Raw genomic sequence first — 288,358 nt, 5'->3', positions numbered from 1 at the left:
GAACTAAGCACAGATCTTCTGAGGATGTAGGTATGTTCCAATCCTTCTGTTTCTTCATCCAATCCCAGACAGACTGGATGATGGTGAGATCAGGGCTCTGGGGGGGTCATATCATCACTTCCAGAACTCCTCCTCCAAAGGGTGACCAGCCTAATATGATTTTCGTTTTTGACTCCCCTCCTTCTAAACCCCATAACTTTTTTATTTCTCCGTTCCCAGAGCCATATGAGGTTTTAATCTTTGCGGGACAAATTTTTCTTCATGATGCCGCCATTATTTATTCTATATAATGTACTGGGAAGCAGGAAAAAAAATTCAGAATGGGGTGGATTTGAAGAAAAAATGCATTTGTGCGATTTTCTTACGGGCTTCGGTTTTACGGCGTTCACTGTGCAGCCAAAATGACATGTCCCCTATATTCTGTGTTTCGTTACGATTCCCGGGGATACCAAATTTATATGGTTTTATTTACTTTTTAACCCCTTAAAAAAAATCCAAAAATGTGTTACAAAATGTTTTTTCTAAAACTCGCCATATTCTGACAGCCGTAACTTTTTTATACTTCCGTGTACGGGGATGCATAGGGCGTCTTTTTTTGCGGGGTCAGGTGTACTTTTTAGTTCTACCATTTTTGGGAAATGATATTGCTTTGATCACTTTTATTAAAATTTTTATCAGAGGCAAAACTGAAAAAACGGCAGTTTGGCACTTTTGACTATTTTTCCCGCTACGGCGTTTACCGTACAGGAAAAATATTTTTATAGATTTGTAGAGCGGGCGATTTCGGACACAGCGATACCTAGCATGTATGTGTTTCACAGTATTTAACTACTTTTATATGTGTTCTAGAGAAAGGGGGGTGATTTGAATTTGTAATACTTTTTACATTTTTTTTTAAAAAAAACATTTTTACTTTAAAAAAAAATGTTTTTGCATTTATTAAACCCCCTAGGGGTCTTGAACCCCAGGGGGTCTGATCACTAATGCAATGCATTACAATGCTAATACATTGCAATGCATTGCATTGCAAAGTACCAACACTTCTATTGCAGGCTATGTAGCATAGCCTGCTATAGAAGCAATGTAATGACAAGCCGGGGAGCCTTCAACAAGGCTCCTGGCTGTCATAGTAACGTGGCGTCGGCCCCTGAGCTTACTCCGGGTGCCAGCGATCACCAGGAAAATGGCGGCGCCCAAGCGCCGCCGGAAAAATGGTGCCTCAGTCAGCTTTGACCGAGGTGCCGAAAGAGTTAATCCCCAATCAGAGACATTAGCGTCAGTTGTCTACTGCATAAAGCAGTAGACACCTGGCGGCTATGGAGGCCGCCCGGCATGCACCGTACTAGTACGGTGGATTTTGGGAAAGGGTTAAACACACACTGGCTGCTCATTCTATGAAAAATCAATAACTGTTGCCAAAATGCCACACCTGGTAACCTAGCAGTGACTACTACATAGGAATTACTGGTACAGTATTATGGCTCCTAATATAGTGCCAGCATAGTTAAGGTGGCACTAGAAAGGGGGGAAGTTGGTTTCCTTAGTACAGGTTTGTTGCTCGTAGCCACTCCTGTTGTGCAAAATGATCTTCTGAAATGGATAGATTCTTGAGAGAAGATTATATTGGAGGAGAATTTCATCTCGGACTGCAAATGATGTCCAAACTTAAAGCTAAAGAGACCTAAAACCTATTTGGCACTGCTGAGAGATCTGTTCTTATCAATCAGATTTGTCATAAATGTCTGTCAGATATGGGTTCTACCTCTGCACTCTACACCTATGTTGAAGAGGACCTTCCATGTCCTCTATCATTGATACTGCTGCAAAGCTGACAAAGTGCTGAATCCAGGGCACTGTTGGTTTTGCTGGTATCTGCCCCAGTTGCAGAGATATTGGTGCTGATTAGGGTTGAGACGATCTTGACTTTTCAGGATCGATTTTAAAATCCGATTTCCGATCATTTTTCATTCGAACCCGATCTCGATCCCAATGCAAGTCAATGGAATTTTTTTATTAATCGGAGATCGGATTTTAAAAGCAATCCTACCCCCTGGTGTCCACTTACCTCCAGAGATGGCTGCTCCGGTGCCCGGTGCCTTCATTCTTCGCCTCGCTGCTGCTCCATGCTGCTCTTCTCTCTTCGCTGCCCCCTCCCTGCCAGGTTAGGAGAGTGTGGGCGGGTTAGGAGAGTGTGGGCGGGTACTGGGAGGGGAGACGTCACGTCTCCCCGCCCTGTACACGCCCACACTAAGCCACAAGCCCCGCCTACCTAGCACTTTAAACACTAACCTGGGAGGCGGGGCAGTGAGGCAAGAAGAAGGAGGGCACTGTAGCAGCCATCTCTAGAGGTAAGTAGCTGCTAGAGATTTAGTTTAGCCTTCCATTCGAATGAATGGAGGCAGCCGGCGCGCAGGGGGTTAAGGCTGTGTGTCGGCTGCTTCCATTCATTCCTATGGAACTGCAGCGGAGCCTTCACACTGAATATACATTGTATACTCAGTGTGAAGGCTAAGCAATGCATTGTGAGAAAAATCACCGATCTCGATCCCACATAAAAAGATCGTGTTCGGAATTCCGATGGCGATCGTGAAATTTTCTCGATCGCCGATCGGAATCTGATCTTTTCCGAACACGATCGCTCAACCCTAGTGCTGATAGTTCTGTCTACCGATATCACTGCACTGTCGGAGGGACTGGCCTCACAGTTCTGTGTAATGAATAGTCTATGGGGTCTGCAGGTTTCCTAAGGTAACCATTTTTTTATGCGGATTAGGTTTCCAAGCAGAAACCCGTGCATAGATGTGAACCAAGCCTTAATGTATTTGCAAATTAGATGTTTGGTGCACCTGGAGCCACCCATGTAAAGCGGTCCGGGCTGTTGCACCAGCTCCATCCACAACAATATTACCAGATCATTTCAGTTGGGTGGGTTCTGGGTGTAGGTTCTCCATCGACTGGATATTGATACCATATCCGGTCATCAATACAAAAAGCCACCTGGGGGAGGAAAATCCCTTTAAAGAAAACAAAGGTAACCCATGTAAATATTTAAGTAACGCAAGGAAGGATTTCCTCCTGGAAACCGATCGATTATTGTATGCTTCTTGACTGACACCCATAAAATAGATCAGGGGGAAATGTTTTGTGCTGAACACATTAGTCACACTCCGCTCGCAGATACTTCACCTATGAGACGATCAGTAAACACTCAGCAAACGTGAACATTAAATGCCATGCGATTCTTCAGTCACAGACATGTCACTAGACAAAAGATCAAAGGGACAGAATACCAATACACAAACACAACATACACACACAGGCTGACATTAGTATTGTAATAGTATGCGTCATGTCCTGGATGGATACATGTACTGCACACTATAACCAACCATGGCTTGCTGCGTTTACAAGGGTTGGCTCATAATCACACGTTATCACCTATCCTGTGCAGAGAGGGATCCCAGGGTGCAAGACTGAGACTCCAATGATTCCGAGAATGGAGATCCTGTATCTGTGTTTGAGAAGAGTGACAGTCTGTAAGGATACTGCCATTACATTTATAGTATGGGACTGATTTAGATAGTAAGGGACTGTACTTGGCTACTTCTGTCAGTCCCATAGAGTGGAAGGTCAGCCAGTGGCATAACTAAAGTCTTGTGGCCCCGGTGCAATCTTTTGTCCAGGGCCCCCTACCTCATCCCTACAGTGAATTCTTGATAGTGAGGGTTACGAGTGCTAAGGAGTATAATCCACCTTAGTGTGGTTCGGGTAATCTGTGGGTCTCCTTGGTTTATGGGCCAGATGGAAGCTGTAATCTCAATACTGATACCAGTGCTTACGGGCCCCCTAAGGCTTCTGGGCCCCAGTGCGACTTCACCCCTCTGTACCCCCTCACGTTACAGCCCTGGGGACAGCACACATGCACAACCATTGCTACAGCACTGTCAAATGGGAGACACGTGATCACTGGATAGGTGACAATTTGTAATTGAGGAACAACCTCCCTTTCCTAATACAGTACTTGCAGTGAATAGCATTCTGCCATGACCAGGGTAGAGACCTAAGGGCTCCTCATAGTTCCTGCCTCCATCATACATGGCAAAATGCACTCCAATATATAAATACTGCAATGCATAAAATAATTCAGATTCACTAGTGGAATTAATATACTATATATACCGTATATACTCGAGTATAAGCCAAATTTTTAAGCACAGTTTTTGTGCTGAAAAAGCCCCCCTCGGCTTATACTCGAGTCAAGCAAAAAAATTTATTTTTTTTTTTTGGGCGGATGGTATGGTCTATGACCAGCAGCAATAGTAATGTATAGAATCTCCCATAAAATAGTGAAAAAAAGTAGCTTTAAAAAAATATAATAATAAAAAAAAGTTCTAAATTGCTCCTTTCCCTAGAATCCACATAAAAGTAGAAAATCCCTGTGTCTGAAAGTGCCTGGTCTACTGAATATAGGAGATCTGCAGTGCTCCTCTTCCGTTGGGAAGGGGTTAATAGGAGCACTGCAGATCCCCTATATACAGCCAGGCTGAATTCCACGTGGGGGGGAAAAAACCCAGTCCTCAAGCTCAGGGAAGGGGCAGACAGACAACCAAAACACCCCCTCCCCTTCCCCAGCAACTACTGCACCCAAAAACCATTTTACTTTCTGAAATTTTCCAGTAGCTGCTGCATTTCCCCCCTCGGCTTATACTCGAGTCAATAAGTTTTCCCAGTTTTTTGTGGCAAAATTAGGGGCCTCGGCTTATACTCGAGTATATACGGTGTGTATATATATATATATATATATATATATATATACACACACACACAGATGTAAAATAACAGTCAAGCTTTTTTTTTTTCTAATTTTCTTACAAAATGTTTTAATACTAAAAAGATTTCAATAATTTGAATCTGCACATTCGTTATGACTTGTTTATCCAATACGGGCACTGAAATTGCATATTTATTTAAAGATTGAAATTTCTACTTTACACATTAATTTTTTGTGAAGTACTCTTAAGCTTAAAATAATAACAATACTCCTTCCAGTAGTTCCTAAAATGGGATCATATTCTGAGGGTGAATTATTTATTTTATCTCAGGATCTCTGCAATAGCCCGCCAATGCAGTGTAAATGTCCAAAATAGGCCTCAACTGAGTATGGTGCGCTTATACCTGTGTGCCCTGTCATATTTGCACGTAAAGGGCTCGTAACTTCTAGGCCTCGGGCAGAGCAGACTGCGCAGGTGCACAGGTCACGGGAAAATAGCCGCTTGCACAGTATTGTTAGCGGCCATTTTCCCGTGGCCTGTGCACCTGCGCAGTCTGCTCTGCTAGAAGTTACGAGCCTGCACCGGAAGACATTGAAGATGACGCTGTGGACGAAGAAGGAGGCGGCACTTGGACACGCTTCTCTGGCAGCGGTGGGGACGCCCCCATCGCTGTATGAGTGCTGGGGCCCGCCCCCATCGCTGCGGGAGAACTCATTTGCATACTGGTAAACGGTATTTCTAAGGAACGGCGCGGCGGAGACCACGTCTAAAGGTAAGAGACGAATAGCCTTTCCAAAGGCTACTCCAAAGTCTTATCCACAAAAAAAGAGGTTTTAGTGGTAGAATCCCTTTAAAAGATGATGCCAGTATATAGCAGAGATATGGTAGATAACATGTATTATTGTATTTGGATGGTATGACTATCTGACTGAATTTCACAATTTAAAATGTTTCCAAAATTCCGCTAAATTTCTCCAATAAAACCTCCAAATCACTTGGGTAAGTTAAAGCACCTCAAAGTTATTATCACATAAAGTGACATGTCAGTTTTGAAAAATGGGGCTGTGTCCTTAAAGCCGTCTTAGGCCATGACTTTATCCGATTGTGCTCATCACCGCCTCACATTTGCCAGACCTAGGATCTGAAATGCCATGCACATGACCAAGTGTGCATCCAATGCAGCAGAAAGCAGTCGGATTACACTCGATGTGACATCTGATACATTCATGTCTATGGGGGTTTACAATTCACTCCGATCTGATAGGGGTGATTATAGAGCAGGTCCTATCCTGTCCCTGAATCAGAATGTAATGGATTAGAAGCACCCAGATGCAAACTTGGTTGAGTGCATTGGGTCTTTGGTATTATGCACATGACTGAGGATACAGTCCAAGGACGTTCCGATTCTTAGGAAGCATTCACACTCGCGCTGCTGTCTGCCCGCCGTGATTCTGTCGAAATTGCAGAAAAACAGCTTGGGGATGGTTTGCCTACGGCCAGTTTAAAAACCCATTCATTTCAATGGGTTTTTAAAGCAAACTGCCGGTGTCTCTGTGCCGTGAAAGCACTTTTATTGAATGGATGTGCAGGACTTTGTGTTCGTGCAAAAAAAAAAAAAAGCGTTATGATGCCGGAGAGGCTGCATACAGACACCGGCGGTTTGCTTTAAAAACCCATTGAAATGAATGAGCATGTACTAACTATATGCAAGCTGCCCCCATGCTCTTTTTTGCAATTTCGTCGGAATCACGGCAGGCGGACTGCAGTGCAAGTGTGAACACCCCCTTAGCGGAAGACAGATGATTTAAAGGGATTCTACCATTAAAACCTCTTTTTTTGTGGATAAGACGTCGGAATAGCCTTTACAAAGGATATTCGTCTCTTACCTTTAGATGTGATCTCTGCCGTGCCATTCCTTAGAAATACAGTTTTTTACCGGTATGCAAATTAGTTCTCTCACAGCGATGGGGCGGGGCGCCAGCGCTGAAAATACGATGGGGGCGTCCTCACTGCTGCTCGAGAACACGATCCTGCGACGCCTCTATCTTCGGCTGGATCCTCCCCTTCTCTGTCGTCTTCCTCCTGCGTCACCTCCGACGCCTGCGCAGTTGGTTCTGCCAGTGTGACACTAGTAGAGTCGAGTGCGCATGCCGGCCGGCGGCCATTTTCGGGAGGCCACTCCTGCATTGAACTTCAAGAGCAAGAGCGGCCTCCAAAAATGTCTGCCAGCCGGCATATGCAGTCAGCTCTACTAGTGTCTCACTGGAAGAGCCAACTGCGCAGGTGTTGGAGGTGACGCAGGAGGAAGACGACAGAGATGGGGAGGACCCAGCCGAAGATAGAGGCATCGCAGGATCGTGTTCTCGAGCAGCAGTGGGGACGCCCCTATCGTTGTTTGAGCACTGGGGCCCGCCCCCATCGCTGCCAGCAAACTAATTTGCATACCGGTAAAAATCGGTATTTCTAAGGAACGGCGCGGTGGAGATCACATCTAAAGGTAAGAGATGAATAGCCTTTCTAAAGGCTATTCCAACGTCTTATCCACAAAAAAAGAGGTTTTAATGGTAGAATCCCTTTAAGTGCCTTCCATCTTACTTTGGCTTCTATGGGCTTTTCCGGTCAGTTTTCATATATCTGGATAGGGCTTACTTTAGAATTATCCTAATGGAACACCCTGCACATGCACCCTCGGCTGTGTGCATAAGTCTTAGACATGACAATGGGTAAGGGGACACAGCATTGTTACCCCCACGATCAAACACATGGCCCTGAACCTTCTGTAAGTGACAGCCTCAGCTCTGCTGCATCTACTACACAGGCTGGCTGGTGTCAGGCACTTGCTGCAGGTCTATGCACCTTGTACACCTATACTATGGCAGGTGACATGTCTCCTCTGCTACTACTATGTTCTGGCAATGAGGCAGGTGGGCAGAGCTCGCCTACACCTGGAAGGCATTTTGGCAGCGGCGCAGGCGGAAGTGCTGGGCAGGTACGAGCTGGTACCCGGCCAAAACTGCCGTCAATGAAGAAGGAGTGAAGCTGCGAACATCCGAGCGCACGATGCGACCGCTGATTGGCTGCCGGGGCTGGGGAGATCATCAGGAGCTGCGCTGTGAGTGGACGATTGGCAGTGGGCGGGGCCAACGCTAGAGATGGCGCCATTATCCAACGATGAGTCACCTGGATCACTGCGCCACATGAGGTGACAGAGAGCCCGCGGCTCAGGTCACCTCCCGCCCTGGATCTGCCTCCACCTCATAGTCACTGCTAAGCAATAAAAGCACCGCAGAAACTGTAGCCAAATGGCCACAACCACATGTGGCAACAGCTTGTTGACCTAGAGGGGCTCATGTAGTCACCATGTACCCCTCAGGTGTGGTGTAGTATGTAACTCTGGGGGTATGTGTGACCCAAAGAGTAAGAAGTGCATAGAAATCATTGCAAGGTGCCCTCCACCATAGCAGTACCCAAACGAAGTGTCCAAAAAATTGCACCCCCAACAGTAATGATGGCTTATAGTGTCTAAGAGTGTCAAGTGCCCCCTTAGTAATAGTGACCCCAAAAGTAACTGAGAAGCTGGCCCAACACATTATAATTCCACCCTTACATGCGCCCACTAGTAATAATGCCCACCATAGACTCCCCCTATTAGGCTCTATTCACACTAGTGATGTGTACAGGCAAGTGCTAAGAGCAGCGGCGTAATTGGGAACTTTTGACATGGGTCCTCCCCCGACCGACGCCAAAGACCTCGACCACCCCCCTCCTCCGCATTCTTGCGCACTCTATTATCCCCCATAGTGTCCCCTACACACAGTAGTATGTCTCATAGTGGCCCCTGCACACAGTATTATATTCCTTAGTGGCCCCTGCACACAGTATTATGTCTCATAGTGGCCCCTGCACACAGTATTATGTCTCATAGTGGCCCCTGCACACAGTATTATGTCTCTCAGTGGCCCCTACACACAGTATTATGCCCCATAGTGGCCCCTGCACACAGTATTGTGGCCCCTCCACACAGTATTATCCCGCATAGTGGCCCCTGCACACAGTATTATGTCCCTTAGTGGTCCCTGCACACAGTATTATGTCCCATAGTGGCCCCTCCACACAGTATTATCCCGCATAGTGGCCCCTGCACACAGTATTATGTCCCTTAGTGGCCCCTGCACACAGTATTATCCCCCATAGTGGCCCCTGCACACAGTATTATCCCCCATAGTGACCCCTGCATACAGTATTATCCCCCATAGTGGCCCCTGCACACAATATTATGTCCCATAGTGGCCCCTGCACACAGTATTATTCCCCATAGTGGCCCCTGCACACAATATTATTCCCCATAGTGGCCCCTGCACACAGTATTATCCCCCATAGTGTCCCCTGCACACAGTATTATCCCCCATAGTGGCCCCTGCACACAGTATTATACCCCATAGTGGCTCCTGCACACAGTATTATTCCCCATAGTGGCCCCTGCACACAGTATTATACCCCATAGTGGCTCCTGCACACAGTATTATTCCCCATAGTGGCCCCTGCACACAGTATTATGTCCCATAGTGGCCCCTGCACACAGTATTATGTCCCATAGTGGCCCCTGCACACAGTATTATCCCCCATAGTGGCCCCTGCACACAGTATTATGTCCCATAGTGGCCCCTGCACACAGTATTATGTCCCATAGTGGCCCCTGCACACAGTATTATCCCCCATAGTGGCCCCTGCACACAGTATTATGTCCCATAGTGGCCCCTGCACACAGTATTATGTCCCATAGTGGCCCCTGCACACAGTATTATCCCCCATAGTGGCCCCTGCACACAGTATTATGTCCCATAGTGGCTCCTGCACACAGTATTATCCCCCATAGTGGCCCCTGCACACAGTATTATATCCTTTAGTGGCCTCTGAACACAGTATTATCCCCCATAGTGGCCCCTGCACACAGTATTATGTCCCATAGTGGCCCCTGCACACAGTATTATGTCCCATAGTGGCCCCTGCACACAGTATTATCCCCCATAGTGGCCCCTGCACACAGTATTATGTCCCATAGTGGCTCCTGCACACAGTATTATCCCCCATAGTGGCCCCTGCACACAGTATTATATCCTTTAGTGGCCTCTGAACACAGTATTATGTCCCATAGTGGCCTCTGCACACAGTATTATGTCCCATAGTGGCCTCTGCACACAGTATTATATCCTTTAGTGGCCCCTGCACACAGTATTATGTCCCATAGTGGCCTCTGCACACAGTATTATATCCTTTAGTGGCCCCTGCACACAGTATTATGTCCCATAGTGGCCTCTGCACACAGTATTATATCCTTTAGTGGCCCCTGCACACAGTATTATGTCCCATAGTGGCCCCTGCACACAGTATTATATCCTTTAGTGGCCCCTGCACACAGTATTATGTCCCATAGTGGCCCCTGCACACAGTATTATCACCCATAGTGGCCCCTGCACACAGTATTATGTCCCTTAGTGGCCCCTGCGCACAGTATTATCACCCATAGTGGCCCCTGCACACAGTATTGTGTCCCTCAGTGGCCCCTGCACACAGTATTATGTCCCTCAGTGGCCCCTGCACACAGTATTGTGCCCCACTGTGGACACCCTTAAACAATTATTATACTCTGGGGTCTTTTCGTCACTTACCGATCCCGGCCCTGCCAGGATCAGTAAGTAAATAGGACAGGTTACCAGTTGGAGTAAGTCCAGCCGGTAACAGCCTGTTAAGAAAGAGAAAAACCACAGTGGTAGCAGCTGTTGCCGGGCCCCCTAATGTCCCGGGCCCTGTGGCAGCTGCCTCTGCTGCTACGGCGGTAGTTACGCCACTGTCTAAGAGTCAGGGCGGTCTTATTAGGCCTCATGCACACAACCGGTGTCCATCCAATATGGGGTTGAGCCTGCAGCGGAGTGCACTCGGATAACACTCAAGGTGCATTGCTTTATGCACTCACCTCTATGGGGACTTCCACTTCCTTCTGTTTCAATGACACGGATGATTATACAGCACAACAGAATGAATTGGAATCTCCCATAGAGGGAAGTGCATCACAGAATGAACTCAGATGTCACTCAAGATTGTTATCCGAGTGCTCTCCACTGCAAACTCAGCCCTACATCAGTTGTGTGCATGGGACCTTAATAGAGCCCTAATAATATATAGTGCCTCCCCCTAAAAAAAAAAAAAAAAGTAATAATAATAATTAATTAACTTAAAAAATTTAAGTTCCAAAAAAGCAAAAGAAAATCTTAAATGCAACCTAACTCCCAAATAATGTTGCCTTCAATGGTGCATCTAACACCTATATGATGTTACCTGCTGTCCAGTGCATAAGGATGCAATTGTGTTATTGCATTGCCTGTGCCATAAATCTTCCATCTAGGGTGGCCCCTTGATTCTACCTATGTGCACAGCACCTAACTCTTTGGTAACTGGTAAAGTGGAGTCAATACTGTAGAATAAGAGTATGTTCTCACAGAGTTCTGTAATGCTAAATTACAATTTTCTAACCTATCAGCACCATTTTAGCACCCAAATTAAGCACAGTACCTGACAGGACATTGTATGTCTGCTACAATGGTGTCCTCATGAAGTCTGAACAATCCTGCCATGCTGCAAAAAATAATTTCTATTTAATGTTTAAATTAGCATCTTGAAGTCAAAGGGATGGAGAGCTAGCCAAATAAGTCATGCTATACAAAACCCTTTTTTCTGCAATTGATGCCCGCTTGCCCCTCTGATGTCACCACAGTGATACCAATGAGCTTCCATTTGAATAAACATCTCCAGGCCTCGGCTCATCACTGCGCATGCATCGGGTGTGGTCTATGATGCAGTCATGTTCTTTACACCCACGCATCATGAACTGGCAGGAAACAGGGAGCATAGTGGAAAAGAAAATGATTCCACTGGAGTGATGATCTGAGGCCTGAAGATGTACATTAAAATGGGAGTATACCAGGTCGTTGGGGTGATGTCAAAGGAGTGAAAGGAATGTTAAAGAGGACCTTTCACCACTTTTGGGCACAGGCAGTTCTATATACTGCCAGAAAGCTGACAGTGCGCTGAATTCAGCGCACTGTCGGCTTTCCCGATCTGTGCCCGGTGTGAAGAGCTTACGGCCCGGTACCGTAGCTCTTCTATGGTCAGAAGGGTGTTTCTGACCATTAGCCAGGAACGTCCTTCTGCCTCGCGGCGCCAATCGCGCTGTGCTGTGGAGCCGGGAGGAACGCCCCCTCCCTCTCCTGATAATGCTCGTCTATGGACGAGCTGTGTGAGCAGAGGGAGGGGGCGTTCCTCCCGGCTCCACAGCACAGCGCGATAGGCGCCGCGAGGCAGAAGGACGTTCCTGGCTAATGGTCAGAAACTCCCTTCTGACTGTAAAGCGCTACGGTACCGGGACCGATAGCGCTTTACACCGGGCACGGATCGGGAAAGCCGACAGTGCGCTGAATTCAGCGCACTGTCAGCTTTCTGGCAGTATATAACACTGCCTGTGCCCAGATATGGTGAAAGGTCCTCTTTAAAGGGGTATTCCCAACTCGCTTGTTCACCCACTTGCAGGCTGTATGCTTTGTTCACTTCCTGGTCTTCTCGGTGAATTGGTGGGCGGGGTTTCACTTGCTGTCTCCCAGACAAATTCAGCTCTGCTATCTCTCTTCATAGCAGTACATGTTTCCAGTCAGTAATGAGGGATGGTTGTAAATAAATTAGCACAGTATCACTGGAAGAAGCACAATATAAAGCTGATGTAGTAGAGCTGGATTAGATAGGTGATGAGAATCCCAAATTTACGTGCTACAGATCCAAGAGTCAGCTTGCGATAAACTCAGTTTTAGGTCTGTGTTTACATACAGAGGTAACAGACTCCCTGTCCCTTATCAGCAACATTCAATTAGCAGACTGATAAGTGGAAGAGGGAGATAAACAGCCCAGAAATACAAGCTGCTCCCGAGCACTCAGCTCCCCCTCCCTCCTGAGAGCAGGGAACTAGGTCACTTGTCCTGGACTTGACCTAGAGAGATAATATCATCCCCAGGTCAGTGGTTATGGAGACGCAGTGTAAACAATGAAGTGAATAAATTAAGATAGCGGCCAAACAAAGCAGTTTTGATGAAGCAGTGTAGTTAGGAAAAGTCTTAAATCCACACAAACTAGCAGTATAGATAGGCTCTTTGAGAATGGGACAACCCCTTTTATTACTGCAAAAGGAGGCATGCAGAGCGTGACTTCTTCAGCTAGCTTTGCACCCCCTTGACGTCAAAAAGCTAATCTTAATATTGAATGAAATTGATTTTCTGGAGCAAGGCAGGATCGTTCAAACCTTATAAAGACACCATTGCAGAAGACATACAATGTCCTGTCAGGTACTGTGCTTAAACTTGGTGCTAAAATCGTGCTGACAGGTTCCCTTTAAATCTGACACATGGCTGGGCGGTAAGCAATGCCCCCTCTAATAATAATAATAATAATAATACATTTTATTTATATAGCGCCAACATATTCCGCAGCACTGTACAATTTATAGGGTTCAGATACAGACATACATAACAAAGAGCGTCATTTCACACAATGGGACTGAGGGCCCTGCTCAAAAGAGCTTACAATCTATGAGGTAGAGGGGGTGACACAAGAGGTAGCAGGGGCGGCATTGCTTATACAGTGTTCAGACAATTTTGTGCATTAGGAATTGTGATAGGCCTGTCTGAAAAGATGCGTCTTTAGTTTGCTTTTGAAACTGTAGAAGTTGGGAGTTAATCTGATTGTCCGGGGTAGAGCATTCCAGAGAAGTGGTGCAGCTCGGGAGAAGTCTTGTATACGAGCGTGGGAGGTTCTGATAATAGAGGATGTAAGTGTTAGGTCATTGAGTGAGCGGAGAATACGGGTTGGGCGGTAGACAGAGATGAGGGAGGAAATGTAGGGAGGTGCGGCATTATGGAGAGACTTGTGGATGAGGGTGATAACTTTATATTTTATTCTATAATGAATAAGCAGCCAATGTAGCGACTGGCACAGACCAGAGGCATCGCTGTAGCGTCTAGCCTGATAGATGAGCCTGGCCGCTGCATTCAGATTAGATTGTAGAGGGGAGAGTTTAGTGAGGGGAAGACCGATTAGTAAGGAGTTACTGTACAGCGCTATAGACACTGCTGTGAGGAAGGGTGTTCTTGACTGACTGTGAGAAACGCCCTCTGACAGTGAAGAGCTACAGTACCGGCACCGATAGCTCTTCACCGGGGGCACAGAAAGGGAAAGCCCATGAATTCAGCGCACTGTCGGCTTTCTCTGTATTACACCACATGTGCCCTAAGTGGTGAAACGTCCTCTTTAAGGTGCAAATTTATTTGAAATAGTTTGGCGTTTTGGTCATTTATCACCTTCATCAGATGACTTGCATACAACAGTAGTACATGAGGACGCAGTATATAGCGCTATGGTGTGGGAGGAAGTACTGCTGCACTAAGGGGTGTTCTGTTCCCCCAGTATTGCTGAACGGTACCTAAGGTGAGTACACTGGCAACAGGGTGAGATTTTGGTAGCTGCTTTAGTGGCCGGGGTGTAAGGAGCACATACTTTTGAGATGACTCTCCTATTCCCCCTGCAATCACTGGAATGGACTTTGGTCCAGCTGTCTGCCGCTGAGAGGGCAAAGGTGGGACATAGTTCTAGTGTCCCCAGATGTCTGGGGGCAAGTCTGCGGTAAATTTAGTTCTGGCTTCACAGCTCAACACCCTAAAACTCTAACAACCAACTTCTCTATTAGAGGAAAGATGGCCGCTGTTTGTGCAGCGCTCTGACTATGAAGCAGCAGAGATGCGGGGAGTTGTCCCGCCTCCTAATGCTGTCAGCGTGCTGCATGTCAGCAAAAATGTCTCAGCGTGTCGCCACTGAGATGCATGTCATAGGTTAGCTAGGAGGGCTCTTGGAAGAGGGAATTAAAATGGAAAAGAATATGGACAAGTGGAATTGATTCTAGGGGAGCACCCTATTTTTACTGGTATATAAGCCATACAAAAGTCATGCCACTTTCGTGGCACTCATAATGTTTCCTTTCCCTTTAATATAAATGATGCCCCCATACAATAAATGGGTTCCCCTCCTTTCTAATATCAGCGGCCTATCCTTAGAATAAGCCATCAATATTACAACTTTTGGGGATCTAACAGCCAAAAGCCCTGAAGATAAGCCCTGACAACCCCTTTAATAAACCCCCCCAAATGCCTTACATACTTTATTGTCCCCCCCCCCCACAGAATATTGGCCCCCATCACTGCCACCACATATTATAATGGTTCCCATCACTGGTCCCTCATACAATGGCCCCATCTCCAGTATGGGTGACCAGTGAAATAGCCACTGTATGAGGGGACCAGTGAATGGACCAATGTATGATGCATACAGTAGCACTTTCACAGGTTCCCCTTATAGCAGTATTAGCTCTTTCCTTACCTGTCTCACTCTGTCTCTCTGTTCCGAGTGCCCTGTTGAGACATTATGTGCACCTGGAGCAAGAAGGAGTGGGAGGGGCCAGAGAGCAGACAAGTAAGTACCGATACTTACCCCTTATCCCAAGCAGCTTGAAGAGTGGTAGAGCAGGAACCCTGTAACTTCCTGCTTTACCAGTAGCAGAAATCGGTAGGAGCTCCACTTCCAGGTTCAGCGATCCAATTGTATTTTTAACCGCTGAATCAGCAGAATCAGGAAGAACCAGCTGCATCCTTCACTTACCGATGCCCGCTACTGTCCATGGCCTCCTCTACTTCCCCCATCAGCCTTCACTGGGTCTTGTGCACCAAATGTGTTGCAATGCAACGACAGGGCCCCTGGAGGCTAAAAAGGAAAGTGGAAAGCTGCAGTGGGTAAATTAATAGGTGCTGTTAAAGGGGTTGTCCCATCACAAGGATCCTATCTATACTGCTTGTTAATGTGGATGTAAGACTTTTCCTAAATACACTGCTTCAGCAAAACTGCTTTGTCTGTCCACTATCTTACTTTATTCAATTCATTGTTGACACAGCCCTTGACTTATCTGCTCAAAAGTCAAGTGATGTATCTGCCTGCTCTCAGGAGGAGGGGCTAAGTGCACAGGAGCGAGCCTGTGTATCTAGCTATTCCTGTGTCTACACCACGTGACCTAGGTCCTGCTATCAGATAGAGAAGAGGAGCTGCTTTCATTTCTTCTGTTCTCCCAATGATCAGGCTAGCTAATTCAATTGTGTTCATTATGGCAGAGACAGGCAGTCTCTGTATGTAACACAGAATGGAGTTGCTCCTGCCTGTACTTCATAGTCCAATATTGTGCATATAGTGTTTAAGGACCTTTGATGACATCACAGGCCCTTCAGCCACCCTATAGGATCATGCTATGCGGTGGGCAGAGCTACACGCTAATTTGGGGGCGGAGCTAAATGGCAGGTTGCATGTGAAACTCCGCCCACCAAATGATGCAAGAAACCAGGAAGAAAGAAGATTTTACAGCAGTGAAGACTGGTGAGTATGTGACGTGGGAATACCCCTTTAACTGTTGGAATAATCCAGCCAGTAATGTCCTATTATAAATGGAGTTGGTATCTGTAGATTAACCTCAGTATAGGGAATTCAGTACTGAACCAATGCAGTCAGAGAGAATAAACAATTATATCTATTGAATCACAGGTAACATCTTACACATAGACATAGGGAGAAATTCATCAAATGCTTCTAAATTTCACTTAAGTGCTCCTTAATCTAATATAAATTGCAAAAAAATTAGCAAATAGTCTAAAATCTCTAATAAATTTGAAGCAATTTAGAAAAAAGAGCGATATTTTGAAAAATTACATCATTTATCCAGTCGGGTGCAGTGTGCATAACTCTAGAGGCGTGAAGGGATTTGAAAACCTCTGACGACTCATCCCTGTGATTTACTATTTGGCGCAAATTCTGTCTTACTGTAACTTTTTTAGGCACAGTACTGCCTGATCAAAAATCCTTCAAAAATGGTTGGTGAATGTGGCTAATAGCAAGCATGAATTGAATTAGGCGCAAATTTCATAAATTTTTCTTTTTACAGAAACCAATTTATTAAGTCCCAGCTATTTGCTTTACCTTTTCTTCTCGATCCAGCCCAAATTCTGTCACCCATACTTTATTGCATGGGAGGAGTCTGGTAGAAGAGAGTCATCAGTTTTTTGCTGTAACACTAAAATGCTAAGGAGGTAACCAATTCACTTACTACTATCAGGATTCCGTACACTCTACTCACCACGTAAGCATATATGATGCTGGATGTGACCATAAAAGGGGACTCTGCTTCCACACTCACCTATCCCCGTGGGCTACAGAGGATTAAAGCAATCTCACATCCACACATCCTATTTTGGGGTGCCTATTACCACTCAATGTCCAGATATTTCATATTAGACTGGTTAGGGTTCCTTAGCCATTTTTTGGTGCATGGATGGTTATAAAACATGAATTATGATATCTATGCATGACTTATCGCTTGGGACTTAATTAAGCCCCTACAGGCTGACTTGTGGATAGAAAATACATTAGACAGGAGACTTGTTAACATATTGAACCAAAATGGTTAAAAAAAAATAATGTCACATACCTTACACCTTGCTACAACTCCAGTTTTTATTAATATAGACTCAACCTGTCCTCCAGGGCAAGGAATGTTACTTTCACCACCTCTTGCCCTGTCCCACCACATTATTTCCATTAATTCTCTTCCCAATTGCAACTGCAATTGCAGTTGGTTTACGTAATGCCTGCCAATGGAAGAACCAAGGCAACTGGCTAGATCCACCCCTGGCTGGGGGTCTCACTCCTGGTAGGTCCATGATTAGCTGATTGAAGGGGCCCGGCTCCTTTGTGATCATCACATGACCAAAGCCCATTTACATCCGCTGAAAGTAAACACTGAAAGATCTTATTCAATGAATCTTATTTATTATTACGGTGTCTTTGCAGCTGAATCTTCCGTCTGCGTGGGACATGGGCCCTTGAGAACTCTTGATAAATAGCCAGCATCACTTATAAAGGACATGAGAGTGTTTATGTCTCTTGGCGAATTGTATTCTGTAAGTTATAACTAGAATCCCTAAAAGGAGGCCACCCAAAAAGCACCTGTACTAACGCGTTTCAATTTACGTAATTTATTAAGTACATTTCCTCATGACACAAACTCCCTATGGCTGTTTTTAGTCCTGACATGTCGGCCTTAACAATTTGCCTGATTATTATGGTATATTACAGTATATATATATCAGATACATTCTATAAAATTCATGAGTGTCTTCAGAGCAGCACAATCCTTATCCAAAGGTGAAACATATAGGGGGAATTTATTAAGACTTCTTACTCCAATCTTAATTAACCCCTTCCCGCCGATGGCATTTTTTGATTTTCGTTTTTTGTTTTTGACTCCCCTCCTTCTAAACCCCATAACTTTTTTATTTCTCCGCTCCCAGAGCCATATGAGGTCTTAATCTTTGTGGGACAAATTTTTCTTCATGAAGCCACCATTAATTATTCTATATAATGTACTGGGAAGCTGGAAAAAAATTCAGAATGGGGTGAATTTGAAGAAAAAATGCATTTCTGCGACTTTCTTACGGGCTTCGGTTTTACGGAGTTCACTGTGCAGCCAAAATGACATGTCCCCTGTATTCTGTGTTTCGTTACGATTCCAGGAATACCAAATTTTATATGGTTTTATTTACATTTTAACCCCCTAAAAAAATCCAAAACTGTGTTACAAATTTTTTTCTCTAAAAGTCGCCATATTCTGACAGCCGTAACTTTTTTATACGTCCGTGTACGGGGATGCATGGGGCGTCTTTTGTTGCGGGGTCGGGTGTACTTTTTAGTTCTACCATTTTCGGGAAATGTTATTGCTTTGATCACTTCTTATTCAAATTTTTATCAGAATCAAAACAGTGAAAAAACGGCGGTTTGGCACTTTTGACTATTTTTCCCGCTACGGCGTTTACCGAACAGAAAAAATATTTTTATAGATTTGTAGAGCGGGAGATTTCGGACACGGGGATACCTAACATGTATGTGTTTCACCGATCGGAGACATTAGCGCCGATTGTCTACTGTGTAAAGCACCTGGCATGCACCATACTAGTACAGCGGATGTCGGGAAAGGGTTAATACCCCAACAGGCACAAAACTTGCTATTAGTTGTTCACATTGAGGAATTTGGTGTGGAATTTCAGCGCTGAAAAAAAGCCTCCCATTGATTTGAATGGGCTCCTTTTTCTGCTAGCAACGGGAGGCTTTTATTTCAGCGCTGAATCTGAGGTGGATTCCACACCAAATTCAGTACCATTTTCCTCTGTGTGAACATACCCTTAGTCATTTTTATGTTTTACAATAGGTTCATCTGATAGTAGGAAATGACGTAGATTGGTGGGATTAAAATTAGGCATATTTTTGGACACTTTCCCGGCACATTGGTTTTAGTAAATGTATGCTATAGATTGGGGAAAATTTATAAAGCCCTCCACTGAAGAATTTTGGTGTAAAAATTCACAAAGAAAAGATTTGCACCATTTAGGCTGTTCACATCTACGTCAGACTTTGTCACACTGGCCGCTGGAATTCGCCAAACATAAAGTGTTGTAGGTCTGACATTATCATCTGGCGTCGACATCAGGTCCCATTACAGTCAGTGGGCATTGATGTTCACCATTTTAGTGGACTATGTATCTGTTGTTCTGGTTCTCTTTCTATTTTTGGGAAGCCACTCTTGCTCTTGTAGTTCAATGCAGGAGCCACTTCCCAAAAATGGCCGCCGGCTGGCATTCGCACTCGGCTGTGCTGGTGTTTCACTGGCAGAGCCAACTGCGCAGGCGTCAGAGGTGACGCAGGAGGAAGTCGACAGAGAAGGGGAGGATCCAGCCGAAGATAGAGGCGTCGCAGGATCGTGTTCTCGAGCTGCAGTGGGGCCCGCCCCCATCACATTTTCAGCACTGGGGCCCGCCCCCATCGCTGCAAGAGAACTAATTTGCATACCGGTAAAAAACGGTATTTCTAAGGAACGGCGCGGCGGAGATCACATCTAAAGGTAAGAGACGAATAGCCTTTCTAAAGACTACTCCAACGTCTTATCCACAAAAAAAGAGGTTTTAATGGTAGAATCCCTTTAAATGAACAATGTGGGCCACTCACAGTGAACTTCATGGGCTGATACTAAACAATTGAGAAGCTTTCCTGCTATGACTAATGTATTCTATAGTAAGACATTCCTTATCCTTTAGTCATCTGTATTCTGAAATAGTGCCGCTCACTTGCTCTTTATTGTCAGTGTAAACACTGATCTAATCTTCAGAGAAATCTAACATTGTTTAATCAAATGCTAACATGGTTTTCCTGGAATGGCAAATGAATTAATAAAAAGAAATTACTGAATGTCACTAATGTTGAAAGGTTTTGTGATGTCACATCAGTTTATTTATTTATTACGCTTACTTGTATAGCACCGTCATATGACAAAGCACTTTACAGATATTGTCAGTCATGATGCCATATAGGGCTCACAATCTTAAAGGGATTAGACCACTAAATAGCTATTTTTTCTGCTTTAGATGTCAGAATAGCCTTTAGAAAGGCTATTCGTCTCTTACCTTTAGATGTGGTCTCCGCGGCGCTGTTCCTTAGAAATCCCGGTTTTTACCGGTATGCTAATGAGTTCTCTCGCAGCAATGGGGGCGGGCCCCAGCGCTCAAACGGCGATGGGGGCGTCCCCACTGCTGCCTGAGAGCTCTCTCCAGCGACGTCTCCTTCTTCAGCTGCATCCTCCCCTTCTCTCGTTGTCTTCCTTCTACGTCAGCTCGGACGCCTGCCTAGTCGGCTCTGCCAGCGAGACACTAGTAGAGCCGACTGCGCATGCCAGTCAGTGGCCATATTTTGTTCAGTATAGACTTAGAGGAGCGTACTGCACGTGCGCGCAATTGCGGTCTCGAAAAAACGGCCGCCGGCCGGCATGCGCAGGGAGGATGCAGCTGAAGATGGAGGCGTCACTGGAGAGAGTTCTCTGGCAGCAGTGGGGACGCCCCCATCACCATTTGAGCGATGGGACCCGCCCCCATTGCTGCGAGAGAACTCATTTGCATATCGGTAAAAAACGGTATTTCTAAGGAACGGCGGCGCGGAGACCACGTATAAAGGTAAGAGACGAATAGCCTTTCCAAAGGCTATTCCGACGTCTAAAGGACAAAAAATACATATTTAGCGGTAGAATCCCTTTAAATCCCCATCACTATGTTTTTCTAGTGTGGGAGGAAATCGAAGGACCCAGAGCAAAACCACATAAAGGGTGCGTTCACACGATGTAACGTGGAGCGTGATCTGGCACGTCTACAAAATAACGTGGCGTATACGCTCGTAACTCCTATTGAAATAAATGGGATCTTTTTGAGCGCGCAAACTGCTGACACGTGTAGACGTGCCAGATCATGCTCCACGTTACATCGTGTGAACACACCCAAACACGGGAAGAACATACAATCTCCTTGTAGAGGTCATTCTTGCCTGAATTCGAACCAAGGACTCCAGTTCTGCAAGACAACAGTGCTAACCAAAGGACTATCCTTGTTCTTATAGCTACAGAGCATACATGAAATAATGTGCAATTCTGTAATTTTTTGCATTTTGTTTTTATGATGTTTATTCTCCATAAAAAGTGACACGGCAACTTTGATCCAATACGTGAATAATGTGTGTTTTAGGTCATTCTGATTATGGCAATATCATATTTATATCAGTATATAACTGCATAAAATGCCATTTTGTAAAAAACTATTTATTTTCTGATGTCATGAGCTTTTTGTGCTGATGGATTTTAGCTATATTAGGGTTCTTTTTTTTTTACGGACAAGTTGCAGTTTTTATTGGTATTTTTTTCTGTTATTTAAAACTTTCTGAACGCTTTTTATTGTTTTTGGGGGAAACAAGGTGACACATTAAAACTAGAGATGAGCGAGTAGTATTCGATCGAGTAGTTATTCAATCGAATAGTACGGTATTCGAAATACTCTTACTCGATCGAGTACCACTCGCTATTCGAATGTAAAAGTTCGATGCAGAACCAGCGTTGATTGGCCGAATGCTATACAGTCGGCCAATCAACGCTGGTTCTTCTCCTACCTTTAGAAGTCTTCTCCGTGCAGCTTCCCCGCGGCCTCTTCCGGCTCTGAATTCACTCTGCCAGGCATCGGGCCTGGGCAGAGCCAACTGCGCATGTCCGCTTGTAGTGCTTGTAGTGCGGGCATGCACAGTCGGCTCTGCCCAGGCCCGATGCCTGGCAGAGTGAATTCAGAGCCGGAAGATGTCACGGGGACGCTGCACGGAGAAGACTTCTCGGAGGATCCAGCCCGACTCTCACTCGTGGACTTGGTAAGTATAATTTGATCGAACGTTGCCTACCCCTGAAATGAGCATTTTCCCCCCATAGACTATAATAGGATTCAATATTCGATTCGAGTAGTCGAATATTGAGGGGCTACTCGAAACGAATATCCAACCTCGAACATTTTACTGTTCGCTCATCTCTAATTAAAACACATTAATTTGCACATTGCAGTATTTTTTTTTTTTTTTTTAGGCATTGACTGTGAGGGAAAAATCATGTCATTTTTGATTAATCTGAATTGATAGAAAACAATGATACTTAATGTTTATTTTTGGAATGGGAGAGGTTTGTTTTTAACTTTCTATTTATTTTTTTTTACACTTTTTTTTTTTTTTAAAAAAAAGCTCTTTACTGTCTCACAAGGGGATTTGAACCTGACTTCACTCGATCTCCTGTACTATATACTGCAATAAACCAATGTGTGGTAGGGAAAAGTCAGCCCGGAGACCAGATTGGCCTTCTGGCTGACGTGACAGCCCCTTGGAACCCTGCGATCTCACCACAGGGAATCGGAAGGTATGAAGGAATGATGCTCCCTTTCCTAGATGCCCAGATGCCAATGGTCACATATGTTACGACTCTTGCAGGTAGCCCAGGTTACAGTTGTTAAATAAAGCTGAAACCTGGAAGTGATAACTCCTATGCCTGCTAAAGAACTGTGCCGTACATTTACAGCGCTGTGCATTACCTACAGTCCTATGAAAAAGTTTGGGCACCCCTATTAATCTTAATCATTTTTAGTTCTAAATATTTTGGTGTTTGCAGCAGCCATTTCAGTTTGATATATCTAATAACTGATGGACACAGTAATATTTCAGGATTGAAATGAGGTTTATTGTACTAACAGAAAATGTGCAATATGCATTAAACCAAAATTTGACCGGTGCAAAAGTATGGGCACCTCAACAGAAAAGTGACATTAATATTTAGTACATCCTCCTTTTGCAAAGATAACAGCCTCTAGTCGCTTCCTGTAGATTTTAATCAGTTCCTGGATCCTGGATAAAGGTATTTTGGACAAACAATTCAAGTTCAGTTAAGTTAGATGGTCGCCGAGCATGGACAGCCCGCTACCAATCATCCCACAGATGTTCAATGATATTCAGGTCTGGGGACTGGGATGGCCATTCCAGAACATTGTAATTGTTCCTCTGCATGAATGCCTGAGGATTTGGAGCGGTGTTTTGGATCATTGTCTTGCTGAAATATCCATCCCCGGTGTAACTTCAACTTCGTCACTGATTCTTGAACATTATTCTCAAGAATCTGCTGATACTGAGTGGAATCCATGCGACCCTCAACTTTAACAAGATTCCCGATGCCGGCATTGGCCACACAGCCCCAAAGCATGATGGAACCTCCACCAAATTTTACAGTGGGTAGCATGTGTTTTTCTTGGAATGCTGTTTCTTTTTGGACGCCATGCATAACGCCTTTTTTTATAACCAAACAACTCAATTTTTGTTTCCAAAATGAAGCTGCCTTGTCCAAATGTGCTTTTTCATACCTCAGGCAACTCTATTTGTGGCGTACGTGCAGAAACGGCTTCTTTCTCATCACTCTCCCATACAGCTTCTATTTGTGCAAAGTGCGCTGTATAGTTGACCGATGCACAGTGACACCATCTGCAGCAAGATGATGCTGCAGCTCTTTGGAGGTGGTCTGTGGATTGTCCTTGACTGTTCTCACCATTCTTCTTCTCTGCCTTTCTGATATTTTTCTTGGCCTGCCACTTCTGGACTTAACAAGAACTGTCCCTGTGGTCTTCCATTTCCTTACTATGTTCCTCACAGTGGAAACTGACAGGTTAAATCTCTGAGACAACTTTTTGTATCCTTCCCCTGAACAACTATGTTGAACAATCTTTGTTTTCAGATCATTTGAGAGTTGTTTTGAGTAGCCCATGATGCCACTCTTCAGAGGAGATTCAAATAGGAGAACAACTTGCAATTGGCCACCTTAAATACCTTTTCTTATGATTGGATACATCTGGTTATGAAGGTCAAAGCTCACTGAGGTTACAAAACCAATTTTGTGCTTCAGTAAGTCAGTAAAAAGTAGTTAGGGGAATTCAAATCAATAAAATGATAAGGGTGCCCATACTTTCGCACCGGTCAAATTTTGGTTTAATGCATATTGCACATTTTCTGTTAGTACAATAAACCTCATTTCAATCCTGAAATATTACTGTGTCCATCAGTTATTAGATATATCAAACTGAAATGGCTGTTGCAAACACCAAAATATTTAGAACAAAAAATGATTAAGATTAATAGGGGTGCCCAAACTTTTTCATAGGACTGTATACACTCAGCATGATGTAGTGGTACAGTGCAGAGCGGGAAACGGTTAAATATATATATATATATATATATATATATATATATATATATATATATATCTCACAAGTCAGCATTCATTACCTTACATTTACTTTGTAGGGACAAACAATCATCAATAGATTCCATTATTTTATGGAAAATAAGTAATAAATGAGAGCAGGTGGCCGAGTAGTCAGTTTCAGCTGTGAAAATGTGCAGTGTATGAGAATGAACAGGGCTTGTAGATTTCAGCACGTATCTGTCATATCATTTACACAATAATGCTGCTTTTTTCTTGTTTTTGGACTTCTCAGGTGTTCAAAGGAATTTTACATGCATTACCCAACAGCAGAAATATAAAGCCGTAAAACAGGTTATTTGATAATCTGATTATGGCAATAAACTATTTAAAGGTAGCGTTTTTGTATAGTTGTAATAAGACATGGAAATATGCATATTCATTAAGTCACATTATACCTACACTATATAGACAGAGATATTGAAACACCTACACTATTGGAACCTACTCATTACACCTACACTGTTGGCGCTGGGGGAAGAACCGCAATGCGTTTACGTCGCGGTTGTTCCCGCAGAGCTTTAACTCGGCGGTTCTGGCCCGTGAGGCCTTAGCCTCAACCAAGCAGAACAGTGAGTTTTTGTCTGCGAATTTTGATGCTTTTTCTGCAGAGTTTTCGCAACACATTCATCATGCTGCGTTTATGCTGCGGTTTTCACACTTTCCATAGAAATCTATGGAGGGAAAAACTCAGTGTTTCCGCAACTATAATTAACATGCTATGTTTTTCAAAAACGCAGCTTTTCCGCAGCGTTTTTTTCCGCAATGTGGGGCTAGGATTACACAAAATTGCATTCACTATGCTGGTACTGTAAAACGCAGCAATTTTTTCTGCTGCGTTTCCGCAATGTCCAAAAACGCTGTGTTTCCGCCCAGTAGGGCCTTAGCCATAGGGAGTATTTATTGTGAGGTCAGGTTTACTTTTTAGTCATGTCATTGGAAAATGTCACTTTTCATTAACATTTTTATCAGATATAATACTGTGAAAAACGGGGGTTCAGCACTTTTCACTTTTTTTTTTTGCACTACACCGTTCATTGAATAGGAGAAATATTTTTATAAGTTAGTAGACCAGGCGGTTTCAAACACAGATACCTAATGTGTACACTTTTTTACAGTAATTTTTTACTTTTATATGTATTCTAGAGAAATGGGGGTGATTATATATATATATATATATATATATATATATATATATATATATATATATACATTGAACCCCAGGGGGCCTGATCACTAATGTGCAATACATTATAATGCTAATGCCTTGAAATGTATCGCAAAATACCAGCAAATGAATTCCAGACAATCTCATTCCTCCTCAAAATGGTGGCGCCCGTGCGCCGCTGGGAAAATAGCACCTTGGCCTTAATGCCTGACAGCCCGACCTCCGCCATACTATTACGGCGCATGTTGGGAACATGTACTTTTACTTGCATTATGCTAATGATAAAGCATTCCCATCTTTTGCACATGTTACTAGTCTCCTTCATTCCCCCATGCTGTCAGCCCATCACTGTTCATCAAACCCTCCGACCACTCACAGAAGAATGCTTGTTTAGACAATTGCTTCTTTCATCAGTGATGACATCACACTCATGGTGGGCGTGGCCCCTGAAGTCATGTGCAAAAAGAACAGCACTTGATCAGGACCAGTAAGGGAGTGATTTCAACAGATATTGTGTTGGTCACACATCTCTGAAAAAGGGTAAAAAAAAAAAAAAAATTATATGGTCTCGGTTAAAAAAATTAATTTCTCCACATTTTTTGTTTGTAAAAAGAAAATAATTGGAAAACCCCTTTAAGTTCAGTTATTTTATATGCTTTTTTTCAGTCAGTATGACTCATTCATATCTATTGAAAATGTAAAGCTTTTGGAAACTCCCAGAAAATCCATAACACTTATTTTTTTCTTTAATCATTTGTATTACATATTAATCTTCTAATCATATCAATCTTGTGAACAGTGTTTAATGATTTCCTGTTTTTATAGGCAAGCATTCTTTAAACACGTCCGGACCGCCCATAGACTTTATACGTCTGGGAAGTGGTTACCTGGTTCTGACAGGACGTACCGGTATGTCCAGTCAGAACACAGCAGCTGCTGAAGCTGGGAGCCGGCTGTAACTTCAGCCGGAGATCCCAGAGATGGCAGCGAAGGTTTATTCCCTTCCCTGCCTTCTCGATCACTGTGTATACAGCGCTCAATGATGCGGCCGCCCTCTGACCCGGTGGTCACGTGATCCGCCGGGAGCAGCGTTTTGCAAGAGCTGCTGGGTCCTACCGGACCGCGTATACAGCGTGCAGGAGGCTGTATTCCTCCTGCAACTGAGACTAAATGTACCAGCCTCCGTTGCAGGGGAAATCAGCCTCTGTAACAAATAAAAAAAGTGATCAGATGTCCCTAAAGGTCTCTTATGACCTTATGGGGACACCATCTGAAAAAAAAATATATATATATATATATATATATATATATATATATATAGTAAAAAAGTTTTTAAAAAATGGAAATAAAATAATAATAATAAAAAATAATAATAGTACGCTAATAAAACGCTGTTATTAAAGGTTATAGCCCCACCCCGACAACACCATACAAAATAAAAATTACTGTAACGGAGAGGAAAAACTATTTTATAAAGTTTTTCAGTGACATAAATTGAATAACCAGACACAATTTCCCTCCTATTTTGTTTATATTTTCCCAGATATAAAAAAAAATTAAAACACATTCGAAAATAAAAACAACATAAAAATAAAGCCCTATGTGTCCCCGAAAAAAAGACGCAAAAATTAGTTGACTGAGACATACGAGAAAAATGTTACAGCCCTCAAAACCGCATATACAAAAAAAACCGAAAATGTGTCTGGTCCTGGACCACAAATTGGCCCGGTACTGAAGTGGTTAAACCAAGTGCACATGCTCTTCCATTGAAAGTTTCACTCACTAGCACGGGCCCAGTAACCAGAGATGGACAGGAAAACGGGATGTCAATACGGACACCAAAACTCCAACACATTTCTAAGCTAACATCACTACCAGACTCTCTAGTCTATGTGATAAAGTCCAAATTGCAGATGGTTATATGCATTTTTGGATAGTCTGAATGAGTACATAGGCACTGCTTACTGCATGTGTTTTGGGGATTGTTCAACACTATAGTTCATTTTCATTTTATCTATATCGTTAGTAGCTTGGTGCGTCCACTATCAGGTGTTAGATGCTCCAATCTTGTTATCTTTTTGATGTTTAACAAGTTTGTTCAGCCTGGTTCACATCTGGTTTAGCATTCCGTTCAGGGAGTCTGTTTGGGGACCTCCGAACGATAAACCTATACTCAAAGAAAAGCGATTACCTGGGAAAACAAGCAGACCCCATAGAGTATAATGGGGTCTGTATGGTTTCTGCTCGGTTTCCACACAAAACATGCAGAGAGAAAAGTAGTTTTTGCTCCACATGATTCGAGAGGAAACCCCACGAACCCCATTTTAGTCTATGGGTCCGCGTGTTTTCCCAGGTAACCGCTTTTCTATGCGTATAGGTTTCCATTTGGAGGGTCCCCAAGCGGACTCCCCGAACGGAATCCCAAACGCAGATGTGAACCAGGGGTAAATCACATTAAAGTTGCTCAATCAAAACGTATCGGGGCGGAGTTACTAATCCTATCTAATATTACACTATCTAATCTTAGCACCCCATGCATTTTAGATGAATCTAAACTGAGAGATTTTGAAGGGTTTGGGGAGCCACCTCATGTAGTTAGATTTCAATTAGCCAGGTCTTCTGTTCATGGGAGGAAAAGCTGCTGTCACATGGCAGGGGCTTTCTTATCTGTTTAGTAGACTCTTCAGTTGAGTAGAGTTGGACAAGATATCTGTCATCCAAAAAAGCACGTGGACAACAACAATCTCATGTATAACCGATTTTAGATTAGATAGTCTTACAATGTACCTGATGTCAACTGATAGACCGGCTGGGCATCCTTGTGTGAAAGGGTTACCCAAAAAACTGCACTAGAAACAATCGATGAAAACTCTGGAGCTTTCTTGGAGATACGTACACGTCTCCAAGAAAGCCCCAGAGTTTTCATCGGTTGTTTCATACAAGGACACGCAGCCTATCAGTTGGGGTTGTCAACTGCTTCTGGTTGAAAACCGACTCAATATTGGGTTAGTTTCCCCAACCAGGAACTACCCTAATGGACTATAGGTCGTTAGAAGCAGCAGAACTGAACCTCTCTTATCTCTGCCTGCTCCTAACATTATCAAGTTCTACACTTCCGACTTCTATGGTCAAAAATTTGAAAAACAAACTTTGGTGAGTTTTTGGGTTTACTTGCACAAACATTTTGTGACTTTAAAAATTTTTTTCCTCTTCACTTTTGAAAATTGGGTGGAAAAGCTGGCGTGGCTGGCTTGTTCATCTCATTTTCACCAGATTTATCAAATGCAACTTTTTAAAAGGCCACAAAAGTTGTTGGATTCTATTATAAAGTAGAGTGGTGGTGTAAAGAGTAAAGTAACATTCAAGACAGAAATGTTAAACATCAAAGTGCCAAATTTCAAACTTTAAAGGGATTCTACCATTAAAGCAACTTTTTTTCTAATTACCACGTCGGAATAGCATTAAGAAAGGCTATTCGTCTCCTACCTTTAGATGTGGTCTCCGTCGCGCCGTTCCTTAGAAATATCGGTACTTACCGGTATGCTAATGAGGTCTCGGCAGCAATGGGGGCGTTCTTCTTCTTCATCTGCCTCCTCCCCTTGTCTGTCGTCTTCTTTCTTCATCATGTCTGACGCCTGCGCAGTCGGCGGCCATATTTCCAAGGCTGCAATTGCGCGCATGTGCAGTACGCTCCTCACGTCTTCGCCGAACAGAGTGTACTGCGCATGCTCAGTAAGGTCCGTATAGCCCTCCGACGTGCGAGTGAACTCCTCCAGGCGTCGGAGGGCTGTACGGACCTTACCAAGCATGCCCAGTACACTCTGTTGGGCGAAGATGTGAGGAGCGTACTGCGCATGCGCACAATTGCAGCCTTGGAAATATGGCCACCGGCCGGCATGCACAGTCAGCTCTAACAGGGTCTTGCTGTCACAGCCGACTGCGCAAGCGTCAGACATAACAAAGAAAGAAGACGACAGACAAGGGGAGGAGGTAGATGAAGAAGAAGGACGACCCCATTGCTGCCGAGACCTCATTAGCATACCGGTAAGTACCGATATTTCTAAGGAACAGCGCAACGGAGACCACATCTAAAGGTAGGAGACGAATAGCCTTTCTCAAGGCTATTCCGACGTGGTAATTAGAAAAAAAGTTGCTTTAATGGTAGAATCCCTTTAAGAGGAATATTTTACCTACGCCAGTCTAAATAAAGTCCCTGACTGTCTCGAGATTTGAATGAATTATTAAGAGGCTCCGTCCTTTTAATAAATCAGGTGCACTCCCAGTCGCCAGAATTGAAAATGATCCCGGTCAGAAACTGACATCAATGTGAGGTATAATAAATTTGTAACTGCAAGGCCTTCCTGTCCCAGCCTGCCTTGCTCTCCATCCTACTCCTCTAACTTTCACAAAGAGTGGCCAATGAGGAGCAAAATGAATATCTTTGGATCATGAAAAGACTGTGTGCTAAAGATGCGACACGTTAACACCATCTGAGCACCCTTTGTCCTAAATGTACTTCTGCATTAAAACACAAAAATTTGTTAAAAATTAACAAATACACAATTAAAAACAAAGAAATGAAACACAACAAGCGAGTGATTTGATGAGTTTTTCCATTTATTTACAAAAGTAGTAGAGTTTCACTACAAAGTGGTTCTCCAGGTATATTTACATCTTACAAATGTTCTATCACATTCAAGATAGCGTAGCTTGTAAACTAAATATAACAAATCACTGAGTTGACAAAGAAGCTTAAAGGGATATCCTCATGTAATAAGTGGTTTGATATTGCTACAATGTATCATTACTTTATTGGAGGGTCTACTGTTATGGAAACCCAATGATGTGAAGGGGCTACAGTTCTAGTGTAGTAAACTATGCTACTGTTTCTCCTTGCACAATAGCACACAGACTGTATCAGACTGTATCACCATTCTCGTGCAGTTCCCCTACACAGGAGCATGGAAGGGCAGTTGAATCAGCACTGTGACATCTTCATAAGATCACTGGATGTCCCATGGTTGGAACCCTACTGATCATGAAGTGGTTGCATCTTCTAGCAATAGACCACCACTTTATAAAGTGGGAGTAACCTTTTATTAAAGTGTGTGAAATATAATAGATTTTGTTTCCCGGTCACATTCTCCAACCCCTTGTTTACATACAATGCCCTTCTTGTATAGAGAAGAATCCTGCACAGGTTCTCTCCACTCAAGAGGAAAGTGGATGGGACCCATGAAGGGTTGATCTCATCTTCTCACAGGCCCCTATGTGGTACTTGCAACCTTGGCATCTAAAGAGGACGGAGCCAAGACTCAGCTCAGGTTCATACTAACTATTGGGAAGGTATACCCTTGTCTTCTTGAGCTGAAGGTGCTGCCTCTGTGTCCCTCCATATAAGTATGTGTGAGTAACTGAGTTTTACAACCCCTCAGTGCTTAAATGTAACATAAATTTAACCAACCGTTGTTAAAAAAATCTTTATTTTATAAAAAAAAAACCATACAAAATGATATATCATACATAGCACTGTAGCAACGAATCAGTTCTACTAACTTTCACCAGTCCACAAATTAGAAAGTCGATTCATCTCGTACAATCCATATGCAGTATATGATTCTGAAGACGTAGATAAGAAATCTGTACAGGACTTTCGAGTTAAAATTTTAAATATAGGAGCATTTTTATACAGCAATAAAAAATAATAAAAATAAAAAATAATTTGTAATATTGAGCAAATGTGGCTTAGCAAGTTTTGTCTTGCACCATTGAGAAGAAGAAGGAGCAGAAGGAGCTCCATTCTCCACAGTACTCCTTGGCTAATCTCCGTCTCTCAAGGATATCTTCGTCCTCTACACAGTCTTTGTTCTCTTCGGCGACATCGACTTTTGTTGGGTTGGGCTGTTCTTGGACATTGTGTCCACGATTTGGTACCGGCACAGTAGGTAGGATATAAGTTAGATGTGCCTCGGCTGGTCCTTTCTTGCATTCCTTAGACTTTAGGACAGCTTTCTGGTCCTGGCAGATGTTCTTCTGCTTTTTCAGGGCGCGAGTGATTTGCTTCCAGTAATTCTTCTGGTTTGCGGCATACTTCGGGCATGCTGTAGGGTTTCCTCCGTAGGTGCAGGATACTTTTGTTTCCCCTTTGGTACATTCAACATTTAAAGCCACAGTTTCAGTCCCAGATACTGACCAAATGCAATCTGCTTTGTCTTTACTGTGGAATTTTCCTTGAAGTGAGCCTTTTCCTCCTTTAGCACCCCTCTCTTTTTCTCCATTACGAGACGGAGCTTTTTGCTTTTCCTCTTTTTCAGCCCCTTTCTGTTTGCCTTTTCTTCCTTCTTTTTGCTTATTTCCTTCCACTAGGAGTATCTGTGATATCAGGAGGGTCGCCACAGTGAGCAGGGCAAACTTTGTCAGCTTCATGGTGCTGTTGGTAAGAAATCGAAAGATGACATCATTAGTATACCTGAATATAAAGGGATCCGGTCATCATATCCCAACATATCAGCCCTGCAGATAGATAGTTTAGGGTCACCTAAATCAAATGGTGTTTTGTCAATATGCAAATGAGAGGTAAGCAGTAACACCCTCATTGCTCCAAAGAGCTCATTTGCATAATGACAAAAAATTCTCAGCAGTGGAAATTCCAATTCACAAGAGACTAACCTATCCCACTGTATACTTTGCAACCCTCCATTGAAGGTATATGTCAGGAGATCCTATTGACAGATCTTCATGTAACCACAACATTGGATGTGAACTGAGTCTATACTATTAACTACAGTGCGACATGATTTGAGGGTATGATTCACACTTTACAAAGGATCTCATGTCTATAAGACCAAGATAAGCGGAAGTTACAACTTTGATGCTCTTTGCAGTTGACATCTATTTGAAGTGTGACTCAAGCAAGGTAAAGTTGAATCACGCAGTTACTTGACTCACTTTACAGTTTGTAGCCTTAAAGGGGTTGTCCAAGTGTAGATATTGATAGTAGATCAAAAATATCACATCAGTAGTGGTCAAATACCAAGGGGTCCAAAATGGCGCGAGAAGATTCTGCCAATTTAGCTGAACTGCAGTAGAGCAGCCACAGATGCAAAAGTGGCGGATCTTTAGCGCACCAATGATGTGACAAATTTTTTCCTTCTGTATGTGAGGCAGGGTGGGGACCAAGAGACCAAGGAGGGGATGTCTAGCCCAAAAAGTTTACTATAACTCGCACAAGAAAGCTGGTGTGAGTTATATCTGAAATCTACGCCTACATCATTGACTGGTATGGATTTCAATTCCAGATTATGGAAGTGCATCTGAATCATTAAAGGGGCTCTATCAGCAAAATCATGCTGATAGAGCCCCACATATGCGTGAATAGCCTTTAAAAAGGCTATTCAGGCACCGTAAAAGTTATATTAAACTACCCCCCCGTTTTAAAATAACCTAAAAAAGAATGTGATCTACTTACGGATCGTGCACGCTGGACGGGCATTCAGGGTGTGTCTTCATCTTCTTCCACGCCTCTTCTTCCTCCGATGTCCTCCGTTCCTGTCCTCCTCCGGCGCTCGCTCGCAGACACTGATATTAAAAAAACGGCCTGGGCGCATGCGCAGTACCATGCGGCTTCTACTACAGCTACTGCGCATGCGCCCAGGCTATCACTGTCCGTTCTCGAGCGCTGGAGGAAGACGGGACCGGAGGACATCGGAGGAAGAAGAGGCGTGGAAGAAGATGAAGACACACCCTGAATGCCCGCCCAGCGTGCACGTTCGGTAAGTAGAGCACATTCTTTTTTAGGTTATTATTTTAAAACAAGGGGGTAGTTTAATATAACATTTACGGTGCCTGAATAGCCTTTTCAAAGGCTATTCACGCATGTGTGGGGCTCTAGCAGCATGATTTTGCTGATAGAGCCCCTTTAAGGGGTTAGATCCCCCTAAGAATTCAGTCGGAGACGTCTATAGAACACCAATGTTAACAAATTCCCCTTAGTGTATGGAGTCTAGCTTCATACATTGTGCAGTTACAGTGACGCGGGTCAATGGGGTTCTTAGACTGCTACTGATCCAATATTCATGAGCCATCTCAAGGATAGGTCATCGATGGCTACACTTTGGGACCCTGTTTAAAGGAATACCATGCCACAGGAATTCAAAGACCACCAACTAGTAAATCCTTGTGTCTTACAGAGTATCAGGTTTGTTCTCAGTATTACCTTGTCCTACCATCCCTGATATCTATAAGAAGTCTACATCAATGTATGTGAGGTCAATAGCTGATTATTGTAACTTTAACTGAAAAATACTTAGACCCTAATGGGTGATTAGTTCTCTGAACATCTATGAATACAGTTTTCATTAACTAGTAATATAAATCATACATACTATTGTTATATTGTATTATGTCATCTAAGATTGTCTCTTAGATAAACTTCATATGCCATTCAATGGACTGTGAAGAACATTGCCACGCTATGAGGAAATGACTAGAGAAATCTCATTCTGCATACCTTGTGGTTTGTAGGTTTCCTCCTCGGATGTCTTCTGTTGCAGTGTTGTGTCACATGTGTTCCTAGTTGTAAATGAGAGGTATTTATAAAGTGTAGAGGACACACCTAAGCTCAGGATTACGACACAAGTCTTCCAATATTTGTTTCAAGACTCGTAGGAGACACACCTCCTGGATATAGGCCAGTGTAAGATGTGCTACCTGACAACCGTAATACTGGATTTCCTTTTGTTGTTTCATTGTTTGCTGCCAAATTACCTGCTTTACCGACGACCACAAAGTCTTTCATGTACCAGCATAAGCCCTCTTCCGGACTCTACCTGTAATGCAGGCATCCTCACTATGCAGGAGAGCTGGTTTTCCTGTTCTGTCTGCACACAATTTTCTATACGTATGCGTTTAGACTTGTTTTTATTTCCCTGTGTTACTTTATTGTTAGTTTTTATGAAAGATATTCATCTATACCCACCGAACACTCAGCAATAACGTATTTTGTGCAATTGACTAAAGTACCTTGTATTACGTTTATCCTTTTACTCTATGGTAGTTTAAAGGGATTCTACCATTAAAACCTCTTTTTTTGTGGATAAGACGTCGGAATAGCCTTTAGAAAGGCTATTTGTCTCTTACCTTTAGATGTGATCTCCGCCGTGCCGTTCCTTAGAAATACCGTTTTTTTACCGGTATGCAAATTAGTTCACTGGCAGCAAAGGGGGCGGGCCCCAGCGCTGAAAATGCGATGGGGACGTCCCCACTGTTGCTCGAGAACACGATCCGGCGACGCCTCTATCTTCGGCTGGATCCTCCCCTTCTCTGTCGTCTTCCTCCTATGTCACCTCCGGCGCCTGTGCAGTTGGCTCTGCCAGTGAGACACTAGTAGAGCCGACTGCGCATGCCGGCCAGCGGCCATTTTTGGGAGGCCTCTCTTGCTCTTGTAGTTCAATGCAAGAGCAGCCTCCCAAAAATGGCCGCTGTGATACCGTACATTGTATCCACTGTTCCTGCTGCTGTGGGATGAGCTGGGAGAGTGGACCCCCGCTGCATACGATGCTTAGTGTATGTCCACGGGCAACTCCCAGCTCATCCTACAGCAGCAGGAACAGTGGATACAACGTATCGCAGCGGTATCAGCAGCCATCATACCTGTGCACACGGAACATCACACACAGTGTTCAGCCGGCTGCAATGTTTTTCTTCATACAATCTTTGCACAGAAGGATTATTATTATTGGGTATTATTGGGGGATGTCTTACTTTCGGGGGGTGCCTTATATTAAATAATTCAACAAAACCTCTGCTATGTCTTACTTTCGGGGGATGACTTATTTTCGGGGAAACAGGGTACTAATTGTTAGACAGTGGAAAGCTTAAACTCCAGATTTATTACAGTGACTGATACGGGGTGATCAATCTGCTATATCTTTATGTTGTCTAGTTTACATTTATACCTCTTTTTAGTTGGCTTACTTTGAGCCAGAATGTTACACTATTTTGACATATTTAAGCGATACCCCTTTTTTTCTGAGAATTCACACCCACATTTCGAAAAGCCAGTCCGAACGAGATGTGTCACACTGTAGCAAACATGCGGCATATTTACACCAGTGCCTAGTCATAAGTACAATAGTAAATCTGGTGCAATGCCTTCCATCTGCATCCATTATTCAGGACAACGGATAAAATAAGAGTGGTGTGAACCTTGCCTTAGCCACCTTCTTCCATTGCTCCGGTGCTGATGCTCATGTGCCCATTTTAGGTGCATCTGATGGACAGGTGACTGGTTTGTTGCAATACATTTTTCAGCAATTTGTGTTACAGTACAGTAGGTCTACTGTGGAGTCAGACCAAGCAGGTTGACTGTTGTAAAGATGTGAAATTATTCATCGTTTTCTTTGAACTAATCATTAAAAATATGTCATGACATGGAAAATAGATTGTATGGATATAGTAACTGTAGTCTTGCTATTACATGTCTTTTCCGTGTATATTTCTTTGTTGGCGTCAGCATTGTAGTCTCCGCTTTTTCCTCATGATGAATGAAGGGGGGGACGCTGCTGTTCCTCACTCCCACTCATTCCCAGCTGTTCAAATCTTCCCTTTGCGGGGCTTTTGCTTTCTTTGCATGTAGATCTGAAAAACTTAAATCAACTTACCTTTGTATTGTATAGAGATTCACGGATGCCCACACTGTTTACAAGTAACTTGCGTCATAAAGAGACTGGAATGTGCAGGCACCAGACAACCTTGATGTTTTTTCTCTAGCTCTGGGCACCCGGATGTTTCTCTTGTAAATCTTGTCCTGACACTTGCTTTGAGAATGAACAACCTATCTGTTGGCTGTACTACTGGAATCATCTTAAAGTGATGCTGTCATTAAAACCCATCATTTTTAGGGTCACCTAAGTCAAAAGCTGAGTGCACACGGGGTACTTTGGAACGGGATCTGCGACGGAGGTTTCGGTTCTAAATAAGGGTAGCCGCGACTGGATGCCACTGCACTGCAATGAATGGGCCTAGTCGGGAGGAGGAAGTGTCTTCAGGCAGATTCGTCTGAAGAATGAGCATGTCCGTTCTTTTTCTGGGAGCCGGAACAAACGGCTCCTGGAAAAAAGAACTGATCGAAAAACTCTGTGTGCCAAACAGTGCTGTGCCCTTGTGAGTCAGTGTCTTCGTTGCTGAAATATCACTGCTTTTGTCAGATTCCATTCTAGCTGTTTGTAGCATTGCTGTTGATCGAAACAACAAGATGTTTCTTCAAGATGAAATTGATATATTAGTGGTATCATTTACCAAGAACTTTTTCTCCTTATAGAATACCTGTTGCCCTTTATACTGAATAATACTTTCAACCAGAAGATCACTATGGTAGACTAAAAATAAAACAATGCAATAAAAACGGTGAAAGTGACAAACCTACAATAAAATAAATGTGTCCTTTGATTCAGTGTGTAGTGTGTTACTGGACTAGCCGAGCATAGTCATATACTGACTATATCACAAGACTATTTCGGTTGTCTATAGTCTCAGTATACTTCACAAAAGTGGTAAGTTGGAAGCTTCATTTTACAATACTATTTTTAAAAAGTTGCAGTAAATTGCAGTCTCCATTCCTCCATACATTTTCAAGCCACTCTGATAGGTAGCTTACAACTTTCTCCTGGTTTTAGACTGTGTCCAGGATGCTAATGTATTCATTAGCTTTCAAGTACTAACATAGTTTAAAGGGATTCTATCATTAGAACATACAAGGGCTGAACGCCTCAGCCTTTGGATCTAAACCAAAAGATCCAGACTTCATAGACAGACTAAAAAACATAGACATTCAAATCCTCCTAGAGACATGGACCCGGGCAGATGACGAGTCCCTAACACCCATGGGCTACAAGGAATTCTCAGTGCCCGCCCAGAAAAATAAGACCACCAAACATGGCCACCACTCAGGAGGCATACTAATATGGTACAAGGAGGAGCTCAAAGAACACGTAAAAGCTACCAAACGTGGAACCAATCACATATGGATAAAAATAAGCAGCTCCATCCTCAGCGGCCAGCAGGACATCTATCTCTGTGCAGTATATATGCCCCCACCAGGGTCCCCCTACCACGACCCCGACACTTACGAGGTCCTACAAAGGGAAGCTGTCCATTTCCAACCCAAAGGCAGAGTACTAATATGCGGAGACCTGAATGCAAGGACAGGCACAGAGATAGACTACCTGCCCCCTGACAACAACTCACATACGCATGGTAGTGAGATCCACCACCCAGAACCCACACAGACAAGAAGAAACAGCCAAGACAGAACTGTCAACAAAAGTGGGAGACAACTGCTGAACATGTGCCGAAGCCTAGGACTGTACATAATAAACGGACGTACCACAGGCGATCCCAGAGGATGCTTCACACTAAACTCCCAAGTGGGCACAGCGTGGTGGACTATGCCATTACAGACGCAGACCTGTCAGACATTGAAGACTTCACAATCGCACCTGACTCCCATCTATCAGACCACAACCAGATCCTACTATACATGAGAACCATGAACAAAACACCCACACATGAGCCCCAACAGTCCGGCCTCTACAACCTACCAAGACATTTCAAATGGGCCAACCACCAGGCCATAGAATATACCAACGCAACCAACCGACCCGAAATCAAGACACTGCTCACAAACTTCCATACAAACACCTATCAGCCAGACCAACAGGGAGTCACCAGAGCTGTGAAGGATCTCAAGTACATCCTACAGACCACAGCAGAACTAGCAGGCCTGAAACGAACCAAACCAATAAGACAAACCAACAAACAGTCCCACAAATGGTTCGACAGCGACTGCAGAGCACTACGCCATACCCTAAGAAGAGCCTCCAACCAAAAACACAGGGACCCCAACAACAAGGAGGTGAGGGAAGCCTACAACAATCTATGCAAGCAATACAAAGGCACCCTCAGAGAGAAGAAACAGAGGTACCTCTCCCACAAAATAGAGCAACTAGAGGACTCCCTCCAGGACAGCTCATTCTGGGAGACCTGGCACCACATGGGCACAAAGCCCAAGAAAAACTCTCTCCACATCCAAAATGGCAATATCTGGCTCAACTACTTCAGAGGTCTCTACAAAAACATCCCAGAAGAAGACCTAACTCCAGAACAGCAACAGATAATCACCAAACTGAGGGACATGGAGAAAGTCATCAAAGACTTCCAGAACCCCCTGGACTCACCAATCACTATAAAAGATATACAGGAAAGAATTGCCCTGCTGAAAGGCAAAAAGGCCAGTGGCCCTGACGGCATCCTACCAGAGATGATCAAATACAGCCCTCCAGCAATACACGCGGCACTGGCAAAGCTATTCACCCTCGTGCTCAATGCTGGACACTTCCCCGAAGACTGGAACAAAGGGCTCATAACCCCCATCTACAAGAATGGGGACCAATATGACCTCAACAACTACAGAGGGATCTGCGTCAGCAGCACGATGGGGAAACTGTTCAACAGCATCATCAATAACAGAATCCTCACCTTCCTCACACAACACGGGGTCCTCAGCAAGAGCCAAGCAGGGTTCATGCCAAACCACCGCACCACAGACCATATCTACACCCGGCACAGCCTCATCAAGACGCACGTCCACAACACCAGAAGAGGCAAGATATTCGCCTGCTTCGTAGACTTTAAGAAGGCGTTCGACTCAGTATGGCACCCAGGCCTACTCCTAAAACTCCTAGAGAGTGGAATAGGAGGAAGAATGTACGACGTCATCAAGAGCTCCTACACCGGAAAGCAGTGCAGTGTGAAGGTGAATGGGAAAAGGACAGCATACTTCCAACAGGCCTGAGGGGTCAGACAAGGCTGTAGCCTGAGCCCAACGCTCTTCAACATCTACATCAATGAACTGGCTACAGCCCTGGAGGCCTCACCAACCCCAGGCCTCACCCTGAACGACCGGGAAGTGAAGTTCCTGCTGTATGCCGATGACCTCCTTCTCCTGGCCCCCACTGAGAAAGACCTCCAAGAAAGCCTGTCCGTGCTGGAAAAATTCAGCACCACATGGGCCCTACCCATCAACCAGAAGAAGACCAAAGTCATGGTATTTCAGAAGAAGGGCCACAATAAAGCCTCCACCACCCCACAATTCGCACTGAACGGCTCCACACTGGAGAAAACCAACAGCTACACCTACCTGGGGCTGGAGCTCAGCCAATCAGGAAGCTTCAAAGCAGCAATAGAAACCCTGAAAGCAAAAGCCTGCAGAACCTTCTACGCCATCGGAAGACAACTGTACCACCTCAAACCACCGGTGAGGGTCTGGCTGAAGATATTTGACGCAGTCATCTCCCCGATCCTTCTCTATGGCAGTGAGGTTTGGGGCCCAGCCACCTACCCAGACCAGTCAAAGTGGGATTCCAGCCCAACAGAGAACTTCCACCTGGAGTTCTGCAAATACCTGCTCCATGTCCATCGCAACACCACCAACATGGCCTGCAGGGCAGAGCTAGGCAGACTCCCCCTATGGCTCGCCATACAGAAGAGGGCGCTAGCTTTCCAGGCACACATCCAGGGGAGCAAGCCCGACTCCTACCACCACCAAGCATGGCTAAGCCACCTGAGCAAACCAGACATTCACCAACCAAACAACAGCCAACCACCAAACCAAAAACACCAACAGATGATAACCAAGGCCGAAATAAAGGCGACCACAGAGGCAAACAGAGAGCGGTACATTGAAGAATGGAGAAACGAAATAAATAACTCCAAGAAACTCACCGTGTACCAATCCCTACAAAGGGACTACACCATGGCCACCTACCTGGAGAGAATACGCCACCCCAAGCACAGACAGACCCTGAGCCGGTACAGACTGAGCGCCCACAACCTGGAGATAGAGACGGGGCAATACAGGCAGACGTACAAGCCACGGGAGAACAGACTGTGCCAGCACTGTGACCAGGGGGCCCTAGAAGACGAGACCCACTTCCTGCTACACTGCACCAAATACTCAGCTGTGAGGGCCGTCTACTACCAAAGACTCTCTGCCCACATCCCAGACTTCATATCTGCAGACGAGAAGAGGAAACTCTACATCCTACTGGGAGAAGAAGAGGCCACTGTGGAGATTGCTGCCCAATACGTGTCCAGCTGTCACCAAACCAGAGGAAGATGAGACTTCACGGTCTGTTATATTTATCCCAGTACACCCGCCCCACCCCCACCTCCAACCCCACCCCCCCATATAGCGGTCACCAACAAAGAGGAAGATGAGACTCCATGGACTGTTATATTTATCTCAATACACCCGCCCCACCCCACCCCCACCTCCAAACCCCCCCCCCCCATATAGCGGGCACCAACGAAGAGGAAGATGAGACTCCATGGACTGTTATAACCCAAACCACCCCCCCATACCCACCACCCACCCACCCGAACCCAACTACCCCCACCCCCCACCGCCCACTTTACTAGCTTTGGCAATGCCAAATACCTATTCGGACGTGCCAATAAAGCATTTTTGATTTGATTTGAATCCCATTATAAGCTAAACCCACGCTGGAATAGCCTTAAGAAATAACACTGCCTTAAGATACATCAGCAGTATTGCACCACTTTGGGTTCCAACACACGACAAATCTACAGATCAGCTGTAGTGTACAAACATGGAAGAAGACAGCTCTATATATGGTTTACTGACCATGCCATGCTATTGCAGCTCAGTTCCCATTCAAGTTAACGGTAGCTGAGCTTGTAGTACTGCTGTGTACAGTGTATAGCAGGGGTGGGCAATTAATTTTCCCATGGGGCCACATGAGAAATTGTAACGGATCTAGAGGGCCATGCGAGCCGCAGCAAATTTAGCTCCACTCACTTCTCTGCTGAGTCCGTCCATTCGTAATCATTTTTCCATGTGCCCCACAAAGTAAAATCCTCCTACAGTCACCCTAACGTTATACAAACCCCCCCCCCCCCCATTATAACGTTTTCCTCCAAATGTCCCACAGTATTAAGTCCCTCTCCTGGTGCCCCAGTATAAACCAGCAGAAACTAGAGGGGACATTAAACTGGGGCAGCTGGAGGGGGACATTAAACTGGAGGCAACTAGAGGCAGACATGTCCCCCTCCAGTTACCCCCCATGGTTTAATATCCTCCTCCAGCTGCCCCAGTTTAATGTCATCCTCTATCTGCCCCCTAGTTTAATGTCCCCCCTCCATGTGCATTCAGTTTAACTACCCCCTACATCTGCCACTAGTTCCCCCCTCTTGCTCACACATGCTGTCTCTTCTCTCTTTATCATCCAGCAGCCCCCATTGCCGGCAGCTTGCATAAAGCACACAGTCCTGTGTGGCTCCGCCCACTAACGAGTCATAGTCTATCCTGGTGATAGGTTGTGATGACATCATCACAGGTCCTTCAAAAACTTTCCACTAGCTATGCGGGCCGGATAGAAGCAGTCAGAGGGCCGGATGTGGCCCCCGGGCCGGACATTGCCCTGGTCTGGTGTAGAGAGTCACTGCTTCTAGCCATGTATACTTTGCTGATAAGGATATGACATTGATATTAAGTCTTGTAGTGCTTTATGTTTCTAAAGCCCTTGTATAATTCCCTCTTCTCTGTACTGAAACTGATGCAGAAGAGTGTGTGATTCTGTAGTAGTTGCTCTCCTTTCTCTCTACCCTAATACACAGCCTTTGTGATTCTCCCCCTGCAGACTTTCATGTATACCCTTCTCTGTATCTACAATACCGTTTGTGTGATCTGCCCTCCCAGAAGACTTGGATGCTTTCCCCCTCTTTACACTAGCTTATGCTCTGTACAGCCTTCTTCCCCTCCCTGCTGCCATATCTATTGCTGGTCATATTCATTAGATAAGTTGACCACAATCTTACCAATTGATCGATGGTGGAATTGTTTGTATGAACAATCCCATCATCAACAAATCCAAATGAATTGCCCAAACATGGGGGTAGTTTCTAAAAACAAATGGCAAGTCATTGGCCAAATTTGGCAGCTCATACCATAAACTTGTACTTTTATATTATTTATTAGTTAGATCAGTTTTTGGCATACAGAAGTCTGTCAGCAGTCATAAGGAATGATTAATTAAGGTAATTTCTCAAAATAAACAAAATTAGCCAATTTGCAGACTTTTACCAGATGTACGGCCAACTAAAGACTAGTGAAGGTAGGTAGGAGAGAGCCAACACATCCAGGGGCGGGCGATGCTCTGTGCCAGCTATATGTTTGTGACTTGCCTTTCCGGCAACAACATGAAGATGATTTACAAAGCTACTAAAAAAAATGAACACCCCCTAAAAGCAAAACATTTCTTTATTGACAAAAATATTCCAAAATAACCTTAAAGGAATTGTCCAGGAATTACACTTCTAGCCAAAGAGGAGGTAAGGTGGAACATAAAAAAATAAATACATATCCACCTTTCCTCAGCGCCTGGACCTCCCGGGTCTCCTATCCCAGAACTGTAATTCCTGGGCAACCCCTTTAATATAGAAACAGTTCCAACATCTTGTCTTCTTCTCCGGTTCGCCTCTTCGCAGGGTCGTCAGTCACATCATCAGCCAAAAGCGCTGATTGCACATGCATGTCGGCCATTTTCCTGTGGGCTCTTTCACGAGCACCCGTTCGGCCACAAGAAAATGGTCGACAGACATGCACAGTTGCCGCTATTGGCTGAAGATGTCACCAATGACCTGGCAAAGAGGTGGATCGGAGAAGAAGACAGAGGCGTCGCTGGAGAGTTTTCGGACAGCACAGGGGAACGTCTCCAGTGCTGTCTGAAAAGTCATTTACATATGGAAGAAAGAAGAAACTCCTCAGGAATGGCGACACAGATCAGAAAATGAAATGTAAGAGAAGAATAACCTTTCTTAAGGCTTGATAGAATCCCTTTAAAGTCTCAGAAAACCCCTTTAACAGAAGACATATTTTATCTTGAATTTCCCATCCTGAATTTTATGAATCCTAACACTCCTTAGTGCTTGGTTCATTGGTCCTTAACCACTTCAGTACTGGGCCAATTTGTGGTCCAGGACCAGACACATTTTAGGGGGTATTTTTGTATGTGCAGTTTTGAGGGCTGTAACATATTTCTTATGTCTTATTCAGCTAATTTTTGCGTCTTTTTTTGGTGACACATAGGGCTTTATTTTCATGTTGTTTTTATTTTTGCATGTGTTTCAATTTTTTTTATATTCGGGAAACTATAAACAAAATAGGAGGGAAATCGTGTCTGGTTTTCACTTTTTTTAAATTTAATAACACAAAGTGCTACTGAAAAACTTAAAATAGTTTTTCCTCTCCATTATGGTAATTTTTATTTTGTATGGTGTCGTCGGGGGTGGGGCTATAACCTTTAATAACGGCGTTTTATTGGAGTATTATTTTATTTATTTATTTTATTTAATTAAAAAAAATATATAATAACTTTTCTATTTTTTTTTTTTTCAGATTGTGTCCCCATAAGGTCATAAGAGACCTTTGGGGACATGTGATCCCTTTTTTTTTTTCGTATTAGAGACTGATTTCCCCTGTAACTGGGGCTGGTACATTTAGCCCCAGTTGCAGGAGGAATACAGCCTCCTGCACGTTGTATATATAGCTTGCAGAGCTGATCTGAGTCCTGTAGGACCTGGCAGCTCTTGCAAGGCGCCTTCTCTCTAGGAGCCCTGGCTGAAGTTACAGCCGGCTCCCAGTTTAAGCAGCTGCACGATATCGTACTGGTACGTACTGTCAGAACAAGGCAACCACCTTCCGGACGTATATGGTCTATGGGCGGTCCGGAATTGGTTAATCTAGACAACATCAGCAAAAAAGCTTGTCACTTATGCAATGGAGATACATGTAAGTTTATCCTGCTTGAAGATGAATTTCTGGCAAAGCAGTCAACAAACCTGAGCCAAAATATACAATAGCACTCAATCAGATCATGGAATCCATGTCAGTAATATACAAGTCTTGTCTCATTGAGGACGTCTGAAATGGGGGAAACATTGATTCTAGTTATCCCAGGTACACTGTCCGCCAAGATCTATTTTTGCCAATTCCAGGGTTCAGTGGTTACATATGTTTTACTGATGTCATAGTGCAAATTGTATTTCAGCTCTAAACCCCTAGTTTATTCAAATATATATATATATATATATATATATATATATATATATATATATATATATATATATATATACACTGATGTACAGCAGGGGGCAGGCTCATGCTGTAAAAGCAAATCTATGTGACTGAACCGTTGTCTAAGACTTAAAGGGGTTTAAACTTTGCCGCATATGAGGGAACTTTGTAAAAACCAAGAAAAAAAGATGATACAACAGTGATGACATCACGTTCATAGATCACATGACCACTTAGCCAATCAATGGACTAATAACGGTGGTTACATGTTTAGGAAGTGCTTGTTTCAGTCCAACAAGGTCAAGCAACCCCACATTGACCACAATGTGGTCAATTTGCTTTATCTCAGAAAGTGCCTAAACTTTGCAATCTACTTAATTATTCAATTAATCAAAAAGCTCAGAAATAACTATAAAACGTAAAGGGATTGTTCAGGAAGTTGAAATTGACTTATCTGTTCTGGGGATCAGATGACAATGGATCTGGGGATTCCAGCCACGTCTCGACCCCGGAGTCACATGATTGCATGCTGCGCTCTGACCCCTGAAGGGAGAAGCAACCCGTGGGGGCAAGAGGCTGCTTCCCATAATGTGACCCAGGGAGTAGTGACGTGGCTGGCACCAGTGGCATAACTAAAGTCTTGTGGAACCCGCTGCAATCTTTTGTCCAGGGTCCTCATCCCTACAGTGAATTCTTGATAGTGATGATTAAAGGTGCTAAGGAGTATAACACTGGGGAACACAATTTTTGTTGACTTAGATCTGACACTTGTTTCAGACTTACTTTTAGCTCTTGGTTCCAAAAATGACCCCCGTTTTTTCTCTAGCACGTCAAGTTTTTAAGATACAGGATACCCTCCATTTTTCGTGAAAATCTTACAAAATATACACTTACATGACAATGAAGCAGAAATGAATCTGAATATACTAGAGTTATTTTCTTCCTACAATTGCTATTTATTGCTCAGTTTGGTCCATTGTTTTAGAAGTAGTAAAGTTTTGACTTGGAATGGTGAAACTGCCACAGATGTAACAAAACGAATCAGGGCTGTTGAGGCGCTTACGACGAGAAGATGAAGCCGCAGACGTGATCGAATGGAAAGCAAAAAAAGTACTTATGTCTATAAAAGAATAAATTCTGTTAACTGCTTGTCTACAAACAAGAACTCACAACAAAATTCGGAAAATGATAGCTATCTAGAACAGGGGTGGGCAATTTTCCCATGGGGCCACATTAGAAATTGGAATGGTTTCAGAGGGCCGGACTAATATACTTAAGGCTTCCCGCACACGACCGTGAAAAGAGATTCGTGTGCGAGGCCTGCTCTGTTCTATTCTGTGGTAGTAGACTAGAACAGGATACAGGATGTCTGGAGCGCAGGGCACAAAGCCTGCCCATTGCTCCATCACAATCACATTCCCCATTGCAGCCCCCCTACACACACAGTGCAACATTGCAGCCCCCTACACACACAGTGCAACATTGCAGCCCCCCTACACACACAGTGCTACATTGCAGCCCCACTACACACACAGTGCTACATTGCAGCCCCCCTACACACACAGTGCAACATTGCAGCCCTCTACACACACAGTGCAACATTGCAGCCCCACTACACACACACAGTGCAACATTGCAGCCCCCCTACACACACAGTGCAACATTGCAGCCCCCCTACACACACAGTGCAACATTGCAGCCCCCTACACACACAGTGCAACATTGCATTCCCCCTACACACACAGTGCAACATTGCAGCCCCACTACACACACAGTGCAACATTGCATTCCCCCTACACACACAGTGCAACATTGCAGCCCCCTACACACACAGTGCAACATTGCATTCCCCCTACACACACAGTGCAACATTGCAGCCCCACTACACACACAGTGCTACATTGCAGCCCACCTACACACACAGTGCTACATTGCAGCCCCACTACACACACAGTGCTACATTGCAGCCCCACTACACACACTGTGCTACATTGCAGCCCCACTACACACAGTATACTGCCTATCGCACCCCCGCCCGCACAGTATAGTAACCATGGCGCTCCCCACAGCCCGACACTGAGTACTCACCTCTCAGCGTCTTCTCCCAGTCAGTCGGGAGACGGGTGCACAACCTCCCACCACCTTGTCGCATGCGTTACCAAATAGCCTAGCGTGGTCACATCAAGATACGCTGTAGAGAAAAAACTTGACGTGATAGAAGAAAAGTAACTGCAGATTTGAGTTCAGCATGTCAATTTCAGTATTTTTTTTGTTCCCCTGTGTAATCCACCTTAATGTGGTTATTGTAATCTGTGGGGCTCCTTGGATTATGGGCCAGATAGAAGCTGCAGTCTCAATACTGATACCAGTGCTTATAGGCCCCCTAAGGCTTCTGGGCCCCGGTGTGACTGCACACACTGCACCCCCTCAAGTTCCCCCCGGGTTGGAGTCTCCAGATCCATCATCATTTAGTCCACCAAACCAGATAAGTTAACGCCAACTCCCTAGACAACCCCTTTAAGAGTAGGTTCTAGTCAGTACCAGAATCATATATGGGAGATGACAGACCACGTGCTTATGCAGATCAGTGTCAGGTCCTTGTTTGTCATGCCCTTTATAGCTATTTTTGTAAGTTCCATATAAGTCAATGGAGAGACTTGCACATCCGTCCACTTGCAACTATAAACGGGGCCATGTTATTAAGATGGATGCAGCTTCCAGGGATGGTAATAAAATATTACCATGCAGTCACAACACACATAGGGATGTGTCCCTGATATATTTAGGCTTACAGTATTACAAGAGGTAACTTACATCCTGATACTGAAGTGAACGCCTGAGCATCGCATTATAAGCATCAGTGGGCACATGTCTCGCCCACGATTATACCTGTATTTGGATTTACACAGGACTGTTCATAGATATACAGGTGGCATAAATCTTCAATAGTAAAATATGTTGAGTTTTTAAGAACAGCCCTCGTAGAAATTCCTGAATAAAATATTCATTGAATGTTGGTGCTGACCCTAAGGGCATAATACAACCACAGTAGTGTGTTTATCAGAATTAGCTTTGATGGTAACAAGTATGAGATTCTTATTGTTAGTGTACTCGTCTAACATTACCCAAACCGATTTATTTTTGGTTTCAGGAATAGTCAGTGAAGATAGTCTTGTATTTCAAACCCAGAATACATAGTAGGTTGGGGAGAAAATAATAACCTCAACCTGAGACACCAGTTCTGCATTGTAATATGAGAAGCAATATGAGATGTAGGTTCAACCATCAATCTACTTCTGTCTAATGTGCATGGCTACCTTAAAGGGGTTCAATCATTAAAAAGCAATTTTTTGTCCCTAACACGAAGGAATAGCCTTAAGAAAGGCTATTCTTCTCCTACCTTTAGATGTCTTCTCCGCGCCGCCGTTTGGTAGAAATCCCAGTTTTCTTCTATATGCAAATGAATTCTCTCGCAGCACTGGGCGGTCCCCAGTGCTAAAACAGCACTGAGGGCATCCCCAATGATGTGAGAGAATCTCTAGCACCGCCTCTATCTTTGCCTGGAACGTCGGGCCTCGGGCAGAGCCAACTGCGCATACCACAATCATGCCCATTTGGCTTTGCCTGAGGCCCGACGGCAGAGCTGACTGCGCATACCTAGAAGTTTGAAGTGGAGAGAGGCCATTCCAGGTGAAGTTAGAGGCGGTGCTGGAGATTTCTCTCGCAGCATTGGAGACACTCCCAGTGCTGCGAGAGAACTAATTTGCATGCAGAAGAAAACCGGGATTTCTACCGAACGGCGGCGTGGAGAAGACATCTAAAGGTAGGAGAAGAATAGCCTTTCTTAAGGCTATTCCTACGTGTTAGGGACAAAGAAATTGCTTTTAAATGATTGAATCCCTTTAAGGAAATGTAAAGCAGGAGTCGGCCTTCAATTATTGTAATGTATAGGGCATTTATTTGAACAAGCAAATATTTAGGGTGAAGGACGAACAATCTTTCTGGAAACTTTCATGGAGCAAGGTGAGATATTTCATTCGACTGTTTTTTTTTCTTTCAACTTTAGTAAAAGTTATAGTGATTCCAAAAAGGCTAGGACTATGCAGCGATCACACAACAGAAGTAATGACCAAGATGGCCCTAGCTTAAATGGACATACATGTATGACTAAAGTGTGATGAACAGACCCTTAACCATGTTTCTTTCTTTGAAAGGTATTTTTACTTGGTCATATCAGTCCTACACATACCTCTAGGAACGTTGTGTTTAAGCTTTGTTTACCTTGGAGGTCAATTTGCTTCAGTGGTTTTATGTATATACCATGGGAAATAGCCCTTTATAGCCAGCCAGTTTATGGCCTCTAGGCTGCAGATGTCCATGGAGGGAGGGCTAATGATCCTCAGTTGAAGCAAAGATACACAGCTTTATCTTAGCCAGGAAAACACCCCTCTTTCCCCAGATTCTGCCAGGAGGGAAGGAGGAGGGAGGCTACCTGAGAGAGAGGTGTGGTCGGATACTGGCCATATGCTGACAGGATGACCTAGATTCTTTGTCACTCAGCAAAGAGGCAGCAAGGAGAGCGCTGACTCTGGGACAGCATGTGAGGACACATACTTCTTGGACTGATTTAAGAAAGCGCCCTGAGTCCTAGGAGTGAGGCCCCAGCAAACCAAAGCATAACTTTATTTGGTATTATATCTTTTCTACTCTTTTATCCCCATTTTATTTTCTGTATTGTATTGTACTAATTTCTGTATTTGCTTGACGATCCATTGATATATATATTTCTGTATATGTTAGTGGCTAGTACCGACCCACTCGGTTTAATAAATGTATAATATTCATAAAGCTCGTTCGTATTATCTTATGAGCCCAGACACTCACAGGGCATGAGTGGAAGGTAAGACAGGTGATCTCAGATGTGCCAAGTGGTAAGGTGAGATCCTTCACATAAAGCTTCTATCCTAAATCTATTATCTGCAGTATAAATAGTTATTACACAGACAGTGTTGTCATATTTATTTTATTTACTAAAATGATGAAAAAAACCACAAAAGCAATCCGTTTGCTTCAAAAACAAAAAAAAGTAAGACAATATGTACAAAAGCTTTTTTTTCCTTGGTATAGATAAGACTCCAGAAGACGTTCAGTAAATACAGTTCATGTTCCATGTATTTTGCAGACTTGAATTTATAGAAGCCATTTAAGAAAGGGATGTGATGGGTAAATAATATCTTTATTTACAAGGACAGTCTCATTGCAAAGTGTCAAACACCCCGCTGCTTCAAATTATTCCATCTTCCGCATACCACCTGGAAGACAAAATGGACTGCAAAGATTAGATTGTGAGAATCTTGGAACACATGCAAAATAAAAGTTGATATGTTTGTCCATAGCAGACTATTCAATGCCAATATTTTGCTGAGATGGCTAATGTGGTATCCGGTTTCTACCCTGATGGCGGGTGTTGGGTTTCACCATGAAACATAAGCCTTGGAAAGTGTATGGCAATAGCTTCCTTCTCCTCCCTTTAGAGAACACATTCAGACTTGACTAAGCATGCATGTGTATAGGGTATTCGGAAAGAATAGCTGTTGGCCAAACTGTGCTTAGTTTGTACATGTCTAATCTAAAATCCTGCAATGGGTATAAGAGTCACTTTAAGGGGTTATTAACAAAAAAAAACTTTATGTAAAAAAAAATATCTTTAGACACAATAGTTAAATGTTCTGTTGTGGAAAGGATAATAATTAGAGATGAGCAAGTAGTACTCGATTGAGTAGGTATTCGATCAAATACTACAGTATTCGAAATACTCATAGTCGATCGAGTACCACTCGCTGTTTGAATGTAAAAGTTTGATGCAGAACCAGCGTTGATTGGCTGAATGCTATACAGTCGGCCAATCAAAGCTGGTTCTTCTCCTTTCTTTAGAAGTCTTCTCCTTGCAACTTCCCCGCGGCCTCTTCCGGCTCTTCATTCACTCTGTCAGGCATCGGGCCTGGGCAGAGCCGACTGCGCATGTCCGCTTCTAGTGCGGGCATGCGCAGTCGGCTCTGCCCAGGCCCGATGCCTGGCAGAGTGAATTCAGAGCCGGAAGATGCCGCGGGGACGCTGCAAGGAGAAGACTTCTCGGAGGATCCAGCCCGACCCTCACTCGTGGACTTGGTAAGTATAATTTGATCGAACGTTGCCTACCCCTGAAATGAGCATTTTCCCCCCATAGACTATAATAGGGTTCAATATTCGATTCGAGTAGTCGAATATTGAGGAGCTACTCGAAACGAATATCTAACCTTGAACATTTTACTGTTCGCTCATCTCTAATAATAATCACAAGAAAAAATAACATACAGTAACTGAAGCACTTCTATATATGGAAATCACATTGGAGTTATTGAGACAGTGTCAAGCCCGGTTCATATCTGCGTTCGGGTTTCCATTTGGAGGGTCCATTTGGGGACCCCGAACAGAAACCCAAAAGCAGTTACCTTAGGAAACCCGCAGACCCCATAGACTATAATGGGGTTCGTGTGGTTTCCGGCCGAAAAATGTGGAGAGAAAAGTGCTGCTTCCAGGACTTTTCTCTCCGTGTTTTTCATGTGGAGAGGAGAATGGAATCCCCAAATGCAGATGTGAACCTGGCCTAACATTGATTGTAATCTACATCCCTTTCAAATCCTCAAAATCTTTTATCACATTGATTGCAAATTTGTTTCCTTATGGTATACAGTGCACGGCATTCATTGAGCTCTGGGTTTTGGACTATGGCTACATAAAGTAGCGAAGTAGAAGAAGCGAAAATTGCTTCAATCTTCTCTCCAGGCAAGTTAAAATATATGGAGAAAATAATGGGCACAACTAATGATGAGGTAGCTATTTAAAAAAAAAAAAAGTCACGTATGTCCAATCCTCCCCTTGATCTGGCACTGGCTGTCTGAATGTGATATGTGGCTATTTAGTGGATATTTGCGCTGAGGGGTTTACAATGCTTTCTGCTTTCTCTGGCATCTGGATCTGCAATTTACTTTGTTCCAGTTATTGCTGCAGGCTGTCTGTCTGTGGCACAGCTGCTGCATCCCCTCAGTGCAGGCTGCTGTCAGAGGCACCAAGGGGATCCATCAGTCTAGCCACAGGCTGCCAGCCAACAGCATAGAAGCAGAGAACATCCCGATAGCAATGGGAAGTAGAAGCTTTACACCTGTCTATAGAGAAGTATTGCTAATCCCCTGAAAATGATCACTTATTATTTGGCTAGCTCCTTGATACAGGCAGCTGAAGGATATGAGACAGTAATTCTCACAAGATCAGGGGATAAATTGCTTTAATGAGACAACTAATATGTTGCCCTTGTTGGACTGGAGTCCTGCCTGTCTTTCTATGGGGTTATTTTTTTGTGCTATTTGTCACCGCAATCTTGAAGACGTGGATATTATATCCCTTTAAGGGTGCATTCACACGGAGGAAAATGGCACTGAATTTGGTGTGGAATCTGCCTCAGATTCAGCCAAATTCAGCGCCATTTTCCTCCATGTGAATGCACCCTAATAGTAGCATATAGTCTAGATAATGTAGTGTAGACAACTGTAGTATAGAGAGTATACAGTCCTTGACAATTGCACCAGCTCATAAACAGACTTAGAAATATTCTAGATTTCTGCACGCTAAGATTTGCTTTTCAGCTTCACTGTTGACTTAAATGGTTTTTCCCATGAACATAACCAGATTTAAATTTGTAGACAAATAAAATGTAAAACATTTTTGCAAATATAAATAATGAAAGATTTTGTAGAAATTGTAAGATTTTTTTCTACCCCTCTCAGTCAGGACAGAATACAGGAACTTTCTTTGGTCTGGCACTTGTCCCCAGCCATGATGTCTTATTGTGGACAGGTTCTCAGGCAGAGACACTACATGTATGAGAAGATAACCCAACCACAGAAAAAAATCATTGCTGGCTATATAAAGCTGGATTCACACGGGGGTTTTTGGTCCGGATTTTGACGCGGAATCTGTGTCAAAATCTGGCACAAAAAAACGCCTCCCATTGAATTCAATGGCTTCCTTTTTCCGCAAGCGGTTTGTTCCCTCTCGTGGAAAGAAGAAGCGATTATGGGAAAACCTCATTAAAGGATTTTCTGGTTTTATTTTAAATAAAACATCATAGTAGTCATAGTGCACTGAACATTGTTACAAGTTTAGAATTTACTTTGCTATTTGCTATTTTTGTTTCATCCACTGAAGCTAACAGAGATCTTGAAAATGATAAGTCATTTGGAATGAGTAAGTTTTCACTTCAATGGTTATGCTTTATGTACATAAAACCCATTTAGTCAGTCACTCCTGTTCAGGGAGTCAGTGGCTGCCAGACAGGCACACATCCCCAACATCCACATGGGAAGCCAATTTGCCTATCAGAGGAAACTCACACAATGTGAGAACATGCAAACTCCATGCATCATGTCCTTGACCAGATTGCAACTAATTGCTGAGCCACCATGTACAACTCTCATTGTGATGGAGCTGGCCCCTCCGTAGTGGGACTCTGGAGCAGATCCAATGGTTACACCAGCTAACCCAATAGCATACCTCCCAACTAATGAAGAGCAGAAAGAGGGACAAAATGTGCGGAGTGTGCAAATTTAGCTCCGCCCACTTTTATGTTGATGCCGCCCATTCTCATTCATTTTTCATGTGCCCCCACACATTATAATACTCCTACAGTCACCCCCCTTCCCCCATGCCCCCTTCCATCTCTGCCCCCAGTTTCATGTCCCCATCTCTGTCCTCAGTTTCATGTCCCCCCATCGCTGCTCCCAGTTTCATGTCCCCCTTCCATCTGCCCACAGTTTCATGTCCCCCCATCGCTGCCCCCAGTTTCATGTCCCCCCTCCATCTCTGTCCCCAGTTTCATGTCCCCCCATCGCTGTCCCCAGTTTCATGCCCCCTATCGCTGCCCAGTGTCATGCCCCCCCATCGCTGCCCCCAATTTCATGCCCCCCCTCCATCTCTGTTCCAGTTTCATGTCCCCCCATCTCTGCCCCCAGATTCATGTCCCCCCATCCATCTCTGCCCACAGTTTCATGTCCCCCCATCTCTGCCCCCAGATTCATGTCCCCACATCTCTGCCCCAGTTTCATGTCCCCCCCCTTCATCTGCCGCAGTGTCATGCCGCTCTCCCCCCTTCATCTGCTCACAGTTTCACGGAGTATGTTCTCCTCCACCTTGTTTAACACAAAAAAACACTGATACTCACTTTCCAACACTCCCCTGCCACTCTCTCCGTGGTCACTCACATAGTTGTAGGCGCGATGTGACATCATCACATCGCACCTACACATGCAGAAGCCGGAGCGCAGGGGTAAGGCAGGAGCTGAGCTGTGACAGCTCCTGCTTTACTCGTTTATGTGTTCAACTCATTGGTGTCCTCCAGACGCCGATGAGTTGAAACCAGGACATGCCGACCGGGACCGCAGGACAGGACACTGAATTTGTGAATGTCCCGCGGAATTCGGAACGGTTGGGAGGTATGCAATAGGGTGGATCAGGGCAGCCAGTACCTTGCCTGTGCCTTTCAGTAAAGTGTTTCATTCTTCATTGGGTATTTTACTTTAACTGCAGTTTCAATTTTACATCAGGTCCAGAGCAATGTTACAACATTCCTAGCTGATGGCCCGCAATGACAGCATCAGAATGAAAAAGCCTACAGAGATATCAGCCACTTTCCTGTTGACAAAAGGGATGCACTTGAGCTCACAAAAACTCTGCTACTCATATCTATCATCAAGTGTTGCACCGCTGGCTTCCAGGAGGAAGTTCCACAGCTCTGAAACAGACATGGCTCTAGTTTCCTCTAAGGTGTTTCCTAAAACAAAGCTAGGTTCACATTATATTATAGCAGACCGCTACAATCCAAGTGCCTTCCATCCTCCATTGATTTCATTGGGAGTGTTCTGTTTCATTGTCATCCGTTTTTGCAGAGCAGGATAGGATCTGCTGTAAAAATATCAGAACGGAATGGTGCTTCAGGCTGCACTTTGTTATGTAGCCATGTTATTTAAAGTGACAGCAAAATACAATAACTCATTATGACAGTGCAAATATGTGAATCATCAGCAATAACTAGAAACGCTACAACGTACTTCATTATCACAACACAGAGACTAAACACATGCAATAAACATTATAAGTAGAGATGAGCGAACACTAAAATGTTCGAGGTTCGAAATTCGATTCGAACAGCCGCTCAATGTTCGTGTGTTCGAATGGGTTTCGAACCCCATTATAGTCTATGGGGAACATAAACTCGTTAAGGGGGAAACCCAAATTCGTGTCTGGAGGGTCACCAAGTCCACTATGACACCCCAGGAAATGATACCAACACCCTGGAATGACACTGGGACAGCAGGGGAAGCATGTCTGGGGGCATAAAAGTCACTTTATTTCATGGAAATCCCTGTCAGTTTGCGATTTTCGCAAGCTAACTTTTCCCCATAGAAATGCATTGGCCAGTGCTGATTGGCCAGAGTACGGAACTCGGCCAATCAGCGCTGGCTCTGCTGGAGGAGGCGGAGTCTAAGATCGCTCCACACCAGTCTCCATTCAGGTCCGACCTTAGACTCCGCCTCCTCCGGCAGAGCCAGCGCTGATTGGCCGAAGGCTGGCCAATGCATTCCTATGCGAATGCAGAGACTTAGCAGTGCTGAGTCAGTTTTGCTCAACTACACATCTGATGCACACTCGGCACTGCTACATCAGATGTAGCAATCTGATGTAGCAGAGCCGAGGGTGCACTAGAACCCCTGTGCAAACTCAGTTCACGCTAATAGAATGCATTGGCCAGCGCTGATTGGCCAATGCATTCTATTAGCCCGATGAAGTAGAGCTGAATGTGTGTGCTAAGCACACACATTCAGCACTGCTTCATCAAGCCAATACAATGCATTAGCCAGTGCTGATTGGCCAGAGTACGGAATTCGGCCAATCAGCGCTGGCTCTGCTGGAGGAGGCGGAGTCTAAGATCGCTCCACACCAGTCTCCATTCAGGTCCGACCTTAGACTCCGCCTCCTCCGGCAGAGCCAGCGCTGATTGGCCGAAGGCTGGCCAATGCATTCCTATGCGAATGCAGACTTAGCAGTGCTGAGTCAGTTTTGCTCAACTACACATCTGATGCACACTCGGCACTGCTACATCAGATGTAGCAATCTGATGTAGCAGAGCCGAGGGTGCACTAGAACCCCTGTGCAAACTCAGTTCACGCTAATAGAATGCATTGGCCAGCGCTGATTGGCCAATGCATTCTATTAGCCCGATGAAGTAGAGCTAAGCACACACATTCAGCACTGCTTCATCAAGCCAATACAATGCATTAGCCAGTGCTGATTGGCCAGAGTACGGAATTCGGCCAATCAGCGCTGGCTCTGCTGGAGGAGGCGGAGTCTAAGGTCGGACCTGAATGGAGACTGGTGTGGAGCGATCTTAGACTCCGCCTCCTCCAGCAGAGCCAGCGCTGATTGGCCGAATTCCGTACTCTGGCCAATCAGCACTGGCTAATGCATTGTATTGGCTTGATGAAGCAGTGCTGAATGTGTGTGCTTAGCACACACATTCAGCTCTACTTCATCGGGCTAATAGAATGCATTGGCCAATCAGCGCTGGCCAATGCATTCTATTAGCGTGAACTGAGTTTGCACAGGGGTTCTAGTGCACCCTCGGCTCTGCTACATCAGATTGCTACATCTGATGTAGCAGTGCCGAGTGTGCATCAGATGTGTAGTTGAGCAAAACTGACTCAGCACTGCTAAGTCTCTGCATTCGCATAGGAATGCATTGGCCAGCCTTCGGCCAATCAGCGCTGGCTCTGCCGGAGGAGGCGGAGTCTAAGGTCGGACCTGAATGGAGACTGGTGTGGAGCGATCTTAGACTCCGCCTCCTCCAGCAGAGCCAGCGCTGATTGGTCGAGTTCCGTACTCTGGCCAATCAGCGCTGGCCAATGCATTCTATTAGCCCGATGAAGTAGAGCTGAATGTGTGTGCTTAGCACACACATTCAGCTCTACTTCATCAGGCTAATAGAATACATTGGCCAATCAGCGCTGGCCAATGCATTCTATTAGCTTGATGAAGCAGAGTGTGCACAAGGGTTCAAGCGCACCCTCGGCTCTGATGTAGCAGAGCTGAGGGTGCACAAGGGTTCAAGTGCACCCTCGGCTCTCCTACATCAGAGCCGAGGGTGCGCTTGAACCCTTGTGCAGCCTCGGCTCTGCTACATCAGAGCCGAGGGTGCGCTTGAACCCTTGTGCACACTCTGCTTCATCAAGCTAATAGAATGCATTGGCCAGCACTGATTGGCCAGAGTACGGAAATCGGCCAATCAGCGCTGGCCAATGCATCCCTATGGGAAAAAGTTTATCTCACAAAAATCACAATTACACACCCGATAGAGCCCCAAAAAGTTATTTTTAATAACATTCCCCCCTAAATAAAGGTTATCCCTAGCTATCCCTGCCTGTACAGCTATCCCTGTCTCATAGTCACAAAGTTCACATTCTCATATGACCCGGATTTGAAATCCACTATTCGTCTAAAATGGAGGTCACCTGATTTCGGCAGCCAATGACTTTTTCCAATTTTTTTCAATGCCCCCAGTGTCGTAGTTCCTGTCCCACCTCCCCTGCGCTGTTATTGGTGCAAAAAAGGCGCCAGGGAAGGTGGGAGGGGAATCGAATTTTGGCGCACTTTACCACGTGGTGTTCGATTCGATTCGAACATGGCGAACACCCTGATATCCGATCGAACATGTGTTCGATAGAACACTGTTCGCTCATCTCTAATTATAAGCCTGTGGAAATACCTCATGTCAAGCTATAAATCCTCCACTTAAAGGGGTATTCCCATGACGCTTGTTCACTAACCTGCAGGCTGTTGTGCTCTCTTCACTTCCTGCTTTTCTCGGCTCATTGGTGGGCGGGGTTTCACTTGCATGGGATTGGTTGTAAATGAATTACCACAGTGTGAAGCTGATGTAGCAGAGCTGGATTTGAGTCAGTTTGCATTACATACAGAGGTAACTCCCTATCTCAGCCCTTATCAGCCAAATTCAATTAAACCGACTGATAAGAACTCAGAAATCCCGGAGCTCTCACCTCCCCTATCTGAGAAGCTCCGCTACTTATCAGACACAAACAGCTCAGAGCTGCTCCCGCCACTCCCTCCTCCCCTGAGAGCAGGAAGCTACATCACTTGACAAATGAGCAGATAATCCCAAGGGCTATAGAAATGCAGTGTAAACAATGAAGTGAATAAATTAAGATAGCGGCCAAACAAAGCAGTTTTGATAAAGCAATGCATTTAGGAAAAGTCTTAAATCCACATAAACTAGCAGTATAGATAGGATCCTTGTGATGGGACAACCCCTTTAAGGCACAATTGTGGTAGAGGGTGGCTTCTATTTCCTAACATCTCCATATTTTATATAGTCAGCTATTTATTTGCATGGCTGGCATGTATACTATATCTCTTACTAAATATCTGGTAACTGCAGCTTTACGGAGATTATGGTTTAGCGTTTCTAAAACCAAACTCATGGAATTGCAATGAAATGACCTAGTTTTTGTTAATAATTATATTATAATGTTGTATGCAATTTTGGCATATTATAAGGGTTTACATCCTTCATCTCTAGTATTACAAAAGGAAAGTCAAGTGGAGATCTTAAATACCATCCCTCATCCACATGGCCAGCGTACAACACTTATTCCATGTGGGTAACCCAGTCACGGCGATCGGCTCTTCATGCTTTATATTTTTGTTTGTGATTGTATTAAAGGTGTTTTATAAATAAGGACTTAGTCAGCCATCTGTTAAATGGTCACTAACTTCCAGGCTCATTTCATAGAGCTTGTGATTCTGGAACAAAATGTAATATTTTAAATAAAAATGTGGTTGCTTTTTGCCTGAAAAACCTTTCTAATGTTCCTGCCACTAGGTGTGTCGCTATTAGTTAATATACAGTTCACTCTCTGCTGTTAGACAGGATTTGTCCATAGATACATTAGATTTAGAGATGAGCGAACACTGTTCGGATCAGCCGATCCGAACAGCACGCTCCCATAGAAATGAATGGAAGCACCTGTGACGCCGGTGAAGTCAGCGTCACAGGTGCTTCCATTCATTTCTATGGGAGCGTGCTGTTCGGATCGGCTGCTCCGAACAGTGTTCGCTCATCTCTGATTAGATAAGCAAAATGGGTTCACAGTAAGTGAAGGGGAGGGGCTGATTCACAATGATTGGAGAGGGGCTGATTCTCCTCAGTCTCCACACGTGCCTACAAACTGGGTTTTTTTCTCTGCAAAGGATTGAACATTCTGCTTGTGCAGTTACAGATGGGATAGTATACACAGACAGGAAGCAGCTTTCCCGACCGTGCTCATAGATTGTTTTGTTCCCTGTGTTTTAGCTGCCTGCATGTATTTGTCCTGTGTTTGCAGTCTAGTGTTCGTGGAACTCCTATATTATTGTCATTTGGGCTTTTCAAAGCTTTTTGTTTGACATTGTACAGGGAAATAGTAATAAGACTAAACTCAGTACCTGCGAGCGATTGTCTGCAGCAGTTATTTGTGTAAGCAGATAAATCGCTGCATTACTTCTACCCCCCCCCCCACCTCCCCTAACCGTCACCCATTGCAGCTTACCTCCCTCATTGGATTATTAACAGTTGTGAGTGTACTGTGCATGCCCCGCTAGTATAAGCTGTGATTTTTTGACATTGACCAAAGGTGTATACAGAAAACCCTACATGTAAATTGGCTACAATGCATCACATAATTACATTACTATGTAACTTTTCTAAACGCTGCACTAAGAAATGTGTATTATTTCTATAGGCTTGATTTAACTTTTTTGTACTTAGCAAAAATTTGTTTATTTTTGTCAATTAATAAATGTAGAAAAGAAAAAATCTAAATCCCATCAATCCTTAGTGTGACCTTTGTCCTATGGAGGAGGAGTTTTGGAAGTGATGATCCGGCCCCCACAGAGCCCTGATCTCACCATCAATCTGTCTGGGATGACATGAAGAGACAGAAGGATTGGAGGAAGCCTACATCTACAGAAGATCTGTGCTTAGTTCTCCAAGATGGCGGGAACAACCTCCCTGCCAAAAACAGTCTACAAGAACCTAGAAGATTTGATGATAGATAAAAGGCTGTGATACCAAATATTGATGGGATTTAGATTTCTCTGTTCTTCATTCACTTTACATGTATTAATTGACAAAAACAAAACTATTACCAATTGTATTTTTGGATGCATTCTTACGTTTGCAGAATATTCCCATCCCTACCTAAAACATTTGCGCAATGTTGTACATTCTGTGTGTTTTGGCAAAAATTTTTATGCAAAATTCATCTAATTCTTAAAAATACTCTCTGAACATGGAAAACATCTATCTAAGAGAGGGAAATGTCATAAAATAATAAAAACCCCAATACTCATCCAATAAACCCCCTGCTGTTCCACCACCAATGCCCAATGCTTCCAGGTAGTCTATGTTTAGTTGGCTGCAGCAATACTGTGTCCTCCGGGACATGTGACTGCTACATCCAATCACATCACCCCAAGGCTGCTGATGCCAGCGATTGTCTGCAGCAGTTATTTGTGTAAGCAGGCATGCCATCCATGTAGCTGAGTAAAGAAAGACCACCAAAGTACTCAGGTGGATTTATCAAGGGCACCAGGGGTCTTACCATTTGTTATGGAGTCTCTTCCTCCACACACACACACACACACACACACACACACACACACACACACACACACACACACACATCTTGGCTAGATTTTATCCAATCTCAGAAAACCCCTTTGAGTATATTACATTTATAATTATGAGGGTGGGAGAACACTAATGTGATTACAGTCCGTTGCTCTTATTCATCCTAGGATGAGAGAAGTGAGTATAAATGCCAATACAATGACTGATGCGGCTGGAGCTCTCTCTGTCTACATCCATTCCCATTCACTCTAATTTAAAAACTTGTTTCCATAATGTTTCTTTAGTTATCGAACAGGTGCGACTTTCTGGGTTAGGGGCATTTTATTTTCAGGTTCAATATGGGTTTGTTTTATAAGCTCTAGAGCCCTGTTTTTTTTTTAATTGATTTAAATAGTAAAATTCTGATTGTCAGCAGTCACCACTAAGAGGTTTAGTGCATGCCTTTTGTCTTTTTATGATTGTATTCAGGGTATAACAGGATGCGGAAAGCTCCTCCTCTTCAGATTTTTAAAAATGGTGTTAAAAGCTTCCACTGTACAGCGATGGTCTTGGGGAACTGCAGTGCCGCTCCTATTACATGAATAGGAACAGTGCTGGACACACTCCCTGTCCACTATCAGCTTCCAGTACCCGGAGGCTTCTGCCACTGCTGATGTGTGAAGGGTCCGGGGGTTGGACCCACACAAACCTATAGATAGTTCATCAGGATCACCAGAAAAAAAATATTTGGGGCCTTAAAACCCCTTTGAAGGTTAAAATTTCACTACTAGGTTTGTCTGGCCAGTACAATTCTTTAATAAAAGAGATCAGAATACCTCACTGACCACTTGCCACTCCTGTCCTGAGACTTGTCTGGTCCCCTGATGGTCTCTACTACTTGGTCCTTATCAATCCACTGCAATTCACCAATCTACCTGAGCAGTCATTTCTTGTTTATCAAGATGGAGCAGTAGAGACCAGCAGGCAGAGGTGAACCTACCTATTTCGCCACCCGAGGCGGATGACAGAAAGCCGCCCCCCCCCGGGAGGAGGGGGCAGGGCGGAGCAAAGGGGGCGGAACGGAGCGGCGTTAGCAGGCAGAGAGAGCACCTGCTCTCCGGCTGAGTGTGAGGGGAGGCCGCTGGAGCAGCGCTGCTCCAGCGGCCTCCCCAATCCACCGCTCGGTGACGGTGACGCTAAGCCAGTCCAAGACAGCTTTTCCTGGACTGGCTTAGGTAAGCAAAAATTCCGCCCTCCCCGGGGCCCTGGGTACAACTTTTACCAGCATTGTAATTTGCATGTAAAATGAACATGGTTCCTTAAAAGCTAATGTGTTGAAGTTATAGTCTACCAACAACCACAAGCTTGGACACTCAATATATTAATAAATAGAATTATTTACTTAACCATGGATTCCCAAGTCAATTCTTTAGATGCAAATTTGCTTAACATATACATTACAGTGTTAGAGATCTTCTAATACTCTTATAAATAATTTTGAAAATACTTAATAATTAAAAAAAAAAAAAAAATACGTCTTATAGACAGTCATATGTGAAACTATTCCCTCGATGCAATAACCCTAACCGGGAAATGTTATACATCAAAATAACTATTTAGCTAAAAAATATGATTTTTATTTTAATTCATTATCTTTTTAACTCGAATAAGTATTGTATTAATGTATATAGCATTACTTGTATTGCACCATAAACAGCAAACAGGTGTTGGAAAAAAATGCTACCATTTGGAAATGGTAAAAAGTAATTTGCTATTTGTAACAAAAACGTGATAAAACAGTTTAATAGCCTAAAAACCTAAAAAAAAATTTAAAAAAATTATAGCCATTTGACCATTACATGTGAAAAAAACAACTATGATTCTAGTCATTAAGATTCAGAATATCTCAGCTATTAAGGCTTGAAATGTTATAATAAAACAGTGCAAGCTGTGACAAAAGACAGATTCATTATAGTTTCATCCATTATGCAAAAATATGAAACCATTAATAATAAATGTTAATATTACCTATACATTATAGGAAAATCTCTATGATGTAGGAGCAGAATGTCTGGAAGAACCATGAACAGTTTTCTTTCGCCATCTTCACGGCTTTGGGATTCTGCTCTTCCAGTTGTTTAGGCTTAGGAGGGTCTGGTTTCCTGGTGGATGGAGGTTTTTTGGTCGTTGGTTTCTTTGTTGGTGGTGGTTTCTTCTCGGGTTTCGAGGTATCAGACTGTTGGTTCCTGGGATCTACTTGCTTGAATTGAGAGGGAGCAGGAGCCTTTGGGCACTGGCTGTGCTTGAACATTTGGGGCGCACATGGATTTTCACTCTTTCTTAAATCTTGACTCAGTTGGTACCAAAATCCCTTTGGATCTTTGTTGTACGCTCGGCAGAAGGTTGGCTTGGACGCAAATTCACATAAGTAGTTCTTGCCTTGATTTCTGCATTCGATTCTTACTCTCATCTCACCTTGACCACTGACGGTCATGACACAGGCATCTCTGTTCTTACTTTGAAAGGGAATTTTTTCTTCAGGCTGTTGGGCTAAGGTCCCCACCAAGACCAGAGCCATTGTCATGATGGCTGTGCCACACTTCATGGCCAGGAATACAGGTGCTAAGCCCCGTGTGCTTTTAAGAGGATGAGCAGATGCTCCAATCCAGGAGATGTGCTCAGTGTGAGTGATAAAGGTAAACTAATGCCTCAACCTAAAAGTGCAATGTTTTCAGTGAAAAAGAGAAGCTTGTCCACACAAAGAATGTGCCTGGAATACATAGCTCTAAGCAGTGTTTAATGACCCAATGTGATCTCAGAGAACAGGAACAAGACACATCTTGTTAAATTCTGTAAATAGTCAAGTGGTGAAAGTGTCATTAGCAAGAATCGGAATTTCTCTTTTATGAAACATTTTATTAGAATGTTTGGTTCTGAGAATACTTGTACTAGGAAGAGTTCACATGTAGTATCGACTAATGATCATCGTGAATATATTTAATTCTTTATGGTGTATCATCTTTTGTAATTAGAAGTCCAAAAAATTCAAGGAGGTAATCCAGCACACGAAAAAATATGGAAATAAGATAAAATTTAGCATGTTAAAAGAAAATAATCCATATGGAAAGTACAAAAACGATGAACTACATACATGTTTCAGGGCGATGGGTCTCTTAGTCCTAGCATCCGTTTGCTGATTACCTCTTAATTTTTTTGGATTTATCTATGCCTCCCACTAAGAGGTTGTTCTCTAAGAAATTGATCGGCTTTATTCACAGAATAATCAGATCACAGAATAATTGATCGGCTTTATTCATAGTTTACAAGACAAGATCGCTATTCCAATGGGAACACTGGATATGATCATTAAAGAGGGCCTTTCACCTACCTCCATCAACCCCAACTCATTGAATCCTTCAGTAAGTGCCATTAAGCTGATTCTGGAGCAGTTAGAATTTTTTTTCTCTAGCCCCTACTATTCCAGAGCAATCAATACTGTTAGTTTCAGCACCCAATATGCTTATTAGGTTCTCTACTGTCAGATGGGCAGTTCTGAGTCGGAGTAGATAGACCACCTACCTGACAGTAGGCAATTAGGGTTGAGCCGATCTTGACTTTTCATTATCGATTTTGAAATCTGTTTTCCGATCATTTTTCATTCGAACCCGATCTCGATCCCAATTCCGATCCCAATGCAAGTCAATGGGATTTTTTTACTAATCGGAGATCGGATTTTAAAAGAAATCCCATTCACTATACAGCATGGACTTTAACAATTGAACACTTTAATTGTTAGAATCCACGCTGTGTAGTGAATTCTTTTTAATCACTAAGTAGCCAGAGGATTATTTTTTAGTCCTCTGGCTACTTAGTCCCCCCTGGTGTCCACTTACCAGAAGAGATGGCTGGTCCGGTGCTTGGTGTTCTCGGTCTTCTTTGCCTTGCTGCCCCCGCCTCCCAGGTTAGTGTTTAAAGAGCTAGGAAGGCGGGGCTTGTAGCTTAGGAGAGTGTGGGGGCGGGAACAGGGCGGGGAGCCGTGACGTCTCCCCTCCCAGTACCCGCCCACACTCTCCTAACCCGCCCACACTCTCCTAACCTGGGAGGCAGGGGACAGCGAGGCGAAGAAGAACGAGAAGTCCGGGCACCGGACCAGCCATCTCTTCAGGTAAATAGCTACTAGAGATGTTATCTTGTCTCCCATTAGAATGAATGGGAGATTATCTAGCAAAGCATTGTGGGAAATGATCACCAATCTCGATCCTACCTAAAAAGATCGTATTCGGGATTCCGATCACGATCGTGAATTTCTCTCGTTCGCCGATCAGAATCCGATTTTTTTCCGAACACGATCGCTCAACCCTATAGGCAATATAATTGTGCTGCAACTAATAGAAATGATAGCTCAGTAACGGTGAGGACTAGAGAACAAATTCCAACTTCATTGAATTTCAACTATTGAAGTTGGTGGAAGCGGTGAAAGGTCCTCTATAAATTGCCTACATGAAATAACTACACCACACTAGATGTTATTAAACAAGGTTTACTTTTACTGAACATACAAGTGAAGATTTACAAACTGAAATGGTATGAGATTACCTTCTGTTATTTCCTCTTTTTACAGAACATGTAACTAAAATACCATAATAAATAGTGAGTATAAATACAAAAAGTTTGTCATACAAAAATTAGTACTAGTGTAAACACTTGTTCTTAATCCCATAGTTCTGCTATGCATAGCATTACTTCTTGGCAGTGACAGATTTACATACAATTAAAAGAAGTGTCACAAATATGGAATCTGTAAGAGTTTCTCTATAGTCCACATAGAATTGTTCTTTTCGGAAAGGAAATTTTTGAAGACTGTGGAATTCTATGACCGTTTATGGCCTGTCCGGCAGTCATGTCTTTAAGATTACAAAAAACCTTACACTCTGCAGAGACTGAAGTTGTGTGATCTCAGTGTGTAATGTTGCACCTGTAAAAGAAACAGTATAATAATTAGTAATTAATAGTCTAAATGGTCCAAAAGTGGGTCAGGTCTTAAAAAGTCACATAATAAATAGATGCCATAGGGATCTCTGGTACCTATAAATTCCTTTTTGTAAACGGCATACACACTATACAGCTGTATCCACTTACCTTTAGTTCTAATGTGGATAATGAGTTATTCCCATCTCAAGGATCATATATAAACTGCTAGCTAGGGTTGAGCGATCGTGTTCGGAAAAAAATCGGATTCCGATCGGCAATAGAGAAAATTTCACAATCGTGATCGGAATTCCGAACACGATCTTTTTAGGTGGGATCGAGATCGGTACTATTTCCCACAATGCTTTGCTTAGCCTTCACACTGAGTATATAGCAGTGAAGGCTGCTGTTCCATATGAATGAATGGAAGCAGCTGGCATACAGCCTTAACCCCCTGCACGCCGGCTGCCTCCATTCATTCTAATGGGAGACTAAACTAACATGACATCTCTAGTAGCTACTTACCTGCAAAGATGACTGCTGTGGTGTTCTTCTTCGCCTCGCTGCCGCTCCACGCTGCTCTTCTCGCCTCCCTGCCCTGCCTCCCAGGTTAGTGTTTAAAGAGCTAGGAAGGCGGGGCTTGTGGCTTAGGAGAGTGTGGGCGGGTACAGGGCGGGGAGACATGACGTCTCCCCTCCCAGTACCCGCACACACTCTCCTAACCTGGGAGGCAGGGGGCAATGAGGCAGGAAAAGCAGCGTGGAGTGGCAGCGAGGCAAAGAAGAAGGAGAAGCAGCGGAGCAGCCATCTCTGCAGGTAAGTGAACACCAGGGGAGACTAAGTAGCCAGAGGATTAAAAAAAAATCCTCTGGCTACTTAGTGATTCACTACACAGCGTGGATTCTAACAATTAAAGCGTTCAATTGTTAGATTCCATGTCGTATGGTGAATAGGATTGCTTTTAAAATCCGATTTCCGATTAATAAAAAAAATCCCATTGACTTGCATTGGGATCGGAATTGGGATCGAGATCGGGTTCAAATGAAAAATGATCGGAAATCAGATTTTAAAATCGATCCTGAAAAGTCAAGATCGGCTCAACCCTACTGCTAGCTTATGTAAATTCAAAAGTTTTTCTAAATACATTTCTTTAGAAATGCTGCTTCGGTTATCTTCTACGTGGTTATTCCTCCCCATTGTTTACACAAGGATGCTTAGGTTTTGAGCTTGGTCTCTGCTTATCTAGCATTTCATAAGGGGTGATGTGACTCACTGCTCTCTGTAGGGTAAAGTGGCTGAGTTCTCAGGAAAATTCTTGCTGTCAGAGTTGTTACAACCTGCTCTTAGGTCCATGGCAATCAGGTTAGCTAATTGCATTTTGCTGATAAGGGCAGGGGGTTTGATCAGTGCCAGGTATCTCTTTATGTAAACACAGAGAGAACAGTGTTCAAAGCCCACTGTCCATCTTGACAGCATGTAAGTTTTATTTTTTCCTTTTTAACCTGTTTATTTTTTTATTTTCAATAGTTTTTATTAAATTTTTAAAGGGCACAGAACACAATAGAACAAAAGGTCACGCGAGGGACCGCAGTAGCAAAAATGTTGCAAACACTTGCTATTAATAGACGACACTGGAAGAAGACGTTAATTACAAGTAGGACTTTTCTCCCCACACTTTTTTAGCATTTTTCAGGTGGAAACCCAGTGGACCCCAGTATAGTCTATGGGATCCGTGGGTAACTGCTTTTTAAGCAAGTTAGGTTTCCGTTTGTCGTGTCCCCAAGCAGACCCGACAAAGAGAAACCCAGGTGTGGGTGTGAACCTAGAGTGAGATGAATGACAGTACAGTATGTTACGTATGATATATCCTACTAATATTATAAATGTGAAAGTTTGTGTGTTTGGATGTTTGTGAGTTTGGATGTTTGTACCTCAATCACGCTAAAACGCCTGGACGGATTTGTGTGCAATTTTCCACAAACATAGCTTTCCCTCAGGATTGAGTCACAGGCTACTTTTGGTGCCACTAAACAACATGGCTTCCTAGCAGGAGACTCACAAAAGCAGGACTCCTAGCCCCAGCTATAGACTCGCACACACTGCCTGGCATTTCCTGCCTCAACCTGTCTGCACACTCCTTACTGTCACCTCAGGAGTAGCCCTCACTCTACTCACTCACATTTACATATAGCTTTCCACTATACATACACAATACAACACATCACATTGTAATTACATGTATCTCCTATCACTGCTATATACAGTACCTGATACATATATACTCCTGTACACAGGCTGTATATACTATATAATTACATGTATCTCCTATCACTGCTATATACAGTACCTGATACATATATACTCCTGTACACAGGCTGTATATACTATATAATTACATGTATCTCCTATCACTGCTATATACAGTACCTGATACATATATACTCCTGTACACAGGCTGTATATACTATATAATTACATGTATCTCCTATCACTGCTATATACAGTGCCTGATACATATATACTCCTGTACACAGGTTGTATATACTATATAATTACATGTATCTCCTATCACTGCTATATACAGCGCCTGATACATATATACCCCTGTACACAGGCTGTATATACTATATAATTACATGTATCTCCTATCACTGCTATATACAGCGCCTGATACATATATACCCCTGTACACAGGCTGTATATACTATAAAATTACATGTATCTCCTATCACTGCTATATACAGTACTTGATACATATATACTCCTGTACACAGGCTGTATATACTATATAATTACATGTATCACCTATCACTGCTATATACAGTACTTGATACATATATACTCCTGTACACAGGCTGTATATACTATATAATTACATGTATCACCTATCACTGCTATATACAGTACCTGATACATATATACTCCTGTACACAGGCTGTATATACTATATAATTACATGTATCTCCTATCACTGCTATATACAGTGCCTGATACATATATACTCCTGTACACAGGCTGTATATACTATATAATTACATGTATCTCCTATCACTGCTATATACAGTGCCTGATACATATATACTCCTGTACACAGGCTGTATATACTATATAATTACATGTATCTCCTATCACTGCTATATACAGCGCCTGATACATATATACCCCTGTACACAGGCTGTATATACTATATAATTACATGTATCTCCTATCACTGCTATATACAGTGCCTGATACATATATACTTCTGTACACAGGCTGTATATACTATATAATTACATGTATTACCTATCACTGCTATATACAGTACCTGATACATATATACTCCTGTACACAGGCTGTATAACACATCACATTGTCTGTATCACAACATACACAATATAACACATCAAATCACATTTGCTAGCCCACCAAACTTTTTAAAGCACTTTTACAGTTTCACACGTCTGTGTCCGCCCAATTCTCAAATCACCGCAGACGAAGTCGCGGGTAAAAGCTAGTATGATATATATATATTTTTTTATTTTTTTTATTTTACACAAATTTGGTCTTTTTAAGAGGCACTTGACTTTTAAGCTGTCATACCATAACTTTAAGTTTAGCACTTTTTAAAGAGAATACGTTAACAGAAAATGATCTAAAATTTGTTAAACATATTTTTGAATTTTTATTTTTTTAATATTTATATTAAAAAAATGCAAAAAATGTGCAGTTCCAGCTCTGGTCAATAAGCCAAATAATATGCTGACGCTTCATGTTTTCTGTAGGAAAATTCTGTGCATCAGGCCCTCACTTATCAAACACCCTGATTATCCTTTGAAAAGGTCATAGAATGTGCCTAGAAAACTGTCCCATAGAAGTCCGTAGGGTTTATGGCCCATGGTCTATCTCCAGGAAACAATGGTAGATTATTTTAGGCGTAGTGGCACAAAATGGAAATGCAGAATTTTAAAAATTTTTTTGAAACCTAGATAATAAAATAGAAAATTAAAAACAAAACAAAAAATTCTTAAACACATTTAACATAAAAATGTGATTTGAGCAATAGGTCATTTTCTGTCAACAGATGCCATTAATAAAATGCTTTGTCTTTTGGACGTTTTAGCAATATTTCTGTTACACTCTATACCTTTCTGAATGATGATTTTCATTTTTGTCAGTTTTCCAGACATTTCAGAGAACAGGCCCAAGGCAAAATGTGTAGGGGCTTTCCATTGTCATCTGGCAGGTTGCTTGGAATGTTCCTCTCGGGTGATTTTATCTTGTAAATCTGTTTCCCCGAATACAGTATGCTCTCCAATTTATTAAATTCCAATAAAATAAGTTATTTTCAGCTCACGATTTAAAGAGGACCTTTCATGGTCCGGGGCACAGGCAGTTCTATATACTGCTGGAAAGCTGACAGTGCGCTGAATTCAGCGCACTTTTGGCTTTCCCGATCTGTGCCCCGGGTAAAGAGCTATCGGTCCCGGTACCGTAGCGCTTTACAGTCAGAAGGGTGTTCCTGACAGTCAGTCAGGAACGTCCTTCTTCACAGCAGCGCCTATCGCGCTGTAGAGTGTGAGCGGGGAGGAACGCCCCCTCCCTCTGCTCACAGTGCTCATCCATAGACGGGTATTATGAGGAGGGGAGGGACGTTCCTCCCCGCTCACACTGTACAGCGCTATAGGCGCTGCTGTGAAGAAGAACATTCCTGACTGACTGTCAGGAACGCCCTTCTGACTGTAAAGAGCTACGGTACCAGAACCGATAGCGCTTTACCCGGGGCACAGATTGGGAAAGCCGACAGTGCGTTGAATTCAGCAGTATATAGAACTGCCTGTGCCCCGGACCATGAAAGGTCCTCTTTAATGGACCTTTTTGATCACCTCTTATTTTTTTTTATTTTATAAATTCTTTATTTATAAACACAAACGGTACAAAAAAAAAAAAAAAAAAAAAAAAAGGGAACCGGAGCAGAACAACGCTCAACTGAAAAGACAACAACATAAATACGATCACCTCTTATTTTTATATACTAGAGTATCTAGTGATACTTACCAGATTCTCCATTGTCTTCTACCACTGTTCCATAGCACTGAAATGAACAAAAGGGAGATATATCTTACTAACATGTAAAATAAAATATTTTTTATTTTAAATATTTTACATACTTTTAATTTCTTTTTAAATATGAATATATTTTTTATTTCCTTTAATCATGGTTGATGATGGGTCCCATTAAAGCCTATTTTCCATGATCTGGACATTGACCTTCACCACTATATCTAAAGGACGTTGCCTGCACCCTCTCCTCTGTACTCAATGGGCACCAGAGTAGTCTGTTTAATTTTATCAATTGGATTTCTTTTTTTTTTTTTTTTTTTGGTGTTGCTTTTTATAGGGACATGAACCAGTACAGTTATAACACTTTACAATAGTAGATGTTCAACTTCTGAAATATTTTGTATGACATTTATAAATGTTCAAGGAGTATTTTTTTATTTTTTTTAGTATTTAGAAAACCACACAGCAGCTATAGCTGTGTGAACTTGGTTTATGACATGATCCACAATTCCAGGAAATTTTGCCTCTTGATTTTAAATCAGAAAATTAGAAAAAAAATTACATTTTTTTATGTCATTTTTAAGGGTATATCTAAATTTTAAATCCGGCTACAATCAACATTTAAAGATATGATTTCAATGATCTAATCTTGATTTATTTGATTAAAATCCATATTGCAGCTACATAAACCAATAAGACATCACACCATGACATTTGATCTCACAGACAATGTCAATAGTATATGCAGCATAAAACAAAAAGAACAATGAACAGCTTACATAAGACAATGCCAAAAAAACAGACAACTCGGCAGGTAAAAATCCAGTTGTAAATCATTAAAAATGTGTAATTTGGGTATAGAGTATTGATACGATAATGTAAAAAGTGACATTTGTCCAGAGCACACCATTACATAAGAACATAAATATTCTCAACACTTGTGATTCATTGATAGAATGTGCGACCAAAATCAATTTTAGGAACGGCTATGGGAATCATGCACGCTCCCATCAAGTGCCATCTCCATGCACTTATTCAAGGCAGTTTGTTCTTGGTAATTCGACTGTGGCAATTAAGCCTTGATATCCACAAACTTTATAGATCACTTATAGAGGACTTCATAAATTTATATATGAATTTGTAAATCACTTTTTTGATTCCCAAACCTAGTATTAATTTACTATGAGTCTGCCCTCTTCTACACCGTGTTCTTACTACATTAGTTTCTAGAGTGATAAAATGCTAGTAGCTTTAGACTCTAGATATTAGAAAAATATTCAGCCCAAGATTGTTAAATATTTAATAATATATATTATATTATATTAATATATAAAAATAATATTTTTTCAATGTTACAGATAATAGTAAATAACACAGTTTATTTTTTTAATAGTGTTTAAAAGGATTTTCTGGATCCAAATGCATGTTTTATATTGGTTACCAATCCATCCATAAAATAGGTAATCGGTATCTGATCCATGGGGGTATGACGCCCAGACCATGCAAAGATAAGTTGCAGTAGACAGGGAGTGGAAGCAGTCTGCTCCTGTTCAAGTATCTGCTAGATAGGTGACAAGTGTCTGATCTCTGGGTGTCCCATGTCCTGTTTGCAAAATACGGTGGCCATATGTGCACCACTAAAACTCCACTGAAAGTCTATGGAACTGACAAAGATAGTGGAGTTCTGTACCTTAAAGGGGTTTTCCGTGAAGAATTAAAAAAAAAAAAAAAAAAAGTAATAGGTTAATAAGTACACCCGTGTAGCTTTAACAGTGTTTGGAGTGATTTCTGGGTGTCTCTGGTTGCTGTTGACATTCTCTGCCTTTGTTTACAGGTGCTAGCTTCCTGCTGTGCATCTTCCTGTGTAGCTACTACACTAGTTCCCTCTCACTCAGCTACCCTCCCTTCTCTCACTCCTACACTCCCTCCCCGTCTCACTAAGCCAGTGAGCCCCTCCTACCCTCCCCTGTCTCTCTTTAACCTAGTGACCCCGCCCATTACTAGCCCCTCCCACCCTTCCCCTGTCTTACAGCCTCCGCCGTCTCCCTAGCTAACCTATTATGTCCACTACTAGAAGAGAGAAGGAGCCGTTCCAGACACAGGAAGGCTTGATAAGTATTGATAGGTAATTATTAATATGGATAATTATAGATTTTTTTTTCATTGAAGTAAATTAGAAGTTAGGTGGGGGGTGCGATTTAGTTTAGGGGTTAATTTTTAGTTTATCCTGGACAACCCCTTTAATTTCTTATAGCAGTTGTATGGTCTCCCACTTTGAGAGCTATATGTGTATGCTATATGCATTTTATAGCATTACAAAACACTATATTAAGATTGTTGAGAATAGTTATGTGGATTGTAGTACAAGGATTAGAAAGTTTGTGAGGAACCCAATAAATAGGAAGTTATAGAACTTAGTAACAGTAAAGGACAGAGGCAAAGCCGGAGCCATGGTGAACAAGAGTCACGCTACAGAGAACAGATATGATACCTCCGCAATCTCAAACAACGGGTTTCATCAATCATCTTGACGTGGTGGGGCAGAAGCTCGAGGGAATCTACTCACAGTGTCAAATGAAGATAGGCTATTCAAGTAGGAAATTCAAGGAACGTAGTATAAAAAAACAGATGTCACTAGGTATAAGCCAGCATTTATTCAGGAAAATTCAACATTGTGTGAAGCTGTAGAATTGAAACCATGCAGCTTTACATATTACACAAAAGCTGGCACTGCAAGACTCTCGGCAAAGCATAAGGACAATATATAGGAAGCCCAAGGCACATGTTAAAGGGATTGTCTGGTTTACAAAACCCATTTTTCAATAACTTATAAGAGGCTTCTGAGTTAATAGAAGTGGATGTCCCATCTATTAGCCACAGTAGAGACCAGCGTCAAAGACTATTTCATGCCCTTGAGAACCCAATACATCACACAGACCATTGAATTCAATGATGAAAGCGTAATGTTTAATTTCTCCTGTGGTAGCGCTGCCCAGGAAATGCACAACCCCTTTAACAAACGTACAAAACGGACAACCCCTTTAACAATCGTACAAAATCTTACTTACAAAACATAACGAGAGTCTAAAAACACAATGGATAAAACAGGTACTTGTATACAATGTGTTACCTTTGTAAGGAACATAAGGGCTGTGACTGCAGAGAGTTGTGAGTTTTCCCATTTAAAGGGGATGTCCAACTCAATAATTCAATGCTATAAAATAACAAAATGTCTAATACTCATCTATTTCCTGCCACTCTCATGCTCATGTTTGACATGTTGACACGACATGGGACGTGACTGCTGCAACCAACCATTGACTGTACCTATGACGTGACATGACCTGTGACGTGGTGACTAGGGTTGAGCCGATCTTGAAATTTCAGGATTGTTTTCAAAATCCGATTTCCGATCATTTTCCATTTGATCCAGATCCCAATGAAAGTCAATGGGATTTTTTAAATAATTGGAGATCGGATTTAAAAAACGATTCTATTCACTACACAGCATGTAGTTCAAAAATTGATTAAATTTTTGGACCCCACGCTGTGTAGTGATTAATTCCCCCCTCCACCTGGTGTTCCCTTACCTGCAGCTCCCAGTTCTTCTTCGTCCAGTCCGGTCCTCTCTCCTTCACGTCTTCAGAGTGACCTGCCCCCCCCGCCTCCCTAGACTAGTATTGTAGAGATGCAGGGAGTAGGCGGGGCTTGGTGTGGCTGGAGAGTGTGGGCGGGGAGACGTGAGTGCATCACTCACGTCTCCCCTCCCAGTAACTGCGCACACTCTCCTAAGCCCCACCTTCTCCATAATACTAGTCTAGGGAGGCGGGGACAGGACGCAGGGTGCTCTGAAGCCACATGAAGGACAGAGGACCGGACCAATAGAGGGCAGCAGCAGCACTTCTGTGCAGGTAAGTTGAGTGACGTTCATGAGTAGATAGACAAGTCAATGTACAGTAGTATCTATCTACTCGTGAACTTGCCTCATCGTCCTCACAGCAGCGCAGCACACAGTGATTTACCGCATCCTGCCACTCTTCTGCTTCATCCCTGTTTTACCGTATATTCAGCTGAGTATACAGTAAAACAGGGACGAAGCAGAAGAGTGGCAGGCTGCGGTAAACCATAGGAATGAATGGACGCAGTCGGCACGCAGGGGGTTAAGCGGCCGGCCGCTTCCATTCACTCCTAATGGTGCTAAGCTTTTCCCACAATGATTGGCCACTAGCCAAGCATTGTGGGAAATAAGCCCCGATCTCGATCCCGCCTGAAAAGATCGGGATCGGAATTCCGATCGCGATCATGAAATTTTCTTGATTGCCGATCAGAATCCGATCTTTTCCGATCCCGATCGCTCAACACTAGTGGTGACAATACATCATATTTACAGTCAGCGGGTGGCTGCAGTAGTCATATTGTGTAGTCAATTAGAGACTGGCAGGGGTCAAGTTTTTGGCAGTTATTTGAAGGAGCTGCGATACTCCCAACTTAACAGAACTCTCTATCAAGCTCAGTGGATAGGACTAATCTTTTGCAGTAGCTTTTCTGGCAACTTCACCGTATACAGAGGAATACTTGAGCCAATCCACCACAGTGCCTGCAAACAGCAGATCATCACAGTGCTGGGAGTTGGACTTTTATTATACAGTACAGTAGTAGAGATCACCTATCATAGGAAAGTCACCAAAATTAAACCATTCTTTAAATTATTCTAGCAATAGAAACTTGCACTCTCTTTTTTTTTCAGCATAGTACCTTTCACCTATTGACTATTCAGGCAGTGTTTTCCTGAAGACTATATGAAAAAAGAAGTATAAATAATCTTCTATTTCTAAAATAATTTGAGGGGATATCTTCACTCCATAGGGAGAGACCACCATATAGGTGTGTGGAGTCTTATGAAACCATGAGCGCTCCACTGTGCAAAGGAACATGGGAAGAACATGCAAATCTGACTTCCATGATGTAATTAGGATGTCAGTGCCTCAGTCATGCACACCAATAGAGGGCGCTGACTGAGAATGTGCAAGTCTATCTTCCATGATGTAATTAGGAAGACAGAGTCTCAGTCAAACAAACCTATAGAGGGCGCTCCCTTTAACATCATGCCGACCTTCTCAGAGGCCTTTACAATGATGTTGGGATTTTACCAGATACAGTCCCTCAGCCAAGGACAGCTGTTTCGATGTATTTGCATCTCATCAGCTTGGTGCAGAGAGGACTGATGTGGCAGAGGTGAGAGGCTTCTAGACAGGGTTGAGGGGATGCAAATACATTGAAACAGCTGTCCTTGGCTGAGGGACTGTATCTGGTAAAATCCCAACATCATTGCAAACAAAGGCCTCTGAGAAGGTCGGCATGATGTTAAAGGGAGCGCCCTCTATTGGATGTCTTGACTGAGACTCTGTCTTCCTAATTACATCATGGAAGATAGACTTGCACATTCTCAGTCAGCGCCCTCTATTGGTGTGCATACTTGAGGCACTGACTTCCTAATTACATCATGGAAGTCAGATTTGCATATTCTTCCCATAAAATAATTTGGATAGGCAAAGAGAAAGCAAACTAACAGGCTGTAAAGATGCTCATGCTTCATTTATCTAAAACCTAAAGCAGCCATGCACTAAATCATCAGACCTTATGGAAAACAGAACAGTAGATTCACCCAGCTCACCCTACTTGTATGTGGAAATGGTACAGCCTCCATTTTCATGTTTTTTGGTTTTTTAAAAAATTCAAAATATAATAGGTCCATTTACATTGCGTTAAAGTGTTGCCCCAAGATCCAAGTTCTATAAAATTTGAACCGGACATCCTCGTACATGCTCAACGATACACCATGTAAATGAGGTTATGGGACCCCCATTCTTATGATTGTTGGGGGTCATAATGGTTGAGACCCCAACAATCACTAGTCTTCTATCCTGTGGGTAGGTGATCAATCTAGGGACAACCCTTTATCCAGGACTTATATAATGCTGATATATCATTAGGATAGGTCATCAATACGTGACTGGGGTAGGTCCAATATCCACCAGTCAGCTGGTTGAAAAGGCCACAGTGTCCTAGCGAACTTTGTGGCCTCCTCACTAAATACCAAGGACAGGGACATACATATAGTAGGGGTTGTGCTTGATATTGCAGTGGAACCCCATTCACTTGAATGGGACTACGTTGCTACTGTACCATGTGACCAATGAAACCAGAATGCCACAAACTCTTCAAACAGCTGATCAGTGGATTTCCCATGTATTGGACCACCACCAATTACTAGAGATGAGCGAGTACTATTCAAAATGGCCGTTTCGAATAGCACGCACCCATAGGAATGAATGGAAGCGGCCGGCATGCAGACTTTGCCGGCGGCCAGCCGCTTAACCCCCTGCGTGCCGGCTACGATTATTCATTCCTACGGGTGTTTGCTATTCGAAACTGGAGTTTCGAATAGTACTTGCTCATCTCTACCAATTACATATTGATGACCTATTCTATCCTATGTTTATATAGCTTGTCTGTGGTAGCCAAATTTATCATAAAATGCATAACATATACCACCCAGGCGAATTGCAAAAAGGACACTCTTGGCATCTGTCAGGCTTGTAGGAGTCTATAGTTTTGTTTGGGGTTGGCGCCATAAGCAATGTGACCATTGTATTAAAAGGGGTTTCCAGGCATCTTATTATTTTTTTATTTTTTTTTATAATACTGTAATATATGTGTGTTAAAAAAACTAAATTTTATTTTAATTTATTTTGTTATTTTAACACATTACAGTTTTTAAAAATAAAAAAAAAATATATATATATATATATATATATATATATATATATTATAAATATATAAAAATTTGAAGCCTGAAAAATCCTTTAACGAAAAGCCAGATGAGACCTCCGAGCTACTAACCCAAGTCTATAGATTGGCAAATGAAATGGAAAAATCCGTTACAATATGTCCATGCAGCCGGCCCTTCTGACAAGGACAGCCAAATGTCATGCAAAACCCAACAAAACCATGCATAAAAATGAATAATAAAACCAGAAAGGCATGCTCTTGAAAAAAAAAAATTTTTACCTGGTCATTATGGGATTGCGTATACCATACAAATACTCATTATGATAACCATTATTACCATTTTCCATACTGTAATAAAACAATCGCATGAAAAAAAAATAAATGGATGTATTATGTAAAAAAAAAATAAAAAAAAATAATGGGGAAAATATAAAAATAAACGTGACGTTTAGTATAATATCTATGTGATACTATGTGACGGGAGAATTGAAAGAGTGCCATGCAATAAAAATACAAAATTGTATTCAAATAAATAAAGCTAATATTACCATAAATTTAGATCGTGCATATAATTGGAAAATTAGTGATCCTGGTATAAAATACATAGATAAGCACAGACTGACACATTAAAAGTATCACAAAATACAAGATAGCCCCTCTGTAAAGATTATACAAAAATTAAAAAAAAAAAAAAAAAAAGAAAGGAAAAAAAACCACAAAAATAGCATAAAAAGCTTACTTTTTCATGGGGACAGTTTCAACACTACAAGATATAAAAAGAGGTAAAATTACTTTAAGACGGCAAAGTCAGTAAGTAATAAGTTACTTATACAAAAATGATCATAGGCTTGTGCTGTGATGGGTCAGGCTTATAGTCAGTCCTGGTTTTTTACATTTGGTTAGTAGTCGTAGTGCCAGATGCAGCACCGGTACAATGCACCAGCATTACTCAATGCTATCTATAGGAGTTGTCTGCATGAGTAAATGCAAAATACAAGAGGGAATATGGATAACGTAGAGCGGTAAAGGTTCTCGGAGAGTGAATTAGAACGGAAGAAAGAGGCATGGTTGGAGGTCCAATGGTAAAAACAGTTATCATAAAGTGAAATGCCAAGTCCCTGAAACAGAAGTACTGTAGATAAGAGAAGAAAACCGAGTTAGGACAGACACATTCGGACACAGTGCGATAGTACAAAGCAAAGATCTTTCTGGTTATAATTTTGGAGAAGGCATGATGATGAAACAATAAAATTTTAGAAATGCAAAAATTTGCAACTTTGACGGTACTCTATACTTGATAGTGTTCACAAACTCGGTCGTATGTCTGGGGCCATTTGAGGATCTGAAGTTGAACGATCATTGACTAGGGTTGAGACGATCTTGACTTTTCAGGATCGATTTTAAAATCCGATTTTCAATCATTTTTCATTCGAACCCGATCTCGATCCCAATTCCGATCCCAATGCAAGTCAATGGGATTTTTTTTATTAATTGGAGATCGGATTTTAAAAGCAATCCTACCCCCTGGTGTCCACTTACCTCCAGAGATGGCTGGTCCTGTGCCCCGTGCCTTCATTCTTCGCCTCGCTGCTGCTCCACGCTGCTTTTCTTCCTTCGCTGTCCCCTCCCTGCCAGGTTAGGAGAGTGTGGGCGAGTTAGGACAGTGTGGGCGGGTACTGGGAGGGGAGACGTCACGTCTCCCCGCCCTGTACCCGCCCACACTCTAAGCCACAAGCCCCGCCTACCTAGCGCTTTAAACACTAACCTGGGAGGCGGGACAGCGAGGCAAGAAGAAGGAGGGCACCGGAGCAGCCATCTCTAGAGGTAAGTAGCTGCTTAAGATTTAGTTTAGCCTTCCATTAGAATGAATGGAGGCAGCCGGCGCGCAGGGGGTTAAGGCTGTGTGCCGGCTGCTTCCATTCATTCCTATGGAACTGCAGCGGAGCCTTCACACTGAATATACATCGTATACTCAGTGTGAAGGCTAAGCAATGCATTGTGGGCAAAATCACCGATTACGATCCCACGTAAAAAGATCGTGTTCGGAATTCCGATGGCGATCGTGAAATTTTCTCGATCGCCGATCGGAATCCAATCTTTTCCGAACACGATCGCTCAATCCTATCATTGATCATTTAGTACGTTAGGACATCACATTTTGTGTTCTGAAACGAATGCCAAGGAGTTTGAAAACCAAATGTACAGTCACCGTAAGATCAGTGTTGAATACAAGACTACAATGGAAGTAATACTTTGTCCACATGGTCTTTTATATTAGTCAGTAATAAACTTCCCCGCTGTGTGGCCATCTTTGTTTACTGTCTTAGGTTATATGTTCCTGGACTTTCCTAGAACTCATGGATGTGACAAAGACAGACTTAGGGGGCGTCCAGACTTGCACCCGGTGTCTGGTGTGTGCATTCTGCTGGGGTTCCGTCCTCAGCCCTGGACAGGGGACAGAAACCCAGCGGTCAGCTTGAAAACCCATACACTTAAAACCCATACCCAAAACGGTTTCCCCGCGGACAGGCCGCAGGCGGACACCAGCGGTCATCTTTACAAACCCATTCAAGTGAATGGGTTTTAAAGCTGACCACCAGGTTTCCATCCCCTGTCCAGTTTCGCCGGGGCTGAGGATGGAAACTTGGTGAAATGGCAAACACTGGATGGTGCAAGTGGGAACGAAGCATTATGCTGAAGCTTTGTGGTAGATCTCCATTACGAGACCATTCTGATAAGTGAAACTTTTTGGCCTCAGCTCACTAAAAAGTATGTAGAAGCTTCTTTACTACCAAAGATCTATTAAAACTTAACTTTAAATCAGATGAACTTGGTATTATCTGAGCGAGACTACATTCACATCTGCAACAGGTCCATCTGAAATTGCAGACAAAAAAGTCCTGCAAGTCTGACTTTTTAATCTGGGAGAAAATAATGTACACCTGACAGACCCCATTATGGTCAATAGGGTTCCTCAGGATCCTGTGTTGTCTGTCTTTATTAAGCAATGCCGATGCAAATGATACCCTAAGCAGCTAGTTGGCTTTAAACAGGTCATGCATGGTGGCTACTGCGCCATTTACATGGAAAACTCAGGTGAACTTATTCTCCTGACGTCTGAGGGTCCCCAGGCGGATAGAGGGATGCCCATGTGGAGAGGGCTACTTTTCAACATTGGGATAACTTCTATGAAGCCTTGACTACCATAGAAGGTGTTTGGATAATGTATCTACCTTTGTAACCCTTTTAGTTTTAGAATGTAGGGTCCCTACTGACAAAATGCAATTCTTTTGACTGCTCTGTACGACATATAAAATAAAAAATGTACAGTCCTATGAAAAAGTTTGGGCCCCCCTATTAAACTTAATCATTTTTAGTTCTAAATATTTTGGTGTTTGCAACAGCCATTTCAGTTTGATATATCTAATAACTGATGGACACAGTAATATTTCAGGATTGAAATGAGGTTTATTGTACTAACAGAAAATGCACAATATGCATTAAACCAAAATTTGACCGGTGCAAAAGTATGGGCACCCTTATCATTTTATTGATTTGAATACTCCTAACTACTTTTTACTGACTTACTGAAGCACAAAATTGGTTTTGTAACCTCAGTGAGCTTTGAACTTCATAGCCAGGTGTATCCAATCATGAGAAAAGGTATTTAAGGTGGCCAATTGCAAGTTGTTCTACTATTTGAATCTCCTCTGAAGAGTGGCATCATGGGCTACTCAAAACAACTCTCAAATGATCTGAAAACAAAGATTGTTCAACATAGTTGTTCAGCGGAAGGATACAAAAAGCTGTCTCAGAGATTTAACCTGTCAGTTTCCACTGTGAGGAACATAGTAAGGAAATGGAAGAGCACAGGGACAGTTCTTGTTAAGCCCAGAAGTGGCAGGCCAAGAAAAATATCAGAAAGGCAGAGAAGAATGGTGAGAACAGTCAAGGACAATCCACAGACCACCTCCAAAGAGCTGCAGCATCATCTTGCTGCAGATGGTGTCACTGTGCATCGGTCAACTATACAGCGCACTTTGCACAAGGAGAAGCTGTATGGGAGAGTGATGAGAAAGAAGCCGTTTCTGCACGTACGCCACAAATAGAGTTGCCTGAGGTATGAAAAAGCACATGTGAACAAGGCAGCTTCATTTTGGAAACAAAAATTGAGTTGTTTGGTTATAAAAAAAGGCGTTATGCATGGCGTCCAAAAAGAAACAGCATTCCAAGAAAAACACATGCTACCCACTGTAAAATTTGGTGGAGGTTCCATCATGCTTTGGGGCTGTGTGGCCAATGCCGGCATCGGGAATCTTGTTAAAGTTGAGGGTCGCATGGATTCCACTCAGTATCAGCAGATTCTTGAGAATAATGTTCAAGAATCAGTGACGAAGTTGAAGTTACGCCGGGGATGGATATTTCAGCAAGACAATGATCCAAAACACCGCTCCAAATCCTCAGGCATTCATGCAGAGGAACAATTACAATGTTCTGGAATGGCCATCCCAGTCCCCAGACCTGAATATCATTGAACATCTGTGGGATGATTTGAAGCGGGCTGTCCATGCTCGGCGACCATCTAACTTAACTGAACTTGAATTGTTTGTCCAAAATACCTTTATCCAGGATCCAGGAACTGATTAAAAGCTACAGGAAGCGACTAGAGGCTGTTATCTTTGCAAAAGGAGGATGTACTAAATATTAATGTCACTTTTCTGTTGAGGTGCCCATACTTTTGCACCAGTCAAATTTTGGTTTAATGCATATTGCGCATTTTCTGTTAGTACAATAAACCTCATTTCAATCCTGAAATATTACTGTGTCCATCAGTTATTAGATATATCAAACTGAAATGGCTGTTGCAAATACCAAAATATTTAGAACTAAAAATGATTAAGATTAATAGGGGTGCCCAAACTTTTTCATAGGACTGTATATACACAGTCCAGTCCTATTAATGTGACCACCGCCTACTTTTGACGTCAGCGTTAAATAACCAATTGCAGAAGGCGCGTGTCATCAGCCATCTGGGTGCACTCATCATTGTGGAAGGCACGATGGATCAACACGAGCATAGACAGCAGGACAATGCGACGTGTCATAAAGCTCGCAGTGTACGTGCGTGGTTCAAGGAGCACCAGGATGAGTTTACCATACTCCCTTGGCCAGAAAATTCCTCAGACTTGAACCCAATCGAGAATCTGTGGGACCAACTCAATCAGAGTGTTTGCGTCATGGATGCTCAACTGCGTGAACTAGCACAGCTGGCCACGGCACTGGAGTCGGCATGGCTCAACATCCCAGTGACATCATCACAATATCCCCTCTCTTCCTGCACGTCTCGCAGCGGTCCGCTCTGCCAAAGGTGGTTATTCTGGATTTTGACAGGTGGTCACATTAATGTGACTGGAACATTATATATATATATATATATATATATATATATATATATATATATATATATATATATATATATATACTGTGGGGAATCGCTCAGGTAGATGCTTGTAGCAGTGCAGGAAACAGGGACACAGACACTGGATTGCACACAAGTTCAGGCTTTATTCACATGTAGCGCATACACTGCTTTTGCAAAGCCACTGAATAAACAAAACAAAGCTGAGAAACTAACTTAAACGTAAGGAAACTTTTCTCTGACTATACAGGAGACTGGCTACCAGTCTCCCACCTTGGCAACAACAACGGGTGACACAGTACCTGCTTTAGAGGTCCGGTCTGGACAGGTCAGCTCTGTCAGTGTGGTGCCGCACTGCTAGTCTTCACACTCAGACTGTTATTAGGGCCTGATTAGTCACCTGACCTCCCTGGTGTGAGTCTTTACCAAACACCCTTTAGGTGCCTGGCTGGGATATACCTGTCTTCCAAGACTACACCCTTCACTCTCTCAATATATATATATATATATATATATATATATATATATATCACTGATTATCTCAACATAAAGGCAGATGTACAGTCACCACCAAAGAAGAATCCATATCTCCACATTATAGAATATATAGAATAGCGTCAGGATATCCAGTACAATCATTGCTTCAGACCAATAATATACTTACTCATCATAAACATCTTCTGTCTCCATTCTACGATAGAATTTTGCTAACTTGACAGCAAAAATAATAGCAGGGATTAAAAATATTGTCGCTCCTCCCAATCCAAACCAGAAGGAATTCTAAAAGAAATAGAAAATTACTTTTATAAAACTCAAGGGACCATTTAAGGGACAATCCAGACAGGACTGAAACATTTTGTTATGTGTAATACATAGACTAGGGCGAAAGGTGGAGCATGACATAAGGACATGCCAGTTATTCACTCTCATCGAGGAGATCCTGCTCATGTATGGAGTTTTGGGGAGTATTTTTCACTGCCGAGTTGGCACCTTGTTTGGCATTCTTTTTTCTCATGGGCTCATTGACTTTCAGGGGGAAAGTTTGGCTTGTGAAAAGAAAATGTGTTTCCATTTCATCCTCTATTTTTTTGATGGATCACAGACAGCACTCAGTCTGGGAATATTTCCAAATTAGCTCGAAGCTGCCCTGTAATTAAATGTCTGATCTATAGCAAGAGATGTGAAATATTACTATGGGTCACTATCGTGTTTCCCCGAAAATAAGACAGTGTCTTATATTAAATTGTCGTCCTAAATATAGGACCTGTCTTATTTTCAGGGGACGTCCTTATTATAACCGGCAGTCATGCCGGCACTTCCTTAGCGGAGCGTCAGCATGATTGCCGGTTGTAGATAGTGTAGGGGAGGGGGGGAAGGTATCATACTTACCTTTCCCATCTTCATAGTAGTGCTGGTGCTGCTGTTAGTCCCGGCAGTGGTGGGTGGAGCTTAGCGAGCCTTTGGGGGTGGGGCTTAGCGATCCTCACTTCACTGACACAGCAGCAACGTTGTACTCTGTGCTCCGTATGCACAGGAAATCCAGCTGCTGCCTCTTCTCTGCCTCTGCAGCAGGGACAGTGGACACAACAGCAGAGGCAGCAGCCGGATTTCCTGTGCACACCGAGCGCATCGCACAGTGTTCAGTCGGCTGCAAAGATTTTTGGGCATGCCTTATTTTAGGGGGGGTGCCTCATATTAGACAATTCAACAGAAACCCCCCCCCCACACATGCCTTACTTTCGGGGGGTGTCCTACTTTCAGGGAAACATGGTATGCCTCTTTAAAGAGGTTATCTGGGCAAAATAATTCTTCTTAAAATAGGCCGGAGGTGGTGAAAAAAATTTGTTAAAAAATACTCACCTGTCCCGTGATCCAGTGCCCTACCAACATGGTCTGGTCCTGTGTGACATGCCGGATCCCTTCGCTGAAGCCACTGATTGGCCTTAGGAAGAGGCCCTGGGACGTGACAGGTAGCGGTGTCACATTCTGTTTGCTGAGGCCACTCATTGGTCACGTACGGTGGAGACTTTCACTTGAAGACAACAACAGACCAGTAGGACCGGACCAGGCGAGAAGGCATTGGGAAAATTGAGTATGATTTTTATTTTTATTTTTTTCACCTCCCCTGTCCATTTTTGCCTGGACAACCTTTTTCTGCAGACATCCCCTTGTAGTCCTTTGCACTGATGAGAAAAAATAACCTTGAAACAGCTGTCTGCAGATAGGTCTCTCGTCGTTCTGGAGTCGAGATATTGACTTGGATTTATTTACAATTATGCCATTAGGTTTCAAGAAAACCATTCATTTCTCTATAGGGAACTGCCTTCCAAAAGGTGGCGCTAGAGCAAGTTCCCCTTTTCTGCCAAGGAGTACTTATTTGTATATTCCTTTCTGTGGATATAGATAGACCGCTATTTCAGGTTTGTTACTCTGGTCTAGGTGAGTCGCCTTTGATCAGAGAATACTAAAGAGAAAATCCAAGTGCCATCCAAATTTTCTATCCAATATTTCTCAAATGTAATCATATACAGAGTAATAGGAGCTTTCTTACCACTGAATCTATTATGTAGCTGCATAAAAAGACATCTACTGCAGTGTCTACCACATTTGCAATTGGTTTACATCCTGCAACATCCAGGGCAATCTAAAAAGAGAAGATGAGAAGGATAAGGAAAGGTAATCACAGAGAATAATACATTCCTTACAAGAACAGTGTGCCGGGAGCGTCCTGCACCAATCCCAGCAAACATACCGACTGCTCACACCGTCCTTATAAAATAATTGGCGTTTTCTAATGAGCCATCATAAATATAGGGGACTCTTAAGCAATGTGCCCCAATGTAATGGTACATGTCTGAATTACAAGGAGTCAAAATAGCACAAAATTATATGTTTTTGTACTAAAGTGTGAAAAATCCCCGGACACTTAGTTTTTGAGTCTGACATATTCATAAGGAGAGAGTTGTGACTGACACGCGGCTGTGTATATGTGGGAAAGGGAGGCAGGTAAAGATGGAGCGCTCCCCTATATGTACAATGTTTCTTTAGTGCTCAGTATTGGCACGTTCTCTTCTGATTTGGCTCCTAGTAATATGGTTTCTAGTAGGGATCTGTAGATATAATATAGTCTTTACATACGGCAGGTCCACTATGTCATCTCTTTTGGGTCCTTTGACACAGACACAGATTGGACCTGGTAGAAAAGGTATTTGGAGAGGAAAAGGAGTAGTGCTTCCAAAATTCTGTATATGATGGTGTGTAATATACAGTAATACTAGTGGGGTTATATCATAACTCACCTACATACAGTAGGTTTCCCCATCACTGAGAAGTAACAGGATTTTCCGTTCTCTTTATATGTGGCATTTCCATACTATATTAGGTTCATGATTCATTGTGACAACAATGTATACGTCAAAGTATAACCGATGAGACAGTATTTTCAGGAAACACCTTTTGTATATTGACTCTTAAACTTAACAATTTCAAGGCGTTTTCTGAGTGTCAGTAAAGTGTACAATTCTGCCGCTTCATAATATAGTTTATGATTTGGTTCCTTCAAGTTTCAGATACTAGTTTGTCATCGGTGAACATTCGCAGGCTTCAAAACAGTACACAGCTAGCCCTGCTGTCATCTGAAAAGCGGATATCATAGTATACAGTCTAGACCAGGGGTCTCAAACTCGCGGGCTGCGGGCCGCATGCGGCCCCCCGAACAATTTTGTGCGGCCCGCACAAGCCTAGGGACGCCGGATCCGAGTTGAATACATTGCGAGATGATTATATCCACTAGCCGCTACGTTCCGGCTAGTGGACATATAGGCGCGATGTGATGACTTCACATCATCACATCGCGCCTACAGGTCTATTAGTGAAACTGCAGAGCGCGGCGGGGGAGCGTTGAATGGTGAGTATAAGTGTTTTTTGTGTGTTAAAGAGGACCTTCCACCATTTTGCCCACAGGCAGTTCTATATACTGCCGGAAAGCTGACAGTGCGCTGAGTTCAGCACACTGTCGGCTTTCCCGATGTGTGCCCAGTGTGAAGAGCTTACGGTCCGGTACCGTAGCTCTTCTATGGTCAGAAGGGCATTTCTGACACTCAGTCAGAGACGTCCTTCTTCACAGCACAGCCAATCGCGCTGTGCTGTGAGAGCCGGGAGGAACTCCCCCCTCCCACCCTGATAATGCTCGTCTATGGACGAGTACTGCGAGCAGAGGGAGGGGGGAGTTCCTCCCGGCTCTCACAGCACAGCGTGATTGGCTGTGCTGTGAAGAAGAACGTCTCTGACTGAGTGTCAGAAACGCCCTTCTGACCATAGAAGAGCTACGGTACCGGACCGTAAGCTCTTCACACTGGGCCCACATCGGGAAAGCCGACAGTGTGCTGAACTCAGCGCACTGTCAGCTTTCCGGCAGTATATAGAACTGCCTGTGGGCAAAATGGTGAAAGGTCCTCTTTAAACATTGAGGTGGAATGAAGGGGCTCATGACACTGGGGGCAGATGAAGGGAGGGGGGAGAACGGCATGACACTGGGGCTGAAATGGAGGGACATGAATCTGGGGGCAGAGATGGGGGGACATGAATCTGGGGGCAGGGATGGAGGGACATGAATCTGGGGGCAGAGATGGAGGGACATGAATCTGGGGGCAGAGATGGAGGGACATGAATCTGGGGGCAGAGATGGGGGAACATGAATCTGGGGGCAGAGATGGGGGGACATGAATCTGGGGGCAGAGATGGGGGGACATGAATCTGGGGGCAGAGATGGGGGGACATGAATCTGGGGGCAGAGATGGAGGGACATGAATCTGGGGGCAGAGATGGGGGGACATGAATCCGGGGGCAGATGAAGGGTGTATATGTAACTGGGGGAAAGATGGAGGGGGGGCATATAGTTTACGGGTGACTGTAGGAGGATTATACTGTGTGCGGGCACATGAAAAATGAATGGGCGGAGTCAACATAAAAGTGGGTGGAGCTAAATTTGCCGCGGTGCGGCCCGCCGACTGGCTGGGATCTTGCTCTGTGGCCCACATGCTGAGTTGAGTTTGAGACCCCTGGTCTAGACAATGCTCTGTGGGCTAAATACATCCATGACCGCTGCTTAACTCATTCTCATGGTTTGCCACAGTGTATCGGACTGGCGTCCAGGCTCTCAGAACATTGCTAGATTGGATACACGTGGATACAGGTTGCCGCTTCTCATTGGAGAGCAGCTCCAGCTAGATACTAGTTTGCAACTTGTGAATAAAATCACTGGTCTTATTCAGGCCCATGTTCTACCATACAAAGTGCCAGCCCTGTGCCCCAAAATACAATGTGACCACCAATAGCCCACCATGCAAAGTGCCAGCCCTGTGCCCCAAAATACAATGTGACCGCCAATAGCCCACCATGCAAAGTGCCAGCCCTATGCCCCAAAATACAATGTAACCGCCAATAGCCCACCATGCATAGTGCCAGCCCTATGCCCCAAAATACAATGTAACCGCCAATAGCCCACCATGCATAGTGCCAGCCCTATGCCCCAAAATACAATGTGACTGCCAATAGAGCACCATGCAAAGTGCCAGCCCTATGCCCCAAAATACAATGTAACCGCCAATAGCCCACCATGCATAGTGCCAGCCCTATACCCCAAAATACAATGTGACTGCCAATAGAGCACCATGCATAGTGCCAGCCGTGTGCCCCAAAATACAATGTGACCGCCAATAGCCCACCATGCAAAGTGCCAGCCCTATGGCCCAAAATACAATGTAACCGCCAATAGCCCACCATGCAAAGTGCCAGCCCTATGCCCCAAAATACAATGTGACTGCCAATAGAGCACCATGCAAAGTGCCAGCCGTGTGCCCCAAAATACAATGTGACCGCCAATAGCCCACCATGCAAAGTGCCAGCCCTATGCCCCAAAATACAATGTGACCACCAATAGCCCACCATGCAAAGTGCCAGCCCTATGGCCTAACATTAAAGTGGAAAATAAATAGGCAACTGTGTAAGAGTTGGTTGTGTGAAGTATACCCTATGGAGGGCCCCTATGAGATGTTTTTTTTTTTTTTTTTTTTTTTTTTGGTGTCCCATTGATGAATAGGATATGGAGCATCTTTTCTTCCTCTCTAGGACAGGATGGGTGTTTTTCCAAAAAAAGAAGCTGGTTGGCCCCCATGGAAGCTATTTTTGGCAATAGAGGCAGAAAAGCCTCAAAAACAGCCCCAAAAGAACCAGTGTGAACTCACCTTAGAAGATGATACATACAATACATTACACATGTACGACAATAAATATATGAGAATTACTTACTGAATCTTTCACCCACTGAACGTACTGAACAAAGTAGCCGACGACTGTATCCATAAACTTTTTAGATTCCTGAAGACGAAAAACAAACGAATAAAGTGAAATATCTTTTGACGTCTCCGTTAGTGATCTCTGCCTTGGTCCAAATAACTAATATTGCATACATGAAATTGGATGTCCAGCTTTGACGTGACTTTTCCTTAACTCAGTCGTCTGTATAGCCCACGGGGGGGATTGAAATCAGTGAACTCATGGGTCAAGCTATAGGTGTTGTAGGGGTAGCAGTCTCACACAGGCCCTGGTGTCTGAGAGGGTCTAAAGCTGCCACATTAATAGACAACTGGTATCATAAATAGCCCATTGTCAATGGCGAAACATGTCCCAGATTCTGCATTAGTGGCCAGGGGATTAAAGCTAAGACCCCACCTAGCACGCACAGCCAAAAAGCACTGTGGAAAAACTGCTTAGCCAAATGGTGGGGAGGAGGGCAGGTTTTGCAGCCATTCTGTTATCTCAAAATGTCCTGACAAGCATTGTGTATGTATAAAAAGAATCTCTCAGTAGTGCAGCCTCAAGATTTATGATCCAACCCAGAAGCTAAAGAATTGTAAAATAATATAGGGATCCAATAGATCAGGGGTACTCACACTTTTTGAGCATGTGAGCTACTTTAGAAACTGACCAAGGGATAAGATTTACTACCCGCTTTTTGTGGGCGGGGCCAGGAGGGCCCGGGGTGGGCCAGGGGCGTTGCCTGTGGGTGGGGCAGAGCGTGAGAGCAGGAGACAGCTCTCTGGTGTCTGCTTGTTCACAAAGCAGGCTGAGAATCATCTCCGGACACTGGCAGGCGGGGCCACCGCAGCCCTGATTGCGAACAAGTGCAAGGTCCCGGCCTGCCAGTGTCCGGAGATGATTCTCAGCCTGCGCTGTCAACAAGCAGACACAGATTCCGTGATCGACCCATACGTCCTTCGCGATCGACCGGTAGATCACGATCGACGTATTGGGCACCCCTGCAATAGAGCAAACGTCTTACCTTCTTTATGATGACGGAAGCATTGTTATTGATCAGTTTCTGCGCTTCATCGATCGATGAAATGACATCATGTACCTTTTCCTGGAATTACAAAAATATATGCTCAGATTGAAGGGTTTCTTTGTCAATTGTATAAGTTGTAATTTATTGAAGGAACATGATGTGTGGATATCTGCGTCATTGTACACTACTTACACACAATATCTAAGAATTGCATGTTCATTTCCATCACATGTAAAACAGAGTTAGTAGGGCGAAGTGCTATACCAGGTCCATTCATTCTTACACTTTGCAAGTTATAGAGGTGTTTTATAGACAATAACAAACTGACTGCATGCTAGGTCTCATTTTGGGGGGGATTTACTAACCCATCTATGTCAGTCTAACAGATACAAAACATGGCGCAACTTCAAACTTTTCTTGCACCAATGATGTGCCACTTCTTCCCGCTTTTCTTATATCATTGATCTTCCACTACCTAAACCCCCACTTGCCACTTTTTACAAATACCAGTCTTAAAAGGGCTTTTCAGCCCAAATCGAATGTTCATGCTGATGGCCTATTGACCGGATATGTCATCAGTATGTGATCTGATAATGTACTACACCTGGACTTTGCACAGATCATGAATAGAGATGAGCGAGTAGTATTCAATCAAGTAGGTATTCGATCGAATACTATGGTATTCTAAATACTCGTACTCGATCGAGTACCACTCGCTATTCGAATGTAAAAGTTCGATGCAGAACCAGCATTGATTGGCTGAATGCTATACAGTCGGCCAATCAATGCTGGTTCTTCTCCTACCTTTAGAAGTCTTCTCCGTGCAGCTTCCCCGCGGCGTCTTCCGGCTCTGAATTCTCTCTGCCAGGCATCGGGCCTGGGCAGAGCCGACTGTGCATGTCTGCTTGTAGTGCGGGCATGCGCAGTCGGCTCTGCCCAGGCCCGATGCCTGGCAGAGTGAATGAAGAGCCGGAAGACGCCGCGGGGACGCTGCACGAAGAAGACTTCTCGGAGAATCCAGCCCGACCCTCACTCGTGGACTTGGTAAGTATAATTTGATCGAACGTTGCCTACCCCTGAAACGAGTATTTTCCCCCATAGACTATAATAGGGTTCGATATTCGAGTAGTCGAATATTGAGGGGCTACTCGAATCGGATTTCGAACCTCAAACATTTTACTGTTCGCTCATCTCTAATTATGACCATATGATGGATTCATAAGATATGTCACCACCATGAATAACATACCTCAATATCGAATGACGTCCTCTCGAGCAATTTGATACTTTGATTTAGAACACTCTGTAAAATAAAGTATTTCCATCAACACCCTAAGATAGCAAAATCACATTCAAGGTGAAGAATGATGATACATATATATATATAGAAATAAACCCAATATGATCGTACAAACATCACTTTGACATAGTTTACATAGTATGGTCATGCTGGGAATCTTCTCCCATAAATTCGGACCTGTCTGGGAGTAAGGTCATCTGCATAGGTGCCCTAAAAAAACTTCTTTTTTTTTATTTTACATTTTTTATTTGTAATATTTTGGATTTTTTCAGGTTTTAATTTTTTTATGGGACAAACAGCACACCCCTACCCCCATGATTAGATGATATACAACATATAACACCACAGGTGAACCATACACTTACAGACATGCAACATGTCACGTATGCTTACCCGGGCTCTAACATATTTCTTGAAAGGCAGAGGAAGGAATAAGAAAGTGATATCAACAATAGAAATCAAACTACACCATGACTCCTAGACGGAGTGCAAACCATTGTATAGACCATACAACACAGGCGAGCATGCCGTCTCCTATTACCAGCCCTGAAACTATCCTGTTTCCGGATGTCAGGACAGTACACGCTATCCGTAGCATAGTCTAGCACCATGATGGGACATGTACAGTACACAATATTGTCTAACACTCCTCAGGAAGAGGTCAATTACACGGATATCAGATCCATTTGGGAAATAGACCAGAGGGGAAGTAATATTAGATCTGCGAGTGTCATCTATATTATGCTGCATTGTGTTAGTGTATATGTTTCATAAGCCCTTCCAGTTCTTCCATAACAAGTAAGTAGGTGACTACATGACCAACCGAACAACACTCAGGACACTGTGGGATGGGGTTGCTCAACCTCCTCCATTCCTGACATAAGAGTAGCCACCAAAGGTTGTATTGTGTAGGGATGTGATGAGTTGAGAAGACTCTATACGTCAGATCATCAGGAGCAAAATCCAAAATTAACACTGCACTGTGGTTGGTTGTAATGGACAACAGTTACATAAATTTCCCCCGTTGTGTTATTTACGTGACATTTACATTGGCGCCCGCTAAAGACGACCGATACGGGTCTAACAATCATAATGATACTACGATGTAGAGTCCAGCTACACATCCCTGATCCCATATCTATCTAGAGTACATAAAATACCCATACCATTGTCTGCTCCATCGGTACAACTTGCTGAATGTGTATCATCCGTATACTATTAGCGTGTCCTTTTATAGCGTTTCCTAATGCTCCTTTTGGCTAAAAGCAAATAGAAAGACTTCTGAGCAGAGCAGTTATTGGTAGCATGATGGGGGAGATAAGCAAAAGCAAAGTTACAACATAAGGGCCCAAGCACACGACCGAGTTGGGGGCCAAGTTTATATTGGAATGCAGTCAAATCATACTCTGAGTGAGTGGCGTAACTAGGAATGGCGGGGCCCCGTAGCGAACCTTTGACATGGCCCCCCCTCCCTGACTCACACAGTATTATGCCCCATAGTGGCCCCATCCCCAATATTATGTCCCATAGTGGCCCCATCACCAAGTATTATGCCCCATACTGGCCCCTGCACACAGTATTATGCCCCATAGTGGCCCCTGCACACAGTATTATCTCCCATAGTGGCCCCTGCACACAGTATTATCCCCCATAGTGGCCCCTGCACACAGTATTATACCCCATAGTGGCCCCTGCACACAGTATTATACCCCATAGTGGCCCCTGCATACAGTATTATCTCCCATAGTGGTCCCTGCACACAGTATTATGCCCCATAGTGGCCCCTGCACACAGTATTATGCCCCATAGTGGCCCCTGCACACAGTATTATACCCCATAGTGGCCCCTGCACACAGTATTATGTCCCACTGTGGACACCCACTAACAATTATTATACTCTGGGGTCTTTTCAGACCCCAGAGTATAATATCGGAGACCAAGAGGAGGATACAAACATAAACACTGTTACTTACCTATCCCTGCGCTCTCCGCTGTTGGATATCTTCAATGACGTCAGGGACATCTGAGACGTCACACAAATAGGTCCCGAAGCCTTCCTGGAGTGTGGAGAGGTAAGTAACACTGTTTGTTATGTTCGCTTACCTCTCCCGGGCCTCCGATCATTATACTCGGGGGTCTGAAAAGACCCCTGAGTATAATAATGATGTTTGCAGGGCCCGTGGCATCACTTACCGATCCCGGCCCCTGCCAGAATCGGTAAGTAAGTAGGGCCCGTTACTGGCTAGCTAATGGCCTATTAATAAAAACACAGCGGTAGCGGCTGTCGCCGGGCCCCCTAATGTCCCGGGCCCTGTGGCAGCTGCCTCCGCTGCTTCCCCGGTAGTTACGCCAATGCTCAGAGTGACATCCAAGTGCATTCCATTATGTATTCATGTCTATGGGGCTTCTGGATCCATTCCGTTCTGATAACATGGAGCAGAATAGGACCCACTCCATAGTCATCCGTATTATCAGAATGGACCCAGAGGCCCAATAGATGTGAATACATTACATAATGTACTCTGACTGCATTCCGAGATAAACTCGCCCCCAACTCAGATGCATACTCGGTCATGTGCATGGGGCCCTAAGAGGTTAAACATAAAACATTGTGCAAGCGTTATGAGTGCAGTTATTTACAATAGTAGAGCATAGAAGAGTTGTGGCCTTGCAGATGGCATTGACTCTTCGCTTCCATTGTGAAAATTTATTAGTTCATATGAACAGTCTATGAGGTTGCTAAACACAAATGATACAACCAATAAGAGAAATTCATCTAAATTAACAAATCTAGGGAAAAAAAGAAACAGTCTAGAAGCTAGTTACATGATTCAGACTCAGAGAAAAACAAAAAAACATGCTCATTCCGAAAAAACCTGTGTGTCCTATTCTGATGCATTTTTCTGGAAATGAAAATAAAAAAACGCTACAGAGATGACATCCATGTGTTGTCCAATTTTCATAGATCCGATGCTAAATGCTTCTGAAAAAATATTGTGAAACCAGGAAGAAAAACAGATGACTTATTAATGCTGGTCTTCATAATCCCCGACAAGGCGCACCCTATGTCCGGCCATGCTCCTGCAGGGAAATCTACGCCATATTTCTGGCGCCAATGATGATAAATCTGCAGGTCTGATAACTCTGCTACTTTATGAGAAAGTGGTGTGGGTGACACGGAATGGAGAAAAATTGCTAGATTTTGCAGACTATTTGCACACAAAAAAATTGCAACATTTTTATATCCTGTAGATAATGTTGGCGTATAAGGCAAAATAAATCTGCCCCACTGACATTATAAATAAATTGTCCAATTTTTGTGGTTACAAATATGCTTGTGGACTATGGCTTAGAGCAGACCTGGGCAATGTACGGCCCGCGGGCCACATCCGGCCCTCTGACTTCTTCTATCCGGCCGCATAGCTAGTTGAAGTTTTTTTCAAGGACCTGTGATGATGTCATCACAGCCTATCACCAGGATAGGCTATGACTCGTTAGTGGGCGGAGCCACACGGGACTGTGTGCTTGATGCAAGCTGCCGGCAATGGAGGCTGCTGGATGATAAAGAGAGAAGAGACAGCATGTGTGAGCAATAGGGGGGGAACTAGGGGCAGATGTAGGGGGCAGTTACACTGAATGCACATGGAGGGGGGACATTAAACTAGGGGGCAGATGGAGGGTGACATTAAACTGGGGCAGCTGGAGGAGGATATTAAACCATGGGGGGTAGCTGGAGGGGGACATAACTGCCCCCAGTTTAATGTCCCCCTCCAGCTGCCCCAGTTTAATGTCCCCTCTAGTTTCTGCTAGTTTATACTGGGGCACCAGGAGAGGGACTTAATACTGTGGGACATTTGGAGGGAAACGTTATAATGTGGGAGTGTATAATGTTAGGGTGACTGCAGGAGGATTTTACTTTGTGGGACACATGGAAAAATTATTGAGAATGGGCGGAGTCAGCGGGGAAGTGGGTGGAGCTAAATTTGCCGCTGTGCGCATGGCCCTCTAGAACCGTTACAATTTCTCATGTGGCCCCATGGGAAAATTAATTGCCCATCCCTGGCTTAGAGTCTATGGGGCATATTTATTGTTCTTGTGCAACACCTTTGTGATGTTAAAAAAGTTGCACGAGTCAGATTTGGAACTTTTTAATTGCCACTTGCAACACTTTCCTTATGGAGGAGGCTCAGCATGGATGGATCAGATTTGAAGAGGACCTGTCACCAAGCAGAAATTCTAAATAAAACTACGGTATATCATTTGATTATTGCCGTTCCGCTGAATTTGGCGTTTATTATTTTTAAAATTTGTCCACCCATTCAAAATATATGAAGATCCAAGTGGGCAGCAACCTTATGTTTTTCTACCAGTTATCATTTGCTCCTTTATCTATGTAGGCAACATACTACCAAGATATACTGAGATATTGATTAGGTTTGTTGAACAGGAACAAAAAATATAGGGGGAAAAAAATAAAATATAACCTTAATAAAATATTATTATAAAAGGATTTCAGGTAACACCCAAACCTGTGCTATAAAATAAGATACTAGTAATTATTGTCTGCATCAAATGTAATCCTTCCGTAATAGTCACTATGGTGCGGAATATTCGCAGCCATATTCATTTTGAAGATATTGTTCCTATTTGCCGACCATTGCATTGATATCTGGTCCACCTTCTGGTGGCAGAAGGTTGGAATCAGAAGTCACCAGTTGGAGACCAGGAACGTTCACTCCACATGACCAAAGTAAGCTGCAGTAACACTTTAGTGTATGACTTGATGGTTGTCGTAAGATACTTAACAAATCTTAGATAAAGAAACATAATAGCATACTGGTCGACTCTCATGGAAGGTTAGTGAGGCTCCTGAAAAAAGGAGAGACCCCCTAGACTCCCAGGAGAACAGGTCGATCTCCCGGGCCATGTGTTGGTCATGAAGAAATACAGAAGGCAGACTCACCAGCATGTCAGCATTTCCTTCCAGATCATTAGCGAAGGCCTGAAGATCCACTTTTGTACTGCCTTTACCTGCCTAGAGTTAGAGATGGACATTGATTATATAAGTGAGCAGAACACGTTATAACACAAAGCAATTTACAGTACGGTTATTTCACTGTGCGAGACATGGACCCCTGGGGTTGTGATAAAGGGTTATGGGTAGGGTTGAGCCGATCTTGACTTTTCAGGATCGATTTTGAAATCCGATTTCCGATCATTTTTCATTCGAACCCGATCTCGATCCCAATTCCGATCCCAATGCAAGTCAATGGGATTTTTTTTACTAATCGGAGATCGGATTTTAAAAACAATCCTATTCACTATACAGCATGGATCTAACAATTGAAGGCTTTAATTGTTAGAATCCACGCTGTGTAGTGATTTTTTTTAATCACTAAGTAGCCAGAGGATTTTTTTTTTAATCCTCTGGCTACTTAGTCCCCCTTGGTGTCCACTTACCTGCAGAGATGGCTGCTCCGGTGCCCCGTGTTCTTGTTCTTCTTCACCTCGCTGCCCCCTGCCTCTCAGGTTAGGAGAGTATGGGTGGGTACAGGGCGGGGAGACGTGACATCTCTCCGCCCTGTACTCGCCCACACTCTCCTAAGCCACAAGCCCCGCCTTCTTCCTAGCTCTTTAAACACTAACCTAGGAGGCGGGGGCAGCGAGGCGAAGAAGAACGAGAACACCGGGCACTGGACCAGCCATCTCTGCAGGTAAGTAGCTACTAGAGATGTTAGCTAGTCTCCCATTAGAATGAATGAATGCAGCTGGCGCACAGGGGGTTAAGGCTGTGTGCCGGCTGCTTCCATTCATTCCTATGGAACCGCAGCGGAGCCTTCACACTGAGTATACACTCAGAATGAGCGGAGCGTATACTCAGTGTGAAGGCTAACATTGTTAGCTTTTCCCACAATGCTTGGCCAGTAGCAAAGCATTGTGGGAAATAATCACCGATCTCGATCCCACCTAAAAAGATCATGTTCGTAATTCCGATCGCGATCGTGAAATTTTCTCAATCGCCGATCGGAATCCGATCTTTTCCGAACACTATCGCTCAACGCTAGTTATGGGTTACAGTACGTGCCTCATGACCAGATTTCCTACAACTGTTGCTGGCCGACTATTATGTTGCTACTGCTGTGAGATAGGTCTATTACATGAGCCTGCTGCAGCCTGTATCCTGCATGAAGACACCATAGTCGGCTAGGTCTGCTCTGAAGGTTCTTCTACAGCACATGTCCATGTTGTTAATGCGGGATGATTATTATCAAGGTAAGTGGGCTACTCTGTAGTCGGAAGCATTAAAGATCACTCGATACTGTAGCTCCGTGGTTCTCATACTGTTGGGGGCATCCCAGGGGTACAACCCGCAGTCCCCAGGGGTATGTGTTTTGGCTAAGAATATAATGCACTTACTTCTGTTAAAAATGCATCAAAGTCTATTGTATCAATCCCTGTGGCGCTAAAATCTTCCAAATTCCTCCTTCCTTTTTGATCCAGTAAAACGATACTCTTCAAGTTTATATTCATCATTTCAATCCGGTCTGAGATCTCATCGACATACTGGGAAGAAAAGGTCATAGATGTTAATAAAAGCAATGATCTGGAAACTTCTATATAGTCATTATGTGAGCAAGTATTATTAGTAACAATTTATCACCAAATGAAAACCTCGGATGTGCAAAATGACCCTTCTATGGGTGGAATGATTAGATTTGCGTATCCCCTGTATTCTAGTCATGTGCAGTATTGTGAAAGTTTTAAGCAGACGTGTAAAAAAAAATTAGCGTTCAGTCAATTCTTAATTCCTTTTCCTATGAAATGAAGTTGACTTGCAATACCACACATGACCTGTGGACTGGTGTGGTGCTGTTTTATAAAAAAAAAAAAAATTTATTTAATCCCCTTTACTTAATTTATTTAAATCCCTTTAATTGCTACGCTACTCCCCAGATATGAAGTCACACCTTGTGTACAGATCACTTACCATGCTGATATTTAAGAATTCGTTGATATTAAACAGGTTATCAATCTGAAGAGCTGTAAAGATGCCCTTGTTCTCCTTGCAGTCACTAGAAAACAATATAGAAATAAAGCGTCAGAAATCTCCCAAACACCTAAGAAATCAGTCATGTGTGACAGGCACCTCAGTAGAACCCATCCAGTGGCATAACTAGGAATGGTGGGGGCCCATGGCGAACTTTTGACTTTGGCCCCCCAACTGACACCGACGACCTTGACTGACCCCCTCCTCGGCATTACTGCATGCTCTATTATGTCCCTTAGTGGCCCCTGCACACAGTATTATCCCCCATAGTGGCCCCTGCACACAGTATTATCCCCCATAGTGGCCCCTGCACACAGTATTATCCCCCATAGCGGCCCCTCCACTCAGTATTATGCCCCATAGTGGCCCCTGCACACAGTATTATGTCCCTTAGTGGCCCCTGCACACAGTATTATGTCCCTTAGTGGCCCCTGAACACAGTATGATGCCCCATAGTGGCCCCTGCACACAGTATTATCCCCCATAGTGGCCCCTGCACACAGTATTATGCCCCATAGTGGCCCCTGCACACAGTATTATGCCCCATAGTGGCCCCTGCACACAGTATTATCCCCCATAGTGGCCCCTGCACACAGTATTATGTCCCATAGTGGCCCCTGCACACAGTATTATCCCCCATAGTGGCTCCTGCACACACTATTATCCCCCATAGTGGCCCCTGCACACAGTATTATCCCCCATAGTGGCCCCTGCACACAGTATTATGCCCCATAGTGGCCCCTGCACACAGTATTATCCCCCATAGTGGCCCCTGCACACAGTATTATGTCCCTTAGTGGCCCCTGCACACAGTATTATCCCCCATAGTGGCTCCTGCACACACTATTATCCCCCATAGTGGCACCTGCACACAGTATTATCCCCCATAGTGGCCCCTGAACACAGTATTATCCCCCATAGTGGCCCCTGCACACAGTATTATGCCCCATAGTGGCCCCTGCACACAGTATTATGCCCCATAGTGGCCCCTGCACACAGTATTATCCCCCATAGTGGCCCCTGCACACAGTATTATGTCCCATAGTGGCCCCTGCACACAGTATTATCCCCCATAGTGGCTCCTGCACACACTATTATCCCCCATAGTGGCCCCTGCACACAGTATTATACCCCACTGTGGACACCCATAAACAAGTCGGCCTCCGCTGCCGTCCTACTTCAATGACGTCGGACGTCACATGACCCGGGACGCAGGCCGGGTTTATGTGACGTCAGAGACGTCAGACATCTAGGAAGGAGGCCTGGCAGGATCGTGGAGAGGTAACAGTGTTTTTTTAATGTTTCTTACTTCTCCCGGGCCTCTGATCATTAAACTCGGGGGTCTGCAAAGGCCCCCTGAGTATAATAATAGTGTTTGTGGGGCCCGCGGTGTCACTTACCGATCCCGGCCCAGCCAGGATCGGTAAGTAAAAAGGGTCCGTAACGGCCTATTAAATAAAAAAATGCAGCGGTAGCGGCTGTCACTGGGCTCTCTAATGTCCCGGGCCCTGTGACAGCCGCTACCACTGCTACCACAGTAGTTACGCCACTGAACCCATCAGATACCATTATAAGTCAGTGGGGTCTTTTGGTCACTGCTGGAGTCATGTGACAGATGTGGCAGAGCGGTGTGGCGTCCATTATGAACGGAGGTCACACATGTCAGAGTGTGAGCGCTCAAAACAGATCCCATTCACTTCAATGTGCGGCTTACGGGCGTTACACTTTGAAATCAATGGGAGGCTTTTTTCCCTATTGCTTTCTATGTGATACACGATCATGTGTATTTTTCCATTTTAGCCAATGCTTCCTTTCATTGTTACCACCTTCCCAGTAGGTTTACATGGCTGCGCCCCAGTGCTACATGGCACCACCTTGTAGGCCGATGAGGTAGAATGATTATTATCATGTTATGCAGGGATATATTGATCTATCACATGACATTTTATATAGAGGTCCTATACAGACGGATGGCATCACCTATGAATGAAGTGTAGATAGGTCCAGTTAGAGGTCTACCCATTGGAAATTTTTGCCTTGGAGCCCTAGACCTTTGCCCTGTCCCTTAAATCTATTCTATCCTGTCGGTCTTGTGTTTTTCTTTTCTTTTTACCTGTAAACTTTTTCAAAAGTGAGATTCATATTGGCGTTTTGATATAGGACACCCGAGAGATAATTTTTCCACTGGGAATTCAGCAGATATGGAGTATCCAGAACCTTGAGAACAGAAAGCAACATGTTATCACTCAGACAGGTCTCGGTAGTAGTAGTAGTAGATGTAATATCTAGTTTACAGGTACAACAACAATTACATCTCTTATTGGATTCTTAGATCAGATAACTAAGTAGAAGGTATACAAGCTGTATATTGGCAAACAAAATGTACGTGTTAACCGACACAGTGGCTCAAATATGAGGGGTGCAGCTGTAACAATCACAATGGGGACTTTTTGGACCTGGTGCCATCTTAGCCTGATTGTACCCATGATAGACCGGGCTATCTCACTATACTGATATATACATTTTACTATGTGTAACTTTTATGGTGGCATGTGACGTCAACGGTGGTTACATGAAGGGTGCAAAATATCCCAGCTACACCTATGTGTATAAGTATAGACACTGTATTAACATAAAAGGACAGATAAACTATTATACAATATGCCAGACGAACATGGGAAGAATATGCAAATCTGACTTCCATGATGTAATTAGGTTGTCAGTACCTCAAGTATGCACACCAATAGAGGGCGCTGACACTTGTTTGACTGAGACTCTGTCTTGCTAATTACATCATGGAAGACAGACTTGCACATTCTCAGTCAGCGCCCTCTATTGGTGTGCATACATGAGGTACTGGCATCCTAATTACATCATGCAATTCAGATTTGCATATTCTTCCCATGTTCCTTTGCACAATGGAGCGCTCATGGCTTAATAAGACTCCACACACCTTAATGGTGGTTCTCTCCTTATGGAGTGACGATATCCCCTCAACAATATGCCATATCAAACCTACATATCAATCTGCTCTATAATATGTCCATGCAGAATGGACTGAATTATCACTATAACTATATCAACCTCCAATAGGGTAAGACAACACGAAAAAGCAAACAAAAAAGTGATTCATAATGAATGCGAATGGTGAGATGAATACATCCCGGATTAGTGTTTTCTATTATCCGAGCACATTAGTGTGCTTATAATATAATCGCATTTGTGAAGCGTTCCTTCCCATTATCATGAAGCCATTTACTTATAAAGCACTGAACGTGAAATACTCTATTACTAGAAATAAGAAAGTCTTTATCTGTGTGCAGAAGAAGATTCCAGCATCGCTGGTGCCTGGAGCTGTGAGAGGATGACTGACATATCTTGGCTGTCATACAGGCTGCGGCTTGAGAAAACACGCACCATAAAATGAGCTAAAAGGACAGACAAATGGGATTTCCCCCTGGAGCGTCATATTTGTGTGGATTATATACAGACTCCTGCTACTCCTTCATGTATTGGGAAGGTAACATGTCAAGTAATATTACAGGGCTGTATGATGAAGGGATCGTGTACGGCACGAGATCCGGGCATCCATGGAAAGTGTAGAACAATGTCAGCAGTATTAGTAACGAAGGAGTCAACTATAGGATAAAAAAAATAGCAGAGGGCAAGGCATGTTGTAAGATAAAAATAAGTGTGACCTCTTCTTCATTCTGCTGTTCCAGTGTCAGACTTGATCTCCTCTGTCTGGCTCTAGTGATGACCTCAATGCCCTCACGTGTGGCCAATACCGCCAATCATTGGCCTCAGTTTTTGGGTAAGCCACTGCTAGAGAGATTCCAGAGCTGACGTACCCGACTAATACACGGTCTACCAATAAGTATTTGGACACCCATGCAAATGAAGATATCTGCGGTGTCACGCCTTCCGCCGTTAAATATCGTGTAGGAAACAGCATTGGCATTAGTCACACGCAAGACGCCATGAGAAAGGGGTGATTGTCGGGTAGCACAGAAATGGTTGATCCTTAAGGGACAAAGCAAGCGAACTCAATTAGGGCTAGTTCAGACGCAACTTTAACGTGCTGATTAGGCTTAGATTAATGGGATTTATTCATTAAAGTCTCACTTCCTTTTTATTTTGCACCCTTTCCTGCTCTTTACTAAAAGTAACAAAAATAAGCAGAAATGGTGGAGGCTACAGGCCTCCCGTTATGTGCCCCAGTGCAAGAAATATCAGTGCATTTACCAAGAGCTCTTCTCTGTCAGAAGGGCGTTCCTGACAGTCTAGCTGGGAACGTCCCTCCCAACAGTCTGTCCGTAGCGCTGTACTACAAAGCGCTGAGCGGTGAGGAACACCCCCCCATTACTAGTCTATGGATGAGTACTGTCAGGAGAGAGGGTGCAGTCATGGCTGGGCGGTAATGAGCATCTCCTCTGACAGAATAGCGCTATGGATACTATTGCCAGGAGGATCATTTCCAGTTAGACTGTCAGGAACACCATTCTGACAGTGAAGAGCTATCGGTAAATGCACTGATATCTCTTGCCCTGGGGCACATAACGTGAAAGACGACAGTCCGCTGGTATATAAAACCACGTGCCCGAGGATATGAAAGGTCCTCTTTAAATGATGCAATGAACAGGAGTTGATGGAGGTGTTGAAAGGTCCTCGTTAAATTAGTGTTGGTCCTGGGATTTACAATTGTGGTTGGAACTCTAGGGTTAAAGTTTGTATTGTCATCTGGATATTATATACATATGTAAGCCGATGGCCTGCAAAATAATGGAGGGGGTGTACATCTAGCCCAGGCTACTCAGGTGGGCAAGATGAGAGAAAGTCCAGGGATTACTTGTTCTTAATTTCCCCATTGTGGGACTATTAAAGGATTATCTTATCTTCTCAGCAGACAGCTTTTTGTCTGCTGAGCATTTTGTTACATGCTCAGTATTGGGCTGGATTTTTTAGGAATGGCAGGTAGGATTGGCAGTGGGACCTGTCATTCCACCCCCCTCCAGTCCACACATTTCGGATGTTTCTGCAGCGTGTCAGCTGCTGTGGATTGTCCTCATCAGGGAGGTTTAAAAGGTCAGCTCCAGCAGCAAGACTTTGGACAGAGGTGGGCTGCAGGACAGCTGGAAGGTCCTTAAATAGAATCAGATTATACTTAGGTAATATACTGTACCTGTTATTTTCACACAACAGTCATGCATTCTCACCTTAAACAAAGACTTGTCTTGAAAAGGTTCGCACACCAGCTTTTCTACATTTCCACCGGCCAGGAATGTAACAATCACAATAAGCATGAGAACCCAGGAGAAGATGAAGCTGAATCCAACTCCGCTGTATAGGGATAACCAATATTAGTATAACAGATAAATCTATAACATTACAGATTACAGCGGAGCCCTCTTCCCGATAGCACTATGTAAGTCAGGATCAGGAAGGGCTTATGATAGGATGCCTACAAGCTGTGTAACATATACTCACGCCATGAGAAAGTTCCCTCCGGTATTTGAGACACAGCCCCTCGTGGTTGGAGATGAATGTTGGTCATAACCACATGAACCAAAAAATAGACCGAGGAAGTAGAAAACGACAATAAGTGTCACCATGCAACAGAGAACGAGAGATCCCAGCCACCTGTAGAGGAGAAGTCACAGGTAAATGTATATTACCAAATAGCTGATACTAGTGAGTTACTGTATCTGTGAAACACTATTCTCAAACATCTAGATAGACTGACATGCGGAAGAGAAATGGTGGGTTTATGTTACCATTCCTATCTGACTGGTATAGTAAAGGGGTTCTCTGGTCAGATTCCCTGGTTGTCTGAAGGGGGCACAGGTAACATCCTTAAAGTTTAATGTATTGAATGCCAAAATTCCTGGTGGCCTAGTAAATTGGTAAATGGTCCCTGGTGGTCTAGCACAGTGAAGTAGTCAATGTCAGACGGCATCCCTGGTGGTCTACAGTGATAAAGGGGCTAATGTCAACATCCCTAGTGGATCAAGATAGAAAAGAGAAGCGGGAGAAACTTTGACTACCAGGTAGTCCAGTTGGTTAGCCCTACTTGTCCATGAGCAGATATTACAGTGAAGTAGGCCCTTTTTTCTATAAACAAGAGTTTTCTTTTCCATATCTTTGTCTGATACACAGATAAGCGCTCCCGTGCATCACATTACATATTTTAGAGGTGACTATTTCCCTCTGTAAGACACTGTGTAGCATACCTGCAAGATGACTGTGAAATATACATATTTGTCGATAAATACATGCAAGAATCGATTGCCTAGAGGAGGACAAGTCCTTTTCAGGCATTTAGACACATTATACAGATCACATCTAGAATGGCTCTTTTTTTCCAGTGTCAAATATTTACACAGGTATGACTCCAAGGAGAAACACCTGGGAGATCAGGAATACAATGTCTGGAGAGCACTTAAAGGGTAACTCCAGTTGTAAGGCTTCACAGCACACATGTGGCTGTATGTGAGATACTGTAGAATACTGTAGCCCTGTATATAGAATGCTTATGGGTAATATGGAATACACTGTGTACCAATAAGTTTTTGGACATCTGTGATATGAGCGGCAATTACAGCCTCAACCCTCCGGGGCTTTCCACAAGTCCTTGTATGACGGCTAGTGGTATTTTATTCCATTCAGCTTGGAGAAAACATGTAAGTTCTTCCACCGATTTTGGACGGCTGCTGCACCCCTTAGTTTGGTGATCCAACTCGTCCAAGAGGTGCTGAATAGGGTGCAAGTCTGGGCTCTGGCCAGTCCAGTTGGTTAACCTGATTGTCACTGTACCAAGCCATGGTAGACCTCGCTACATGACAGCTGACGTTGTCATCCTGGAAGTAACATTGGTCCGACCCATAGAACCGCCATAATGTAGGAAGCACACTGTTATCTAAAATAGTGCAATAGGCGTCGACGTTGAGTTTACCATGCATTGGGACCAAGGTTCCATACCAGGAGAAACACCCCCAGACCATAACTCCACCTGCGCAGAACTTTACTGGGTGTCCACATACTCATTGGTAGACAATGTAGTAGGCCTAATAGCAGCTATGGAGGTTGGCACACAATACATACATTCTTGTATTCCATGTAATACAAACAGTATGAATGACAAACCCGATACAAACTAGATGTAGTAAGTGCAGACTGTATCTTGTGTATTAACACCCCGGCAGGTTTACAGGTCATTGGAGTCACAACAGGTCACATCTACGTGGTACTGTTGGTCACTGATCACTTTTAATTATGTAAGATTACCAGTAAAGGTCCGATCATAGGGCAAAGTATAAAGCTACTGTGTACAACAGATAAACAGTGGCCGGATGACATAATATAGGACTATGAGTAATACTTACCTGCTATTTATTTATAGTGCTGTTGTTTACTTACTTTGTAAGAAAGCTGCATTGGGATACACTGTGTCTAGTTCTTTCCATTTACCAAAAGATTTCCACTAGGTCACAGGTGCCATTTTCTGTCATGCGGCACCTGAGACTAGACAAGATGGTGGCTCGTATGGATATGTGCTTCCAGTCTTAGCACGCATTGTAGGTGACCATCACAAGAGCAAGGAGATATAGTGTTGTCACCCGCTGGCCATGCCTATTGTTACTAAGCAGCAGCCCATATATATTCATACTAGCCTTTGCCCGCGACTTTGTCTGCGGGTTGTTGGCATCGATGATCCGCCTATATTCAGCAAATTGTTGCTCTGGCATTTCAGCAGCTCTCACACTGTCCTGCTGCTGACCTTGTTCCTCACGCCGTGCCTGTGATTGTTCTGGCATGTCAGAAGCTTGCTGGGACGCCATATAATGAGTGTGTTGTTGGTGTTGATGATCTACCTGCTCCGGTATTTCAACAGCTGAGAAGCTGACCTGCTGCTGAATTCGTTCCTCGCGCTGTGCCCATGATGGTTCCAGCATCTCATCAGCTCGTTGGGAAGCCATATAATGAGCGTGTTGTTGGTGCTGATGATCTGCATGCTCTCAAGCTGGCCTGCCACTGAACTTTTTTCTTGCACTGTGCCTGTGATTGTTCCAGCATCTCAGCACTTCACTGGAACATCATGTAATGAGCATGTTGTTGGTGTTGATGATCCACCTGCTTCGGCGTTTTGGCAGCTGTGAAGCTGGCCTGCCGCTGAACTCATTCCTCACGCTGTGCCTGTGATTGTTCCGGCATGTCAGCAGCTCGCTGGGACGCCATATAGTGAGTGTGTTGTTGGAGCCGATGATCCCCCTCAGCTGCGCTTGAGGAGAACTCTGTGACTTCTGGCTTCCTTCATAGCTACGGTTGTTTGCGACAAATTAGATTCTCTTTTTCCAGGCATGTTTAAAATTGGCAAACTGCCAATTTGGATTAAAGGTGTTTGCCTGTGTCTTTTTGTCAGCACTGGAGCAGATCAGATAATATGCAAATGTGTATACACACTGTGGGTTAGCGTGTGCTTACACAGAGAGATAACAGCTCTAGCTTTCTCAGAAGCTGTGTAATATAGTATGTGAACATAAATTCATAACAGTCGTGAAGCCATGTCATTTACCGGGATAAAAAGTAGCCTATATCGTAATCGAGGTTACAATCTATCTGTGTGCTGAATTTCATTCAAATCCGTTCAGCCGTTTTTGCGTGATTGAGGAACAAACACACAAACATAGAAACTTTCACATTTATAATATTAGTAGGATAGGATATATCCAACTGGAGTTACTATTAAAGATTAAAAGAAAATGATGGAAATTCCCCCCATTAGTCATGCCTTGCCCCCCTTAGACCCTGTATTACTTATAAGTAAGTAAGTGTATCAATGTACCTGTTATAGAGGCATGCAATCTATACAGCATACTATTCCTTAAACATGGCCGCAGGACAGACCATACCTGTAAAAATCATACTGTTCGATGACTGGATAATACTCCCGGATATACATCTCACTCTGAGTTAGGTAGGACGTGATGTTGGACATTAAATGAATGACTGGGATCATTTTGGAAAAAGTAGTGATATTCGTTCCAATGGAATCCAAAATGTTCCTTACATCTAAAAAAACAACAAAAATACCAAACCAAAATGAACATTTCAGACCAATACTGGGCAGCTTTGATGAACTACACACCCAAAACAGAACATGTAGCTCTCCAAGAGCTGAGGATCCAAAGGCCGCCCCAAGCCATGTCGTATATCCAAAACTCACATAATGTATCATGAATGGGAAAAACATGGCACATAATGAAGAATGAACACGATACACACTGGACGCACGCAACTGGTGTTCAATGAAGTTTGGGGGATAAAGTCAGAGTTCTCTTTAGTTTTCACATTAAACATAAACATATTTTTGCGCTTTTGACTCCAGGTTTTGGAATTTTAGGTATTTTTTTCTTCTTTTGCCTGTGGGATCTTTTTCAAGAAAGAACTGTCATATTCCGCAAGTGATGTTGAGACTTGAAAGGGGCGTGTGGAAAGTTATAGCCCCGCTTGTGCAATGCGTAAACCTTTACCTATATGTATACAGTATAACCCTGACAAAGTTCATGGCACCGATGTGTTGCACAAGGATTTTGTAACTAGAGCGATATGTAATGTTTCCAGCAGAGGTGGTCAATAGAGATGAGCGAACACTGTTCGGATCAGCCGTTCCAAACAGCACGCTCCCATAGAAATGAATGGAAGCACCTGGCACGTACACTTTGCCGGCAGCCGGTCACTGTGCCAGGTTCTTCCATTCATTTCTATGGGAGCGTGCTGTTCGGAATGGCTGATCCGAACAGTGTTCGCTCATCTCTAGTGGTAAATAGACAATATTACCCAATATAGCTAAGTAGTAGATGCAACTGCATCCATAGTACGACCCTTATGGTGCGCCCCTTACATACAAATATCATAGTAACCCTTACCTATTAAATAGCTGGTGAACCCTTCCAGTCTCTCAAATTTCGAAGCCACATATCCACTATCTCTGATACACTAGAAGCACAAGCTGAATTTCACAATCCCTTAGGCCAAGTTCACGCAGGGTTTTTTGGTCTGGAAACTGAGGCGGAGACTGCCTCAGTTTCCGGACCGAAAAACCGGTAGGTGCGACTGGATGTCGTTGCAGTGCACCGGCATCCAGTCGCGCACTCCACTCCAGATTAGGACCAAGGAATGGGCCTAGTCGGGAGGAGGGAGTGTCTTCAGGCGGATTCGCAAGGGGACTCCACCTGAAGAATGAGCATATCGCTTCTTTATTCCGGGAAAAAGAACTCCCGGAAAACAGAACTGACCGGCTCCCATTGATTTCAATGGGAGACCTCTTTTTGGTCAGGATTTTGAGGCGGATACGGCCTCAAAATCCTGACCAAAATACCCCATGTGAACTCAACCTAAGGGCATCAAAGGAAGTCATTCAGCACTGGCAGAGAAGAGTCACTGTTTTGCTTTGTTTCGAATCGCTAATCGTTTTTCACAGAAGGTCTGCAGAGTTTTTATCTGCTCATTTGTGACCCTAATAAACCTATACAGAAAACTCAGCTTTTCCGCTTCAGCTTTTTTTCAGCATTTTGCAGGTACATCGTTTTTTGCAACGTTGGTCCCCATCCTTACTGTTCCACAAGGGGACTTGATTCCCTGTGCAATGTACTGCAACACTTTTGCATTGCAGTACATTGCACATAGATTTCCTGTGCGTTATAGGGAAAACCCTCAAACCCTGTAATCCCATCCCGGGGGAACCAAGGGGGTGATAGGGAGGAGATCTCACCCCCTAACTACTCAATGCTGGAATGACCAATAAACAAGAGGTTATGCTGCCAGAGTCAGAGTCTTTCCAACTCCTGCAACTAGTCCTGGGTTCCAGCTGTGTAGTAAATCTGGGACACAGAAGACATGTAGCATGAGAGCCCTGTCATTTTACAATGCTGAGTGTTAAGTTTACTCTCAGTGTGACATCATAGTACGGTGCTAAGCGTTATATACTGGCAGCCTGTCTTGAGGATTGGTCATCGATATGAGGTTGGCAAGAGTTTGACAATATCAAGCACAGCTGTATACAATGTACTGTGGGCTTGGTATGCTGTAAAGAGGGGGCAATGCATCTTCTGAACACCACGGCCTCTGCAAACTACTGATCAGAGGGGTTCCCATTGTAGGACCCCAATTGATCCGATAATGATGAGCTATTCTATGGAAAGCCCATCCATCTATAGTGCTGAAAACAAGGTATCGGAAACTACAGAATGTGACAAGTGTAATAGCATTCATCTCAGTCTTACGGGAAGGCACAAGACTCCTGATGTAACAGGGCGCCATCTTTAGTAATATACACAGGCAAGAACCGTGATTAAAGAAAGCTCTGACTTTCCTTTTGGCACATAAGGAACACAAAGCCTCCTGTAAGGACACATTATCCAGGAACAACTTACAGGGAATGGCTGAGTAACAAATCCAAAAACAGGTCCAAAAAGATTTTGTTAATAATGGGAAACAAAACATGTCATTAGTCACGTAGCAACTATAGAGAAAGAGCCAACAAATAAGAATGTGAGATAGAGGGGGGAAAGACAATTCACAAAATTTTTTCAAAACAACTGGACAATAAAAAATAAAAAAAAAATTGCATTGTACCGTAAAATATCATATGTCTATACTGCTGATACATAGTATTAGTCTGAAAACTTTTTGTTGATCTGCATGGGAAGCCTGTAAAGGGGGAATTTACTGCTGGGGGCCAAGTATACTATGTATGGGGGCCAATAACGTAGCAAAATACCATGCGGGAGATAAAAAAGGGGGCTTTATCCTGCGTAGTGACCTGTAAAGGGGGCCCTATACTGTATGGAGCCAGTAAAGAAGACATCATATTGTGTGGGGGCCAGTAAATGGGTGCTATACTGGGGAGGCCTGTAAAGGGAGCGTTATAATGGGGCGATTTACTGTGTGGGGGCCAGTAAATTTGCTATGAATGTAGTACAAAAAATCTGGCGTCGACGCCGGATTTTTTCGTACTATATTGATATCAGTTGGTTGGAGTCTCCATCTCTTCCGAGCTTCCCAGGTGGAGGATCAAGATACAAGAGTGAGCTGGATATATACTTACTTTGTGGATAAAATTTGCTATGGGGCCCTGTCTTTGCTGGTCGTCCCCCTGGACAGACAGTAGCTCCCTCCAGTGTGATGTCACTAATATGACATCATTGCTCTCAGCAGCAGCTGTATATATTTATGGCACCATTAAAAGGAAGCAACATCAAGATCTATCGTGCAGGTTGCACTGGGTAATACAGTGAATAGAACAGGACTGCAGCAATGAATGTTTGTTAGAACATCCACCAGCCTAAAGATTCAGGTGTGGAACCAAATTATGGCCTTGTACAATATAATATGGCACCCATAAAAGCGCCATACTCATACCGTACCTCTGTATGACTACAGTTTCATACGTATATAATACTACAGATGTTTCAAGTATGGCAGGATTCTCGGCGAGAAACACAAGGCGGTTATACATTGCTCCACACTAGGCCATGCACCCAGTACTGGACAATCATTCCAATAGAACTATATGTATGAGAGAACTTTGGTTAGAAAAATAATGTCATTTACTGAACAGGAAACAGTCTAACTACTGAAAGAGATCTATTGGTGTATTATTATTCATTAAACGTATATGTGACTGTGCTATAGGGGTCATGGTATAGGCTGTATAATCTACATCAAACCAAGCGAAGATCACTCCGCACAGAGAACTAATGATTATGATTATGAAGTCTTCCTTCTTTCTTCTTCTGTTCCTTAGCTGCTATGGACTCCTAGTATATCTTCTCTTCTCAGCTTATGTGTGCCTACGTCTGTAATATATTACTGTGTATTATCCTGTATCTGTATTACTAGGCTGCTGTAACATACTGAAATTTCCCCACTGTGGGAGTATTAAAGGATTATCTTATCTTATCTTATGGTAAAAGAGCCACTCACCTTCCTCTATATTTTTAGTTTGGTTTTGCACCATTTCTGGAGTGTTATTGAAGGCAGCATAACCCTGTAGGAAGAAAGTGAGGACAGGTTAAAAAAAGCTACATTTATCGGGTTATCCTATCTCATACAATGATGGCATATTGCTAGGATATGCTAGAACTTTTCAACCTTAGTGACAAGGCCATATCTCTAATTTAGCTCCTTCACATTTTAAGCAAGAAACTGCTGTGCACGGACTGTAAGGGGTCCCTAAGTTAATTGGGCCATTTGCACTCCCCTGCAAAGCCTGGTGGTCAGATGTGCCTTGTGTAGAATGGGCGCTGCAGTCCGTTTATTCTCAGGATTAGCGGTAGTCCCAGAGGTCAAACCCCCAATAATCAGAATTCGAGCCATATGTTTTCCGAGTATAAGATGAAAACACCCCTTTAATACCGCTTTTATTATTTGACTTATAAAACAAATGAATATGCATTAAAGAGGACCTTTCAGTATCGCCAACAAGTCAAACGTTTTCATCAATGAATAGCTGCTGCTCCACTGATTCCGGTACAGTTGGAATTTTTTCTCTAGCCCCCACTGTTCCTGAGAATTTAGTTTTGGTGTCTGATATGTTCTTTAGTCTCTGTACTGTCAGGAGGGGTGTGATTCTGAGCTCTGACACTGGCTGCCTCTGGATCACACCCCCTGCCTGACACGCCCTTCTGACATTACAGAGCTTAAATAACACATCAGGCACCAACACTAACTGCACTTGTAGCTCGGGAATGGAGGGAGTTAGAGGGAAAATTGTAACTGTGCTGAAATCAGTGGAGCAGCATCTAATAACAGATGCTTAGAACTGAAATTGGACTTGACCTTTGCAGTCTATCACCATTTTCCACCAAGCAGCTTACTGTTATTTGGACATAGGAGAGGACATCCCTTTTTTTTATTATTATTATTATTATTATTATTATTATTTATTTATTTATATAGCACCATTAATTCCATGGTGCTGTACATTATTATATTAATTCCATGGTGCTTTACATTATTATATTAATTCCATGGTGCTTTACATTATTATATTAATTCCATGGTGCTGTACATTATTATATTAATTCCATGGTGCTTTACATTATTATATTAATTCCATGATGCTGTACATTATTATATTAATTCCATGGTGCTGTACATTATTATATTAATTCCATGATGCTGTACATTATTATATTAATTCCATGGTGCTGTACATTATTATATTAATTCCATGGTGCTGTACATTATTATATTAATTCCATGGTGCTGTACATTATTATATTAATTCCATGGTGCTGTACATTATTATATTAATTCCATGGTGCTGTACATTATTATATTAATTCCATGGTGCTTTACATTATTATATTAATTCCATGGTGCTTTACATTATTATATTAATTCCATGGTGCTTTACATTATTATATTAATTCCATGATGCTGTACATTATTATATTAATTCCATGGTGCTGTACATTATTATATTAATTCCATGGTGCTGTACATTATTATATTAATTCCATGGTGCTGTACATTATTATATTCATTCCATGGTGCTTTACATTATTATATTAATTCCATGGTGATTTACATTATTATATTAATTCCATGATGCTGTACATTATTATATTAATTCCATGGTGCTGTACATTATTATATTCATTCCATGGTGCTTTACATTTGGGGGTTACATACAATACACAGAATATACAGGTAGATATAATACTAACAGTGATCGGCTTGCACAGTGGGGTAGAGGGTCCTGCCCGCGAGGGCTTACAATCTATGGGGGAAGGGGGTAGAGACAGAAGGAGAGGGGGAGACAGTACAGATGGCGGTGCGGTGATAGTGTTATTGGAGGTTGTAGGCCTTCCTGAATAGGGGAGTCTTCAGCGCCTTCTTGAAGCCTGTGATTGTGGGGGTCAGTCTTATGTGTCTTGGTAAGGAGTTCCAGAGTATGGGGGATGCACGGGAGAAGTCTTGGAGACGGTTGCGTGAGGAGCGGATGAGAGCAGAGCGGAGTAGGAGGTCGTTGGAGGATCTGAGGTTACGTGTGGGCAGGTAGTGGGAGATTAGGCCGGAGATATATGGAGGGGACAGGTTGTAGATGGCTTTGTATGTTAGTGTTAGTAGCTTGAACTCAATTCGCTGGGCTATAGGTAGCCAGTGGAGGGACTGGCAGAGAGGAGCAGCCGATGAAGAACGGGGGGTGAGGTGGATTAAGCGAGCAGCGCAGTTTAGGGTGGACTGGAGGGGGCGAGGGTGTTAGCCTTTATGCACATAACATTGCCCAAGCAAGATGAAAATAACTATTAATCAAAGTTAACATTTTGACAAACCATTATGAGGAGCCTATCTATACGTTACTAAGACAACCAGATAATTTCAATGCACGCCATGCAATTCTTTTTCTCCTCTCTGGAGGCGCTGCAGGAGAATTAAACACTTGGTGCCTGGTGCCCTCACAGATTTATGCTGGTTCTAGCAGGACCTTATAATAAAAAGAATAGGAAAACCTTCCAAGAACAACTGGCAGAACTACGTCCGAATCATTCCAGGTCTCACCTTTTGTACCAAATTACTGAGATCCGTCCTGAGAACATTGTTTAATTTGCCAAGATAGTGGTTTAGGTCTGGTAACTAAGGGAAATAATGGAAGATGGCATTAATGACATCATATGGAGAGATACAATAGCATGTTATCTATAGGAATTATCAGAGTTTATGTAAGGGAGATCTTCATTTCTCTTACCGAACTGAAGTTGGCATTGACCCTTAGCTGGGAGAGTGAGCTCTTAATCTTGTTACAGGGAATCAATGACACGGCGGTGGAGCATGCTGGGTCATTTAAGGTGGTGTCTAGTTGTATTTTGGCATCTGTAAGGTTTGCATGTAGTCGATTCATTGCCTCTTGAAGGACTTCTACAGACACACTGACGTTCTCCAAGGCCTCTTTTGTTTCCTTGATGGCTGAGAATACAAATATGGCGGTCAAGATTTTATTAGAATTCTTCTAACCTAATATTGAACATATCATTTGATCTATCTAATCCTGGAGTCCAGGTGTACCATCTTCAGACTCAGAATTAGGCTTTATTCATACAGCACCAACATCACTTCACAACGGGGGGCGTAACACACAAGTGAAATGACAAGTGTAGAAAACAAATATACAAAAGGAGACAAAAGGAGAGAGGCCCCTGCTCGTTCGAGCTTACGCAAAAAGCACAAGGTGCGAATTTTGTGCAGTGGACCAGCTGTGTTAACATGGGGACTATAAATAGAGTAGTATGAACCCATCACTAGCCAGTATCCCGGCTGATACAGACAACACTGATGTTAGCTGAGGACAAAGTGCTTGCTTAAATGGTTGGGAACAAGTCCAATGGTATGGGGAAGTGAATTCCATAGAATAGGTGCAGCACAAGAGATGTCCGGCACACAGCAGTAGAGGATATAGGAAGAAAATAGGTCAGAAGTAGAGATGAGCGAGTAGTACTCGATCGAGTAGCTATTCGATCGAATACTACGGTATTCGAAATACTCATACTCGATCAAGTACCACTCGCTATTCGAATGTAAAATTTGATGCAGAACCAGCATTGATTGGCCAAATGTTATACAGTCGGCCAATCAACGCTGGTTCTTCTCCTACCTTTAGAAGTCTTCTCCGTGCAGCTTCCCCGCGGCGTCTTCCGGCTCTTCATTCACTCTGCTAGGCATCGGGCCTGGGCAGAGCCGACTGCGCATGTCCGCGCTACAAGAAAATGGCCGCTTTGACTGCAAGCGGCCATTTTCTTATAGTGCGGACATGCGCAGTCGGCTCTGCCTAGGCCCGATGCCTGGCAGAGTGAATTCAGAGCCGGAAGACGCCGCGGGGTCGCTGCAAGGAGAAGACTTCTCGGAGGATCCAGCCCGACCCTCACTTGTGGACTTGGTAAGTATAATTTGATCGAACATTGCCTACCCCTGAAACGAGCATTTTCCCCCCATAGAGTATAATAGGGTTCGATATTCGATTTGAGTAGTCAAATATTGAGGGGCTACTCGAAACGAATATCGAACCTCGAACATTTTACTGTTCGCTCATCTCTAGTCAGAAGTCAATGTCGTAGTGTAGCCCTTTTAAGAATTTTCCCTTGAATCAAGTGTTTGGCCCAAACCAGATGTATTCTGCTGGACCATTATGGAGACCTGGGTCCACCGAGGATCCCTTGTATTCTCGCGGCTCAGTATGACTCACTCAACCTAAAAATGTAATGCTAAAAGAATGTTCAGTCTTTCCGTCGCTTTATATGTTTCTATCGCCTCCATTAAACACCCAGCATTTTATAGGTTTTAGTATTATATGATTTTGTATTAGTTTTATGGGTTTTTGGCCTCCGTTCTTTATGAATGGCGATTACCTATTTTTCTCTTGGTTGTAATTCTGCATGAGGGATGATTGTGGGTTCTGGTAGATTTTCGGCAGAACATCTGTGATTTTATCGCTCCTTAGCAGATAGCTCAGTTCTTTACTATGATGATGAGACATTTTCCATTTATTATAGGTCAGATCGCCTCATGCATCATCTTTAGTATCCTACGTGGAAGAAGAGAGTCTTCACTATTATCTATGGCTGCCTGTGATTCAGCTCTGTATCTTAATTTCATCGTAAAATACGAGCGCGCAAGTGCCTGCTCCATCATAGAAATCTGGAGAAATGTCACTTCTCTAAATCACTTTGGCTTTTCTCAAGATGTTTAATAAGAATGATTGATTAGGTTGTTCTGCTAAGCGGTTTTCAGGTCAAAAGTATTTTAGAGCAAAAAGAAAGGAAAGCAAAGTAGCTGACATGTGGGAATAGGCTTGTATTATAGAGCATGGAGGCTATAGAGAACTGGCTACCTGCAGTTTCTGACACAATAATGGGGCCTAAGCAGCGCTGCACCTCCCATGAAGCGACCTGAAGCGACCGCTTCAGGCGGCGCTATGCCGGGCCCCCGGGGGGAAGGGGGGGGATGCGGCATTTTTGCTGACCTAAGCCAGTCCAGGACAAGCTTTCCTGGACTGGCTTAGTGTCACCGTCTCGGCAGCCCGGCACGGGAAGCGAGCGGTGGATTGGCCAGGCCCCGTGGACGCAGTGCTGCTCCACCAGCCTCCTCTCACGCTCAGGCAGAGAGCAGGTCCGCTCTCTGCCTGCTAACGCCACCCCGTCCGCTCCGCCCCCTCACTCCACCCCACCCCTATGCTCCCCCCCTCCTCCCGGGGGTGTGTGGCTTTCTGTCGTCCGCCTCAGGCGGCATAAAAGCTACGTTCACCCCTGGGCCTAAGGGGCCACCAACTGAGCACCCCATGTGGAGGAGACTTTGGGAACAGTAGAAGGAATTTATCAAGACTGGCATTTTGTATGGCAGTCTTGATAATCCCAGTGCTACTAGAAGATTAGCCTGGTTTATGATAAGGTGCAGGAATAGCTCATAGCTGTCGTAAATGTCATCATATAAGGCAAAAAACTGGTGCATACGATAATGAATCTGGTGGGGCTCACGGCGCATCTTCACCATGGCCCCACTTTGGCGACAGTGTGAAAATAGCACTTGCCACAAAAATTTACTTTTTAAAGATCACAAACCCGAGATAGGGTCTTGATGAATTTGCCCCAATGACTCCCCCAATGGTCCTCAAAAAACCCATTAGACATCATATTGAAGATATGTCCTGTGTGTACAATGAGAACAACAAAGATTATGACGCAGCTATAAGTGGACATACCCACTGTCCTGCACAGACTGTATGAACTGAGCCCTTAAAAATCACTTCTAGTTGGCCCAATGAATTGTAAACCAACACAAACATGGTGTCTTCTTCTAGTCCAATACTTTATTGGTTGAGGACTAGTATCTTGAAGCGTCAAGGCCAGCAGACATTACTAGTACTATGTTTATTCTGTTTTTGCTCGCAGCGCTTACACCAGGTAACCTACTAAATTTCCTTTTCGATGTTTTACATTTCTGAACATATAGACTTAATGTCATGCAGATCCAAAGTCAAATAGAAATAACCCCTGTACAGCCCCAACACGTGATATCTTGGGGTGTTGAACACACATTCTGAAAAATGAATAAAAAGCGATAGGGTGGCAAGGAGCTGGAAAGTTTATGGTCACCGACAAAAAGATGTGCAACAGGTCTCCCAAATACCATGTGACAGATAAAACAACAAAAGCAGTCTTCTATTATCAAAGAAGGACTTTGGGATATCCTTAGACCTCCTCTACACTCTCCAGACCTACGCCTCTGACTTTTTTCATATATATAATATATAAATATATATATAATATATAATAGTAAGGACGAGCCTGCAATAAATCAACGCTGGTTCAGCAGCAGGTTCGTCCTTGCTCGTTGGAAGAGAGCTGACAGCTTGCTGTTACGAGGGAGCTTACTTTTTCTCATAGGAATGAATTGACCAGCGTTGATTGGCCAGTGTACAGCATTTGGCCAATCAACGATGGTTCTGCCGGAGGCTTGTCTGTGAGGAGGCGGAGTCTAAGATCGGATCACAGCAGTCTCCATTGTGGTCCGATATTAGACTCCGTCTCCTGGCCAGCGTTGATTGGCTGAATGCTGTACACTAGCCAATCAACGCTGGCCTATGCATTCCTATGAGAAAATGTACAGTACGTGATTTAGTGTGCAGCGGCTCGGAACCTATGAAGACTGTACTGTATTGTATATACAGTATACTGTATATATATATATATATATATATATATATATATGTATATACTGTAAGTATATAATATGTCTATATTTAGTGTTTGTTGGGGGTTATTTTAGCTTTTACTTTACCATTTGTTGACTTGGTGGAGCCAAAGAAAAGTACACGGAGACTACACACAGCACAGCTAAGTATATATGGAACGAGCACTTCACATCACAGGACTAGGCCATACATTATACCAACATTTTTTTTTCTTTACCTTTAATTGCCCTTTCCACTTTGACTACAAGTTAAAATGGAGTGTAAGCAAAAGTGAAAATAAAATATACAACAAAATGTAACAAGAAAACAAGACAGACAGCATGAAAAAGAGAAAGGATGGCGCAACATAACAATACAGACTATGAAGGATGGAAATGTACACGGGGTCACACACTAACATGGATTCCTGTACTTTATTGTTTCATTTTACAAACTGTGTCAGGCGGCTTTGTGTTTTAGGACAAAAATATTGATTCATATATACACACATACAGAAATATCTACCATTTATATGTTACTGTATATAATTCTAATTTGACTACATACTAGAATTGTAACATATACATTAGACATAAAAGATACAGAATGGAATCAATTAATAAAATGAATAAATAAATCATACATCTGTCTAAACTGTTTGTCGATTGACACTAACAACATATTCTGATGGATATTCAAGGAGATTTTTGTCCTGTATTTGATGCCTTTTGTTCAGTGTCTACAGCTCCTATGACAAGCTATGCATGGCCATGATTCCAGACCGCAAACAAACCTGTGTAGTCTGTTCTTGTCACCTCCGTTCCATCTGTCCTATACACCTTACTAACATGACCTGTGATCTCACCGTCTGATGAAGGGGTTATATATCCAAAAACAGAGGTCTTAATTAGAGATGAGCGAACACTAAAATGTTCGAGGTTCGAAATTCGATTCGAACAGCCGCTCACTGTTCGAGTGTTCGAATGGGTTTCGAACCCCATTATAGTCTATGGGGAACATAAACTCGTTAAGGGGGAAACCCAAATTCGTGTCTGGAGGGTCACCAAGTCCACTATGACACCCCAGGAAATGATACCAACACCCTGGAATGACACTGGGACAGCAGGGGAAGCATGTCTGGGGGCATAAAAGTCACTTTATTTCATGGAAATCCCTGTCAGTTTGCGATTTTCGCAAGCTAACTTTTCCCCATAGAAATGCATTGGCCAGTGCTGATTGGCCAGAGTACGGAACTCGACCAATCAGCGCTGGCTCTGCTGGAGGAGGCGGAGTCTAAGATAGCTCCACACCAGTCTCCATTCAGGTCCGACCTTAGACTCCGCCTCCTCCGGCAGAGCCAGCGCTGATTGGCCGAAGGCTGGCCAATGCATTCCTATGCGAATGCAGACTTAGCAGTGCTGAGTCAGTTTTGCTCAACTACACATCTGATGCACACTCGGCACTGCTACATCAGATGTAGCAATCTGATGTAGCAGAGCCGAGGGTGCACTAGAACCCCTGTGCAAACTCAGTTCACGCTAATAGAATGCATTGGCCAGCGCTGAGCACACACATTCAGCACTGCTTCATCACGCCAATACAATGCATTAGCCAGTGCTGATTGGCCAGAGTACGGAATTCGGCCAATCAGCGCTGGCTCTGCTGGAGGAGGCGGAGTCTAAGGTCGGACCTGAATGGAGACTGGTGTGGAGCGATCTTAGACTCCGCCTCCTCCAGCAGAGCCAGCGCTGATTGGCCGAATTCCGTACTCTGGCCAATCAGCGCTGGCCAATGCATTCTATTAGCTTGATGAAGCAGAGTGTGCACAAGGGTTCAAGCGCACCCTCGGCTCTGATGTAGCAGAGCTGAGGCTGCACAAGGGTTCAAGCGCACCCTCGGCTCTGATGTAGGAGAGCCGAGGGTGCACTTGAACCCTTGTGCACCCTCAGCTCTGCTACATCAGAGCCGAGGGTGCGCTTGAACCCTTGTGCACACTCTGCTTCATCAAGCTAATAGAATGCATTGGCCAGCGCTGATTGGCCAATGTATTCTATTAGCCTGATGAAGTAGAGCTGAATGTGTGTGCTAAGCACACACATTCAGCTCTACTTCATCGGGCTAATAGAATGCATTGGTCAGCGCTGATTGGCCAGAGTACGGAACTCGACCAATCAGCGCTGGCTCTGCTGGAGGAGGCGGAGTCTAAGATCGCTCCACACCAGTCTCCATTCAGGTCCGACCTTAGACTCCGCCTCCTCCAGCAGAGCCAGCGCTGATTGGCCGAATTCCGTACTCTGGCCAATCAGCACTGGCTAATGCATTGTATTGGCGTGATGAAGCAGTGCTGAATGTGTGTGCTTAGCACACACATTCAGCTCTACTTCATCGGGCTAATAGAATGCATTGGCCAATCAGCGCTGGCCAATGCATTCTATTAGCGTGAACTGAGTTTGCACAGGGGTTCTAGTGCACCCTCGGCTCTGCTACATCAGATTGCTACATCTGATGTAGCAGTGCCGAGTGTGCATCAGATGTGTAGTTGAGCAAAACTGACTCAGCACTGCTAAGTCTCTGCATTCGCATAGGAATGCATTGGCCAGCCTTCGGCCAATCAGCGCTGGCTCTGCCGGAGGAGGCGGAGTCTAAGGTCGGACCTGAATGGAGACTGGTGTGGAGCGATCTTAGACTCCGCCTCCTCCAGCAGAGCCAGCGCTGATTGGTCGAGTTCCGTACTCTGGCCAATCAGCGCTGGCCAATGCATTCTATTAGCCCGATGAAGTAGAGCTGAATGTGTGTGCTTAGCACACACATTCAGCTCTACTTCATCAGGCTAATAGAATACATTGGCCAATCAGCGCTGGCCAATGCATTCTATTAGCTTGATGAAGCAGAGTGTGCACAAGGGTTCAAGCGCACCCTCGGCTCTGATGTAGCAGAGCTGAGGGTGCACAAGGGTTCAAGTGCACCCTCGGCTCTCCTACATCAGAGCCGAGGGTGCGCTTGAACCCTTGTGCACACTCTGCTTCATCAAGCTAATAGAATGCATTGGCCAGCACTGATTGGCCAGAGTACGGAATTCGGCCAATCAGCGCTGGCCAATGCATCCCTATGGGAAAAAGTTTATCTCACAAAAATCACAATTACACACCCGATAGAGCCCCAAAAAGTTATTTTTAATAACATTCCCCCCTAAATAAAGGTTATCCCTAGCTATCCCTGCCTGTACAGCTATCCCTGTCTCATAGTCACAAAGTTCACATTCTCATATGACCCGGATTTGAAATCCACTATTCGTCTAAAATGGAGGTCACCTGATTTCGGCAGCCAATGACTTTTTCCAATTTTTTTCAATGCCCCCGGTGTCGTAGTTCCTGTCCCACCTCCCCTGCGCTGTTATTGGTGCAAAAAAGGCGCCAGGGAAGGTGGGAGGGGAATCGAATTTTGGCGCACTTTACCACGTGGTGTTCGATTCGATTCGAACATGGCGAACACCCTGATATCCGATCGAACATGTGTTCGATAGAACACTGTTCGCTCATCTCTAGTCTTAATAAATGTATTCATATTAATTCACACCTGTCTACTACAGATTTATCTGCATTCTGGAGTATAGCCTGGAGTCCTTCATCACTTTCTTCTGTTGCACACCATAAGTACAGTATTAAGACTTAAAGGGACTCTATCATTAAAATTGTATTTTTTCTGCCGGAATAGTATTAAGAAAGGCTATTCTTCTCCTACCTTTAGATGTCTTCTCCGGGCCACCATTCGGTAGAAATCCTGGTTTTCTTCGGTATGCAAATGAGTTCTCTCGCAGCACTGGGGGCGGACCTCAGCGCTCAAATATCACTGGGGGTGTTCCCAATGCTGAGAGAGAACTCTCCAGTGCCGCCCCCCATCTTCGTCTGGAACGGCCTCTCTTCACGTCTTCTTTCGATGCTGGGTTCAAACTACGCATGCCCGCCTGCCACAAGAAAATGGCCGCTTACATTTACTGTATAAGCGGCCATTTTCTTGTGGCCAGCGTGCATGCACAGTCAGCTTTGCTCTAGGCCTAGAAGTTTGAATCCAGCTCCGGAAGAAAACGTGAAGAGAGGCCGTTCCAGACAAAGATGGAGGCAGCGCTGGAGAGTTCTCTCTCAGCATTGGGAACGTCCCCAGTGCTGTTTGAGTGCTGGGGCCCACCCCCAGTGCTGCGAGACAACTCTTTTTCATACCGACGAAAACCGGAATTTCTACCGAACGGCAATCCAGAGAAGACATATAAAGTTAGGAGAAGAGTAGGCAAAAAAACATACAATTTTAATGATAGAATCCCTTTAACATCAATCTTTACTAATTAGAGTAATTTCCTACACAGCTTTGAATCCCTTACGTAGGCATAAAATAGGCCATGTTCCATTGACTTCCACCATTCCTCAGCAATCGGTACAGTTAATTTTGGTGTCTATAAATAAATTTCTATGGGATTTGTATGAACCCTGGCCATTGTAAAGCCATATTAAGAATACAAATAACGTCTTATATACAGTAAATATCTTCTTCCTATTTATGGACATAGCATGTGATAGACTCTAACCCTGCACATACTTTATAGGCTGTATTTGCCTTTTCACCTCAGGTACAGAGAGTTCGACATTCCGGCGCGGTGACATTATGCTACACCGATGAGTAACGCCGAGCACTTCAGCAAGAATTTACAGAAAACAGAGATAGATAAATAAATCATCCGAAAATTAATTATATTTCTATAGAGGAGATTGCCGCAATCTTACTGCGAGAGCCCTGGAGCCCTCACTCAATTGTATCAGGTCTGATCACACAGGCTTGTCTGTACAGATCCTGCACGATCTGCAACCAACACGGAATAAAACCTGATGAAGATGACAGAACGCAGATATCATTCATAGAATCAGGCAACGACTAATAACATAAGAAAAGGTCTCTTTGATGTCGCCGCCGCTTGATATCTACCTTCATACTTTGATCCTTTCCTGTAAATTGTAATATTAACTTGTTAATACATAACAAATCCTTCTTATGTTAATAGAATCCAAGATCAGTGACAGATGAAGATCTATGGACTGATAATGGATTCTCCGAGATGTAGCTAAGTGTTTCTATACTTGGAGCAAAGATTCCGTTTTCTGCCCTAGACAGGGAGGCTTGTTGGCATCCTCCATGGGCATCGCATGGGGTACAAGCACCCGCTCTGCTCTATAAGCAATAGAGCCACTGACATAAGTGATCACAACCGACTTCCTGCGCCAGCAATGACGTGACCACTGCAGCCAATCAATGACCGCGGTGGTGACCCGATACAGCTAGTGACTGGTTGCAGGGTCACCTAGATGGAGAAGGTGGTAGACATCAACAGGGAGCCCAGAAAGCATTAGAACAATATCCTATTAATATTAGAAATGTGAATGTTTGTGAGTTTGGATGTTTGTTCCCCAATCACACCCGAATGGCTGAATGGATTTCCTATAAATTTCACATACACCTGCATATTGGCCAGGAAGGGGTAATAGGCTACTTTAAAAGTGTCTCACTCACCCCAAAACGCCACCGGGACCCTCCAAAGTTGTCTCCTGCTCCGCTGTCGGCCCGGGCATGATGTCACCGCAGAGAGTTACACGCAGCTGCTATTGGTGCATGGCGGTGTGTGGGCGGGATAGGGAGCCAGCACAGCGGCCCATCGGTTGCCACCGAATTGTGCGCGTGGCCCGTCGCTAAACATGGCGGCTGCCCACATGGTTCCAAACGCCGCTGACATGCCGGCCGGTCACACATTGCCTCAGGCCGGCATAGCATGCAGCAGCGCACCCGGCCCGAACAAGCCCAATGGCACCTACCAGCGAACTGTGCGACCAGGAACACACACAGCACGGAAAGGACCGCACACACGGAAAGGACACACAACTCCCCAACATCTACATGGTGAGTCCTGCGGGAACAGGGATCAGTGGGTTGCTTAAGGGAGGGGAGGGGGGGCACAGGTGATGGGGCTGGGGTTGCTGGTTTGGGGGAGGTTTTGGTGGTAGGGGTAGGGAGAGGGTCGGGGGCCGGGTTTGGCACCAGAGGGCAGAAGGTAAGTAAGGGGGAGGAGGGCCAGATTGCACATGTGCAAAGGGGGGGGGGGCGGGGGAGATGTAGGAGGTGACTGTAATCTCTAAAGGGGGGGAAGGGGGCCGGGGACGCGGGTGGGGGGTAAGGGGAGAGTCACGGACGGTGCTGCAGGTGGTTCGCGCAAGGGTGAGGGGACAGCGGATGAAGTTGCGGGTTATAGCTAGTCAGTAAAATAAACACGACTTTATTAAGCTGCTTCATACATATTTTTTCTTGACTGGACAAGCCCTTTAACACGGTCACACACCACCCGTTGCCGTTCACAATACAGAGTTTTCAGTTGCTGGAATATACTCGTCTTCCATCAAAAATATTGGTTCTTGGCGATGGCATTAAAATTTAGATGCAAACAGTGAAGATATAATGTCTCATAAACTTTCCAATAAATGACTGAGATTTCTGTTGGCCAAAACCATTGGTCTTATTGCTATAGATGAACGGGTAACAAACATGGGGGTTTTTATAGGCTACCATGCCTGCAACATTTTAGGGTTTCCATTATTGACGATATGGGTAGCAGGGCATTCAGGGACGATGCATATGCACCAGCATAGACTGCGGATATCACAATTACAATGACATGGCTAGACGTGTCCCCTATAGAGCCTGAGGAGAAGTGATGATGTCACCGAAGATGATATCATAAGTGGCAATGTGGTTGGTGGTAACGTCACAAAGATCATTGGCCATGTAAATTGACTGCTGGCACCCATAGTTTCCAGACCACCGTGGTCTTTGCACCTGGGACTAAGAGTGGTCCATATCATATTAAGGTACCACAGTGGGCCACAACATCACAGTTGCTGACATTACTACTGATGCCATAACCTATATTCAGACTGTATGGGCATTACATGGTGCTTTATGGGGGCCAATTGCCAATTGCACCCTTTGGGAATAACACATTTAAGGGATTTTTCACCCTGTAGAGATCTTTGGGTGTCCTCCTGATACCTGCTGGTACTTCGTGGTCCTTCACAACACCCAGCAAATACCACTTATCCAATCACTTCTAGAGGTCGGTTACTGTAAGGCCAGTGATTGGCTGATTGGGCATTTCCTGTGTGTAGAGGAGGGGCCAACAGTGAATCCAGGAAGTGCTGAAACGGGAATTGTTGGAAATCAGTGATGTGTGTGTTGCTTCTTTTTTTTTCCTGTCATTCGGAGTCTTTTTTAAAAATAATATTGGCTGGACAATCCCTTTATGATGTTCACAAAATAAAACGTATTGCATTTGTATCCTGTGAATGTGAATTCTAATAGGTAAAAGGGATCAGGTCATAAGGTATAGAAGATACAAAACCAGCATTAAAAAGTCATTAGATATTGATAAAAGAAAAGCATGATAGAGACGCCCTAATAATACACTTAGGGGGAGTCTGTCAGCAGTAAATTGTCTCTAAAGATTATCCCGATACCTTGGCCTTAGCTTTAGAACAATGGCTACAGAGCTGGATAACAGAGACATATACGGAAACTATACAGAGAGTACAGAGACTACGATTATTACCAATGTATCGCTGACAGACTCTCTTTAACCTGTAAAGAAACCATATTCTTCTATGTTTGCATATCTATATCACAACTATACAGAGAAGTCCTCTTTACCTCCAGCCATGTTGAGAACGCCATCAAAAGCAGGACGTACTTCCTTTGCAAGCTGCTCATGGACCCGCTCGCCCAGCAGAGGCCCGACGTCTGAAAGAGGAAATGTTCAGAATACCAGAAAATAACCCAACATAGGATACTATACAAGGAAATATCCTGCTATGGTGACCAGGGATGTAACAGATACTGATAGGCCCCTCTTGGACGCTACGATCCCTAAGCCACTGTTATCATTACCCGTTGGGCGCCCTTAGACCCTGTGCGGTTGCAGTGCCCGCTACCATTACAGTTGCATCCATGAGTATAACGTTACTTAAGAATATTATGTAACACTTACTGTTCAGTTCTGCCAGAGCCTTGTCTTTGGTGATGTTGAACTTGTTTAATACATAGTCGATTTGCTACAGGGAATGAAACAGAGATCACTGTGATATGTAAATGTATCAGAATTCACACGAACATGATTCATGTGTCTACATGTGCGGCTAAACACTAGGAAAATGGCGAGTTCTCGAATACAACTGTCTAATAGTTTAATGCTGCCAAGATCCAGAAGAAGACGTCTAGAAGGTATTAACCCAATGACCACCTGAACCTGCAAACTTCAACAAGTGCCTGCCATGGCCTTACATTGTAGCAATGGTGGAAACTCAACATGGAGAAACCATATATTGTATAACTAGAGATGAGCGGACAGTGTTCTATCGAACACATGTTCGATCGGATATTAGGCTGTTCGATGTGTTCGATTCCATACGGACACCACGTGGCAAACTCCAAAAAAATTCGATTCCCCTCCCACCTTCCCTGGCGCTTTTTTTGCACCAATAACAGCGCAGGGGAGGTGGGACAGGAACTACGGCAACGGGGGCATTGGATAAAATCGGAAAAAGTCATTGGCTGCCGAAATCAGGTGACCTCCATTTTAGACGAATAGTGGATTTCAAATCCGGGTCATATGAGAATGTGAACTTTGTGACTAAGAGACAGGGATAGCTGTACAGGCAGGGATAGCTAGGGATAACCTTTATTTAGGGGGGAATGTTATTAAAAATAACTTTTTGGGGCTCTATCGGGTGTGTAATTGTGATTTTTGTGAGATAAACTTTTTTCCCATAGGGATGCATTGAACAGCATTGATTGGCTGAATGAGATACAGAAGACGTGCAGAGACTCAGCAGTGTCGAGCCAGTTCTGCTCAACTACACCGTGTGCCGGTCGGCTCTGCTGTGCGAGCTCGGCATACACTCAGCTCTGCATCACCGCTGGCATTGGCCAGCGTTGATTGACCAGTATACAGAATCAGGATACAGAATCAGCAGAGCTGAGTGTGTGCCGAGCTTGCACAGCAGAGCCGACCGACACACGGTGTAGTTGAGCAGAACTGGCTCAACACTACTGAGTCTCTGCACAGCAGAGGTGAGTGTGTGCACTCGCTCAGCACGACTGCATCAACGCATACCCATAGGAATGCATTGGCCAGCGTTGATTGGCCAGTCTTCAGAATTCGGCCAATCAGCGCTGGCTCTGCCGGAGGAGGCGAAGTCTAAGATCGCTCCACACCAGTCTCCATTCAGTTCCAACCTTAGACTCCGCCTCCTCCGGCAGAGCCAGCGCTGATTGGCCGAATTCTGAAGACTGGCCAATCAGCGCTGGCCAATGCATTCCTATGGGAAAAAGTTAGTTTGCGAAAATCGCAAGCTGACAGGGATTTCCATGTAATAAAATGACTTTTATGCCCCCAGACATGCTTCCCCTGCTGTCCCAGTGTCATTCCAGGGTGTTGGCATCATTTCCTGGGGTGTCATAGTGGACTTGGTGACCCTCCTGAGACGGATTTGGGTTTCCCCCTTAACGAGTATATGTTCCCCATAGACTATAATGGGGTTCGAAACCCGTTCGAACACTCGAACAGTGAGCGGCTGTTCGAATCGGATTTCGAACTTCGAACATTTGGGTATTCGCTCATCTCTATGTATAACCAGTGTGATACTAAAGCTTGCAGACTATGATGTAGCTTGAAGATGGATATTGCCCTCTGCTGGATGCTTAGAGATTTACACTACTACGTTTTATTTTGCTTTGCCGCAAAATTACGCGCGTTATACCTCTGTAACCACACATTGAAATGAATGGGATCTGTTTTGAGCGCTCACATTCTGACTCGTGTATACGTGCCAGAATGCGAGCGTGTTAACTCCGTGTGAACTGTCTCTTAGGAATAAAATTTTGAACACTGTTAGGATAACCATGTGCCAATAGGAGGTCGCCTTCACCAGCAACCCGCAAAAAAATCATACTTGTATAAACCATGGCCCCCAACAAGCTGAGAGACGGAAAGGGGTAAAGGCACGAGTGCAGGGTACTATACCAGTGGAGTATCCGCCAACAAGGTCTTCAGATCCTTGAAGTTGCTTTGCACCAGTCTTTTTGACCCTCGGATTTGGTCGGTAAGATTCTGATTTGCAGCAAATGCACAGAGAACGCCAAGACTGCGAGGAACAAGAGGATACGGTGAAGACATTAAGAAAATAAGCAATTGTCTTACACATGACATCATCAATTGTGTTCCCTCTGCAGTTATACAGCCTAGAAATTAAAGGGGCTCTCCGGGATATACAGGTTACAATACAGTAGTTGAAAAATATGTTCATTGAGCTGAACTCATAGACTGCAGCTGGATGAGGAGCGCTTACATGGGGCTCATCCATATAACACCTATGTACTTCATATCCGTAGTCCTTTATGGACGCACTAGAATACTGTCCATAGGCTGCCTGTATAGATGAGCTGCAAGCATGTGTCTGGTCATGCTAGTGAAATCATGTTTGCATCCAAGTGCACGCGGTTCCTTTCATCCTAGAACTTGCTTGATGCATAAATAGTAAGTCGTTCAACTGGATTCTACAGTACTTTCATGCTATACCTGTAGGGTACGGTCACACTGCTGTGCATGTTGCAGCTTCAGCGTATAAACAGGGCTGGACAAGATTTTCCCAAACTTCGCTTTACAATATACATTCATGTACACAAAACTAAGACACCCGGAATGAAAGGTCAGAACGTTATAAAACTCAGCATGCAGATGTGTACAGGTGTGCTGTGATATTGGGGATTGCCACAAGAGGGTGTACAAGTGCAACTGCTCTATAAAAAGGCTCTCCGAGGCTACTTTTGGGTAGTGTACCTCTTGGTGAGAGATCTTGGACTGCTAGAAGAAGCACTCAAAGACATTTTCCCTAGTTGACAGACTTTGAGAAGGGACATCATCGGCGTGCGTGAAGCAGGACGGCCATTTAAACAAGTTTCCCACCATCAAGGCTGTTTTGAGTTAGCTGTTCGGAGGTGTTGGGAGCTGTGGTCACTAGGGTTGAGTCAATCTTGACTTTTCAGGATCGATTTTAAAATCGATTTCCGATCATTTTTCATTTGAACCCGATCTCGATCCCAATTCCGATCCCAATGCAAGTCAATGGGATTTTTTTATTAATCGGAGATCGGATTTTAAAAGCAATCCTATTCACTATACAGCATGGAATCTAACAATTGAACGCTTTAATTGTTAGAATCCACACTGTGTAGTGAATCACTAAGTAGCCAGATTATTGTTTTTAAATCCTCTGGCTACTTAGTCCCCCCTGGTGTCCACTTACCTGCAGAGATGGCTGCTCCGGTGCCCGGTGTTCTCGTTCTTCTTCGCCTCGCTGCCCCCTGCCTCCCAGGTTAGGAGAGTGTGGGCGGGTACTGGGAGGGGAGACGTCACGTCTCCCCGCCATGTACCCGCCCACACTCTCCTAAGCCACAAGCCCCACCTTCCTAGCTCTTTAAACACTAACCTGGGAGGCGGGGGTAGCGAGGCGAGAAGAGCAGCGCGGAGCGGCAGCGAGGCGAAGAAGAACACCGGGCACCGGAGCAGCCATCTCTGGAGGTAAGTAGCTACTAGAGATGTTACTTTAGTCTCCCATTAGAATGAATGGAGGCAGCCGGCGCGCAGGGGGTTAAGGCTGTGTGTCGACTGCTTCCATTCATTCCTATGGAACTGCAGCAGAGCCTTCACACTGAGTATACACTATATACTCAGTGTGAAGGCTAAGCAAAGCATTGTGGGAAATACTACCAATCTCAATCCCACCTATAAAGATCGTGTTTGGAATTCCGATTGCGATCGTGAAATTTTCTCGATCGCCGATCAGAATCCGATCTTTTCCGAACACGATCACTTAACCCTAGTGGTTACATGAGGGCACACACTCGGTGGACAGGCTCTGGAGGGACCAGACAGACCACCGGTACACAGGGTCAATGGATCAGCTGAGAAGCCTGAACAGCTATGGCAGTTTACTTATGCTACACCCAGAGACAGGTGGCCCCTTCATTGCACACAGTCCTGTCTATGCTCAGGTCTTGTCCAGGTGCTTAGCAGAAGGACATTTGGTGCCCACTGCGTGTTTTGCCAATGACAGCCAGTCATTGTCACCTTCATTTTTAGTGGAGCACTGGAAGCTGGAACCATATCACCTTTAGTGACAAATCCAGGTTTTGTTCTGGAATCTGGTCGGGTTCCAGTATGGAGGGCTTGTGGTGAGCTCTTCAATCCTGCAAGCTGCCCGAACTACTGGTGTGATGATTTGGGGACAATTGGTCACCCCTACTAGAGATAAAAGGGACACTAAGGGCTCAGAGATAAGTGCAGGACATCCTGTGACCACACGCCTTAGCTCTCATGGCAGGGTTTCCATCTGACATTTTTCAGCAGGATAATGCTCGCCCACACACAGCAAGGGTTTCCCTGCAATGTCTCTACAGGTTGCAACACTTCCTTGTCCTGCCCAGTCACCAGATTTATTGCCAATCTATCATTTATGGGACCAGTTGGAAGCCAGCTTTGACACCATACAAGTGTGCAGGATGTAGAGCCCTGGTTGCAACATCTGTGTGCCAATTTGCTGCAAGTTTCCATATGGAACCTGTATACCTCCACGCTCAGCATGCCTCTATTCAATTGTGCATCTCCTTTCTAAGATTGTGATCACATATACATATATATATATATATATATATATATATATATATATATATATATATATATCATAATTACATTCACGCTGAGGACTGCACTATGCACAGATCTCTCTCTGTGAGGTGGAGTAATAAGACCCTGCTATACAATACAAGGTAACATTTCGGTAATGAAGCTATTACTATAAAGCGCTTTACTCCTCGCTGTTTATTGTCTTACAGAACTTTCTCAATTAGTTTGCAGACGGTGTAATGGCGACGTGGCATCCAGCACAGACCTTATTAGCATAGACGTTACAAAGAGGAAGGTGGCAAAGCATCCTCTCTGGCAGTCTGCGTTCTTCTTGTGTCTTTGATGCATCTCCCCTCCGCAGTTATCACAGCAACGACACATACAGAAACACAATCCAACCAGAGGCATCAGGATGAAGAAGAGGAGTCCCACGACCGCCGCCACGATGAAGCCAATCTCATAGTGTATGGTCTGGAATAGCGGCAGAAACAAATCATCAATGTGCAGTGTAACAGAAAGCGTAAGACATGGTGACCGCACAACTTATCACATCTATCGATTAACCATGAACTCCCCAGTGCTGTGCGTGCTCCCGTACATCACAGTGTCCTATTTCATTCCACAATCCTTGCTAGATCAATGTATAGACTTGTAATGGTTACACTGTTTTACAGAGGCCTATCGCTTATTGTTATCAATTAACACGCAAAATCTAAATCCCATCAATATTTGCTGTGACCTTTGTCCTTTGCCTTCCATTAATTCTTCTCAGTACTTGAAGACATGGGAAGAATATGCAAATCTGTCTTCCATGATGTAATTAGGAAGTCAGCTGCTGCCTCAGTATTGCAAACCAATAGAGGGCGCTCACTGGAATGTGCAAGCCTGTCTTCCCTGATGTTTACTTGAAGACAGTTATGGAAGGACCTTGGCAGGGAGGTTGTCCCCGCCGCCATCTTGGAGAACTAAGCCCAGATCTTCTGTGGATGTAGGCTTGGTCCAGTCCTTCTGTCTCTTCATGTCATCCCAGACAGACTGGATGATGGTGAGATCAGGGCTCTGTGTGGGCCATACCATCACTTCCAGGACTTCTTCTCACACAAAATATTGATGGGATTTAGATAAAATAAAATCCAACTGTTACTTTTGGACAGATATTCATCACTTTTGTAATCCTATTAGGCAATTTTGTTGCAAACATATTGCAAATAGTGTTCAATTGTCTCTCGAATGTGTACAGATGCATCAAAATATAAGACATTGACAAAATATTCTTTAATGATGGACATGAACTCCAGTATCCCATATGGTCCTGACCTAGGTCAGTTTAAAATTTGCACATTTTATAGCACTTCGGAACCTACTGTGATAAAACTCTGTTATTCCTCCTGGAAATGTATGAATAAAGCAACATAGTCTGATAGTCTGCTGCAATTTTAGAGATCGGCATCATGGACAAGGGGAATGGTAATAACAGTTGTCAATATATCCATGCATTTCCAAAAGGAAAGATACAATGCGAGAGTATTGAGTTCTAAGGAAGGTGTTATACATAATTATAATTGTCCTAATTTTATTGGGACTGCAAGTATTTATGGATATAGAAATGTCAGGAAAGTTGAATGTTCCTTATTAGAGATGAGCGAATACCGTTCGATCGAATACATATTCGATAGAATATCAGGCCGTTCGAGATGTTTGATTCCAATTGAACACCATGAGGCAAACGCAGTAAAAATTCGTATCCCCTCCCACCTTCCCTGCACCAATAACAGCACAGAGGAGGTGGGACAGGAACTACAACAATGGAGGCAGTTAAAAAAATTGAAAAAACCCATTGGCTGCCGAAATCAGGTGACCTCCAATTTAGACGAATGGTGGATTTAACATTCGATTAATTTGGGACTGTGAACTATGTGACTGTGAGACAGGGACAGATGTACAGGCAGGGATAGCTAGGGATTACCTTTATTTAGGGGGGAATGTCACTCACCCAGCTTTTTGGGGCTGTAGCTGGTCGGGATCCCTGTCAGCTTGCGATATACGCGAGCTGACTTTTTCCCATAGGAATGCATTAACCAGCGTTGATTGACCAGTGTACAGCATTCGGCCAATCAACACTGGTTCTGACGGAGGAGGTGGAGTCTAAAATCAGACCAGAATGGAAACTGCTGTGGACTGATTTTAGACTCCGCCTCCTCAGGCAGAACCAGCATTGATTGGCCGAATGTCGTAGACTGCCCAATCAACACTGGTCAATGCATTCCTATGGGAAAAAGTCAGCTCTGGCATATCACAAGCTGACAGGGATCCCAACATAATAAAGGTACTTGATGCCCCCAGACATGCTTCCCCTGCTGTCCCAGTTGCTTTCCAGGGTGTTGGCATCATTTCCTGGGGTGTCATAGTGGATTTGGTGACTCTCCTGAGTCAAATGGTGGGATCCCCTGTAGCGAAGCATTTTCTCCCATAGACTATAATAGGGTTCGATATTCGTTCGAATAGTCGAATATTGAACATTTTACTGTTCGCTCATCTCTATTCCTTATCAAATTATCAAACTCCACCCCATAGACTTATTCCATAGACCAACCCCTTAGACTCTGAAACTCAATCAGAACTAGAAGAACTCCTTAGACTTTGTCACATAATTAAACTCAGTGACAGCTACTTTTTAAAGGACACATGTTCCAGAATTGATGCCTCCTTGGAGAGTCTTGTACATCTTGGTATAATGATACCTATGATGGCAGCCAGAAGTATTATCCTGTGACTCCCAAGGCTCTCGCTTTACAGGCATCTCCTTCACCCGGATGACAAGGTTACAAGTGATTCACCACAACCAGAAATAATTAATATTGGCAGCAACACAAATGAGTGGGTAACAGGCGGCTGGCTATCCTCCAGGCCCAGCTACACTGCGCCAAGTACAATGATACCAATTATTGCTTTCAATTTCTAGCTTATGACCTACAGTAGGTTTCCGGCTTCAAGATCTCTCAAGAAAAAGTTTAGTTTATGTATTAGGAATTCTTTCAGCCATGTTGCCTGTGATATTCTAGCCATGGCTTCCATTCTGACCAACAATCAACCATGCAACAGACAAGAGTAACCAATGTACATATACAGCATGGATATACAGATGTACATAGAAATCCATATGTATAGAGATGCAGAGCTGTGCTGTCATTTGTTCTGTTACACATAATGAAACCATATTAATAACCTTGTACATATATTGCCTTATGTTACATCCTATAATAGGCAAGAGCTGCATTCATAATTCTGCAGGTTTCAGGGTTAATCTCCCCAAAGTCTGATTGGTTCAAGGCTCGTACAAAGCTTTCTGTGCCATCTGGGAAATGTTGCCTTTTGCATTGTAGGACGTTTGCCAAGATGGATGTGGACATTTTCCAATAACATGCAGCAGAATTGTGAATTCAGCTCCGGACTGCAATTCACTCACTATCAATCTCTTTGGTTGAGGGGATATCGTCACTCCATAGGGAGAGACCACCATATAGGTGTGTGGAGTCTTATTAAGCCATGAGCGCTCCACTGTGCAAAGGAACATGGGAAGAATATGCAAATCTGACTTCCATGATGTAATTAGGATGCCAGTGCCTCAAGTATGCACACCAATAGAGGGCGCTCACTGAGAATGTGCAAGTCTGTCTTCCATGATGTAATTAGGAAGATAGGCAAGGCATCGTATATGGGTGAATTTTTCTTTTTACGGACTGTCTCCTCTAGAATCTCTGTGTGATATATATTATTATTGTATTATTATATTCTATGGTGCCCAGCAATGCTGGATATCTTGGCGCAGACTACATATATCATCTGGGCCGCCATTAGACATTGAGAGAGCTGAAGTGTATCGTCACTGCGAGATCACACAGGACATTAGACATCCCGCGGACAGGTTAGTGGCTTACAATATAACCAGATGAGATTACCTGCAGAGTCAGCACAACGTTCTCCGGCTGCACGAGACACAGCAGTGGTGGACAGCATGGAAAGAAGATGCAGCAAACTCAATGTCAGGTTAGACATTCATGGATGAATACATCAAGAAAATACAAGTCTCAAGAGAAAAAATCATCAAGTGCTACATCCCGCATAATGGTTACAGACCGTGCATTTACCTATATATACCGTAGGGTTAGAGATGATTTAACCAGACATTTTAGGTTATATCTGTTTGTGGACAATGTTGAGGCCATCAGTGTATCTGCCGGGGTCATCGCTACCTAGTTCATGTGATTTTTTCAGCAAATTCACTAGACATAAAAAATCTGCTCTTGACTCCCATTGAAATGAATGGGAGAGGGTTTTTTTTTTTTTGTAGATTGTGAGCCCCACATAGAGCTCACAATGCAAATTTTTTCCTATCAGTATGTCTTTGGCATATGGGATGGAAATCCATGCAAACACGGGGAGAACATACAAACTCCTTGCAGATGGTTTTAGCCCTTGGCAGGATTTGAACACCAGGACTCCAGCGCTGCAGGGCTAACCACTGAGCCACCGTGTGGCCCCTGGGAGGAGGTATTTTTTTAGGTGGACTCCTTATCAAAATCAGCGTTTGCAATGTGCATTGCAATTCTGCAATGTGGGGCCTCAACCTTAAAGGGGACTTTTCAACACCTCCATCAACTCCAACTCTTTGCAGCTTTTATTAGGTGTTGCTCCAATGATCCTTGTGCAGTTGGAATTTTTTCTATAGGCCCTACCATTCCCAAGCAACCACGGATGTTATTTTTGGCACAATTTTACCCTGCTGTCAAGTGAGTGGTCCCTGTTTTTCTGTAATAATGCAGTAGAGCGTAGATTGTGCTACTCCCAGTGGGGAATATTGTATTGCCAATACCCCCAAAAAAATAGCGAAAAAAATTATAGTTACACTTTAGGGGTCATTCACACGGAGTAAAGTGGCGCTGATTCTGCCACAATAGCTCGTGCAGAATCAGCGCTGATAAAAAGACTCCCATTGATGGGTTCCGTCTTCCGCACGGAACACAATGAAATCAGTGGGAGGCTTTTTAACCCATTGATGTCAATCTGTTCAGTGCAGAAGACGGAACCCTTTGTACTCAAATGGGAGTCTTTTTATCAGCGCTGATTCTGCCGCGAGTTATTGTGGCAGAATCAGCACCACTTTACTCCGCGTGAATGACAACTTAAAGAGGACCTCTCCACGTCTTCATATCTGTTAACATCTGCTGCTCCACTGATTCCAGGACACTTGGATTTTTGTCTCAATCCCCACTGACCTTGAGCCATAAATTCAGTTAGTTTTGGAGCCTGATGTGCTATTTAGGCTCTGTACTGTCAGGTGGACAGTGTCATGCAAGGGGGCGTGAAATCGGAGGTGGATATAACTCAGAATTACACTCTTTGTCTGCTCCTGTCTGACACAGTCCAGAGTCTAAATAGTGTATCGGACACCAAAATGAACAGCACTCATTGCTCAGGAATGGTGAGGGCTAGAGAAAAAATTCCAACTGTGCTGAAATCAGTGGAACAGCACCTACTAAACAGTGCAAAGAACATAGCAGAGTGAAAGCTCCTCTTTATGAATCACTCATTTTGTAGAATATTTCTGGCCTTAGTTGTAAATGAATTCCACACATCTCTTCACATGGTTGCAGATCTCATTAATAGCAGACATAGAAATTAGAGATGAGCGAGTACTGTTCGGATCAGCCGATCCGAACAGCACGCTCGCATAGAAATGAATGGACGTAGGCGGCGCGCGGGGGGTTAAGCGGCCGGCTACGTCAAAGCGGAAGTACCAGGTGCATCCATTCATTTCTATGGTGCGTGCTGTTTGGATAGGCTGATCCGAACAGTACTCGCTCATCTCTAATAGAAATATATTGGAAATATTGTAGACATTACCTTTTGATAGTCATTGCGCGTTTCACCAAACTTTTGCTGAGCTATTCGTTTCACCAAATCTGAAATAGATCAATACATGCCAGGTCAGTCATTGTCCAGAATATTATCTTTGTGTAAGAAGAAGATACAGCGGTCCAGTATTTCCCTATATTAACCCCCTCCCTCACATTAGTTACGCCATCCTTGTGTCTGTATACAGACAAACCTAACACTAAACATAGAAGATTCTCATATACAGCAAAAAATAAATAACAGAGGATAATGATGATGAAGCCGATTAAAGATGATCTTTCACTACCTCAACCAATTGTAGTTCTTACTTTGTTAATAGTCGCTGCCCCACTGATTCCAGCACAGTTAGAATTTTCTCTCTAGCCCCCACCATTCCTGAGCAACAAGAGCAGTTAGTTTTGGTGACCGGTGTGCTATGTATTATCAAAAGGGCGGTGTCAGGCGGTGGTGTGATTCAGAGCTCCAATCAGAGGCAGCCAGTGTCAGAGCTCAGAACCACGCCCCTTGTCTGCTCCTGCCTGACACCGCCCTACTGTCAGTACAGAGCCTACATAGTATATCAGGTACCAAAACTAACAGCTACAATTGCTCAGGAATGGTGGGGGCAGGAAGAATTGCCAACTGTGCCAGAATCAGTGGAGCTGCACCTATTAGATGATATAAAGAACTGAACTTATTGGAGGTGGCAAAAAGTTTTCTTTAAGAAACCATCACGTGCCATTTTATGTTTCACTTCTATATATTGGGTACCTGGCTGCTTCTTTCCTGGCTTATACAAGAACTTGAATGCAACTGCCCAGTAAATAAGGAAATGTACAGACCACAAAGATTTATTATGCCTTGTATGCTGATGTGGGGTCATCATCCAGAAATTGGGCATAAATGATAGGAGAAATATACACCAGCTAGTAGCCCCCTCCCCCAAGCGCACAGCCCAGCAGACAGTACACCTCAACATATACGAGGCACCCTTCGCCACCTACAGGGCTATGAAGATTGTCATTAGTCACACAAGTGCTACTGTTTCATGTATTTTAAGGCCTTGTCTTTTGGGAGTCGTAGTTCCGGTGATGGTCTATAGCTGTGGTGGCAAACCTATGGCACAGGTGCCCTCACTGTGGGCACCCATCTGTGGAGCAGATTATACTGTGTGGGGGTCATTTTGCAGCAGATTGTACTGTGTGAGGACCACAGTGTTGCATATTGTACCGTGTGGGGACCACGGTGTTGCAGATTGTACTGTGTGGGGACCACGGTGTTGCATATTGTACCGTGTGGGGACCACAGTGTTGCATATTGTACCGTGTGGGGACCACGGTGTTGCAGATTGTACTGTGTGGGGACCACGGTGTTGCATATTGTACTGTGTGGGGACCACGGTGTTGCATATTGTACCGTGTGGGGACCACGGTGTTGCAGATTGTACTGTGTGGGGACCATGGTGTTGCAGATTGTACTGTGTGGGGACCATGGTGTTGCAGATTGTACTGTGTGGGGACCACGGTGTTGCATATTGTACTGTGTGGGGACCATGGTGTTGCAGATTGTACTGTGTGGGGACCACGGTGTTGCAGATTGTACTGTGTGGGGACCACGGTGTTGCATATTGTACCGTGTGGGGACCACGGTGTTGCATATTGTACCGTGTGGGGACCACAGTGTTGCATATTGTACCGTGTGGGGACCACGGTGTTGCAGATTGTACTGTGTGGGGACCACGGTGTTGCATATTGTACTGTGTGGGGACCACGGTGTTGCATATTGTACCGTGTGGGGACCACGGTGTTGCAGATTGTACTGTGTGGGGACCACGGTGTTGCATATTGTACCGTGTGGGGACCACGGTGTTGCAGATTGTACTGTGTGGGGACTATGGTGTTGTAGATTGTACTGTGTGGGGACCACGGTGTTGCAGATTGTACTGTGTGGGGACCATGGTGTTGTAGATTGTACTGTGTGGGGACCACGGTGTTGCAGATTGTACTGTGTGGGGACCATGGTGTTGTAGATTGTACTGTGTGGGGACCATGGTGTTGCAGATTGTACTGTGTGGTGGTCATTTTGCAGCAGATTGTACCGTGTGGGGACCACGGTGTTGCAGATTGTACTGTGTGGGGACCATGGTGTTGCAGATTGTACTGTGTGGGGACCACGGTGTTGCAGATTGTACTGTATGGGGACCACGGTGTTGCAGATTGTACTGTGTGGGGACCACGATGTTGCAGATTGTACTGTGTGGGGGTCATTTTGCAGCAGATTGTACTGTGTGGGGACCACGATGTTGCAGATTGTACTGTGTGGGAGCCACTGCGGGGTAAATTGTACTGTGTGGGGGCACTTCACTATTTATATCACACAGTATCGGTTTCATAGAAGACGTGATATTAGTACAGGCTGTAATAACATTGCACAATCACTATAAAGTAGATCCTGTGCGATGTAAATAGTGAATATTATTGTTCAAAAGTACTAAATGTAAATTATCACCTTTCAGTACAAAGGTGTTTGCATCATTGAAAGTTCTCTAAAGTCGGACATTTCCATACAACCGTATTTTTGCGGGTCCATAACTGTCCACAATTGTGGATCCTCACAGTATTAAGGTTAAATTGCCTTGTTGACACTTTGTGATACATTTTTGGGTTTTGAGTTGCAGTTTGGGCAATCGGTCTGTAAAGGTTTCACCATCACTGGTTTATAGTAAGACTCAATAACCCAACTCATGTGGAAGGCTCAAAGTAAATACAGTACTGTGGAAAAAAGATACAGAAACTCTGGCTTTGGGCTGTGTAGAAGTAGAACCCTTCACAATTTTGGTAAATACGGTATTATTTATTCTAATTCCCACTGTTGCCATTAGGTGGCGCCATTTCCCACTCATAAGATTTCTATTCTTCCTGCCAGGAGGGCACTAGATAATGCTATTTTTTTCTTGACCTGTGTAAATTGTAGTGTGGTCTGCTATACTCTAGAGAAGATGTCTGAAAGAAATGCAATGAATTGCTTAGTCACAGTACGTAAACCTGACAATCTCTGTGCGGACTTTCTCCTAATGTGTATCCATACAGTGATCCCAAAGTTATACCGTACATAAGAGACAAATGTTCTGATGATGGTTCTGTCTCATGACTCTCCTGTGTAAATGAATCCTGGTTTTGGCCAAATATGCATGGTTATATAAATGAGGAGTGTATACAAGCTGCTGCCATACACCTCTGACCGCGTACTATTGGGGTTTGGGCAAAAAAAAAAAAAAAAATTGTAAAACGTGTGACCAAGATAAGTACATTTACTTTATTTTTTTTCTTAACAGTATACAGACAGAGATCCATTGAAATAATGCATGGACATAGATATGGAACAGAAAATGCATAAATAGGAATATTTGTATGTCAGCCTGGAAAGATTCTGAAAATGATATAATAGAAAGTAACAGAGCTTTTCATTATATAGTATAATTATTATGTTTTATTTAAGTAAACATAGACGTCTACCCTATTGGAGATCAAGATATGATAGAGGGAGAGAAGCTGAGCGGTGTGATATATAGGGTTATATGATAGAGGAGAGAAGCTGAGCTCAGTGATATATAGGGTTATATGATAGAGGGAGAGAAGCTGAGCGGTGTGATATATAGGGTTATATGATAGAGGAGAGAAGCTGAGCTCTGTGATATATAGGGTTATAGGATAGAGGAGAGAAGCTGAGCTCTGTGATATATATGGTTATAGGATAGAGGAGAGAAGCTGAGCTCTGTGATATATAGGGTTATATGATAGAGCGAGAGAAGCTGAGCTCTGTGATATATAGGGTTATATGATAGAGGCGAGAAGCTGAGCTCTGTGATATATAGGGTTATATGATAGAGGAGAGAAGCTGAGCTCTGTGATATATAGGGTTATATGATAGAGGAGAGAAGCTGAGCTCTGTGATATATAGGGTTATATGATAGGAGGAGAGAAGCTGAGCTCTGTGATATATAGGGTTATATGATAGAAGAGAGAAGCTGAGCTCTGTGATATATAGGGTTATATGATAGAAGAGAGAAGCTGAGCTCTGTGATATATAGGGTTATATGATAGAAGAGAGAAGCTGAGCTCTGTGATATATAGGGTTATATGATAGAGGCGAGAAGCTGAGCTCTGTGATATATAGGGTTATATGATAGAGGAGAGAAGCTGAGCTCTGTGATATATAGGTTATATGATAGAGGAGAGAAGCTGAGCTCTGTGATATATAGGGTTATAGGATAGAGGAGAGAAGCTGAGCTATGTGGTATATACACTCACCGGCCACTTTATTAGGTACACCTGTCCATCTGCTCGTTAACACTTAATTTCTAATCAGCCAATCACATGGCGGCAACTCAGTGCATTTAGGCATGTAGACATGGTCAAGACAATCTCCTGCAGTTCAAACCGAGCATCAGTATGGGAAAGAAAGGTGATTTGAGTGCCTTTGAACGTGGCATGGTTGTTGGTGCCAGAAGGGCTGGTCTGAGTATTTCAGAAACTGCTGATCTACTGGGATTTTCACGCACAACCATCTCTAGGGTTTACAGAGAATGGTCCGAAAAAGAAAAAACATCCAGTGAGCGGCAGTTCTGTGGGCGGAAATGCGTTGTTGATGCCAGAGGTCAGAGGAGAATGGCCAGACTGGTTCGAGCTGATAGAAAGGCAACAGTGACTCAAATAGCCACCCGTTACAACCAAGGTAGCCAGAAGAGCATCTCTGAATGCACAGTACGTCCAACTTTGAGGCAGATGGGCTACAGCAGCAGAAGACCACACCGGGTGCCACTCCTTTCAGCTAAGAACAGGAAACTGAGGCTACAATTTGCACAAGCTCATCGAAATTGGACAATTGAAGATTGGAAAAACGTTGCCTGGTCTGATGAGTCTCGATTTCTGCTGCGACATTCGGATGGTAGGCTCAGAATTTGGCGTCAACAACATGAAAGCATGGATCCATCCTGCCTTGTATCAACGGTTCAGGCTGGTGGTGGTGGTGTCATGGTGTGGGGAATATTTTCTTGGCACTCTTTGGGCCCCTTGGTACCAATTGAGCATCGTTGCAACGCCAAAGCCTACCTGAGTATTGTTGCTGACCATGTCCATCCCTTTATGACCACAATGTACCCAACATCTGATGGCTACTTTCAGCAGGATAATGCGCCATGTCATAAAGCTGGAATCATCTCAGACTGGTTTCTTGAACATGACAATGAGTTCACTGTACTCCAATGGCCTCCACAGTCACCAGATCTCAATCCAATAGAGGAGCATCTTTGGGATGTGCTGGAACGGGAGATTCGCATCATGGATGTGCAGCCGACAAATCTGCGGAAACTGTGTGGTGCCATCATGTCAATATGGACCAAAATCTCTGAGGAATGCTTCCAGCACCTTGTTGTATCTATGCCACGAACAATTGAGGCAGTTCTGAAGGCAAAAGGGGGTCCAACCCGTTACTAGCATGGTGTACCTAATAAAGTGGCCGGTGAGTGTATAGAGTTATATGATAGAGGAGAGAAGCTGAGCTCTGTGATATATAGGGTTATAGGATAGAGGAGAGAAGCTGAGCCCTGTGATATATAGGTTATATGATAGAAGAGAGAAGCTGAGCTCTGTGATATATAGGGTTATATGATAGAGGAGAGAAGCTGAGCTCTGTGATATAAAGGATTATATGATAGAGGAGAGAAGCTGAGCTCTGTGATATATAGGGTTATATGATAGAGGAGAGAAACTGAGCTCTGTGATATATAGGGTTATAGGATAGAGGAGAGAAGCTGAGCTCTGTGATATATAGGGTTATAGGATAGAGGAGAGAAGCTGAGCTCTGTGATATATAGGGTTATAGGATAGAGGAGAGAAGCTGAGCTCTGTGATATATAGATTATATGATAGAGGAGAGAAGCTGAGCGCTGTGATATATAGGGTTATATGATAGAGGAGAGAAGCTGAGCTCTGTGATATATAGGGTTATATGATAGAGGAGAGAAACTGAGCTCTGTGATATATAGGGTTATAGGATAGAGGGAGAGAAGCTGAGCTCTGTGATATATAGGGTTATATGATAGAGGAGAGAAGCTGAGCTCTGTGATATATAGGGTTATATGATAGAAGAGAGAAGCTGAGCTCTGTGATATATAGGGTTATATGATAGAGGAGAGAAGCTGAGCTCTGTGATATATAGGGTTATATGATAGAAGAGAGAAGCTGAGCTCTGTGATATATAGGGTTATATGATAGAAGAGAGAAGCTGAGCCCTGTGATATATAGGGTTATATGATAGAGGAGAGAAACTGAGCTCTGTGATATATAGGGTTATAGGATAGAGGGAGAGAAGCTGAGCTCTGTGATATATAGGGTTATATGATAGAGGAGAGAAGCTGAGCTCTGTGATATATAGGGTTATATGATAGAGGAGAGAAGCTGAGCTCTGTGATATATAGGGTTATATGATAGAGGGAGAGAAGCTGAGCACTGTGATATATAGGGTTATAGGATAGAGGAGAGAAGCTGAGCTTTGTGATATATAGGGTTATATGATAGAAGAGAGAAGCTGAGCTCTGTGATATATATGGTTATATGATAGAAGAGAGAAGCTGAGCTTTGTGATATATAGGGTTATATGATAGAAGAGAGAAGCTGAGCTCTGTGATATATAGGGTTATATGATAGAAGAGAGAAGCTGAGCTCTGTGATATATAGGGTTATAGGATAGAGGAGAGAAGCTGAGCTATGTGAGATATATAGAGTTATATGATAGAGGAGAGAAACTGAGCTCTGTGATATATAGGGTTATATGATAGAGGAGAGAAGCTGAGCTCTGTGATATATAGGGATATATGATAGAGGAGAGAAGTTGAGCTCTGTGATATATAGGGTTATATGATAGAGGAGAGAAACTGAGCTCTGTGATATATAGGGTTATATGATAGAGGAGAGAAGCTGAGCTCTGTGATATATAGGGTTATAGGATAGAGGAGAGAAACTGAGCTCTGTGATATATAGGGTTATAGGATAGAGGGAGAGAAGCTGAGCTCTGTGATATATAGGGTTATAGGATAGAGGAGAGAAGCTGAGCTCTGTGATATATAGGTTATATGATAGAGGAGAGAAGCTGAGCTCTGTGATATATAGGGTTATAGGATAGAGGAGAGAAGCTGAGCTATGTGATATATATAGAGTTATATGATAGAGGAGAGAAGCTGAGCTCTGTGATATATAGGGTTATATGATAGAGGAAGAGAAGCTGAGCACTGTGATATATAGGGTTATAGGATAGAGGAGAGAAGCTGAGTTCTGTGATATATAGGTTATATGATAGAGGAGAGAAGCTGAGCCCTGTGATATATAGGGTTATATGGTAGAGGAGAGAAACTGAGCTCTGTGATATATAGGGTTATAGGATAGAGGAGAGAAGCTGAGCTATGTGATATATAGAGTTATATGATAGAGGAGAGAAGCCGAGCTTTGTGATATATAGGGTTATATGATAGAGGAGAGAAGCTGAGCTCTGTGATATATAGGGTTATATGATAGAAGAGAGAAGCTGAGCTCTGTGATATATAGGGTTATGTGATAGAAGAGAGAAGCTGAGCTCTGTGATATATAGGGTTATGTGATAGAAGAGAGAAGCTGAGCTCTGTGATATATAGGGTTATGTGATAGAAGAGAGAAGCTGAGCTCTGTGATATATAGGGTTATAGGATAGAGGAGAGAAGCTGAGCTCTGTGATATATAGGGTTATAGGATATAGGAGAGAAGCTGAGCTATGTGATATATATAGAGTTATATGATAGAGGAGAGAAGCTGAGCCCTGTGATATATAGGGTTATATGATAGAAAGAGAGAAGCTGAGCTCTGTGATATATAGGATTATATGATAGAGGAGAGAAACTGAGCTCTGTGATATATAGGATTATATGATAGAGGAGAGAAGCTGAGCTCTGTGATATATAGAGATATATGATAGAGGAGAGAAGCTGAGCTCTGTGATATATAGGGTTATATGATAGAGGAGAGAAGCTGAGCTCTGTGATATATAGTGTTATATGATAGGGAGAGAAACTGAGCTGTGTGATATATAGGGTTATATGATAGAGGAGAGAAGCTGAGCTCTGTGATATATAGGGTTATATGATAGAGGAGAGAAGCTGAGCTCTGTGATATATAGGGTTATATGATAGAGGAGAGAAGCTGAGCTCTGTGATATATAGGGTTATATGATAGATGAGAGAAGCTGAGCTCTGTGATATATAGGGTTATATGTTAGAGGAGAGAAGCTGAGCTCTGTGATATATAGGGTTATATGATAGATGAGAGAAGCTGAGCTCTGTGATATATAAGGTTATATGATAGAGGAGAGAAGCTGAGCTCTGTGATATATAGGGTTATATGATAGAGGAGAGAAGCTGAGCTCTGTGATATATAGGGTTATATGATAGATGAGAGAAGCTGAGCTCTGTGATATGTAAGGTTATATGATAGAGGAGAGAAGCTGAGCTCTGTGATATATAGGGTTATATGATAGAGGAGAGAAGCTGAGCTCTGTGATATATAGGGTTATATGATAGATGAGAGAAGCTGAGCTCTGTGATATATAGGGTTATATGATAGAGGAGAGAAGCTGAGCTCTGTGAAATATAGGGTTATATGATAGAGGAGAGAAGCTGAGCTCTGTGATATATAGGTTCATATGATGAGGGCTAGAAACCTCTGGCTGTGAGGAATGGGATGCAGCACAAAGATAATTCATTATTAGTGACAATATACAATCTCAGCTAGAAAAAAAACGAATGAACAAATAACTATTATATTGGAGAAGAAGTAGGATATAATTATAAAAACGTGATGGGTTGATGATTCCCAGAATGCAGTGATTTATCGGTATTTATTTGCGCCATGAAAAGAAATCACCGGAAACAAAGCAAATAGAATTAAATCCTGAACTACAAATATATCCAACAAGCCTATTATAATGATGGATTCGTGGAAGAGTTTGTATTCAGTCTTTAAGGCACACAAAACCTAGAGATGAATGAGAACAGTAAGCAGGGGATGATTTCACTTGTGTATTAATATGCAGGATTTTATAGAACTGGGAACAGATGGGTGTTTAGAAAAAAGGAGTTGTCTAACGTTTTAGATCACTTTGCCTCATTTAATAGAACATGCGATTCTGGACCAAAATGTAGTGCACTTTAATTAAAAATGTGGCTGCTTTCTGCCTGAAAACTCTCTCTAAAGTTTCTACAGTAGGCATCTCCCTTCTTTCTCATTTGCTGTTACTAAGGCATTCCGTCCTTAGATAGTTTCCATTCCATCTTGCTTATCTCTTTTTCGCTCTTTACACAGTGAATGGAGGAGGTAGCGAGTGATTCTGCACTGAGCCTGGACAGACATACTGTTGCTCTATGCAAATGTCTGAGGATTTGGCAAATATCACAACTTACAATGTAAGTAAGGTCTTCTAAGTACTTGTCTATTTCTGGGATAATTTGACTATTACAGATGGGATATTAGGATATCGTCACTCCTTAGGGAGAGACCACCATATAGGTGTGTGGAGACTTATTAAGCCTTTAGCACTCCACTTTGCAAGGGGTCATGGGAAGAATATGCAAATCTTCCCATGGTCCCTTGCAAAGTGGAGTGCTAAAGGCTTAATAAGTCTCCACACACCTATATGGTGGTCTCTCCCTAAGGAGTGACGATATCCCCTTAACCCTGTCTAAGCCTCTCACCTCTACCAGGTTAGTCTTCTCTACACCGGGCTGATGAGATGCAATAACATCAAAACGGCCGTCCTCGGTTGAGAGACTATACCTGGTAATAATCCCAGCATCATTGCAAAACAAAGGCCTCATTGGAAGGTCGAGCATGATGCGAAAGGGAGCAGCCTCTATTGGGCTATATCACTGAGATTCTGTCTTCCTAATTACATCAGGGAAGACAGGCTTGCACATTCCAGTGAGTGCCCTCTATTGGTTTGCAACACTGAGGCACCTGACTTCCTAATTACATCATGGAAGACAGATTTGCATATTCTTCCCAAGATGGGATATTATTCACAGAATGCAGCAGCTTTACTGTCATGCTCATAGATTTCTCTTGTGCTTTAATGTTCTTGGTAAACTAATAGCATTTCTATTTCTGAAGATATTCTTACTTTGCAGCATTTTTTCTATGCCTCTCAGTCCACACAGCTGATGTGGTTGTTACAATGTTCTCTACATCTGAATGTAAGTAGCACTGGGACACATTTATTATCAATGCCAGTCTTCATAACCCCTGAGTCAGCGGAGCGTGGGCATCATCTATGAAAATGGGTACGTGTGTTGTGAGCATTATTGCCTGAATACACAGTATTATCATAAGAAGAGGAGCATACCCTGGTGATATCACAAATAATACCGCAATACAAGGTGCTTATTCTATTATTAGTATATTTTCACCCCAGCAAAAAAATCAGTCTTACAACTAAAACAAAAAGCAAAACATATAAAATGACAGATTATCTGGCACCGCACCATTGGATCTGATAACCTGTAGTGCATGGCCATCACTTATGTATAGTGGTCTAGGTCTCTCCTCCCCCTGTCTCCCACATCCTTTCTCCTGTAGCATTAGTTCTGTGATTAGTCTGGCTTAGTGGCCCCCTGCAACTGGTGGGCTTGATTAGACGGGTGAGCCCTGGTCTCTGCCCCACCCACCCGTGAAACCTGTGGTCTAAACTCTGGGGGTTTATGTGCATGCCCCAAATTTTGCTGGCCACTTCCGGATGCCTTTACTAGTACCTGCCCTCACCTTTCCCTTTATACAATGGCCCGGGGTTTTGTTTGCTATACAATAAGCGGGTGTTCTCATTTTGAGAAATGGGAGCTAAGCACCAGCACGATGGCCATTAAACGGGGCATGACGCCAGCTGCTTCCAGTGCAGTGTATAGTAGGAATGATAGAAGCGACCTCATACAGCTGATCAAACAGGAGCTCAGTCTGCTCTCAACTGATCGGATATTTATGGCATATCCTAGAGCTAGGTCATAAAATACTAAAGCCTGCACAACCCTTTTAACTATTGATGTCCTGTCCTGAAGGTTGGCCTTAATACATCATTTCTTGATCAGTTAGGCCTGCTTCACATCTGCGCTCAGGTTTCCTTTCGGGAAGTCCACTTGGGGAACCCTTGAACGAAAACCTATCCGCAGAGAAAAAGCGGTCACCTAATAAAACCCACGGACCCCATACACTATAGTGCTGCTTGCAGAACCTTTCTCTCTGCATATTTCATGCGGATAAGGGAATGTAATGGCCGAACATGGATGTGAACTGGGCCTCACTGTAAGCAGTAGATGCGCCTTGCCACAGCCACTCTGGCACACCTGGCAATCAACCTTCTTCCTTACTTTCCACTCGCGTCCCACGAGTGTCTGGGCCTCATAGAATAATACGAAACGAGCTTTCTAAATTTTATATATTTACTAAGCTTGAATGGGTCGGTACTAGAGATGAGCGAACAGTAAAATGTTCGATATTCGATATTCGTTTCGAATCGAATATAGAACCCTATTATAGTCTATGGGGGGAAAATGATCGTTTCAGGGGTAGGCAACGTTCGATCAAATTATACTTACCAAGTCCATGAGTGAGGGTCGGGCTGGATCCTCCGAGAAGTCTTCTCCGTGCAGCGTCCCCGCGACATCTTCCAGCTCTGAATTCACTCTGCCAGGCATCGGGCCTGGGCAGAGCCGACTGCTCATGCCCGCACTACAAGCAGACATGTGCAGTCAGCTCTGCCCAGGCCCGATGCCTGGCAGAGAGAATGAAGAGCCAGAAGACGCCACGGGGAAGCTGCACCGAGACTTCTAAAGGTAGGAGAAGAACCAGCGTTGATTGTTCAACTGTATAGTATTCGGCCAATCAATGCTGGTTCTGCATCGAACTTTTACATTCGAATAGCGAGTGGTACTCGATCGAGTACGAGTATTTCGAATACCGTAGTATTCGATTGAGTACTACTCGCTCATCTCTAGTCGGTACTAGCCACTTAACATATACAGAAATATATATCAGTGGGTGACAAGCAAATATGGTTACAAAGCATAATATAATACAATAAAATAAAAGGGAATAAAAAAAAAATAGAAAAGATATACGGTAATACCAAATGAATCTCTGAAGCCTATGGAAACCTCCGCTTCAAAAACAGTGACATCACGTCCATTTGTCACATTGCCTGTTTACTAATACAAAGCACAGCCCCTATACAATGTACAACATTGTGCTGGGTATTCTGTATAAAGGTCACTCTGGGAGGGTCTCAGGTATCGGACCCGGTATCTGGACCTGGTGAAAATACATGCGGGACCAGAATTACAATGTATTCCTTTCCATATAAGCTATTTTAGGAAGAGTTCTTACAATTCTTTACATCATTGGGCCAATAGTCATGGCCCAGCTATAGAACATGCACTTCCATCAGCCTGGACTTCCCATGAACTGGTGTGCTTTGTATACCACAGATTTTCACTACGGTCCGACCATGAGTCTGTCTCTACGGTTCAGTTCATTTGCAAGGTCAGGATTTCTTTTATCACACTGGCTAAACATCCAATATTTTGCCACTCTGCTGCACTTATCTCTTCCTGGGGGTTACAATGAGATGAATATAGAACCAGCATTAAATGGAAGTCATTACAATGTCCCAGCAGTGAGCGTAATCCATTGATATTAATGCTATCCATTGTAAGCAGAGCAGCTCAGACACCGTTCACATCTCAGCTGCTTTTCCATTCTAGCAACAGAAAAAATGAAAACAACAACAAAAAAGCAAAAAACCAACAATGGCAGATTTGTCCTATGACATACACAGTGCACAACAGACTCTCTAGGCTATAATGGGGTCTGGGTATCCATCTATTTGCAACACAAAAAAGCGTTATTTAATCCGAGTTATAGTTTTCATTCAGTTGTCACCTATGTAACACACAGGGGAACATTAAAGGGGAAAGACTAAAAATTTTCAAAATATTGTGCCAGGGTTGTGGTGCACAACAGTAGTGTAGAGATGAAAGTAGAACAGAAGTGGCCTTGGAGAGTTTTCTTCCATGGGGTAATTGATTGAGGTGAGTATATAAGGGAAGGGTAAACTATGCTGTGACTAATGGGGGGCGGTGGGCTCCAGGCCCTGCCCTACTTACTGGGAACAGAGCGGGGCACGGTTTTCAATGGACAAGGTGAAAGAAACAAGATATCTGTCTGTCTGACCCCACAGCCCTGTTCCTGGTCACCACAATTGGAGGAGTGTATTGTACAATAATACATAGATTACATTTACCGTATATACTCGAGTATAAGCCGACCTGAATATAAGCCGAGGCCCCAAATTTTACCACAAAAAACTGGGAAATCTTATTGACTCGAGTATAAGCCGAGGGGGGGAAATGCAGCAGCTACTGGAAAATTTCAAAAATTAAAATGGCCGGAGTTTTTGGGTGCAGTAGTTGCTGGGGAAGGGGAGGGGGTGTTTTGGTTGTCTGTCTGCCCCTTCCCTGAGCTTGAGGACTGGGTATTTTTCCCCCCACTTGGAATTCAGCTGTTATATATAACAGTGATGGCTTCTGACTTTTTATGAGATTGATCCTGGGTACAATTTATCTCCTATTTCCATACGTCCTACCATTATAACTTTCCATGCTTTGTCCATGATTTTGATAGTATAGTAGATAATACAATGATTTTCAGATATCTTTTCCAGGGATTCTTGGATATGCATCATCACTTCTTGCACAGTCTTGATCCATGATCCTTTCAATCATAAAGCCGGATGAGTGAAGGGTCTGGTAGAGAAATTGCAGGTTCTGTATCCTGCTTTCTACAAGCGGCATTTCATTTAATCAGTGTTTTACGGGAACGTGGACCTCCAACTCCCCCTAAGTGCTGCAGGTGAGTAGAGTAGTGGTGCACAAGCATAGCCAGAACCCCATTCACTTCTATGTGGCAGTCCCATAAAATAAAGAAAGTGGTAGACATCTCGGAGAGAGGAAGATGTCGGCAGTGGCTGTGTACATCAGCGGGGATCAGTAAGTGAGGCCGCGGGACCAAGAACCCCACTAATACTGCTATCATTATACTCTGGGGTCTTTTTAGACTCTGGAGTATTATGATCAGAGGCCCAGGGGAGGTGAAGAAACATAAAAAAAAAATGTTACTCACCTATCCTGGGCTCTGGCAGGCTTCAGGCCTGTTTGGTGAAGTCACAGATGTCACATGGCCCAGGCTAGCGTTATTATGCGTCACGACGCCGGCCTGGGTCAAGTGACATCTGGTCCAATATTGAAGATGGCCGAACTCAGCGGGGAGTGTGCCGGATCCAGGGAGAGATAAGTAACAGTGTTTTTTATGTTGGTATCCTCCCCTGGGTCTCTGATCATTATACTGTACTCTGGTGTCTATACAGACCCCAGAGTATAATAATTGCACATGGGTGGTCAGTGGTGAACCTAGCCTTTCTGCTGCCTGAGGCGGTCCGCACCGCAGTTTTTGCCACAAAGTGGTAGAATTCCATCCACTTTTCCCTGACTGTAAAATGCTAAGATTTTCCCTGTGTGGCCCGGCCTTAAAGAGGTTTTTCAGGAACTACAGGTTTCAGCAAGGAGGCCGGGGAAGGTGAAAAATAAAACCCACACTCACCTGTGCCTGGTCCTTCCATCCCTATCTGGTCCAATGGCACCCCAGGGCTTGTTCCAGCAGCCGTCCTCGCCACACGTAACCAATGAGGCCAATCAGGGGCCACAGCAGCCTAAAGAAAGGAACCCGGATGTCTCACATAAGTCACCTGTGATGTCACGTGTCCTTTCCTTTGGCTGTCTGATCGGCCTCAGTAGTCACGTGTGGCAAGGACTTCTGCCAGACAAAGCCCGTGCCGCTGGACCGACCAGCCACGGGAGACATCGGGGACAGGTGAGTACAGGTTTTCTTTTTCTTATTTTGCAGCTCCCCCGACCTTCTTTCAGAAAACTGTAATTCCTGGCCAACCCCTTAACATCTCAATATACAGAGGCCCGGGTCACATCTGCATTTGGGCCATTCTGTTCCTCTATCTGCATGAAATATGCGGAGAAAAAAAGTCCTACAAGCAGCTCTTTTCTCTCCACATTTTTTGTGCGGAAACCACATGGACCCCATTATAGTCTATGGGGCCTGTGGGTTTCCTGAAAGTAACCACTTTTAATGCGTATAGGTTTTAATTTGGGGAGTCCCAAGCAGACTCCACTAACGGAAACCTGAACGCAGATGGAAATTGGGCCTAAACATCACATTATAAAATGGCATGTATAATGGTAGACATGTATGGAAACAAACACAGATAGATAGATAGATAGATAGATAGATAGATAGATAGATAGGAGATAGATAGATAGATAGATAGATAGATAGATAGACATTGATATGCTGTATATATAGTGAGAGCGTGAAGGGTGTAGTCTGGAAAGACAAGTATATTCCAGCCAGGCACCTAAGGGGTGTTTGGTAAAGACTCACACCAGGGAGGTCAGGTGACTAATCAGGCCCTAATAACAGTCTGAGTGTGAAGACTAGCAGTGCGGCACCACACAGACAGAGTTGAACTGTCCAGACCGGACCTCCAAAGCAGGTACTGTGCCACCCGTTGTTATTGCCAAGGTGGGAGACTGGTAGCCAATCTCCTGTATAGTCAGGGAAAGGTTTCCTTATATTTAAGTTAGTTTTCTCAGCCGAGAAAGGTTTTGTTTTGTTTATCCTGTGGCTTTGCAAAAGCAGTGTATGTGTTACATGTGAATAAAGCCTCAACTTGTGTGCAATCCAGTGTCTGTGTCCCTGTTTCCTGCACTGCTACAAGCATCTACCTGAGCGAATCCCCACAATACCTACACGTATACCCATCTATACACACACATACATTCATATACAACATAGACACACACACCCCTATCTACACACATACAAGTCTCACACAGTATAGAAGACACATAATGTAAACAAATATAAACATTTATACATATTTTATACATATTTTACCCAAAGGTAAGTACCTTTGGGTGAATTGCTGGGTGCACAGGACATGGGGGAAGCTCATCTGCAGCTCTGCCTGGCAGTGAAGAGAGCAGCTACATCGGCAGGACTTCTCCTCTCACACTCCGATGCTGAGGAGGAGGGGGAGGGGCGGCACAGGAAGCTGTTGTGTGCTGGGAAAGAATTTTACAAGTAGCGATCGGCAGCCCCTGCATCTTCCAGTGATTTATCTGCTGCCGATCTAGTCCTGAGTATCACAGCACCAGAACTGGCCACATGCTGCAGCGTGATCCGGACACTTGCTTTTCTTGTATGGGACTGGCTTCTTTACAAAGTGCGTGCCCGGGTTACAAGAGGCAGCGGCTCAACAGCGCAGTCCATCCAAGGAAAGCAAGTGTCCGGATCACGCTGCAGCATGTGGCCAGTTCTGGTGCTGTGATACTCAGGGCGATGTCTGCATCTATCTGCTACCAGAGCCTTAGAAGGAGGAGAATACGGTAGATACGGCTGTGACTGCAGAGACCGGTAAGGATAGCCCCAGTGGTCTAAACCAGCCCAGGAGAGGGCTGCTTGGCTTGTTCTCAGAGCAGCCCTGTCCTGTGCTAGTTTAGAAGAAAAAAAAAAAATCAAATTGGCCCAGCTGCCGTCCCCTCCAAAATGCCGCCTGAGGCAGTCGCCTCACCTCGCCTCATTAGAGGTGCGACTCTGTGGGTGGTCCACAATGGGGCATAATACTGTGTGTAGGGGCCACAATACTGTGTGATGCGGCCACAATACTGTGTGAAGAGGCCACTAATGGGCATTATACAATGTGCAGGGGCCACTATGGCGCATAATAGTGTGTGTGTAGGGGACTTTTCAGATCTAGAGACAGGTCCTCATAAAAATGCCAACCCCTGAGTTCTGTGTTGGAATTGTGTTCTGGGACTGTTGGGAGAAAATTATTAGACTGGGGGTGGGGGCCAGAGCCGCAAGCAGCTCAATAAGTCTCCTGGTCTGGGTCATTATTATATTCAGTATTATACAATGTTCATCGGGACGGTGTTCATTGTACTGCTCATACTGTAGCTTTTAGCAAGAAAGTACTAAATCTACCATCTGCAGCCTCATAACATTGTCTAATTTACGGGACTTTAATAATAAAAAAGCTTACGCTTGCAGAATGGGAATGTACGCTTGATGACAAGTTCAGATCAGATCAAAGCCAAGCATGGAACAAAAACACCCTGTCTGGAGCAACTATTGAGCATCCACACAATACAAAGGAGCTTGACCAGACATAACCTGATTAGATCAGTACTTGTGCGGTCTATTAATAGGGAGCTTAACTTCCAACCAGCTGTTGTGCTTTGTGCATGGCGGATATCTCTACAATGAATATAAAGCTTGTTGTTTGCAGACTATCAAACAGGAGAAACGTCCCCGCTGTTTGTATTATACAACCCATAATCACAATCAATATGGCTGAACTTTCTGTCACTGCAGCAAAACACAAGATTGTTCAATATCCAATATCTCTACTATCAAACTATGGTAAAACACCATAGTGTATATACCAAAATGGGGCTAATGACTTAACTTGATGATTTGCACATTTCGGTGGAAATTTGATGAAATTTGCAGTGGGAGATTTCACCCGTCCCTCTACAGCAATTGCCGATGCAACGGAGACAGAAATGGCAATGGCAGCGGATACCAGAGCACTGGTTAGGATTGTTTTTTTTCCCATTAAATTTTATACTACATCTGCCTCATGGGTTGCTTCAATTTTTGGACAAGCCCTTTAAGATGGCATCCAAAAACTTTAAAGTAAGTTGAAGGCAGAATCACAAAAGCGATGGCGAGACGCCATCTTGACTATGTGATCCCGTTTTGGCCACCAATTCTTTAATAAAAAGACCTGAGAGAGTTCTGCAAAGGGAAAACAGATTAATACGTGGAAGATGGAAGATCTCGCATGTGAAGATGAGCTGGAGAAGACAAGGCTGAGGGGGATATGATAAATTCATATAAATAGGTAAAACACAATGTAAACCAAATCATTTGAGACAGAAGGATTGGAGCAGGCCTACATCTTCAGAAGATCTGTGCTTAGTTCTCCAAGATGGCGGAAACAACCTCCCTGTTGAGTTGCACGTATACCGAGAAGAATTGATGGAAGGCAAAAGGCAAAGGTCACACCAAATATTGATGGGATTTAGATTTCTGTTTCCTTCATCCTCTTCATTTTCAGTTCAGAAACTGTACCGGACTGTGTGTCTGACACTGTGATCTGTAGTACGGGGGCACCACAAGGTCCAGTTCTTGCCCCTTTCCTCTTCACACTGTACACTGCTGACTTTAGGCAGAACTCCTCCAGCTGTTACTTACAGAAGTACTCCGATGACTCTGATATAGTAGTCACTGATGGTGACGATAGGGAATACAGAGACTTAAACCGGATTTTCTGGACTTGTTGCCAGTGGAACCACCTCAGAATGGAATGAATGCTGGGAAGACCAAGGAGATGGTGGTGGACTTCAGTAAGCGGAGATGTGCTCTGATTCTAGTGGACATCCAAGGGACATGCATTGAGATAGTCAGGACCTATAAGTATCTGGGTGTGCTCCTCAATAATAAACTAGACTGGGCTGATCACCTGGAGGCGCTGCACAGAAAGGGCCACAGCAGACTCTACCTGCTCAGGAGGCTGAGGGCCTTCAGAGTCCAGGGGCCACTTCTTAGGGCCTTTTTCAACTCTGTGGTAGCATCAGCCATATTCTTCGGAGTGGCCTGCTGGGGGAGTAGTATACCAGCCAGGGACAGAAATAGATTTGTCAGGCTGATTAGAAGGGCCAGCTCTGTCCTGGGTTCCTGGTCCCAGTACAGGTGGTGGGTGACAGAAGGATACTGTCCATGGTGAGCTGTCAGTGACTGAATGCTTCACCCCAAGTGTGAGAAGGAGCACTATCAGAGGTCCTTCCTCACACCCGCGGTAAGGCTACATAATCTACATCAGGCCTAGTGAAGAGCAGTCCGCACAGAGAACTAAATGATCCTGAAGTCTTATTTTATTTTTTCTTTGCTGCTATGACTCCTAGTATTTTCTCCTATCTCCTATTCTGAGTTCATGTGTGTCGCCTTCTGTAATACAGTGGGGCAAAAAAGTATTTAGTCAGTCACCATTAGTGCAAGTTCCACCACTTAAAAAGATGAGAGGCGTCTGTAATTTACATCATAGGTAGACCTCAACTATGAGAGACAAAATGAGAAAACAAATCCAGAAAATCACATTGTCTGATTTTGTAAGAATTTATTTGCAAATTATGGTGGAAAATAAGTATTTGGTCACCTACAAACAATCAAGATTTCTGGCTCTCACAGACCTGTAACTTCTTCTTTAAAAGTCTCCTCTTTCCTCCACTCATTACCTGTAGTAATGGCACCTGTTTAAACTTATCAGTATAAAAAGACACCTGTGCACACCCTCAAACAGTCAGACTCCAAACTCCACTATGGTGAAGACCAAAGAGCTGTCAAAGGACACCAGAAACAAAATTGTAGCCCTGCACCAGGCTGGGAAGACTGAATCTGCAATAGGCAACCAGCTTGGATTGAAGAAATCAACTGTGGGAGCAATAATTAGAAAATGGAAGACATACAAGACCACTGATAATCTCCCTCGATCTGGGGCTCCACGCAAAATCTCACCCCGTGGGGTCAAAATGATCACAAGAACGGTGAGCAAAAATCCCAGAACCATGCGGGGGGACCTAGTGAATGAACTGCAGAGAGCTGGGACCAATGTAACAAAGCCTACCATCAGTAACACACTACGCCGCCAGGGACTCAGATTCTGCAGTGCCAGACGTGTCCCACTGCTTAAGCCAGTACATGTCCGGGCCCGTCTGAAGTTTGCTAGAGAGCATTTGGATGATCCAGAAGAGTATTGGGAGAATGTCCTATGGTCTGATGAAACCAAACTGGAACTGTTTGGTAGAAATACAACTTTTCGTGTTTGGAGGAAAAAGAATACTGAGTTGCATCCATCAAACACCATACCTACTGTAAAGCATGGGGGTGGAAACATCATACTTTGGGGCTGTTTCTCTGCAAAGGGGCCAGGACGACTGATCCGGGTACATGAAAGAATGAATGGGGCCATGTATCGTGAGATTTTGAGTGCAAACCTCCTTCCATCAGCAAGGGCATTGAAGATGAAACGTGGCTGGGTCTTTCAACATGACAATGATCCAAAGCACACCGCCAGGGCAACGAAGGAGTGGCTTTGTAAGAAGCATTTCAAGGTCCTGGAGTGGCCTAGCCAGTCTCCAGATCTCAACCCTATAGAAAACCTTTGGAGGGAGTTGAAAGTCCATGTTGCCAAGCGACAGCCCCAAAACATCACTGCTCTAGAGGAGATCTGCATGGAGGAATGGGCCAACATACCAACAACAGTGTGTGCCAACCTTGTGAAGACTTACAGAAAACGTTTGACCTCTGTCATTGCCAACAAAGGATATATAACAAAGTATTGAGATGAAATTTTGTTACTGACCAAATACTTATTTTCCACCATAATTTGTAAATAAATTCTTACAAAATCAGACAATGTGATTTTCTGGATTTGTTTTCTCATTTTGTCTCTCATAGTTGATGTCTACCTATGATGTAAATTACAGACGCCTCTCATCTTTTTAAGTGGTGGAACTTGCACTATTGGTGACTGACTAAATACTTTTTTGCCCCACTGTATATGACTGTTATTATCCTGTATCCAGATTTTTATGCTGCTGTAACACACTGAAATTTACACATGGTGGGACTATAAAGAATTATCTTATCCTAAAACAAGTAACCAAAAATTGTCTATCCTATGTCAATATTTCCATTAACATAATGTCATTGACCTTGCCAAATGAATACAGAAGACCATCCTAGTCTGATATTACGTTATAGTCTTCCCCATGTGCAGCACTGAATATATCAGAACCCTTTCAGATTGTTGGACTGCTCTGTCTATTATCACAATACGGTCAACTGCTGCCGACCTAAAGCCCTAATTTGCCCCTGAAATATCATCTAACAATTAGAGCTTTCAGCCAACTTCATGACTTCATGCATGACTTCCCACAATGGAGGTGGTGAGAGATGAGCAGGCGCCATGTCTTGGAGGAAACAATATAACCAGACAGGAAATAATCCCCGACATAGGATCCTCTTCTGCTCTGATGGCCCTACACAATTGTAGAAGTCAGCAGAAATCCAATGGTTTTGGCCACTGAAAATTGGTATCTTAATCAGAACTTAGAACTGTAAAAATATTCTACATCAAGAACTGGATGATCGCATATATGTGCCATTGGTTACTTGCTCTGCCTTGTTCCTTGTTATCGTATATACTCGAGTATAAGCCAAATTTTTCAGCACAGCTTTTTGTGCTGAAAAAGCCCCCCTCGGCCTATACTCAAGACAAGCAAAAAAAAAAATAATATATATATATATTTTTTTTTTTTTTTTGGGGGGGGGAGGGGGGTCTATGACCAGCCGCAATAGTAATGTATAGAATCTCACATAAAATAGTGGAAAAAAAAATAAGCTTTAAAAAAAATAAAAAATAAAGTAAATAAAAGTTGTAAATCCCTCTTTTCCCTAGAATACATATAAAAGTAGAAAATGACTGTGAAACACAAACACATTAGGTATCCCTGAGTCTACTGAATATAGGGGATCTGCAGTGCTCCTGTTCCATCGGAAAGGGGTTAATAGGAGCACTGCAGATCCCCTATAGTCAGCCAGACTGAATTCCAAGTGAGGGAAAAATAACTCAATTTCAGGGAAGGGGCAACCAAAACACCCCCTCCCCTTCCCCAGCTACTACTGCACCCAAAAACTCCGACCATTTTAATTTTTGAAATTTTCCAGTAGCTGCTGCATTTCCCCCCCTCGTCAATAAGTTTTCCCAGTTTTTTCTGCTAAAATTAGGGGCCTCGGCTTATATTCGGGTCGGCTTATACTTGAGTATATACGGTAATGGAAAGATTTCTACCCGATCTGTATTTTCAACCGGCTCCTGATTTTGGCTTACAATCACTAATATGTGAATAAGACGTAAACTTGGAACATTATTAAGATCGGAGGTGAGCATACACTATATACGTCCGGGCTGACCCCACACAATTGTATACATACATCCTTACAAAAAACAAATTAATCAGTCTATTAAAAATGAATGACAGCCATAAAAAATGGACAAACAGACATGGGATGGATCTGTGTTTCATGGCTGAAAAACATACATGGTCATATGACTAAGGCCTAAATATACTGAAACGCAGAATCTCAACCTTTTCAATGACTTTCAATGGTTTTTGTGTGAAGATACGATGCTGTATGCCAAGTTTCCATCAACAGGCTAATGACAATCCAGAAAAGCAAAAAACATTGTCGCTCTCCAGTGGAAGATAAAAGGTGTTTTTATTTCCCAATATTCGGTGACCTTTCAGTGCATCACTGGGGCTTTTCTCATGTTATGAAATACATACTAAACTGGATACCAATACCCTCATACCAACATATTCCGCGGCACTTTACATATAAGAAGGTACATGGAGAGACAATATCAGATATTACAATGTAACAAAATGGTTAACATATCAAACAATAGGAGTAAAGGGCCCTGCTCACAAGAGCTTACAATCTATAGGGAAACACAAGAGGTCAGAGGGCTTGTTTGGTACAATGGTCCAGCCATCTTTTAATAAATAATATCATGTAACTGAAGCTGTATGATCCCTCACCGGTCGGTATCTGTAAATATATAGGTACTAAGTACATGGAGAGCAGGGTAACTTCTGGATGGAGGGGTCTGAGGAATAACATAGAAATGTAACGTTGGATAAGAATTATTAGCGTAGTGTGAGAAAGTATAGAAAAGTTTGAATAGGTAACATGATAAGCCTGCCCAAATAGTGTGTCTTTAATAGCATGCTTGAAGCTACCGTAGTCTGGTATTAATCTAAGTGTCCGGGATAAAGCGTTCCAGAGCACCGGTGCAGCTCAAGAGAAGTCTTGGAGATGGAAGTGAGATATTCAGATAACAGATCCGCCCTGGACTCTAGATCCACCCCTGGACCACACATATGTCAAAAACCTGGGGCTGATATATCTGGACTACAAATCTAAGGTCCTTGCCAGATTGAATAAAGTGAGTAGGATAGGTGGGAAAGTTAGCTCGGTAGAAGCAGTGGTGCGGACCCAAACAGTCAAGACAGGGACACAAAATATGCAGCAAACTGGTTTATTTAGAAAAAAAAAAACATGAAAAGAAATAAGCCTTCACTTCAGGCACAAAATGAGCAAAATAAAATACAGCCTTAACTTCAGGCAAAAGTAAAAACCTGCTTGTCTGAGCGACAGAACGGATAACCTAACTATACATGTGGCTTACTTCCATCAACACAAACAAAACAAGCGCAATATTGTCTCCCTGGACTCAGGGATACAGGACAGAACCAGACACCTCCTTTCACCCCAGGGAACTGCCCTGCAATGCCCACGAGAGCAGATAGTATGGAAGAATAATCAGCACACTGTCTCCCTGGATGGCGTCAGACTACTTTGGGTGGATAGAACACGTGAGATGATAGGAGGAGGGCTTGCGATGAAAGATGGTGTACTTTCGGGGCATTTTTGAGGTTAAGTGCTGATGAAAGATATCGAACTATCAGCTGCGAACATGAGATCTTACTTCTTACCAAAAGAACGATCACATGTTATCGTGATAGCTGCATATATCCCCACCTTTGCAAAAAGCTGTTTCTGCCTGTTATGTCTACAAGCTGTGACCCCGCTCTCGTGTCCTCCAACCGCGGTCAGCTGTATTATCAACATCACTTTGCACAGAGAACTAAATGATCCTGAAGTTTGTCTTTTTCTTTTCTTTCTTTTTAGTTGCTATGACTCCTAGTATCTTTTCTATATGCCATGAACTTGTATGTGTTTCTCTCTTGCTATATACTACTATACTATCCATGATGCTGTATCACACTGAATTTTCCCATACTAGGACTATTAAAGGATTATCTAATCTTACCTGCAGCCTTTTCTGGCTCAGTAGTGAGCCCAGGATCTACACCTGGGCTGAGGCCTACTCTAGATCCGCCCTGGACCACACATATGTCCAAAACCTGGGGTTGATATATCTGGACTAGAGATGAGCGAACACTAAAGTGTCCGAGGTTCGAAATCCGATTCGAACAGCCGCACACTGTTCGACTGTTCAAACGGATTTCGAACCCCATTATAGTCTATGGGGGGAAATGCTCGTTTCAGGGGTAGGCAACATTCGATAAAATCATACTTACCAAGTCCACGAGTGAGGGTCGGGCGGGATTCTGCTTGAAGTCTTCTCCCGGCGCAGGGTCCCCGCGTCTTCTTCCGGGTGGAATTCACCCTGCCTAGGCATCCGGCCTAGGTAGAGCCGACTGCGCAAGCGCGTGCGGCTCTGCCCAGGCCCGACACCTGAGCAGAGCCGACTGCGCATGCGCGTGTATGCCTAGGCATCCCGGAAGAAGACGCGGGGACGCAGCGCGGAGAAGGCTTTGGAAAGATAAGAGAAGAACCACCGTTGATTGGCAGAATGTATAGCATTCTGGCAATCAATGCTGGTTCTGCATCGAACCTTAAACTTCGAACAGCTAGTAGTGTTCGATCGAGTACGAGTATTTCGAATACCGTAGTATTCGATCGAACACCTACTCGATCGAACACTACTCGCTCATCTCTAATCTGGACTCCAGCACCCTGCCTGTCACCCTCTTACAGGTGGTAGATTAAGCATTACAAGTTACTGTATTTGGTACCAGCCATCAGACAGACTATTCAGATAAGAGTATCTATATGAAAACCTAAGACGTAGAATTTATTGTATATCCCTCAATTTTCTAATTTGGGTGGAGGGGGGTTGGCTGTGGAAAGTTCTGTCCAATGTAGGGGAATGACCACCCAGACTGGCATAGATTTGTGGGATATCTCACACCACTCATGTGAATTATAGTAAATCTGGAGGACAGGAGCGTTCCTGCCCCAGCCCATCCAGATTCCAGCCCTTCCCCCACTGTCCAAAAAAGTGTTGAGCGGATGCAAAGGAAAAAATGCACCACAATCTGAAACACATTTTTGGCCACTTTTAAGGCACATCCCCCTTTGTAAAGTAGACAAAGGTCTGCTTTAGGTTGGTGACAGTCCTCAGTTGAAAAATTTGGTAACCTCCCTCCAAATTCTACCTTTGGGACCCACAAGCTTTCCTATATGTAAAATAACTTGACCTTTTTTTACGATCTGCTTTTGCTTTATAAACAGCATCAACTTGGCAAAAGTGAAAGCACCCTTAGGGTCAGTTCACGCAGAGGAATTTACTTTGGATTTGGGGGCAGATTTCGCCCCCAAATCTGGAGCAGATTCCCCCTAATCCGCCTCCCATTGTTTTCAATGGGAAGCAGAGATTGCAGCATGACGCAGAAAAAAGAAGCGTCCTGTTCGATCTTGCCGCAGATTCCGCTCGCAGGATCTGCAGCTCAAGACACCTCCTTTCATCCGGCCCTAACCAGGAGTGGGATACAGAATGATGATACACTGCATTGGCAGTGGCGTAACTAGGAATGGCGGGGCCCGTGGCGAACCTTTGGCATGCCCCCCCCCCCCCCCGACCGACCCCCTCCTACACATTCCTGCGCTCTCTATTATACCCCATAGTGGCCCCTGCACACAGTATTATGTCCCATAGTGGCCCCTGCACACAGTATTATACCCCATAGTGGCCCCTGCACACAGTATTATCCCCATAGTGGCCCCTGCACACAGTATTATCCCCCATAGTGGCCCCTGCACACAGTATTATGTCCCATAGTGGCCCCTGCACACAGTATTATCCCCCATAGTGGCCCCTGCACACAGTATTATGCTCCATAGTGGCCCCTGCACACAGTATTATCCCCCATAGTGTCCCCTGCACACAGTATTATGCCCCATAGTGGCCCCTGCACACAGTATTATCCCCCATAGTGGCCCCTGTACACAGTATTATGCCCCATAGTGGCCCCTGCACACAGTATTATCCCCCATAGTGGCCCCTGCACACAGTATTATGCCCCATAGTGGCCCCTGCACACAGTATTATTCCCCATAGTGGCCCCTGCACACAGTATTATGCCCCATAGTGGCCCCTGCACACAGTATTATGCCCCATAGTGGCCCCTGCACACAGTATTATCCCCCATAGTGGCCCCTGCACACAGTATTATGCCCCATAGTGGCCCCTGCACACAGTATTATTCCCCATAGTGGCCCCTGCACACAGTATTATCCCCCATAGTGGCCCCTGTACACAGTATTATGCCCCATAGTGGCCCCTGCACACAGTATTATCCCCCATAGTGGCCCCTGCACACAGTATTATGCCCCATAGTGGCCCCTGCACACAGTATTATGCCCCATAGTGGCCCCTGCACACAGTATTATGCCCCATAGTGGCCCCTGCACACAGTATTATCCCCCATAGTGGCCCCTGCACACAGTATTATGCTCCATAGTGGCCCCTGCACACAGTATTATCCCCCATAGTGTCCCCTGCACACAGTATTATGCCCCATAGTGGCCCCTGCACACAGTATTATCCCCCATAGTGGCCCCTGTACACAGTATTATGCCCCATAGTGGCCCCTGCACACAGTATTATCCCCCATAGTGGCCCCTGCACACAGTATTATGCCCCATAGTGGCCCCTGCACACAGTATTATCCCCCATAGTGGCCCCTGCACACAGTATTATGCCCCATAGTGGCCCCTGCACACAGTATTATGCCCCATAGTGGCCCCTGCACACAGTATTATCCCCCATAGTGGCCCCTGCACACAGTATTATGCCCCATAGTGGCCCCTGCACACAGTATTATCCCCCATAGTGGCCCCTGCACACAGTATTATGCCCCATAGTGGCCCCTGCACACAGTATTATTCCCCATAGTGGCCCCTGCACACAGTATTATCCCCCATAGTGGCCCCTGTACACAGTATTATGCCCCATAGTGGCCCCTGCACACAGTATTATCCCCCATAGTGGCCCCTGCACACAGTATTATGCCCCATAGTGGCCCCTGCACACAGTATTATGCCCCATAGTGGCCCCTGCACACAGTATTATGCCCCATAGTGGCCCCTGCACACAGTATTATCCCCCATAGTGGCCCCTGCACACAGTATTATGCCCCATAGTGGCCCCTGCACACAGTATTATTCCCCATAGTGGCCCCTGCACACAGTATTATCCCCCATAGTGGCCCCTGCACACAGTATTATGCCCCATAGTGGCCCCTGCACACAGTATTATCCCCCATAGTGTCCCCTGCACACAGTATTATGTCCCACTGTGGACATCCATAAACAAATATTATACTTTGGGGTCTTTTCAGACTTTTCAGGGGGAGAAAAACATTAAAAAAAACTCTGTTACTCACCTATCTCCTGGCTCCTATGCTGTCGGCCTCCGAAGTAGTCGATTTTCAACTACGTCAGACGTCTCATGACCCAGGACGCAGGCCGGGGTCATGAGACGTCAGACGACTAGGCCGAAGTCTGCACGGATCGTGGAGAGGTAAGTAACAGTGTTTTTTATGTTTCTTACCTCTCCTGGTCCACCAATCATTATACTCGGGGGTCCGAAAAGACCCCCGAGTATAATGATAGCAGTGGTAGCGGCTGTCACCGGGCCCCTAATGTTCCGGGCCCTGTGGCAGCTGCCTCTGCTGCTATGGCGGTAGTTACGCCACTGCTGTTGAGGCTAGCCCATGTGAAAATGCCGATGTGTGAACAGACCCTTAGACCTCATGGCTAAATAAGTTTACCAAATTGACGCTAGGGGGATTTGTTGGTGGAGGCTTCATGGTCCAATTTACAGGTGCTCTCTCCATAACCTGGCGCTGTAGTCTAATGAATCCCCAATGCATCCTTCACTTCCAAATGGGTCCCCGGGTTGGTCATGGACGCTTCAGCCTCAAGTCTACAGTGTACATTGATACTGGTCTTAGACTTTACCAAAAATATGTAGTGATTCCTCAGTTACGATAATAAGGTAACCTACACATGGGTCACAATATCTGGTCCCTAACAGTATTTCCATATGTCGATCCCTCATATGCTAATACATGACAGCATGTGTTTGTAACGTGGAGGGGAATAATCTGCTGTCTGACACCTGTCTGGCATATTCTTCTCTCCATCCGTAACAAAAGGATGGGGAAATCCTTCCTTACAGTCATCACTATACATATTGGAAGGTTGATGGGCCATCTTGAAGTCAGTGGAGTGTTTGGCTGACATTTATCTAATGTATATGGCCACCGTAAAGAGTAATTCCTGGACTGTGATGACTGATCCATAGGATAACTCATCAATATTAAATGGATGACAGTCTGAAACCTGGCACCCCATCACCACAATAGTTGAAGAGTCTTGAGTTAGAGTCTTTCTTAAGCAAAATCCGCCTAAGATCGGTAATCAGTATAAAATTGGCAGAAACCAGATGGAAACCCAGTGACCCCATTATAGTCTATGGGGTCCGCTGGTTAACGTGGGTAACCGCTTTTTAAGTGGACAGAGTCTCCGTCTTTCACGGAAACCCAAAGGCTAATGTGAACCTAGTGGCAGCCTAATGATGTCACATTCCCAGGCCACATGAAAGGGCCTGCAATTCCAAATACAGCCGCTATACAATGCACAGTGATTGGTATACAACGAAGAGGATGAAGCACTTGTCTGAACATTGATCAACCAGGATGCTGGATGTTGGACCCCCGACGATCTGACATTGATAAATGTCAGAGTTCCAGATTGTTTAACGGCTGTAGCCTCCTTCCTCTCCTCTCGCTTTCTCAAACTCAACATGGAGAAAACAGAGTCCATAATTTTCACCCCACACCATGTGGCCCCTCCACCTGACCCATTTATCAAAGTTAACGGAACCACAATTACCCCGGTCTCACAGGCCCGATGTCTTGGGGTAACCCTGGACTCCGACCTATCCTTCAAGTCACATATTCAAACCCTCAACACCTCCTGCCGCCTCCAGCTCAAGAACATCCATCGAATCCGCTCCTTCCTCACCCCGGAAACTACCAAGATGCTTGTCCATGCCCTCATAATCTCCCGCTTAGACTAATGCAACACCCTTCTCCATGGACTCCCAGCAAACACCCTCGCCCCTCTTCAGTCCGCCTTAAACTGTGCTGCTCGCTTAAGTCACCTCTCCCCCCGATCTTCATCGGCTGCTCCCCTCTGCCAGTCCCTCCTCTGGCTACCTATAGACCAGTGGATTGAGTTCAAGCTACTAACGCTAACATACAAAGCCATCCACAACCTGTCCCCTCCATATATCTCTGACCTAATCTTCCGCTACCTGCCCACACATAACCTCAGATCCTCCAATGACCTCCTACTCCGCTCTGCTCTCATCCGCTCCTCACACAACCGTCTCCAAGATTTCTCCCGTGCATCCCCCATACTCTGGAACTCCTTACCAAGACACATAAGACTGACCCCCACAATCACAGGCTTCAAGAAGGCCCTGAAGACTCCCCTATTCAGGAAGGCCTACAACCTCCAATAACACTATCACCGCACCGCCATCTGTACAGTCTCCCCCTCTCCTTCTGTCTCTACCCCTTCCCTCATAGATTGTAAGCCCTCGTGGGCAGGGCCCTCTACCCCACTGTGCAAGCCGATCACTGTTAGTATTATATCTATCTGTATATTCTGTGTATTGTATGCAACCCCCAAATGTAAAGCACCATGGAATTAATATAATAATGTACAGCACAATTGAATTAATATAATAATGTACAGCACCATGGAATTAATATAATAATGTACAGCACCAGGGAATTAATATAATAATGTACAGCACCAGGGAATTAATATAATAATGTACAGCACCAGGGAATTAATATAATAATGTACAGCACCATGGAATTAATATAATAATGTAAAGCACCATGGAATTAATATAATAATGTACAACACCATGGAATTAATATAATAATGTACAGCACCATGGAATTAATATAATAATGTACAGCACCAGGGAATTAATATAATAATGTACAGCACCATGGAATTAATATAATAATGTAAAGCACCATGGAATTAATATAATAATGTACAACACCATGGAATTAATATAATAATGTACAGCACCATGGAATTAATATAATAATGTACAGCACCAGGGAATTAATATAATAATGTACAGCACCATGGAATTAATATAATAATGTAAAGCACCATGGAATTAATATAATAATGTACAGCACCATGGAATTAATATAATAATGTACAGCACCAGGGAATTAATATAATAATGTACAGCACCATGGAATTAATATAATAATGTAAAGCACCATGGAATTAATATAATAATGTACAACACCATGGAATTAATATAATAATGTACAGCACCATGGAATTAATATAATAATGTATAGCACCATGGAATTAATATAATAATGTAAAGCACCATGGAATTAATATAATAATGTACAACACCATGGAATTAATATAATAATGTACAGCACCATGGAATTAATATAATAATGTACAGCACCAGGGAATTAATATAATAATGTACAGCACCATGGAATTAATATAATAATGTACAGCACCATGGAATTAATATAATAATGTACAGCACCAGGGAATTAATATAATAATGTACAGCACCATGGAATTAATATAATAATGTACAGCACCATGGAATTAATATAATAATGTATAGCACCATGGAATTAATATAATAATGTAAAGCACCATGGAATTAATATAATAATGTACAGCACCATGGAATTAATATAATAATGTAAAGCACCAAGGAATTAATATAATAATGTAAAGCACCATGGAATTAATATAATAATGTACAGCACCATGGAATTAATATAATAATGTAAAGCACCATGGAATTAATATAATAATGTAAAGCACCATGGAATTAATAGTGCTATATAAATAATAATAATAATAATAATAATAATAATAATAATAATAATAATAATAATAATAATCCTAAGGAAAGAAGAAATCAGCAATACCATAGTCCTGCAATGCCTCTTTAAAGGATGAAAGGTGCAGACATTGGGAAGTGTGTGCAGTATAATATGGCGCGGTCACTGAAGGGTTACATCTAGTAGATTGTAGCTTAGGGTTCTATGCTGAGAGATGTCACATAACAATGCCAGTCAGCGCTCACATGGGTACGCTGGCATACACCGCTCCATCTGGCAAGCTAATGGCTTGCACAGAGCTACACATTTAGTGTGCAGTCTTCCAAGTGAAATGCATCTGGCAGATCAAGGATTTCTTCTGTTACACACAATCCCTGACCGAAAGGTATAGAAAATAATGACAGCGTGTGTGCTTCATGTAAGAAATCTCCCAGTGCAATTCCTGTGAATAGGACAAACACTGGTTTATACAATATCTATGATATTAGATTTACAACCTTTGCTATAGCTGCAAATCAGAACTACATGAGGTTACAATTGGCACTAAAGTCAGTAACTGTAATAGCGAGCAGGTTACCGATATATCTCCATTACATCTCGCGGCTTGTCTCACTTGTAGCTTTTTATTACTCCATTTAGAAGATCCTTGAATGATCTACAAGCAGGCAAACTGTTCTCGGCAGATCGTATCAAGACTTACTTGTATCTCGTGTACATAAATATGCCAGGTATAGGCATAATGTGAAGCTCCAATTTAATCGGTACTATGGCCCCCACTTACCATGTGCTGTGTATAATACCGTAACCGCTACCTCTATAGCACCGCTATAGCTATGCCCCTCATACTGTGTCACCAAACTGACCTATTTGTATATAAGTTTATATATGAAGCGTATTTGTAAAAAAAAAAAAAATGTTTAGAAATAAAGTAGTCTATCCTGCAATTTTCACTCTGGCCACTAAGCTGAAGAATAGTCTGACACTTGCCAGTTCTGTAGGGGTCTTCTATGCAGCAGTCACCTCATCTACAATCACAGATAGGATTACAATAGAAGTTAACATAGCTACAGGCAATGCCACTGACCCATCATTGTGTTCTCTACTGTCGATAGATGATGTCACAGCTTATCTACGCCTCCTCTCTGCAAAGAGCATGTCTAAAAATTAGAGATGAGCGAACAGTAAAATGTTCGAGGTTCGATATTCGTTTCGAGTAGCCCCTCAATATTTAACTACTCGAATCGAATATCGAACCCTATTATAGTCTATGGGGGGGAAATGCTCGTTTCAGGGGTAGGCAACGTTCGATCAAATTATACTTACCAAGTCCACGAGTGAAGGTCGGGCTGGATCCTCCGAACAGTCTTTTCCGTGCAGCGTCCCCGCGGCGTCTTCCGGCTCTGAATTCACTCTGCCAGGCATCGGGCCTGGGCAGAGCCGACTGCGCATGTCCACACTACAAGCAGACATGCACAGTCGGCTCTGCCCAGGCCCGATGCCTGGCAGAGTGAATGAAGAGCCAGAAGACGCCGCGGGGAAGCTGCACGGAGAAGACTTCTAACGGTAGGAGAAGAACCAGCGTTGATTGGCCGACTGTATGCCATAAAACATATTACTAAATGCTGTTAATAGGGCAAAGGGGAATCTCAGGCAAGATAGTCATGTATAGAAAATGGAATTAAAAAAAAATACAAGCTGAAAATAAAAATAGCTTAAAAAAAGACAAATATTTCACCATTTGGTTTTAATAAATAAAAAAATTGTGAAAACAATCCCCAGGATAGGTCATCCATAGGCTATCACTGGTGGTCCGACACCATGCACTCCCACCGATCACCTGTTCAAAGTGGCAGTGCTGTTTCGGTGAGTGCGGCTTCCGTTTCACATGCCAGTGACGTGATGTTTGTCGGTCACACGGCCTGTTTGCAGCTCAGTCCTATTCAAGTGAAAGGGGCTGAGCTGTAATACCAGGCAGAGCTGCTATACAATGTGTGGAGCTTTGTAAGCAACAAAGAGGCCTCAGCACTAGAGATGAGCGAGTAGTATTCGATCGAATACTACAGTGTTCGAAATACTCGTACTCGCTATTCGAATGGAAAATTCGATGCAGAACCAGCATTGATTGGCTGAATGCTATACAGTCGGCCAATCAACGCTGGTTCTTCTCCTACCTTTAGAAGTCTTCTCCGTGCAGCGTCCCCGCGGCGTCTTCCGGCTCTGAATTCACTCTGCCAGGCATCGGGCCTGGGCAGAGCCGACTGCACATGCCCGCGCTACAAGAAAATGGCTGCTTTGACTGTAAGTGGCCATTTTCTTGTAGTGCGGGCATGCGCAGTCGGCTCTGCCCAGGCCCGATGTAGAGTGAATTCAGAGCCGGAAGACGCCGCGGGGACGCTGCACGGAGAAGACTTCTTGAAGAATCCAGCCCGACCCTCACTCGTGGACTTGGTAAGTATAATTTGATCGAATGTTGCCTACCCCTGAAACAAGCATTTTCCCCCATAAAGTATAATAGGATTCCAATTTCGATTCGAGTAGTCGAATATTGAGGGGCTACTCGAAACGAATATTGAATATCGAGTATTTAACTACTCGCTCATCTCTACTCAGCACGCAACCAAAAGTGACAGTCTTTTCAAACAGTTGTTCAGTGGCGGTGTCGGACCCCCACCAATATGACATTCAGGATCCTTCGTTAATATCATAGTCAAGGAAAACTCCTTTAACATGTAACAAACCAATACAGAATGACATAACGTCTTGAGCTGGCCTTAGTTGTAAAATACATTATAAATACTATGGCAGCGACTTTTCTCCTACAACTTCTGTAGCAGGGGTGTAGCTATAGGGGGGCAGTAAAAGCATTTGCTACTAAACACTGGAACCCAAAGGGGGCCCCAAAGGTCCCTCTGCCATATTAAATATGCCACCATTTTAAAGGGCACAAGGGGACCCATTACAGATTGGGGTCTAGGAACTTCAAGTTATGTCTCTTATCTGTAGTCAGGAAACCCTGATACCTATGGAGATGTACAGTAACTAGCCCTGTTTACTAACGGGATCATGTGGACAACATTAGTAAATAGGGTTGTTGGAATTCAATAGGTGTTAATAGATCCTTTAAAAGGGTTTTTTTGGGACCTAAACCCCTAATGATCCAAATATGAAAGATGATGTGAAATTCTATTCAAACTAATATAACAGACTGGTGCAACTGGTTTATTTTCCTAGAGGCTGCCATACCTGTGTAATATGACTATTTGATTATACAGAGTGCACTGGTTCACTAATTTACCTTCCCTGTTTAATTTATAGATGGTTTTTTAATGCATATTTATTAAAAGTTATATTTTAGCTTTTCTAACCTTCTATTCCTTTTGGTGACTGACCTAAACCCCTTATTCAACAACTTTGCAATATCTTAAAATAAACAGCAATGAACAGTACCTATCCTAAAATCCTCCAACCACGTCCACCATCTAAAAATCTCTTGCACATTGGGTACTGGCGTAGATTTGTGTTATAACCACACCAGTTTTTTGGTGTTCATTATAGCAAATATGTAGGACCAGGATGTCCCCATTCCCACCCTGTTCCACCCACTGTCTAAAAAAAATGGAGAGCAGGGCGCAGGAGCGGAGATGCATCATCATGCATCCTACGGCCACTTTTTAGGCCAATGTGTCCCTTCCGTGGACTAACCGATCAACAGACCTGACCACTTACAATTCTTGTGGAGCAGCTTGGTATACAGCATGCAGCTCTACACAATAACCCCCACTTGGGAGTTTAGGGGATTGCGCCATTTTGCATAGCACTGTGACAACTTCACTCCTTGAAAAGGTTACTGAAAAATACCAGCCATAAGAAGAAGGTACCAGTTGTATAAAGACACCGTCTGTGAGGGATCCTATTAAGAGACCCAGGGAAACATGGAAAGGTCTGAAAATTAGGCATTGTTGGAATAAAGCTTCCTCTCCTTACATATCATAGCCTGAATACTTTAATCTAAATCAGCGGTTCTCAACCTGTGGGTCGCGACCCCAGCGGGGGTCGAACGACCAAAACACAGGGGTCGCCACATACCTCCCAACCATCTCAGTCGGTGGGAGGTATGTCCCGGTTTACTGATCGGCGCCCGGAGGATGCTGATGAGTTGAAAACACAGGCGATTAAAGCAGGAGCTGTCACAGTCAGCTCCTGCTTTAATGCTGCGCTGTGTCTTCTGTATGTGTAGCCGCGATGTGATGACGTCACATCGTGGCTACATCTATATGAGTAGAGACTGAGCGGGCAGCGGGGGAGCGTTGGAAGGTGAGTGTAAGTGATTTTTTTTTTTGTTTTTTGTTTTAAACATTAAGGTGGAACATAATGAAGGGGCAGATGAAGGGGGTGACGGCATGCCACTCGGGACAGAGATGAAGGGACATGAAACTGTGGGCAGATGAAGGGGGGAGACGGCATGACACTGGGGGCAGAGATGGAGGGACGTGAAGCTGTGGGCAGATGAAGGGGGGATGGCATGACACTGGGGGCAGAGATGGAGGGACGTGAAACTGTGGGCAGATGAAGGGGGTGACGGCATGACACTGGGGACAGAGATGGAGGGACATGAAACTGTGGGCAGATGAAGGGGGTGACGGCATGACACTGGGGGCAGAGATGGAGGGACATGAAACTGTGGGCAGATGAAGGGGGGAACGGCATGACACTGGGGGCAGAGATGGAGGGACATGAAGCTCTGGGCAGAGATGGGGGAACATGAAACTGGGGAACAGATGGGGACATGAAACTGGGGGAAGAGATGGGGGACATGAAACTGTGGGCAGATAAAGGGGGGGTACGGCTTGACACTGGAGGCAGAGATGGGGGGACATGAAACTGGGGAAGAGATGGGGGACATGAAACTGGGGGCAGAGATGGGGGGACATGAAACTGGGGGCAGATGAAGGGGTTATATAAAACTGGGGGAGAGATGGTGGGGGGACATATAATGTACGGGTGACTGTAGGAGGATTATACTGTGTGGTAGCACATGAAAAATGAATGAGAATGGGCAGAGCCAACATAAAAGTGGGCGGATCTAAATTCGACGCGGCGCGCGCAGCATATTTTCTCCCTCTTTCTAATCTTCAAAGGTTGCGAGGTATGCCTAAAGCCATCAGAAAATACATTATTTCTGATTGCTTTAGCCACTGAAAAGCCGCGCTACTGTCTGCAGCAGCGCTATTCAGCTGGAATGCACGCCGTTATGGACGCGTGTTCCAAACTGAATGGGGTCACCACAACATGAGGAACTGTATTGCGGGGTCACAGCATTAGAAAGGTTGAGAACCACTGATCTAAATAGTCCTGTAGACCACAAATTACAGTTGAAGAATTTTTTTGGTTCTTCAGAGAACTTGGAACCGAGATCTCTCATATTGGACTTAGAACAGTAGATAGAGCCGGTCTATTTCTGGTGGACCTAGCACATCCATGCAGTATACAGACCACCCTCCGATTTGGATAGACACCATGAAATGCTTCATTTAAACTGTGGTGGCGCTGCAGGCTAATTGAGCACATGCTAACAGAGGATTCCAGAGCTGTGGCCGCCGGACACCCTGTAATAAGCTTATCATCTAAAAATAGGGAAGACTTCGAATTATCCCAGTGTCACGTAAAGAAAGTTATTGCCATGAGCTTGTAAACAAGATAAGAAGGTCATATGACCAAGAGATCAGCCGAATCACCATCTCAGGCTTCCTATTCTGGAACGCAGAGGCTGTTAACGGGTGCAGAAACGGGAGCAAGGATTCATGAGAGATCGTGATGTAGGCCGGTACTTAGACCCCTAACCCCTACAAGAGTGCTGCATTACTGTCACTGCAGGGGCCCTCGATCACCAAATATCTTTCTCAGAGAGCTAATGGGGCCCTAGTCTCCTAATAGCTTTATTGTTTATCAACTAAACAAAAATTTACTGGACAGGGGAAACTACGGCATGAAAAAAAACTAGGGCAAGGAGGAGTAGTGTTTCTGGGCTTTGACACCATGCTACAACTTACGGGCCTCCTCGCGGTTCTCTGTTGATCCTCTTCTGGGCTTTGTGGTGACATTATGTGCCCTGGGTAACCGCTGCAGTCACATCGGGCGAAACAAATCTTTAGGCTAAACCAACCGAAATGAAACAAATCTTCATATTTGTGGTTCACCCATCTCTAAATGAGATGAATATTACAGGGTGGCCTGGTAGTCCTGATAGGAGCCCTCCCTATGTGACATAGACTCTAATAGGTCATATGGATGGTGGTTGTCTCCATGATATTGTACGTATTACGCAAAAATGTATCAGTCGTGTTCTAATGTCAATGTTGATTCAAAAAAAAAAAAAAAAATTAAAGATCTTTTCTTGCTCAAGAAGAACCATTTTCTGAAGTCTTATTTAGTCATAAAATAGCAAAAAAAAAACAGACCGGTACTCCTGACAGAACAGAGACTAATTAGCATATCAGACACCAAAACTGACAGCATTGATAGCTCAGGAATAGAGATGAGCGAACAGTGTTCTATCGAACACATGTTCGATCGGATATCAGGGTGTTCGCCATGTTCGAATCGAATCGAACACCGCGTGGTAAAGTGCGCCAAAATTCGATTCCCCTCCCACCTTCCCTGGCGCCTTTTTTGCACCAATAACAGCGCAGGGGAGGTGGGACAGGAACTACGACACCGGGGGCATTGAAAAAAATTGGAAAAAGTCATTGGCTGCCGAAATCAGGTGACCTCCATTTTAGACGAATAGTGGATTTCAAATCCGGGTCATATGAGAATGTGAACTTTGTGACTATGAGACAGGGATAGCTGTACAGGCAGGGATAGCTAGGGATAACCTTTATTTAGGGGGGAATGTTATTAAAAATAACTTTTTGGGGCTCTATCGGGTGTGTAATTGTGATTTTTGTGAGATAAACTTTTTCCCATAGGGATGCATTGGCCAGCGCTGATTGGCCAGAGTACGGAACTCGACCAATCAGCGCTGGCTCTGCTGGAGGAGGCGGAGTCTAAGATCGCTCCACACCAGTCTCCATTCAGGTCCGACCTTAGACTCCGCCTCCTCCAGCAGAGCCAGCGCTGATTGGCCGAATTCCGTACTCTGGCCAATCAGCACTGGCTAATGCATTGTATTGGCGTGATGAAGCAGTGCTGAATGTGTGTGCTTAGCACACACATTCAGCTCTACTTCATCGGGCTAATAGAATGCATTGGCCAATCAGCGCTGGCCAATGCATTCTATTAGCTTGATGAAGCAGAGTGTGCACAAGGGTTCAAGCGCACCCTCGGCTCTGATGTAGCAGAGCCGAGGCTGCACAAGGGTTCAAGCGCACCCTCGGCTCTGATGTAGCAGAGCCGAGGGTGCACTTGAACCCTTGTGCACCCTCGGCTCTGCTACATCAGAGCCGAGGGTGCGCTTGAACCCTTGTGCACCCTCGGCTCTGCTACATCAGAGCCAAGGGTGCGCTTGAACCCTTGTGCAGCCTCGGCTCTGCTACATCAGAGCCGAGGGTGCGCTTGAACCCTTGTGCACACTCTGCTTCATCAAGCTAATAGAATGCATTGGCCAGCGCTGATTGGCCAATGCATTCTATTAGCCCGATGAAGTAGAGCTGAATGTGTGTGCTAAGCACACACATTCAGCACTGCTTCATCACGCCAATACAATGCATTAGCCAGTGCTGATTGGCCAGAGTACGGAATTCGGCCAATCAGCGCTGGCTCTGCTGGAGGAGGCAGAGTCTAAGGTCGGACCTGAATGGAGACTGGTGTGGAGCGATCTTAGACTCCGCCTCCTCCAGCAGAGCCAGCGCTGATTGGTCGAGTTCCGTACTCTGGCCAATCAGCACTGGCCAATGCATTTCTATGGGGAAAAGTTAGCTTGCGAAAATCGCAAACTGACAGGGATTTCCATGAAATAAAGTGACTTTTATGCCCCCAGACATGCTTCCCCTGCTGTCCCAGTGTCATTCCAGGGTGTTGGTATCATTTCCTGGGGTGTCATAGTGGACTTGGTGACCCTCCAGACACGAATTTGGGTTTCCCCCTTAACGAGTTTATGTTCCCCATAGACTATAATGGGGTTCGAAACCCATTCGAACACTCGAACAGTGAGCGGCTGTTCGAATCGAATTTCGAACCTCGAACATTTTAGTGTTCGCTCATCTCTACTCAGGAATGGTGGGGGCTAGAGAAAAAAAATTCCAACTGTGCCAGAATCAGTGGAACATCAGTTATGATGTACTATATTTATGAATGTAAAGAACTGGACTTGGAGGTGGTGAAACACTCACTTCTCCTGGGCTCTCTTGTGACTTCAGGTGTTCCTTTCCGGGCACCTTCCAGATATCTCTATAATGTCAGTAGTCCTGGGTCACAGGCTTCAGTGGTCAGGTGGCCCCCTGTCACCAATGAGACCCAATCACAGGCCTCAGCTGTGGCCCAGGGTTGCTGACATTGCAGCGGGAGCTCAAAAAAGCTAGAAGAGAATACTGCAATGGCAAGGAGAGGTGAGGAATGGCAAGTATTAGCAAGAGGGGTATAACATGAGGGGGTGCAGTGGATGCAGTCGCATCTGGGCACAGAAGCCATAGGGGGCATAACAAAGATCCTGTAAGAAGTCAAAGCCTATATAATCTCGCGATGGCGTCATAGTAATTGTACTATATAGCCTGTGGTATCTTGCAGCGCTGGAGACCTGAGTTTGAATCCGACCAAGGGCGACATCTGCAAGGAGTCTGTATGTTCTCCCTGTATTTGCATAGGTTTCAAAAGACACTTATAGGAAGGGAATTTAGATTGTGAGCCCTACTTGGGACAATGACTGACAATATCACAGTAAAGCATTGCAGAATACGATGGGGCTATATGAGTAAGAGAAATAAATAAGATATCTATCCATGGGTCTTGTCTGGTATTGTAGCTTCTCACTATTCAAGTGGAAAGGGTTTAACTGCAATACTAAACACAACCAATGTACAGAAGTGGCGCTGTTTCAGAAATTTATAGAGAACATCCTTCATCGTCATTGTGGACAAGTCTTAAATCTTAAGGGGCTGGTCCAAATCCAAATATTAAAGGCTGGAATAACAGACATCTCAAAGAGGCAGAATATGTGATCTATCCACATAGACTGACTTGCAGTCACCACTTCAGTACTGAAGGATAACGTGGAGCCTTAGCGGCAAGAGCTGTATGTTCTGGAGTTTTTAGACTTTTAGGCCGTCTGATACGGGCTTAGGGGTTCTTATCTAAGTCTGGACTAGTTTAGTGAGTTTGATCTGGAATCTCTTTTAGTTTAGGGGTCTGGACTTAGTTCTGTTTAAATTGTACCTTCAAATATAAACCAGCCCTTCATAAATGAATAGCATAAGTGAATATAAGAAACTTTGTCATATATCTTATTAAGGAAATCGGTTTCATTCTTTACTTATTAGGCTGCTCTCCTCCTCCTTATCTTCACTTAGACTGTTTATTTACTTTGAGTCCATCACACACAAAAGTCTATGGAGAGGAAAGGAGGAGGAGGCTGATGTTAAGTGTCTAATTCTATGCAATGGTAAAGTATGATCTTAAAACACAATAGTGATACAATGTAGCAAAGTTTAGAAGCTGCAGCTATGTGTGTGTCTTTTCCAGCAGCCTTCTCCTCCCCCCTCTCCTCTCCATATATTTCTTTTTAAAAAGTATCTCAGCCTGACAAAGAGAGATGGAAACATATTTCTTTAATAAAATATATTACAAAGTTTTTTATATTCATGTATACTATTCATTTAGAAAAAGTTGTTTGATAATTGGTGATACACTTTAAAGGGGTATTCCCATGACATTTGTTCACTAACCTGCAAGCTCTGTACTCTCTTCACTTCCTGCTTTTCTCGGCACATTGGTGGGCGGGGTTTCACTTGCACGGGATTGGTTGTAAATGAATTACCACAGTGTGAAGCTGATGTACAAGAGCTGAATTTGAGTCAGTTTGCATTACATACAGAGGTAACAGACTCCCTATCTCAGCCCTTATCAGCCAAATTCAATTAAACCGACTGATAAGAGTTCAGAAATCCCGGAGCTCAGACCTCCCCTATCTGAGAAGCTCTGCTAGTTAACCCCTTCCCGCCGATGGCATTTTTAGATTTTCGTTTTTCGTTTTTGACTCCCCTCCTTCTAAACCCCATAACTTTTTTATTTCTCCGCTCCCAGGGCCAAATGAGGTCTTAATTTTTGCGGGACAAATTTTTCTTCATGATGCCACCATTAATTATTCTATATAATGTACTGGGAAGAAGGAAAAAAAATTCAGAATGGGGTGGATTTGAAGAAAAAATGCATTTCTGCGACTTTCTTACGGGCTTTGGTTTTACGGCGTTCACTGTGCAGCCAAAATGACATGTCCCCTATATTGTGTGTTTCGGTACGGTTCCAGGGATACCAAATTTATATGGTTTTATTTACATTTTGACCCCTAAAAAAAATTCCAAAACTGTGTTAAAAAAATTTTTTTCTAAAAGTCGCCATATTCCGACGGCCGTAACTTTTTTATGCGTAAGTGTACGGGGATGCATAGGGTGTCTTTTTTTGCGGGGCCGGGTGTACTTTTTAGTTCTACCATTTTCGGGAAATGTTATTGCTTTGATCACTTTTTATTCAAATTTTTATCAAAATCAAAACAGTGAAAAAACGGCGGTTTGGCACTTTCAACTATTTTTCCCGCTACGGCGTTTACCGAACAGGAAAAATATTTTTATAGATTTGTAGAGCGGGCGATTTCGGACGCGGGGATACCTAACATGTATATGTTTCACAGTTTTTAACTACTTTTATATGTGTTCTAGGGAAAGGGGGGTGATTTGAACTTTTAATACTTTTTATATTTTTTTATATATTTTTTTTACTTTTTTTTTTAAATTTTTTTTGCATTTATTAGACCCCCTAGGGGTGTTGAACCCCAGGGGGTCTGATCACTAATGCAATGCATTACAATGCTAATGCATTGCAATGCATTGCAAAAAATCATCCTCTCTTTTGCAGGCTTCATAGACCAGCCTGCTAAAGAGACAATTTGCAGACAAGCCTGGGAGCCTGTACAAGGCTCCCGGCTGTCATGGCAATGGGATGTCGGCCCTGGAGCATGCTCCAGGAGCCGGCGATCCCGGGCAAAATGGCGGCGCCCATGCGCCGCCGGGAAAATGGCGCCTCCGGCGCCTTTGACCGCGCCGCCGGAGGGGTTAATGCCTCCGATCGGTCCCCGACACCCGCGCGGCTATGGCGGCCGCCCGGCTCCTGGGCGGTCGCCATAGTTACAGACCCGACATGAGCCATACTATTACGGCGCATGTCGGGAAGACACAAACAGCTCAGAACTGCTCCCAGCCCCCCCCCCCCCCCCCCGAGAGCAGGCAGCTACATCACTTGACAAATGAGCAGATAATCCCTAGAGCCATAGAAACGGAGTGTAAACAATGAAGTGAATAAATTAAGATAGCGGCCAAACAAAGCAGTTTTGATAAAGCAATGTATTTAGGAAAAGTCTTAAATCCACATAAACTAGCAGTATAGATAGGATCCTTGTGATGGGACAACCCCTTTAAGGTCTGTATTTTTTAAGGTCTCCAATCTGGGATCTAGTTGTTTATGAGATCTGATATGAAATCTGTATCCATTTAGGGGTGTAATAATACAGGTCAAAATTGTCATTGAAATGCCTTGGGTGGAGGGGGCTTACCATAAATAAAGAGGTATGGTGAATTTAGATCATTTTATATAGCAACTATATATGAAATATATATGGCTTATCAGAATCTTCCCATTGTCACTTCTCAAATTTTGGCAAGTATGAAGGGGATAGGTTAAAGGGACTGCACAGGAGCTGGAAATTACACATTGGAACGTGTTCATATCCTGAAAGTTCCGGGACTAGTAGCCATGAATGAGTAGAGGGTAGGGAGACCTGAGAACAATGGCTGCCATGTCCCGGTTAATAGACAACACTGGGCGATTAATGTCGTCTCACATGACATGAGCCGGCATAGGGAGCGCAAGCAGCAAATGCTTCTGCTTTTCGAAGAGTCACAAAATTGTGGTGTTCATTTCACTAATCTCATTCTTTATGGATTGCTCAATTTTGGTCGGGGGGGGGGGGGATTCAATGGAAGACAAAGCTGCTGATTTGTTGCTCATATCGCCCAGAAGAATTAATCCGGGATTAACACTATCTGACTGAGATGAACACCTGGCTGCCATAGAAACTGATACAGCTCAAGATTCACGGGGATTGTGACATAGCGGCTAGAACACCGGCTTATGGAGATTTCAGCTCCTGATGCTCGATTGTGTTTCTTTTAACTGAAGATTGTTGCTAAAACTTCTATGCATATTGCACAAACTATAAAAAATCATTTAAAAAAATGTAAAAATCCCAAAGTATACTTTTCCCTGACTATATATAAAGAAACCATGGGAAGAATATGCAAATCTGTCTTCCTTGATGTAATTAGGAAGTCAGCTGCTGCCTCAGTGTTGCAAACCAATAGAGGGCGCTCACTGGAATGTGCAAGCCTGTCTTCCCTGATGTAGTTAGGAAGACAGAATTCCAGTGAGGCCCTCTATTGGTTTGCAACACTGAGGCAGCAGCTGACTTCCTAATTACATCATGGAAGACAGATTTGCATATTCTTCCTATGGTCCCTTGCGAAGTGGAGTGCTAAAGGCTTAATAAGTCTCCACACACCTATACGGTGGTCTCTCCCTAAGGAGCGACAATATCCCCTTATATATAAATAAGTCTTCCATATTTATTACACCTATCCATTGAGCGCTGGGTCCCCCAGCGATCAGTATAAGGGGGGGGGAATCGAAAGTCCTCCCAAATCCTCCGCGTGATTATAGCACCAGTACGCTTGTATAACCAGCACTCCATCCACTTATATGGGGCTGCAGGCACTACCACAGATTATAATCCCACAGCCAATATAGCAACAAATGGAGTGCCGCTCACACAATTGCTCCGCCGATCCACTAGTAAAAAAGCTTTAGGGGTCCCCAGTTCTCCGGATTGGTGAGGGACCCGGTGATTGGACCCCAGCAAATTAGACAGTTATCCCCAGTTCAGAAGACAGGGGGAAGTGTCCTTAACAGCACAACCCCTTTGAAGCTGAGGCCACACTTTGTGGAAAAAATCCAAAGTCAGGAGTGGCTTGAAAAGGATTGGGAAATATATGAGAAGCCTTAAATGTTTCCCTTATGCAAAATCCACTCCTGGCTTTGGCTCAAAAAAATGCTGCAAAATGTGCAAGAAAAATGCTTACTTTTTGCAACCTATGGCTTCAGGGGTATTTCCATACCCCAACAGCTTTTTTTTTTTTTTTTTTTTTTTTTTTTTTTAGCTTGAATACCTATCCACAAGATAGGTCATCAGTAGCAGCCACCGGGCTTCTATACATTTGCACCTAGGGAAATGGGCTTAAGTCAAGGCTCACAGGCCCTGGCTCAAAAGATCGGTTTAGGCCTCCCTTACATAACTCACAACTAGCGGTCCATTCATACATTTTACATTAGGTTCACACTAGTGTTCGGCTCTCCATCATTTGGGTCCATATGAAAAAAAGTCAGTAGGCTGCTTGATACCATGATAGCAGAACCCTACAGTATACCAATAATCATCATATACACCCCATAGTGCAGGGGTAGGGAATGTACGGCTCTCCAGCTGTTGCAAAACTACAACTCCCAGCATGCATACTGGCTCTGCTGTTCTTGGAACTCCCATGGAAGTGAATGGAGCATGCTGGGAGTTGTAGTTTCACAGCAGCTGGAGAGCCGAAGGTTCCCTACCCCTGCCATAGTGCATGTAATGACAGTATTTGTAGGGCGGCTTCTACTTTTTACAAAGATGCTTTTCTTATTCTGCATTGCAGCTCCATTTTCATGTAATTCAGAGTTTTATTGTTGTGCAGAATAGTGTGACCTGTGGAGCCCCCCCTGGCTTGGACCACTGCACGCACAACCTCAGCATGAATTAAAGGGATTCTACCATTAAAACCCTTTTTTTGTGAATAAGACCTCGGAGTAGTCTTTAGAAAGGCTATGCGTCTCTTACCTTTAGATGTGATCTCCGCTGCGCCGTTCCTTAGAAATACCGGTATTTACCGGTATGCAAATTAGTTCTCTGGCAGCGATGGGGGCGGGACCCAGCGCTGAAAATACGATGGGGGCGTCCCCACTGCTGCTCGAGAACACGATCCTGCGACGCCTCTATCTTCGGCTGGATCCTCCCCTTCTCTGTCGTCTTCCTCTGATGCCTGCACAGTTGGCTCTGCCAGTGAGACACTAGTAGAGCCGACTGCGCATGCCGGCCGACGGCCATTTTTGGGAAGCCACTCTTGCTCTTGTAGTTCAATGCAGGAGCGGCTTCCCAAAAATGGCCGCCGGCCGGCATTCGCACTCGGCTCTGCTAGTGTCTCACTGGCAGAGCCAACTGTGCAGGCATCGGAGGTGACGTAGGAGGAAGACGACAGTGAAGGGGAGGAGCCAGCCGAAGATAGAGGCGTCGCAGGATCGTGTTCTCGAGCAGCAGTGGGGACGCCCCCATCACATTTTCAGCGCTTGGGCCCGCCCCCATCGCTGTGAGAGAACTAATTTACATACCGGTAAAAACCGGTTTTTCTAAGGAACGGGGCGGCGGAGATCACATCTAAAGGTAAGAGACGAATAGCCTTTCTAATAGGGGAGAACTACAATGATGTCACAGCACAGGGATAATGTGGATAGTAAATTAATAATAAACCGTACCACGTCATAGTACATAGAATTAACACAATATATTCTTTAATTACAGGTCGGCGACTTTGTTCCCTTAGGCCCATGTGTGGCTGCAACTTCTAGACCTTCCAAATTTTCTAGTCTTGGGCAAGCTGGGTACCAGAATCAGCAATTCCATTGAAGATGTATCAGAATTGGTGTTCTGGTCCAGTCTGGCAGGGACATGAATTTGGTGGCTGGAGCTCAGCATTGGGTCACGGATTGCTTGGAATTGTCCTCTCCATGTCTGTTTCTTCTTCTGACATTGAGCAGCAGGATACATTGTCTCCGGTATCGTGTGGTTGTATATAACATGTGCCTGCGGTTTAGATGAATGCCTGTAAAACCATGAAATGTCTCTTTTGTGCTATAAATATTACAGATCGGTTTCTGCTACCTGGTTATGAAAATCCTGAATGACAGGATTGTGTTTCTCTGGCCGTGTTCTCTGTACTATATTTATCTGACTGTTATGAATTATTAACCTGTTAGCGCCGCATCGTTGCGAGGAGTTTATTTACAGCTGCTGCTGAGCGTTTATCCAATATTAATGTAAGATCAGGGAGATTTTCTATTTCATGCTCACGGTCTTTCCTGGTTACATTGTAGTGAATGATGTGGTAGTCACTAGGGTTGAGCCGATCTTGACTTTTCAGGATCGATTTTGAAATCCGATTCCGATCATTTTTCATTCCAACCCGATCTCAATCCCAATTCCGATCCCAATGCAAGTCAATGGGATTTTTTTTATCAATCGGAGATCGGATTTTAAAAGCAATCCTATTCACTATACAGCGTGGAATCTAACAATTGAATGGTTTAATAGTTAGAATCCACGCTGTGTAGTGAATCACTAAGTAGCCAGAGGATTTTTTTTTAATCCTCTGGCTACTTAGTCCCCCCTGGTGTCCACTTACCTGCAGAGATGGCTGCTCCAGTGTTCTCCTTCTTCTTCACCTCCCTGCCACTCCACGCTGCTCTTTTCGCCTCACTGCCCCCGCCTCCCAGGTTATGAGAGTGTGGGCGGGTTAGGAGAGTGTGGGCGGGTACTGGGAGGGGAGACGTCACGTCTCCCCGCCTTGTACCCGCCCACACTCTCCTAAGCCACAAGCCCCGCCTTCCTAGCTTTTTAACACTAACCTGGGAGGCGGCGGCAGCGAGAAGAGCAGCATGGAGCGGCAGCGAGGCGAAGAACACCGGGCACCAGAGCAGCCATCTCTGAAGGTAAGTAACTACTAGAGATGTTAGCTAGTCTCCCAATAGAATGAATGGAGGCAGCCGGCGCGCAGGGGTTAAGGCTGTGTGCCGGCTGCTTCCATTCATTCTTATGGAACCGCAGCGGAGCCTTCACACTGAGTATACACTCTGCTCAGAATGAGCGGAGCGTATACCCAGTGTGAAGGCTAAGCAAAGCATTGTGGGAAATAGTACCGATCTCGATCCCACCAAAAAAAATAATGTTCGGAATTCCGATCGCGATCGTGAAATTTTCTCAATCGCCGATCGGAATCCGATCTTTTCCAAACACGATCGCTCAACCCTAGTAGTTATTACTTTGCAGGATCGGATCATCAGGAAGGCTCCTGAACAGGGAGGGGCAACACTGCTAGCGTGGGCAATCAGGGCAGCCATGGGCCCAACTGGATCCCTACTGAGCAACACCTTCAACTCCAAGTCTTCTCAGGATTAAGATAAAATTAAAGTAGCTGTTCTGTTATGGACACTTATCCCCAATGATCTGGAGAACGAGGTTCCAAACATCCCCCTTATGGCCTCCTTGTGAATGAAGCACCACTGTGCTTGCCTGACTGGCGCTCCATTCACTACTGGAGATTACAGTTCTGGCAGCCCCATAGAAGTGAATGGAGCGCTGGTCACACATGCGCACTGGAGCTCCATTGACAAGGAGACCTCAGGGCCTTTCAGTCCCCCAGTGCTAAGGATGATGGTTCCGCAACAATTGGGCACTTATCCCCTATTCACAGGACATGGGATAAGTGTCCATAGCATTGGATGCCATGTGGGAACCCAGGAGAGATGAGGGAAGGCAAGTATTATGGGCCTCCATTTATTGCACTCTGGATTCGCTCATCTCTAGGACTATCTCAGGTGGAGAAGACACAAACTAAAGAGAGAATTTACTCAGAATGATGCAGCAAACGTTACGGTTACAGAACAGTCGTGGTTGCTAAATTCTCGCCAGCTAGCACGAGGATTTCAGGACATCCCTACATGAAACAATAGGTTGACTATAACTGCGACACTTTGGTAATTTTTTTTTTTTATGTAGATTGTGAGCCCCACATAGAGCTCACAACGTACATTTTTCCCCATCAGTATGTCTTTTTGGAATATGGGATGGAAATCCATGCAAACACGGGGAGAACATACAAACTCCTTGAAGATTGGGGTTTTTTTTGCCCTTGGCGGGATTTGAACACAGGACTCCAGCGCTGCAAGGCTGCAGTGCTAACCACTGAGCCACCGTGTGGCCCCACTTTGGTGACACTTGTGACACAGCACTAGCACTTGTACCTCCAAGACAAATGACCCCTCCCAACCCAGGTGAAAAGACTCTATCCAGCCAACCAGTTGGAAAACACTTCATGGTTTGGTTTATATCCCAAGACTTCTTTTAAGTTGGGCATTGAATAGGTGACAGTAGAAGCACTTTTTTGGGGGAAAACGTATCTGCATTCTTTTTCCCAAACATCCTAGGAGATCATGTATGGCTGATAAATCCCCCTAAGCCGATACGATAGTCTTCAGTGAGACAAAGTACTCTTCTTAATTAGAGATGGGCAAACTGATTTCTAATTAACCAAATTCAACACTCATTTCTCATTAGATTTGGTTTACAATAATTTTTAGGACTATTATACTATATTGTAGAGGGTGGTGTACAGTAGTCCTGATTCTGGCACAGATGGAGTTTTTTCTCCAGCCCCCACCGTTCCTGAGCAATCGAAATGGTGTATAGCAACCCCAATGAATGTTTGAATTTGGCAGAAAACTAAATGAAGAAATTCAGGTTGACATGTTTGCCAAACACTTCTCTAACCCACATAAGTAGTTGTGTAGTTATATGTGGGATTTCCAGGAGTCCGTAGTATTTAGAGCCATACTAGGCATTCCCACTACTAGACTAACAGTCTTAGTGAGTCAATGTGTCCTGGGTTTGGTTTCGGTAACCCTCCCAGGTCATCAAGGTTAGCCAGTATAGTTACCCCGCTATTGCATCACCTCTCACTGCTCGGGTGGTTTGACTCGCTTCAGTACTCCTCCCTGAGATTGTGTCCCAATTAACAATTGTTACCCCAACTCTACTCTACATTTAAAGCCATAAATGTAATAAACAGGTCTACAGTATATCAGGATGTTGTGTGGAGCCTCTAGACCAGGGTGCTCACACTTTTTCAGCTTGTGAGCTACTTTATTAGCTCACCAAGGCAAAAGATCTACTAAGGCGGGCATGTGGGCAGGACCGGGGCGGGCTTGTTGGCGGGACTGGTGTATCTGTGGGCGGGGTCGGGCATGTGGGTGGGGCCAGGCGGATCGTGACAGCAGGAGACAGCGGCGTTCTGTGGCTGCCCAGGGATCCCCGGTGTCTGCTTCTTCACAGCGCAGGCTGAGAGTTATCTCTGGACACTGGCAGGCTGCGGCTACTGCTGCCCCGCCTGCCAGTGTCCGGAGATGACTCTCAGCCTGCGCTGTGAACAAGCAGACACCGGGGATCCCTGGCTGCATCCCGCGATCGACCCATACGTCCTTTGCGATCGACCGGTAGATCGCAATCGACGTATTGGGCACCCCTGCTCTAGAGCATTGCTCAATGTGACCTTGACCAGCCCAGATAAATGACCTATGCCCTTACAGGTACAGTCCTATGAAAAAGTTTGGGCACCCCTATTAATCTTAATCATTTTTTGTTCTAAATATTTTGGTGTTTGCAACAGCCATTTCAGTTTGATATATCTAATAACTGATGGACACAGTAATATTTTAGGATTGAAATGAGGTTTATTGTACTAACAGAAAATGTGCAATATGCATTAAACCAAAATTTGACCGGTGGAAAAGTATGGGCACCCTTATCATTTTATTGATTTGAATTCCCCTAACTACTTTTTACTGACTTACTGAAGCACAAAATTGGTTTTGTAACCTCAGTGAGCTTTGAACTTCATAGCCAGATGTATCCAATCATAAGAAAAGGTATTTAAGGTGGCCAATTGCAAGTTGATCTCCTATTTGAATCTCCTCTGAAGAGTGGCATCATGGGCTACTCAAAACAACTCTCAAATGATCTGAAAACAAAGATTGTCCAACATAGTTGTTCAGGGGAAGGATACAAAAAGTTGTCTCAGAGATTTAACCTGTCAGTTTCCACTGTGAGGAACATAGTAAGGAAATGGAAGACCACAGGGACAGTTCTTGTTAAGCCCAGAAGTGGCAGGCCAAGAAAAATATCAGAAAGGCAGAGAAGAAGAATGGTGAGAACAGTCAAGGACAATCCACAGACCACCTCCAAAGAGCTGCAGCATCATCTTGCTGCAGATGGTGTCACTGTGCATCGGCCAACAATACAGTGCACTTTGCATAAGGAAAAGCTGTATGGGAGAGTGATGAGAAAGAAGCCGTTTCTGCAAGTATGCCACAAACAGAGTCACCTGAGGTATGCAAAAGCACATTTGGACAAGCCAGCTTCATTTTGGAAGAAGGTCCTGTGGACTGATGAAACAAAGATTGAGTTGTTTGGTCATACAAAAAGGCGTTATGCATGGCCAAGAAAAACACATGCTACCCACTGTAAAATTTGGTGGAGGTTCCATCATGCTTTGGGGCTGTGTGGCCAATGCCGGCGCCGGGAATCTTGTTAAAGTTGAGGGTTGCATGGATTACACTCAGTATCAGCAGATTCTTGAGAATAATGTTCAAGAATCAGTGACGAGGTTGAAGTTACGCCGGGGATGGATATTTCAGCAAGACAATGATCCAAAACACCGCTCCAAATCGACTCAGGCATTCATGTAGAGGAACAATGACAATGTTCTGGAATGGCCATCCCAGTCCCCAGACCTGAATATCACTGAACATCTGTGGGACGATTTGAAGCGGGCTGTCCATGCTCGGCCACCATCAAACTGAACTGAACTTGAATTGTTTTGTAAAGAGGAATGGTCCAAAATACCTTCATCCAGGATCCAGGAACTGATTAAAAGCTACAGGAAGCGACTAGAGGCTGTTATCTTTGTAAAAGGAGGATCTACTAAATATTAATGTCACTTTTCTGTTGAGGTGCCCATACTTTTGCACCGGTCAAATTTTGGTTTAATGCATATTGCACATTTTCTGTTAGTACAATAAACCTCATTTCAATCCTGAAATATTACTGTGTCCATCAGTTATTAGATATATCAAACTGAAATGGCTGTTGCAAACACCAAAATATTTAGAACTAAAAATGATTAAGATTAATAGGGGTGCCCAAACTTTTTCATAGGACTGTATAATCTCCATTATAACACATTACAAATGCATTTTCACACAACACAAATGGCTGCATATCCACCAGGCTACCTGCAAAGAATGCACACATGGGTGGGTCTCCAGCATAATATCACATCTGGCACTATAACAGTTACATTATGGACAACATAAATAAAAGCAATGTGCCCATAAGTGACCCATAACAATAGTCAAATGTTTCTTTAGATGGGGGAGCTGACAGTGAAGGCAGTACAATGACCTAGCTGCAAATATACTTCAGGACACTTTTACTTGGGGAGGCCACCTGTATTGCTATTTCTGTTTCTATTACCATGCCTGTAAGGGCTCATTCACATCAGCGTTATGCACTCCGTTCTGCAGGTTTCCATTTCCTGCATAAAACAGAGGCAGGATACGGAAACCTGCAGGAGTCTCTCTCACCCATTCATTTGAATGGGTGAGAAAGCTGTCCGGCCGTGAGCGGCGGTGAGCGTTTTATGCTCTCCGCCGAGAAACTGGGTTTTATAATCCGGACACAGAGTCGGACATGCAGTACTCTGTGTCCGGATAAAAAAATCTGGTTTCGCGGCGGAGAGCATAAAACGCTCACCGCCGCTCACGGCCGGACCCGGTCTGAGCTTTCCGACTTCTGGCATGCAGAAGACGGAAAGCTCAGAACGGACAGGTGAACGCTAGTGTGAACCTAGCGTAACTCTAAGTGTTTGGGGGAAGAAGGGGACACATGTTTTTTTTTTCTTGTCACTGTGTGTTCTGTGGGAAAATGGAAAAGGTTTTTGTATAAATACCGGATTTAAAAAAAAAAAAAAAAGTCACATAAAAGTGGGATATATATGGGTGACACACAATGTTACCCATTAATATCTCATTTCTGTAAATAGTAAAAAAAAATATTCCTATCCCTGCAGCTACTTTCTCCATAGTAATAATAGCAGAACATCAATGGTAATCGTATTGTGGTAATATCCCTTCTGGGTTCCTTATATACTTGTTATGGAGTTGCCACATAAGCAATTCCCAAAAAGTAATGGAATTGCTATTTAAGTAGGTAACTAACAGGAACATTAGATAACAAGTAAACCAGCTACCTATATCCCTCACTGCTCTAGTTCTCAGAATCTAAGGCTACCCTGAGCTATATGGACTTGGTGGCTCAGGACCCAGGATGCGGTCTCACAACAAGGTGCCAGAAAACAAGGTGCACGTGCAAGATAAGGATTGCAGGCAAGAGAGGAATACACAAGCCAGGGTCAATAACCAGAAGAATACAGAAAACAGAGGAATATAAAAAGTCCAGGTCATTGTTGAGTCCAGGAAGACACTGATCAAGTCAGATCAACAAGGGAGCGAATAAACAGGAGAGTAAGTGAAAAATCAGTAGTACTCAGGGAGTTGTCAGAAAACAGGGCAAAGGTACTGAAGTTCTAGAAAACAATTGTAATAACAGGCACCTGAGTAAGGAACGCGACAGGTTAAAATACCTTGACTCAGCCCTTAATTGGATACTGAAGTACAGCCCTGATAGCTTCTGCATCTCAAACCTATGACTGGCTGAACAGACCCAGCCAAAGTTTGACCGGTAGGCACAACAACCTTAAAGCAACTGCTAAGTGTCAGATGCAGTTCAGAAACTCCTCCAGCAGGGCTACGTGGAAGAGAATGATGACAATACTCTTTTCAACCACAATGACCAAACATTTATTAGGCTGTATCACAACAATGTACATATTGTACTATAAGCTTATGTAAAGATGCCCTATGTAAGGCTAGGCAACATTCTTCAAGGTATTTCAAATGATATCCCTGGTCTACTAATATTGTATAAGAAACAGCTACAATTGATTTTGAAAAGATAACCTAGCCAGTACCACCTTCTTGTATTTATAGCGACAGCCTCGACAATCTATGGCACAGGCATATAGGTTCATACATAGAGTAGGTTTTTGGTCTATTTTGACAACCCACTTATAGAGCCAGATTTAACTCTTTGGAGCCTATAGGCACTTTAGACTTCACCCATCAACTATGCTACATTCAAGTTATGTATGTCTTTATAGTTTTTATATAGTTTTCGTGAGAAGTAATTGATTGACTAATATGGAGACTGCAAGGTATCCACCATTTCCAAAAGCTTGCAGATGTGAACCCAGCCTGATGTGCTGTTTAAGCTCTGTAATGTCAGGTGGGCGGTGTCAGGCAGGGGGGTGTGATTCAGAGCTCCAATCAGAGTCAGCCAGTGTCAGTGCTCAGAATCACACCCCTTGTCTGCTCCTGCCTGACACCGCCCTCCTGACAGTACCAGACTAAATAGTATATCAAGCACCAAAACTAACAGCATTGATTGCTCAAGAATGGTGGGGGATAGAGAAAACATCCCATCTGCACTAGAATCAGTGAAGCAGAGCCTATTAATTAATGCAAAGAGTTGGACTTGTTGGCAGTAGTGAAAAGTTCTCTTTATAATCTCCCCCAGGGTCGCCTTTATAGACAGTACTCAAGTGTGTTTGTGTGTGCACTGCAGCAGCTGAAATAATTGGAAATAAAGTGATGGAGTACAGTCTATCCTCCAGAGATCAGGGAGACACAATGCATTGCATACAGACCCTTATCTTTAATTGCAGTAATGAGTGGCTCTGGTTAATATGTATGGCACCTGTATGGTAACTGAAGACGGCTGGCGTACAGGCTGCGAGCATCCACGTGCACAGGAACATGTGCTACCAATTACTGCAATTAAAAACCGTGTGCAGTTCTTCAGTAAAAAAGCAACGTGTAACCCAGCTTGGTGGGCCCACAGGTGCACGTCTCGTTACAAGGCAGATATATGAGCACTGTGCTGTGACTGTAACAAGCCATGCACCTGTGTGTCCATCACATGACCATGGACTCCATTTTTTTTGTTTGTTTGCAGGACGTCTCTCCGTATTTTACTCATTGAACTTATTTCACACCAGGACAGGTTGTCTTATATACTCCCACTGTACTGCTCATGGTATTATATCGTATTGCACCCTGTAAGGATTTCATGCCAATTTGGACGTGGATTCTGTTTCCAAATCAGCTCAGATTCTGTCCCCCATTGTTTTCATCTGGAGGCAGAGATTGCAGCAGGCAATAAAAATAATAAGTGTCCTGCTTGATTTTGCCACGGAGCCGAGGCCGCCTCAGGTTCCGGACCAAAAAACGGGTAGCCGCGACTGAATGCCGATGCACTGCAATGGCATCCAGTCACGCACTCCGCTCCGGATTAGGCCCAATGAATGGGCCTGGTCGGGAGGAGGGGATCAAAAGGCGAATCAGCCTGAAGAACGCGCATGTCGCTTCTTTTTCCGGGAGCTGGAAGAAACGGCTTCCAGAAAAAAGAACTGACCGGCTCCCATTGATTTCAATGGGAGCTGTGTCTTTGGTCAGGATTTTGAGGCGGATATGGCCTCAAAATCCTGACCAAAAAACCCAGTGTGAACTTACCCTTAGCCGCAGATTTCTGAAACTGTAGACTCTCTGCTGATTAGGCTTATATACTGAGTTCCTTTCATTTTACATTATGTGAACTGCTCCTTAGGCTAAGTTCACATGGCGGATTTTGGTCCGGAATTTGAAGCAGGATGCCGCCTCAGATTCCAGACCAAAAAACGGCTATCCGCGACTGCATACAGTGCACCGGCATCCAGTCGTGGAATTCCGCTCCGGATTAGGCCCAAATAAATGGGACTAGTCAGGAGGGAGCGACGCACCATGGTCTCCCACGGCTGATTCCGTCGCGGAAGATAGGCCACGTCGCTCGCGGAAAAACTAAGTGCCCGGCTCCCAATAGGAGGCAGTATTTTAATCTGGAATTTGACGCGGAATCTGCACCAAATTCCAGACCAAAATCCGCTACGTGAACTTAGCCTTAGAGTAGGTTTTTTGTTCCGGGGCTCTGCTTGGAGTCCCAATGGAAACCTAATCCACATAAAAAGCAGTTACCTTAGAAAACCCTCAAACCTCATAGACTATAATGGGGTTCATGTGGTTAACGCACGAAAAGCTCAGAGAGAAAAGTGTTGCTTGCAGCGCTTTTCTCTCCGCATTTTTCATGCGGAGAGGGGAATGGAATCCCCAAATGCAGATTTGATCCCGGCCTTAGAAAAGTTTAAAAAAAACATGAAAAAAGAAAGTTATCCTAATTTAAATTAGTTGAATGTAAGATCTTTCGTCCAGGAACAATCTTTCGTCAAAGGATGGTTCGCAGCCTAGATAGCTCGTCTGATGTCATTGAACATGTGTGGCCAGATTGAGCAACCATGATGATTAATATGGGCTAAAATGTGTATGGTTACTTCTGCAAAATGATTGTTCATTAAATGGTTAATAAATAGAGATGAGCGAACAGTAAAATGTCTGAGGTTCGATATTCGTTTCGAGTAGCCCCTCAATATTCAACTACTCAAATCGAATATCGAACCCTATTATAGTCTATGGGGGGAAAATGCTCGTTTCAGGGGTAGGCAACATTCGATCAAATTATACTTACCAAGTCCACGAGTGAGGGTCGGGCTGGATCCTCCGAGAAGTCTTCTCCGTGCAGCGTCCCCGCGGCGTCTTCCGGCTCTGAATTCACTTGAGCAGAGCTGACTGCGCATGCCCGCACTACAAGTGGACATGCGCAGTCGGCTCTGCCCAGGCCCGATGCTTGGCAGAGTGAATTCAGAGCCGGAAGACGCCGCAGGGAAGCTGCAAGGAGAAAACTTCTAAAGGTAGGAGAAGAACCAGCGTTGATTGGCCGACTGTATAGCATTCGGCCAATCAATGCTGGTTCTGCATCGAACTTTTACATTCGAATAGCGAGTGGTACTCGATCGAGTACGAGTATCTCGAATACTGTAGTATTTGATCGAACACCTACTCGATCAAGTACTACTCGCTCATCTCTATTAATAAACCGTCTTCTATTACTATGTACGACCTTCTTTAATAGCTCTTAGGTTAGCCATATACATTAGATAAAAATAGGGTGTGATCCATACGATCGTTCATTGGCGCCATCACCATCAAAAACTAAATTACCCCATCAGGGCAGCTTGGAAAACAAAATTGCTCTGAGACTGCACCAACTGGCTGATCGTACCATACACTTCTAATTTTAGCCAATTTCCAACACGGCGGATTATTCTGCCATTGGACATTGTGAACGCTGGTAAAGTCTAACGTATGTAACCGCCTATAGTGTGTTCCTTGGAGTCACGCTTCCTACACCCCCAATAAAGAGAGATTAGAATTGACTGCACTAAATGTAAATTTCTATGTAAAGTTCTAATCCATCATTTGCATTTCAGTCTTCACCATCTTATCCCCATTGATTGCAATGAGCATTTTCCTTCATCACTTCAGTTACCACCTGCTATCTATTAGCCATGACAGTCGGGAGAGAAGATTTAACTAGATCTGCCTTACTTCTCCTCCCTTCGTAGGTTCTCCGTCATGAACAATCATAGGACAAATTCCCAACGTTCTCGGTGCGTACATGGTTAATGTCATCTGCGCCATAAAACCGGTTACAGTATATGGAACAGCAACAAAAAAAATGACAAAAAAACACAACAAAGTGCAGAACATATTCATCGCCATGGATTATAAATTGACTGACATATGGTAGAAAAAAAAGATTAAAGGATTAGCTAATTAAATCGCATGACTCAGATCTCCGCACCATCCCCACGTACTGTAGTGTTGATCTATACCAGGATACATGCCAGTAATAGATACAGGCACTTTTGGCCCAGTAGTTTCTTGTTTTGACAGGAGGAACGTTACGTTCTTATAGAGAGGTGGAGGAATCTGTAGGCGCTCTTCATATAGTATACAGATAGAAGAGGAGGATTCTTCCCGAAGTATGGGATCAAGGTAGTACAGAAACGTAGATGTCTACAGAGTAAGACTGTCTCTCTGATACTCTCTTGTAATATGTAAGCATGCAAACCTCAAATCTATAGGGAATTCAAGAAGAAAGAAAAGGTGTCACATTTCAGAATTCTAGAAACTGGAAAATATGGATTGCCTATAGTAATAGTGAACCACCAGTACACAAGACCATATAAATGGTGACCGACTATATGATCAGAGAGGATTCCTGTAAGGGAACTGCAATAGGAGCAATTCCACAGTAGCTGCTGGTGAACCCTGGGGGGAGGGGCACAATAGACAGTCAGCCCTAAGGTGAATCCCCCCGCTGTCCCTTCCTGCTTGCCAGTCCTATCCTAAGCAATAGGAGACAACTGGTCAAAAGGCCCTTCCTATATATGTGACAACACAGAATGCAGACAGGACAAACAACAAAGGGAGGTCAGCTATCCAAGGGTCCGGTAACAGTCAATCAATGCAGTACAGAATCATAATCCAAGAGAATAGTCACAAAGGAAGTCAAGGGTCAGAGAACATTAACACAATAGAAGCAGAAGAGGAGTTTAACAGAGAAAAAGTCTAAGGACAGAGTCACAATAGCCAACAAGCCTGTGTGGGCTGATGGCCTGTATATAGGAAGCCAAAGACCCGTCCTTGATTGGAACACAGGCTGTCACTCACACTTGCAGGGGTAGAATTAACCACATGATGATCAGAGAGAAACAAGATGCAGGAGATGGGTGTGGTGGAAACTCAATTACTGAGCAGTGTTCATGCAGTGCAAAGAAAAACACCAAGCAATGAATCAAACTGAACTCGCCTCCTGCACCGCAGCATGCAAGCGGAGGGTGGCGCAGAGACCTGAACAAGCAGAGACGTTACAATTCTATTGACGTTTCGGTTGGTGTATACTTGACAAATCTCACAAATTTTCCAAGAGGCTCAAGAGACTAAAAGGAAGAGTTGTCAAATCTGCTGGGTGCTCAAGACGAGGAAGGAATACATATGGTGGAACAGAAAACCATCAGATCTCTGCTCCTCCATTCGCCCACGTGATCGCCACTGTCTGCGACGTGGGCGGCCACAATGCTATCATTGTATGTGTTGCTTTAAGCCAAAGACAGCACAGACCATAGGAGACTTGTAGACTGCTCCATGGGAACAGGAGTGGATATTTAACTTTTTTAAAAATTTTTATTGCATGTATGCTGTATGGGGACCTGTATGGGAGCACTCTACTGTGAGGAGCCATTAAGAAGGCAATATAATGTGTGGCCACATGGGGCATTACAATGTGTGGGAGCCATTAAGAGGCTTTATACTACAAGGGAAGGCACGATTATTCTGTGGAGCAGAAAGGGACTGGGTGGGGCCAAAGGGCACATGGGCAGAATTTGCAAATATATAAAATAAGGAGTTGTGGCAGCAGTCCGTTGTAAAATATGGGGCACGACTAATGAGCCTCTTTGTCCAGCCACCAACTGTGCACGCTGGGCATTGTATGAATTGGTGCGTATACCTGATGATGGCAACCAAACTCCAGAACAGGTGGCGCGTCAGGGGCACATATCGGGCCAATGATGAGTTAATGTCACGTGTCCAAAGTACTGCTCCATAATAACTGTCCTTATTGATGGAACTGACAACGTTGTCCCTAAATGGAGGCCAAATAGCTTTGAGAACATGTCCAGCATCCTATAGAGTGGAGTATATAAGACCTTTAACTTGGCGTATGTTCTGAAGGCAGCACATTCTAGCGGAGGAAATGAACAGATTAATATACAGAACTGTGCAAAAAATTTAGGCAGGTGTGGGAAAAAGTGTTGTAAATCTAAATGTCATCACTATTTTATGGTGATCACCCTCAATTCTTCTCGGTACACTTGCAGACGGAACAGGATTCCCACAGACAGACTGAAGCAAACTCCGACTTGGAACCAGACGTATTAGGGCATATTGTATTAGTATAGGGTTATCTGTTACATCCATTCACGGTTATATTTAGAGGAATTGTCCTTTAAAGAAATTCAGTAAGCAGTTACGATAAAGTGCTTCTGAGTGTATACACATGCCGAGCTACATAATACTGACCACGAGGCATAATTATATGGCGAACATAAAAAATACGCAACGCAATACAAAAGTGAAATTGCCTACCCATTACATAGATTATACCGTACTATAACAACGCGTTCCAGCAATCTGATCAAGTTAATTCTACACAAAGGATTTCTTACTAATTTCATTACTTGGCTGAAGTTTTCACAACTGTTTTGGTTTAAAAAAAAACTGGTAAAAGGAAAAATAAAAATGGACTCGATAATATGGCGCAGGCAAAGCCACAATATAGGGGTTGCAAAGGTACCCATAGCCCAAGTGTGCAAAGGGTCCTAAAGCTCTATAATATACATCTGAATAGAAATACATGGTTGGCAGTGGCGGAACTAGGAATGGCGGGGCGCAGTGGTGAACTTTTGACATGGGGTCTCCCGACTGATGCCAAAGACCCCGACCAACTGACTGATCCCCTCCTCCTGAAATTCCTACGTACACTACTATACCCCATAGTAGCCCCTGCACACAGTATTATGCCCCATAGTAGCCCATGTACACAGTATTATACCCCATAGTGGCCCCTGCACACAGTATTATGCCCCATAGTGGCCCCTGCACACAGTATTATCCCCCATAGTGGCCCCTGCACACAGTATTATGCCCCATAGTGGCCCCTGCACACAGTATTATCCCCCATAGTGGCCCCTGCACACAGTATTATGCCCCATAGTGGCCCCTGTACACAGTATTATCCCCCATAGTGGCCCCTGTACACAGTATTATCCCCCATAGTGGCCCCTGTACACAGTATTATGCCCCTTAATGGCCCCTGCACACAGTATTATCCCCCATAGTGGCTCCTGCATACAGTATTATGTCCCATAGTGGCCCCTGCACACAGTATTATGCCCCATAGTGGCCCCTGCACACAGTATTATGTCCCATAGTGGCCCCTGCACACAGTATTATCCCCCATAGTGGCCCCTGCACACAGTATTATGCCCCATAGTGGCCCCTGCACACAGTATTATACCCCATAGTGGCCCCTTTACACAGTATTATGCCCCATAGTGGCCCCTGCATACATTATTATGTCCCATAGTGGCCCCTGTACACAGTATTATCCCCCATAGTGGCCCCTGTACACAGTATTATCCCCCATAGTGGCCCCTGTACACAGTATTATCCCCCATAGTGGCCCCTGTACACAGTATTATCCCCCATAGTGGCCCCTGTACACAGTATTATGCCCCATAGTGGCTCCTGCATACAGTATTATGTCCCATAGTGGCCCCTGCACACAGTATTATCCCCCATAGTGGCCCCTGCACACAGTATTATGCCCCATAGTGGCCTCTGTACACAGTATTATGCCCCATAGTGGCCCCTGCACACAGTATTATGTCCCATAGTGGCCCCTGCACACAGTATTATAGCCCATAGTGGCCCCTGTACACAGTATTATGCCCCATAGGGGCCCCTGCAAACAGTATTATGCTTCATCGTGGATACCCATGAACAATTATTATACTCATGGATCTTTTCAGACCCCAGACCCATTCAGACCCAATATAATAATTGGAGACCCAGTGGAGGATAAAAACATAAAAAAAACACTGATACTTACCTCTCCCTGGCTCCGCATGGTCCCTGCTGATGGTGGCCATCTTCAATGACATCCAGGACGTCACGTAACCTGGAGGCCTGGGTCGCGACGCATCACGTCAGAAATGTCACTGAAGTAGGCCCGAAGCCTGTCCAGATGTGAGCAACACTGTTTTATATGTTCCCTCACCTCTCCTGGGCCTCTGATCATTATACTCGGGGGGGGGGGGGGGGGCTGAAAAACCCCTGAGTATAATAATAGTGTTTGTGGGGCCCGCGGCATCATTTAAATAGGGCCCGTTACTGTCTGGAGTAACTCCAGCCGGTAATGGCCTATTAGAAAAACAAACAAAAAAGCTACCCCGGTAGTTACGCCCCTGAAGGTTGGGTATTCCCCAATATCTGAAAGGGGCAAGTGTAAAAAACTTGGGGAGAGCAGACCAACTATATGGAATGAGCTGCCATATTCACTGTCTAAGCTTTGTTTCGTTGTTTTCCCAGGAAAGACCGGGTTGCCCTATATGACTGGAGTCCAGGCCGTTGTCTTATGCCCGCTTGGCACTCCATAGATGAAAATGTTGAACATTGTCAAACTATCAACAATTCAGGTAAAAAAAAAAAAATTGCAGTCAATTTTTTTGTTCTGGAGGAAAACCATGCCAGAAAACTGGACCTATGTGAACATACTTGAAAGGGGAGGTTCAGGATTTATCTTTTGGAGAGGCCATAAATACCCCTGTTTCCCCAAAAATAAGACATCCCCCCCCCTTCACCTCCTGGACCACCTACAACCGGCAGTCATGCCAGCGCTCCGCTCAGGAAGTGCCAGCATGACTGCGGATTGTCCCCCGCTTCAACCACTGCATAAGACATCCCCCGAAAATAAGACAGGTCATATATTTCGGAAGAGAATTTAATATAAGACACTGTCTTATTTTCAGGGAAACGGGGTATCTGATCAGTGTGACACTGACAACTGTATGGGGTCGCTTACAATGTCTATACTATACAGGGTTGGTGTCTGAATAGTCGCCGGGTACCTGTACTACAGCTCAGCTCCCATTGACTTTGTTGGCGTCAGAAGCAGCCTGTCCGGCTGATCCGTGGAGGGGCCAGTTGTTGGCCCCCCCACTGATCAGATATTTATGACTTATCCTAAGGATAGGCCATCTATGTCATGAAACCAAATTTTAGCAGCCATACACCCCTAGTACCTATAAGCATCTGAACAAGGACACAATCTGCACAAAACTGTAGCTGATATTTCATCTTTTGATAAAATATACATGGAACGTATACCGTATATCATATATGACTATGACCTATAGTACCTAACACATACTATGGTATAATTTATTAAAACCTATTCCATATTTTTAATTATGTGATATCAAAGAATCCTAATCAGAAATCTCTCGTCGTGAGCAGGTCCCATCAAATTAAAGCCCCTTAGATGTTCCTCTTGGCTTTAAAACAGGTTTCTGCTCTTGACCTACTTTCCGGAGAATTGTCAGAGGACCCTGGAACAAACCATCTTCTAATTATCCAGCAAATTAATTCCACTAGCTTGAACTCTTTCACATGAAACATCTTTCTATGAATGACGTTTGGTGAAATTTGGGCTATGTGTAAAAAAAATAAATAAATAAAAAATTGCCAAGTACGTCTCGGGACCTATAAGAGAAAAGATAGATTTGAGTTTTCACCTTCTCCTGCCGTATTCGCAGTATACACACGCAAACCTAAAACTCCAGGCAGACTTTAGACATTACTTATTCTATTTTTGGCCTTTCGTGGACTTAGCGCCCATGTGCTCCGGTTTTCCCAGGACATGCTCTATTTTACAGCTAGATGTTTGTATCTTGTAACAAGGCATTATTTCTCACCATTCCAACACCAAAAACACTCTACATAGTCATATCAAAGCAAGTATGGGTTAGAATAGGCCAACGTCAAACCTGATCGGCCAAAGCGTAATTGAAATGTATGGGTCCGTACTTTTATCCACAATTGAGTCTGTGCATGCGGCCTTCATGGGCTTGTCTAGTTAGAAGACCCATTTATATACACCCTATTGGAAATTCTGAATGAATACGGGGTGGTTTTAGCCCAGAATGCAGAACATTTACAAAGAATGTTTCTCGCTCTGGAGGACCTGTCCTACATTGGTTGGAATGGACATAGTGTCATGCTTAATGTCCCCTGTAGTGGCGCTGCAGGAAAATTGCCCACTTATTGCCAGGTTTTCCCACAAATTACAGGGTTCTCCAGCAGGGGGACATGTAATGACCAGTTTATGGCCAAGTGCAAGAACTTCTCTATACTTTTCTAGAACTCTAACTTGAGTCCATGTCTGGTTCCATGGTTGTCTGGGGTTCTCTACAAACAACTCCAAGATCTCTTCTTGCTGTCGGTGGATAAAAATATTCATGTTTATATTGAGAGGCTTAAAACCTAAACACGTACAAGAGCATTCTCTTGTAACAAGCCTACACGCGCGCAAAAAGACACGCGTTATACAAACAAGCCATTGAACTCAATGGCTAATTACATTTTACACGTGTAAAATGGACGGAATACACGGAGCGTAGACAGAATACACGGAGCGTAGACAGAATACACGGAGCGTAGACAGAATACACGGAGCGTAGACAGAATACACGGAGCGTAGACAGAATACACGGAGCGTAGATAGAATACACGAAGCGTAGACAGAATACACGGAGCGTAAACAGAATACACGAAGCGTAAACTCCGTGTGAAGGGGCCCTAAGACTGGTTTTTCATGCATTAGTCTTAAAGGGGTGTTCCATTTTTCACACCCTGAAGAGTCTTAAAATAACAATCATTACATTGCACCTTCTGTTTGACTATATAATGTTCTACTAAATATTATATACTCTTATGTACTCATGTGAGATCTACTATGCGGGGTAATAGATCCCACGTAAGTACATATTATACTGTTATGCATTCTATTGTTATATACTCACATGGGATCTATTACATGAAGCTGGGTTCACGTCAGAGACTCCGCCGCAGATTCTGCCAAAAATCTTTCAGACTAAAAATGGCGGAAACCCAACAGACACCTGTCAGTCCCCATTATAGTCTATGGGGCCCACAGGTAACTAGTGTTTTAGTTGTCAGGCACCCTCGTGGACCCGAAAGACCCCGGCGCAAGTTTCAACCTAGTCTCATACTGTTATGTACTCACATGGGATCTACTACGCATTATACTGTTATGCACTCAGATGAGATCTCCTACTATGTATTATACGGTTATGTAATAGATCCCACATAAGTACATATAATCTTGTATATACTCACAGTGTCATCTAGCACGTATTAAACTGTTATATACTCACTGGAGATCTACTATATATACTTTTATAGTTACAACCAATCTAGCACAATATCTGGATGTTAATAGCTTGAAAAGGATCTACTTTTACCATTGTAGATTTGTGTCCGTTGTGTCCAACACCCCAGTTTATGTATTATATGGCTCATCCTGTACGTGGTATACATATAATTACTTGTTTAGTAATTATTTATTTTTGTGCATTGCCCTGTATTTCTATAGGTGATACATATTATACCATTGGACTCTACAGTACGTATTATACTATTTTGTACTCACATGGGATCTATTACATAGTATAAGGTTATGTACTCACATAGGATTTATTACATATTATACTGTTATGTGCTAACATGGGATCTACTACGTATTATACGGTTGTGTACTCAGATTGAATCTGTGTATTATACTATTTTGTACTCACATGGGATCTCTGCATTATACTGTTATGTGCTCACATACATTCTATTGTTATGTACTCACATGGGATCTACTAGGTCATATCCCATTATGTTCTTACATGGGATCTACTACATATTATAATGTTATGTACTCACATGGGATCTACTACATCATATCCCATTATGTTCTTACATGGGATTTACTACATATTATACTATTATGTACTCACATGGGATCTACTATGTCATATCCCATTATGTTCTTACATGGGATCTACTCCATATTATACAGTTATGTACTCACATGAGAGCTAATACATTCTATTGTTATGTACTCACATGAGATCTACTACGTCATATCCCATTATGTTCTTACATGGGATCTACTACATATTATACTGTTATGTAGTCACATGGGATCTACTACGTCATATCCCATTATGTTCTTACATGGGATCTACTACATATTATACGGTTATGTACTCACATGGGATCTACTACGTCATATCCCATTATGTTCTTACATGGGATCTACTACATATTATACTGTTATGTACTCACATGGGATCTACTACATCATATCCCATTATGTTCTTACATGGGATCTACTCCATATTATACTGTTATGTAGTCACATGGGATCTACTACGTCATATCCCATTTTGTTCTTACATGGGATCTACTCCATATTATACTGTTATGTAGTCACATGGGATCTACTACGTCATATCCAATTATGTTCTTACATCGGATCTACTACATATTATACTATTATGTACTCACATGGGATCTACTACGTCATATCCCATTATGTTCTTACATCGGATCTACTACATATTATACTGTTATGTACTCACATGGGATCTACTACGTCATATCCCATTATGTTTTTACATGGGATCTACTACATATTATTCTATTATGTACTCACAAAGGATCTACACGGGATACACATTTGACCATACCTTCCCTTGCAATGCACTTATCATAAACCTATTTTTGATATTGCATCCCATATATTCAATGTGAGTAGAAAGGGTTAACCTTCACATTAGAAAATAGATCTCTAGTGTATATTCCTGATGGCACAAATAATGATGACACTATTCCCCCATATGACATATGACTACAGTAGAATTATTCCCATTCACCAGGCGACATGTTGTATCCCACTTACTGTATGACATAGATACATATATACTTGTGGGCACGTACCTTGAGGAAACGCATTTGGCTGCACAATGTAGAGGAAGCCCTGTACTAAATGGAACAACAAGCCTATAGGTCCCGGCTCATGGTAAGCGTTGGTGTCATAACTTCCAGTGGGTACATATCCAAAATCCAATGGTTCATGGTTGGAAGAAGGAGATTTTTCAGAGATAGTATTTCCACAGAGAAGCAACAAAAGTATATAAAGTTTAAGAGCCATTGGTGTCACAACCACATGAGCCTTGGAGTCGGTGGGATTCAGATAGGACTGGCTTCTGTATGGTGGGATTGTGGAGAGCTGCTGATGTCCTCCGTCCTGAGCCTGAGCTGAACGTCTTCTCACTTGGAGGTAGGAAGGGATTTGGTAGACAGGATCTTACAGGTCACTGCTGGGAAGAAGAACAAAACCAATTAACATCTACAGATTAAGGATGTCTTCCAGGATACTAGGATGAATGCAAGCAATGGAAGCACCAAGATACAATATATTGTATAGTACACTATTGCTGAGGAGCCTATACTTTCTTAAAGACTACTATAATCCCACAGGAAAGGAATATTACACCATGCTGAAGGTGACATGATCATTGGTCGTAATGTACTTACATAAAAATGAATTGTTAACTATTGCAGTTCCCATATCAATCACTAGATGTCAGCAAAATTTAAAAAAGAACTGTCAAAGAATTGTTTTACGGCATGTTGTGAAAGAGAATGGATTGAAAAAAAGTTCATCAAAAAGTGAATGTAAAAAGATTGAAATGCTTTATGGCAATAAATTAGTAATAACAGAACAGCGCTGGCCTCATCCTGCTCCATTCTCTGTATAAGATGCTGAGAACAGTTAATAGATTGGGGTGGCAGATATTAGTGCACCATCCCATCATGGATTCTGCCACCCCTGTACGGTATACTGGTATCATTCGCTAGTAACATATTAGTGGTTTCTAATGGAAACTATTGTCAATGGCTAAAGCAACCCGAGGATTCCCTGCAGCATTGTCTAGACTAGAGCCATGTATAGGGGTTATAGGGTGAATACCAGGGAATGCCTTAGGGGGTGTCTACGCATAGGAATCTGACTCTGAATTTGTCAGGCAGAAAATTTTAGCTTCAGGAATTTAAAGATGATTTTTTTCTATTTGACAAAAAACCCATAGTGGCCCCTGCACACAGTATTATACCCCATAGTGGCCCCTGCGCACAGTATTATGCCCCATAGTGGCCCCTGCACACAGTATTATACCTCATAGTGGCCCCTGCACACAGTATTATGCCCCATAGTGGCCCCTGCACACAGTATTATGCCCCATAGTGGCCCCTTCACACAGTTTTATGCCCCATAGTGGCCCCTGCACACAGTATTATCCCCCATAGTGGCCCCTGCACACAGTATTATCCCCCATAGTGGCCCCTGCACACAGTATTATCCCCCATAGTGGCCCCTTCACACAGTTTTATGCCCCATAGTGGCCCCTGAACACAGTATTATGTCCCCATACTGGCTCCTGCACACAGTATTATGTCCCACTGTGGACATCCATGAACAATTATTATACCCTGGGATATTTTCAGACCCCAGAGTATAATGAATGGAGACGGAGAGGGGATACCAACATAAAAAACACTGTTACTTGCCATCTTCAATCTCGGACCAGACGTCACATGAGCCAGGCCGGTGTTGCGATGCATAATAACAATGGCCTGGCCTGTGTGACATCAGACTGCTGGAGCGCAGCAGAGTTAACTAACAGTGTTTTTTATGTTACCTCACCTCCCCTAGCCCTCCGATATTTATATTATGGGGTCTGAAAAGAAACCCGGGTATGATAGTAGTGTTTTCTTGGGTTTGCAGGCCCACTAACCTATCCCTGTTCCTGATCACAGCTGCCTCCATTTCCGCAGAAGGGGAAGCATCGGGGGCTGTGAGCAGGAGCAGGATTGGTAAGTAAACAAAGTCAATTAGATCCTGCAGGTAATGGCCCTGTGGCAGTGGCTATTGCTGCTACCTTGTTATTTATACCATCCGCAGTAGATTCTGCACTAAATCTGCTTCCCATTGTTTTCAAGTCATATCTGCAGCAACCCAACCCAATAAGCCTTATTGCACTTTATTATCAGCATCCCTTAGGAAAAGAGAAACAGGATTGCTTTGGGAAGGGCAATTCCATCTCATTTTAACTTTGTATCAGTTTTGTTAAATCTACCCCATGGCGTTAAACTCAGAGCTGAACGTGGAGATTTCTGCAGCAAGTGAGGTGGGGGAATCTATATTCCTATGCCGTATATTGGTGATGTAACAGGGTGCTGCTACAGGGTTCGGGCACAGACCAGACTCAGACCAGACTCAGACTCAGTGCGGTATTTACTTCTCATAGACAGGTCCATTTCTGACAGTATGGTTCAATATGGCTGCAATCTACTATACAGTCTCACATCCAGTCCTCCCACATTCTCCCCAGCACATAGGCACTTGTGCTCCAAGTCTCAAGCACTCTGCACATAAATACAGACCTCCTTATTTTTCTTGCACAAGCACATCACTTGCACTTTTGTGTGCCCAGACCATTTTGGTGCAAATTAATGCTGCAGAGTCTTCCCCCAACTGTCCAGAGGGAAAGATAACCAGCCTTGCCCAAGTCCTCCCCTGGCGTTTGGGCCAGGAGAGGATTATGAATCCCATGTATAAGAGATGGCTCTGGAAGGATCAATTTAACCATCTCATCTGCTAAAAACCCACAAGAAATAGCAAAACAGTGCAAAACAGTGCCGTCCATTACTGATGTGCCCAGAGGTCGCCTGTGTAATAGGATAAGAGATGAAAGGTTGGGAAGCAGCGGACGCTCTCAACATGAGATTATCCTGACAATAGTCCCCGGAGACATGAAAGCTTGTACTTAGTTTCTGGAACCATTCACATTATAGTAATATATGTAAAGATACTGTAAGGTTATCAGAGCAGCCTCTGAAGTGCCGCTATATATCAGAAAGGGTAGCCGAAACATGGAGGATGTGAATGACAGATGGCACCAGGGGCATAACTATCAGGGTAGCAGTGGAGGCAGCTGCCACAAGGCCCGGGATACTAGGGGTCCGGTGACAGCTGCTACCACTGCGGATTTTTTTTTTAAAAAAAAATAGACCATTACCTGCTGGAATAACTCCAGCACGTAACGGCCCTATTTACTGCAGTGTCGGGGGCTGCCTGAAGATGGAGGGAGCTGCCTCCTCCACAGTCCATCTTTTAACAGTTGTAAAGTCCGCAATTGCTGCCTTTGCTACTGCACCCAAGCAGGGGCCGCCTGCTGTCCGGGCTCCTGCTGCCTCCCAGCACTTGCATAGTGAAACTTCTATCTCCTGCCCGCTGTCCCCAGGCCCTGTGCCGGCATCTATACTAGTAGATTGAAGGACCTGAGACATGACGTCATCAAAGATCCTTTAATCTACTAACAAAGACTCAGTGTCTTTTGTGGGCGGAGCTACCCGGATTGTACAGGTCAGTGTACAATGGGGGGAATGGGTTATAGACTGTGAGGAAGAGGGGTACATGGGCGTGCAGGCTGTGTGTGAGAAAGTCTGCACCCCCATTCCTTCCTTTCTGACATACAGCCTGCACACCTATGTACCCCTCCTACTCACAATCTGCACCACCCATTCTGCCCTATGTGAGTAAGAGGAGGGAATGGGTGGTGTAGGCTGTGTGTGTGCAAGAGGGGTACATGGGCATGCAGGCTGTGTGTGAGCAAAGAGGAAGACCTGGGGGCGCAGAGAAAGAAGGGGGAATGGGGGTGCAGGCTGTGGGTGAGCAAGAGTGAGGTGGAATGGTGGTTCCCCCCTCCAGATCACCCTCTTGCTCGCACACAGCTTGCACCCCCATTTCCCCTTTTGCTTATACACACCCTGCACCCCACGTCACCCTCTCACAACGTCACAAACAGCCTGCACGCCCATGTACCCCTCTTGGAGGGGGCCCCATGCCAAAAGTTCGCCACGGGGCCCCGTCATTCCTAGTTACGCCACTGGATGGCACTATCCATATTTCAGATAGCTCCAGTCCCTGATTCGTTTTGGGCAGGGGCATAACTGCCGGGATAGCAGCGGTAGCAGCTGCCACAGGGCCCGAGAAAATAGGGGGCCTGGCGGGCCCCTGATGTTTTAACCTACTGGAGTAACTCAGCAGCTAATGGGCCCTGTTTACTTAATGATCCTCGCTCCTGTATAGTACCAGGCAAAAAAATTGATTGCATATCATTGGTTGGACCCGAGCCCTCCCTCTCTAGTGGAATTGATATTCAGAGTCAATAATACTATTAGGCTGGAGAGGGAAGTATATATACAGAGAAAGGCCCAAACTAAATTTGAAAAAAATTGGGGGGCATGGTTGGATACACCTGGTCTTCCCTCCCTGTCTCTGATTAGGGATAGATCTCATCTCTACTCCTTCCTATGAATGGAAGGATGTTTGGGAGTTTTAGTGTGGGGTCCTAATGGACAGTCCCCTATGCATGTTGGATAAGGTCTCCATATTTACCTTGGATTGATGTTACGTTGGGGTTGTTTTGTTGTTTTTTTGTTTTTATGTAAAGTAAAATTGGTTAATAAAAAGTATCTGATTTTAAAAAATGACCCTCGGTCCTGCTCATGGCCGCTGGCGCTTCCTCTCTGTGAAGGAGGCTGTGATCAGGAGAGGGGAATCGGTAAGGGAGGCCTCGGGCCTGCAAACCCCATAAGCACTGCTGGGTACATTAGGACAAGAGATGCAGTTAAAGGGGCGTGGGTTAAGCGGTGGGTGAACATGCTCATAAGTCATTAGGTGGCGTGTAGGTATATTATGATTTTTGTTGCATCAAATGTAGTATGTGCCCTCTTAGTAACTTTGACTTTATTACAATGGAAGAAGGAGGCTCAAAATTTAGGGCCATTCCAGCTTGGCCAATACCCAAAGTCCACTAGCCCAGCTTACAGGCGGAATACAGCCTTTCAGCTCCGTTGTTCTCCACAGTCTCCCCTATTTGACCATTTACTGACCTGCTGATTCTTTATAACATAAGGGTTAATGGTCTCCTGACGGGGCAGGGGTGGCATGTCTGCCAAACTGTATCCTAAGTCTCAATACACAAGGCAGGGAGAAATGATTTAAGATACTCAAACTGCCAGACATCAAAGCGATCCAAGTATTTTGCTCCATTGACATTTGCCTATCCTGCCTCCATGGATTTTATTATGGTTGGACCTGGAGGTCTCTGATGGGTCCACGGTGAAGCCGCAAATCTGTAGCCCCCCATAACGTGGACGCTATAGAAATGTCCGTGACTGTAGTTCCTCATCTGAATGTTATATATATATGTATTGGCATTGTTATCCAGGATGACAACCTTCACAGACCAACCATGACCCAATGCAAGGACCTTGCACTATGACACATCAGTACTTGTGTTCTCCTATGGGCCCCTGCAGACTGTAGGACCCCCCTCATATAGGGATCAGTTCATGCCATTCATAAACCCCGTCGCACTCAGCAGTGTTGCTTTTTTTCCATGAAATATTAACCCTGTGGATGTGACTGGTCTTTCTCGCAGCCGATCAGATATTCTATCCACATGTGCTAGATTCTGGATTGGCTCAGTCATTCCCATTTCTAGCTGACTCCCACACAGCGTGAGCTGGAAGACATTCTGGTGGGCTGTATACACAGTCTATTCCTCTAGAAGAGTCTTGTAAGTGATGACTACAGACAGGAATTCTCTCTGCCACCTCCCGACATAAACACGAGGTCCTCAATCAATGTGCCACATTCCCAGGTCTTTATACCTTGGCGAAAAAATGCTGAGTTGATAGCGCGGGGTTAATGACTTCTTGCCGGGCGCTGATCATTAACAATCACTGATTTTAATTACGGACATTAATTGTGAATGAAGCCAAACAAGCAAAGGACCCAGAGATCAAGCAACATACAGTGGTGTGCAAAAGTCTTAGGCAGGGGTGGACAAAATACTGTAAAGTAAGAACGCTTTCAGAAATAGAAGGGTTAATAGCTTATTTTTGACAATTAAGAAAATGTGTGCAGGGGCCACTATGGGTGATAATACTGTGTGCAGGGGCCACTATGGGGGATAATACTGTGTGCAGGGGACACTATGGGGGATAATACAGTGTGCAGGGGCCACTATGGGGTATAATACTGTGTGCAGGGGCCACTATGGGGCATAATACTGTGTGCAGGGACCACTATGGGGGATAATACTGTGTGCAGGGACCACTATGGGGCATAATACTGTGTGCAGGGACCACTATGGGGCATAATACTGTGTGCAGGGACCACTATGGGGGATAATACTGTGTGCAGGGGCCACTATGGGGCATAATACTGTGTGCAGGGACCACTATGGGGCATAATACTGTGTGCAGGGACCACTAAGGGACATAATACTGTGTGCAGGGGCCACTAAGGGACATAATACTGTGTGCAGGGGCCACTATGGGGTATAATACTGTGTGCAGGGGCCACTATGGGGGATAATACTGTGTGCAGGGACCACTAAGGGACATAATACTGTGTGCAGGGGCCACTAAGGGACATAATACTGTGTGCAGGGGCCACTATGGGGTATAATACTGTGTGCAGGGGCCACTATGGGGTATAATACTGTGTGCAGGGGCCACTATGGGGTATAATACTGTGTGCAGGGTTTACTAAGGGACATAATAGAGTGCGGAGGAGGGGGTCGGTCGAGGTCTTCGGCGTCGGTTGGGGGGGCATGTCAAAAGTTCTGGTGTCTGGGATCTACACAAATTTGTTGGAATAGTTTCTGACATTTTGAGACAGTTGACAACTACGCAGCAGAAGATCACAGTCAAGCCATCTTGAGCCCTGTGGTCAACCTATATAGGCATAACTTGAAGCTTCTGGGCCCCAGTGCAAAATCTGTAATGGGGCCGCTAACTACCCGAGGTGAGACAAGTAATGATTTTTTATGTTTCTATTCTCATCAGCAGAGTTGTTATAATAATATAATAATAATAATAATAATAATAATAATAATGATAAATTTTATTTCTATAGCGCCAACATATTCCGCAGCGCTGTACAATTTGTAGGGTTCAAATACAGACAGAAAGATACATTACAAAGAAAGTCATTTCACACAATGGGACTGAGGGCCCTGCTCGCAAGAGCTTACAATCTATGAGGTAGAGGGGGTGACACAAGAGGTAGCAGGGGCGGCATTGCTTATACAGAGGTCAGACACTTTTGTAATAGAGGTGACTGTCATTACACAAACATAAAACTTTATGAGCCGTCGACAGTCGTGTCCTTTAACATGTGGATGGAGCTTGGACATATAAAGTTAGCCTGAGATGGCATCATATCATGTGGGGTAATGTGGGAGCGGGGACAGAGGAGGGTTAAGGGTTTACGTTAGACATTGTGATAGGCTTGTCTGAAAAAATGCGTCTTTACTTTGCGTTTGAAACTGTAGAAATTGGGAGTTAATCTGTTTGTCCGGGGTAGAGCATTCCAGAGAAGTGGTGCAGCTTGGGAGAAGTCTTGTATACGAGCATGGGAGGTTCTGATAATAGAGGATGTAAGTGTTAGGTCATTGAGTGAGCGGAGAACACGGGTTGGGCGATAGACAGAGAGGAGGGAGGAAATGTATGGGCGTGCGGCATTATGGAGAGCCTTGTGGATGAGAGTGAGAACTTTATATTTTATTCTATATTGAATAGGCAGCCAATGTAGTGACTGGCACAGACCGGAGGCATCGCTGTAGCGTCTAGACCAGGGGTCCTCAAACTGCGGCCCGCGGGCCACATGCGGCCCGCCAAGCACTTCTGTCTGGCCCGCCGACAACGCCAGCAGGCGTGCATTTATAATGAAGCTCCTGGGGAGCTCAGGGCAGGCCATGGAGCGCACTTCACTTTACCTATTGGAGGGCACCGCTCCTGATGTCTGTGCGACCTGCTCTCCCTCCGGCCCACTGTTTAAAAAGTTTGAGGACCCCTGGTCTAGCCTGATAGATGAGCCTGGACGCTGCATTCAGAATAGATTGTAGGGGGCAGAGTTTAGTGAGGGGAAGACCGATTAGTAAGGAGTTACAGTAGTCAAGGCGAGAGTGAATCAGAGAGACAATAAGTGTCTTTAGTGTATCTCTGGTGAGGAAAGGGCGTATTCTGGAGATGTTTTTGAGGTGGAGGTGACATGAACGTGCGAGTGATTCAATATGAGGGGTGAAGGAAAGGTCTGCATCAAACATGACCCCGAGGCAGCGGGCCTGCTGCCTAGGAGTTATAGTAAGGCCTGAGACTACAATGGATATATCAGGGACAGATCTGTTAGATGGTGGAAACAGTAGTAGTTCAGTCTTGGAGAGATTTCGTTTCAGATAGAGCGAGGACATGATATTAGAGACAGCAGAGAGACAGTTGCTGGTGTTCTGTATGAGTGCAAGGGTGTTGTTATAACTTTTGTGAATCAAGGAAAAGGACATTTTGGTTGCATTCTAGTGGTTTGATACACAAGAGCATATATGGTCTTATAGCAGAGTACAGTATATAGCGGTATCTCATATTGGGGTGCTATAGTAAAGCATACCTTTTGCCCATGGGAAGTAATATGCTGATGCAGTAGAGATGATACGCTTGTTGTACTGTACATCTAATATAGATTTTCAGCAGGTACCTCGGCACCCCCAGCCTCTCTTCATATATTTCAGCCCCCACAATGCTATTTGTAGACTGAGCTGATGATGGGGACTGTCAGCGCTGTACTCATATACAGTGCACTAGGAGAACAGTATATATTAGGCCACGTGCTCACACAACGCCATGCTTGGACTGGCCCACCAGTGTACCAGAGAATCCTTGGGTGGGCCCAGGTTCGGATACGAATATCTGAAGACCCACATTTGAAGGGTACTGTAGTTGTTGGAGGTCGGACCCCCACAATCATTTTATCTGGTGGGTCCAAGGAACCTCAGTCCTACAATGCACAATGCAAATGTTACGCAGGCCAAAGCAACGTAAAATCCCAAGAAAAATCCTTCTGTCACACAGCAATGGGTTAAATCTGCTTCCAATCCAGAAAGAAAAAATCCTCAGCCTGCTGTCAAATCCATGCTGAAATGTTCTGCTGCATGTGCACGGAGATTTGTATCACTGATGAACATTCTTACTATAGTAAGCTGGGGATAGGGGGTAAGCGTCACATCACTGGGGGTCCGACCAATGTCCAGCAATGAGGACAACAGGGAACAGGGGAAAAGTTCTCCATGTGGCCTCCATGAGAATGATGTGTCAGTGGAGGATGCAGGAAGACTTTGGGGCCCCTGTTCTCTTGATCTCTGGGGTCCCACAGGTAGGACACCCAGTGACGTGACACTTATCCCCTATCCTGTGGATAGAGGATAAGTGACTTTAATGGGACAACCCCTTTAAGTCTGGTATCACACACATTGAGACATTATATTATGTGCGGGGCGTAAGGAGACATTATACTGTGTAGAGTGTTCTAGCACTGCACTGTGTTTGGGGACATTATACTATGTGGGGGGGACATTATATTATGTGTGGGGCATAAGGAGACATTATACAGTGTAGAGTGTACTATAGCACTTCACTGTGTGGGGGGACATTATACTGTGTGTGGGGTCATTATATTATGTGCAGGGCATAAGGAGACATTATACTGTGTAGAGTGTACTAGCACTGTACTGTGTGGGGGGACATTATATTATGTGTGGGGCATAAGGAGACATTATACTGTGTAGAGTGTACTATAGCACTGCATTGCATGGGGGGACATTATACTGTGTGGGGGGACATTATATTATGTGCGGGGCATAAGGAGACATTATACTGTGTAGGGTGTACTAGCACTGCACTGTGTGGAGGGACATTATATTATGTGTGGGGCATAAGGAGACATTATACTGTGTAGAGTGTACTATAGCACTGCATTGCATGGGGGGACATTATACTGTGTGGGGGGACATTATATTATGTGCGGGGCATAAGGAGACATTATACTGTGTAGGGTGTACTAGCACTGCACTGTGTGGAGGGACATTATATTATGTGTGGAGCATAAGGAGACATTAAACTGTGTAGAGTGTACTATAGCACTGCATTGCATGGGGGGACATTATACTGTGTGGGGGGACATTATATTATGTGCGGGGCATAAGGAGACAATATACTGTGTAGGGTGTACTAGCACTGCACTGTGTGGAGGGACATTATATTATGTGTGGAGCATAAGGAGACATTAAACTGTGTAGAGTGTACTATAGCACTGCATTGCATGGGGGGACATTATACTGTGTGGGGGGACATTATATTATGTGTGGGGCATAAGGAGACATTATACTGTGTGTGGGGTCATTATATTATGTGCAGGGCATAAGGAGACATTATACTGTGTAGAGTGTACTAGCACTGTACTGTGTGGGGGGACATTATATTATGTGCAGGGTATAAGGAGACATTATACTGTGTGTGGGAGCACTGATTATACTCTGTGGGAACACTAAGGGGGCACCATCCACAGCAGCAGCAATGTTGAGAAGATTTCTATAACTAAACCTCACCGGTCTATTGTATGGCTGAGCTCCGCTGGTCTGCCCAAAGGCCCCCTTAGAGAAGCCTGTTTGGTATATCAACCCAACCCTGCAAAAAGATGGGTTACAAAAACATGTTTCCCGTTGTGAATCTCTGCCTCCATTACTAAGATATGGATGTTTTGTCAATATGCAAATGAGCTATTTGGAGCAACAAGGACATGGTTTCCCTCATTGCTCTAAAGAGATTATTTGTAGACCAACAAAAACAGGGATATCTCAGCAACAGAGATGCCAATTCACATGGTTAACACTGGTTGATTCGGGTGACCCTAACCTATCTATCTGCAGGGTTGGGTTGATCTTCTGGGTTCTGATGACACACTTCCTTTAAACCCAAAAACCACTGTCTGAAAAGACATTGGAGGAAGTTTATTAAAATTCTTTGCATTGGACTCCATAGGATTCAAGTATAACTCATGCCAGTTTTCTGGAATGAGTTATTGAAATCCATCAGACTGGGATATTTTCCACCCAGCCCGCCGTGAACCCCTGCCCTGTACTGAAAAGCCAGATCGGAAAATGGACAAAACATGTTTTTGACATGTAAATTCCCCCCATTGATTCAGAATTTAGCACAAATTGCAACATGGTAGTTGGTTATAGGGAATCAGTGGTCCTTGATATCAGTCAGAAGACAGCAGGGAGTTGCGCCAGAGACCAGAAGAGATGAATGAGGCTGAGGCCCTATGTCGTGAAAACTCAGCTTTTTTTGTTGCAGATTTTGCTGCAGTTTTTTGAGCCAAAGCCTGGAGTGGATTGAGCAGAAGGTAGAAGTATAAGAACTTTCTATATATTTCCCATTAATTCTGTAGCCAGTCTTGACCCTGGCTCAAAAAACCGCTGCAAAATCTGCAAAAAAAAGTTGCATTTCTGCAATTAATCGCGATTTTGATTTAGATCATAACACCTCAGCAATAGCTGGTTTCTCGTGTAGCGGCAGCCGCATGTGGATGACACCGCGCCCACACACAGATGCCAATGATCGCATTTTGCCCATGTGAGATTTCAATGATAATTATGGATTGAACAAACCATGCAGACGTTTGTTTGTCTTCTGCAGACCAACGGTAAGCATAATAGAATGGAGACGCTCTATTTTGGTCCATGTCACCGACCATAGCACTTCATTAAGGGGGCATTCACATGGAGGAAGTTGGCGCTGATTCTGGCACGATAACTCGCGGCAGAATCAGCGCTGAAAAAAAAGACTCCCATTGACTTCAATGGGTTCCGCGCGGAAAACGGAACCCATTGAAGTCAATGGGGGTCTTTATTTCAAACTTCCTCTGGCTCAACCCCAAACGCCCCCAACCCTAAATAGGATCGGATACTGTCTGTAGGTTCCTGTGTGGCTCAGATTTTGTGCAGAAATTTCTGCATTTCCATTCATGTGTATGGTACGGTGTTGTTGTCCAGCACCTAAATTTCTTCCATTAAATCATGTCTGCACTTGCTATTAAGAACTTTAGGAACGCTGGATGACCATGTCTGCCGCTGTATTGTTATCCATATTGTTACCCAGATTTCCTAACTTAAAACAAAGTTTTTTTTAGTTTTTCTTCTGGTTGTAACCCAACAGTTAGGCGTCATTCACACTGCCACAGGAATTGCTTTGCTGAGAAGTGTTATAGGAAACATATAGTAAAAGTCAGGTCTGCAGTCGTTGTGTTCCAGCGCCACTACACGCCGAGTCCTGCATGGGGTGCGATTGCATTTTTGCATTTGCAATTAGTATTTTAATTGAACGCTGCAGTGTGCCTAGCTCCCAGCACAGCAAGAGTTAATGATGATGATGATGGGGAGGAGGAAGGGACAATTAGTCCAGGTGTTCACTATGAGGAGGACCCCTACAGGTCAATAGGGTAGGCTCTCAATTACAACTCCCAGTCCACCCCAAAAGCTTTTTCCTTGGCATGTAAGCCGAAATCCAAGCGGGAACAGCAAATCATTATGATCCTCCCTCCCGGGCTCCAGGATTCAATCCCACTCACTGTGCTTAAAGTCACATCCAAAGCTGGCGTGAAATGATATTAGAGTCCTTGTCACAAAGACAACAGGTGGATGAAAGGACTGTGCGGGGAAGGGGGGGGGGGTAGTTAAAAGCATTGCCAGGCAATGAACTGGTTAATCCTTCCTAAACTGCAATAGATAATTGTTAGTGCATTGCAACAATGAAGCGGTTACATTGTGATACTTTGTATCCCAGCCTGTGAACAGGTGCCAATCACAGCGCCAGCCATCCAGAATAATTCACCTGTCCTCAAGCAAGGGCATCTTGGCACGGTGGCATGCTGGAGGATCCGATGACCTGATAGCGCCGTGCATGCAGGATAAGACAGCATTACAGATAAGCTACAAGTGCAAAGCAATGTGCTAGTATTAGACTTACCTGTAAGGCATAGACCCCCCCAGAGGCAGGGCATAGCATGCGTCCGTGTCCATGCAGGAGTGTTAGTGAGGGGATGCAGCGGAATGTGCACTGTGGCATTGATGAGATGCCCCCTAGGGTCAGGAATGACTTGCTGGATGTGTGGCAGTGCCTAGCTGCTAGGATTCCTCTCCTGCAGTGAGTCTATCTGCTGCATCCTCATTCAGCACTCACTGGAAGGAAGAGTCATTTTGTTACAACCCAATGACAACCTTCAATGGTGTGCTAAGACCACCCAGCCATGAATTATTCATCATCTAGTTCTCAGGGGCTCCACATCCAAAGCTTATCCAAACCTCAGACAGAAAGCTCTTAGCAGCCGCTGCAAGGTGGATATTTTCATCTCACTCTCTTATGCATGAACATTTTAGGAGAACAGTCAGGCAGAATTTCAATCACAGCTTGGAAAGGGGCTTTATAGGAGGGAGGGGGCGCAGACGTGAGAAGGTTACGCTACCTGTAGCTCTTGTGACTTCTGATGGTGGAAAGTTTATACTTTACTGCTAAAGGAAGGGAGGAAGAAATAATGTGCAGCTGGTTCATATATCACTGATATGGGGCAACTGGTATCTGCCCGAGGGGCTTTACCCTGGACGTCACAAGCAACTATGGGACCTCATTGCAAAACTTATAGTGCGACCGTTCTGCCATGACCACCTTAAGCAGCAAGTTCAGAACTTGAAAAGAGTACAATTATTTGGGTCTTCTTTACATACAAGGATCACGTACATAGTGACTTTACAAAACAGGGATAATACACACAGTGATGTCACAGTACAGAGATAATACACAGAGTGATGTCACAGTACAGAGATAATACACAGAGTGATGTCACAGTACAGAGATAATACACACAGTGATGTCACAGTACAGAGATAATACACACAGTGATGTCACAGTACAGGATAATACACACAGTGATGTCACAGTACAGAGATAATACACACAGTGATGTCAGTACAGAGATAATACACACAGTGATGTCACAGTACAGAGATAATACAGTGATGTCACAGTACAGAGATAATACACAGAGTGATGTCACAGTACAGAGATAATACACACAGTGATGTCACAGTACAGAGATAATACACACAGTGATGTCACAGTACAGGATAATACACACAGTGATGTCACAGTACAGGATAATACACACAGTGATGTCACAGTACAGGATAATACACACAGTGATGTCACAGTACAGAGATAATACACACAGTGATGTCACAGTACAGGGATAATACACACAGTGATGTCACAGTACAGGATAATACACACAGTGATGTCACAGTACAGGGATAATACACACAGTGATGTCACAGTACAGAGATAATACAGTGATGTCACAGTACAGAGATAATACACACAGTGATGTCACAGTACAGGGATAATACACACAGTGATGTCACAGTACAGAGATAATACACACAGTGATGTCACAGTACAGGGATAATACACACAGTGATGTCACAGTACAGGGATAATACACACAGTGATGTCACAGTACAGGGATAATACACAGTGATGTCACAGTAGAGGGATAATACACACAGTGATGTCACAGTACAGGGATAATACACACAGTGATGTCACAGTACAGGATAATACACACAGTGATGTCACAGTACAGAGATAATACACACAGTGATGTCACAGTACAGAGATAATACACACAGTGATGTCACAGTACAGGGAGAATAGACACAGTGATGTCACAGTACAGGGATAATACACACAGTGATGTCACAGTACAGAGATAATACACACAGTGATGTCACAGTACAGGGATAATACACAGTGATGTCACAGTAGAGGGATAATACACACAGTGATGTCACAGTACAGGGATAATACACACAGTGATGTCACAGTACAGGATAATACACACAGTGATGTCACAGTACAGAGATAATACACACAGTGATGTCACAGTACAGAGATAATACACACAGTGATGTCACAGTACAGGGAGAATAGACACAGTGATGTCACAGTACAGGGATAATACACACAGTGATGTCACAGTACAGAGATAATACACACAGTGATGTCACAGTACAGAGATAATACACACAGTGATGTCACAGTACAGGGATAATACACACAGTGATGTCACAGTACAGAGATAATACACACAGTGATGTCACAGTACAGAGATAATACACACAGTGATGTCACAGTACAGAGATAATACACACAGTGATGTCACAGTACAGAGATAATACACACAGTGATGTCACAGTACAGAGATAATACACACAGTGATGTCACAGTACAGAGATAATACACACAGTGATGTCACAGTACAGGGATAATACACACAGTGATGTAACAGTACAGAGATAATACACACAGTGATGTCACAGTACAGGGATAATACACACAGTGATGTCACAGTACAGAGATAATACACACAGTGATGTCACAGTACAGAGATAATACACACAGTGATGTCACAGTACAGAGATAACACACACAGTGATGTCACAGTACAGGATAATACACACAGTGATGTTATAGTACAGGATAATACACACAGTGATGTCACAGTACAGGATAATACACACAGTGATGTCACAGTAGAGGATAATACACACAGTGATGTCACAGTACAGGATAATACACACAGTGATGTCACAGTACAGGATAATACACACAGTGATGTCACAGTACAGAGATAATACACACAGTGATGTCACAGTACAGGGATAATACACACAGTAATGTCACAGTACAGAGATAATACACACAGTGATGTCACAGTACAGAGATAATACAGACAGTGATGTCACAGTACAGGATAATACACACAGTGATGTTATAGTACAGGATAATACACACAGTGATGTCACAGTACAGAGATAATACACACAGTGATGTCACAGTACAGGGATAATACACACAGTGATGTCACAGTACAGGGATAATACACACAGTGATGTCACAGTACAGGATAATACACACAGTGATGTCACAGTACAGAGATAATACACACAGTGATGTCACAGTACAGAGATAATACACACAGTGATGTCACAGTACAGGGATAATACACACAGTGATGTCACAGTACAGGGATAATACACACAGTGATGTCACAGTACAGGGATAATACACACAGTGATGTCACAGTACAGGGATAATACACACAGTGATGTCACAGTACAGGATAATACACACAGTGATGTCACAGTACAGGGATAATACACACAGTGATGTCACAGTACAGAGATAATACACACAGTGATGTCACAGTACAGGGATAATACACACAGTGATGTCACATTACAGGATAATACACACAGTGATGTCACAGTACAGAGATAATACACACAGTGATGTCACAGTACAGGATAATACACACAGTGATGTCACAGTACAGAGATAATACACACAGTGATGTCACAGTACAGGGATAATACACACAGTGATGTCACAGTACAGGGATAATACACACAGTGATGTCACACTACAGAGATAATACACACAGTGATGTCACAGTACAGAGATAATACACACAGTGATGTCACAGTACAGGGATAATACACACAGTGATGTCACAGTACAGGATAATACACACAGTGATGTCACAGTACAGGGATAATACACACAGTGATGTCACAGTACAGAGATAATACACACAGTGATGTCACAGTACAGAGATAATACACACAGTGATGTCACAGTACAGGATAATACACACAGTGATGTCACAGTACAGGATAATACACACAGTGATGTCACAGTACAGGGATAATGCACACAGTGATGTCACAGTACAGGATAATACACACAGTGATGTCACACTACAGAGATAATACACACAGTGATGTCACAGTACAGGGATAATACACACAGTGATGTCACAGTACAGAGATAATACACACAGTGATGTCACAGTACAGAGATAATACACACAGTGATGTCACAGTACAGGGATAATACACACAGTGATGTCACAGTACAGGATAATACACACAGTGATGTCACAGTACAGGATAATACACACAGCGATGTCACAGTACAAGGACAATACAGTGTTTCTCTGAAAATAAGACAGGGTCCTATAATATCTTTTTTCTCTGAAAAAAGGGCTAGGGCTTATTTTAGGGGTCTTATTCAGGGGCGTAACTACCAGGATAGCAGAGGTAGCTGCTGCCACGGGGCCTAGGACATTAGTGGCCCTGGTGGCAGCCACTGCTACATAAAATAACACTGTTACTTACCTTTCCTGGCTCCAGAAGTCTTCAGGACTACTTGGTGATGTCCTAGATTTCACATGGGCCAAGGCTCACATGATGCAAGCCCTGGCTCACATGATGTCCCATACAATATTGAAGATGGACGACATAAGCATGGAGTGCGCCGGAGCCCAGGAGAGGTAAGTAACAGTGTTTTTTATGTTTGTATCCTTCCCTGGGTCTCCATCATTATACTCTGGGGTCTGAAAACATAAAGGCCATAACCACTGCCCAATGGAATATAATGGCCCCCATTACTGCCTCCATACAGTGTAATGGTGCTCATCACTGCCCCATACAGTATAACATCCCTCATCACTGCCCTATACAGTACAATAGCCCTCATTACTGTCCCATCATTGCCCCATACAGTATATTGGCTCCAATTAGTTTTCCCATACAATGTAATGGCTCCAATCACTGCCCCATACAGTATAATGGCCTCCATCACTGCCCCATACTGGACCAGGTAGGGGTCTACCTCTCGCTCCCTGCACCTTATAGGCTGCAGGCTTTCAGAACAGGGTCAGGGTTCCACTTCTACCCCATCCTGTGAGTCAGCTGTATTTGTACAATCAGTTTGGTAGGCCATTTCATCCCACCCCTGGTTAGAACATTTATTTCTCATGTTCTACTTTCAAAAATTGCAACAGCATTAAAAATCTCTGAACCTTAGCTGCAACGTCTGAATTCTCTCTTAGTAAAAATGCACATTGGATAGATTTACTGCAGGCTTTCTGTGCTGCTTTATCAAGACAATTTTGGAAATAACTTTCTGTATCAAGTCCTCACGATTTTCTAGATCTCTGTTTGCTGTTATTCATTCTGCTTACTTCCAGTGGATAACAATCAGTCCATGGTCATGTGATATACAGTCCATGGTCATGTGATATACAGTCCATGGTCAAGTGATATACAGTCCATGGTCATGTGATGTATAGTCCATGGTCAAGTGATATACATTCCATGGTCATATGATATATAGTCCATGGTCATGCGATATACAGTCCATGGTCATGTGATATACAGTCCATGGTCATGTGATATATATGGTCCATGGTCATGTGATGTATAGTCCATGGTCATGTGATGTATAGTCCATGGTCAAGTGATATACATTCCATGGTCATATGATATATAGTCCATGGTCATGTAATATACAGTGCATGGTCATGTGATATATATGGTCCATGGTCATGTGATGTATAGTCCATGGTCATGTGATATACAGTCCATGGTCATGTGATATATATGGTCCATGGTCATGTGATATACAGTCCATGGTCATGTGATGTATAGTCCATGGTCAAGTGATATACAGTCCATGGTCATGTGATGTATAGTCCATGGTCATATGATATATAGTCCATGGTCATGTGATATACAGTGCATGGTCATGTGATATATATGGTCCATGGTCATGTGATATATATGGTCCATGGTCATGTGATGTATAGTCCATGGTCATGTGATGTATAGTCCATGGTCATGTGATGTATAGTCCATGGTCATGTGATGTATAGTCCATGGTTATGTGATGTATAGTCCATGGTTATGTGAGAAACAATTCATAGTCATGTGATGTACAGTCCATGGTCATGTGATCTATAGTCCATGGTCATGTGATGGACACAAAGGTGTACAGCTTGTTACAGTCACAGCACAATGTGTGCATTACATGACCATGGATTGATTTTTATCTGCTGGAAGTAAACAGAACAGCAAGCAGAGATCTAGAAAACCATGAAGAATTAATACAGAAAGTATATTGGAGGAGCCACACGGTGGCTCAGTGGTTAGCACTGCAGCCCTGCACCACTGGAGTCCTGGTATTCAAATCCCGCCAAGGGCAAAAAAACCATCTGCAAGGAGTTTGTATGTTCCCCCCCGTGTTTGCATGGATTTCCATCCCATATTCCAAAAAAAGACATACTAATAGGGAAAAAGTACATTGTGAGCTCTATGGGGGGATCGCAATCTACATACAAAAAACAAAAGAAAGTATATTGGAAAATAGTAGAACTTTTTATTATACAAACAATAACATCTATTTGCAGAAATTGCACAACCCCTTTAATATAACCCACCGCATATACCTGCTTGCTATCACCCCTGAAGGACAGATCTATATATATATATGTATATATATATATATATATATATATATATATATATATATATATAGACATAGACTGCTACAGAAGAGTTAACACGCTGCTCAGTAACACAACCACAGATATATATATACACATAAACATTCCCAGTACAATAACCTGGTTGCCAAGCTGTTCAACTTAGAGACATTAATTGCAATTCAGCGCTGAGCGAACAGGGCTCAAAGGGGAGTTACATAACACAAGCCCATTACATAGCCCAACATGTTCACCCCAGGAGGGTAACTTAAAGGTGATCCTTACAACTCCTTGGATTTTGGTTGTATTGTTCTGTCAGCTACAGACTTAAACTCTGCAATGGGATGTGAGGTGTTAAATGTCAATTTAAAGTTTGCTTTATCAGTACAGTGTACCTCCGAGTGGGTGATAATGATGTAGTGTAGACGAGGTCCCAGGGTCTTATAAGTGCTTCGCTTCAGTATATTGGTGAGAGAACAATACACATAGGAATAGACTGTCGGCTGGTGGCGTACAGGATACACAGTATATAGCTGTATTACATTAAATTATGCTACTCCATTGTATCCCCTGAGGTTCTTAGCAGAAGCGTTTAATGCAATGCCTGGTGTACTAACTATATGTTTCTTTTACAAAATCCAGATTATTAGCGAAATTCAGGTCATTAAAACTGCTGCGGTGACAGAATATGAGATTATGTACAAGGCTGAGATCCCTTCCATCATCTTTAAGTTTGCACTCCAATATTCCCAGGTAGTCCTGGCACCGAAATCTAATCTTACAGGCAATGAATACATTTTAGGGTAAATGAAATGTAGGATGTAGGTGTAGCACTATAGGCCTGGGTTCTCAAATATTTTAGGGGGTCAGGGTTAAATTCATTTAGGGGGTCTGACTATATGGGGGTCTGATGTCTGAATTCTTGTGTGTGTGGATGAGATGCAGAAGTGAGGGATGGAATATGTCTTGGTAGCTAACTTGGTCGTTTTCTGGAGAAGTCGTCATTGTGGTCTGGAGGCTAGAGAAAGAAAAGGAACAACCGCAATCAGACAAGATGCGACCTGTGAACCACCGAATTGTGTTACTGCGTCTGATCACTGCTTTATTTTCTTGTAGAATAAAAATAGAAAAGTAAAAAATGAAAATTCAAGTAAAATAATTTAAAAAATAAAATTTTAAGCAAATGAAAATAATTTCAAATATTAATAACTAGCTGTTACCCGCGACTTCGTCTGCGGTGATTGTAGCAGTGGGTATATACAGGTGCGGGTAAGGTTTTCGTACTGTGTATAAGGTATGGGATATGAAATGTAACTTTGTATCTTGTTGTTGTTGTAATTCAGAGAATACGTGAGACTTTTGTGTTGGTTACTTTGTATTTGAGCTGCTATATATACAGTGTTGTGAGAAACTTTACATAGTGACTTTGGGACAGAAGTATTTGAAGTTAACCCTTTCCCGCCGATGGCATTTTTTGATTTTCGTTTTTCGTTTTTGACTCCCCTCCTTCTAAACCCCATAACTTTTTTATTTCTCCGCTCCCAGAGCCATATGAGGTCTTAATTTTTCCTGGGACAAATTTTCTTCATGATGCCACCATTATTTATTCTATATAATGTACTGGGAAGCAGGAAAAAAATTCTGAATGGGGTGGATTTGAAGAAAAAATGCAGTTCTGCGACTTTCTTACGGGCTTTGGTTTTACAGCGTTCACTGTGCAACCAAAATGACCTGTCCCCTGTATTCTGTGTTTCGTTACGACTCCGGGGATACCAAATTTATATGGTTTTATTTACATTTTGAGCCCTTAAAAAAAATCCCAAACTGTGTTAAAAAATTATTTTTTGGAAAGTCGCCATATTCTGACAGCCGTAACTTTTTTATACGTGCGTGTACGGGGATGTATAGGGCGTCCTTTTTTGCGGGACCGGGTGTACTTTGTAGTTCTACCATTTTCGGGAAATGTTATTGCTTTGATCACTTTTTATTCAATTTTTTATCAGAATCAAAACTGTGAAAAAATGGCGGTTTTGCACTTTTGACCATTTTTCCCGCTACGGCGTTTACCGAACAGGAAAAATATTTGTATATCTTTGTAGAGCGGGCGATTTCGGACGTGGGGATACCTAACATGTATGTGTTTCACAGTATTTAACTACTTTTATATGTGTTCTAGGGAAAGGGGGGTAATTTGAATTTTTAATCCTTTTTATTTATTTTTTTTTTTATATTTTTTTACTTTTTGTAAACTTTTTTTTTTTACATTTATTAGACCGCCTAGGGGTATTGACATGGGTGGGCAGTGTCGCGGATTGTCAGAGCGGTGGGGGTCGGCAAACATGGCTGCTCCGGAGCGTTATAGAGCGCCTCCTGGAGTATCTTTAAGGTGAGGGGCAAAGTGGTAAAGTCTATGTATATGTGATTGTGTGGGGTTAGGGGCGAGGCTGTAGAGGGCAATATGAATTTTGGGGCTTGCTATGGTCCAAAGTGTGTGAGATTGCAGAGATGGTGATGTGAGTTTGGGTTTTGTGGGGGTCCTGGCACAAATGTATGTGCGCTATTGTGACGAAAAGTAGCCTATTGCGCAATCGGGTGTATTAACTATGTTTGTGGAAACTTTCAGCCAAATCGGTGGAGCGGATTTTCCGTGATTGAGGAACAAACATCCGAACATCCAAACTCACAAACCCACAAACTTTCACATTTATAATATTAATAGGATAATAATAATAATAATAATAATAATAATAATACACCAATAGCACGCCCACATCATAGGTAATAACCCCACCCCCGGGGACACAATACAAAATCAAATCACTGTAAAACTGCACGCTTAGCTATTTCAATAACTCATTGACATGAAGAAGGCTGCATATAAGCAAGTCTATGGAGACGGCAGCTACCGTCACCGAATGAGGTTCACAGCACACTGCATGTAGTACATCACTTCTGCCACCAGGGGTGTGGTTGCACAGGGTGTAGACTATTACAGTCTGGGACTCCTGGGTTCAGCACATACAAACCCTAAAGGAAGGAAGATATTGTAGTCTCCTTGTAGAGCCCCTTTAAACTACATACCTCCCAACCGTCCTGATTTTCGCGGGACATTCACGATTTGGGTGACGTGTCCCGCGGTCCCGGTTGGAGGGAGGTATGTCCCGATTTCAAATCAGATCTGCGTCCAGAGGACTGGGGGCAGAGATGGAGGGGACATGAATCTGGGGGCAGAGATGGAGGGGACATGAATCTGGGGGCAGAGATGGAGGGGACATGAATCTGGGGGCAGAGATGGAGGGGACATGAATCTGGGGGCAGAGATGGAGGGGACATGAATCTGGGGGCAGAGATGGAGGGGACATGAATCTGGCGGAAGAGATGGGGGGACATGAATCTGGGGGCAGAGATGGGGGGACATGAATCTGAGGGCAGAGATGGGGGGGACATGAATCTGGAGGAAGAGATGGAGGGGACATGAATCTGGGGGCAGAGATGGAGGGGACATGAATCTGGGGGCAGAGATGGAGGGGACATGAATCTGGGGGCAGAGATGGAGGGGACATGAATCTAGGGCAGAGATGGAGGGGACATGAATCTGGGGGCAGAGATGGAGGGGACATGAATCTGGGGGCAGAGATGGAGGGGACATGAATCTGGGGGCAGAGATGGAGGGGACATGAATCTGGGGGCAGAGATGGAGGGGACATGAATCTGGGGGCAGAGATGGGGGGACATGCATCTGGGGGCAGAGATGGAGGGACATGAATCTGGGGGCAGAGATGGAGGGGACATGAATCTGGCGGCAGAGATGGGGGGATATGAATCTGGGGGCAGAGATGGGGGGACATGAATCTGGAGGCAGAGATGGATGGGACACAAATCTGGGGGCAGAGATGGAGGGGACATGAATCTGGAGGCAGAGATGGGGACATGAAACTGGGGGCAGAGATGGGGGGGACATGAATCTGGAGGCAGAGATGGGGGGACATGAATCTGGGGGCAGAGATGGGGGGACATGAAACTGGGGGCAGAGATGGGGGGACATGAATCTAGAGGCAGAGATGGGGGACATGAATCTGGGGGCAGAGATGGAGGGGACATGAATCTGGGGGCAGAGATGGGGGGACATGAATCTGAGGGCAGAGATGGGGGACATGAATCTGGAAGCAGAGATGGGGGGGTCATGAATCTGGGGGCAGAGATGGAGGGGACATGAATCTGGGGGCAGAGATGGAGGGGACATGAATCTGGAGGCAGAGATGGGGGGACATGAATCTGGGGGCAGAGATGGAGGGACATGAATCTGGGGGCAGAGATGGGGGGACATGAATCTGGGGGCAGAGATGGGGGGACATGAAGCTGGGGGCAGAGATGGGGGGACATGAATCTGGAGGCAGAGATGAGGGACATGAATCTGAGGGCAGAGATGGAGGGGACATGAATCTGGAGGCAGAGATGAGGGACATGATTCTGAGGGCAGAGATGGAGGGACATGAATCTGGGGGCAGAGATGGAGGGACATGAATCTGGGGGCAGAGATGAGGGACATGATTCTGAGGGCAGAGATGGGGGACATGAATCTAGGGGCAGAGATGGAGGTGCCATGAATCTGGGGGCAGAGATAGAGGGGGGACATATAATTTAGGGGTGACTGTAGGAGGATTATACTGTGTGGGAGCACGTGAAAAATGAATGAGAATGGGCGAAGTCAACATAAAAGTGGGCTTTGACTTTCCAAAAGTTGGGAGGTATGAAACTATTCTGTAGCTATAGAAGATACAGAACTAGAAATTGTACTCAAGTTCTGTAATTGAGGGAGCCCAAAGGACACATAAGAAGACACCCGTCTTATAAGTGGCATGTGATAGGTGTGCGCCCTGAGCATTGGATGTTGTCCTGGAGCCCAGAAGCAATGTCACATGTTACTCCTCTGGTTCAGGGTTAGTACTGTCTCGTGGCCCACACTGTGTGGGAATGACCATGCCAAAGCATGAGAAATATTGCTTATGGAGTGGGATGAAATGAATACATTGGTATTTTTACTTATTAATGAAACTGAATATTTTAATACCAATTTATCATTTGCTCATCATATGTAACCCTTTGTGTTGTGCAGGCGCTTACACTATCACAGATATAGTGGTACATTATACTGCAGGTAGTCGGTGCATTCGCTGGGGGATGTGGATGTCAGGTCCAGAGTCACACTTGACAGTTTCTACTTGACATCATTGTCTATAATTCAATGAACACAAAAGATCTCACTAATGGAGCCCAATGACAATGGCAGACAATGATAGCAGTACACAGGGCTGGGTGAAAGTGCTGGCATCGTGTGTCTTGCTAGCTCTATTAAGCCATCTGCTTTGTGCATTTGTATGTAGATTGGGATGTGTAGTAAAAAGGGTATTGTGGGCAATAAACTTTGATAGACACCTTAGGATGTGTAGGACTGGCATGCCGAGTGCCGACAGATTAACAGAATGAAGAGACCATAGTGTTACTTCTTCTAAGATTCATCTGTTCTATTAGGCTCCTGCAACAGGAGAATATGGTCAGGAAAATCCAGTCTGCACATCCACCATACTCTCTGTGTGGATTTCCTAGTGCTCTATAATGCGAGGAGTCCCTGCCACACTGTACAAATGCAGGGACTCCTCGCATCATATAACACTATACCATCTGGACTGTATTTAGCCGTATGTTGGAAGCCTTAAAGGGGTTTTCCAGGCAAAAAAAATTGTTTTTTAAATAGGCTAGGAGAAGTTAATTTAAAAAAAAAAAAAAAAATTCTCTCCTTTCTCTGGTGCTCCAGTGATTCCCAGCGCAGTCCGGTCCTGCCGGTCCATTGGTGTCTTCAAGAAGAAGTCCCTGACACACGTGACCATTGAGGCCAGTCATCATCCTCAGCAAAGGACACAGGACTACCTGTGATGTCCCAGGTCCCTGCCCGAGGCCGCTGATTGGCCTAACAGTCATGTGACTGCTGAGGCCAACCATTGATTTCAGCGGAAGGGTCTGGTAGCCCTTGAAGCATGTAGGGAAAAGAGCAGAGACTATTGGGTGTTTTAAGTAATGGTGGTGAAGCATAAGTACAGACACTGGTTTTTATGTTTAAGTGTGACCTCACCTTCACCCCTTCTCTGTGTTTCGCGCCTTTCTGGGAGTTTGGAGTGGGCGTGGTGTAGGCGGAGTTATGTTCTTGTAAAGGTGGAGCTTTTTCTATATATCTCAGGTACATGTGAGGAGTTCTGCACCTTCTACCAACGCTTGGTGAGAGGAACTCCCTCCCACCCTACCCTTGCGGTGTGTTTTTGATTGCTTTTGGTTGTTTTTCCTTGGCTGTTTCGTTTTTCTTTTTCTTTCAGTTGTCACAGTGTGGCGTAAGGTCCATGCCCCGGTTTAAGGACATGCCCACATGTCTGCCGACCAGTAGCGGTCTACATCCGAGAGGAACTATGGAGGAAGAGGTGGGGCATGGTCTTGGAGTTTTTTGGTTAAATCACTGTTTCATATTCAGTGGTGTAACTAGGAATGGCGGGGCCCCGTGGCGAACTTTTGACATGGCCCCCCCCCCTTCCTGACCGACACTGTAGACCTTGACCGCCCGACCCCTCCCCCATGCCGCATTCCTGTGCGCTCTATTATGTCCCTCAGTGGCCCCTGCACACAGTATTACACCCCATTGTGGTCCCTGCACACGGGATTATGCCCCATAATGAACACTCATGAACAATTATTATACTCTGGGGTATTTTCAGACCCCAGAATATAATAATTGGAGACCGAGGGGAGATACAGACATAAAAAAAAGTTACTTACCTGTCTCCGGCTCCGCTGTAGTCTTTGGTAGTGTTGGCCATCTTTAATAATGCACGGATGTCACATGACATTTCATGCCATCCCTCCATCTGCCCCCAGTTTCATGCACCCCTCATCTCTACCCCCATTTTCATGTCCTCCCCTCCATCTCTGCCCCTAGGTTACTGTTGCTCCTCACCACACATACATACACACTCACACACAGACACACACTCTCCATCCTGCATCTCACATCCCCCTCCCCTTCAGTACCTAGCACCACTTCTCTCCTTTTCTTCATCTCTTGCAGGACTGCACGGGCTATAAATTACTGTTAATTTAATAAATTCGCTGTGGCCAATCCCAGCTTTAACCATACCAAGGAGTTTGTGTTTATTCCTGGGGTGTCTGCAAATGGGTGTCAGTTCCGTGACTATCCCAATAGTCTGGGACATCACAGCTGGTAAGGAGTTTCACTTCAAGAAAGCACCACAACTGCAGTACCGCACCACACTGGGAGAACACCAGAGCACTGGCACGACTTCCTCTGACCTATTTTTTTAAAAATTTTTTTGCCAGACAACCTTTTTAAAAGGAGACAGGTCCACAATGCCTTCCAAACCAAAAATTGTGCTGTGTAGAGACTTGTAATCGGAACAGAGGTTCACACTTTTCACCTGAAACTGAAGCAATTCAGAAATAATCATCTTTTTATGGATCTGCAAATCAGTCTGCAAGTGCACTGGGGGCGGAGTCTGATTTGGAATCACAATGCCGCCCCTTCAGCCATAGATCACGTCAGCACCTGCCTGGATCATAGTTGCCATGTATAGTTAAAAAAAGAGAGGAGAAAACATTTCAATTCTTTTATTCTCAAAGCAAACAATGATCTTCAGGGAATGTTTCGTCATTTTTGCTTTTCCATTGCACAAAGAAGTTGTGGATCATATAAATAGGAATTGGATACAAACTATGCCAGAAAGTTGCAAACCGTTTCACAATACGATGCTCAGGAATAGTGCACCAAGTACATGTGTACTATATAGGATTCCTCTTCTACATTCCTGATAAGACTTCAGTCCTGTGCAGAGATAATAGAAGTTTAGAACGTTCTGCCGGACGATTCGGTTACAATTAGAGATGAGCGAACACTAAAATGTTCGAGGTTCGAAATTCGATTCGAACAGCCGCTCAATGTTCGTGTGTTCGAACGGGTTTCGAACCCCATTATAGTCTATGGGGAACAGATACTCGTTAAGGGGGAAACCCAAATCCGTGTCTGGAGGGTCACCAAGTCCACTATGACACCCCAGGAAATGATGCCAACACCTCTGGAATGACACTGGGACAGCAGGGGAAGCATGTCTGGGGGCATCTAACACACCAAAGACCCTCTATTACCCCAACATCACAGCCTAACAACTACACACTTTACACACTCAATACCACCTCTCTGACAGTAGGAAAACACCTTGAAACATGTGTATTTGGCACTTGCAGTGAGGAGAGCTTGTCACCAGCAGTGAATTTGGCCCTTGTAGTAAGTTGAGGTTGGCACCAACATTTGTTTTGAAAATCAGGGTGGATTGAGCCTCTAACCAGCAGAGTTTGGGCAAATTCATGGTGGAGGGAGCCTCTAAACACCCCAGTTTGGGCAAATTCATGGTGGAGGGAGCCTCTAAAAACCCCAGTTTGGACCAATTCATGGTGGAGGGAGCCTCTAACCAGCCCAGTTTGGGCAAATTCATGGTGGAGGGAGCCTCTAAACAGCCCAGTTTGGGCAAATTCATGGTGGAAGGAGCCTCTAACCAGCAGAGTTGTGGGAAAGCAGGGTGGAGGGAGCCTCTAACCAGCAGAGTTGGTGGAAATCAGGGTGGAGGGAGCCTCTAACCAGCAGAGTTGGGGGAAATCATGTTGGAGGGAGCCTAGTATTAGCAGAATTGTGCAACGCTTATGGTGGATGAGTATGAGGATGCGGAGGAATTGGAGAGGTTGAGTACAGACATGGAGTTTCATGTTGGGGTGCTTTACACAGGTGGGCACAAAAATGAAGGCTCTATCCAGTGGTGGTTCATTTTTATCAAAGTGAGCCGGTCGGCACTCTCAGCTGACAGACGGGTGCGCTTGTCAGTGATGATGCCACCGGCTGCACTGAACACCCTCTCAGATAGGACGCTGGCGGCAGGACAGGACAGCACCTCCAAGGCATATAGGGCAAGTTCAAGCCACAGGTCCAACTTCGACACCCAATACGTGTAGGGCGCAGAGGGGTCGGAGAGGACAGGGCTGTGGTCGGAAAGGTATTCCCGCAACATGCGCCTATACTTCTCACGCCTGGTGACACTAGGACCCTCCGTGGCGGCACTTTGGCGAGGGGGTGCCATCAAGGTGTCCCAGACCTTAGACAGTGTGCCCCTCGTTTGTGTGGACCGGTGAGAACTTGGTTGCCTACTGGAGGAACTGCCCTCCCTGCCGCCACTGTCACATGCTGGAAACATCTCCATCATATTCTGCACCAATTGCCTGTGGCAAGCATTGATGCGATTGGCCCTCCCCTCTACCGGAATAAAAGACGAGATGTTGTTTTTATACCGGGGGTCAAGGATAGCAAAGATCCAGTACTGGTTGTCCTCCATGATTTTGACAATACGCTTGTCGGTTGTAAAGCACCCCAACATGAACTCAGCCATGTCTGCCACAGTGTTAGTTGGCATGACTCCTCTGGCCCCACCGGAAAGTTCAATCTCCATTTCCTCCTCATCCTCCATGTCTACCCATCCGCGCTGCAACAATGGGACGATTCGAAGTTGCCCGGAAGCCTCCTGTATCACCATCACATCATCGGACAACTCTTCTTCCTCCTCCTCCTCCTCCTCCTCCTCCTCCTCCATTAAACGCAGTGAAGCGGACAGATGTGTGGACCTACTCTCCAGCTGTGACGGATCGGATGCTATCCCTAACTCCTCTGTGTGATCTGAGTTATCCCTGATGTCAATCAGGGATTCTCTCAGAACACACAAGAGCGGGATTGTAAGGCTCACCATCGCATCCTCAGAGCTCACCCTCCTTGTGGGCTCCTCAAAGACCCGTAGGATGTCACAAAGGTCTCTCATCCATGGCCACTCATGGATGTGAAACTGAGGCAGCTGACTTTGTGGCACCCTAGGGTTTTGTAGCTGGTATTCCATCAAAGGTCTCTGCTGCTCAACCACTCTATTCAACATCTGAAACGTTGAGTTCCAGCGTGTGGGGACGTCGCACAAAAGCCGGTGTTGTGGCACATGCAGGCGTTGCTGGAGAGATTTTAAGCTAGCAGCGGCTACTGTCGACTTGCGAAAGTGGGCGCACATGCGCCGCACTTTCACCAGTAGCTCTGGAACATTGGGGTAGCTCTTTAGGAAACGTTGCACCACTAGGTTGAAGACGTGGGCCAGGCATGGAACATGTTGGAGTCCGGCAAGCTCCAGAGCTGCTACCAGGTTCCGGCCGTTATCACAAACGACCATGCCTGGGCCCAGGTGCAGCGGCTCAAACCATATTGCCGTCTCATCGAGGAGGGCATCCCTCACCTCGGAGGCAGTGTGCTGTCTGTCCCCCAAGCTGATCAGCTTCAGCACAGCCTGCTGACGTCTACCAACGCCAGTGCTGCAACGTTTCCAACTCGTAGCTGGGGTCAATCTAACAGCGGAGGAGGAGGCGGTGGCGGAGGAGGAGGCGGTGGCGGAGGAGGAGGCGGTAGAGGAGGAGGAGGAGGGGGGTGTTCTTCTCGTGTCCCTGCCAGGAATGTTAGGCGGGGAGACGAGGTACACCGGGCCAGTTTGGGAAGCAGTCCCAGCCTCAACTACATTCACCCAGTGTGCCGTCAGTGAAATGTAGCGTCCCTGTCCGCATGCACTTGTCCACGCGTCGGTGGTCAAGTGGACCTTTGTGCAAAGCGCGGAACTAAGGGCCCGCCTGATGTTGAGTGACACGTGCTGGTGCAAGGCGGGGACGGCACACCGGGAGAAGTAGTGACGGCTAGGGACGGCATAGCGAGGTGCCGCAGTTGCCATCAGGTCCAGGAAGGCGGGAGTTTCAACAAGCCGGAACGCCAACATCTCCTGGGCCAGCAGTTTAGCGATGTTGGCGTTCAAGGCTTGCGCGTGTGGGTGGTTAGCAGTGTATTTCTGCCGCCGCTCCAATGTCTGAGAGATGGTGGGTTGTTGTAAAGAAACGCCTGATGGTGCCTTTGATGGTGCAGGAGAAGGAGATAAGACAGGACCAGGGGAGGATGAGGTAGAAGTCAACAAAGTGGCGGAGGCAGATGAAGTGGTGTCCTGGCTCGTCCTCTGGAGTGCATCGCCAGCACAGTCAGCAGTGGCAGTGGCAGAGGCAGAGGCAGAGGCAGTGGCAGTGGCGTGAACGGCAGGCGGCCTTTGTCCTGCCGTTGCTGCCTGCCACTGATTCCAGTGCTTGGATTCCAAATGACGGCGCATTGAAGTGGTGGACAGGTTGCTCTTCTCAGAGCCCCTAATCAATTTCGAGAGGCAAATTGTGCAGACAACACTATATCTGTCCTCGGCGCATTCCTTGAAAAAACTCCACACCTTCGAGAAACGTGCCCTCGAGGTGGGAGTTTTTCGGGGCTGGGTACGAACTGGAACATCTTGGGAGATTCCGGGTGTGGCCTGGCTTCGCCTAAGCTGCTGACCTCTGCCTCTGCCTCTAGCTACCCTTTTTGGTGCTGCACCTGCCTCAACATCCACACTACTTTCCCCGCTTGACATCCCCCCTGTCCAGGTCGGGTCAGTGTCCTCATCATCCACCACTTCCTCTTCCAACTCCTGTCTCATCTCCTCCTCCCGCACAATGCGCCAGTCAACTGGATGCCCTGACGGCAACTGCGTCACATCATCGTCGATGAGGGTGGGTTGCTGGTCATCCACCACCAAATCGAACGGAGATGGAGGAGACTCTAGTGTTTGAGCATCTGGACACAGATGCTCCTCTGTTAGGTTCGTGGAATCGTGACGTGGAGAGGCAGGTTGAGGGACAATGAAAGGAGCGGAGAACAGCTCTGGGGAGCAGGGACAGTTTGGGTTATTGTTCTGTAAAGCTTCGGAATTTTGGGAGGAAGGAAGACAAGACTGTTGGGTAATAGGAGGAGAGGAGGCAGAGTCTGACTGGCTGCTGGACAATGTGCTGTAAGCGTTCTCTGACAGCCATTGCAAGACCTGTTCCTGGTTCTCGGGCCTACTAAGGTTTGTACCCTGCAGTTTAGTTAATGTGGCAAGCAACCCTGGCACTGTGGAGTGGCGCAATGCTTGCTGCCCCACAGGAGTAGGCACGGGACGCCCTGTGGCTTCACTGCTACCTTGCTCCCCAGAACCATTCCCCCGACCTCGCCCACGGCCTCGTCCACGTCCCTTTCCGGGAGCCTTGCGCATTTTGAATTCCTAGTTAGAAATTGGCACTGTATACCAGTAGTAAAAATTGTGGGTGCACGTAACCCCAATATATTCTTTGAATTCCCAGTCAGACACTGGCACTATATGGCAGTAGCAAGAAGTGAGGGTATTTGTATTCCCAATATACTCTTTGAATTCCCAGTCAGACAATGGCACTGTATACCAGTAGTAAAAATTGTGGGTGCACGTAACCCCAATATATTCTTTGAATTACCAGTCAGAAACTGGCACTATATGGCAGTAGCAAGAAATGAGGGTATTTATAACCCCAATATATTCTTTGAATTCCCAGTCAGACAATGGCACTGTATACCAGTAGTAAAAATTGTGGGTGCACGTAACCCCAATATATTCTTTGAATTCCCAGTCAGACACTGGCACTATATGGCAGTAGCAAGAAATGAGGGTATTTGTATTCCCAATATACTCTTTGAATTCCCAGTCAGACAATGGCACTGTATACCAGTAGTAAAAATTGTGGGTGCACGTAACCCCAATATATTCTTTGAATTCCCAGTCAGAAACTGGCACTATATGGCAGTAGCAAGAAATGAGGGTATTTGTATTCCCAATATATTCTTTGAATTCCCAGTCAGACAATGGCACTGTATACCAGTAGTAAAAATTGTGGGTGTATATAGCCCCAATTCTATTGCTAGGGGACTTGCAGGGTATTTCTGGGGTGAAGGTGGGGGGGCACACCGTTGGAACGGGTATCGGGGTATATATCGGGTATACGGGAATACACTGACAGTGTATTCCATTCAGGATCCTGGGAAAGCTGGGTTGCGGCGATTGAGCCCGTCAGTGCCACGTTACACTGACAAGCTTCTCCCTGGAATTTAGCTCTTACAAGAGCTGTTGGTTGTCTTCTCCTTCCTATCCTAGCCTGTCCCTGCCTACCCAGAATCTAAGCCCTAGCTAGCTGGACGGAAACCTCCGTCCTCGGTGAATTGCAAGCTCAGAATGACGCGAAGCTGGGCGGCGCTGTTCTTTTAAATTAGAGGTCACATGTTTTCGGCAGCCAATGGGTTTTGCCTACTTTTTTCAACGTCACCGGTGTCGTAGTTCCTGTCCCACCTACCCTGCGCTGTTATTGGAGCAAAAAAGGCGCCAGGGAAGGTGGGAGGGGAATCGAGTAATGGCGCACTTTACCACGCGGTGTTCGATTCGATTCGAACATGCCGAACAGCCTAATATCCGATCGAACATGAGTTCGATAGAACACTGTTCGCTCATCTCTAGTTACAATATCAGAGCAATTTTCTCCTGGTTCCATTTGATGTAATGATACGTTTTGGCAGTTTCGACCATAAGTGACCTCTGCTGGTCTCGTGCACCATTACAGGGTAATTTACTGGTATAGACTACAGCTGTGCTTTATTACCATCTGTTCTTTTCCTGAAAATCACTCACTTAGCAGAGCTGCAGGGAATACGGGAACAAGGCACCAATGAGACGCCGGAGCCGTATACAAACTTCCCAAAGTCATATGGAGATTTCTTTTTGGTTCTGTTGGCAACTTTGAGCTAACTGAGCATGAAACAATACTTCGAGAGCTGACCTAAATTCAGGGCTCTGGACTAAACGAAGAAAAAGAAAGATAATTGGGCGCCATATGTTTAGGGAAATCTCTGCTTTATTCCTGAAATGTACCTCCAGTAATCCACCTAAACCCTCAGGATGTGAAGGTAAAATCTGATTTCTAGACTGCAAAGAGTTCCCAGTGCCATTTATTACCTTCAGTTACTTGTAGACGGCAAACCTTTGTTCAATATTGGACAGAATAGGAAAGGGATTGAGTTACGTCAGCCCTTTACTTCCTCCCTGCACATAGATACAGGACTGCAATAGTTTACTGTACACGATGCATTAACGATGGATGCAACTGTCCACATTTGATTTCCATTTGCCATCAGTGTGTCACATATTCTTCATCCACTTTCTGGTCCTGTGCATGGGCCCTAGGTCACATTCAGATGACCAAGGTGCAAAACGGCCGTACGGATCTAAATCCCATTGAACACCTGTGGAGGGATCTTAAAATTGGTGTTGGGACAAGAGAAGGCACCCTTCACATATGAGAGACCTGGAGCAGTTTGTATAAGAAGAGGGGTCCAAAATTCCAAGTGAAAGGTGTAAGAAGCTTTTTTTTTTTAATGTAGATTGTGCGCCCCACATAGAGCTCACAATGTACATTTTTCCCTATCAGTATGTCTTTGGAATATGGGATGGAAATCCATGCAATTACGGGGAGAACATACAAACTCCTTGCAGATGGTTTTATGCCCTTGGTGGGATTTGAACACCAGGACTCCAGTGCTGCAAGGCTGCAGTGCTAACCACTGAGCCACCGTGTGGCCCCAAGGTGTAAGAAGCTTGTTGATAGTTTTTTTTTTTCCCAAAGGGTGTGCAACCAACTATTAAGTTGAGGTGCCAGTAATTTTGTCCAACCCATTTTTGGAGTTTTGCATTAAAAGGATTCTATCATTAGAATCCTGTTTTTAGCTAAACCCATGTTGAAATAGTCTTAAGAAAGGCTGCTCTTCCCCTACCTTTAGATGTTTTTTCCACGCCACCGTTCCTTAGCTATCCCGGTTTTCGTCCATATGCTAATTATTTTTCGCGTATTACTGGGGGCAGTCCCCAGCACTCAAACAGCACTGGGGGCATCCACTGTGCAGTGACAAAACTTTCCAACGACGCTTTTTCTTGTTCGCCGCTTCCGCCTCGTCTTTCCCGTTTGGCCACAGAAAATGGCAACAGACATGCGGTGTCGGCGCTTTTTGAAGAAGACGTGATGGGACAAGGAAGAAGAGGCAGAAACCAAGAAGAAAGCGGCACTGGATAGTTTTCTCGCAGCACAGGGGACGGCCCCCAGGGCTGTTAATTAGCATATGGACAAAAAATGGGATAGCTAAGGAACAGCAGCGTAGAGAAGACATCTAAAGGTAGGGGTAGAATAACCTTTCTTAAGGCTATTTTGACATGAGTTTAGCTTAAAACAGGATTCTAATGATAGAACCCCTTTAAAATCTATAATTTTTGGCTTTTTTTTTTCTTCTTCTTTTTGTGTTGTGCCAATCAACGCTGGTTCTGCCGGTGGGGCAGAGTCTAAGATCGGTCCACAGCAGTCTCCATTCTGGTCTGATCTTAGACTCCGCCTCCTCAGACGAGTCTCCGGCAGAGCCAGCGTTGATTGGCCGAATGCTGTACTCTGTATGGCATTCGGCCAATCAACGCTGGTCAATGCATTCCTATGGGAAAAAGTCAGCTCACGCATAACCGCAAGCTGACAGGGATCCCGACATAATACAGTGACTTGGGCTTGTTAGATGCCCCCAGACATGGTTCTCTTGCTCTCCCAGTTGCATTCCAGGGTGTTGGCATCATTTCCTGGGGTGGCATAGTGGACTTGCTGACTCTCCTGAGTTGAATGGTGGTTTCCCCCTAAACGATTATTTACTCCCCATAGACTATAATGGGGTTCGATTGAACAATCGAGTATTGAGCGGCTACTCGAATCGAACATTTCACCGTTCGCTGCTCTCTAGTATTAATCCATCTTGTACGTATCTCCGCACTGCAGCTGTTACCGTTTTCCCCGGTGATCTCAGGAATCACTTCCACTTAGAGACGCAGCACAAGATGAAACCTGACAGGAAAGCGAATCTCTCCTTGTAACGGTTGTATCAATCATTCATGTACTTAAGGTCACAGCAGAGCAATGGCTTGTCCTTCAGTACAGACACCTTATTGAGAACATCACAAAAAAAAAAAGGCCAAAGCCATCGGTTACCGACCATTGCATTAACCACTTCAGTTGTGAAGACTATGCACCCTTCGATGCCTGAAAAAAATACAGTTCTCAGAATTTGGGAACTAGGAGTGTTAACCCCTTCCTGCTGCTGTGATTTTTGATTGCCATTTTATAATCCTCAACTTCCAAAAGCCATAAAATGTTGGTTTTTTTTTCCATAGGAGGGCTTATATTTTACAGGACAAGTTTTACTTTATAATGGTACTGTTTAATATTCTGTGAAGGCATTATGCAACCATAATGACTTGTGACCTATAGTCTGTACTTTTTAGTATGTTTTAATTACATAGCAAAGAAAACTTTGACTAATAAAAATTTTTCTTTGAGCCACCATTTTTTATTAATATTTCTGTGTATGGAGCTATATAAAGGCATCCTGTTGGGTGAGGAAAGTTATCATTTATATGATTTTTGGAGATTCTCTGATTTTTTTTTTCCATTGCTTTTTAATTCTACTTGATATATTATTATGTTTCTAGTTTGGGCATTTACAGAGGGGTCCCTAATGTTTTTACGTTATTTTTATTTCTGGGATATTTGGATCTAGGGGTAAGTTTATTAATTTAATTGTTTGGATTTTTTTTTTAACATTTATTTTTAGACTCCCTAGTGGATTTTTTACCCTCGGGGATCTGATCACCATTACAATATACTAAAATGCAAATATATTGCAGTATATTGTAAAGACCATTGAAGGCAGCCCATTAAAGAAGGGCCAAGAAGCCTTCAATAGGTTCTCTGCTCCAGCGAATGGAAATCCATAAGAACAATCTTGGCTTCCATGGCTAGTGCCAAAAAAATAAAAAATCTCCAAATTATCACACATCTATGCCAGAAAACAGGTGTAGATGTATGGATACATTTCCCCCTATATGTTTAAAGCACGAGTCCTCCAAAGCAAAAGAAAACAAAACAAAACCCTGTATGTTGAACCAAAGCCAAGTATAGCTACAAATGGAAATATATAGGAAACTCTGATATTTCTATCTTTTGCTCAAACCACTCCTGCCTTTGGCTCTAAAACTGCAACAGAAAAAGTTGGGTTTCCACAACGTGGGGCCTCGGCCTATAGAGGCTTTCTGCTTTAATTACCGGATGATGGAAAGTGTGTGCACATTGCATTCTAATGTAGTAGAATATGCTCATGGGATATTCCAACTTGGATTTTCTAAACCAGGGCTTCTCCAACTGTGAGGTGGGGGCTCACTGACTGGTGAGACGCAGGTCCCTGCCATTGTCAACTTTGTCACAAAGCAAGGACTTTAAAGAGGACCTTTCATGGTCCGGGGCACAGACAGTTCTATATATTGCTGGAAAGCTCACAGTGCACTGTCGGCTTTCCCGATCTGTGCCCCAGGTAAACAGCTATCCGTCCCAGTACCGTAGCGCTTTACAGTCAGAAGGGCGTTCCTGACAGTCAGTGAGGTACGTCCTTCTCCACAGCAGCGCCTATCGCGCTGTACAGTGTGAGCGGGGAGGAACGCCCCTTCCCCTCCTGATAATACTCGTCTAAGGACCAGCACTGTGAGCAGAGGGAGGGAGCGTTCCTCCCCACTCACACAGCACAGCGTGATAGGCGCTGCTGGGCAGAAGGACGTACCTGACTGACTGTCAATAACTTCCTTCTGACTGTAAAGCGCTACGGTACCGGGACGGATATCTCTTTACCCGGGGCACAGATCGGGAGAGCCGACAGTGCGCTGAATTCAGCGCACTGTCAGCTTTCCAACAGTATATAGAACTGCCTGTGCCCCGGACCATGAAAGGTCCTCTTTAAGAAACTGCACTGATAATGCCAGCCTTGATCAGTGCCATACCTGTGGCTAGAAAGGCTAAAGGACCTGTGATGATAACACGACCAGGAGTCCACAGGTCCTTCACCCAGGAGCAGTTCAGTCAGACCCTACAGACTGAAAGCTGTAATCTTAAAGAAGAAGATGGTTGGGGGCTATTCTGCTAGCAGCGATGCTACATTGGGATATTTGATGCTTCTGCCTAGGTATTTTGTCCTGCATGGTATTTGTTAGGCACTGCCAAGGTGACAGATTGTGCTACAACGTGGTGTTTAACCCCTTCCCGACATGTGCCGTAATAGTACGGCGCGTGTCGGGTCTGTAACTATGGCGACCGCCCGGGAGCCGGGCGGCCGTCATAGCCGCCGGGTGTCTACTGCTTTAAGCAGTAGACAACCAGCTCTAATGCCTCCGATTGGTCCCCGGACCGATCGGAGGCATTAACCCCTCCGGCGCTGCTGTCAAAGGCGCCGGAGGCGCCATTTTCCCGGCGGCGCATGGGCGCCGCCATTTTGGCAAGGATCGGCGGCTCCTGGAGCATGCTCCAGGGCCGACGTCATGTTGCCATGACAGCTGGGAGCCTTGTTAAAGGCTCCCAGCCGGTCTGCAAATTCTCTCTTTTGCAGGCTGGTCTATGCAGCCTGCAAAAGAGATGATGATTTTTTGCAATGCATTAGCATTGTAATGCATTGCATTAGTGATCAGACCCCCTGGGGTTCAACACCCCTAGGGGGTCTAATAAATGCAAAAAAAAAAAAAAAAAAAGTAAAAAAAAAAATATAAAAAAAATATAAAAAGTATTAAAAGTTCAAATCACCCCCCTTTCCCTAGAACAAATATAAAAGTAGTTAAAAACTGTGAAACATATACATGTTAGGTATCCCCGCGTCTGAAATCTCCCGCTCTACAAATCTATAAAAATATTTTTCCTGTTCGGTAAACTCCGTAGCAGGAAAAATAGTCAAAAGTGCCAAACCGCCGTTTTTTCACTGTTTTGATTCTGATAAAAATTTGAATAAAAAGTGATCAAAGCAATAACATTTCCCAAAAATGGTAGAACTAAAAAGTACACCCAGCCCCGCAAAAAAAGACGCCCTATGTATCCCCGTACACTGATGTATAAAAAAAGTTACGGCCGTCGGAATATGGCGACTTTTAGAAAAAAAAATTTTTAACACCGTTTTGGAATTTTTTTTTAGGGGTTAAAATGTAAATAAAACCATATAAATTTGGTATCCCTGGAACCGTACCGAAACACAGAATACAGGGGACATGTCATTTTGGCTGCACAGTGAACGCCGTAAAACCAAAGCCCGTAATAAAGTCGCAGAAATGCATTTTTTCTTCAAATCCACCCCATTCTGAATTTTTTTCCTGCTTCCCAGTACATTATATAGAATAATTAATGGTGGCATCATGAAGAAAAATTTGTCCCGCAAAAATTAAGACCTCATATGGCTCTGGGAGCGGAGAAATAAAAAAGTTATGGGGTTTAGAAGGAGGGGAGTCAAAAACGAAAATCAAAAAATGCCATCGGCGGGAAGGGGTTAAAGAGAAAAGGTGGAGGCCCAGGGGAAGTGACAAACATGAAAAATATTTATACTCACCTTCCGTTATCTCTTTTGAGCCTCCTCGTGGCTTCTGGTGTGCTCATGTCAACGTTGAGGCCAAGTCACAGGCCTCAGCGATGACCTTGGGCGCATGATGTGACAGGAGAACGCCTGCAAGGATACCCCAAAGCGGTAATAGAAATGGAGTATACGCGTTTTTATTGTTCTTACCTCTCTTAGGCCTCCACCTATTATGCTCTGGGGTCTATCTGGTATCTATTGATAGTATGTGTTGTGGTCCACTAATAAGAAGCGCATGACTGTAGTGCTATAGGTAGCTCTCAAGACACTGACTTACATTGTAACTATAGCTGCCACATATATAGGATATATTTTTATTACATATGTTTTTCCTTCTGGAGGGGATATATTATATATAGAATATTTCCAGTAAGGCTCTACAAACCATCTGGGTATCCTCAATGAAAACCAGAACCCCCATCCCAGATGAAAGTCTGGAAAAATTTCTGCTAATAGTCTCTGCTCCACTGATCCAGACACAGTTGGAATTTTTGTCTCTATCCCCCACCATTCCTGAGCAATGATTGCTGTTAGTTTTGGTGCCTGATGTGCTATTTAGACTCTGTATAGTCAGGAGGGCGGGGTCAGGCGGGAGCAGACAAGGGGCGTGATTCTGAGCTCTGACACTGGCTGCCTCTGATTGGTGCTCTGAATCACACCCCCTGCCTAACCCCGCCCTTCTGGCATTACAGATCTCAGCTAGCACACCAAGCATCAAAACTAACTGCACTTGTTGCTTGTGAATGGTGTGGCCTAGAGGAAAAATTCCAACTGCACTGGAATCAGTGGAGTGGCGTCTATTAACAGGTGCTAAAAATCTGGTGGTGGTGAAAGGTCCTCTTTAATCTCACATATTCCCTAGAAACTTTTACATGGGTGTATACTTATCTTGCAGAGGCGATACCAGGATCATCAAGGTAGTTCTTCCAGGGTGAGGGTCATTCAATGCATTCCAGAAGAGTTAAAGGGGTACTCCCATGACGCTTGCTCACTAACCTGCAGGCTGTTGTGCTCTATTCACTTCCTGCTTTTCTCGGCACGTTGGTGGGCGGGGTTTCACTTGCACAGGATTGGTTGTAAAAGAATTACCACAGTGTGAAGCTGATGTAGCAGAGCTGGATTTGAGTCAGCTTGCATTACATACAGAGGTAACGGACTCTCTATCTCGGCCCTTATCAGCCAAATTCAATTAAACTGACTGATAAGAGCTCAGAAATCCCGGAGCTCTCTGAGAAGCTCCGCTACTTATCAGACCCAAACAGCTCAGAGCTGCTCCCAGCCCCTCCCTCCCCCTCTGAGAGCAGGCAGCTACATCACTTGACAAATGAGCAGATAATCCCAAGGGCCATAGAAACGCAGTGTAAACAATGAAGTGAATAAATTAAGATAGCGGCCAAACAAAGCAGTTTTGATAAAGCAATGCATTTAGGAAAAGTCTTAAATCCACATAAACTAGCAGTATAGATAGGATCCTTGTGATGGGACAACCCCTTTAAAAATTGGGAAGCAGTACTCTAAGTTCAGGGTGCTTCTCGGCCAACATCTTTATACAGTATCAGTGGTCTGGCATGCCATTGGTATGGAGCTGTTACATGGTACAGTGAATGGGAACTTTTAGGTGTAAACATAAGGTGGCGATTATAGGAAGCCCCTTCTGGAGGTCTAGGGGAATGTGTGCAGCTATGAAGTTTCTCCTCTCTGGTAGAGCCAACCTAAACTTGGTTCCTATAGGTAGTAGGCCCAGGTGAAAGCTGATAACTACACGGGTTCTCCTTAGGCTCCAGTCAAGGGAAGATCTCTAGCCTTTGCAGGGGCATCTGGCTTGAGGGTCAGGAAGGCTCAATGAGGTCTTTTGGAGAGGGCTTTTTTTTTTGTGTGTGGCATGCCCCATTTTTTAGCGGCACTCGAAAAAAGTTGCAAACTTGGGCAATCAAAAAACAAAACCCAATACCTTTTACATATGTATAAGTTACATAAGAAGATTTCTATTTTGTATTATACATATGAGGCCTATCCAAAGCGGATCTGTGGGTTTTGTTAGAAGGTTGTGCTGGAAAAAAAAAAAAAAAGCCAGCAACAGGAGCCCCCAACAATCATCTAATCCAGGTGAAACCAACAACAAGTGTTCAATCACTCTGCAGTGCCTCCGAAGGTTAAAAGGAGTATTGCATGGCATCTATGAAAATCCATGGGGTGTTTAGCACATACCAGGCCAGGTCCTCCAGGGAGATAGACACTCTTTGTAGCCGTTTCATGACCGTCCCAAATGAAGCACCCACTCAATTCACAGAACAACGTCATAAGAAGTTCAACCCGATGAAAATGACAGTTCTCTCAGAGATTATAAAAGATTACAAAATTTATTTTGCAGTTTTACAAGGTGCACTTATAAAACTTATACACAATATGATTTCCAACAGAAGAAAAAAAAACCTCATTTCCTCCCCTTCATAAATAAGCATATAACCAGAATATTATCTCCGAGCACTGTACAAATCATTTCGTGGGTGGGGGAGGGGGATCACACCTTTATCAGCACGTTTATTGCGCCCTAGATTTCAGCTCATTACTTAGCAGACAAAATCCTGTTTTATGGGATCGTTCCCTCCACCGCAAGGTGCGCGTATACAAGCGCGGTGCGAATGATGCCGCACGCATAACACTCTTCTAGAAGAATACTACTTAGAAAATTCTAGATCTGAGGCCAAGGCTGGTTTGGGCCAAAAACATCTCAAGGTCACTCAACCGAAAGCGCTAAATATTCTCGAGTTTCTAGCAAAAAAATCCATCACGCACACGGCTAATATTACCAATAGCAAATGATCGATATATGCAACTTATGCCACATGCTAATCCGTCATATAAAAGTGGACCGGTCAAGGCAGGCGAAAGGTTTCGGGCCCTATAATACCGCCATTTTACCATGACAGCACCTCCTGTCTTTAGCATAAGGAAACTGCGTGGGTTCAGATCACCAGCAAAAATGACTTCCGTATTGGCAGTGTGGACTACGACGTGGGCAAATATCCAGAACTGAACAGGGCAAAACAACAGGGGCTGCAGAAATGTCACGGCTATTAAAACAGCGCCATTCCTGTCTATGGGCCGTGACTGGTATTACAGCTCAGACCTATTCAACGGACTGCAATACCAAAAGACAACTGGGAAACGAGGGTGGTGCTGTTTTAAGAACTAATTTAGATATTTTTTTCAGACTTCCCCATAAGCTATTAAGGGGGCTTGTGCAAATGGCGACCATGGCAAGTACAGGAGCTGAATGCTAATCTAGGCTTGGTGGGCACCCTAAAAACATAGGTAACACATCTGAGGCGCTCGTCATATTGATTTACAAGGGAACATTGCCATTCTATAGTCTCCAAAAAAAGAATGACGGATATCAGTTTCGATGACCGTTTAGTTCCCCTGAAAACCTGAAGTCCACTTACCCCCCTACACACCTAAAGGCCCCATTTATGGCCTCAACCTTCTACCGCTAACTCCCTGCGGTCTCCTGATGCTCCAAGGCAACACCATCATCTTCGGTGAACCTGAATCTCAAGAATTTCTTGATCTCTGCAGATCTCAATGGGATCTGTGCAGTTTGTAGTAGGTCTATGTATACCTAGTACATTTTGGTCTGGGCGGTCAAGGGTCACAAAATCTCCTATGGAGGCCGAATCACTGCACCACCTATATTTTAGTAAACTTTATATACCAAAAAATTTGAGTACTGCAAGACATCAAACAGTAGCCATATTTAAGCCTTCTGGGCTACAAATATTGAAGACTAATATCAGCTCTGTGAGGGTCTGACAACTGACACCTCCACTGATCACTTTTCCTCAGTACACAGAGAATGGCGCAGGAAGCAGACAGCTCTGTTCTCTGCTTAGTGGAGGAACTGAGTCACTGCAGCTTAAATCCCATTCCAATAGGCAGTACCTGGTCTGGCCACTACCAAGGGAACAGCACTGTCTGCTTCCTGTTCTATTCTCTGTTTTGGTATCCTCCATTCCAGACAACTCTTATAATGTATCAGTGACTTCTCGTAATGGCCGCCACGTGATCAACCGATGCATTATCCTTCTGAAGGAAAAATTCGGATCATGATAGGAGAAAGTATGGCACATACGTATGAGCGAGGTTCTTTATAAGTGCAAGGTATCCACCATGTCATAAACCTATCAAGGGTCCACACTGAATCCAAAGCCATGCACCCTTATATATACACGTGCACACTGGTATGTGGAAGATGGTGACACCGCCGCGGCAGGGCACAGCCAATTGCATCTTGGGTACGTAGGGTCGGTCATGAAGAGACATAGGGCTAGAGGTTTAGCCATGCTATATATGCAGATACATGTTCTACCTATAACGTGTTGGTTATTTGTTTCACAGCAAGTGAACGCCAAGTGTCATCCAAGCCTGACACAAGAGAAGTCCTCTCTGTATAGATAAAGTCCCAGGGTCGTATAGATCTATGACAGGTCCTTCTTAAAGGGAAGGTCCACCTTTCACTACCATTTATGTATGGGTTGAATGCCTCTAAATTGATATTGAATGATTAAAATTTACAAAAAGGTTACGATTAGGTCTACAGATTCTATGTCGCTTAAGATGGTAACAGACTACATATAACTCAAGTGTGGTCTGAACCGACATCCAGGCCCAACTTCTTACCGACATCCAAGTGCCTAATCAGACTACAAAGCTTGGTCTATAGTCTGTTATCGTGGAGACACATCTATGCCGACACAAAAAATAAGATTTGTCAAGTTTTTTCTAAAAATATTTGTGAAGGTGAACCTTTAGAGTCACGTGTGATCATTCAGTACACAGGATTCATACACGTAAGGCCTGGTTCATATCTGTGTTGGATAATCCATTCGGTAAGTGAGCACTGAAAGCACACGGACCCCTAGACCATAATGAGGCCCGTATGCTTTCCGCACGGAACATGCGGACAGAAAAGTACTTCATGAACTACTTTCCCCTCCGCATGACTTGTGCGGACACTGCGCGGAAAGCACACGCACCCCATTATAGTCTATGGGGTCCGTGTGCTTTCAGTGCTCACCGCTCGTCAATGCCTTCCCATGCGGGCAGATGTGAACCCGGGCCTCAGAAAGCAACCTAGGCATTTTATAGAAATTGCTAAAAACTTACAAAATGGCTGCCACCTGGCGGTAGTGACGGGATGACTGTTTAACCCTTTATTGCACGTTCATTTGATCCAACCGAGCTCTGCCGTTTCACCTCATAACCTCTCAGCCCTTAACTATAACCTTTTCGTTCGCCTCGGCCATGTCACGTACACCGTATTCCTCGGGATCGTCTCTTTTTCCAGTTTGGATGGTAAATAAAGTTTTTTTGTTTTTTTTTTGCATGCAGCACGATACATCACAGTCGTAGCAAAAAGGGTATGATCAACTTACCTGGCGTCTTAAAAAAAAAATAATAAAAAAATAATAATATGGAAGAGTCACGTGACTACATCCCACGTCAGACGCAGACACGGTCTGTTTCCGTCACAGCTTGTCCGCACCCCTTTAAGGCTAGCTAGGAGAGATGCATCTCAGCGAGGGAGAATTGTACCTGGTAAAATACATGATTTTTCTTTACACTCTGGAAAATAACTATCTATACCTATGTACAAAAAAAAAAAGAAGACGCGTCTACTTTAAGGCTTCTAAGATACAAACAATCTACGTGTGTGTGGGCAGGTCTGAGGATCTAAGTAACCTTATAACACAGAGGTGATAGGAAGGAATTTGTCTCCACCCGGTATTTTCCGTGGTTCTGTTTATACGAAAATTTTAAGGCATTTGATCTTGGCCTAGCGCGCTAACCTGTATTACCATAAGTGCCGATGACTGATGAGTGTTTTTTTAAATTTTTTAAGTTTTTTTTTTACCCCAAGAAAGTCCAATTTTTTTTCTAAACTAAAAATCGAGGATCGCAACCAAAGCTCAGCGTCCTCCCAGTTTCTAGTCCATCGATCGCCTCCTTGAGCCTGTGCCAACTATGATCCAGGGGGCCTGTGGAAATAATTTAAAGAAAAATAAATATTTAAGTGCCAAGTCCGGAGCGAGTTCTCTCCTTCTGGAGTCCGACTAGTCAATTCTGTTTCCGCAGATGGTGAAGCGGTCAATGTCCAGGAGATCCTTGTTCGCCGATTTAGGTTGGACATCGGGGTTGTCTTGCGTGATGGCCTTCTCCTCTCCGTCTGGGGTGGTCAGGAATTGGTCGGAGCTGCTCTGAGTAAGAAGCGGGGCGGTGGAGTTCTGGCGCGCGGGCTGGCTGGTGACTGAAGCGCTGATATTGTCATCTGCGGGAGTTCCTGGGAGTAAAAGACAAGGGGGGTTAGATTGAAGAGAAGATAAAATCGGATAATCCTTTAAATGATTCCTTTTAAAACTTAAAGTGGTTTGGCATGAACACAAAGATCTGAAAATCTGTAGACAATTGTAAAGGGAAACAAATAATAATGTGCAGGAGTTCTAATATTTTTCTAACCATCTTAGTGGTGGCATCTATTGTCTTATTCAGTGGCCAATGGGTAGGACCATAAATGCAGGAACCTCCTATACACTAAAACCCCACCATGATGTCCTTATTGTGATCAGGTTATCTTCTCATACATGTAGTGTCCTCCTGATAACCAGCCATGATGTCCTTATTGTGGTCGGGTTCTCTTCTCATACATGTAGTGTCCTCCTAATAACCAGCCATGATGTCCTTATTGTGTCCGGGTTCTCTTCTCATACATGTAGTGTCCTCCTAATAACCAGCCATGATGTCCTTATTGTGGTCAGGTTATCTTCTCATACATGTAGTGTCCTCCTGATAACCAGCTATGATGTCCTTATTGTGGTCGGGTTATCTTCTCATACATGTAGCGTCCTCCTAATAACCAGCCATGATGTCCTTATTGTGGTCGGGTTATCTTCTCATACATGTAGCGTCCTCCTGATAACCAGCCATGATGTCCTTATTGTGGTCAGGTTATCTTCTCATACATGTAGTGTCCTCCTGATAACCAGCCATGATGTCCTTATTGTGGTCGGGTTATCTTCTCATACATGTAGTGTCCTCCTGATAACCAGCCATGATGTCCTTATTGTGGTCGGGTTATCTTCTCATACATGTAGTGTCCTCCTGATAACCAGCCATGATGTCCTTATTGTGGTCAGGTTATCTTCTCATACATGTAGTGTCCTCCTGATAACCAGCTATGATGTCCTTATTGTGGTCGGGTTATCTTCTCATACATGTAGTGTCCTCCTGATAACCAGCTATGATGTTCTTATTGTGGTCAGGTTATCTTTTCATACATGTCGTGTCCCTGCCTGATAACCCGGATACAATAAGGACATCATGGCTGGCTTTCTGACAAGTCCCAGACCATACAAAGTTCCTGCAGTCATGGTCCTATCCATTGGTAACCGATCAAGACAAAAGATGTCACCACTAAGCTGTTTAGAGAAAATCTTTGAAACTCGGCAAAATTTTTAATTTACTTAAATTTGCAAGAAAGTCTACCTTTTCATTGTGTCCAAATTTAAATACGGTTGTATGGTTGTGTTAATGCAGAAACCTCTATAAGACCGCATAAAACGGGCCAAAGATAAACCAAATGTATCACAGTGACCTACAATTTATGCATCATGTTAGTCTTCTTGGACTTGCAACAATATTTTGCACCAAAACTGGGCGTGTTTTATGACTCAACAGTCTTAGTCAGCCCATGGCATGGAGGAGGAGGTAGCGCTCACCTTGATTGGATTTGTTTTTGCTCGAGGCTTTCTTTGGCGTTTTCCCTGGAGTACATGTAGGTGGAGGCTGAAATAACTTTTCTTCCATTTTGGCATCTTTGACATACTGACAGGACTTCCCAAGTAGTACAATGCTGTTAAGAACCTTCAGTGTTATCAGCCTGGAAGAGGAGAGGAAACCGTATAAGTAACAATACCCAAATTTTACATACACATATCGGCATATATGCGCGCAGTCGGCTCTGCCCAGGCTCGATGCCTGGCAGAGTGAATTCAGAACCGGAAGATGCCGCGGGGACGCTGCGTCGGGAGAAGACTTCTCGGAGGATCCAGCCCGACCCTCACTCGTGGACTTGGTAAGTATAATTTGATCGAACGTTGCCTACCCCTGAAACGAGCATTTTCCCCCCATAGACTATAATAGGGTTCGATATTCGATTCGAGTAGTCGATCATTGAGGGGCTACTCGATACGAATATCGAACCTCGAACATTTTACTGTTCGCTCATCTCTAGTAGCTAATGCTGATCATACACCAGGGTGTAGGAGGTAAAATTCGCCGCCCCATCCCTTATCAGGTATCCCAGTGTTCATTTGCCCAAGTGCAATTTGTCAGAATCCGCCCGGCTGCATTTTTCGCCATTGCACAACATGTGAAACCTTCAGAGCTTGTGACGTGAGGTTGGATTGGAAAATAGAAAGATTTAAATAACGTCTAATTTAATATGTACAGAAAAATCTAGCGCTGCGGGACAACCCTGCTGTGTTAAGCCGAAACAGCAGCTCCTTCAGTTTAGCATCCGCAGAGCACGAGTGATGTATTAAACGCATTACCGGAATCTCAGCTATAAAGAAGACAATTTACTACAGTGACAATGCGCCCGAGGGTTGGCTGAGAAAGCAAACACACATCTGACGGCAGACGTAATGACTATCGGAAACGCAGTATTATTTTCCCTCCTAGACGCTTAGAACACAATTGGCGGTGACAGCAGGACTGGGGACGTCTCCATTCGCTCAGTTTGCAATAATTGTATTTTTGGAGTGCGGGTTCCTAACTTTTCCTTCTTTTAGTGAAGGATTTTATTGGGTTTTCCTATATTCTGGGCTTATAGCATTTCTATTGGACGTATTATAAAGGTCTCATCTGAGACATCCCAAATCTGGGACCTTCAGCTATATGGAAAATCAATAGAAGCAACACAATATATCTTAGAAATGCTTCTTTCTCCCAAGATTATATCATTAGGTTCCAGGAAAACCAGGCATTGATTCTAGAGGAAGCTACCTTGCAAAAGGTGGTGCTAGAGCAAGTTCCTGTTTCCACCAAAGAGGACTTACTTGGATATTCCATTCCTAGAATTCATTGGTCTAATAAGTCCCTGTATGCTGCATGATAGCCTCTATAGCCAATGTCTCTTAAAGGGATTCTACCACTAAAACACATTTTTTTCTAGTTACCACGTCGGAATAGCCTTTAGAAAGGCTATTTGTCTCCTACCTTTTGAAGTGCTCTCCGCCGCGGCGTTCGTTCACAATACCGGTTTGTACCGGTATGCTAATTCGTTCTCTCGCAGCGATGGGGGCGTTCCCATTGCAGCTCGAAAACCGTCCGCAGTGCCGCTTCTATGGTCTTCGGTGTCCTCCCCTTCCTTCTTCAGCGTCATGTCGGACGCCTGTGCAGTACGCTCTGTTCGGCAAAGACTTCAAAGAACGTACTGCGCATGCCCTCAACCATAGTGCGGGTGCCGCAATTTTGCGCATGCGCAGTACGTTCTTTGAAGTCTTCGCCGAACAGAGCGTACTGCGCAGGCGTCCGACATGACGCTGAAGAAGGAAGGGGAGGACACCGAAGACCATAGAGGCGGCGCTGCGGTCGGTTTTCGAGCTGCAATGGGGACGCCCCCATCGCTGCTCCTGCGATGGAGACGCCCCCATCGCTGCGAGAGAACTAATTAGCATACCGGTACAAACCGGTATTTTGAACGAACGGCGCAGCGGAGAGCACTTCCACAGGTAAGAGACGAATAGCCTTTTTAAAGGCTATTCCGACGTGGTAACTAGAAAAAAAAGTGTTTTAGTGGTAGAATCACTTTAAGGAGGCACAGTACCCCTTATGAGCTCCTTCTCCACTGACCAAGCTCCTCTCCTGCTAAAGCGCTCAGTTCACTGCTCATATCAGTCTTCGGTGAAGTCAGGTTGCAGCCCGTAGAAGTCTATGGAGGATGGAAAGGGACTAAGAAGAGCAGCTGGAAGAGAGAAAAGCTGCTGCAGCTAACAGTAAGTTTTGTCTCATCACAAAGCTTTATTTAAATCTTTCCTGTTGGTATAGCTAACAATTCACTGTCTCTCACTTAGCTCCTCCTGCGCCTTCCCTCACATTATTGAGGAAATTTCACAATATTGAACATATTGGAAAATCTATGTTGGATATCAAGGTAAGAATCGGCTGATGACATCATTTTGTGGATATTAAAAATCTTAGCCGTCCGTCAGATATTGATTACGTTCCATAGTCGCAGTGCTTGGTAGATTGGCAAATACACTTTTACATAAAACAGATCAGTTTTCTGGAAATTAGAAGAATTCAGATACACGTCAACTTATACTGATATTGTTCAGAATGGACAGATATCTGTACATATGAAAGTAGCCTTAAAGGGATTGTCCCAGGAAGTGGAGACTCCAGGACCTGAATGTGGGCAGGACTGCTGGCGGCCAGTGATCCCACTCACTTCATTGGGAGCGTTGGAGATAGCAGAGTGCTGTACTTAGGTAATCTCCATCGCTCTCTTTTAAGTGAATGGGAGCGACGACCACCAGTCCTGCCCATATTCAGCCTGGCTGAGCTTAGGTTGAATGTGTTAAAGTCCTATGGGACCCAAATATATTTCTGAATAAGCGCTGACTGGCTATAAGACATGGCAGTCAGCGCTTGTTCTGCACCAGCCTAAGCAAACTGAGGACATGCAGGAGGAACAATCACTAAAGCCAGCATTGCCTACCATAGACACCAATTATTTTGCCCCACTGAAATGGGCTGATCCCCCGATTGTTATTGGGCGATATTCAGTATTAGTATACGGGCCAATTGTCGGCCACGAAAGCTTGGTGGATCGTTCATTCCCGATAATTGTCTGTTACATCTCCCTGTCTAATAGGGCCTTCACCTCAGACTTTACAGTGATGGATTGTGATGGATCCCTTGTATCTGTATTACTGAGATAAAGCCGCACTACAATAGTGTCACTCAGGGATATCACAATGGATGTGTAGCTGCTATTCCGTCATATACACTTCAAGTCCAGGGCGAAATGTAATGTGGAAATCTGAACAGTACTTACACGGGGGCAACGCACTAGAAAGCAGACACCGCTATTAAAATGGTAATTCTGCAAGAAGAACTGGTAACTGGGAATTCTGCGAGAAGTGTATATGTGGGGGAATATACGGCGGGTCTGTAGGGGGGGAGCTATAATGTTACACCAAGGCTGGTCTGACATGACCGTATTGAATGTACGGTTCACAAGTTGCTGATCGGCAACATAGACTCCGCAGACGTCCGTGTCCTGCCACATTTACCCATAGAGTCCTATGGGCGAGTCAGTGCAGAGCTGCAACTCATGGCCATGCTCTATAAATTGCGGCACAGCCACACCACAGATAAAATATCCGGTGGTGTAAGAGGTCGCATTGAATGTGTCCGTAATTGAAAACCCTCGATTGCGGACTTACATTACAGCGGTGTAAGAGTCACACATCAAAAAAAAAAAAAAAAAAAGAGCGGGCATATTTCTGAATACCACCACCAATACATATAACATTGTGTTGTCATGTGTACAAGTGTCTGGAGGACCAGCACATGCCATAAGGACCTTGTCCATCCTATATACATGCATAAGGACCTTGTCCATCCTATATACATGCATAAGGACCTTGTCCATCCTATATACATGCCATAAGGACCTTGTACATCCTATATACATGCATAAGGACCTTGTCCATCCTATATACATGCATAAGGACCTTGTCCATCCTATATACCTGCATAAGGACCTTGTACATCCTATATACATGCATAAGGACCTTGTCCATCCTATATACATGCCATAAGGACCTTGTCCATCCTATATACATGCCATAAGGACCTTGTCCATCCTATATACATGCCATAAGGACCTTGTACATCCTATATACATGCCATAAGGACCTTGTACATCCTATATACATGCATAAGGACCTTGTACATCCTATATACATGCATAAGGACCTTGTACATCCTATATCCATGCATAAGGACCTTGTACATCCTATATACATGCCATAAGGACCTTGTACATCCTATATACATGCATAAGGACCTTGTCCATCCTATATACATGCATAAGGACCTTGTACATCCTATATACATGCATAAGGACCTTGTACATCCTATATACATGCATAAGGACCTTGTACATCCTATATACATGCCATAAGGACCTTGTACATCCTATATACATGCATAAGGACCTTCTACATCCTATAAACATGCCATAAGGACCTTCTACATCCTATATACATGCATAAGGACCTTGTACATCCTATATACATGCATAAGGACCTTGTACATCCTATATACATGCATAAGGACCTTGTACATCCTATATCCATGCATAAGGACCTTGTACATCCTATATACATGCCATAAGGACCTTGTACATCCTATATACATGCATAAGGACCTTGTCCATCCTATATACATGCATAAGGACCTTGTACATCCTATATACATGCATAAGGACCTTGTACATCCTATATACATGCATAAGGACCTTGTACATCCTATATACATGCCATAAGGACCTTGTACATCCTATATACATGCATAAGGACCTTCTACATCCTATAAACATGCCATAAGGACCTTCTACATCCTATATACATGCATAAGGACCTTGTACATCCTATATACATGCATAAGGACCTTGTACATCCTATATACATGCATAAGGACCTTGTACATCCTATATACATGCATAAGGACCTTGTACATCCTATATACATGCCATAAGGACCTTGTACATCCTATATACATGCATAAGGACCTTGTACATCCTATATACATGCATAAGGACCTTGTACATCCTATATCCATGCATAAGGACCTTGTACATCCTATATACACGCATAAGGACCTTGTACATCCTATATACACACATAAGGACCTTGTACATCCTATATACATGCATAAGGACCTTGTACATCCTATATACATGCATAAGGACCTTGTCCATCCTATATACATGCATAAGGACCTTGTCCATCCTATATACATGCCAAAAGGACCTTGTACATCCTATATACATGCATAAGGACCTTGTCCATCCTATATACATGCATAAGGACCTTGTCCATCCTATATACATGCCATAAGGACCTTGTACATCCTATATACATGCATAAGGACCTTGTCCATCCTATATACATGCATAAGGACCTTGTCCATCCTATATACCTGCATAAGGACCTTGTACATCCTATATACATGCATAAGGACCTTGTCCATCCTATATACATGCCATAAGGACCTTGTCCATCCTATATACATGCCATAAGGACCTTGTCCATCCTATATACATGCCATAAGGACCTTGTACATCCTATATACATGCATAAGGACCTTGTACATCCTATATACATGCATAAGGACCTTGTACATCCTATATCCATGCATAAGGACCTTGTACATCCTATATACATGCCATAAGGACCTTGTACATCCTATATACATGCATAAGGACCTTGTCCATCCTATATACATGCATAAGGACCTTGTACATCCTATATACATGCATAAGGACCTTGTACATCCTATATACATGCCATAAGGACCTTGTACATCCTATATACATGCATAAGGACCTTCTACATCCTATAAACATGCCATAAGGACCTTCTGCATCCTATATACATGCATAAGGACCTTGTACATCCTATATACATGCATAAGGACCTTGTACATCCTATATACATGCATAAGGACCTTGTACATCCTATATACATGCATAAGGACCTTGTACATCCTATATACATGCCATAAGGACCTTGTACATCCTATATACATGCATAAGGACCTTGTACATCCTATATACATGCATAAGGACCTTGTACATCCTATATCCATGCATAAGGACCTTGTACATCCTATATACACGCATAAGGACCTTGTACATCCTATATACACACATAAGGACCTTGTACATCCTATATACATGCATAAGGACCTTGTACATCCTATATACATGCATAAGGACCTTGTACATCCTATATACATGCATAAGGACCTTGTACATCCTATATACATGCATAAGGACCTTGTACATCCTATATACATGCATAAGGACCTTGTACATCCTATATACATGCCATAAGGACCTTGTACATCCTATATACATGCATAAGGACCTTAGACATCCTATATACATGCATAGGGACCTCCTCCTTCTATGTATTGCTATATTCTGACACCTGTAACTTATACAATTCTGTGTACAGAGCTGTGTAAGGACTCTTGTCCTGACATGGTAACGCTAGGTTCAAACTAGCGTTCAGGTCTCCGTTCTCAGCTTTCCGTCTTCTGCCGGCAGAAGACTGAAACCTGTCAGACCGGGTCTGGCCGTGAGCGGCGGTGAGCGTTTTATGCTCTCCGCTGCGAAACCGTTTTTTTAAAACCGGACACAGAGTACTGCATGTCCGACTCTGTGTTCAATTTAAAAAAAAACGGTTTGGGGGCGGAGAGTATAAAACGCTCCCGGCCGGACATCTTTCAAACCCATTCAAATGAATGGGCATGAAAGAGTCCTGCAGGTTTCCGTCTCCTGCCTCTGTTTTGTGCAGGAAACGGAAACCTGCAGAACGGAGACCGGGCGCAGATGTGAACGAGCCCTAAGTTGTATTTTTTATTAATAAAATTTTGGGGAATGTATGACATTTCGATTCCTTAGTATTCAATTTTCATGTAAGGAGAAGTTTCCGTATATGTATATCCCCCTCTGTGCTGCATGGCGAGGGCTCTGATTACATTTTGGGACCTAAAACAAAAAAAAAAATGACAATCCCTACTTACTTCTCTTAGCTATCCCGTGTTACGGCAGAGGCTGTGAACCGCTCCTATTCCTATTTCTATTGGCTGCTCTGCAGTAACCGTATGGAGCGCACTGAGCATGTGCGTCCATCATTACAGCTTATTAGATGGACACACACATTACATTACAAGGTGGTATGATATTAGGTAAAGTAAATGTCCTCTAATTCTTTACTATAATTGCATGTAAATGGGAAACATTGATAATTTATCTATGAAATAAATATTATATTTAAAGAGAGTGTCATCAGATCCCAACATATCAACTCAGCCCTGCAGATAGATAGATTAGGGTCACCGGAATCAAGCAGTGTTTTCCCCTCGTGTATTGCTGCCTCCATTGCAGAGACTTAGACATTTGTAACAATATGCAAATTACCTTTTTGGAGCAATGAAGGCGTTGCCTCTTACCTCTTTGGAGCAATGACCACACCCTTGTGTATATTGACAAAAATGTTGATATCTCAGCAACGGAGGCAGCGATTCCCAAGGGGAACACACTGTACGATTCAGGTGGCCCTAAGCCATCTTTCTGCAGGGCTGGGTTCTGAGGACAGACTTCCTTTAGATCAGGACTTCCATTCAGAGCTAGTTACTCAGTCTGGGGTCCTTACGCCCATGGATCACAACAACAGAAAACACAGATCTGTCTGAACAAAGCGTGACTTACCCAAAGTAGAAGAGCACAACGCAGGTGTATGCCAGGACCCCCTGTACTTTAACTGAACTGGTCACCACTCTGATCAGCTGTCAGGAGAACACAAAGGGTTACAAGGTTGTCGCCACTATCTGGATCGTTATAGGAGAAGGATAATCATTTCGCCATATAGCATAGTAAAATACATGGCTCAGTACAGACTGTGACCACACTAGATCAATAATCGACAAGGGTTGCACGCCGCAGTGAAGAGATGACCTGACATCCATGACATGAGCTTTATCGTCTGACCACAAGTAAAATTCCCAGATAATGAAGATGACCATTGCCTTGAAGACAATATATAGGCCTCTTCACTGTAATGCTATGTATCGTGTGGTCGGCTTTATTCATTAGCACACGCTTCTCTATTCATCTTACTTATAACTGGATATGGGCGACGGAGCGAAAGCTTTCGGATTCACACACAGTATTCTGCATGTATCTGCACTTAGCGCCTACTTCTTTGTCTTACAATCAATATTAATAAGTAGACACCTTTATTAGGATTCTGATTCCATCATTTATAGCGGCCCCATTCCTGATCTCCGTCACTACGCCTTTCTGCAGGCGGTTACATACGTGGTACTAACATGGCAGTGCCCCATCCAGTCTCATTATCTCATTACATCACAGAGTTATACTTACAAGCACAGCAAGCGGGAGAGGGATGAAGCCCATCCGCCGGGAGACGGAGTCGCTGTAGTCCGTGTAAGCCTGAAACATAATACAGACGTGAGATACAGATGGTATAACCTGGGAGAAATGAAGGACACGCGTGAAGATGAAGATTGGGTCACGGTGGGGGGGAGACAGAGTCACACTGTATGAGCCAAAAAGTTATGGGAAGACCCTTTAGGTGTGACAGGTGTATGTACAGGTCTTGTACAGGTGTAGCAGCCGCCAACAAGTGCTCATCACATTCAGTTTGTGTTATATGTCTGATTTTCAGTCCAAGTGAATGGCGGACAGACTGTGCAGATTATGCAACAGCCAGAAAAGCGTTTAGTCGGCGGCTGCTACATCTGCGTCACAAAGATCTGTCTCTCTATATTATGTGGATGAACATTAAAAGGGGTCATTAGTAGAGATGAGCGAGTACTGTTCGGATCAGCCGATCCGAACAGCACGTTCGCGTAGAAATGAATGGACGTAGCCGGCACGCGGGGGGTTAAGCGGCCGGCCGACGTCAAAGCGGAAGTACCAGGTGCATCCATTCATTTCTATGGAGCGTGCTGTTCGGATCGGCTGATCCGAACAGTACTCGCTCATCTCTAGTCATTAGGTTATTAAAAGGGGTTTCCCCCTATGTAAACAAAAAATGATGGCTTACTGCCCAATCTATTGGACCCCGCCAATCCTGAGAGTGAATAGGCCACAGGGCTGGTGTAACACTGCATCCCCTTCCCCAGCTAGACTTGAAGGCTACTATGCAGCGTCACCTTCAGTCACATCAGACCCCAATGATCATGAACCGATGACGTACCCTATTGCATTGTCATTTACATACTCATTGTGTTACATAATAAGGGTTTCTCACAACTTACATTTTTTTGACGGCTGCTCACAAGCTCAAAGGCAAGGCTGGCTCTGTATTCACTGTATACCTACCAGGAAGGCAATGAGACAGATCAGCACACAGTATACAGGAATAGGATACATTGGTCTGTGTACAGTGCCATCATGACTATATGTAGTACTCCTTACCTTGACGGCAGGTGACGATACCAAACATTTATTTAAGTCCAGTACTCCTATTACTTTACTAACCCATAATGCAGGACCCCAATGACTTGACTCTACAAACCCTACAGCCTTTGGTCAGGATAACTGACCAGTGTTTGTCTGACTGCTGCCGTTCATGGGGTCTGTGCCAGGTCCTGCAACTCCATCCTATATACAGTATATACTTGAGTATAAGCCGGCCCGAATATAAGCCGAGGCCCCTAATTTTACTGCAAAAAACTGGGAAAACTTATTGATTCGAGTATAAGCCGAGGGGGGGAAATGCAGCAGCTACTGGAAAATTTCACAAATTAAAATGGTCAGAGTTTTTGGGTGCAGTAGTTGCTGGGGAAGGGGAGGGGGTGTTTTGGTTGTCTGTCTGCCCCTTCCCTGAGCTTGAGGACTGGGTTTTTTTTCCCCCCATTTGGAATTCAGCCTGGCTGTATATAGGGGATCTGCAGTGCTCCTATTAACCCCTTCCCGACAGAACAGGAGCACTGCAGATCCCCTATATTCAGTAGACACAGGGAGACCTAATGTGTTTGTGTTTCACAGTCATTTTCTACTTTTATATGTATTCTAGGGAAAGGAGGGATTTACAACATTTTTTTTTAATTTTTGGTTTTGCCCAGCACAGATATGAACCCAGCCTAAACATGGCAGGACAGTACAGTGTGGTCTCTTCATTGTGGGAATCCTGCCAGACAGACCCTCACTGGTCAGTAAGTGACATCATTTCCTAACAATAAACCCCCCCTCACTTTCATCCTTAAGGCTCTGCGGCCATTTTGGTTTTTTTTTCCTTCCGTCAGAGGTATTTCCCCAAAAAATCCTAACAGCGATAACACATAATAGAGGTATCGCCGTGTAACGGGATTATTATATGGGAACATCTTTGCTTGTTGTTTGCCAAAAGCACGTGATTTTAGGAAATGTGGGGCGCACAAAGCCCTATGGTTATGTTTGACGGACGCCTAACGTGTTCACATACCAAGATGTGAACAGCGCCATAATCCAAAGCACTTAAAATGGTTAAGACATGATGGAATAAGCAATAAAAGAGCGGACAGGGCTGGCGCTCTATAAATAAGTGATACGGATTTTAGTAGTAAGAGGACATCTGTATTCACTCCCCATAAACTAGGGCACAGATACCCAGCGCAGGGAGCTGGCAGCTCTCCGCTGTACCTTGGCATATCACAATGAAGCAGAGTCCCGCACTCCATGGCACAAAACCTCTGCTAATAAGGGCGGGGGGCGTCACCGAACACAAGTACTACAAGTGTCAGGCTGCTGATCCCGTGCACAATGCCACCATACCTTTCACATGTCCATACTGTATTCTATAGTGTTATGTAAATACACAACGTATAATGGAGTGGAAGGAAAGTAACTTCAGGTGTCAATAGACAAACCAGGTTGGGGCCTCTGCCAGTAAGAGAGTACCCTTGTCTCATACTGTGCACAGCTGAGTGTTTGCTACACTTGTATCCAGTCCTTTGTGACCTGAAAACCAATCTCTCTCCTGTCCTGATGGTTTGCTATAATGTAATACATAAAAAATTAGGTTCCAAGCTGCTTAGAGAGGACCTTTCAACACCTCCACCAATTGTAGCTCTTAGCATCCATTAATAGATGCTACTCCACCGAATCCAGCACAGTTGGAATTTTTTTCTCTAGTCTCCACCATTCCTGAGCAACAAGTGGAGTTAGTTTTGGTGCCTGATGTGCTATGTAAGCTCTGTAATATTAGAAGGGCGGGGTCAGGCAGGGGGTGTGTTTCAGAGCTCCAATCAGAGGCAGCCAGTGTCAGAGCTCAGAACCACGCCCCTTGTCTGCTCCTGCCTGACACCGCCCTACTGTCAGTACAGAGACTAAATAGCACATCAGGCACCAAAACTAACTGTACTGGTTGCTCAGGAACGGTGGGGACTAGAGAAAAAATTCCAACTGTGCTGGAATCAGTGGAGCAGCTTCTTTTAAACAGTTGCTAATAATGGAGATGGGTGTTAGTTCAGGCAGTCAGACCTCCACTGTGGATACGTGCTAGGAACATAAACAGAAGAGATAAAAAACCAGACAACTAAAGATGGCAGCACCACTATCGGAATGGGAAGGAGGCAACACTGCCACTGCTACTAAAACTACCACCATAGAAACAAGAACGAGACAGCAACACCACCATCATTACTACAGGAATAGGTAGGAGGCAGCAGCACCACTATAGGAATGGGAAAGACATGGCAGCAACACTACAACTACTAGTACCACTATGGGAACGAGAATGAGATGGCAACACCAACAACACTACTACTACTACCACCACCACCATAGGAAGGGGAAGGAGGCAGCAGCAGCACTATACGAACAGGAAGGAGGCAGCTGCACCTCCACTATACGAATGGTAGGAGATGGCAGCAACACTACCACTACTACTATAGGAACAGGAAGGAGGCAGCAGCCCCACCACTATATGAATGGGAAGGAGATGGCAGCAACACTACCACTACTACTATAGGAACAGGAAGGAGGCAGCAGCCCCACCACTATATGAATGGGAAGGAGATGGCAGCAACACTACCACTACTACTATAGGAACAGGAAGGAGGCAGCAGCCCCACCACTATACGAATGGTAGGAGATGGCAGCAACACTACCACTACTACTATAGGAACAGGAAGGAGGCAGCAGCCCCACCACTATATGAATGGGAAGGAGATGGCAGCAACACTACCACTACTACTATAGGAACAGGAAGGAGGCAGCAGCCCCACCACTATATGAATGGGAAGGAGATGGCAGCAACACTACCACTACTACTATAGGAACAGGAAGGAGGCAGCAGCCCCACCACTATATGAATGGGAAGGAGATGGCAGCAACACTACCACTACTACTATAGGAACAGGAAGGAGGCAGCAGCCCCACCACTATATGAATGGGAAGGAGATGGCAGCAACACTACCACTACTACTATAGGAACAGGAAGGAGGCAGCAGCCCCACCACTATATGAATGGGAAGGAGATGGCAGCAACACTACCACTACTACTATAGGAACAGGAAGGAGGCAGCAGCCCCACCACTATATGAATGGGAAGGAGATGGCAGCAACACTACCACTACTACTATAGGAACAGGAAGGAGGCAGCAGCCCCACCACTATATGAATGGGAAGGAGATGGCAGCAACACTACCACTACTACTATAGGAACAGGAAGGAGGCAGCAGCCCCACCACTATTGGAACAGGAAGGACATGGCAGCAACACTACAACTACTAGTACCACTATGGGAACGAGAATGAGATGGCACCACCACTACTACTACTACCATAGGAAGGGGAAGAAGGCAGCAGCACTATAGGAACAGGAAGGAGGCAGCAGCACCACCACTATATGAATGGGAAGGAGATGGCAGCAACACTACCACTACTACTATAGGAACGGGAAGGAGGCAGCAGCACCCTAATACTACTTTAGGAACCTGAAGCAGGGAAGAAGCAGTAACCCACATATAAAGCCATAACTGAGGCAGCAGCAGGGGCCCCATAGACAGGACTATGAAGTGTAATATGGTAACCCTAAATGTCCTAATCAGAAGTGGTCTCCAAGGCATGTCCCTCTCTGTGAGACTGTCAGCATGAAGGATAGTCACAACAAATAGGAAATTCTATGGCACCAGCTACCAAATCCAAGCCTACCGAGCCAGGCAGGGACCTGTTTTATCAGTGCGTGAAACAAAAATCTTTAAACCATAGATTGATTGCTAGAGTGTATACCACGGCAGCAAAGTCCCTGAACTCCCTATATCATGTTACCAATAGAATGAAAAAAAAAAAGCTAATTGTATGGTAGGGAACTGCAATGTGTATAATACTGTATGACCGTAAGTGGTTCGGTGCCACTGTGAAAGGGACCGAACAGAGAGGAGGATATATTATATACTTACATCTGCAGTGATGTCATTGAATTTGGTTATAAAGGCGTGTTTCACGACATCCACTGCAATCTCAGAGGCAATGACCATGCACACATCGGGAAATAATACCCACAGGTGATCTGAAGAGTGACAAAAAGAAAAGAGATGATAATACTGTATTGTGCACTATCGTACAAGGTATGGGGGCCGTGCGGTAGTAGATGGGGTCCTGTACAGCTCTATACTAGACCACATACACACACCGACATACAGCGCCCCATCCAGTGTCCTCTGTGTATGGAGCAATAGCACCAATACCTCCAGAGCACAACTGCACCGCAACGTGCAACGCAAGGATTTCCTTTCACATAAAATCAAAGCAGGGAGAGGTTCAGTAAAAAAATGGAACTTTAACAAGGTCGTGTCTGTACAAGACCTTATAAATTGTAATATTATTACTACAAGAAAATCCTGTTACCTCTCCTAACATGGCCGATTTGTATTGAAATAATTCTGGAGTATCTTTTGTTGTAACTCTATGTTATTATGTTCCTCTGTTGTTCCTCCTAGCAATGTATGAAAAAACTGACTACTCAGTGTTACCATTCCCCAATATTAAATGGGTGTACCTGGAATTTATATCATGCAATCATCTTGTAGGTCACATCTTTGGTCTATGTGCGGTTTTGTCCTTTGCCTTTGTTTCTTATTAGAGATGAGCGAGTACTGTTGGGATCAGCCAATCCGAACAGCACGCTCGCATAGAAATCAATGGACGTAGCAGGTACCAGGACGTACCAGGTGCATCCATTCATTTCTATGGAGCGTGCTGTTCTGATCGGCTGATCCCAACAGTACTCGCTCATCTCTATTTCTTATATCTTAGAATCTTGTATTTCTGTTGCTTATAGTGTTGTGACACTACCTTGTAAATGTTCTATCAGATTGTAGTTGTTTGTAACTTCCCTCTTGTTATGTGATCCTTGGTTGACCCTCACAAGGGTTGAACATGGGGTGTGGTTAATGGCTCTATTTAAACAAGTTTGTGTATCTGACTTACTTAGCCATGAGTAAGGAGTTCCGAAACGCGTAAGCTTTGGACTGTGCTCTTGTATCCTGTACGCACAATGTAAGAGTGTCTTTATATTTTTTATAAATGAAGTAAAAGTTATATTTTCATTTTTGGCTTGCTGGATACATGTCTCACATTGATGCACCAGGGTTTACTTGCTGGTTAGCCAATGGGGCTACAATGGGGCTAGTCAGACTGGGCCTTATGCGGCAAGTTCTGTCGCTGAATCAGATGCGGAGTCTGGCAGAATTTGTAGCTGGTTATGAGGAGTCCACCTGAATATATATATATATATATATATATATATATATATATATATATATATATATATATATATATATATATATATATATATACATATACACACACACATCACAGGTATTAGTGGCAAGTACTGACCTGGATTCCAGGAGAACTGCTCCATGTTCCTCAGACATACAATCAGTAGTAGCACATAATTTGTGAATCTCTCTTTGATATCTGCAACAAACAGGGAAGGGTTAAATCAACACGGCGAAGCAAAGCAAGCACTAGACGCAGAACGGGGCTTAGTGAGCTGTCACGGGGCTCGGCAATAGGATGCCACATCTCTACAAGTGCCCGACCACCTTCCAATAGCTGGAAGCTGAACATTCGACCGACAGCTATTCCTCCCAACTCCAGCATACACATACATGCTTGGCTAAGGCGACCGTGCTTGTGTGGGGTGAAGAATCAATCGCAGAATAGGATTTACTGCTGCCCAGGGATTACTGGGATCACCTGTAGCCAAATAGCAGATCGGCTGCCAAAGTAGGAAAAAACCCACAAGGTCCTAGCAAATAACAGAGCCCTGACGATAAGTCAAGCGGGGCACATACCGCTGTTAGACATTTGGAACAGATTGTTCTTCTCAAACTTCTTGAAGACGCTCCCTTTTATTTCAACAAACTAAAAAGCAAACAGAAGAAAGTGAGTGTAGATGTAATAGTGCAATCCCAGGTAGGCCAGTCCATCACCGGATATGTCAGATTAATCCAGCTGGAATATCCCATCATCAGAAACATCCCATTACTCCACTTAGGACAACCCATTACCATAAAGTCCTATTACCCCCAGCTAGGACAATCACCAGAACCACCCAATTATCAAACTTGGACATCCCTTCACCAAAAATGTCCCATTACCCCAGCTAGGACACCCCCACCATGAGAAACGTCCCAATACTCCACTTAGGACAACCCATTACCATAACATCCTATTACCCCCAGCTAGGACAATCACCAGAACCACCCCATTATCAAACTTGGACACCCCATCACCAGAAATGTCCCATTACCTCCACTTAGGGAATCACCAATGTCATTATCTTATTACCCCCAGCTAGGACAACCCTTCACAAAAAGTGGCCCAGTATCCCAGATAGGACACCCCATCATGAGAAACATCCCATTACCCCAGCTAGGACACCCCACCATGAGAAACGTCCCATTACCCCAGCTAGGACACCCCATAACCAGAAACGTCCCATTACCCCAGCTAGGACACCCCATAACCAGAAACGTCCCATTACCCCAGCTAGGACACCCCATAACCAGAAACGTCCCATTACCCCAGCTAGGACACCCCATCATGAGAAACGTTCCAAGTTATTTACGCATTTGCTGGGCCAATTTTGATGAAGTAGCCACAAGATATACAGTACAATAAATTCCAGATGGTTGCACAACAGAGCTCGGACACACCCATCACAGAGCTCGGATACACCCATCACAGAGCTCGGACACACCCATCACAGAGCTCGGACACACCCATCACAGAGCTCGGATACACCCATCACAGAGCTCGGATACACCCATCACAGAGCTCGGATACACCCATCACAGAGCTCGGATACACCCATCACAGAGCTCGGATACACCCATCACAGAGTTACCTGAGGTACGGATATGATGTGTAGTATACTACCACTTACATTATTAGACATCATGATGGTGAGCAGGGACTTGTTGTGGGAGTTGAAGGCAACGTTCAGGGTGGTGGCTTGCACTAATATAAGGATGGCGTGTAAGACTAGAGCATTACCCATAAGGAAAGTAACCATGAGGATTGAGTCCACATCATGCAGAGGCCTGAACCCACGGCCACTGGTCTACACCGCACTGCATTGTGGGAGAAGTAACCAGCTTTTATATAGAATAGTACAGGCCACTCATGAGTATATAGCTGCTTAGCACGCAGCAGAGAGGTGTGATATATAAAGGATACAGACATATAAGACGGCCATGAAGAAGTGCGGGATAACACCCAGGTGGGCTCTCTTCCTCTCCTTGGGTTCTGTAGCTGTCCAGTATAAAGCATCCAAAATGTCTTGTCCAAAGGAGGAAAACAAGCGATCAGCAACCTGAAGGAGAAGAGAACACGGGTTATATCCAAGACTGAAGATGACGCCCGTGCAGAGGTGATACATAACCTACATACGGTGGGAACATGTGCAAACGTACGGAGCTCCAAAACCTGTATCTGGTGCAACCTATAGGTAACGACCATGTAAGTCAATATCTTGCCACAGATATCAGATGATCGGTATTTAAAGGGGCATCCCCATCTTATAAAGTGGGGCTGTGAATACATGGTGGTCATGAGTCTGGGGCAAAGAAATGAATGGGTCAGTGGACGACCGCGTACATGGGCGTGATGAGGCCTAAGGCCGTTTCGGATATTTCGTGCCTCAGGGTAACGTGACTTACCTCCAGCATGTTATAAATAATGTAAAGCTTGATGACAGACTGGCCTCGGATCAGGTGGTACATCATGGAGTAGTCCACGTAGTGCATCATAAAATAACATATCACTAGTATCACCCCCTTCAGGATGTCACAGACCTGCGCTGGCTGCAGAACGCGACCGCCGCTGCAAAAAGGGAAGAACAATGTCAGGGAACACTGCCATCTAGTGTCACTCTACAGTAATACACATGAAAGAAAAGTCATTCCGAATAGAATTGGTACCCAGGAATCCAAAACCAGCACTTACACCTGTCAGGTCAGGGGGCTTCTGAGGTTTCCTAGTCATATATGGAGCGGTCAGGAGTTTTGTAAGGTCCACATTGTTGTTAGATATCTAGGAACAGGCTGAGGTGCAAGCTCCAGCCTCAGAGGGGCGTCTCCCCATGACCCACAGGATAGGGGATCAGTATGTGATCACCACTGGAGGCCCCCGCACATTGAGGTCGCCTGTCCATAAGCGGTGTCAGGTACAGTCCTTGAATGTCTACAGGACAACTATAGATGGTTTAATGGTTCTATGGTCTTGTATAGATGAGGTCACTATTCACACGAGGCACACAGGCGCCCCCATAATGGTGATGGGGGGTACTAGGACTACCTGTGACCGCTTGTCACCTATCCTGTGGATAATGGTGAGAAACCCCTGTAATGGCACGTCTGGTTATGTCGGGTGCATGACTTACGAGGTACACATACCATACATAGACGCAAAACCTGCCCACAGCTGAGAGTTCGCTGCAATTGCATCTGGATTACACTGTAGTAAACCTTCAGCACTGAGAGATATTAGGGACGTAAGTCTGAATGTAACTAAGAGCATTCCTCTCCTTGATAGCACAATGTATTCTCACCACCTCAGGGCATCATACGGACTCTGCCAACCCCCGCCATGTGCACAGAGAGGAGTATAGGAGGCTTAGGTTATACAGAGACAAGCTGACTTCATGAAGTACGGATACGATCTTATAATACGGAGACATCACGTCACTGCCCATATAGACAGCAGACAGATGAAGCCTATAATACTACTAGCTATAACCTGCGACTTCATCCGCGACCTCCTCACGCAAACCACCTGCAGCGCAGGCCATGGGTCCCCACGCCCCTCTACTTGCGGCCGGCGCGGGCCCCCCCCCTCAGCATCGTGGGCCGGGACCCCACGGCCCCGCTTGTGCGCTTCCGGCCCTCTTCTTTTCCCCCACCTGCGCCCCCGGACCTCCCCTTACCCGCATCCCCGGCCCCCTTCTCCCCCTTTAGAGATTAAAGTCACCTCCTACATATACCCCTTCCCCCCACCACCACCCACCTGTGACCCCGAGTACCTCCCCCCCCTTTCCGTAGCCTATAACCCCTTCCTGGGCAATATGTAGGTGTGTGTGAAATTTCAAAGAAATCCATTCAGCCGTTCGGGTGTGATTGAGGAACAAACATCCAAACATACAAACTTTCACACTGCGGCTCAGGCCTGCAATACATTTTCTATCCATCTATACACAAATCTAAATTTGCTTTAATGTACAAGTCTATGGAGCAAATGTATTAAGATTGGCGTTTGGTGCATTGTGCTACATTGTAATACTGTACGGTTGTGTATACTTCTGTGTGTTACATAACAAGCTGCGCCAGGCTGTGTATATACGATCTGCATACCTAGAGCAGAGTATATACACGCACTGTAGGAGCCGGTCTGCTTTCCAGAATCAGCGCAGTGCTTGCATTACACAGTCTGCATTATTATATACAATGAGAATAGTTATTACAATGGAGGCTCCGTCTTGTGGAACAAACACGCCGTCCTCGTAACCGCTGATACTCAGCACTGAATAAACCAAACCCATAGGACAACAATACTCCGCCATGACAATACCAGGAGGATACAATAGCTATAGGGTCAATAGATGGATTAAGGGCATAGCAGAATACAGAATTCTATGAAACCAGGTGGTCATGTGGATGTATACAACTTGTCGTACGCCATTATATACAGAACATGACCGCAAAGGTATTACTGCTGTACAGGCAAAGCATGCAAGCATGGAGTTGTGATGCTGATCCAAGGATTTACTCATACTGCAGGATGAATTTTTTTTCCTTAAAATTGCCTTTTAGCTCAATGATTTTTGCCTTTTTCCTATAACAGCAGCACAATAATGGGCTGAACTGGATGGAAGTGTCTATCCCAGGGGAAGGGAACCTCGGCTCGCCAGCTGCTGTGAAACTACAACTCCCAACATGCCCGAAGGTTCCCTAGCCCTGGTCTAAGCTGTGTCCAGCTATGTTAGACTGTGTGCTCCATAGAAAGGATGGAAGACTCTACAGACCTGTGCAATGAGAAAAAGACGAAATCAGTATGGCTTGCTGCAAAGGGTTGCCAGGAGAAAGTTTCTTCTTTCCAAAAAGAGCATGACAGCATACTCGCCTGTCCCCGGCACTCCGGTGTCCCCCACAGCGGCGCGGTATAGTGCGTGCTGCATCTTTGCTGGTGGTGTAGATCTCCATTCCAGCTAATTCATGAAGAGGCCATGGCCTCTACATAAATGTGTCTAGTATACTAGAATCAAACGTAAGGCCATCTATTCAACGCATAAAGCTTGGCTGAAACTGGATCATGCAACAGGACAATGATCCCAAGCACGACAGCACATCTACATCAAAATGGCTGAAAAAGAGGATCCAATCAAAGTCCACACCCCAGACCCCAATCGATATGCTGGGCTTAAGGCTGGTCTTACACGGCCGTAATGTAAGTCCGCAATTGAGGGTTTTCAATTGCGGACACATTATGTTCAATGCGGCCTCTTACACCAAGGGATATTTTATCCGTGGTGTGGCCGGGCCGCAACCGTGGTCCGCAATTTAAAGGACACTAGCTTTTACCCACGACTTCGTCCGTGGAACCCTGACCCCTGCAGGACCCACCTGGAGTGTTGTGCAGGCTTGTTCCTTTGCCTTGTGTCCTCAGTGGGTCCTTCCTACACCTGTGGGTCCATGGACCCTCGGGACCCACCCTGCGGCCCGTTGGAACTGTTTACCTCCTCTCCCTCCTGACACCCGCCACCCCCCTTTCTCCCTACCCGCTTCCCCATGTGGTCACTCCTTCCTCCTACCCCATGTCCCTTTGCCCCCCAGGAACGTCGCCCCCCCTCCCCCCCCCTAACCCCATGCCCCCTTCTCCCATGTTACCTACTCCGTGCCCCCTTTTCCCCCCTACTCCATGCCCCCTTCCCCCATCTTACCTACCCCGTGTCCCCCACCATGCGACCTGCTGTAACTCTCTAACTCCTCTCCCTCCTGGCACCCGCCACCCCCCTTTGTCCCTACCCGCTTCCCCATGTGGTCACTGCTTCCTCCTACCCCGTGCCCCCTTTAACCCCCACCAGACCCTGGCGACCGTGTGTCCCCTTTCCCCCTACCAACCTATGGCCCCGTCCTCACCACACCCTGGGCTTCCCGTGCACCGATGTTCTGACTTGTAGTGTCCAGAGACAGCAGACGCTGCGGGACAGCTGGCCGAACCGGTGTTCCAGAGCACGGCGCAGGAGACTCCCTATCCTGCCGTGGCAGAGTACTGTGGTCCCGTGGTGAGGCCACACAGGTGGGGCAGCGTATGGACTTGTCGCTGCCCCAGAGTAGAGGCCCTTGTGCAGGACGCTCCGAACCTCTCAGAGACGCCATGTTGGTGTGGACGGCGGCCAGACGATAACTCCGCCCACATAGAGAAGCGCCACCCAATGAGGTGAGCTGCTGAAGGGGCTGGGATGACGTCATCCCAGGTCCTTCAGTGTGCCAGGTCCTGTAACGCATTGAACTGTGAGAAGCACCGGGCATGGGAGTGAATTGCGGTGGTGTATGGGAATTCCATGTAGCCTATCGATCAATCCGGGACCCAAGGTATGTATGTGCGCAGTTTCAGACAAATCCGTTCGCCCGTGTAGGCGTGATTGAGGAACAAACATCCAAACACACGCACTTTCACCTTTATAATATTAGTAGGATGTCCGTAATGGCTGTGAATTGCGGCACTGCACGGACTCGCCCATAGAACTCTATGGGCGAGTGCGGCAGGACACGGACGTCTGCGGAGCCTATGTTGACGATCAGCAACTTGCAGACCGTACATTCAATACGGTCGTGTAAGACCAGCCTTAAAGGTGTGGTGTAGGGGTTTGCTCCTATAATTTACATACAATACACAATATATGGTCCTGGTAACCAAGGACAAGTTCTGGTTCACTGTTTTTAGGATACATTCACATGGTGGCATTTGGTGCCCGTCCCAAAAGCAGCGTCACATTACACCCATTGAAAATATAAGTGTCCTGCTTGATCTTGCATTGGTTCCTGGAGCTGAACTTTTATCATGAAGAGAAATTTGCAATTTCCGTGCCTATTTTTTTTGCATCTTACCTTAGCCCGCAGCATGGAAGAGTAACGAACCTGACGAAGGCCAGAAGCACCCTCAATGGGAGCAGTGTGAAGACGTACAGGAAGGCGTCCAGGCACAGGAAGAACCCGAAGAACATGAGCTGCAAGACAAAGTGAGAAGAAAGAGGAAATCAATCCTGTAATCCAGAACATGTGCTAATCTGACGCCTGTTCTCAGCAATGTATACACCGGTACATTCAGTATCAGCGCTGCTTGTGTAATAACACAACAAATATATCAGGTACAAGTAGTATACTTCACCGACACCGCACAACCGACCACTCCCTGATAGCAAACACATCGAAACCACTAAAGGACATGGACTTCTACTGAATGTTCCTGTGCAATGGCTGGAGACCTCAATGGTCGTCCCTCACAGTGGTTAGCACTGCAGCAGCGGGCTGGGGAATCCTGGGTTCAAATCCTTCACCTGCATTTCACACCCTGCCATCATAGTTGCACCCTGACATGACCGGAATTTTATCTGCAATTGCGGATAAATGAGGCATTTCCTATATTGTCTGCAAACATCCAGGATCCATGATTGGGAATGACTTTACTGATGCAATGTGGATGTGTCTATGTGCGGATCAGACTTTGAAAACCCTAAATTCACTACTGTTGTGTGCATGAGGCCCAATGCAATCCAAAATAAGAACAGAGCATGCTCAGCCAGAAAATGCAGCACCTTTATTGAATGCCCGGGTATGTGAAGCTACTGTAGCTATACCAGGCCGCTCTGCGTTCGTCTGCTACGATTTTCTGCATGAAAGGCTGCAGTTCTCTGGCCAGACCCTCAGTCATCACATCCCCTCCTGGCAAGGTGGGACATTTTACTGCCACATTTAGCAGTCTGGGCTCACCGTGATCCCGGCCAGGATTACCGCTTTCTAAAATTACACATGAAATCAGGTTGCCCCCTTGTAGAGCGGCACGCTGCTGCTGACTGAAGGCTCGAGAGCACGTCTGCTTAATGCCTGCTCAGGTCGGAGATGGGAAGATGAGATCTGCAGGAAAAATGTTCTCGGCGTGAGGGGAAACGTGAGACTGGGAAAAGAGTATTTTACTGGGGAATACAACCTGACGTCACAATGACGGGAGACGAAGCAAGGATTAGAGATGACACCGAGACCCAAGCAAAGGGCAGGGGAGGAAAAGAAAGCAGGAGCGGGCGCGTTTAGTGCTAACTTCTACACTTCTACGCTAATGGCTTTAGAATCATTTCAATGAACTTATAGTAAATTGTCACTAAGGCCATCCCATATGTCAGCAGGGCTTAATGGGTGTTCACCTGCTGCACTACCTCTAGTTTGTAGGAGACCCATGTGACCGGTTTAGTAATGCTGCAGAGCCTTGTGCAAGAGACATCACTGCGGAAATCCCCCGATCCATTGTGGGAGAAGACGAGAAACAGCAAGGCCCCATTCTCCATAATCCGCAGGGCAACTGAGTGGGCTACTCCTATCTATAATCCTCATGGCAACTGAGTGGGCTACTTCTATCTATAATCCTCATGGCAGCTGAGTGGGCTACTCCTATACTACTATCTATAATCCTCATGCATGTGTAGGGGGGTGCAGATACTGAAGTCTATGGGCACCTGTAGAAGATTGCTATTATATGGCTCCTGGCTGCAGGGAAATCCTAATCTCCAGGCACCAATTATATAATAAGACTTCAGATCTGATCGATGCCACCAAGAGACCAGTCAGTGACCGAGGATGCTGCAGGCGGAGGAAGGAAGAAGCGGCTGTGCAGAGGGAGTCTCTGAGCGACAACCACACACATGGCAGCCCGCCAGGTATCCCAGACGCCAGCAGCTTTATTACAAGGTACTTGGCTCCGGTGCCGATCCCCTAGTGCTATTTCATCTGGATATTAATCAGAACTAAATGGAGAACACAGCAGGGATTTTTAGAAAAAACGTAAATGAAAAATGACAGCGGCCGCCATCATCAGACGAGGAACCTGCCACAGGTTGTCATCTACACTGCAGTGTGTGCACAGTACCCTAGAGAATGCTTTATTGGGATGGGTGAGGGCGTACGTGTAATGTATATCACTGTATGATATAGGATATCTCTGACATAGGCTGCAAATGCGCCCAGAGAGGTGGAATCGCCTGCTTGTCTATTACAGAAAGCCGAAAACGAGAGAATATGCAGAGAATATTCACACACGACAGTTTTATTTAGCAGGTCTAATAAGCAATGACCTATCCCCAGCATAGGCGACTGGCAGAGGTCCGACATCCAGGCCCCCTGACCGATCAGCTGTTTGAAGAAACTACAGTGTTCTGGTGACTACTTACAATGGTATCAAAGCTCAGTCCCATTCACTTGAATAGGACTGAGCTGTTATCGGTCCATGTCATGTCCCATGGCCCGTGAGGTAGAAGCACCGTTACCGCTTCAGACAGCTGTTCTGGAGGGTCCCGAGTGTCGGACGCGATGGATAGGACATCCATTAAACCAGCAAGTCCAAATCCAAGCCGTGGTCAGGCAGAAGCAGTAACGCTCCTCTAATTCATTAAACATCTATAACGGTAAATATACAAGAAGCCATGGATCTAATTAGACAATAAATATGTAATTAATATAATTAATCACTTTGGAGTCAGAGTCTGTAATTAACGCTATATCTCTGAATAGATGGGTAGTCAAGCAATAATCACAGGACAGGGGCCAACTGCAAGATGGGGGGAGGTCCGACTGTGGGGGAAATTTATTAAGATGGCCAATTCCCACGCCCGTCTTAATAAAGACCCGACGGATGCGAGGTGTGCCCGAATTACTCAGCGGCTCCGAGGTCTATGTCAGTAAGAGACACTGGCAGATTTCCTATAGATCTGAAGAAGTTTTCTGGCGGGGCTTATAACAACTATTTTGGCCTGAGGTGTTCCCATCCTGTCCTGTTGCGACCACATTCACAAAAAGAGGCGAGTGCAGTCCAGAATGGGGCGCGTCTTTGGTGCAAGAATAGACTGTGGGTCACAGATGAGCCACAATACGAATCCTCTATGGCAGAACGCTGGTGGAGAAATTCCCTCAAGGTGTTTCTTTGCTCTGTATATAGTGTATTGTCCTGTATATAGTATATAGTGTATTGTATACTGTCTATATAACGCCCTGTCTAAAAAGTATATAAAGCAGGACGGCCACATAAGGATTGTGCTATGTTTATCGCTGCAGGTATATACAAGGCCTTGCTGCTGGGATCTGTATCATGCAGACATAAGTGTATACCATATGCAGCAATGAGATAACATTACAAGTGTGAGTATACGGAGCCGCCTTCTTGTGACGCCGCTTGTCTCTGTGGTAACAGTGTCGGCTACAGGGTGTCACCGCCACGCTGCAGAGTGTTTGTCTTAAAGGAGCGCGTCACGTTATGTACACAGCCGAGTAACCTGCACGCTGCGATTTACTCACCTTGTACTGACTCCATCTACATTAGGTTTTCTTCTCTATTCACAACCAAACTGGGAATCTGATCTAACATCTGTGCATGAGGTCAGGAATCGGAGCGGACACGAGATACTACCCAACTTTTCTCATGTGGATATGCCCCTTCCAAGAATACATGCTGGATATTATACTTGTATGTCCAGGAGGCCGCTGCCTTCACTAGCTCTCATGTGGATGTGCCCCTCGCAGTAATACATGGCGGTAGTAAGGACTGTGTCTCCAGGATTGCTGGTGCCTTCACGCACACAGTCATGTCAGCTCTTCTCCCTTGTACGGACGCATAAGGATATTGAGGAGTGTGACCCCCCCCCCCCCTCCCTTCCCCTGCAGAGTCTGCTGTCAGTGCTCTCCACTCTCTGTACACTGGTACACAGTCTGTGTCATTCACCATCCCTCCATTTGTGATTATATTCTCTCCATATTCCCCAATACTGATAGTCTATGTGATTTGCCTTCCCTGAACACTTCAGTACTTCTCATACCGCTCTCTGATCTGTCATGTGCAACCTCCTTCCCCTTCCTGTTATTATCTCTAAGGTCTAAACGAGAGGACTGAGCTCAATATCCATGGTGCAGGCTGTGACTGAATGCACGTGCACCAACTGAACTCAGGCTAGATTTGCGTTTCCGTTTGGGGGGGCCCTCTTGGAAACCATCCTGAACGGAAACCTAATCGGCATAAAAAAGCGGTTACCTTAGGAAAGCCGCGGACACCATAGACTATAATGGGGTCCATGTGGTTTCCGCCCGAAAAGGGCAAAAAATGCGGAGAGTAAAGCGCTGCTTGCAGGGGAAAATGTAATCTCCGAACATAGTACAAGCGCTGGTGTGAACCTGGCGTCAATGGGGCCACACATAGTTTCACATAGGCTCTCACTCATTGTGACAAAAAACCGAGAGCCTGTTAAACTCTTGTCCCTTTTCATAGATCGGTATAGAACATTTAGGGCGGGTTCACACCTGCGCCCGGTCTCCACTTTGCAGGTTTCCGTCTTCTGCCCGAGAAACTGGACAGGAGACGGGAACCTGGCAGTCAGTTTTCAAACCCATTCACGTCTTCTGTACCCCTGCGGCGAAAACGTTTTTGTTTTTTTTTAGTCGGACATGCAGGACTTTGAATCCATTTAAAAAAAACAGCTTCACTGAAGACCAGAAGACGCTCACAGGCGGACACTCACTGCCGGGTTTCCATCTCCTGTCCAGTTTCTTGGGCAGAAGACGGAAACCCACAAAAGCGGAGACCGGGCGCAGGTGTGAACCCCATACTCCCCTGACCCCAGTGCTAGGGTGTCTCCCACCACGGTCTGGTCCTGCAAATCCAGGGTCCCGTTTTGGCACAAGTCCCCGCCAATCAGTAGCCTTTGCAAAGGAACATCACAGGTGACTTATGTAAGTCATATCCCGATTGCTTCCCTTAAGTCATGTGCGGTGAGGACTTCTGCCAAAACAAGACCCCAGAGCACCAAGACCAGACTGAGGCAGGAGACACCAAAGCACCTGGTGTTTTTTTTTTTTCAGTTTTTTTTTCACCTTCCCCAGCCTCCTTGCAAAAACACAGTCATCCTGAACAACCAATCGGTGCAACAGTATATAGGATTATACTGGGAGAACTTGGCGCAGAATTCTGTCCTTTCTGTATGGATTGAATGTGAGTTCTGCCAGTAATATAGCCACCACAGGAGGCGCTATAATGAGATGCTTATGAATGGCGTTTCCAGGTCTAAAGGGCCATAAGACAGTATGGAGTTGCAGTTGTGACTCTCGAACAATCTTATAAAAACTCTATTTAAAGGGAATCCGTCAGACAGACTTTTTTCTACCTATTTCAAGGGAGCCCTTTCAGCAGTGTTGACCCTCTACGCTGACAGCACTGGATAGGTGAGGTGTAAAGGTCCTCGCTAGACGATCGTATGATACAGAAAAAGCTTTTAGTCCACCTTGCACCCTAATACAAAATCCACTGGGTGCTCTTTAACCTGAGCTCCTGGCACCGAATCCTCCCAACCCTCCCCTCTGCGATGGAGTAACAACCCCAGTGACCTCTTGGACAGAGGCTAGAGCCATCATCCAGGACGCAATGTCCAGCAGGCACCCTGCATGTCACTAGGTTCACACGACTACTGCTGGCTCTACCTTGTTCAGGACCGTTGGGGACTTTTTTTATCTGCTGATTTTCGGCGGACTCTGTAACAGAGACATGAACCTAGCCGGAGGTGGACTCAAGTATTCTCAATCACCAGCAGACAAGACTGCTGACAGACTCCCTTTAAGAGGTAGAATATATTAATAGGAACATACGTATAGCACTGGAGTGAGTTACCCAAAACTCTTAAAGGGATTCTACCATTAAAACCTTTTTTTGTGTGTGGATAAGACGCCGGAATACCCTTTAGAAAGGCTATTCATCTCTTACCTCTAGACGTGGTCTCCGCCACGCCGTTCCTCAGAAATACCGTTTTTTACTGGTATGCAAATTAGTTCTCTCGCAGCGATGGGGGCGGGCCCCGGTACTCAAACAGCAATGAGGGCGTCCCCACCGCTGCCAGAGAAGTGTCTCCAAGCGCCGCCTCCTTCTTCGTCCGCCATGTCATGTTCAAAATCTTCTTCCAGCGCAGGCTTGTAACCTAGCAGAGCAGAGCAAACTGCGTAGGCGCACAGGCCACAGGAAAATTTTCCCGTGACCTGTGCGCCTGCGCAGTCTGCTCTGCTAGAAGTTACGAGCCTGCGCCGGAAGACATTGAAGATGACGTGGCGGACGAAGGAGGCGGCGGCGCTTGGAGACACTTCTCTGGCAGCGGTGAGGACAGCCCCATCACTGTTTGAGCTCTGGGGCCCGCCCCCATCGCTGCGAGAGAACTCATTTGCATACTGGTAAAAAACGGTATTTCTAAGGAACGACCACGTCTAAAGGAAAGAGACGAATAGCCTTTCTAAAGGCTATTCCGACGTCTTATCCACAAAAAAAAAAAGTTTTAATGGTAGAATCCCTTTAAGATATTTCCCCACAAGACATTACTAAAAATAGACTGTCAGTGACTATAATAAAAGAATACGGTATTACGTATAAGCCACGTGCGGACTGGATTCTTGCATTCAGGACTGAGATCTGATGTGACCATGTATTAGATGGTCGCCAACTCGTTCCAAATGGAGCCATCTGATAATAGAAATAAGCCCCCCCACCCCCCACCTCAAGGATATGAGAACTGCTGACACTATAGTGGACCTTACACATGGTCAGGTCACAGTTTGGGCAGAGACTGGGAACGTCTGTCTGGGGACCAGGGAACTAAGTAACCTTTCTAGGAAAGCGACTCCATTGTCTCGTGTAATTCTCAACATACCCAACTAACGAAACAATTATTTTCTATATACAGTGCCTACAAGTAGTATTCCACCCCCTGCAGATTTAGCAGGTTTACACATTCGGAAGTAACTTGGCATTGTGACATTTGGACTGTAGATCAGCCTGGAAGTGTGAAATGCACTGCAGCAAAAAAGAATGTTATTTCTTTGTTTAATTTTTTTTCAAATTGTGAAAAGTTTATTCAGAGGGTCATTTATTATTCAACCCCTCAAACCACCAGAATTCTGTTTGGTTCCCCTAAAGTATTAAGAAGTAGTTCAGGCACAAAGAACAATGAGCTTCACATGTTTGGATTAATTCTCTTTTTCCAGCCTTTTCTGACTATTTAAGACCCTCCCCAAACTTGTGAACAGCACTCATACATGGTCAACATGGGAAAGACAAAGGAGCATTCCAAGGCCATCAGAGACAAGATGGTGGAGGGTCACAAGGCTGGCAAGGGGTACAAAACCCTTTCCAAGGAGTTGGGCCTACCTGTCTCCACTGTTGGGAGCATCATCCGGAAGTGGAAGGCTTATGGAACTACTGTTAGCCTTCCACGGCCTGGACAGCCTTTGAAAGTTTCCTCCCATGCCGAGGCCAGGCTTGTCTGAAGAGTCAAGGCTAACCCAAGGACAACAAGGAAGGAGCTCCGGGAAGATCTCATGGCAGTGGGGACATTGGTTTCAGTCAATACCATAAGTAACGTACTCCACCGCAATGGTCTCCGTTCCAGACGAGCCCGTAAGGTACCTTTACTTTCAAAGCGTCATGTCAAGGCTCGTCTACAGTTTGTTCATGATCACTTGGAGGACTCTGAGACAGACTGGTTCAATGTTCTCTGGTCTGATGAGACCAAGATCGAGATCTTTGGTGCCAATCACACACGTGACGTTTGGAGACTGGATGGCACTGCATACGACCCCAAGAATACCATCCCTACAGTCAAGCATGGTGGTGGCAGCATCATGCTGTGGGGCTGCTTCTCAGCCAAGGGGCCTGGCCATCTGGTGTGCATCCATGGGCAGATGGATAGCACGGCCTACCTGGAGATTTTGGCCAAGAACCTCCGCTCCTCCATCAAGGATCTTAAGATGGGTCGTCATTTCATCTTCCAACAAGAGAACGACCCAAAGCACACAGCCAAGAAAACCAAGGCCTGGTTCAAGAGGGAAAAAAATCAAAGTGTTGCAGTGGCCTAGTCAGTCTCCTGACCTTAACCCAATTGAAAACTTGTGGAAGGAGCTCAAGAATAAAGTCCACATGAGACACCCAAAGAACCTAGATAACTTGGAGAAGATCTGCATGGAGGAGTGGGCCAAGATAACTCCAGAGACCTGTGCCGGCCTGATCAGGTCTTATAAAAGACGATTATTAGCTGTAATTGCAAACAAGGGTTATTCCACAAAATATTAAACCTAGGGGTTGATTATAATTGACCCACACTTTTATGTTTAAAATTTATTAAAATTTAACTGAGCAACATAACTTTTTGGTTTGTAAGATTTATGCATCTGTTAATAAATCCTGCTCGTTTGAAGTTTGAAGGCTCTAACTTATTTGCATCTTATCAAACCTGCTAAATCTGCAGGGGGTTGAATACTACTTGTAGGCACTGTATGTGTAGCGGCTACCAATATATTTTATGTATTAATTTCTCTGTTTTTAAGATCTCTGTTTGCTGTCATTTACTAGGAACCTTTATTACTTACAACCAGTGGATCATAACCTGTCCGGGTCATGTGGTGGGCACACAGTCTATCACAGACTACATGAATGTTTGCATGTACAGATCCAGGAGAAAACAGCACATGAATGGTATCCATGTGAATTAGAGCTGTCCCGATTTTCGCCTTCGGTCTCGTGGACCTGTGATACAACATGGTAGACACAAGACAAGAGATCCCAGATAACACCTACTTCTATGGAGGCCAAGCCCCACTAACCTTCTCCAGCTCTCGGGGTATTCGCAGGCAGGTATACACCCGTTCTCGCCTTTCCTTGTATTTTGCTTCATTATGTTCCAGGAAATAACCCCGAGTGAGCTCGGCACCGATGAATCGGAATAAAGAGAGATCTGAAAGAAAGAACGGAAGGGAAGTTAGACATTTTGGTCAGGAAGGAGCAAAGGGTCACTGTAAGAAAAAACTAAAGAAGGTTGTAAGGATGCAGGACACTCTGCATGTAGACTCTTATGGGAATCTTGGAGAACATAGAGGATCATTTACTTCTTATCTCTCATTTTTGGCTAGTGTGGCTTTCTGCTGTACACATAGAAGTATGAGTGTGTGGGGGGGAGAGGCTCCTGCTGCAGCCAGTTGCCTTTCAGTCCAGCAAGATTGATTGATATTGCGGGAGACATATAGAAGGCCTGTTACATCGACACTGTATACATGTCTCAGGTTTATTCATGGAGCGCACATTTTGTACATCTAGTGCCATGAGAAACCTGCAATGGTTTGGGAATGATGAATATTTAAAGGTGTTGTCTGAGCTTTACATATCTGTAGCTATACGAGATCAGCAGGGTGCAGGCTCTCAGCACCCCATTGATTGAGAAGGCTATGGCAGAAGAACCGCGTGATCTCATCACGGTGTAGTGTTCGGCCCTTTCATCATCAGATTGGAAGAGGTGCTGGGCGTCTGTTCTCTGACTGGTCTTCTATGGAGGACCTACACAATAAAAATTTCAGAAAACCCCTTTAACCCAACAGTTTTTTCATCACCCCCGCACCTTTTCCAAGTAGCTCAGGCTGGTAGAATTTATAATATAGCAAAAAACTATTTGGTCAAAGTATTCCTGAGGAATACTTCGCCCAACAGTGAAATTTCCCATTCATCTTCACTCCTTCTTCTTTGCTCCATTCTCTGTGCCTTCTCTCTGTACGTCCCCGTGCTCCATCGCTCCGTGGTCCCTCAACCATTCTTTCGTCTTTAATAATAAACTGTTACCTGGTGGTATCTGCTCAGTGAACGCGTCCTCTCCAATACTCATTCCCTGTACAGACACCTAGCAATGGATGTAGGTGCACTAGGGGCGGACCCTCAGCTCCCTGGAGCACTGTTTTTGCCACTCAGATTTCTACCATCTACTGCCTGTGCAATCCCATGCAGTTGATCCTCTTCCTGCCGTGACATCATCCATCCTACCTGAGCAGTGCTCCCAGGACTGAAAGCCCTCCCCCAGTGCACCAGCTGTATAAGGATGCAAAGTCGTTTTTCTCCAAATCTACAGAAGTGACATGAATAATATACCTCTGTTATGTATCATTATAATGTGTTCTGTAACATGGCGGCAGCAATTGTATACGCTTAGGGGAGGTGGGCTACCTGTAACCACTTCTGGACTGCCCATAGACTTTATACGTCCGAGAAGTGGTTGCCTTGTTCTGACAGGACGTGTCGGTACGTCCAATCACTTCAGCCGGAGCTCCCAGAGAGATGGAAGGGAAGGTTTATTACCTCCCCTGCCTTCTCGATCACTGTGTATATAGCGCTCAATGAGTGCTGTATACACGGCTATGGGCGCCGCCATGATACGGCCGCCCTTTCACCCAGCGGTCACGTGATCCTCCGGACTCAGTGTCATGCAAGAGCTGCTGGGTCCTACAGGACCCAGATCAGCTCTGTATACTGTGTATACAAAGTGTGGCGCAGGAGGCTGGATTTCTCCTGCAAATGGGGCTAATGTACCAGCCCCAGTTATACCGTAGGAGAAATCAGCCTCTCTAACAAAGGAAAAAAAGTGATCAGATGTCCCCAAAGGTCTCTTATGGCCTTAGTGGGACACCATCAGAAAAAAAAAAAAAAATTAATAAAAAAAGTAAAAAAAATAAAATAAAAAAAGTAATACAAAACTAAAAAAAAAAAAAAAAAAAAAAAGTAAAATATGCCAATAAAATGCCGTTATTAAAGATTATAGCCCCACCCTCGACAACACCATACAAAATAAAAAAATTACCGCAACGGAGAGGAAAAACTATTTTATGAAGTTTTTCAGTAGCACTTTGTGTTATTAAATTAAAAAAAAAAAAAAAAAAAAGGTGAAAACCAGACACAATTTCCCTCCTATTTTGTTTATATTTTCCCAAATATAAAAAAAAAAAATTAAAACACATTCGAAAATAAAAACATCTATGTGTCCCCGAAAAAAAAGACAGCCCTCAAAACCGCACATACAAAATAAACCTAAAATGTGTCTGGTCCTGGAGCACCAATTGGCCCGGTACTGAAGTGGTTAAGAAAGAGGCGTTTCTTAAGCATTTCGGGAAACCTTCTGCTGTCTTTTTCCGTCTTCGGATCATTGTTTTGCAGTAAAAGGAGTAGAAGTTCTAACTTTACTATCAGGTTCTTGGCACTTGGTGTAAAGCGCTCAATGTCACCTCTTCCGTCTCATTTAGTGACGCCATTCATTACACCGCTGAGAAGTTGTACTGTGTAATAATACAGGCAGGCTCGTGTCCAACAGGACATGAATCAACGTCAAAGTCAAGGCTGTGACCTCACAAAAATCATCCTCCGAAATATTACAACGGCGTCTGCAGATGAGAAATGTGATGGGGATAAAGCCATAGACGCTGGTGAATACAAGGCGCAAACTACGGACCTGCTCATCCTTGGGGCCACATTCATTCTCTATGGGGGTACTGGACCCCTTTTTTTGGGATCAGTGAGACTCCCCCAGCCCTGCTATTGGCTGATCACTTGTATGGCCGACAGCTTTCTTTCGAAGTGATCCCATACACATGACCATTCAGCTTGGCCGAGCATGAGTGTGTTCTTAAAGGGATTCCATCATTAAAATCAAATTTTTTGTCCCTAACACTTAGGAATAGCCTTAAGTAAAGTTATTCCTCTCCTACCTTTAGATGTCTTCTCTGCACCGCCGTTCAATAGAAATCGCAATTTTCTTCGGTATGCAAATGAGTTCTCTCGCAGCACTGGGGGCGGGCTCCAGCGCTCAAACAGCACTGGGGGCGTTTCCAATGCTGCAAGAGAACTCTCCAGCACCGCCTTCATCTTCTTCTGGAACGCCTTTTCCCTGCGTCTTCTTCTGTCCTGGGTTTCAATCTTCTAGGCCTTGGGCAGAGCTGACTGCGCATGCCCATGGCCACAAGAAAAATGGCTGCTTACACAGTAAGCTGGCCATTTTCTTGTGGCCTGTGGGCTCGATGGCGGAGCAGACTGTGCATGCCCACAGACCACAAGAAAATGTGAACCCAGCTCCGGAAGAAGAGGTGCAGAGATGGAGGCGGCACTGTAGAGTTCCCTCGCAGCATTGGGAACGCCCCCAGTGCTGTTTGAGCACTGAGGACCGCCCCCAGTGCTGCGAGAGAACTCATTGGCATACAGACGAAGACCACGCTTTCTACTGAACAGCAGCGCGGAGAAGACATCTAAAGGTAGGAGAAGAATAGCCTTTCTTAAGGCTACTCCTACCTGTGATCGAGAAAACAATGTGATTTTAATGATAGAATCCCTTTAATAAGGAGAGGGGAGGAAGCTGTTGCCAGACAATTCTGGTTGTAGCTTTTCAATGGGATCAAAATCCAACATGTCTGATCGCTCTTTATTTCAAGGGAAAGCTGGAAGGGCACAAATATAATAAGCGGGTGCCGCCGACATGAATCTAATACTGCAGGTCAAACATCGGCTACTTATCAGATTTCTAAAAGGTGCCGCAACAAATTTCGGTTTTGCCGAATGTGGCCAATGAGTGACATGTCCAGATAGATCGAGTAATATGTGATCGGTGCAGTAGATGACAGACAGATGGATGGACGGACAGATGAGAGAGTGATAAAACCTGCCATCTTGTTGTGAAGTCGGGTCACTGTCTGACTGATGACGACGCTTTGTCACTAACATTACAGTAATAACGTCGTCTTTTATAGCGGCCTCCTGGGTCTATAAATTATAACACGGCGCCTTACGACCAAGAGCAAACCAAGGCCGCCAGCAAAACATGACGGCGTGGCGAATATCTGATGGCATACGTATCTGAGATAAATAGCGCAATAAAGTGCTGCACTCCCTAATTATTCCCATGGTCAGACTGCGATGGCTTTACACCACCAAAAGAAAGAAGAGCCCATTCTCCACATCAATGGTGACATGTAGCTGAGCCCACCAATAAATGGAGCTAGGCTGCAATACCAGACACTGCCTATGGACAAGAGTGGCGCTCTAGTGCTAAAATTTTTCTCATAAGAGGTGGGACCCCGTCAGACACTTCCACACTTGTTACGGTCGGACGATCTCTTTAAGACGGAAAGACCCTTTTAAGCGGCTGAAAAAGAATTTTTACCATCTTGACGAGGACGACTAAAGAACTTTGTATCGACTGTCATTTTTATTCGAGCAGAAATCCATTTTAATTTGTCTAAAAGACAATAAATTAGATTTATGAAGGAGTGCGGACAGCGCGGCCGCTCCCTCAGTAGTCGATATGTCTCATAGAGTGACTAGACGCCAGCATCAAACACCCACACAGCGGGGTACTTCACATGCCAGTCCACCCGACCCCCCTGCGTGCCAGTGCTGATGACCTGCTGCTATATCAGGGGTGCGACTGTACGTGTGCCCGGGACTGTTTATGGTTGCTACAAAACAAGAGCAAAAAACAGCTGTGACTGAGAACACACCGCAAGCTGCAAGCCAAATAACTGCAGGAGCAAATCTGCCCCAGTACCCTGAGCCTTGGCATCACCCACTATAGGCAGGGCATCAATGTGCAGTGTCAGTAACTATAAGGGGGGGGGGGTATGAAATTGGCACTGCAGCCCCATCCACTGCATGTCGGGGGTTCTGAGAATTGCAGCGCCGCCCCCATGACCTAAACAGGAGCAGTGATGCATTTCCATCCATAGATGATCTGCACAGGATCCCGGGCCCCAACACATCACATACTGATCACCTATGTGGTGGATCTGCAAAAGGAGAACTGGACTGATGCAAACTCCGGCTTCCAAATAAAATGATTCAATAGAAGATTATATGAATTATCAAAAATTATATGTCATGCTGTGGTAGACACCTAAAAAAGTGGGGTTCCTCATAGAAGGACCCATCTCCCCCACATGGAGGATCTTCCATGCAAACCTCTCCTGGCATGGACAGGTGGATTGGAGTCCCCTGTACTAGTAAATAGTGGGGTTCCCCATAGTCGGACGACCCAGTGATCTATCATTTACGTATCTGGCAGACAGGTGATGAATTTTGTTGCTGAAATGCCACTATAAGGGGGTTGGTCCCAATACAGATATTTAGTACCCTAAATGCACTAGGAGTTCCGCTGATCATGAGGAGGTGGTTCCAATTATCCCCCCCATTTTAATGGAGCGGTGGTGCAATAAATCCACTGCCACTCCCAGGGCTCAGACACCAATATGTGGATAGATGGAGGGGTGTCTAGATTAGGACTTCCCCTCTGAGATATCATGAAGTATATAAAGTAGAAAGAATGCCTTTCCCAAATGTTAAAGGGGTTGTACAATTACCAGTAGACCTCGTTATAGGGTGGCATTGGTGGAAGTCTGGCCTGACCAGCGCTCTGTTCACTGCAATCCCCATAGAAGTAAGGCCCGGTTCACATCTGCCATTCCGTTCCCCTATTCTCATGACCTTGCAGAGAGAAAGGTCCTGGAGGCAGCACCTTTCACGTGGAATAACATGAACTCCATTATAGTCTATGGCAGGGGTAGGGAACGTCCGGCTCTCCAGCTGTTGCAAAACTACAACTCCCAGCATGCATACTGGCTCTGCTGTTCTGGGAACTCCCATGGAAGTGAATGGAGCATGCTGGGAGTTGTAGTTTCACAGCAGCTGGAGAGCCAAGGTTCCCTACACCTGGTCTATGGGGTCCGCCGGGTAACTAAAGTAACTGCAGATAGGTTTCCCAAGTGGACTCTACGTACAGAAACCTGAACCGGGGCTTAAGGGATCCCTGGTCATGTGAGCGCACCGTCACTTCATTCACATGGACTTTCAGTCCCCAGAACACTGGGGGACCCCGGAGGATAAGTGCCTGTAATGGGGCAACCCTTTAAAAATTGTACATAGCTCTGCTACATCTGTCTCTCCACAAGTCCTATGTGAGACTACAGAGCAGACACACTCGGTGCTGGAATAATGGGGTTGTCCCACCACTGCAAAAAACTGATTTTGCTGGGCTGTGCCGTGATCAGCCGGGTATATACCTGGCAGTAACTGGTACAAGGTGGTATAATACATTATATAGAGCATATACATGGCTGCTCCTATAATACATGGACGCCATCGTGCTGCATAGCTCATGTCATGCCCATACACCCCATCAGGTCATAGTCGTCTCCTCTACTCCTATATATCCGTATTATATACAGTGACCCACAGCAGGTGACTCCAAAATGCTGCTATTAAGGAGTTTCTTGAGGATTACAAAAAACATGGCTACTTTTTCTAAAAGAACAGCACCACCACTGTCCACAGGTTACGTCTGGTATTGCAGCTCAGCGTCAATAAATCTGTGCTGTAATACAGGTCACTGAGGACAGGTGTGGTGTACGATCTGGGATCACGGTCAGTCATTGGCACAACCATCTGCCAGGGCACAGTCCACACGTAGCCGTCAGCTGTGCTATATCTACAGCATGGAATATCCTATACAGGGATTTCCTAGCTAGCAGTGTCATGGCGGGGGGACTGTGTAGGGATCAGTAACCTCCAGCTGTTATAAAACTACAACTCCCAGCATGCTTAATTCGTTCCTGTGCATGCTGGGAGTTGTGGTTCCACGACCACTGAATCCCGTTCTGTCACTCCCTGATATTGCAGACTTGCAGCTGTTGTGAAACTACAACTCCCAGCATGCTTCATTCGTTCCTGTGCATGCTGGGAGTTGTGGTTCCACGACCACTGAATCCCGTTCTGTCACTCCCTGATATTGCAGACTTGCAGCTGTTGTGAAACTACAACTCCCAGCATGCTCTAGTCACTTCCATGAGAGAATCAAGTACAAATGCGTGCTAGTGCATGCTGGGAGTTGTAGTTTCACAACAGGTAGCACGTCCAAGGCTATATACGTACATAGAAGAGTATGGTAGACTCCACAAGTCAGTCCCTGCACTATATGGCGGCCATCACAAGCACACAGGGCCGTATACTTTGTAGGATTGCACCAATGGGATCCAGTGTAGGGATTATTGGAGCACTTGTGGTTTGCAGCACCCGGGTCACATGACAGTCATACCCTAGTGCAGGTCAGGGCGCCCCTATACACAATGGGCAGCGGTCAGGTGCAGGTGCTGCAGCCACTCCCCTGTATACGGTCAGTATACGGATCCCCCCCCCTCCGTCTATCCTTCTCTCATCACCTGACAGGTTGCGCTTCTTCCCCTCCGGCCGCCGGCTGTCGCTCCTCTCATAGAAGCCCAGTGTCTCGGCCGGGCCCGCCGCGGTGCTCGCCGCCTTCTTCGCTCCATCCTCCTCCTTCTCTTCTCCGCTGATAGCCGCCGCGTCCGCCATCCCCTGCCGCGGCGGCCAGTAGCCCCGAACTGAGTGTGTCTCACCAAACACAGCACGTCATCACCGGGCGACAGCGCCAGTCCTGCCAGGAGAGTGATGACTGCGCTTAGACAGGGGGCGGGGCCTGGAGTGCGCCGCCGCCATCTTGGACGAGGTAAAATGCCCTCAGTGGTATAAAGTGAAGATCCTTCCTAGTCTTACTTTACTGGCATCTCCTCATTATATCTGCAGCTAGGAAAGTTGGGTGATGGCATTCATTGCATAGATAATGGAGTATGTTCACAACACTAAACTGACATTTCTGAGCTATTATAGCTTTCTTAGGATCCAGAATGGCAACTCTGCCAAGTTACATTGCACTTTATAGTATATGTTTATTATATGACACAGACGAATTGGGCATTGCTTCAGGTTTTCTACTAAGCCCCTCCCCCTTCAAAAGATTTTGGGAATACTACAACTCCCAGCATGCTCTGAAAGTTTGCAACAGAATCTCCCACCAGTCCTGATTCTGACAGGACGAGCCTGGATTTTGGGGGAGGATCATTATAATGTAGGTGGTCCACAAGGATGACACCGGCGTACTTTGTGGGGCTACAAGGGGAACTATATATTATCTGGGGGCCACAAAAGTCAGGGGTGTAGCTATATGGGGTGCAGACGTCGC

General features: G+C 44.4%; 4 protein-coding genes across 9 annotated transcripts; all 4 read right to left on the bottom strand.

Moving 5' to 3' along the window:
* Positions 1-31,273: 31,273 nt before the first annotated feature.
* FGFBP1 (fibroblast growth factor binding protein 1) lies at positions 31,274-34,377 on the bottom strand. The gene is made up of 2 exons (XM_075266519.1): positions 34,278-34,377; positions 31,274-32,198 (listed from the first exon to the last, which is right to left on the bottom strand). Exon 2 carries the CDS (start codon positions 32,192-32,194, stop codon positions 31,514-31,516), a length of 681 nt encoding a protein of 226 aa, XP_075122620.1. The 5' UTR covers positions 32,195-32,198; positions 34,278-34,377; the 3' UTR covers positions 31,274-31,513.
* A 28,333-nt stretch (positions 34,378-62,710) lies between these two features.
* Positions 62,711-63,381, bottom strand: FGFBP2 (fibroblast growth factor binding protein 2). The gene has a single exon (XM_075266509.1). The coding sequence runs from the start codon at positions 63,278-63,280 to the stop codon at positions 62,711-62,713; it is 570 nt and encodes a 189-aa protein (XP_075122610.1). The 5' UTR covers positions 63,281-63,381.
* Positions 63,382-65,199: 1,818 nt separating this feature from the next.
* On the bottom strand, positions 65,200-216,163 carry PROM1 (prominin 1). 6 transcript variants are annotated; one of them, XR_012712583.1, is made up of 29 exons: positions 215,963-216,163; positions 202,961-203,343; positions 136,993-137,051; positions 135,048-135,074; positions 131,354-131,559; positions 128,428-128,548; positions 126,394-126,457; positions 126,057-126,146; positions 118,558-118,581; positions 114,345-114,562; positions 114,158-114,232; positions 111,575-111,638; positions 107,500-107,659; positions 104,078-104,230; positions 103,807-103,930; positions 100,704-100,807; positions 98,531-98,615; positions 97,960-98,106; positions 96,506-96,577; positions 92,709-92,801; positions 91,492-91,545; positions 90,240-90,320; positions 89,207-89,275; positions 85,449-85,541; positions 83,562-83,677; positions 78,218-78,241; positions 73,178-73,271; positions 70,681-70,717; positions 65,200-65,650 (listed from the first exon to the last, which is right to left on the bottom strand). XR_012712583.1 is itself a non-coding variant. In XM_075261633.1 (29 exons), the coding sequence occupies exons 2-28, from the start codon at positions 203,172-203,174 to the stop codon at positions 70,699-70,701; spliced, it is 2,625 nt and encodes an 874-aa protein (XP_075117734.1). In that variant the 5' UTR covers positions 203,175-203,343; positions 215,963-216,163; the 3' UTR covers positions 65,200-65,650; positions 70,681-70,698. The 6 variants fall into 6 exon arrangements, 5 of the variants coding, with proteins under 5 accessions (XP_075117734.1, XP_075117735.1, XP_075117738.1 ...); XM_075261633.1 differs by lacking the exon at positions 73,178-73,271 and adding an exon at positions 77,758-77,826; XM_075261634.1 differs by lacking the exon at positions 73,178-73,271.
* Positions 216,164-244,205: 28,042 nt separating this feature from the next.
* Positions 244,206-287,749, bottom strand: TAPT1 (transmembrane anterior posterior transformation 1). The gene is made up of 14 exons (XM_075261638.1): positions 287,541-287,749; positions 280,134-280,264; positions 271,356-271,474; positions 266,910-267,072; positions 266,428-266,563; positions 266,135-266,232; positions 265,041-265,110; positions 264,580-264,660; positions 263,139-263,248; positions 259,012-259,071; positions 258,113-258,181; positions 257,438-257,514; positions 249,642-249,802; positions 244,206-248,206 (listed from the first exon to the last, which is right to left on the bottom strand). Exons 1-14 carry the CDS (start codon positions 287,689-287,691, stop codon positions 247,980-247,982), a joined length of 1,653 nt encoding a protein of 550 aa, XP_075117739.1. The 5' UTR covers positions 287,692-287,749; the 3' UTR covers positions 244,206-247,979.
* Positions 287,750-288,358: the final 609 nt, after the last annotated feature.

Source organism: Leptodactylus fuscus, chromosome 1, assembly GCF_031893055.1.
Source record: "Leptodactylus fuscus isolate aLepFus1 chromosome 1, aLepFus1.hap2, whole genome shotgun sequence".
NCBI lineage: Eukaryota > Metazoa > Chordata > Amphibia > Anura > Leptodactylidae > Leptodactylus > Leptodactylus fuscus.
This window is presented reverse-complemented; position numbering and strand designations above follow the sequence as displayed.

What these genes read in the sequence shown, in the direction of transcription:
- FGFBP1 (XM_075266519.1), bottom strand. Translation starts at nt 32,194, where the DNA reads ATGAAGCTGACAAAGTTTGCCCTGCTCACTGTGGCGACCCTCCTGATA.
- FGFBP2 (XM_075266509.1), bottom strand. Translation starts at nt 63,280, where the DNA reads ATGAAGTGTGGCACAGCCATCATGACAATGGCTCTGGTCTTGGTGGGG.
- PROM1 (XM_075261633.1), bottom strand. Translation starts at nt 203,174, where the DNA reads ATGGCTCTTAAACTTTATATACTTTTGTTGCTTCTCTGTGGAAATACT. An exon ending in GCCAAATGCGTTTCCTCAAG is followed by an intron (nt 137,052 to 202,960) that starts GTACGTGCCCAC and finishes GATCTATTTCAG; the next exon opens with ATTTGGTGAAACGAATAGCT. An exon ending in AATTCTTAAATATCAGCATG is followed by an intron (nt 98,107 to 98,530) that starts GTAAGTGATCTG and finishes TTTTCTTCCCAG; the next exon opens with TATGTCGATGAGATCTCAGA.
- TAPT1 (XM_075261638.1), bottom strand. Translation starts at nt 287,691, where the DNA reads ATGGCGGACGCGGCGGCTATCAGCGGAGAAGAGAAGGAGGAGGATGGA. An exon ending in CCATCATGATGTCTAATAAT is followed by an intron (nt 265,111 to 266,134) that starts GTAAGTGGTAGT and finishes TTTGCTTTTTAG; the next exon opens with TTTGTTGAAATAAAAGGGAG. An exon ending in TGAGCAGCCGTCAAAAAAAT is followed by an intron (nt 258,182 to 259,011) that starts GTAAGTTGTGAG and finishes ATTATGTTTCAG; the next exon opens with GCTTACACGGACTACAGCGA.